Source organism: Poecile atricapillus, chromosome 21, assembly GCF_030490865.1.
Source record: "Poecile atricapillus isolate bPoeAtr1 chromosome 21, bPoeAtr1.hap1, whole genome shotgun sequence".
Lineage (NCBI taxonomy): Eukaryota > Metazoa > Chordata > Aves > Passeriformes > Paridae > Poecile > Poecile atricapillus.
The window spans coordinates 5,418,481-5,637,390 of NC_081269.1; the positions used below are offsets into that span (position 1 = coordinate 5,418,481).

Consider the following 218,910-nt stretch of genomic DNA (forward strand, 5'->3'; position numbering starts at 1 on the left):
CATTTTTTATCAAAATAAGCACTTTCTTTGTTTTCTGTAGGAACATACATTAATGAAAATGTATTGTTTTGGGGTTATGCAAATTTAGCAATGTCACTTTATTAAGAGATTGGGATATAAATGCACCCCAGTTGTTTTCAGAGGGACTATATTAAAAAAAAAGATATTTTTCTATCATTACCCAGACTGATGGTTACAACACACTTATATTTTCACTTTTATTTTTCATTAGCCCCGATCCCTTCAGCCTTTCTGTTCTGTTTTGCATGGCTTAAATGTATCTGAGATATGTAAATAACTCAATCATTCCATTCCTGTTTTTGTTAGTTGGATCTCCTCTCAAGTTCCCAATCTTTGATCTTTGGATATAGGAGCCATATCTGATGGTGTTCTTTGGATTAAAAGGAATAAATTTAATCTTCTGGTGTTTTGTTTTCTGCCATGATTTTTTTTTTCCCTTGTTCACTGTAACCTTAGAGTAAAACAAAAGGAGAACTTGCATCCTTTTATGTCATGCACTAAGTTTGCAGCTACATAAAAGTGTTCCTGTTCATAATTTTGATTTCAGGTGAACAAATCAGGGAAAAAAAGCCACTTTAATTCCAGAGTTCATCTGCCAGGTCTTTGCCACGTGTTGAAATAGCTGTTAGGTAAATATCTTAAAGGGTTTCTTAGGTTTGCTTAACAAAGATATATCACCTTAAAATGTGGAAACCTTTTTTTTTCCTCCCCTTTACAGTTCAAAGAGAAATCTGTATTTATGATGAGTAAGAGTGCACTGCCCGGGGGGATGGAGCACAATGGGGCTTGGAAAGCAAGCAGGAGACCTGGAGTAGTACATCAGGAAAAAAAAAAAAAAATATATGATGTGAGATAAAGTTCAGAAATGTCTCAGGCACAGGCTCTTCCCCCAGTGGCTTTACTGGAGGCTGATGAGGAGAGAGATTCCTCATCTTGAAAGGAGCAGGTGGGAAAGCTGACAGCTGGGAAAGGTCTGTGAGTGTCGATTTGTAATTTGTAAGAGTTCCACACTGTCTGCCCTGCCAGCGCTGCTTCCACACTTATCTTCAGGTTATACAAAGCTGTCTCTGACCTCTCTTTTATGCTGCAATTTTTCAGCCCAGCTGCCTCATTTGTGGTCTGGAGCATTAGAGTTTTATTAAAAGCTTTTTGCACAGGTACAGTTCTTGCCTGGTGGCTTCTGCGTCGCGAGGGAATTTTCACCAATCCTTTCTGAAAGCAAAGTGAGTTTATCAGGGCTGTTTGGACAATCAATACAAAAGGTCCAGGAAAACCAAATCATTTGTGTCCCTCCCCTCTGAGACCTTTGCCAAGTTCTGTTGATGAATTGCATTTTCATAGCAAAGGAGGAGTCTGAGTCATGTTTTACACTATAAAAATTTCCCCCCGTGTAGGGAAATTGTTTTCTTTTTATTGAAGGAGAAGCAGCCACAGGGAAAGGATTTTCCTTTTTTTACTGTTAAATGAGAAGCAGCCTTAAATTATGTTGGGCTGATAATCTGTGTTCAGTGGTGGTTATTGAATGCCTTTGTCAAGAATCCATTTTGGTGGAGCTTCCACATGGGGATAAATCCCAAGGCTGCAATCCCAGCGCTGTTTGCAGTTTTCAAACTGGCACCAGCAGCTCAGTAAGAATTGCAGCTCCAGGTTCTCCTCATCCTGGAAATGGCACATTGAAATTGTGTCCTGCTGTGAGAGAAAAACCTCTGGCCACATACTCCTGATTTTCATTTTATTCCTTGAGTCCAAATTTGTTGCTTCAAAAACCATTTGCAGCTTCACTCTTGCTGATGTGTCTCACAGCAGGTTCCAAATGCAGACCAGTTTAAACTGCCAAATCAAAACACTGGAAAATCTTTGCTGTCACTGTCCATGAGATGTTTTTTAATGTCCCTTAGAGACACTTAATTTTGTTGCAAGGACATAAAACAAACAAACAAAACCCACAAAAAACCAACAACAAAAACCCCCAAACCGAAACAAAAACCGTCTCAAAACCACTTTGCATTGCTAACATAGATTTTAGCAAAGAGAAATCACATCACTCACTGACAAATCTTCTTTAGGAGCAGAAATTACCGCCAGGGGAGGTTGCCAATAATCAGGATTACAATAAATCATTTGCAACAAACTGTTCCTGGGAGCCAGAGCTTAAGGAAGTTGTGGGTTGCCTGGATGTAGGATGTGCTAAAGCAAACAATGATGCTTTGATTTGGAAAGAGGTATCTGATTATCCCAGATGCAGCTGGAACCATTTCACCTCCTTTTGGCTGCTGTAAATGTTGCGTGACCGTGCGAGGCTCCTGTGATAAGATAACTACCTCTGAAATAAGAAAAGTGAGAAACTGTAACCTCAGCTGGGTGTTGGGGTAAGCGAGGCAGCAGCAGCTGATTTATTAGCTCTGCATGACTGAGCCCTGTGGCAGAAATCCAGGGCTGGAACAATCCCTGGGTTTGTGTCTCCTCTGCCTCAGAACTCGCTCCGTGCTGCTGTGAGTGCCCTCTCCAGCCCTTGGGGCTGAGATTTTCACGAGAGGTGTTTGGATGTTCCCCAGTTCCTGATCCATCCCCTGTGCCTGCTTTGGGCAGCTCCCTGAGCTCTGTGTGACCTGCTCACATCTCTGCCCAAAACCCTAAAATCAGCATTTTCCTCTCCACATCACACTGATGTTTCCTAAATAACTTCTTTTCCCCCTCAAGTCTTTATGAACAAAGAGCCATGAGGTTCCAGAATTCCATTTTTCCTTTCACAGTTAAGAATCCATCACATCAGTCAATGATGTCGTGTGCCAAATATCATAGAAGTGTCCAGAATGCTGTGACTAACACTTCTCATGGAGACAGGAATATTTCTGCACATAATTAGTTATGGAAAATGTTCAGAAAAGGGATTTGTTAATAAGAATCAGGATTTTTTTTTTTTTTTTTTTAAAAAAAAGGCTTATAATGAATTCAAGACTTTTCTGAGGTTATTCCTGCCAGGCTGACATTGGAGGTTGTGCTGGCTCATCAAAGCTGTCATTGCTTTGTTGATCCCTGACATTCTTGTCACTAAGGCTTGCCCTGTTTTCAGGAGACATTTTCAGGAACAGGATTGGAACCTGCACAGCCCAGCACTAAACTCTGGTTTGGCCACATGAATTCCTCCTTGCTTCCTTGCTCCTCTTTACAGGATGTATTGGACCTTGATTACAGCATACCTGAATAACTTTACACAGCTTCTAAGGACTGTAATTTCTTTTCTTCTGAATTTAAATCTGCCAGTAAATTTGTTTAATTTAACTGTGCTACTTTTGCTTTCTTATTCCAGGGTTCTGAGCTCAATTCTCTCACAATTAGCTGTGATTACCGCCCATAATTCGCTACCTCTGGAAATACCTTTTGCATATTTAGAGAAAAATAAGATTAATGTGACAATCTCAAGGATGAGTGAAGAAAATTTTCAATTATAAGACCCTTTCTGCATCCATTGACACGGGATGTGTTTGCTACCAGCTTAGTAGTAAAGTACTGGATTCCTGTAAGAGAAGGATGGCATTTTTAATGAAATTATTTCTGAATTATCAGGGTTTATTCATTAAGGGCTTCCTGCAGGCAAGGCTGAATACCAGGTGGATTAATTGTCACCATGTCCAGGTGCTGTCCAGCAGGAGTGGCTGGGAGCTCTGGAACATCCAGGTGCCTCCTGAATGAGAAGTTGGGGAGAGTGTTTGCAGCAGGTTTTTAATCTGCTCTAGGAACACATTACCAAAAAACCCTACAACTCTCTGTGAAAATAAATCCTCAAAAGGCATTTACCCCATGTCTATTTTATGTGGAAAAAAACATTTGTAGAGGTAGAAACTGGATTTTTATTTTTTTTTTTCATTGCAGAAAATGTCCAGGTGATGTTTCACTGTGGTGTTTGGTCCAGGTTCCCATCCTTACATCAGCATCTTTTACTTCTATTTTATCCTGCATCTTTACTTTTGACACCAACAGTGAGGACAGAGCGCTATGTCTGTCCCTGCAGACAACTCTGGGAATTATTACATTTTTCTTATTTTCCCACTGTTTTTTTTTTCTGGATGAAACACAGTAATTTCTCATTCTGAAGCCATTCCACACCTGGGATTGTCCTGTAGCCCCTTCCTGAAGGATTTCTAGTTCTCCTGACACCTTTCTGGGGTGCAAAGGCCAAATCCACCTGTGGTGTTTAAGATGTAGGCACACCGTGGTTGTTGCTCTCCATGCACACAGAAATTCCCTCAAAATAGAGAAAATTAAATTATAGGGCTTCTTTTCAGCTTCATTGCAGGTCCTGTTTGATCTGGGAATGGATTTTAATTCTTATTCTAAAGCATTAATTTATGCAAAAGTAGAAAGCCTGACAAATATTCACACAGTATGGCTGAAATAACTCTGAGGACTTCCTTATTTCTTGTAGACTGTGCAGATTCATCATCTGGGAAGTTCTTAATAGAGAAAAGATCCTCACAGGCTCTGAACTTGTATAATTAACTCAGCAAAGAGGGAACTCAGCACTGAACAGAAACCAAGCATGGAGAAATTCAGCTGAGAAGGTGAATGAGTTTTTCAGGTGCACTTGGTTTTCCCCTCACCTTTTCCCTCCTCATCCTAAACACTAAAACACCTTTCCAGCTCCAGCAGTTAACCCATAAAAGAGATGTCAGCTCTCCCTACCAGCCCTGCAACTCTGCCAGTATTTTCAAACACAATCCTTTGCATACCCTGTCCTGTTTTCTGGATGAATGGTTCTGCTGCTTCCTGAAGGAGGGGTATGAAATTTCATTGCTTTATTGTAGACATCTAAGCATGAAGTCAGACACGGTTCCAAGGGCTGGGAGCAGTTAATATGATACAGAAGCTGTTTGATTCTGTCATGAATAACCAGCTGGGTTGGCAGGAAAAACCAGCGCAGGAGATAACGGCGACAGCAAATCTGTAACTGAATTCTCTGGGCTGAATTCAGGGTTTTACTCTGGCTCTGGGGAATGCCAGTGAGGAGATACCACAAACACAGCAAAGCTATCAACACAGCCATGTGACTTCTAAAAAGAATTCCTAGGAATAAGGAAGGTAAAAACAGCTGGAGCCAAGAAATTGGGTGGCAGATAAGGAGGTGCCTCCTTTGGCTCAGAAATTCATGAAGTGCAGAAGCTGAAAGCTGGGAGAAAGCAGCAGGGAATGATCACTTTGTCCTTTTCCAGGCATCCCTCACAGTCCCTGCAGCTCTGCTCCACTCTTACCTTTTTTACAGCCCTGTTTCACACCATCATTTGTGAGCTTCAGTGTCCCTTTCTCCTATAATTATGTGTGCTGTCTCCCACGTATTCCTTTATCCATCCTTTCCTTTCCTCTCCCTGCAATGACAGTCTGTGTCACTTTCTTCTATCACATTATAAAACCTTTTAATATATTCCAACGTGTCTCTTTCCTTTCTGTGGCTATTTTTGGTTCCTAGTTTCCAAAGCACTTTGTGGGCTATCCACAATATTTTCTGTATCCCAAATATTTTGTAGAAGCCCATTTTTTTGGAGTCCACCACTACATTTGAATGGAAAGGCAAATAGCAATAAACCAAAAGATTTAAAAATCAGATGCTAAGAGTGGACATTGGTTAACATTTCCAAAAAGGTGAGGAACACTGAAGGGTATAATAAATAATGTGGATTGTCAGCTCCTCCAGACCCAAAACACAACAAGTTGTGGCCCTGCTCCTTGCTGCTTGTGCATAATAAAAGATGATTAATGAGCAGCTGTTCCCATCAATTCCCAATTGATAGCTCAAGGGCTGTGAGTGCCACGATGCACCCCCTGAATCCTCTCTGGGGAACTCGGGGGGACGTGGGGGACACTCAGGGCAAGGACTTTTGGGAGCCTCCTGATTTGTTTTACGTTCCTTTTTTTCTCCTTGGGTGAGTCACCCTCATCTCCCTGTGACTTGAGAGTTCATCTTGGGATCTCATGCCATCTTTCTGTCTTTATGAGAAGGTGTGGATGATGATCCACCCTAATGGTTTCTGTTGCTGGCTGTGGCAGCATGTTTTATGATGGGTGTGGTACATTCCCATTTTCTCTGTTGTGCATGTACAGCCCCACCCGTGGCCACTCCCACCCTCCCACTGGGAATCGCCCACAGTAAGCTCTGTAATTACCTTTATTTGATCTGAGGAATGGATTTGGGAATCTTATTATTACTCAGCACAGTCGTAAGCTGAGTATGTTAAAAAAACCAAAACAACAAAAACCAAAAATACCCCCAAAAAAACCCCCTTTGGATGGCTGATTCACCCAGCAGGGATGTGTTCAGTGCAGAAACATCAGAGACACCAAAAGCCAAGTTTGGGGGCGTTTAACTTCAGTTTTCTTTAGTCTTTCTTTGGAAATGTCAGACTACAATACGTGTAAACACATAGAATTTCACCTGTTTTGAATTCTTAATGTCAACAGGCAGAGCTGCCCTGAGTTAGGGTTTTGATTGGAACAGATTCTCTTTGTTTTACATGGAATTAAACTAAATCAGCTCAAACTACAGCTTGTACATGTTTTACATGTTTACTCTGGGCTACACAGTGTAGTTTGCACAAGCCTCTGAGTCTTTCAGAAAAAATCAAATTTATGCAGCCAATAATGCAGCATTGGTTCAAGCATTTATATTTTGGGGGGGAAAACTTTGAAAAAGAGAAATAAAAAATCCACCTAAACCCCAAGACTAAAGCTCCTGCTCTGACTCCAGAAGATCAAAGGTCTTTCAGCATCCAGGTAACAACCAGCAGCTAATCCAGGCACTCACAGGAGCACAGCTGATGTGGAGTGATGTGTTCTGCTGACACCTGCTCCTAGGCATGCATGAGAAATGCTGCACATAAAGCAGGAAAAATGGAGGGACAGGTCATGGAGAATGACATTTTTTTCCTCACTTTCCACTCCTCTCAAGAACCTCTCTGTCCACAAAGCTACAGTGGTGGTTTTTTTCCTCCTCTGGTCAATTCTGGTTCTTGTGTTAGGGTTTACTGGGGAAACTGGGCTGGTGTTTGCTGGGGTGAGCAGGGAAGAGCTTTTGACAAGGTGCTTCTTCACCAGGTTTTAAAAAAAACCAAATATCCCCTGAAATCCTGAATGCAGACAAAAAAAAACCTCTTTGCATGGATGAATATTTGGTAGAAAGAGAAAACAGAAGGTAAATGAGCTGGGGTGATCTTTGGGGGTCTGCTGAGACTTTGTGGGCCTTAAAGTATCCCCAAACAACCTGGAAACAGAGGTGCAGAGGTCCATGACAGCTTTTGCAGGTGATGTTCTGAACAGTTATGATGAAGATGAGGTGGGAGGAACAGCAAAAGGATGTGATGAGGTTCAGTGATGGGGCATTAACCTGACAGGTTAAAGAGCGGGGAGGAAACATTGTTAACCAAAACAGGGCTGCGATTCTGCTCCAGCTCTGGGACCAGAGGTCTGTTGGAAACACATAAACCCACAGAATATTTCACCTTTCAGTGCCAGGAATTCTCTGTGTAAAAAGGGACAGAACTCCAGAAGTTGCAGCAACCTGCCTGCAGGAGCAAACACTGCTGAGGGAAAAGGGAGAGATCAAAATTGTGGGTGAAAAAATAATAAAAAAAGGCAAATGCCTGATTATCCCAACACTCCCTTCCTCCACGAAATCACAAAGTCATTGACACTCCAACATCAAGTTGAGAACTCAGTTTTGTAATTTAAAGCGCTGTCTTTGGGACTCCAGGAAAAGCACGAGACAGACAGGCTGAGGAATAAATGAGGGACAGTTTGGAGATTAAATAACCTTATGGGAATTAAATAACCTTATGGGAAAATAGGGCCTGACATTGTTTTGCAAAATGAGAGACACAGAAATAATCCTTTAGGGAGGAATAACTGCTGGGAATAAGATGAGATAGAAGTGACTTGAAATTAGGAAGACTGAAAAAGTGGGGAGGAAAAGCAAATCTTATATTGTGGACAAAAGTAGAGGTCATGCATGAAGGCATTAAACTCCCCAGGAAGGTTTTTTTGTAAGCATTGGAAAACTTAATGTTTGATGTAAATATAAGCAAAAAAGGAAACTCCCAGGACAGGATGTGAAAAGGAGGGAAAATATGAAATAGGCACAGCGAAACCCATCTGTTTTTACAGCTCTGAGAGTATTAAAAACCTGTAACTTGTGGCCACATCATTCCTTCCCCCAATTACCCTTCTCTCCCTTCACTGCCAAAGGTCCAAGGTTGGTTCTTCCCCTTTTCCCATCCCACTTCCCAAGCACTCCCACCCCTGCTACACCCACCTGTTTTCCCAATGCCTGATTTTCCTGTAGCCTATTTCTGTCTCATAAACACCCCGTGAACAAACACCAAGAGCAGCTGTTGGGTTGAGAATATAATTTAATTTTATTCTTCATCTACTTTAACTCTTTTGGGGAATTTCTTAAAATTCTCCTAAAAGAAATACAAAACAAAGCTGAGTTTCTTTCCCCAGTTCCCTTCATTCCTCAGTGCTTGGAAACAGATTGTTCCAGCCCGAGGGATTTAAATGTTTGGTGCAAAACTTTGGCAAAATTGGTTGATCTGGGACGGATTTTTTCAGCCTTGTGAAAAGTGAGAGGCTTTTATATTAATTTTAATTTTTCCTCAGCAAAACCACAGAGGGGAAAATGCCCAAATTTGTGTACAAACTCTTCTTCAAGGGATAAATGAACCTCTTCAGAGCTTCAGTCTTGAAAGTATTTTATCAAGAGCAGCTAAGAAATGGAGACCATGATAAAAGTCTATTCCATGCTTAAATATCTTGACTTTTTAATGAATATTTGAAGCAATAGCCTCCTTCAAGAGCTCTGTTGGTGTTCAGAATAGCATCTCTGCTTTCCACTGTTTCTGAACAAATTCCAAATTCAATCTTTTTTTGTGTGTCCCTGGTACTGAGTGAATCCCTTCAGGCTGAGAGTGCCCATTGTATTGATAACCCAGACAACAAATGTGCTTTTACTTTTTTTCTATCCCAAATTATGGTTAATGAAAACATCTTATGGCAAAGTATGACTAAAAAGAATAGAAAATCTAGATTAAATAAACTAGAACCCGCAAAGGAGGACTTCAGCTCTATGATTTTATGAACACCTCTCACTTATGGGAAAGCAAAAAATAAAAATAAATAAATAGGGATTTCTTTCACCACAAAACCTGAGGTGATAACAGCCTTGAAATAAAGGACAGGAATTTCACAGAAACAGCAAACATCCCCAAACCTTGTGTGCAAAAAGTTTTGCAATAAACACTGAATAAACAGTCCCTGTTTCATTGAGGAAACATCATTTAAGCAAGAACATTGAATTGTGCACAAGACCTTGAAGCTGTTACAAAATCCTTAACAGAGATGAAAATTAGAAGCAAGAAAATGGTTGGAATTAATTAAGAATCATCCAAGTCCTGCATTTTCCTGTGTTATTGTGCAGTTTCTGAAGTCCAGGAGATTCTTTCTGGAAACCTCATCCCCCTCTGAACAGGGATTTTGTCCATTTTATCCTTACAGTGAAAATTAACTCCTTTATTTTAATAGAATCTTAAATTTTGGGGAGCAGCTGGCTCTAAAGAGCTTGAAACTACGCTCATTTCTTCTCTTAAAATATTATATTTCAGTGATACATAAAACATAATTAACTGATCTAAGGGGCCACCACATTAAAGGCTGAGACATAAAACTAAACCTATTACAAAAGCTCTTCTGTTTTCTTATACATAAAAAATCATGCAAATTAAACTTTTTATAGGTGTTTGTTTTCAACACATAAAACACAGCTGATAAAGAATATTCATTAAGGGACTAGAAATACAGTTTTGTATTATTGCTGACGAGGTCTTCTGACAAACAATTTCAGGAGGAAAAAATAATTGATATTTTCATATATAATTAGATAACCCACATAATCCATAAACCCTCACAAATCTGTATCAAGTTTGATAATGGCAACAGCTCAACATTTTTGCCTCCTCTTATAGATCTCTGTGGGTAATCAAATGTTCACTTGTTCAAGTGTTTTTGTTTTCTTGGATTTTCTAAACAAATATAGGATTAAATTTATAATATTATGGTATTTTGGGCATCTTGGAGAGTGATGCAAAACCAGAACAAGGAGTCATGGATTCAGCAGGAGAAAAGAGATGTCACCTTGGGAAAGTAGAAACCTGAACAAAGAGACTTTGTAGATGTTTATTCATAAATTAAGGAATAAACTTGAAATTAAAGAGCATGTCTTTATTTTAGACCTTTTGCGTTCACATATTTACAGTCTCTGGTTTAATTTTTTATTTTCCTGTTAAACCCAGAATTTTATATTGTGGCAGCTTATCAGTTATTAAGTGGGAAATGTGTTTTATAGCCAAGGGGATTTGTGCTTGAGATGATTTTTATCTTTGTTGTAAAGGAATTTCTATATGAAGAGTTTTTGTCAGCTTCAGCTGCTCTTTGCTGGTGAAGAGGCACAAATTTCTACTTGGAAGCAACCTCATACTTTGCTTCCTTTGTCAAAAATTCTGGTTTTTTGTGACAGAAGATCTCACTCCACAATCAAAGCCCATTTTCCTCCGTGGTTGGGAGTCTTGAGAGCAGAGCTAAAAAGTGTCTGGGTTTTTTTTGGGCTCCAGTTCACAGCAAGATTTACAGAGCAGAAATATCATAAATTCAGAGTCAGAGGAAAACTGGGCTGGAAGGGATTTCTGGGGATGCTCTGCCCCAGCTCAGCTGGGTTAAAGTGGAGACCAGAGCAGGAAAACAGTTAAAAAACAGTTAAAAAATAGTTAAAAAATATAAAGCACGTGCCTGGATCCTGCAGTCAGGGAAATGCAAACCCTGTGTCTGTTCCAAACCCTGTGCATGATGTTTGGCCATTACCATCCCTGATGAGCCCAACATCAAACCTGCTCAACCAGGGAAAAGGAATTCTTCTGGCCTCTCTCCTTTGCTTTCCTTACAGCCTTCCTTTCCTCCTCTCTCTCTAAATTAAATAATGCCACTTGTCACTTTTCTGATGGTGATCCCTGGTGTATCTGCATTTTTGGGAACCTCGGTGCTGCTGGAATAGGGGGTGTGCAAGAATTGCAATTTTTATCTCATCAAGAGTGTAGATGTTTGCACTGGCAGTTAAGAAGTGAAGGTAAAAGCTTGACTCTTACAGGTTTCTTGTAAAACCACAGTATCACAGATCCATCACATGCTTGTGTTTCACAATTTGAAGGTGTTCAGTTTGATTATCCATATTGTTAATTTCAAGGAGTTCCTTCCTTCCTTCGCTTTCAATCTTTAGAGATTCCACATTTTCATTCTCTCATAAATTTTTTTTTTTTTTGCCTTATTAATGTCTTTACATGTAAGAAGATATTCTATTCCTGTATTCCTGATATTTTACTATTTTTGTTGAACAGATTTTTAAGAATGACATTTTCTGTGGAGGCTTTCAACAACGAGGAACATCATCGGTTTAAGCCAAATTTTGCAGCTTCCTTTGCACTCCTATTGAGCATTTCTGCATGGATAAATCTGATTTATTTTGCCTGTTGAAAACAGTTTTCTGCTGTATTTTTGTAGTGTCAGAGAGAAAAAAGAGCAATTGAAGAGAAAATGGAAGAAAAGGAGAAATTGAAAAGAATTATGCTGGGTTTTAGCTGTTAAGTTTGCTGCCCACCAAACTGAAGGGTGCTCTCACCTCTGTGAGGATGGGCAGAAATCTAGGAAGTTTTACCTTTCTGTAGGAAGAATTCTAGAGTCTTTTAACCAGTGAATTATTTTTTCTTTTTGAGGCAAACAGCTTTTCCATACAACTATTTTATGCTGTGTGCTGAAGTGATATATACCCATGAAAAGTCCATTTCCATAGATTTAAATAAGTGGTATTACTGCTCACACCTCACAAGACTGTGTGCAGACAATAAAAAAAAATAAATTACTTTGCATGAGTGGCTAATCTTGGATAAGTTGGTCCTGTTTTATAAAGTTTCAGTCCCTTGAAAGGTTCTTATAAAAGATGTTGGCCAATATTATTTGCTGCATGTTCCCAAAACAGAATCCAGGTGTCACAAAGCTGACCCCAAACCCACAGGGTAGAACAGGTGCTCTCTAGACACTCTGCATTTCAAAGAAAAAAAAAAAAAAAAAAAAAAGAAGAACCCATCCCAAATCTATTCCTGGGTGGAAAAGTAGGGCAAACATTAATTACTGACCTTAAAGCACAGTGGAAAACTAACGGGGCATTGCCAAGTCAGAGGATGAGAAATTCGGGAGTATTAATGATGTTTGCCTGTGATCTCACCCGTGAAAGAATACCTGTGTTCACCTCCCACAGGACAGGGCTGAGGCTTTTCCAGGTCTCCACCTTCAGTGGCCCCAATTAATTTTGTTCTGGAGAATTTTAGAGAATCAGCTGAAATTACTGCAGAGCTGCAGCTCTGGGAATTGGCTGGCTACAAGTGGATTTACAGGACTGAAAGGAGGTAAATCACTCCCTGTCATCAAAGCAGAAAGGGTGAGGGAATTACAGGTGGCAGATTTAACCTGAACTCCCAGAAAAGGACAAAACTTTAAACCCACCAAACTAAGGGGGGGAAAAATAAAGGCAGAAGTAGAAACTATTGTGAATTTGATAAGGAGGAATTGTCCTGGCAGTGTAGTTTCCCTGGATATTGGCCTTGCAAGGGTAGAATAATACAGATTATACAGCTGGCCCTTAGTGAGGCTGCTCTGCTTTTGCCTGTGACGTTCTCATAAACAAGCTGAGAAAATGTATTTGAGATAAAACTCCAGCAGAGGGGAGGTAAAGCAGGGTGGAGCAGAGCTTTAGGAGGAGTTAGGGACTGGCTGCTGTCAGAATGAAAGGGAATTTGGAGAGGATTTCTTCAAGAGCCTACCACTGCTCAGTATTTTCACAAATGATTTGAGTGATAGGCTGGAGAGGAGCTCGAATCAAACCTGGAGACAACTGGAGACGGGAGACTTTGCCTGTCTAGGTGGAGGGCAGGATTAGTATGCAAAAGGAACCAGGAAAAAGAGTCTGAAGACAGCAAAATGCAGTTCAGTGAGAACTAAACTCAGCATCCAGGCAGGAATAAGGAACCCTGCAGACAGTGAGTGAGGAGAAGGCAGCAATTCTGCATGGAAAGATCTTGGGGATTTAAACTGAGCCTAAATCAGCCAGATTGTGACACAATGGAACGGGCAGGGGTGAGATGCTGGCAGAAATGGGGTGGGTGAGACCTGGCAAGGGAATTCCTCTTGGTCAAGTGTCAGCTGAAGGTTTGGGATTTTGGTCAGTGCCTTTCAAAAAGTTGCACTCCAGCCTGAAATCCACAGGAGAGGAGGGAGAATGGTCAGAGCCCTGGGAATTCTGACTTATGAGGAAAGGTTGTTTGGTCTGGAAGATAATTTATACTCCAGGACATTCCAGCTCTTTTTTTCCCCCTCTCTTACTTGCTCTTCTTTGCAGCAGCTCAGGAGGACAGTGCCTCGCTGCTTAATTATTCCAGCTGGGAAAATAGTAAATTATTTCCTTCTATGAATTACTTGCATTCCTGGGAGAACAGGTTCCTGTCTAATATTTCTGGCATCCTACCATTTGCCCACAGAGGGGAATGTTGCAGAGACCTGTCCTGGCAGGTCTGTTGAACCAGCAGTTAAGAGTTTGCAGGGCAGGGATACCTACCCATTCCAGGAGCAAAGTGCTGGATAGGTGTGGAAGTTGTAAGCTGACACTGGATGAGCTCCTTTGAGAGGCTCTAACAAACTGGTGAGGCAGCAGTACAGAGGGAAACAAATTGGGTTAAAATGACAGCATGTTTAGCTTCATTACATGACTCTGATGGAACCTCACCCTCGATGCTTCATTCGGTTCTGAGCACTTCACCAACAGAAAGATAATAATGCTCTGGATTGCAGTAGCCCTGGCTCATCCAAACATCTTGAAATGATTTTACATATATTTACTGAGCCTCAAAAGGCACTGTTGAGATTTGTAAAGGCTGCACAGGAATCTCTTTGCTAACCACATGCTTAGCAGCTCCCTCCAGTACTCAGCAAACGTTCAGCAGGGCCCAGAGAATGCAGCTGTAGTTTGAAAATAGGGGGAATTTAGCTAAAAGACACATAATGACCTCGTGTATGATTATTTTTTTCAGAGAATGCAAAAAGAAGAAGCAAAGCAGATAGCTGTAAGCCCTTGCACCCTGAATAAAATAAAGAATAAAGTATCCTATCACAGTTGTTTGGAGCAACCTGGTCTAGTGGAAGGTGTCCTTGCCTGTGGAACAAGAAGAGCTTTAAGGTTGTCTCCAATCCAAACCATCCTGTGATTTTATGGTTCTGTGTGGGCTCTTTTAATTGCTTTTTTAAGGAATAACAGAGGCATATAATCCCCTGGAGAAGGGGGTTTGTTTGTTTTTTTTAAAACCCAGCAGACACAGAGCTCTGGCTCGCAGCCAGGCCTCAGCTCTCTTGGCACGATGGAAACAACCACTGCTGGTATCTCATATGTGACCAGGAGATTTGGGTGCACAAGATGGGTGAAAAACCCCCCAAATGGGCAATGTTATGTACAGGAATTAATTTATTTTAAAGAAAACAACAGAAAACCCAGGATGTTTGTTTAGGGGGTGAGGAGACAGTTGGGGAAGTAGCAGAGGATATGCTAATGAGGGCACGACTTGGATTTATGTCTGAAATGTGACAAAAGAGTTAATTATTGCCCTAATCTTATTAGAAGTGGCAAAGTGTCTTTGATAATAGGACTTTGCTTTTAGTTTCCAATATTAGCAGCATCCTGTGGCTGGCAGCACATCAGGGCATTGATCCCAGAGTGACTCAGGAGGGAGAGCACCTCACAGCTCTGATCCTGACCCACAAATCCATGGAATTCTTTGGCTTGGGAAGAACCTTGAGGCTTAAACCTTCCACTAGAGCAGATTTACTGAAATCACTTTACTCTTTGAGCCTTGTGGAGCTCTGGCAGCTCCCACCCTGCTCTCAAACAATTCCAACACCAAGAATTCCTTGGGAAGACGCTGCCCTGGCCGTGCTCACGGAGGCAGGAGAGGAGGAGGATGTGATTTGTAGCTCTCTCCTAATCTGCATGATCTCCATAATTAATCTCTTTGTCTTTGGAGCTAATGATTTTTGAGGTGTGTTTGACCCAAATCTCAGAGCTGGGGCTGTCTGAGGAAGAAGAAAGGAGAAGGCCACCAGCAGCAAATCCTCTTTGCTGGGAACCATCCACATTTCCTGTGGCTCAGGGACACTGACACCCCCCAGCTGCTGTCACTCCTGTGCCACATCCAAAACCATTTTTCCTCACTTTCCAAGGGGCACAGGCAGCTCCAAAGCTTCAGCAGGAGCCAGGCTGGAGCCCTTTGCATGTGTGATTGTTTGGTTTGGAGGCAGGACAGAGCAGTATCTGTAAAAATCCATCATCAGACACATCAGTGCTTTGAGTCCCTGCTTTTTAAAGGGTAAATACATGCAGTGGGTTTTAATTCTTTTCATTTTGTTTGGGTTTATTTGAAATTTTATGCTATTTAAAATGTCTTGCATAGACTAATGCAGGACTTCTGCCTCCCAGCCTATCTGTGGTTACTTTAGGCTGTAACCAAAGGATCAGTTTGGTTCTAACATGAATCAATTATCAATATTTTTTGCAGGGGCTTGAAAATCTCTGTTTCAGATTTTTTTTGGAGGCCTAATCTCTGCCTCCCTGTCCTTGGTTATTTACCATCACAAGAAATTAGATTATAGGAGTGATTTCATGACTGAAAGTAGTTCTGCATGACAGCACTTCTTGTGTGAAATATCTGGAACTTTGTGGCCAAAAATATTAGAATATTGTTGTTGTGGCTAATGTTTAGCTTCCAGAAATCCAAAAAAAAATCACATTTTCTTTTAATTTCTGTTTTACAACATAGATGCTCTGAAAGGACAGAAAATTGAAAGGACATTTTCTGATTTTTTTTAAAATGTATTTTTCTTGTTATCCCCTGTACCTGAGTATCCTAAGAAGGGAAAGGCTGTTGTTAGCAGGGATGGATCTGAAGGGTTTTACTCCATGGAGGTGAATCTTTCCTCTCTCTACACTTTCCTGTTTCAGGTCAGTAAAAGCAAGTGTTCCATGTGTTCCTGGCAGGTTCCTGTGCTGCTATTCCACCCTGGCATTTACAGGAATTTCCATTTACCGACTCCTGTCTCCGGCACGTGGCTCCAGTAACACCCAGCAGCTCAGCAATACCACACCAGAATCTGGGCTCTTTTACAAGCCAGGACTTTCTCACACTCTGCTTTTACATTTGAAGCTCAGATTATTTCATTTACATTAACCCTTCTTCTGCCAGTGCCCATCTCCTCTCACCAGGATAAACAAACTGCTTTAATTGTGTATTTTCTTGGCTGCATATATCATACATGGCTGACAGAAAACTTCACAGTCCTTTGCTCCTTCAAGAATATACTTCATATATCCAATTTTTTTTTCCTTTATGCCCATAACCAGTTATTAACAAAATAAATACATTTTCAGCCTACACCTCACCCAGTTCAACATCTCTCGTACAGTATTCAAATTAGAAACATATGATCCTGATAAACCAAACTGAAACATTTATAAAGCCTAATTCCCCAAGATTTAATCTGCTGTCCAGGAAGGCAGGAGGGTCAAGAGTTGAATGACAGATGGTTGTTATTTACAGATTTAGATAATTATTATGTTTGTAACACAAACAGTCCCTTTCTTGCTGGAAATCTAACAGTCTGAAACTAAACAGTGAAAAGAAAGTGATCTAAAGAAATAAGAATTCAGTTTCCACTTTCAGTGCTCAAATTCAGCCATTCCTGCCCTCAACACCTCCTGGCTTCTCTCTGGATGTCACTTCAGCCACCTTTCCATATGGGAATAAACCTAAACAAACTTTTCATCCTCTGCTACAAAACACACCAGGCAGAAGCACCAGATTTAAAACAGCAGTAAGAATAAGCTTGGTTTCAAAACACAGAACTTCCCAAAGTTTTGATTCACCACTGGAAAAGTTTGATACAAATCTTTTAAGAATTGGTGAGACATGAGGCTTTCCCACATTTTTTCAGAAATCCTTTTCTTGGTTTGTCGTTCAGTTCCCCCATTTGTTTTTTTCTTTCAGGCAATGGTAAACACTTCCAGCTTTCTTTATAATTATGGAGAAGGATTGGATTAAGCTGCACCCGAGACAAGAAAAGCTGTTTTTTTCCTTTGGAAAGTCACCTCCAACCTTCCCTTCTCCCAGTACCAATGGATCCATGAACTTACCTGGTGTTTCCTTGGCTCCTGCTCCTGCTGCTCCACGCTGGTGGCTGATAAACACCTCCAGGAGCTGCCGAGGAACGGGATGGAGGTGCTGACCTTCCCCTTCCCTCAGCCTGGAGTTCTTCAAAGTCAGCCCCAGGGACTTCACATTAAATAGAGCCAAGGCAGGAGAGCTCTGCTCCCCCTTCTGTTTGGCTTTCACGGCTGAGTTCTAAAAAGCTGCATGGAGTTGTCAGAGGTTTCCTCTTACCTTTTTACTGAAGCACAACGGCGTGGTGCTGCTCCAGGACAGGATTAGGTCATTCAAACAGCCCTGCAGAGAGAGTGGAGGCTCAGCGGTACAGAGGCTCCAAAGGCTGGAAAGATCTGATCTTACATCAGGTGAGAGAAGGCAGCTGGCTGGGCAAGCCAATAATTATGATATCAGCTCTTGTTCGCCTCAGGCAGTCCTGCATTTAATAAGAATACAAATATGACTAAGCTGCATTTTTTTTTTTTTTTTCCTTGTTCTCTTGGTAATTCTTCAGAGAAGTTGGGCAGGTATTGAGCTCTAACTGTCTGGAAAGAGAATGCTCCCTCTCCACCTCTCTGTTCTCCTTTTGATTTAAAATACCCATCTGTTACCGTGTTTTGCAAACCCATTATCCACCTGTGGTTATTAAAAACACTCTTTCCTGGCATGGAGTTTGCCAGAGGATCCCAAAGCCTCCAGCTCCCAGAAAGATGTGCCTTTCTTGCATTTGTTCAGCCTGAACTCTCAGCATGGAAAGGAGCAGTGGCTCCACGTTGGAATGTCAAAATATCTCGCTCTGTTTAAAGCATCAGAGGAACACCACAGAACCAGTGCACTCAAAATTTGATTCCTCCCCAAAACCTGAGTGCCTTCCACAGTCATAAAACCAGGACTAAATCAGGGGAATAGTTTATTTTGGGCCTGATTTTGTACATCTATTTATGTGGAGGGGTCTTTTTGTGTGCAGGTGCGTAGAGAGGAAGAGGAATTGAAATGTGCAGTTGCAGGAAGGTGTATTCCTGCTGCCCTTACCTGGCTGTGTGCACACTCTCCAATCCCCTGATCACACCTACTGTAATAATACTCACCTACCTCATAGGGTGTTGTGGGGATTAATTAATGTTTGTAAAGTGCTTTGAAGATGAAAAGCCCTGAATGAGTGCTAAATATAATTATCCTCATTCCACAAAACAGTAGAAACATCTCTATGGCCCCCAGGTCACTGTATAGGTACACCCATGTTTATCTCCCACGATTATGGTCAGATACTGAACAAGGTATTGAAACTTTGATAAAAATTCCCTCTCTGCTCTGGAGGACCTATTTAAATTCATGTTAAGTTCATGCAATTCATGAAGTGTTTTTTTGTGATACCTGCTGGAGAATATTTTGCACTGATTTGTGATGGAAAAGCTCTGCCAGGGCACCCACACGCCACAAAAAACAGGTGGAGGAAAATCCATGTTTTCACCTGTGATGAATTATTTCCTATCATGAGTTTGCCAGTTTGATTTTATTAAATCTATCAGAGACTTCTGATACTAGAAATGAAGGCTTTTTCAGTTTATCTGCTGGATCTTGTAGTTACGTGGAGTGTTGGTGGATATGTTCTTTCCTGTCTGGAAGATGCTAAAGATAGTGCTGGGTAATGACTTGTCTTTTCCAAGGACTTTCACGTTTGATGTTCCTCAGAGCTGTGTGTCTAAAGCTGGCAGGGAAGGTTCTGAGGTGGCTGGGATGACATTCCCCATCTTTACTTCATTATTCCCAAAATTCTGCACCACCTTCAGCCTCCAGTTCTCACCGTGATGGCTGGGACAGACAAATCTGAGCTGGTTTTTGAGTCATGAGAGCCCAGAACCAAAGGCAACCCCTGGCCTGAGTGTCCCCCCAGGCTCCTGGGGTGCAGCTGCTGGTCCTTCAGTCCTTGAAGTTTTCCCATCACCCTGGTGGGTGTGTTCCCTCCAGCTGCAGTCACAGGTCGGTTGGAGTGCAGAGATAAGAGCCTGAATGAAAGTGAACCACTGACTGGAGAGCATTATCTCTCCTTCCCTGGGATAAGAATCAGGAGGAAATACCTGGAGGAAAGCAGGGTGTCAGAATTCACTGCAGATTTTCCTGTCTCTTACCAAGGTGGGTCACAGCCTTGGATCAACAGCCAAGGATATGAGGATTTTGTGGATATGAGGATTTTGTGGATATGAGGATTTTGTGGATGTGAGGATTTTGTGGATGTGAGGAGCACTGCCCACCCACCAGCGCTTCCTTTTGAGTGGCAAAACAGTTCTGTAGAATTTAAAGCCAGTAATTTCTTTTTCCTTAGAGAGTTTTGTTTGCAGCAGTTTGTTTTTTTTTTTTTTCTTCAGGAGATGAAGTCAAACAGCAGGAGAGATCAAGATGTTTGAATCAGAAAAACCTTGGTTTTGTCAGATCCAGACTAGACTACTGTAATGTGATAACTTTTTATCTCTCCTTGGTCTGGGCTTTTATGGAATGACTGAGCTGTTGATTTGCTGTACTGGCAGCTATGCTAAACTGTTAAATTCTGTTCCCTAATCTGGTATTTAATTTTAGGGGGGAAAATTTAAAATTGCAGCCCTCAGAGTTGCAAAGACAATATTCAAAAGGCAAGTCAGTGGAAACAATTCAGCGCTGTCTGACTGTGTCTTCTGTCTGAAGTGACAATGTCAGGTGGAAATGGCTCCTGTCTCTTCCACCAGGGCTCCTTGTTTTCCACAGTTTGAGCCTTGTCCCAGAAGTTTTCCCTGGACTGGTGTTTTCTGCTTTCCAAAGGAAGCTGATAAGTGAAGCTCAAAGCTGTGCATGACACCCTGTGTGCAATTCAGAACGTTTGTTCCATTTTAACATTAAATATTCTTCGATTCCTTGACATGGAAAAGCACTGCTGACCTCATTATAAACCCCTCCTGCCATTTATAGTTGGCAAGAACTCTCTTGTCGATCTGGAAGTTTGTCAACCAGGAGTTCTCTCTATGAACTTCACTTTTTGCCCAGCCAAAGCATAAATTAATCCCTTTGATTAAATATTCCTGCTTAATTTAGTAGTGAGATAATTGCTTATTTTTAATACATTGTTTATATTTTATTATGCAGTGATGGCAGCAGTATTTGTTATCATAAACAGCTTTGTAGGATTGCAATTTTTGTATCCTAACATTTGGATGATAAGCTCACAAAATGACTTAAGACGTAATCTAACCAGCTATTCTGCCACCATTAAATAGGAAAAGTGGCCCAGCATCTCTCCCTTGGGATCACCTGAGGGAAGACACACCTGGGTGTAACTTTAACCGTCTGCTGGGCTGCCTTTAAATAGTAGTCAGGGCTTGCTTTTTATCTTCTGAGATATCCCTAGGGAATACACACCTTGGTTTAACCTACATACACTTCAGTCCATTTCTGTCCCTCAGAAGTAATCACAAGTGCATTTATCTGGCAGTTTGATGTGTCTAGAAAAACACATGGGTTAAACTGAGCTTAGCAATGTCAGCGTTCCAAATATTCACCAAATCAGAGAGTGGTTTGGGCTGGAAGGGACCTTAAAGACCATCCTGTTCCAGCCCCTGCTGTCAGCAGGGACACCTTCCACTAAAACCAGGTTGTTCCAACCTGGACTTGAACAATTGCAAGGATTTAAGAGAGTATAATTCTCGTTCTCTCTTCTTTTGGCAAAATTTATCTGCCTTCTGCCCTTTTGCTATAGAGGACCTGTGAGCTGGAAGAGTGAAGGATAAAATTTTCCAGGGAGATCTGAATTACAGCCTCCAAATCTGGCACACCCAGAAGATGCTCTTTTGTTGGCATTTACAGAACTTTCAGCTTGCTAATTGTTCAATCTGAAATTAAAATATAAAGAGCCATCATTACACACAAAATATCATTTCCTGACCAGTGATTTAGTGCTGCCCATAAAGCCCAGCATGGGGAGCAGTGTGGCAGCCACTGGAAGGTGTTATTTTGTTGTTCTGGAAATGAGGGTGAGCTCAGGATGGTGTTAGACTTGACTCTGTGCCTTTCTGCTCTAGGTGAAATTCAGGAAGGTGATCTAGACACGTGTTACAGTCATTGTGTCACCAGCACTGGGCTTTGCTCTGCCTTTTTGACAAGGCTGCTCTTAGTGTGCAGCTTTCAAGGCAGGAGGGAGATAATTAATTAAAGAGAGAGAGAGATTGGGCTAATAATGGGAGTAATAATCCCTGATTGCCCTCACAGGTTTATTTTGTCTCGTGCTTAGTTATTTGGTCCTTCTATATTCAGTAGCAGGACCCTGCATTCTTCCAGGGTAGCTGGAGCTGGATCCTTCTGCTGTCCTCAGGGAGAAATTCCCGTTCCTCCTTGGAGCTGATCACTGCAGGAATACAAAATTTCAGACCTCAGAACCAGCTTGGAATGCCCTGTTAACATCAGAAACCTCCTTCTCTCCTCACAGAATGTAATTAGTGAAGAGTTGGCAGCATTCTGTCAACTTTCCCTTTTTTGTTGACACTGCACTTCAGAAAAAGCCTTTTGTGATTATTTTTTCCCCTTTTTATTTTTTTTTTTTTTTTTTGTTACGAGGTTAACAGAAAGGGAGCAGGCTTTCCTAGCCTGCAGCTGCTGGATAAGTGGTACCTTGGCAGGCTGTCTTTGTTTGTTTGGTCTTATGGCTTCTGTGTTTTTGGCTACCAGGCTGTTTCCAACATCACAGAGCCGTGCAGAGCAAGGCTGTTGGGGGAGTTCTGGTGACAGGACAAGAAAAGGAGAGAACCTTCCTTCCACCAGCTTCCAGAGCATGGGAACTGGATGAATGTCAAAGTCAGGGCTGTGGAAGAATGTGGCCAATGTCACAAAGCAATGATGGAATCCCAGCAGTGCTGCTGATGTCAGAGAGGTTGTTCCTCTGTCTCATCACCTCCAGCTCCTCCATCTGAGCAGGACTTGCTAAAGTTCCAGCCATAGGAGGTTCATGGAGAACGCTGCTGCATCCTGGATTTAAGGGCCTGAGGGACTGTGGGAGTTTCAGGAACATCTGGATCTCCAAGGGAGACCTTTGAACCGCATGAGTCTTCCCAACCCAATCCTGTCACCCTCCTGACTCGGGATATGTCATGCAGGTTTGGCCACTTAGTGCTCAGGCATGAGCAGGGAAATGATCACTCATCCATGACTTCATTCTCTTGCTTCTAAGGCTTGCTGCCTGCTCTTTTTATTTTCCATTTATTTTAGGCTGAGTGGTGATTTCAGAGGTGTTGATCAACCCACACCTTCCTCCAGTAACGTCCAACTTTAAGTTCTTGTGTTTTTTGTTTTTTTTTTTCTGTTCCCTCTTGCTGATGCTCTGTGGTGAACGTGCAGCATCATTTCTGGAGCTGTGGCAGAGCTCAGAAGCAGAATTAGTTTGTGAATAAGATGTTGCTTGTTGGTTCAGATGAAAATATTTGCAATTCACTGCACTTCACAACCCAAGGTGAAACACTGTGCTCTGGCACTGCGCCTTTACAACAGCAGAAGAGAATCTTGTTTGAATTGCTGGAGTGTCTCTCCACATCCTCATCTTGCAGAGCCTCCTAAAACCCTTCCAAAAATTTATTAATTCAGGAATATTGCTCTGGATTTTACCTTGCTCAACATATTTTCTGCAGAACTCAGGGAATCCTTCAGCTAGAGCTAAACCACCAGACCCTCTTGGTACCACAACCTTTAACCAAGTTTCTCTCCAGTTAGTGACATGATTGGTTCTAAACAGGATGATTAATATTTAGCCAGCTAGAAGACAGCTAACAGTGTTTTACTCCTGCCAGAGGCTTAGGCTAGCACATGATTATCTTCTTATAACTGGCTTGGCAGAAACGTGTGTGTGTGTGTGTTGGTTTGGTGTTTCTTTTTTTTATTTTTTTTTTATTTTTTTTTTTTTTTTAGCCCCTTAACCATGTCTAATAACCAGAACAACTGGTCTGTCTTCTTTCCTTCTTGGAGTGTGTGCTTGGATGTTCCTGACTGCTCCATGAGCAGCCTGTGCCAATACATGCACACCCTTTTTGTGTTTCTCCACTTCCACAGAATCTGGGGGAATGCTTTTCCCAAGATTTCCAGAGTATCAATGGGAAAAACACTGATGCATCAGGAGAACTGGGTTGTACTGCAGAAAAACTGGTTTAGGAACACAACTCGAGTTCAGCTCTGGAATCACAGAGTCCCAGGATGGTTTGGGTTGGAAGGGACCTTAAAGATCATCTCAGTCCAAGCCCTGTACCAAACATTAACCAGGCTGAAATGTGGATTTCTTGCAAGCTGATGAAGAGAACACAGTTATACCTGCAGGAGTTCCAGGGAAAGCTGACAGGTGTGTGATATCACCCCTCCAAGGTGCTGTCTCAAATCCTGCCAGCCATTACTGGATTGATTTTGAAACAGAAAGGAGAACTGGGAAGAGTTGTCCTGGGACACTGAAAAGCACTGACACACTTGGGTTTTTCTAAGCAATTATAACACAAACACAGCCTGGGATGAAGGATTTGACCCAGTCTAGAGCAGTGCCTGGATTTGGGGAAATAAGCAGCACGTTCAGCAGGAAGGTTATGGAGTTAGAGCTGTCTGTAGCCAGGCTTTGAGCTGACCCCCCCAGCTCCTGTGTCCAGGACTTTGGAGCCATCAGGTGAATAATCAGAATTCCCAAGTTCTCCCCATCCTGTCCAAGCCATTTTCCCATCTTTCTTGGACCATCCTCATCTTCACCTTCACCCCCAATAGCAGAAAACACAACAACTTTGTTCTTCCTCAAACAGCCACTGAAATCATCCCAGAGGTATTATCTTAGAAACGAGAAAATGATTCAATGAAAGAAGGAGTGAATCACGTAAATAGCCAGAGTGTTGTACCTCAGCAATGTCCCTCCCTTCTGAGTACAAAGCAAAGAACAAAAGCAGGCTGCTGCCTGGCATGGGCCCCTCCTAGATGACTTACTGGGACTGTGAAATCATCAGAAGCCTCAGAAAGAAGTGCTTAGGCAGCGTTTGTAACTTGATTTTCTTCTCTTCTGTCCTCTGTGAGTATGGACCTGCTCACTCTGTTCTCTTGCTTAGTCCAGAAGATGGATGAAGAAGGCAAATATTTAATGCTCACAGAATTCTGCATGCCTTTTCCATTTCAGAGGCTGACAATTAATTTTTTTTAGAGCTAAAACACATTGCGTGGAAGAAGGGGCATGAACATTTTAAGGTCATGAAAATATGAAACCACATTTTTATTGCTGAGGATGATTTTAAACACGCTCTCAGAAAACAGGTGATGTGAAATCTTGTGGTCTGCTCAAATGGAGAGTTAGAATGGGAGGTGAAAATCCTGAGCAGGCCATTAATTCCTATCTGGCAGCCAAGCCAAGATTGCTTCAGCATTTAGAGGAGCTTCAGTGAGAATGAAATATTGATCTCGGATTGCCAGAGTTAAAATTAAGCGTGTGAGATGCGAGAGTCAGAGTAACCCACTCTAGAAGGGATTCAGTGAAAAGTATGCTGTGAAAGATCCCAATTATTTTATCAAAAATCACTGTACAAAAGATGAAAAGACTCAAGGAGGATAAAAAGGAAATAATTGCAACCCTGAATTTTCCATTCTAAATTCAGTTTAAAATGTTTCAACTTGAAACAAGTGTTTTGAGTTGGTGTGATTCTCCAAAGGCTCCAGTCTGCAAAGTTCCACTGGAAGCAACAGGATCAGTTCTCCCTCATTGTCAACTCTCTGTAAATCCTGAATTTTTAATGGTTTATTCAGAGGATTGGGAGCACTCTGCAGCTATTCCACACTGCTCAAATGTCTTTGTCAGTGGTTTTTTCCCTTTCTCACTGCTCTCCTCTGTTGTTTTTCTGCACTCTGTGCTTTTCACTCCAGCTCTTGTGACATCAGTGGCGAATGTCTGTGAGGAATTGCCTCGGGCCAGTGTGACTTTCAAAGGATAAGACAATTTGTTCCCTTGCCAATGAACAGTTTATTACATTTCTAATTATTGTTATTAGTCTGGCAGGTGGTGCCATGCATATTTTTACAACTGCCAAAGATGCAGGTACTTTTTTCATGATGAAAAAATAACCTGGGTAAGATTTAAAGGAAAATCAGGTGCCCTGCTGTTGTATATGTTGGGTAAGTCTTTGCACTAATGTGGTGTACTGGTTATTTTTAAATTTTAAGTTGAAACATCCTGACTCCTGAAAGATTTTGTTGTGAGACCAATTGTAATTAGAGTGTGTTAGCAGCCTAGGTTAGATACGGAGGTTTCTCTCTCTCCCTCCCTCCCTCTCAAGTTCTTTCCTCTAATCTTTATTACTCTACTTGTTGTGCAAATTAAAGACTCATCATATTTATAAACTCTAACTCAGAGTTCACATTAATCACTGCCTAAGAATACTAAATACCCCTTTCCCAATGACGATCTGGGCTCCTGAACATAGAGATTTGACTTTCTCTGCTCTGTGGGCTTGCATGCAGTCAGATTAAAGACATAAAAATGATATAAATAGTCTGTGCTAGTGCAATACCATAATATCCCTCCTGAGCAGCCCAGTCCAGTTCCACCCATTGCTACCTGTGTAGAGCAGTTTATAAAACTCTCAGCAACCTGACCTAGTGAAAGGTGTCCCTGCCCATGGGAGGCTCTTGGAATGAGATGGTTTTTAATGGTTTTAGCCCCAAACACTCCATGATTCCCTGATAAATCCTGTCATTCATGCCTTTTGCACTCTCCTGGTATTGTGAAAATACACTTCTTAAAACAATTTCACATTGTTTATCCAGTAAATCCTGGGTGATTTTGTTGCACTGTCACTAAGGAGAAGAAGTGGATTTAAAAGCAACAGAGAAATAAAACTGATTTATTCACTGATGGTTTCAATAGCCCAGCTGACAATAATTAGAAGGACCAAAGTCCAGCTAGAACTTAATCTGACCACTGCTGTAAAAGTCAATAAAACTGTTCCTATAAATACATCAGTAAAAGAAGAGCAAAGGAGATTCTCCCTCCTGTATGTTTGCAGAGGGAAGCACAGTGACAACAGAGGAGGAAGAAGCTGGATCCATCCAAGGATACTGAGGGAGCTCTTTTCTTTCCATCATTCACCAGCAGCCCTGGCTGACTGGAGCTCGCTGGAGGTCAGCAAATGTGACACCCACCTCCAAAAATATTCTGGAGGGGAATGCAGGGAATTAGAGAGCTGTGGGCCTGAGCTGGGTGCCAGGACAGGCTGTGGAGCAGACCCTCTGCAATGCCATCACGTGGCACGGATCATGCACAGCTGGCACAGGTCCACCAAGGGCAGGTCCTGCCTGACCAACCTGATCTCCTCCTGGGACAGGGTCACCCTCTCACTGCGTGAGGGAAAGGCTGGGATGGGCCTGGAGCTCAGGAAAGGCTCTGACACCATTTCCCACAGCATTCTCCTGGGGAAAGCCATGGCTTGGATGGGTGCAGTGCTGGTAAAACACCGGCTGGAGCCCAGGGGATGGTGGTGAGCAGAGTCACACCCAGCTGGGGCTGGCCACCAGCGCTGCTCCCGGGGCCAGTCCTGCCCCACATCCTCATCAGTGCTCTGGCTGAGCAGGGTGGCACAGCCCCAGCAGGATCAGATCTCAGGAAAAACATCTCTGAAAGGGCCATCAGTGTGGAGCCACCATCCCTGGGGGTTTACAGCTCTGGGGACAGTGCTGGTCAGTGCTGGTCAGTGTGGAGCCACCATCCCTGGGGGTTACAGCTCTGGGGACAGTGGTCAGTGCTGGTCAGTGTGGAGCCACCATCCCTGGGGGTTACAGCTCTGGGGACAGTGGTCAGTGCTGGTCAGTGTGGAGCCACCATCCCTGGGGGTTACAGCTCTGGGGACAGGGGTCAGTGCTGGTTTTGGGGGGCTTACAGCTCTGGGGTCAGTGCTGGTTTTGGGGGGTTTACAGCTCTGGGGTGAGTGCTGGTTTTGGGGGGTTTACAGCTCTGGGGTGAGTGCTGGTTTAGGGGGGTTTACAGCTCTGGGGTCAGTGCTGGTTTTGGGGGGTTTACAGCTCTGGGGTCAGTGCTGGTCAGTGCTGGTCAGTGTGGAGCCACCATCCCTGGGGGTTACAGCTCTGGGGTCAGTGCTGGTTTTGGGGGGTTTACAGCTCTGGGGACAGGGGTCAGTGCTGGTTTTGGGGGGTTTACAGCTCTGGGGTCAGTGCTGGTTTTGGGGGGTTTACAGCTCTGGGGTCAGTGCTGGTTTTGGGGGGTTTACAGCTCTGGGGTCAGTGCTGGTTTTGGGGGTTTACAGCTCTGGGGTCAGTGCTGGTTTTGGGGGTTTACAGCTCTGGGGTCAGTGCTGGTTTTGGGTTAATGGTTGGACTGGGCTGGGCTTTGCCAACCCAAACAATTCCATGATTCCACGTTTGGATTCCAGCAGTGTTGCAGCAGGAGCTGCCTCGCCACTCACCTGGCTGCTGTCTCAACAAACACAAAGCAACTTTCTCTGCCATTCTCACAACAGAAAGAAAGTTATCTTGATAAAAATATTAATTTATCCTTTTCATATGTAACCCTCTTTTCTTCTCCATTTGCCCAGGAATACCAAACAATCCTATTCAGTAAAATCACACACACAGATTTGCTATAATTAATGCAAATGGATTTTACTGAATTGTACTTTGGTTTGAGGAGTTAAAGAGCTAAGACACTCTTCAGCTCTGTCCCCTACCCTGATGTTTTAGTGTGACAGGACAAGCTTCCTTCACACCACATTTTTGCCCCACAAAAATGGGACATAAACTGGCAGCACCAGAAAATTAAGTATGTCACGTAAAAAAAAAAGAATTGATAGAATAATTTAGTACAAAATTGAGTGTTTTTGTCTTTCTGTGACTCACAGGAGCTGCAGCTGTGCTGGGATGGCTGCAGGATTTGGCTGACTCGTGTCTGCACCCACCAGGGCTCCAGGTAAGAGCGGATCCTGCTGGAGCAGGGAGCATGGGCATGTTTTGGAGTCATTCCCTGCAGGGGCTGTTCAGCAGGTACAGGAGGCCAACAGTGGCACTGAGTCAAAATAGTGGCTGCAAAGATATTCCAGAGCTGCCTGCACCTGGTGGAGAGGAAAATAAAGATGTCAGTGCCCTCCCCTTTCCCCATCACTTGTCTCATATTTCTGAGATACAGGTGTGTGGTTACTGTGTAAACAGAGCAAGGATTTTCCTTCTAGGCTAATAAGCTGCATGTTTTGTTTTGTTTTGGTTTTTTTTATTGTTTTTTTTTCTCCCTTACAGTATCTCTGCCAAAATACAGAAGTTTATAGTATGAACTCCTGCTCTTCCACACCCCCTGTGCTCCCTTGGGAGAAAGGCTTTGGTTTCTGGAGCCAGGGTTCAGTCAGAGCCTGCCCCTCTGGCAGCTCTGCCTCAGCCTTTTCTGAATATATTTCAGAGATTTATTTTTGTCTTGTCCATGCACCATATGATCCACCAACAGTCAGAGCATCTTGAATGAACAGATAATGCATGAGCATGAAATTGGAGTTTGTTTTCTCTGTGCCATTCACCCACCAGTTGTGACTATCCAGGTAGCTCTGGCTGTGATCATTGATTTTTGCCAGTAACTGGGGGGGAAAAATGCCCTATCAACACCTTAAAAGTGCTCAGAACTAATTCTGATGATGTTGCCACAGAGCCTGGGTGATAAAAACATAACTCTAAAGGAATGACAAAGGTTATTTTGGATTATTTCCATGGAATCTTGTGGGATTGCTGTTTCTCCTGTGCCAGCTGTAGCTCTCAGCACCCCTTGCTGAGGTCTGAGGAGAAAAGCAAAAGTGCAGGTGTGAGGAAGCTGCCATTGTCCAGCTGTGTTATCTGTGATGGAGACAAGTGATTTATGATTGCACCTTTCATGTAGCAGGAATGACACTGCCAGAGGTAAGAACAAGGAGGAAAATTCCGACTCCCTCCGGGTAACAGACAAAAATAAAGAGGATCCTTTTTTCAGTTTTCTGGCAAGTCTCATCAGGAGAGTCCTAGAGCAAAAAAGGGAAATGTGGCTCTCCTTTTGCAGTCACTAAACTGCTCCAGACCCACTAAAGTCCTCTCAAGAGGCAACTGGGGAAACTGGTGCCAGTCCAGCTAACTGGGACACTCTGCACACACACGGTGAAATTCCATGATAATGTACTTTGTTTTCATGGACAACCCTGACCACTTCTCCTTGTGCTTGATGGAAAGGAACAAGAGTCAGCAGAATTACTGAAATTGGGTGTCCACTCCATTCCAAAGAATGGACAGTCCTGGATGGGAAAAACTTGGAATTGCTCTGCTCCTCATGGACTGGACAGGGATCAAGGGAAGTGAGGAAATTCCTGGAGTGCTGCTGGGTGGGCAGGACCTGCAGTCATCTGAATGGTATCAATTGGAAGCAGAGCGAGTTTCTGATGGTCTAACTGATTCCAGTTACTATTTCAAATGCAGTGGCAGCTAAAATTAGCTGTGATTAATTGTTAGATCACAAATACCTCACACAGGCATCCAGCATCTGAGCCTTGAAGCAGTTGAATCTCGTCTGATTCATAAAAATATGTGTTGAACCCTTGAATTAATCATTCCGTTCCTTCTCTATTTTCAAGTCAGTTTGGTTTTGTTGTTTTGTTTTTTCTTTTCCATATGGACAATTTTAATAAATTTTATTAATTTTTTTTGACTCTGCTGCCCTGCTTTGCTTTTGAAAAGTGTCCTCTTGTTTCATTCCTTGTTTAAGGAGATTTTTAAGGAAAATCAACACCAGAGCAGGTGCTTGTCCTGGATTTGGGGACCCTGGGCATGGCCTGGTGCAGTGTCTGCAGCCAGCAGGGGACACATGGGGAGAGAAGCTGAACCTCCTGGATGGTTTCGGTGTGTTAATATGATTAAAGGATAAATAATACTAAATGTTTCCTTAATAGGAGAAAATACCCAGCATTGACAGTAGTGATTAAGTTCCATTAAACAGTTGTTAGTTTGGACACCAGGTGATTAGTACATCCAAACCACTTCATTTCCAGACTTTGGCACCTTGGTCATTACTAACTCAAGCCATAAAGTTCAGTGAATCAAGTTGTAAATAGTTTTATTGGTCCCATGTTGGGAAAAAAAAACAACAAAATGAGGGTTGTGAAATTCCCGGATGGTTTCAAGTTATGTGTTTCTTAAGTCCTTGTGTTTCTGCTCTCTGTACTTCAGTTATTCCTCATTGCAGAGGGTTTAAACTCTGTTCCTGCTTTGGCAAGCACTAAATCCAGTGGGCTAATTGAGAGCAGAGAATTGTATTCCTAAAATAAAATAAAGCAAATGGAGAGAAGGCTGGAGATGCACACAGCTGCCAACATGCCATAGTTATCCAAGGGAGGAATTTCCTCAAGGACACAAGGAGCTTTTACAGCTCCTGGAGAAAGGTCCACAGTTACTCACATGCTGCTGATAATTGAATAAAACACACAACCTCATGTTTTTGTTTGTTTGCTAAAAAAAATTTTCACCTTTTTGAGAATTATTTCATGTCCATTTTATGATAAGGTGTCCTTGCAAGTAGTTTTTATTTATTTCCTTTCATTTTTAATGGAGGTTTAGGAATTGAGTTGTATGTCCTGGACACATTTCAAGATGTCAGTGCTATACAACAAAGCTCATTTTAATACCTCTTAAGTGACTGGGAGCAAATTTTTGGTTTCTCCAAACCAATTTGAGGATTAGAAAGATGTGCTGGCTTCATTCTGGTTTAGCTTTCAAATTGCCATGTGTCCTGTTAAGTCTGTTTATGATTTCAGTGACCCTTGCATCACTCCCATGCCACTTCACAAATTGCTGCCGAGGTGTTTATGGCCAGGTGCCTTTCCCAAATGTAAGCGATTTTTCAAGGAGCCTGCCCAGAAACCATCAGCTTTTATGGTGTGGTCACAGAAATGGTGTGTTTTTAGCGGGGTAAGGCCTCCCTGATCCCTCAGAGTGCGTGTGTGTGCCTGCAGAAGCCGTGTGTGTGTGCGAGGCGAGGCAGGACAGCTCCATAACTGCAGGGAGAATGGAGGAGGTGACTCGGAGTCACCACTTACTCACTGCCACACACTGTGGGAAACCTGTCTTTTGTGGTTTTGCACAGTCCTTTTTAGGCCAAGGCAGGCAAAAAGACACACGTCCCCCCCTCAACCAACCTTGTTACCAAATTTATCACTGGTGGAGAGCGAGCTCGGTGTCAGCTCCGAGCTGAGGAGCTGCACTGGGAATCCCAGCTGAGCACAGCAGGTGCTGAGCTGGCAGTTTCACAACAGATTGTGAAATTTGATCACACAATGGGAAATAGAGCCACTCCTTGAGGGCAATATCTGGAAACATAATGGGGAACCACCCTTCAAAGGTGATCCGGGTAATAATGGGGCTTAGAAACACTTTCTACCTGCTTTGCTTAGAAAATTATGAAAATTTTTAATAGTGTTACTGGTTTTTGCACAAGCACACTATATTTAGCTGTACCTTGACTGGTCCTGAGCTCAGACACACCCAAGGCAATAAACTGCCCAGTGCCACCACCACTGCAAGGTGGAAAGTGGTCATGAAATTCTCAGTTCTCCTTCTATCCTGGTGTTCTTCTCTTCTCTTCTCTTCTCTTCTCTTCTCTTCTCTTCTCTTCTCTTCTCTTCTCTTCTCTTCTCTTCTCTTCTCTTCTCTTCTCTTCTCTTCTCTTCTCTTCTCTTCTCTTCTCTTCTCTTCTCTTCTCTTCTCTTCTCTTCTCTTCTCTTCTCTTCTCTTCTCTTCTCTTCTCTTCTCTTCTCTTCTCTTCTCTTCTCTTCTCTTCTCTTCTCTTCTCTTCTCTTCTCTTCTCTTCTCTTCTCTTCTCTTCTCTTCTCTTCTCTTCTCTTCTCTTCTCTTCTCTTCTCTTCTCTTCTCTTCTCTTCTCTTCTCTTCTCTTCTCTTCTCTTCTCTTCTTCTCTTCTCTTTTCTCTTCTCTTCTCTTCTCTTCTCTTCTCTTCTCTTCTCTTCTCTTCTCTTCTTCTTCTCTTCTCTCCTACAGATTTTCACTCCTATTTTTTTCTGGAATTTGGTCATTTTTCCAGCCTCTGAGTAACTTCCACTGCAGATATTCCCTGGTAAATCATGTACTCACCCATGTTAATGAATGTGGAACACCCAGCATTAATGCATTGGCCCCATGACACTTTGCTACTTGATGTCTCTCTCCTTTCTTCTTGAGATTGGCATAAAGATTGCACCTGTGCTCCTGCAGGTACTTTATGCACACCACAGCCTCTGAATAATGTAGACTAATAGAAAAGACTTCAAAGAACCATAACACAGTTTTAAAATGGCTGGAAGGAGAGGCTGACGGGAAATGTTATAAGAATTCCACCTTTCCTGCTTAGCTAAGCAGTAATTTAGGAGGACAGGTAAAGTCTGCGCGAGTATTTCAAAGAAAACAAAAAGCAAACAAAAGCAGAACACACTGCCCTGATGCTGGAGACAAAGGGAGGGAGAAGGGAGAGGCTCTCAGCAAATCATCTGCTCCAGTTTGTCATTTTTAAGTCTTCAGACAGAGGGTGAGCAGGGTAATGAAAATATTTAGAGAGATTTGGGTGTTATTTGATAGAGGGAGACACAAAGGGAGAGTGGTGCAGCAGTGACCCAAGCAAGTCATTAAGTGATTGAAATCTGTTACCCAGGAGCTCATTAGCAACAGAGAGTAAATGCCTTTCCTTCTGGAGCTATGGGTATTCTGCTGGATATCTATCTCACATCAAATTAAAACTCTGTCAAAGCCACCAGGATTAACACCAGGCTGCTCTTTCCAAGACAGTGATTTCCACAGACACTGGAATCATCAGTGCTGAGGAATCAGTGACCAGCAGACACCAGAATTATCTGGATATTTGGAACTGGAAAAAAATGCTGCAAGTCAGTGAATTCAGGCATTTTATGAATCAAAATTGCATTGCATAGGATAAAGAAAAAAAGAAAGATTTTAGGGAGAGCATATTCTTTTAGAGTGAAATTCGGTCATTTTCTCATGGAACCAGTGTGGAGATCCCATCGGAGTGGGATTTCAGAAATGCACTTTGTGTTTAAGCAGGGAACAGCAGAACAGAGGTTTCAGGGGCACACATTGAATAACTGCTCTGTCTGAGCCCAGCCTCATTTATGGCACTGAGAGGTTGTTTTGGCAGAGTGCCTTTGGATATTTGTCAGTTTGGTCATTGGGAATTTATCTGCTACTGAAAGTCAGCTCCAGCAGAATAGGGATTAGATATGTAACAGGATACATAATAGGCTTTTAACAAGGACAATCTTGGGCTGGACATTCCAAGATATTTGTCTCAGTAATAATAACAATGTAATTATGACTTTAAAGATAAGAGAAAATCAGCTATGCTGATTTCTGTGACTATTTAAAGATATTGTAAGTGAGCACATGGACAAACAGTTGATACCTGGAAAGCAGAAGCAGTGATTTATAATAAAATAAACTGCAGAACACAGGGGTACATTAAAAAAAAATAAATCTTTAATGCAATCATGTATATTTTAGGACATAGAGATTCTCTCCTTTTCAGGGAAAGGTCTTATTATGAACTTGCAGGCTGCAATCTGACATAAATAACACTGGGGCGGATGTTCTGGAAGAAAAATAATCTTTTACATTCCTAACATTGGGACTGAAAATAAATATATTTCAAAATGATTTTTCAGTGATCACAGCTTGCTGTCAGTGCCCACAGAGTACATAACAATCATGTACACCTTGCACATTTACACATAGACAGGTGGAGAGCTGTGACAGCACAGATCTGTGCATGAAATCAGGAACTCAGAGTCTCTCTCTCCTTCCTCTCCTGTATTCAAACCTCTCTTATTTTTTTACTTGCTGCAGATTTCAGACTTGCTGGAAAAGCACTGGGGGCAAACACCCCTGCAGAGGCAGAAAATCTAAAGGTGGGAGGGCTGGAAAGCCAGAAGCCACCTCATCCTCCTGCTGGGGTGACAAACCCGAGCAGCAGCCGGGCAATTTCACTGCTGTTATCAACAGGAGGATTTCACCTGTCCTTTTCCACACAACAGGCTTTTCTCTAAACCTCTGCCTCTGGGGGTGACAGTCCTGCTGTCCTTGCAGCTCTGGCAGGAGCAGCCGTGGTTCTGCCTCCTCCTCACGTCACAGACAGTTCCCAGACTTGTTTGCCCACGATGGGAAGGTTTGCAGCTGGAACAAGGATGAAGCCCAGGTGTTGATGGCCAGAGTGATGGTCAGAACTCCCAGGATGTTGAGAACAAACCCAGCTTTGGCCTAGAATTATAAAAGAGAAGCCTTGTTAGCAGCCCTGAGCACCTTTTTCCTTCCTTGATGGTTGGGATGGGTTGCATGGTTTGATTTTCTCTTTTGAGGTTTTTTCACACCTCCACCAAATTACATTTAAGTTGTTTTTCCTCACAAACGTAATTTGCATAAAGCAAAAGGTTTCCATTGGATAAAACTCTTAAAACTACAAGTCCCAAAATCCTTTTAATCCAAGTCTCTTCTGACCTGGTATTTCTCTCTAACTTTGGGTTTCTTCTTGGATCAATGATAAGTTAGGGAAGTTATCAAGAGACATGGCACCGATGTCCTTGCATCTTTAGTGATTTCTTGAGGTGTCAGGGCACCCAGTGAGATGTGCCAGGCTGTTCCCTGTCCCTGCAGAAGGACTGCCCAGGTGACAGGGCTCTTTGACACCCTCATGCTCTATATTTGGATTTTTCAAGCAGTTGGACATTCCCAGCTCTTATTATAAAATCTTCAAGAAGCCCTGGCTGTTCTTTAAAAGCTCATTAGCACCTTTATAAGATTCTCAGAGTGTATTAGAGACAGTGTGACCCTTTCTTTGCACACACACATCTCCTTTCCACTTGACATAAGCCGGGCACAATGACTTTTCTAATGCTGCCCCAAGGAGAACCAGCATTGGGAAAAGGAAAGATCAAACCTAGGGGTGAAAATTTCGGAAAGAAAACGTTGTTTGGTTTCTTTTTCCTCACCATATCAATAACCCTGAGCTGTCCATAGGAAAAGACAATGGCATTGGGAGGAGTTGCCACGGGGAGCATGAAGGCCAGCGATGCAGAGAGTGTGCAGGGCAGCATGACATAGAGAGGGTTGAGGCAAATTGCTTCAGCCTGTGCACAAAAAAGAGAGCAGAGATGATGGTTTTGATACCCAGAAATGCACAGAAACCTTCTGGAAGAAATCTGATTGTATTTGTTCATGTCAGAAGTCTCATTCTTCTTCAAACACTGCAGCCACTCATATTTTGGCGCTGCTTTAGACACTTCCAGCATCTTTATGCAGCAGATGCAAGAATTGATTTTGTGGTCAGGGCTTTGTGTTGTTATAAATGGATAAATAATGCTTATATTCAGCTCTAAACTCTGGTTTCAAAATGGTTAAGAACAAAATTAAATTATCAGGGGAGGCAGGTGAAGCTCTGAAGGTGAGAGCTTTGGCTTAGAGGTTGGCTGGAGTCTGTACAAAAAGATGCAAAAAGATTTTGGAGGAGCTCATTCCAGTTTCTATCTGAAACCAGCTTTCCAGTTTGCAGAACTCTGCCTGCCCCAGCCACAGGAATCTCCTGTGGAAATGCAGAAGTCTGAATTAGGTCATGCTATCACCTTCAGAGACTTCTGGAAGGCCAGTGGTGGGGGTGAAATGGGTGAAATACGGTCATGGAATGTTGCAGGCAAGGAAATGCTGCTGCTGGTGCTGTCCCCGTGCAGAACAAATTGGAAAAAACAAGTACAGCTGGCAGTGACCTCATGTTTAGGCCAGAAGGCAAAGTCTTCATATGCCAATGAATTTAATCCCTTGCTTTTCACCAGCAATGATTTCAGAAAGGTGGAACTAAGCACGGTGTGTGTTTGCATATGCACACTCAGATTTTTGTTCTAAGTCCTGATGGGACACAGGAAGCAGCGCTTGGCTTTGCCAGCCAGTGAGTTTTGACAGCTGAGGAGCTGAAGAATGTCCTGATAAAGAGTATTTGGAAAGGCTGGGGCTCACCATTGAAGCCAGAATGGGGAGGAAGAGGGTGGTGGTGGCCACGTTGCTGGTGCACTCGGTGAAGGTGGCGATGAGGAGGCACAGCAGGAAGGTGATGGCCGGGTGAGGGATGCTCTGCAGAGGTGTCAGCTGCGTGCCCAACCACGCAGACAGACCAGATTCCTGCAACACAGCAAAGAGGGGTGCCAGGCTGGGCAGGGAACAGCCACATCAGTGCCCTGGTGAAGCTCTCATTCCCTCCCTTCTCACAGCAGTTCTCGTGCAGACTGCTGAAAAACACATTGGATTGTTCAGCAGGTTCAACAACAACAACAAAACCCCATTATTTCCCATCCAAGGAACTGGAAAGTAGGAGTTCCTGCATTTATAGTGCATTATTGACAGCAAATAATTATTTCTCTCTTCAGATCATTACTTGTACGTGATCAATATTTCAGGCACATTTTTTTTTTAATGTAAGCAAAGATATTTGAATTCATTTCCTAAAATATTTTTATATATATTTTATCACATGCTGTAGTGATTTAATGTCATTTCATCACACTGCCTCAGATCTTAATAACTGTCTGAATCTTTTCACACCCTTCATCCTTGTCAGTCACTGGGAAGTAGCAGCATCCACTCTGTCATTCTGGGCTTTCTGCAGCAGCTTTTATGTGTTTGATTATTTATTCTAGCATAAATTAAAATATTTTTAATTATTAATATAATTAAATTAAATATTTCCTTTTCCAGACACGTGCTTTTCCATTTTAATTTTGATCTTTGAATTCTAAGCTAGTACTTCTAGGTGCTTGAAGCCTTTTAGAATTTCTTTATTGTGTATAGATTTAATAAAAGGATTGTCTGTTCCATCACTCAAATCATTACTGAAAAATAATGTGTAGCACTGGGCTCACTCCTGCAGATGTTATTTTCCTGCTCCTGAAGTTTCTCTAGCAAGCTCTACATTTCTCTTCTAACAGTTTAATTTAAATCCTATTTCCATAAATCCTTGGTTTGAAATACTTTGGGGACCCCTCCTGGGTAAATCATCTCCTCATGGTGGCCTCATCAATTACATTTTATTTAAAAGAGCCTTTGAGGTGTTGGGGCAGTTTCTTAATCAACCACTTTTCTAGAAACACAATTAACTGTGCTGCCCTGATTGGCGGTGCCATCCCACGGCACGGGGAACAACCAGGATTTATCCTGATCCCGGGATCCCAAGGATGGTCCCAGCTCCAGGAGTGCAGTGAATGACAGGAATGCTAGGTGCTGCCATGTGTGAGAGTTAAAATACCACTTCCAGATGAAAGTTGGCAAGCAAAATATTTTCTTATTCAACCCCTTTTGGGGTTTTATTGCATCTAGCATAGGAGTTTATCTAGGATTCAAATTGTTATTTGTTTAGCACTAATGGCAGACTAAAAACTGACTGTGCTGCACATATGCAACTGTGTTATGGCTCTTTCCTTAAGAGCTTACCAAAGGAGCATTTGATGCTCCCAGTGTGCCCTCTTGTGTCCTGGGACAGCAGGAAGAGCAAAGAAAGCACCCAGGAGGACACAAATCTGAGCTGAGGAATGTTACCTCACTGCCTTTGGCCAAGGCAAAGCCACCTCCCAGCAGGAAGACGATGTTCCACGGCATCTTCTCCTGAACAGTTCTCCAGTCCAGGAGGGCTGGAGGTGCCCGGAACTTTGCTCTGCCCTCTGGAACCCAAGAGAGATTTGGTGAAGCCACGTCAGACTCTCCAAAGAAAGGAGAACTTCTTGGTGGGAGGTGAGTTTGGTCTGAGCATCAGGAATCCCTGCTGTCAGCAAACTCTGGAATGATCTCCTGAAGCGAATGCTGGGAGCACCACCAACAAAGGTTTTCAAACTTGACTTGCAAAAGCTCTAATGAATGATCTGTAGCTGCTCCAAGAAGCACAGTAGGAGGCAAGGAAGGGTGAGTTAAAGGTGTGGCAACAGCTCTGTGTGTTTCTCTTAAGTCCTGTATTCCCTCCTGAAGATTCCAGCTCAGAATCCTTTACAAATGTGTATAACAGGAGCAGGAACACTGATAATTAGGATAAGAGTTTCCTAATTAGTTAAATGATGAGAAACAGAGAATTTCATGCAATATGTGCTTTGCCAAACCCAAAGCACACAGCTAGAAGAGCAGCTTGAATTGTTATTGAATATTTGAAGTTTCCTTTGTGAACTAAAAATGTGAAAATTTCCCAAGTACCTATTCAGACTGCCCATTTTTGGTGCTTCAGGGACTCACCTGTTTGCTCTTCATCTCTGTCCTGGTTGGAAAAGCCAGAAGGGAGGATGAAGAGCAAAATGGAAATGAAGAGGGCGACAGTAGCATCGGTGACATAGCTGCAATAGAGCAGTCAGGTGTTTATTCAGATGTGTTTTCAGCTGGGTAAAATCCAGCCAATTCCATTTTTATTCAAAGTGAGGAGGAGAAGCAGCACTACCTTGTATTATCATTGTTGAAGAGAACGGTTGCCCAGCCTGGGATGAATCCAGGTTCTCTTGTAAACCACAGCACCACCAGGAGAATGAAGAGGATTGAAACTTCTATTTCTGCAAATCTCATTTTGCCCAGTTTCTTGCTCTCTTCCTTGATGGTTTCATAGGCCTGTTTCTCCTTAGCCTTGGCAGCAGGACCGGCACCACAACCAAAATTCTTCTTAAAACTGGAAGAAAACGGATGAGAAATGTCAGAGAAATTTGCCAGGTATCCCGAGAGTTAAAAATCTAAATTTTGTACTCAATCATAATGCCTTTATATCTATTTACATATGAATATTGAAATTAAATATATTATAATTTGCAACCATGGTGAGTAGGAGCTGCATGTCTTGGCAAGATGACGAGAAAAAAGCTTCCTGCTCATAAAAGCTCATTATTTAAATGTAAAGAAGTGAGATATCTGGGCACATGAGGAAAAAAATTACAGAATCACACAACAGTTTGTGTTGGAAGAGACCCTAAATTCCATTTCATTCCAATTTCCTGCCATGGGCAGGGACACCTTCCACTAGACTGGGACAATGTTAATGTGATTGACAAGGCTGCTTGATCACTGGGAAGTAAAGAGCTTTTTAAATTGATAATGAGAATTTGAAAGGAGGAATTTGAAGGCAAGAATACCATTTCAGGTGTAACAGCACTCTTTCCATGTAAAATTAGGGAAGTTGGGATAATACAAACATGATAAGCTGAGAATTAAACAGGCAGGCAATGCAAACTGGTTGTGTTGGGTGATCTGCACCAGAACCAGCACAGAACTAATCTAGGTCTGGAGCAGCCCTGGTCACAAAGGCATTTACCAGCTCTCTGTAGAAACCAATTTCCTGCTCTGGAGCACAGCAATCTCCTAGGACACGACAGCAATGCTGCAGAACAGGTCATGTGCACTCAGAGCTCCCTATTTTCATTTACAGAGTACATTTAGATAGGATTTGATCAGATCCCTCGAAGAAAAACTCGCAGAATTTTAACAGGCACTGAGAGTTCTGTTCTGGTCTCTGTATTGCCAGGGCTTTGTCACCTCCTGTGTGATTTTTGTCATCAGTAAAAGGGTTCCTGGTGTTGGACCAGCCCTCGATCAGAGCCCCAGTGCAGGGGCTCAGGGGAACTCACTTGAAGCCCAAGTACAGGATCTGCAGCCAAATCCACGCCAAAATCAGCAGCAGCACCATGGTGGGGAAGGCAAAGGAGAACCAGGAGGCAAAGTTGATGATGCCACCGTTGTCTTTAAAGAGGCTGGAAAATGCAGGTGGCTGTTAGCATCCAGAATTCCACATTCTCTTTTGTCCTCCATTAATGAGTCAGCAAAGGGGAGGTTCAGTGGGGACCATTAAGGAAAAGCAGCTCCCAGGAAAGGGACCAGACCGATATTTTCCTTCTCAGAGCTGCCTGGGGGTCAGCTGCAGCACAATGCTGCAGTTTTGGGGGTATGGAATCCCAGACTTACTCATTAATTTGTCCTTGCAGCACGAGGTTTGGTGTTGTCCCAGTCAGAGTGGCGATCCCTCCAATGCTGGATGAGTAACAAATGCAGAGGGACATTCCCTTGGAGAGATTCAAATGTTTCTTCTCAATCTCTTCATTTCTCTTACTCTCTTCCTCCACTGTCAGGACATGAGAATTACCTAGATGCCAAGGAACAAAAGAGATGCAGGAGGATATTGGACAGGAAAAGGCCTTGGGCCTGCATTATTTAATATTTCAAGGCTAGAACACAATGGATTCAAAGCTGAAGGAACCCAAAGTTCTTCATTTTAAGGCTGGCATTGTTAATTTTTTGATCTTCTTCCCATTTTCGCTGGTTGTCTTGACACAGAACAGTTTTTCAGAGGGGAATTTGAAATGTGTGATAAAGTTTGAACCCACTGCTGACACTTCCTTGTGAATGAGGGCGATGTCTGAGCCGGGGGGTGAGGCAAGAATTCAGGGAATTAAAGCAGAGTTGGAGGAGCTGGGCTGAAGGGAACATTTCCTGCACCAGCACTGAGGTCCATGTTCAGAAACACTGGAATCACCTCAAAAATGGGGAGAAGGGCAAGACAGCTGGTAAAGAGATATTGCTGCTTGATTGTGTACCTTTGGATTAGAACAATCATTTTAATCCCTAACCTTCCAGCTGGAAATAGGCCAGAAATTTTCCCTTGGGAATGCCCTGTTATAAGTTACACAGTAGATAATAATTGAACAGACATAAATATGCAGGGAGATAGGAAGCCTGATGTAAAGTCTTCCCCTGGAAATTGGAGAATTTGTACTTTTTGTCTTTTTATTGAGTAGCTATAACCTCTTTGTATTTTTGATTTAACTTCAGCCAAGTCAGTAGCTCACTGTAGTTTTGTCTGGTTCTTGGAAGAGCCTCAGCAGTGCTGTGTGCTGCAGTCAGGATGATTTGGGGACAACCTTCTTTTAGAATTTTAACAAAGGAATTGTTGTGAGAAAAGAAAGCACCAGGTCATCCTCCATCAACCTGAAGAGAAAACCACCCACAACCCATTCACCTTTTTCCTCTGGTTCTTTGAAGCTCTCAGGTGGCTTCTCCTGCAGCTCAAAGGCTTTGTTGGTGTGCTCAGACCCTTGGTCAGTGGTGTCAGACTCAATTTCTGACTTGTGCAGCTGCTCCATCACTGCCTGTGCTATGGGGACCATCATGGCAGTGGTGGCTGTGTTGCTGATCCACATGGACAGGAAGGCTGTCACGATCATGAAACCCATCAGGAGCCTGAAATAAGAAGGTTTGGAAAAGCTGGATCAGAACTCAGCCCTGCAATGCTCTTTATTTTTGTTACAAAGAGTCAGCTGCTAATGCAGGGTTTGGAAAATGCTCAGCAATCCCCACCCAGCACTTCCTCCTGCTCTGGTCTGTTTTGTGAGAGACATAGTTAAGATTTAAGATAATTTTTCTTTTTCAACCCATATTTTTGACATTTTTATGGCTAAGAAAGTGGAATCTGGTAGCTTGGAGCAAGCAGTTTATCCAGTCACATCCTGCTTATTCCACATCCTTCTGGAGAAGACATTTCTCAATAACACATGTTAATGCATTATAATATATTTTGAAGAGGAATTGCAAGCTGAATTTGATCCCAAATGGCAATCAGTTTAAGCCATAGGGAAGATGATATCTTTTTTTTTTCTCTCTTGTTTTATCCCACCTCTATTATTTAAGATCCTCTTCTTTCTCATCTAAAATTCTAATCCTCGTTTCAGTATTACTCTGTTATTTGTCTCAAAATTATTCTTTAGATGAGATGTAGATTATATATCAGATGAAAAAGGGTTTATCTTGTATGCATTTTTATTCTATCACTTTGTAATTTCCTACAGTATTCCCTCTTCTTATGAGCTGAAACAGATTAAACAGGGTGATGTAGCCTGTGCAGGGCTTAAAGTTCTAGTCTGGAAAACATTTGTTGTTTTCCAAACAAGCACCCCTGTATTTCCTCTCCTCTTTGCAATCATCAGCAGACAGAGTGTCCATGTTTTCTGAATTCCAGCTGAGGTTTTTCCTGACTGCCCAAAGCTGTGCTCCAGGCCCAGCCTGGCAGCAGCCTTCTTTTTCCAGCATTGGCTCTCTTGTTGCTATTTCTCCACCTAAAACCCTTTTGGAATAAAAAAAAAAAACAAAAAAAAAAAACCCCACCCAAAACCCAAAAAGACACACCAAGAGTGTAACACCTCAAAGGATCCCCATTTGCAGGGTTTGCTCAGGCACTAACTCACTTGGGCTGTAGGAAAGCATTTGTAGGGCAAGATTTGTGGATTCCCATCAGAAATGGGGATCTAATGCCATAAAATCCTTTATCCCACAGCATTTGCCCCAGTGTAACTCACAGGGCTGGCCTGACACCTGTGATGAGCAGGACCCTCAGAGCCACTCGCTTGTGCAGGTTCCAGTTCTCGATGGCAATGGCCATCATCAGCCCCCCCAGAAACAGCATGTTGGTGTCCTTCAGGTACTCCTGACACACCTGGAGGGGCAGAAGGGAGAGGGAAGAGTCACAGGAGAGAGGGGGCATTTTCTGAGGGAGTTTATTCCAAAGGCATCAGCAGGGAGTAACTCTGGGTTGCATCTGGAAGGGGAATTTGCTTTGATTTCAGATTAGCAGCTCCACCCAGAGCTCACTCTGGGCTCGTGCAAGTTCTGGTCCATGGAGATGACAGAGAACAGTAAAAGGAATAATAAAAATTTAAGTAAAATGAAATAATAATGATATCAATCATATAAATATAGTGATTATGATGATGATCATAATATAATGCTGAGGAATAATCCCAGAATAAAAGCAGCTGACTGATTAATACATGGAGCGAGATCTCTTACTGTTGTTGAGTCCATGATATTCATTAGTGGGAACAGCAGGACTGGCAGGAGAGCTGTGACAGCCAAAGGCAGGGCTTCTGTGCACCAGAAAAGTGCCATCACTATGATCACATAGCCACACAGTGCCTCCTGCCAGGGGAAGGGGACACACAGTCAGAACACGATGAACATCGAACCTGGGGCTTTCCAGAAGCCAAGGCCCCATAATTACATTCACTGCCTGATAAAAGGATTAGAGAAAAGGTTATTTCCTGTGCTTCTCTCCCATCTGGCCTCTGACCTGTGCAGATCCTAATCAAATGACAAACCGTGCAGCAATCTCCTCAGAACTCTGAGGAGAAGATGAGGCCTTCAGCGGGGGCAGAAACAGTACCAGAGGGAAAGAAGAGTGGATGACTTTGGACCTTTCATGATAAGGGATTGGCAGTCACTGAATCAAGGCTTCTTGATTGTGCTGATGGTGTTATATTCTCTATTTATGTCCTTGAGCTGTAGAATCAGTTACTGATCCAGTCAAGGCTTCTCCACCTGTTTCCTCACAGGCTTCAGGTCATGGCCCAGGTGAACCTCAGCTAATCCCAGCAGCCTGGACTCCTTGTACTGGAAATACTTTTATAGCTTTTCACTTGATTTTTAGCTTAGTAGAGACTTTGAAAGGCTCACTGGCAGACTGGCTGCAGATCATTTCAGCTTCCACTGACTTGGTCTTGTTTGTTTGAGGAAAATGAGATCTCCTATTTCACGTCACTCTTTTTCTGAGAAAACCTTAATTTAGTTCTGCTTTGGCCATTCACTCCAGATTTCATGTAAAAATGTTTAAGTCAGTCCCTGTACACAGAAAACATTCAGAATTACTTGTCACAACAGTGGCATTTGATTGGGCTGAGGAAGAAAGTAAGAGGAGGTTTTGGTGTCTTCTGCACTTTGGAACTTGCAAAAATTCTTGGAGACACCAAAGCCAAAGGAAGGAAACCATGGATGTGTGGTCTGGGATAAAGGATGTCCACTAAAATAGACTGGGCAGTATGAATGACATTAACTGTAGTGATGAGGTGGATTACAGAAGATTAAACCAAGGAGCTGGAATAATGGGTGGCAGGATTGAATTTGGGATGTTTTGGAACGCACTCAGGAATTCTGAATGTGGTGTGGAGGTTCCAGAGCTGCTGAAGGGAAAGGGAAAGGGAAAGCAGGGAGCTGAGCAGCACAGAGGAGAGAAGACAGCAGTCTAGGTGAGAATTACCAAAGCAGCCAGGCTGAAGAAGTAAATCTGAGGGATTCCCAAGGACATGAAAATATTCCTTTTTGAGCCTTATTTTTGAACGAGAGAATTAAGAACCTCAATTATTCATCCTGCTGATCACTGAGAGCAATTTGCACTATCGACAATCCTTTTTCTCCATTTTTGTTATTAAAAAACACAGACAAGTGCCTTTTGAGAGACCCTAGCAGAGCTTTTGGATGTATCTTGTAGGAACTGTGCCATTGCCTTCCATCCTTCTGCGAACAGGCTCTCAGGAAAAACTGGAGAAGTGTTTTCCCAAAGTCGGCCATCCTGTAAGGACATTCGTCTGCCTTTAAGTAAGATTTTTAGCATGGTTTGCTCTCAATTATAATAGCTCAGTGTCCAGTGCTATGTCATTATAGGGCAGGTTAATAGATCAACAGAACAGAAAAAATGTGAAATTCCACCCTGTAGCTGCTGGCTCACACACTGTGTGCAGAGGCACCAGCTTTTCCTGCTCAGAAGTGGCACAGTGCACAATTTTAACCCCAAAAAAACCCTTCTTAAAGTTCTCCTAAGTCACAAAGGGAAAAATCCAGCATGTTTTCAATTTTTGTCTTGTTGCTGGCTGCACAGAAAGCAGAGAGAGTCATTTTCAGAGAGGAACTGAACCAAGACTGCTAAATCATTCCACAGGTAACTCCAAGGACTCACTGTATGTAACAATGCCTCCAGCAAGTGAGTTTGAACTCGTGGCCTCAGGACAAAAAAAAAAAAACAAACCCAACTCTGTCTCCTTAGAACTTTCCTGATCCTGATCTCTTTTCACTTCAGTAACTCCTTCGCCTATGGAAAAGTTAACTAGCAAAAAAAGATCGTTTTTATTTTTTCCCCCTCTTCCTAACAAGCTCTTAAGTAATAATTTAAACTATTTTATTTACCCAGTGAGGGAATGAGAGGCCACACCTGACCAGCTCAGAAACAGAGCTGTGAGGATGACAGAGCTTTGGGACAGGCAGGGAAGAGTTAGGGAGGTGGGGAATGAAGCTTGGAGAAGGAGCCTAAACTGGGAATCAGCAGGAACTGGGAGGGTGAGAGCAGAGAGAAGAGTTAGGACTTGGTGTCCAAAGAGAAGTGACAGGAGGGACAGTTTGGGACGAGCTCTTTCGTGGTGCTGGGGCTGTAACAAGAGACCAGAGATTAAATCTTTCTGCATGAAGAGCTTGGGAGTGCAAGAAACAATGAAGAAGCAGCAGAAGACTGGGAGTCTGTCAGCTCCCAGCTCTCTCTTTAAATAAACAATGTCCCAGGAATACCTGCCCAGATACTACAGCTCCCCAGTCAACTTTTCCTGCAGGAACCCTGAGCCAGGTGTCTTCCAGAACTTGGTGTTTTAAATTTAAAGTTCTTGTTTGGGAAGATTCTTACAGAAATATGCTAAAGCAAGACTGAAATTCATGTTATTTTCTCTTATCTATCAGAATGTCTTGTCTGGCTAACAATGCCTCTTCTAAGCAGCAGTGACAGCACAGAAAAAATTAAAATATTAGGACTGAACACTGTTAGAAAATGAAAAGGGGGATTAATATTGAGCCTTAGGTCCACACCAGTAATCTTCAGCATAGAAAGTCCTTGTCTAAATGAGCCAGATGCAAAGCAAGAGTCACAAAACCTCACGTCACTGAGTGTTCCTCTAGAAGATGCGATCACAGATGCTGCTGCTCATCCATCTACGCCCCAAAGTTTTACATCACCCCAATATGCTCAGGAAAAAAAGAAAAGAGATGTCCAAGCAGTAGATGCAGGTGCTCTGAGAAAGAACTTCTTTACACTTGAAAACAGCAGCTCTGAGATGTTTTAAACCGAACTTTAAAAATTCCTTACCTTGGTAGGCAGAACCAGAGGCAGAGGGAGAAAGATGAGGGGCACCAAGACGATGATGAGATATTTCCTGCAGGCCAGCACTGCCTGCCAGGAGAAAGCCATGGTGCTGGAGCTAGCCCAGTGCTGAACGGCCTGGAATCTGCTGCTTGGAGCCTATATAAACACCAGGGAATATTAACCATTGACCTCGGGAGATTGGGTGTTGTTTTTGGAACTGTAATCGGAGAAAGAAGGAAGAGAACAAAGAAGGGAGGAGACAGTAAAGAGTGTCAGAGCAGGAACTTTCTCAAGAGAATCTTTCGGGAAGGTGATAAATCCATTAGAGATTTAACTCCTTGTGGAGCAAGTGGGTTTTTGAAAGCATCCTGGAATGACCTACACTTTTAAAAATACAATGTTTTGGTCTCTAATAATGCTCTCTTTGAATAGGTACTATTATTCCTCCTATCAAGAAAGAGAAACTGCTCCCTCCAAAACAGGTTGAAAAATTATTTCCATTTTCAAAAAATACGAAGGAACACTGAAAACGACATCTGCATCTACAATGCTCAAATACAGGGATTAGAAACACCAAAGTAAAATGTTTATGTCATGTAATCATTGTTTATGATGTTTATGTTTGTTCACTGAGAAATTCACTTTGGGTAGCAAAACCCACTGGGCAGAGCTGCTGTCACCAGGTGCCACTTCAAGTCCCCACACAGAAAGGGACTGACAGTCCTTACCTTTGGTTTTAGTGGATTGGGAAAGACTTGGCTGCAAGGGATCCCTTTGCAGACACTGGGCTATTTTTTATTTTGCTTTTTCCCCCCACATTTTTGATCTGGCAGGTTTATAGTCACAGCTTTGGGAACTTGCAGGGTGTATTGGGTGGGGGAGAATTAAGAAGAAATGGTGCTACAGGGAAATTACCAGTGATTCTTGTCCCAATTGCAGGCATCTCCCAAAACACAAGCTGTGAATCACTAGATTCCATACATTTGCAGGAATAGTACAAATCATTTGAAGTCCAAAGGATATTTCTTGTTAATGCCACGTTGATGGCTTTGTTGGATCATCCAAGCACATCCCTCAGGTAATGATGATAACATTTCCATTTTATTGGTATAAATCACCTTGGTACTGTTTATAGCTTTCTCAAGAAGAGAGATACAAAGGGAAGCATGGTCATTAGGTCATCTGATGTCAGCTCCACAAAAAGCTTCTGCTGTTTCTGCCTCTCATCCCTTTTCTGCCAGGGCTTGTTTTCTCTCAAGAAAGTGCTAATGATGGAAAATCAGCTGCCAGATTTGCAAGCTGGGCTTGGGCATATTGCTCACAACAAACAGCATCACCTTTCTTGGTGCCAACCCTGAGCTTTAGCATCTCATCCTTGGTACAAAAAGAATGAGAAAGCGCTTTCAAATTAACTCTATTCCCTCACATCTTGCGTCCATTGGATGTTTAATTACTGCCTGACAAGGTGTAGTGGCAAAAGCAGCCAACAGCAAGGTCATTTTTCTGCTTTTTACTCTTATGCCCAAAGGTTGCAATGGAAATCTAAAAGAACAGCTCGTTCTTAAATCTCTGCAACACAAAGGTTGGCCTCCAGCTGAAGCCCCATTTATGGAGTGAAAATACCAATGGTGGAAGGGTCTCAGCTGAAGAATTGTGCCTATTCTTTAAAAGTATCACCTCCACAGAGATGGCTGCCACTGTCATGTGAGTCACAATACTCTCAAAGATGATAAAAATGAGTTATAGAAGTGCTTAACTACAAAATAAGTGGTTTATGTCTTGTTCAAGCTTTTCCTGAGGCCTGTGAGCACCTTGGTGCCGTCAGAGGAGTGATGCCAATTTACATTAGTTTGGAACTGCTCGAGTTTATATAAATGGGTTAATCTAATACTCTGAACCGTGTGCTTTGAATTTAAATCACAACTTGGTCTTTGCTTTCTGATCTGCTCTTCGAGGCAGGCAAACCTCACAGGAAACCAAACAGCACAGCCAAAACCTTCTTTATTAAATGAGTTTATAAGTTATTTTATAAATAAAGTCCTTTATAAAAAGAAGTATTTTATAACATGCTACAAAGTAACAGAAGTGAGCATGTATTGTTAAATACAGTATTTTGCTGATCCTAGTGCAGTTAAGATGTTGATTTTTGTTTTGCTTGGTTTATTGAGCATGGAGAACATGGAGGGGAGCCTTCATCCCATTCTGCAGCTTCCTCATGAGAGACTTTGGAGGGGCAGGGGCTGTTCTCTCTTCTCTGGTGACCAGTGACAGGACCCGAAGGAACAGCATGAAGGAATGTCAGGGGGTTTAGGCTGCATTTTAGGAAAAGGCTCTTCACCCAGAGGGTGTTTGGGCACCAGCAGAGGCTGCCCAGGCAAGTGGTGGAGCCCCATCCCTGCAGGGGATCCCAATCCCTGCATCCCCCATCCCTGCAGGCATTCAGGAGTGTGTAGATGTGGCACCTGGGGACATGGTTTAGCGGTGGCTTTTGGACTCGATGATCTCAGAGAGCTTTTCTCACCTCAACAATTGCATGGTTTTGTGGAGCATCCCCCCCTGAGGGCTGCACCTTTAGCACCGGGCTGGCTGCAGCGCCAGCACCGAGGGGTCTCGGGAGCGCCCGCGTTCCCCCGGGCGGCGGGGAGAGCCCAGCCGCTCCCATTCCGGGCGGAACCGAGCCTGCATCGCTCCCAGCCGAGCCTGCATCGCTCCCAGCCGAGCCTGCATCGCTCCGAGAGGAGCCTGCATCGCTCCCAGCCCAGCCTGCATCGCTCCCAGCCGAGCCTGCATCGCTCCCAGCCGAGCCTGCATCGCTCCCAGCCGAGCCTGCATCGCTCCCAGCCGAGCCTGCATCGCTCCGAGAGGAGCCTGCATCGTTCCCAGCCGAGCCTGCATCGCTCCCAGCCCAGCTTGCATCGCTCCCAGCCGAGCCTGCATCGCTCCGAGAGGAGCCTGCATCGCTCCCAGCCGAGCCTGCATCGCTCCGAGAGGAGCCTGCATCGCTCCCAGCCGAGCCTGCATCGCTCCGAGAGGAGCCTGCATCGCTCCGAGAGGAGCCGCTCCCGTTCCGGGCAGAGACCACGGGTCTCGTTCCGGGAGGAGTGGAACTTGAACCATCCCGGGCGGAGCTGTGTCAGTCCCACCCGGGCGGAGCTGTGTCAGTCCCATCCAGGCGGAGCTGTGTCAGTCCCATCCAGGCGGAGCTGTGTCAGTCCCATCCAGGCGGAGCTGTGTCAGTCCCATCCGGGCGGAGCTGTGTCAGTCCCATTCGGGCGGAGCTGTGTCAGTCCCGATCGGGCGGAGCTGGGTCAGTCCCGTTCGGGCGGAGCTGTGTCAGTCCCCATCCGGGCGGAGCTGTGTCAGTCCCGATCGGGAGGAGCTGTGTCAGTCCCCATCCGGGAGGAGCCGTGTCGGTCCCTTCCCGTTCGGGCGGAGCTGTGTCAGTCCCGATCGGGCGGAGCTGGGTCAGTCCCGTTCGGGCGGAGCTGTGTCAGTCCCCATCCGGGCGGAGCTGTGTCAGTCCCCATCCGGGCGGAGCTGTGTCAGTCCCGTTCGGGAGGAGCTGTGTCAGTCCCTTTCCGTTCAGGAGGAACTGTGTCAGTCCCCATCCGGGCGGAGCTGTGTCGGTCCCTTCCCGTTCGGGCGGAGCCTCCGCCCCTCCATGGCCGCTCCGCCGCCCGCCGAGCCCCCGGTGCCCCCCGGCCGGCGCTGCCCGTCGCTGCTGGCCGTGGAGCCGCTGCTGTTCCTGGCCACCGTGTCGCTGGGGCTGCAGGGCCCGCTGGCCACCCAGTACCTGTGGGACCGGCTGGGAGCCGAGCGCGGCTACAGCGACCGCAACAGCACCGACTCCAGCGGCTGCGGGGACAGCAACGGGACCGCCGACCCCCTGCGGCAGGTGGGGACACCGGGGAAACGGGGGGCCCCGGGACAGCCCGGGGGAGCTCCGGTGCAGATGGAGAACTCGGGGGAGAGTCCGTGGGACCGGGGAGGCACGGAGGGAATGGAAGCTGACGGTGGACAGCAGGTCCCAGGGGAGAGGGAAGCTCTGGAGGAGCAGGGGGGGGAGAGAGGTGCCCCAAGGACAACAGGGAGCTTGAGAGGAGCTGGGAGTCCCTGGAAGCAAGGTCAGGAACGTGGAGCTCCGAAGGGAGCAGGGGGCCCGGAGGGGAAGGGGAGCGTGATGGAAGCGGGGAGCCCCAGGAGGAGTGGGGAGCCCCAGGAGGAGCGGGGTACTGCTGGAGCTCCTCAGCCGCCTGTTTCCCCTGCAGGAGGTAGAAGCTCTGGTGTCCCACTGGAACCTCTACATCAACCTGGGAGGCTTCTTCGTCAGCCTGTTCTCCGTGACTCTCTTTGGCCCATGGAGCGACAGCGTGGGCCGGCGCCCGGCGCTCATCCTGCCGGCCGCAGGCATGGCCCTGCAGACAGCCATCTACCTGCTGGTCATGTACCTGGAGCTGCACGTCGCCTTCTTCCTCCTGGGACGCATCTTGAGCGGCCTCACGGGCGACTACAACCTGATCCTGGCCAGCTGCTTCTCCTACGTAGCCGACACCAGCGAGCGGCGTGCGCGGACGTTCCGGGTGGCCATCCTCGAGGCGTGCCTGGGCACCGCGGGCATGGTGGCCAGCATCGGTGGTGGCCAGTGGCGCAAGGCCCAGGGCTACATCAACCCCTTCTGGCTGGCCTTTGCTGCCAGCCTTGCTGCCACTCTCTACGCCGCTTTCTTCCTCCGGGAGTCGGTGAAACAGAAGAAGGCGGCCAAGCTGTTCACGCTCAGCCACTACAAGGCTGTGTACAGGCTGTACACGGCCCCAGAGCACCTGAGCTCCAGGTGGAAGCTGGCTCTGTACTCCCTGGCTTTCTTTCTGATTGTCACGGTGCATTTTGGAGCCAAGGACCTCTATGTTTTGTATGAGCTCGGCTTCCCTCTCTGCTGGGCTTCTGACCTGATCGGGTACGGCTCGGCCGCCAGCTACCTGGCTTACCTGAGCAGCCTGGCGGGGCTGAGGCTGCTGCAGCTCTGCCTTGAGGACACCTGGGTGGCTGAGATAGGACTGATCTCCAACATTGCTGGGCTGGTGGTGATTTCCCTCGCTACCACAACGCCACTGATGTTTACAGGTGATGCTGAAGGCTTGAATCCCTGTGTTCTCAGGCTTTCGGCAAGTTGATGCTGGCAGTGTGCTTCACGGGGAGTTCAGGCATGTGAGGATGTTCTGCCTCGTGCTCCAACAAAGCTGTGGCTTGCTAAGGGCAGGGCTGGCCAAACACTGAAGTTGGAAGTGCATCCATGTAGTTCCTAGAACATCAGGCTTCCCAAAACTGTATTACACTGCAGACACTGACTGAAGTGAGACCCAGGAGGGTGAATTGTGTCTGAATGTAGCAGGGAGACACTGCCAGCAGCTGCAGATTTCTGGGACTGACTTGGGAGACTTTATTTTTCAGTTGAGCTTTTCCTAATGTGCTGTCTTGCTCACAGGTTATGGAATTCTGTTCCTTTCCATGGCAGCCACTCCAGTCATCAGATCCAAGTTGTCCAAGCTGGTCAGTGAGACAGAACAGGGTAAGGAATTAACCACTGTGTGTAAACCAGATCCTGGAACACTTTTTTCTCGGAATATTGAAGCCAAACTCTGGGGAGGTTAGGAGTTCCCTGGCTCCTCTGGACTCCTTTGCCCCTGCATTCACCCTCTGGCCCAAGGTACATTTTTTTTCCCAAATAATTGTCATTATTTGATTCAGACTTGCTGCATTTCCGAGATGAAAACAAGGGAAGAAAAGCAGGAATAGTTCATTCATCCATACATTTATGTCCAAAACATTTACAAGCAGCAAGAACTAAAATGGGATATATAATGAGGAGAAAAGAGTCATTCTCCTGACCATGACTTTGCTCTGTAGATCAGTAACAGTGGGAAGAACCAGGTGTTGTTGGAGGGTTGTATCATTGACCATGGTGAAAGATCATGGATAACCCGTAGGAGGAGCAGATCTGCCTTTTGTGCAGTTATGTGCTTGGAGGGTTTGCACTTGCTGTGGAACTCAGCCCAGGAATGTCTCTGAGGCAGGCAGGGGGAGGAGGGAGTCCAAGTGGCAATGATTGAGAGGTGATTTTGCACAATTCATGTTTCTTATTTTAGAATGGCAATGGCACATAAGGCGGATTTATGGTGCTAAATCTTCTGCTGTATTTAATGTTTAACAAGTGATAAGAGGCAATAAACGGATCTATAGACCCCTGGGCTGGAGCATTTACAGTCCAGCTGGTGGAAAATAGCCTGGTCATCTCCTGATACAAATCCTGCAGTTTGGTGAGGTTGTCCTGGCCACAGGCTGGATGTGCCAGGCCAGTCCTGCCCCACCTTATCACACTTGACATTCACACACCTCTCTGAGGGCAAACCCTTGGAAAGATTGGCAGAATGCACTGAGGGTGGTGTGTTACAGGTGTTTATAGGCAATAACCAGCAGCCTATCTCACCATTAACCTCTTATCTCTCTTTTCCAGGTGCTCTCTTTGCTTCTGTTGCCTGTGTGGAAGGGCTGTGTTCACTCGTGGCTACAGGAGTGTTCAACTCTCTCTACCCTGCCACCTTGCACTTCATGAGGGGATTCCCATTTCTCTTTGGGGCTATAATCCTCCTTATTCCAGCAGCTATCCTTGGGTAATTTACTTCAAATGTCTAAACTTTGCCATGCAGTGTCATATGGAAAATACCATTTACTCTTAGGATAGAAGCTGGCAGTTTTTAAGGCATATTTTCAGTTATGGTTGTGAGAGGGTGTCTGGTGCTCTGGTAAAAAGAGGTGCAGGTCATTTCCTTTGGAATCTGAATCCTAGGGATAAACCTGCAGCCTGAGTAATATAGCTACCAATATTCAAAGTGCTTCCAAGCAAAGATGGAATCCAAAATCAGGAATTGAATTTGCAAGTTCTCAGCAGTCTCTCTCCCTGTAATTTGTCTACTAATGAAAGCAGAAGTTTTGTTGTGATAGAAAACAAATGCCCTGGTAGGTTCTGGGAGAGGGAATGTATTGGGATTTGCACAAGAGCAGCAGCTCTTGGCAGGGTCATTTTGTTTTGTTCCTCTGAAACTTTTTAGGCTCACTCCATTCAGCAACATCCCCATGTGCTTTTGACAGCTGAAACTGTTAATTCTTTTCTAGGTGGATACAAATCTGGGATTCAAAACACGACTACAACCACTTCCAAGATGCTTCTCTGTCCCCTGCAAAAGACTGAATTTAACAACAAGGAATTGGCCAGCACGGCAGTGTCCGCCTGAAGATTGCACCTCAGTCCTCCCTCAAAGGACAGATCAGTGTGGGAGGGACACCCTGCTTGTCCTTACTAACTTTTAAATGCTAAATAGTTGGAAATACAGGAGGAGTTTGATTTGGAGCTGTGAATTCCCCCTCAACACTGTGTTGGCTCATCTGTGGGAGAAAACCCAAGAGACCCAAAAGTCAATCAAGCTGTTGTGGGCTTTTTGCAAGGCTGGTTTGTGGTTTGGGATTTGGTGGGGCCAGAAGGCTCTGCCATGCTTTTAGTGGGGAGGGAGGACTGAGTTCTGCTTTAATTGCGTTTTCCCCTCAGAGCACTGCAGCTGATGAGCTGTTGGTGTGGGTGAGGTACAGACTGAAGCAGAGACACCCAGCAGTGTCCTGCTTGGAGGGGGAAGATCTGTGCTCCAGATCTTCACATTGCCAGTTAAACCCCATCCAAAGGGACATGCCAGACCACAAAATTCCTTATGGAGAGAGGTAGCTTAGCCCAGGAGTGCTATTGCTGTCCTTACTGAGTGAACCAGCTTTAATTTTGCAAGTCAGAGGTGTCCTAAGAAGGGGATCTAATTCATGAAGTATTGGTAGGAGTGCCAGAGGTATGTCCTGCCTGTCTGCAGCTCAGCCCAGCATCTCAGAGGTGGTTTTGAGAAGTAACAGATCATCTGAGAATACTGCAGTGCCAGTAGAATAAATCCTGGGTTGGGAGGGACCCACGAGGATCCTTGAAGCAACTCCTGTAGGTGCCTTAATTGACAGTTGCCAAAAACAATGAAGTTAAGGAGAAAATTGTCAGAATTGTTCCCCCCTTATAGCACAAAACTGAGCCCCAGTTTGATAGGTGTGCCCCAGCCACATGAAATCACTGCTGTGCTTATCCAGAGGCCTTCCTCAGCAAGCTGGTGTGGGGACAGGACTAGTGGCTTTAAGATAAATCATTTTTGCTGTATGTGGCATAATCCTGTGTTAATGATCTCAGTTCTGCTGCCTTTCCTGGGATCTGTTGATGCCAGCAAGCAAACCCCGTGTCCATGGTGCTTATAATTTTTCTTTCCAAATCATTACCTGTGTTGTTGCAATCTTGTTTTTTCTTCATTGTGCCATAAACCAGCAGTTCTGTGTACATTGCACATGCTGTTCAGGTACATGCAGTAATGACTTTACTGTTACTTTTAGAATGAATAAAACCTCTTTTATGGTTCATAAAACTCTGGATATCTTGTGCAGCTGTTGATATTGTTTGTCTTTGACTCGTTTGGGTCTTCTCTCGATTATTTTCATTCTCAGTCCCTTGTTGAAGACTGCAGTAAAAAAGGAGCAGCAGGAATTTATATGTCTCACAGAGAATGAGTGTGTGAGAGTGAAAAGTCAGGAAAAATGCAGGTTTGGACTTGCAAGCAGCCAAAACTTGCTTTTCCTGACCACCAGAGTAAAGCTTGCAGGAGAGCTTTGTCTGAAACCTGTCCTTCAGTATGCAGAAAATGTGAAATGCTTGTACCCAGCTTTGTCCATTGGGAGTTTGTGGTAGAAGCAGGAGGATCTGGGGAGCAGAGAAGCAGGGAGGCTTTGAGAACTTGGTGTTACGCCACTTGCTCCAAGCAGTTACGCCAGGGAACACGGGAGTTACGGGTCTGGTTGCTGGGCTAAGCCTGGAATTGGCCTCCCTGAGGAACAGGGCATGCTGTGAACGTTGCAGTAGATGTTTGTGGCTGAGCTGATTGTGAAGTAAAGTCCACTCTGTGGGTGCCAGTCCAAGCAGGTGCTCAGGGTTGTGCAGTGAGGCGGAACCTGGCTCTGTGTGGGGAGAGATTCAATGGCAGCTATTGTGCCTTATTAAAAAAAATTAAACCAAAGTTTTTCTAGGCTGTCCTTCAAGAGTTGCAACAGTGGAGGCACGGCTGGTGGCAGCAGGCAGGGTCCCTGGGGGTGCAGAGCATCAGTCCATGCAAAGGTGAGGGGGTTCCTCCAGGGAACAGTGTTTGGGAATGTCAGTTCTGCTTCTTGGTGGCAAAGGAAAACAAGTGTGGAAAGCCTGCAGGGAGAGAAGCATGTGATACAGACAAAGAGGTAGGGATTTAAAGTGAAAAACAGATTTATTAATAATGCCTGATTGAATAACTGCAAGCACTTTTGACATGGCAGAGCAAAGGAATGAGGAAGGATGAGGACAGAGGAATTAATTTCCTTGGGACTGCTCCAGCTGGAAGGGGCTGGGTATAGGATGTTTAGCCAGAAGCAGGGCAAGTTCATTAAGGTGAAGATAATGATGGGGAAACAGGAGCAGTCACAGTCTGGGCAGCTGGAGCAGGAGATGGGATCTGGTTTCAGGTGAGACACCTGAACTGTGGAGAACAGGGAAATCTCCACACGGAGTGCTGGGTGAGGAGGCTGATTGCTACAGAGCTCCTGGGAAACAAGACACAATCATCCCACCAGGTATTATTGCAGGGAGAAAAATCCTTAGGACTGTTTGTGTGGGACTCCTTCAGTGGCCATGGAGGCCTTGACATTCAGTTACTGAAGGCTTTTCCCTGAAGCAGCTCGCAAGAGGCTTTTATCCTTCAGCAGATTCACCTTTGGGCTCATCTGCTGGCTTCTTGTTATTTAACCTGGAGATTAGATGGATTCTAATTCTGATGAGTGCTGGGCAGATATGGCTATTAACCTTTCACTGGAGAGCAAAGATGCCATTAACTGTGAGCTGATAAAAACTATCCATAAAGCACCAGAATTAACTTTTTTTTTTTTTTTTTGGCCCTCTGAAATTTTTGTGGATCCAAGCTAAAAGAAAAAAGTGTTTGTGTTCCTGACAGTTAAAGCAGGGCTTCAGGGAGAGCCAGGAGGAGAACAAGGTGGCTGAGACTCCTTGTTACCTCCTGAAAGGCTTGAGTTCTTCTCGAGCAGGGGTAGGAAAAGGAGCCTGGGGCTTCTGCAAGGTGATTCAGCAGCCTGGAGTGTGAAATGCAGGGTTTGTGTCAGGATGCCCATGGCTCCTCACCAGCAGTGTTGGCAGCAGGCACTGATGGTCCCACTCCCAGCTGGACCATCCTCTGCCAGCTCTTGGCATCAGCTTCACTTTTTCTTGATATTTAAAGGTGAGGAGCTGCAAAAAGCCTGGGTGGGTGTTGAGAAGAGGTGGACAGGAAGAAACAGGTTTGGAATTGCATCCAGCAGTGAGTAGGGACAAGCCCAGGGCGCTCAGCCAGGGCTGTGGAGGTGTGGTGGTCAGCAGAGAGATTCACCAGCTCCTGCTGAAGGCACAGACCACGGGAGATCCGCTGTGGAGAAGGATAAAATACAGCCACAGTGTACAATAACTCCACAAGCACAGTAATTAGCATCTTCCCTGCATGGATTTCAAGTTTTCCAGGGTTACAATCCAGCCTCCAGTGCCCTGAAAATACAGACCTGATAAAGTGGTGAAGCTGAGACTTCAGATGGAGGGAAGGAGGGTATTTTAAAAGCCCTTTTTGCAGAGATCCTATGGAAACTTCACATGGTCTAACCCCAAATTTCCACTGCCAGAGTTAAGAGCACACAGTGGTTTTGCAGCACTGGGAGGTGGAAGTTTTTTGAGGAGGGAAGGAGCTTTTGTGATAAAGGGACATTGCTGGGAAAGATAAAGCACTTCAGAAGGCCCCTGTGGGTTATCTTTCCCAAACACAAAGATTTTGTTAGGGCTTAGTTTTTATTTGCCCTTTCCTGCTCTGAGTTTCTGACCACAGGGATATTCCTGGGGCACACAGCAAAGCCACACATTCCTCTCAATTGTTCTTCTCTCCCGTGTGTCCTCTTACGATGGATTCTCAACACTTCTTCAGTTTTCAGTCCTTGGAAGATTTCTCCTCTTTGGAGGTGCTTCTGGGGGAAGCTTTTTGGGGTCTGGATGGTGCCAGTCTCCCTCACAGCCCATGCATGTCCTGCCACCCCACAGGAGGATGTGGAAGACACATAATCCATCTCAGAGTCCAGCCTGGCTTGGCTCCTCAGGCGCTGTGGGAGTGAGTGCTGGCCTTTGGGGGCCAGGGGCTTGTTCTTGGAGGGTGAGAAGGGAGTGAGAGCCACAGGTTTTCTCTCAAAGATGGGAAAAAGTCAGGGGGGATTAATTTGGACCCACACAACAAGGGGTCACCTGTGAATGTCTGAGACTGCTGTCCTGGTTCTAGCTCTGCCCCAGGGAGTGCAAACAGTCCAGCCCGTTCTCCGAGCCAGCCGAGGAGTCCCGGGAGGAGCGGCCGTGGAGAAAGCGGATGATTTTGTCAATCGTGGCCTCCTGGTACTCGTGGGACCACCTGTATTTGAGGGGAAAAATGCAATGTTTGCTTTTCCTCTTGTGTGTGGGTTGCCACAAGATAGCTCAGTTCATTTGGGCCAGGAGCCAGAGAGCTCTTTCCTCCAGCCCAGCTCTCCAGGAGCTCCCTTTTCCCTGTGGATGCTGCAGAATGCCCTGCCAGGCTGGGATGCACAAAGGGAAAGCAGGGGGGGAAAGAAACCCAGGTGAGCTGTAAAACCTGCCTGAGGATGGGTGTCCTCCCAGCAGAGACCCCTCTGTCACCCAGAGGAGTCCCATCACAGCAGCAGCAGGGATGTGGTGGGAACCTTTGCTCCCTGCTCCTGGAGCATCTGGGGTGACTCAGTGTCCCTTTGACCTGTTCTGCCTCCCTCATCTGTTTGTCCCAAAGTCCTTGGGCTCTTTGCTACTCCTTATGCAAGTTGTTATCCACAGGTGCACCCCATGGCACAGGTGGCTTTTACTTACATGATACCATTAAATTTCAGGACAGCCCTCATGTCCTTGGGAAGTGTTTCTGGATCCGGCCACTCAAAATGATCTGTAACAGGCACAATGTTCTTTCCAGAGTTCAGGGCTGTCACAATCTCCTGCAGGAACAGAACATGCAGGTGCTCATAGCCTGTACCAGCCCCTCACCCACTGCCTCCCACCCCAACATCCACACAGCTCCCAGCTGGTGGCACCTCTTACCTTGTGTACCCAGTCCTTGCACTCGGGGTCCTCCATGCATTTATCCAGCGCGTTTGCTGAGAGGACCAGCACAAAATTCCGGGCACTCAGGACGCTCTGGATCAGTTTATCTTCAAACTTCCCTGCCTCCAGCTTCTCCACGTCGATGAACACGCTGAAGCCGTGGAGCTGCAGGTGGACCTTCAGCAGGCTGGTGGAGAGGGGACCATGAGGAGAGGTTTCATTTGCTGTCTCACCACGCTGGCTGAGACACAGTGAGACAGAGGAGCAGGGAAGGAGATGCCAGCTCCAGCCCAGCCGTGTGGGCATGTGCAGGGAACAGGAGGAGCTGATGTTGACTCCCTGCTGTGATCCCCTACAGCCCCAGGAGCGTGAGGAAAGGGTCAGACAGTGCCACAGCGGCGGTGACAGGACTGGGAATCGGCCTGTCCATTGTGCAGGTTATCACGTGTGCTGTCCCCATTTGCTCCGCAGCTTTTGGCAGCCTCTCCCTCCTCCACATTCCACATTTTCCCCACAGCTGAGCACCCACCTTCCCTCTGGGCTCCACTGTTTCCTGCAGGACTCACCTGGCCAGCTGCGAGCCGGTGCTCCTCCGGTAGCTGATGAACACATCGGTCCCGTTGGATGTGGTTTGCAGCGTGATAGGGGAGTGAAGCGTTTCTGGGCAGCGCAAAACAACCACCAGAAATTAAAAACCGCCCAGCAGCTCATCCCAAACACCCCCCAACGCCTTTCCCTCCCGCTGGGAGCCGCACCCCTGGCCGCAGTGAGGATGCGGACGCGGTGGAAGCCGGTGTGGATGTGACAGTCCTCCTGCAGCTGCTGCTCCGTCACCCGGTGCAGGAAGTTGCGGTCAATGCCGCAGGTGAGCAGGTTGTAGGTGTACTGCCGGAATTTGGGGTCGATGCCCCCCAGCCAGTCGGCCAGGTTGCTGCGGTCACAGGTGGAGTAGTTGGCAAAGGTCTTGAGCTCCGTCAGCTCCCGGAAAAACCTGGTGGAGGAACAAACGGAGCGCCAGGCAGCACTTGGAGATGTGTGGTACCACATCTTTTACCTGCTCAGGGGGAGTGCAGCTCCAGGCTGGGGTGAAGGATGAGCTCCAGAAACGGAGGAAAAGCTGCACGGGAGTGCTGGTCCTCGGGACACTGAGGTGTGAGGAGCTCAGCTAAGGGTAAATTCCCATCTTTCTGGGTAATGAGCACGATCCCACCTGCCCTGTGCCCCCACCCACACCTCTGCCATGCAGTGGTCCCATTACAGAAATCCCTCTGGGACTGCAAAAAGTGCAGTGGAAAAGCCCTGGCAGTGCAGGTTCTGCATTTGGAGGATCTCTGTTCCTGTTCTTGCAAGAAGAGAAAGGCAGAGACCTTGTCCCTGCCTCTGCCACTGTGGTGATGGCCCTGAGGGAGTCCAGTGTGCCCTGGTGGTGGTCCTACCTTTTCCGAGTGATGCTGGAGTCCATCCCCAAATCCTTCTGCAGCTCCTGCTCCGTCAGCCTCAGGAGAATGTCCCCATCCACCTGGTGATCCTGTCAAGAGAAACCCAGGCTGGAAAGGTCCCAGGAAAAGCTGGGTGAGATGCTTGCACCTCTGGTGTGAGATGGGGCAGAAGTGTCCATCCATGCATCCCTCCCCCAGCACAAAGCCCTACCAGGAATATTTGGCAATATTTGTCGAATCCAATCTGCTGCAGCCACGTCTGCACCTCACAGGATTTCCAGTTGGGAACCGTGGGCAGGATGCGCCGAGGAACCTCCTCCCCTATCATGCGCAGCACCTTTTTGGCCAGGGAGGAGGTGGTGCTGCTGGTGGAGTAGCACACAATCCTCTTCAGGCTCTGCGTAGCCCCGATCTCACTGAAAATCTGGGGACACGAAGGGAGGAGACGTCACTTTGCCTCCCCTCATCCTCTTCCCAGCAAGCTGTGCCGGGCCAGGCGAGGACCAAGGTGTTTGGTGAGCAAAAGACACCCAGATGCAGCTGTGGCAGCCCTTCCCTTTATCATCACCTTCCTCCAGGCCAACCTACCCTTTACCTGTGTTTTCTTCTGCCTGGCTTTGATGGCGGCCTCGGTGCAGAGGTAGAAGGCGGCGATGCACTGGGCTTCCAGCCGGGAGCTGTCCAGGAGGGGCACGAGGCGCTGCAGGTCCTGCGCCGTCCGCCCCTGGATGTTGTCACTGCTGCCCAGCATCTCCCGGGCGAACTGCTCGGGGTCCAGCGAGGCGATGAAGGGCTCCACCAGCGCCAGCGTCCCCGAGCGCTCCACCTCCTTCTCGATCTCCTTGTTGGTGGCCAGCACCGTGATGGCCAGGCAGGCGTGCAGCCGGATCAGCTCGTCATCTTTGGAAAAGGCCAGTGGGAAAAGCCACTCTGCCGCTTTCTTCTCGATCATCAGGCGCTGGTTGGCCTGGCCCCCGTACATGGCGCAGTTGGCCAAGGCCATGGCGCAGTGGCGCAGCACGGCGGGGTCCGTCCAGCGGCACCAGTACAGGATGGTGTCCAGGCCTCCGTCGGAGATGAGCTGGAAGCAGGTCTCCTCCGTGTGCTTGAACATGTGCTCCAGGATCCCAGAGATGCTCTGGGCCAGCTGGGGAACGTCCCTCTCCTTGGCTAAGTTCAGGATTACGCCCAGACCGATCCGAGCGATCCGGTCCCTGCGGGAAGGAGAGGCGGGTGAGGGGCGGATGGACGAGCAAGGAATGAGAGCAGTGACTGGTGTGGCCCGTGCCTTGGTGACATTTATCCCAGGACAGACAGATGACTCCCTGCAGGACACAGCTGCCAGATATGCAACACAGCAAGATGCAGTGGGCTGGTGTTGAGGGAAGAACTTGTGACGGGGTGCGCAGCCCAGGAACCCCTCTCTGGATGATCTCGTGCTCGAGGTAGGATCTTCACAGCAATTAACAGGCAGGGTAGGTTAATGCCAGGCTGGAAATGGATCTGCTGGGCCAGCACTGCTGTGGTGTGGAGCTGTTTTGTGTTTGGGAGTGAAACTTGTTTGTCCCCTAAGCAGTGCTGTGAGAGCTGTCAGGACAGGGCTTTCACACCTGCATGAGCAGCCAAACAGCCCTGAACACAAGTGGGACACGGGGGTCTGTCCTGCCATGGCAGCTCCTTATTTCCTCACCCTGCACTCTTCTGGAAGAGGACAGCAAGAGCCTGGGGTAGGTTGCCAGGGGCCACTGCTTGGCCACAGCTGATTTTTGGGAGGCCTGTGCTTAAAATGACACCTGAATGGGGCTGTGCCTTGAAAATGCAGCGAGGAAGGGGGAAATCAGGCTCATAGAATGACTTGGGTTGGAAGGGACCTGAAAACTCATCCAGTTCCAGGGGACAGGCACACTTTCCACCAGACCAGGTTGCTCCAAGCCCTGTTCAACCTGGCCTTGGACATTTCCAGGGATGGGGCAGCCACAGCTTCTGTGTGCTGGGGCCTCCCCACCCTCTGAGGTGAGCTCTTGGCTGTGCTCCCAGGAGCTTTCCTGGGCTGAGTGGCAGCTCCATTCCTGCCCTCAGCAGTGGCCATTTGGTGCCGTGATGGAGCTGCTGTGTTTGTGAGGCAGCACTGGCACAGGTGCCCCGTGCCCTGCTGCTCGTGAGGGCAGTGGCTCAGTCCCCAGCCATGGTGGGGTGATGGCACGCCTGTGCTGGCAGGCAGGAAGAGCATTTCTGGGAAGCCTGTGACACACAGGGCTCTCACTGACCTTGGGGTGGGTTTGACAGGAAATGCTGTGGAGAACCCTGGGAAAAAAAAAAAACCAACAAAAAACCCTCAGCCTGGGTCTGGCTCTGAGCCCGGACTCAGCCATGGAGCTGGGTGACAAACACGGGTCCCCAACTCCCTGCAGCTGCAGATGGAGCCAGGACCTGTCCAGCTCCCAGCTAAACACCTCTGCTGGTGTGCACAAACTGGGAGAATTCTGTAAGTGAGAGTCTTGGAGCCAAAGGGGAGCCCCACTCCTCCCTGCCATTGCTCAGAGGTTGTGGGAAGCGAGGGGCTGGAATCCCATGGCTGCTCCAAGACCCTGGCCCATGAACTGCCCCTGGAGCAGAAACAACAACTCCAGCAAATGCTTTCTCTTGCTAAGAAGCTGAGTGCTGAATGCAGACCATGCCAGTGATGCTTCCTGGGATTAAATTCCACCCTAATGGGCTTTCCTGATTTAGCTGCTGCTTATTTTTGCCTGCCAGTGCATGAAATGAGGCCCAGGCTGCGAGTCCACAATCTCCCAGCAAGAGACATCCCCCAGGAAGCCAGAGTAACTTTGGTCAGGCTCCCTCCATACAATTTCCAGAGCCCTGGCTGGGGCTGGCTGGGTTGGGGTGCTCTGAGGGAGAGCAGAGCTGGCAGAGTGCATTTGGGGTGTTGGAAGGGTGAGCTGTGTGTGGGTGCTGTGATTTAGATGTGTCAGGTGTGCACAGGCACTGTTGTACACACACACACACACTGAGGCACACACTCCCACCCCACCGTGCCCTGACAGAGACATCCCAGCACCTCTCACCTGTCCTGAGCAGCAGCACATGCATCTGAGCTAGGGCCTGAGGGCTGCTGAGCCCTCTTTATGGCTTCATTCCAGCCCTGGGCAGCAGCAGGAAGGCTCTGGCAAGTGGCTTTGTCCTCCTCCTCCTCCTGCTGCAGTTATGGCTAAAGGGGAGTCACGTCTCGTCCTTTGGGTCAGATGCTCTGAGCCAGCCAAACTGACTCAGCTCAGCGAGGCTGAGGGGGCTCAGGAGGACACCCCAGTGCTCACCAGCATCCCTGAGCTGGGGCTGGTCCAGCTGAGGGGGCTCAGGAGGACACCCCAGTGCTCACCAGCATCCCTGAGCTGGGGCTGGTCCAGCTGAGGGGGCTCAGGAGGACACCCCAGTGCTCACCAGCATCCCTGAGCTGGGGCTGGTCCAGCTGAGGGGGCTCAGGAGGACACCCCAGTGCTCACCAGCATCCCTGAGCTGGGGCTGGTCCAGCTGAGGGGGCTCAGGAGGACACCCCAGTGCTCACCAGCATCCCTGAGCTGGGGCTGGTCCAGCTGAGGGGGCTCAGGAGGACACCCCAGTGCTCACCAGCATCCATGAGCTGGGGCTGGTCCAGCTGAGGGGGAAGGGAGCAGCCCACGGGCATTGCCTGGAGCTGGGTCAGGGAGCCTGGGTGTGGGGGGATGTGGTGGGGATCGCAGGGGGTTTGTGCAGCTGGGAGCACCCACAGCAGGGGAGTCTGGAGAGGTCAAGGCCAGGCTGGATGGAGCTGTAGCACTCTGGTCTGTGGAAGGTGTCCCTACCCATGGCAGGGGGTTGAGGTGAGCTCTTTAAGGTCTCTTTGAGCCCAAACCATTCTGGGAGCTGGCAGTGCTGGGGTGGTGGGGAGGGCTGTTCCTGGCAGGGTGAGGGGCTCTTTTCAGACTCACCTGTTTTCCGCCACCAGGATCTGCTCCAGGAGTTTTCCTGCCTGGCACTTGGTCTCCAGCTCGGCGGTGTAGAGCAGGTTGAGCAGCAGGTCCAGGCCCCCCTCGAGGCGGATCACATCGCACAGCACCTTGGCCACGTCCCTCCCCACGGCGGGCATCCCCCAGGCCTCCTCCACCAGCCGGAACACCTCGGAGAGAGCCGCCCGCAGCCCCTCGGGGGTGGCCGCCTGCCTGGCCTGGCCGATTGCCCGGCGGAGAACGGGCAGGACCCGCTCCAGCGCCTCCCGGACCTCGGTACCCACCCCGGGGGAGACCCCGCCGTGCTCCCGGGGGCAGCCCCCGCCCGCCCGGCTCCCACCCTGCGGCACCGCCAGCCTCTCCCCGCTCGCCATGGCCAGCGACCGGCCCAGCGTGTGCAGCGACAGCAGCAGGGCGAGCATCGGCCGCCGCTAGCGCAGCATCCCCCGCCGAGCCCGCAGCATCCCCCCGCTCCCGCGGGGACCCGCGTGGCCGGGGACAGCAGGGGACAGCAGGGAGGATGAGTCCCGCTCCCCGCTCTGCCCTGTCGGGATGCGGAGCTGGAAGAGGAGCGGGATCCGCCTTCCCCGGGCCGGGCTCAGCATCCCGGTCCCCGGGGCTGATGTCACCGGGAGCAGGCGCCGCCTCTCCGAGGAGGGGCTCGGTCCCGGCGGCTGCAGATCCCCCCCAAACCCTCCTGCCACCAGCCCCGGAAGGGTTAACAGAAGCGGGGATGTAGCGCTTGGGGCCGTGGTGGGCTTGGCAGTGCCGGGATAATGGCTTTTCCAACCTAAATTTCTGTGATCGTGGCCTTTCAGTGCTTAAACAGGGCTCATTAAAAAAAAAAAAAAAAAAAAATCGGGAGGGGGAAGTGAATTTTTACACAAAGATACCGGTTGGACAAAGGGGAGAGGTTTTAAAATAAAAAATGAGAGATTTATATTAGATACTAGGAGAAAATTTTTACTTGTGAAGTAACTTATTCAGGGAAGCTGTGGATGTCCCAGCCCTGCGTGTCCAAGGCCAGGTTAACAGGGCTTGGAGCAACCTGGTCTAGTGGGACGTGACAGGATTCGGAACCAGACAATCTTTCATTTTCAACCCAAACCATTCCATTCCACAGCTCTCCCTGTCCAGCCTGAGCTGGGGCTTGTCCTGCTGTCCCCATGGCCCACATCCCCCCATTGTGCCCGAGCTGCTGCTGCGGTGTCACTTCCACGGCAGGCAGGGACCCCCAGGCTGATTTTGTGGGACATTTCTTCAGGACCCTCTGTGACCAGCAAGGGGGCACAGGGTGGAGGTAAAGGGGACCAGGCACTGCGGTGGTCACGGTGAGGCTGTGACCACCCTGGCACAGCGTTTCGAACCCGTTTGGTATCAGCAGGGAGCAAATACCCATTGCTTGGTGAAAATTCAGAGCAGCTCTTCTGGGTGGGCTCGGGATTTGCATGATAAAAGAAAGAGCAGAGGCAGCCTGGGCCTCTTTTGTTTTCTTTTTTCCAGGCCAGACGTGCTCAGGGCAGAAATGCTTAAATGCTTTGGGCATTTCTCGGTGTGCTGGGAGGAGCAGCTTAAATCCTTGACCCCAAAACCAGGTTGTTGCCGGGTCAGCCTGAGACTTAAATTCGAGTTGATGTTTGGATGTGACAGAGTCGCTCTTAATCCTCTCTGAATCCACTACGAGGGGACAGACAGAGGAAAGGGACATCATCCCACAAGGAAGGACAGCAGACAAGGCACCCCGAGCAGCACAAAACTGCGGGAGAAGCTCGGCACAGAACCAGTAAGGATTTTCCTGATAAATTATTGTTACTCAGGGGTAACCATAAGGGCTGTTGCAGTGTAGAGCAGCAGGGGGTTTGCTGCCCGGGGAAAGCAGAATTCAAACCCTTCCCTTTAGGCTTGTTCTGACTATCCCAGAGAGCTGTGCTTTGCTTTGCCTTTAGTTTTGCTTTGCTTTGCTTTTTGGGAGAGATTTCAGACCCAGCAGCCGGGACTCTGGAACTGCAGCAGTTCCCAGCCTTGTCCTGGGGGGTCAGCCCCGTTCCCTGAGTTCTCCTCACTGGCTCTGCTCAGCCCTTGGCTGGAGGAGCTCCCCCGGGCCCCTTTATCCAACCAACCCCTCTCCTGGGATCTGCTCCTGGCAGGGAAGGGCTCACTGAGCTTTCATGGGTCCCTGCTGGTGATGGGGAGCCTGCAGCAGCAGAAGGGAGCTTTGTCTGAGCTGATCAGCCAAAGCAGCTCAGACAATGCCCAGCCCTTCTCCCCCAGAGCCTCCTTCGAGCCTGAACCCTCCCAGGGCTGTTATCGCCCAGGACTGGTTCAACAGGGACGGGACGAAGCTGTGGTGCAGCAATGAGCTGGGGCTGGCACTTAGGGACAGTGCCAGCCCTGCCACAGCTGAGCCCAGGGGACAAGAGCGGGGTGAGGGCCACAGGAGAAGTTCTGCCCCCAAAGCCCATGTCTGGTAGCTGCCCTCAGCTCCCCAGGGCTTCCAGGTGAAAATGCCTGTCTCAAAACCAAATAAAGCTCTTTCCAGCAAGATGCCAGCAGCAGACGATGCCAGGAACTGCCCGTGTCTGAGCTGGCAGAGGAGAGACCCCTGGAGAAGAGGGTGTTCTGCTCGGGTTTCTCTCCCCACCCAGACCTTGCATCTCTTAAAGCTGCACCACTCCTGCCCAAGGGCTGGGACAGATCCCACGGAGCTCCTGTCCCAGCAGAGATAGAAGAGGCAGGATTGCTGCAGCCTCGTGTGCATTTGCTCCTTGCCCCTGATTAAATAAACATCCCAGAGATATCAGGAGCTGCCAAAAGAGCTGAATCAACATTAATTAGTAACCAAAAAGATTGGTTGGGAAGGGAATGATGGGAGCAAAATACACAGGCTTTTGTTTGCCTTCTGCAGTGAAAGCGCTGATGGCTCCTGCCCCCAGCCGCTCACCTCTGGCCTCTGGTCCCCACGCACAGAGGTGACACCTGCCCCATCCCAAGCCACCCTGCCTTGAGGCTCTCCAGGTCTGTTCCCAGCCTTGACACTGAGAAAACTGAAATCCCAAGAATAAGCCCTCCAAAATGGTCATATTTTGGGCAAGTGTAAGCCCAGGGCTTTTCCCTTTGTCTTCTGAGCATCTCTCCCCTGTCTCATCTCATTTGGGTTTTTGTCTTTGCCAAAACAAGGCTGGGAAACAGCTGGTTGCTCTGAAATAAGTGTGGCAGGGCCTTAAAAGCGGTTCCAGACTGTCCTTCTGCTGTCCCTCCCCACTCTCTGAACAGTGCCCAACCTGCACCGGGGCTGGGGAGGAGCTGCTCACACTCCTGGCAGCCCTGTCCCCCTCCAGACATCCGCAGTTCAGCGTGGACTGTGGGGGAAGCTGGGTGGGAGATCATCTCTGCCCCTTTTCCCCTGCTCCGACCTTGGGCTGTTTGCTTTCTCCCTCCGGGGCAGGCTGAGCAAACAGTGGATGCTGGGGCTGTGCTGTGCTCCAGCCCGCACAGTCGCAGGAGGGCTGTGCTGCCGGACGCCCAGGATGAGGCTGCTCTTCCCTGCCCTCGTGCTGGCCCTGCTCGCTGCCAGCCATGCTGCAGAAGGTGAGCTTCAGCCTGCCAGCCCCTTGCCAGGTGCTTTGGGGATGGAACAAGAGCGGCTCCTGGGCCGGGTGGGGAGGATGGTGACCGTGGCCACACTGGCTGGACCCTGCAGGATGGGGGTTCGCTTATTCCAAAGCAAGTGGGCAGCACACGGGTGCCAGGGGTGCCTTGGCAAGTCCCTGCCCGTCCCTCAGCTGGGCTGCCAGCACAGAACTGTGACCATGGCACAGCTCCCATCCCAGCAGGACCTAGGTGGGAGCAGGGCAAGGAGCTGCTGTAGCCCCTGGTGATGGAGCTGACCATGAAGAGGTGGGGTATCCTCAACCAGGACATACCCAAGTTTGTTCTCCCCCGTGGGGCTGGGCTGGGGGGGAGGCATGGGCCCCACTGCCCCACTCCACATCACTCCTGAGCTGTGGGGTGCCTTTTGCAGACTCCTGCGAGGGCCGCTGTGAAGAAGGCTTTGATGCAGGGCACAAGTGCCAGTGTGACACCCTCTGTGTGTACTACCAGAGCTGCTGCAGCGACTACTCCACCGTCTGCAAAGCCAAAGGTACTGTCCCCACGGCCACCCTCCTGGCCAGGACACAGGGGGAATGGGCTGTGGGTGCTCCACAGCGTGGGGTCTGTGCTTGGTCAGCTCTGCTCTCACCTGTGTCTGCGGGGTGAAGTCAGCACCAGGATTTGCTGCAGCAATGGGGTTTCTGGGAGCTGGCTCCTCACCATATGGGCCATGGGATCCGTGCTAATTGGATATATTGGATAGAAGGAAAAATGTCTTCATTGAAAGGGTGTTCAGGCATTGGAATAGGCCCAGGTGGAATCACCATCCCTGGAAAGTGTTCTAAAAATCTGTGTTTCTGGCACTGGGGACATGGTTGGCAGTGCTGGGTTAAATAGGACTTGATGATCTTAGAGGGCTTTTCCAACCTTCATGATTCTCCATGATTCTATAAATCTCTGTTGCCTGGGAGGGAGCATCTCCTGCACCCAGACCAGGTGGGAACCAGCCTGCTCCCTCCTGCAGTGACCCGGGGAGATGTCTTTGCCTTGCCGGAGGATGACTACCTGGACTACAGCCTCAACGTCAACTTCACCACAGACGAGGTGCCCGTGGCAGACCCCACACAGCTGCCCACATCCCCAGTGCTGGTGGAAACCACACCAGAGAGCAAGCCAACCCCTGGGGGGACACTGCCAGAGCAGCCTGACCCCACCCCAGATGGGTCTGGGGAGCCTGAGGAGCTGTGCAGTGGGAAACCTTTCGATGCCTTCACCGACCTGAAGAACGGTTCCCTTTACGCTTTCCGAGGTACTCTGGGGACCTTCCCCAGGCACGTGGGACACGCTGCCATGCTGTCACCCTGTGCTGGTGTCTGCAGTCCCTCCTGCTGCCCCTACCTGTCCTCTCTTCTCAGGGAAGTACTTTTATGAGCTGGACAAGACCAGTGTGAGGCCTGGCTACCCCAAGCTCATCAGTGATGTCTGGGGCATCGAGGGCCCCATTGATGCAGCCTTCACACGCATCAACTGCCAGGGCAAGACTTACCTCTTCAAGGTGGGCTGCAGGGCTGGGGGTACCCCCAGGGTGGCCAGCACAGCCCCCCAACCCACCCTATATCCCCTTCTGGCACCTTCCATGCACCCACACACACAAGTGGTTGCCAGATACCCCAAATCCCTGCGGGTGTTCTGGGACCCCAAGCAACCACAGCCTCATGATGGGGCTCCCCAGCATCCGCTCGCTCCTCCTGGCAGCCCCGTGGCTGGGGGATGTTGCACCTGTAACCTCTCTCCGTCCCCCACTCCCCAGGGCACCCAGTACTGGCGCTTTGATGACGGAGCTCTGGACCCTGGGTACCCACGGGACATCTCCGAGGGCTTTGAGGGCATCCCCAACAACGTGGACGCAGCGTTCGCCCTCCCTGCCCACAGCTACCACGGCAATGAGAGAGTCTATTTCTTCAAGGGTAAGGGGGGCAGCCCCCCTGCTCCTGGCAGAGCCTGGCACCATTGGGCACAGGCTGGACACCCCTCCAGTGCTTGTCCCCCACTAACACCCTGCTCATCCTCTCCTAGACAAGTACTACTGGTCCTACGACTTTGCCCAGCAGCCCACGCAGGCCGACTGCGAGAAGTCCTCCCCCTCCACGGTGTTCAAGCACTACGCCTTCATGAACCGGGACAGCTGGGAGGATGTTTTCCAGCTCCTCTTTGGCAGCAGGATGCGTAAGGGCTGGGCCAGCCCCGGGGGAAGGGTCCCAACAGCGGGCACTGACAGGGCACGAGGGATGCAGACACACAGGGAGGAAGGAGCGATGCCTGGAAGCACAGATGGGCAGGATGAGCTATCAGGGCAGGATGAGCCATCACATCCTGCCCAGGCCACACACAGGAACCCCCCGGCCACAGCTGCACCTCCCACAGCATCCCAAATCCCACCCTCACAGCCCTTATGCTCCACATTACCGAACCCATCAGCAGCTGCCTCACACCATGGTGTCACTGCTGGGGACTGTTTATTATCACTGGAACTGGAGATGGCGCAGGAAAACCCCAGCCTGGGCAGGGGGAATGAAGGATGGAGAGGAGGAGAAGGGGAATCAGCAGCACAAGGCTGACCCCAGCCAAGGGAGTGGGGAGCCGCTGCTGTGTCACTCACGTCCCATCCAGGCTGGCATCCTTTGGAGCATTCCTGTGGGTCTCGGAGCGGGTGCTGGGTGTTCTCTGTGGGGCTGGGCTCAGCTCACCCCACACGCTGCTGCCCCTCTCACCCACCCTCTGCTCCTTTTGCAGCCGGGGCGAGCGGCCCGAGGTACATCAGCCGGGACTGGCAGGGGCTGCCCAGCCGGCTGGACGCTGCCATGGCCGGCCGCATTTACGTGGCCTCCAGCCAGCACCGGAGGAGGAAGTCTCGCCGCCAGCGCAAGAGGTACAACCACCACCGGTCACTGAATTTGGGATTCTGGAGCTGGCTGCAAAATGACCCCGACTCAGCAGGTGTTGAAAGTGATGGGCTGTCGGGCTCCACGTGTGAGATGCTCCAGAGTGTCTACTTCTTTGTAGGAGGTGAGTCTGTCAGGATCTAGGAATGATGTGGGATCGGGGCTGCCGGGCCACGGGGAGGGCTCCTCTCTCTCTGCAGTGTCCCAGGGCTCTGGGATGCAGTGGGAAGGTGCTGGCAGTGAGGCCTGGCAGCTCACCAGAGCTGGGGACAGTCCTGACAGCCACATCCTCTTCCCCTAGACAAGTACTACCGTGTCAACCTGCGCACCAAGCGTGTGGACCTGGTGCGGCCACGCTATCCCCGCTCCATCGCCCAGTACTGGCTGGACTGCCCCCAGCCTACGGAGGAGAGCGCCTGATGGGATCCCTGGAGCCACCAGCAGCACAGGCCCAGCTAGACAGAAATAAACTGTGAGAGCCATGCAGGCTGGGGAGCTCTGTCTGTCCATCTGTCCAACCGTTGTGCTGTGGTTTGCGCAGTCCTTGCGGTGCAAGATCCCATGTCCCCGAGGGCTGTGGTTGTCCCCCCAGTCTGTGCCAGATCCCTGATGCTGGCCCCGTCCATGGTGTGCCTGTGGCAGCTCAGATCTGCTCTGCCAGCCAGTCCAACGCCTCTTCCCACTGGAGGAGAGGGACGGTGCCGGCAGCTGCCGGTGGGGAGCAGCAGGGTCAGGTCTCCATCTCCCCCAGCATCATTCCACAGCCCCATGTGTGAATGGCTGTGCAGGGATGGGTGCCCATCCAAGGCCCTGCCTGGCCTCCCACCACTGCCCTCCTCACCTCTGGGCTCTGGCAATCCTGGCCACGGTGGGGCTGAAGGGATGACCCTTCCCTCGGGGCTGGGAACGCGCTCAGGGCCTGGCAGCTCCCGGTGCACTGGGTGCTGCTGGGACAAGCTCCTGCTCCTGCCATGGCTCCTGCCATGAGGACACGTGAACAAACCCTCACCTACTGTCCCACCACCCCCCGAAACTCCAGGGAGTTGCAGCTGATGCCCAAGGAGTGGCTCTCACCGCTTCCTCTGGTGGGGCTGGGGGTGCCCTTGGGGCTGATGGGAGCCAGGCAGAGCTGTGTCCTCCTGTCCAGGTGACAGCAGACCAGCACTTCCCTTGGGGGGGACTGGCTGTGGCATGGGTGGCTCTGGCAGCACCTGGGGGTGAGCAGAGCGGTCAATGTGGCTGTACCACACCTGTGCCACCCCCTCCAGAGAGATCCCTGGGGCTGTACCTGGAACATGGTGGCATCAGCTGGCACACAGGGTGGCATCACAGGGCAGCACTGTGGGCACCCTTGGCAGCTGGGGTGGCTGGAGGCAGGAGGGAGCTTCTGCAAGAGAGCACAGCAGTGGGTGGGTGGTCTGTGCATCCTCACTCTGCCGTGGGCAGGATGACTGCAGACCCCAGCCCCCCACGCTCACCGGCAGCCGGGGGACAGAGCTGGGTGTCGTGTCGGGCCGCCGGTGCCTCACCGAGCGCCTGGGGGGGACATGGAGGGTGCGGGCACTCCGGAGCAGGGGCTGGCTGTCACAGCAGCTGCGGCTGACTCTGTGGGATGGGCCAGCTGGGATGTCACCACTGAGCTCTGGGGACAGATCGGGCTGCCTGGGGAGCAGTGAGGAAGCCTGGCAGGGCATTGGCAGCCTCCGGAGAGCCCTGCCCAGCCTCACAGAGTCCCTGAGGAAGGCTGGTTGGTGCAGGGTGCTGCCCAGCCAGGGGCTTTGGCTGCCCTGTCAGCCCCTTGATCCCCTATTCAGGGGTCCCACACAAGCCTCCCATACCTCATCTGCTCGTTCTCCACCACGAAGTCCCGCAGGAGACCGTAGAGGCTGGGCCAGGCTGGGGTTCCCTCTGGTGGGAGCTGCCCTGCAGGGCCGTACCTGTCTCCCGAGCCCGCCCATGCTTTTGGAGGGTTCCCTGTCACCTCCCTGCTCCTCAAAGGCACTCTGGGCAGGCACAGCTGCTGGCGCAGGGAGAGGTTTTCCAGCTGCAGGGCATGGATTTCTTGCTCCAAGGTTTGTAGCAGCTTCTCCCGGGACACCTGGCAGGGGTGGGGGGATAAAGGGGTGGGTCAGGGGGGTCCCAGCGGGGCAGAGGGGCTCAGAGGGGTTCCCTGTCTGCAATACCCTGTTGGCCAGGGGTCTGGTGGTGACCCTCCGTGCACGGCTGGCGTAGTGCAGCGTGCTCAGAGTCTCTGAGAGGCAGCGTGAGGACGGGGAGATGCAGGCGACCTGCCAAGGAGGAAGAGACGCAGGTGGACTGTCATCCAGAGGGTCACCATCCTTTTCCAGCCCTCCCCTTCACGGGGTGAGACCCCTGCCCAGCCTCCTCCACGGTTTTACCATCAGGGTGATGCCCGAGCCGCCCAGGGAGCGAGCCAGCAGCCGGGTGAGCTTGCTGTCCCGGTAGGGGATGTGCGTTCGCTTCCCTCGGGGCTTGGCCAGCAGGGAGATGCAGTGTCCTGTCGCAGGATGAGCCACAAAGGATGTGACAGGGCTCTGGCGGGGGCCAGCAGGGCTCTCCCAGGGCGGGTCCATCAGCTCTTACCCAGCGCCAGGAGGCTGCGGTTGATGCTGTTTGCCTCCACGGAGAGCTCCCCGCTGGAGCCGGTCTCCTTCACCCGCTCGCTGCCAGCCAGGTCCACGAAGCACAGCGTGCCCTGCTTGCTGGGGCAGGCGCTAGCCTGGAGAAACCACGTTGGAGGGTGATGCTTTGGCCCCCGTCACCCCTCCTCCATGGCCCACAGCGCTGTCCCGACTCCTGGATCTTGGACAGGAATCCCGGCTGCTCACTCCAGCCCCACTCGTGTATCCTTGAGGAGAGCGTGCCCCCCACACCGTGGGGCTGTTTGCACCCCGGCTCTGAGCCCTGAGCCCCCCAGCCCGCCCCAGGAGCAGGATGCGCGCTCACGGCTCGGCTGCGGATGTGGATGGTCAGAAGAGCGTGGCTGCGGCTCGAGTGCCTGTTGAGGGCATGTGCCGAGGTCCGGCGCCTCTGGGATCCTGCCCGGGGAGGAGATGATTGTACAACACCTCACATCCCAAGGCCACAGCATCCGCTGCCCACCACCCCCTGCCAGACACGAGCCTGTCTCGGCTCTGCAGCAGGACGGGGAGCTGCTCCTCTCGGCTGCCATCAGAGCACCACCAGCCCTGGGTGGGGGCTGAATCCTCCCATGCCGGGTCTAGCACGCCCTTAACATGTCCCAGCCCTGTGCCTGTGGCTCAGCACCTTGCAGGAGCAGGCTGACGATGGCTTCCAGGCTCTCGAATTCCACATTGAGCTGGTTCTCCACGTAGAAGCCGCGGGTTTTGCTCCAGCGCAGGGGCAGGGCGCACGGTGGCCCCGGGCTCAGCAGGTCCCGGATCTGAGGAGATGGAAGGCACCGGGGGAGCGGGGGTGCCACCAGGGCCGGAGCCGGCGGCTGGGCAGGCATTTACCTGTTCGTTGTAGATCTCCAGGTAGGAAGCGCTGAGAGCCAGGTCAGAACCGCGGCTGCGGCTCTGATCCAGGAGGCAGGTGAAGGACCTCTGCATCAGCCCCAGCAGGGCCGGGGACGCCGGCTGGGTCTCGCTCTGCAGAGATGCCAGGACGGTGAGCGGTCACATCGGGCACCCACCTGCTCCCAGAGCCCATGACCGGGTGGGAAGAGCTCATCCCACGACCAGGATCAGGTCAGACGGTCAGCGTTGTACCTGGGCGAGGGGTCCCATCAGGGTGTAGGTTTTCCCCGAGCCGGTCTGCCCGAAGGCAAAGACGGTGCAGGAGAAGCTGTGGAAGATGCTGAGCGTCAGGCACGGCCGCCGGCGGTGGCACAGCGATGCCACCTCCTGACACAGCCCCGGCAGTGCAAAGGCTCTGGAAAGGCCCGGCCTGGGGTGGACGGAGGGCTTGGGTCTGCGGGGGCCTCTCCGGGTTCTCACCCGTCTATGGCCAGCTCCACCAGCTGCCTCATCCCGCTGCCCTCGAACACAGCCTCCTGCGAGGCGCCGGCGTCGAACACGGCGCTGAAGCCGAAGGTGGCATCGTGCCTGGCCGCGCTTACCTGGCCGTGGGGACAGCGGCGGCTCAGAGGGTGCCGCAGCCCTCCCCGACCCCGACACCCCGACGGGGAGGTGGCACTTACGTGGACGGCGCCGTCACCGAGGCTGTGCACAACTTGCTGGTCACCTCTCCGCGTCTCCGTGCAGGTCAGTGGCCGGACCCTAACGGTGGGGTGTGGATGGGGACACAGACGTGTCGCTGCATGGGGACCCTGGGGGGCCCTGCTGTGACCTCGTCCCAGGCAGGGAGGTTCCTTTCGTCTGAGCCCTTTCGTCTCCCCTTACCTTAACACCACTCTCAGACGCGTCTCTCTGCCTTCCACGGGGCGCTCCCGCTCCTCTCCAGGGCTCCTTTGGGGGACAGAGGGCAGCAGGGTGGTGGGTGCTCCCAGCTCTGGGGTCTGCCCTCGGGACCCCCGGTTATGCTGCGCTCGCACCGTCCTCCCACCTCCACTGTGCCCCGAGGCCTGGCAGGGGACAGAGCTCACTGTCCCCGCCATGTCGCCGCAGAAGGACGGTCCTGTCCCCCCCAGCCTTTTTGGGGCGCCACCCGCCGCTGCCTGTATCAGTCGGGCAGTCACTGCCCAAGTCCTGCTGCTCCAGGACGGGGTGTCCTCTGTCTCCTCTGTCTCCCTGAAAACTTACGGTCTCTCCTGGCCTCGTGGGAGCGTTCTGGGCCGGGGGTCCGGCTGGGGGTCCCCGCCCCGCTCCCCCTCTGGTTCCATGCGCCCCCCAGCACCCGGTGCTCGGGGTGCCCGCGGCGCCCGGCCGGTCCCGGCGGGAGCCACCCTCAGCCGGCCCCGGCTGCCCCGCACAACCGGTACCACCGCTCCGGTTAAACATTGACCGGTGCCAGCCCTGCGGGAGAGCGGCGGTCGCAAGGCGGGGGAGGGGGCGCAAGGGGCGGGTGGCAGGTGGGTCCCCGAGCCCTGGGATCCTCACGATCCCCACCGTGCCCCGACGGCGGCACGGGGGAGACCTGTACGAGCAGCTGGTGGGGCTACTGGTCCCCGGGGGTGCTGGGGAGTCAGTCGGGGCTGTCGGGGCTCTGCCATCGGGGGCGCGGAGCTGGGACAGGCACCGGGAGCCCTTGGGAAGGGTTGGGGCGGGGGGGACAGCACCGCCCGCTCGGGGCGGTCCCAGCCCGCCGGGGGGGACCTGGGGGAGATAAAAGCCGGGGCGGCGGAGGGCCCGGGGGAGCCGGGCAGGATGAGCGCGGCCCCGGGCACCTCCCGAGCTCCCCAGCCGCTGCTCCGCTTCCCCGACGGGGCGGGCGGGCCGGGCGGCGGGCGGGCGGCGGGGGGAGGCGGCGCCCAGGGGCCGTGCCCCTGTCCTTGTCCCTGCCCGGGGGGGCCGCGGAAGCGGCGGAGGACCACGTTCAGCCGGGGGCAGCTGTCGGAGCTGGAGCGGGCCTTCGCCGCCGTGCCCTATCCGGACATCGCTACCCGGGAGCGCCTGGCCGAGCTCACCCAGCTGCCCGAGGCCAAGATCCAGGTGAGCGCAGGCGGGACCCTCCCCTCCATCCTTTCCTCCTTCCCTCCGGGGGCCCCCTCTCCTCGGCAGGGCCACCCTGTCTGGGCGCTGTCGTTGTTTCACAGTTCCCCTCGCCCGTCCCAGGTCTGGTTCCAGAACCGCCGCGCCCGCAGGATCCGTAGCGCCAAGCCGGAGCCGCCACCGCTACCGCCGCTGCCGCCGCCCGGGGAGCGGGGTCCCCCGGCGGCATCCCCCGACAGCAGCATCCCGTGCCCGGCCCCTGCCCTGCCGCCGCCGGGATCCCACAGCCCCGCTCGGGGCCTCCCCACCTCGCTGGGCTCCATCTCCGACCTCATCTACAGCGCGGCCATCACCAACCTGGGCGAGCCATAGCTGTGGCAAGGACCCCTGGCTCTAGGGACCCTCCTGGCACCGCGGTCCCCCCAGATTAGCGCCACGATTTCATCAGGGTGTGGAATTACTGCCGGTCCCAAAGGCCCTGAGGATGTCATCCAATATCCTAAATGCGGGTGCAGCCACAGCAGGGGCAGCTCCCTATCAGCCCCCTAATACCGACTAATCTTTTGGAAAAAATACCTTAATCTCAGGCTGTATCCACGGATGATTGTGGCGCGGCCGCCCCTAATCCGCAGGCACGTTCGCAGGTGCTGGCAGATCTCCCTGGATCGGATATTAAACCATGTTTCCAGGGGGGCTTAGCTGCCATCAGAGCATTAATCACTGTGTCTGGCCCTGGCAGAGTGCCCACCCAGCAGGTGTCCAGGTCCCCAGGGCCTGCCGTGGGTGTCCCCTCCCTGCTGTGGGTGCACCGAGCTGGCTCCACTCTGTCCCAGGGCAATTGAGGAACCCCTGGGCTCAGTGTTGTTCTGAGCACCCTTTGGCAGGGGATTGTGAGCTCTGTGCAGGCATCCTGCACTGTGCAGGCAGAAGGTTTGGACAGGAGATGGAGCAGGATGCAGAGGCAGAGGGAAGATTCACATCTCTGCCATATCTCAGATGCCATATCAATGTTTCTCATAGCAACAGACACCTCCCGACATGCAGGAAGAAGGTTACAAACACACAGTGTTAAGTTTATTTCCAGAATAAAAACAGACAGAAACTTCCCAGGACAGCAGGGATGGCAGGAGCTGATGCCCCTCTCCCTGCTGGGGTGGCTGGAGTCCACAGCCATTCCCTCTCCCGTTCTGCAGCTCTGGGATTTCCAACCCATGATTCATTTCAGGAGTGGGAAGCGAAGGATGAGCCTGAGGAGTGCAGCAGTCTTCCCACAGCAGGAACAGGTACAGACAGGACAAGATCTGTCCCACATTAGCAGCTCCTGGGGAGGACAAAAGGCTCCAGCACGAAGCCTGCAGTTCATGGTCATAGTTTGCCAAGATCCCCTTCGAGGGTCCGCACCATCACGTACAGCTCGGCCAAGCCCACCACTGAGGCCACAATGACGGCTGACAGGACACGCTGGGGACACAAAAGAGAGAGAGAGGTGATCCTGGGTGTCTGGTGTGGCCAGCACAGAGGGTCTGCCAGGGGCAGGGCTTGCTCACCGCCGCTGTCTCTGCGAAGACGTACTGACTGCCCAGGTAGGTGCAGGCAAAGGCGGCCACCACGGTGACAATGAAGTTGAAGATGGTGATGACAACGGCTTTCACGGAACGAACTGGGGGACAGAGCGGTACAGGAGGTGATTTTAGCTAAGGCTGGGGAGTAGGGCTGGAGACATGCTGTAACCATGCACAGCTGCCTCAGCTGGGATCTGGTGCCTCCAGAAATATTGGTAAGAATGACCAACAGGCTCCTTTGTTCAAGGAACACTTCAGTGCATGGAAACCTTCTGGTGAGATATTCCAAAAAGGAAGGGTTGTCACCAGCTGGAGATGGAATAGCTCCCATGCCTGCCCTGCACACATCAACAGGACAGGGAGCCACTCACCTTGCCTCCCAAATTCAGCCAATGGCCCGTTCACCTCCTGAAAGAAGGGATTGAAACAGCTTGTGATCACTTGTATTTTAATGTTAATAGTAAAGTTATTACTGTGTGTGCAGAATAAAAGCAATGCCAATGCCCTGTCCTGTCCCCAAGACTCTGAGGTTTTGAGTGGGTGGGCTGTGGGAGAGCAGCAGTTTTACAGCACACAGGTTTGTGAGATTTTGCACAAGTTCTGTTAAAACCACCCTGGATTATAGATCACAGCATGGTTTGGTTTGGAAGGGGACCCTAAAGACTTTCTTATTCTAGCTCCTGCCATGAGTTGGGACACCTTTCACTAAACCAGGTCAAATCTGGAGCAGTCCAGCTCGGCAGAGAGCAAAGCAGATCTTCTCCTGAGAGTTAATGTGCACTTGGATGCCAGGTACAGTGTGGAAGGGCAGAATGGGATCACATGGAATGCCAGCAGGAAGGGATGCTGACTTCTGAACAGCTACCCTGCCAGAAGATACCAGCTCCCTCAGGAAAGAATGAGTGCCCACATATGATCTTGTATTTTCAGCTTTTATCTTGACATGAATGAGGCAATTTTAAAACTACGACAAAAATTTAAGCAGCACAGATGCTCCCAGTCAAACATTTATGGCATGTGCTCAGTCTCCCAGAACAGAACCTGAGATCTTCGGCACAGTGAGCAGTTCACAAAAGTCAGTATGTCTAATTAACCACGCTGTTAACCCTGTCCTACCTCTGTCCTCAACACCGGATCTGTTCCCGGTGTGTTTACTGCTCTCTTCCAGTGCCTACCACATCCCCTCTGCACTGCGCTCACTCCAAGGGGAAAATCTTTGCTCTCAGGTGTTTGAGGGATGTATCTTGGCAGCAGGCAATGCAGCAGCCCCTCACCTGGCCGGTGATGTTGCGGGTCATCCGCTGGTACTCCTCGTGTGCCAGCTTGGCCTTGATCCGCTCCAGCCGGGCCACCAGCTCGGGGTTCTGAGGGAGGCACGGACCCACCGTGAGGGCCGGGAGCCGCCGCCTCCTGCCACGACCCTCGGCCGGCCCTCACTTACCCTCGGCGGCACCGGCACCTCGGGCAGGTGGATCTCGCATCCTTCCAGCAGCTCGTGCAGATGCAGCGGAGACCCTGCGGGCGGGGCACGGGGCGGTCACGGCGCGATCGCGCTGCGATCCCGGCGGCCCGGCCCGGCGCAGCGCGGCCTACCTGCCTCCCGCAGCGCGGCGTGCAGCCCTCGCAGCAAACTGAAAGGCACCAGCCCTCCTTCCGCCGCCAGCGCCGCCTCCAGCTCATCCCTCAGCCCGGCGGGCAGCGCTGCTAACTCGCCGGCCCGCACCGCCCGCCGCAGCCGCGGCCCGGCCCGCAGCGCCGACGCCATTGCTGGGCCCGGGCGGCGTTGCCGGGGTGACCGGGAGAGGGGCGGCGGAGGGCGAACCATAGAGACGGCGGGGCGGGGCGGGGCGGAGCGGCGCGCGCGGCGGGCGGGGCGGGGCGCTGAGGCGCGGCCCGCGCGGGGCACTGTGGGCCGCGGGCGGTGGGATGTCGGGCGGCGCGGCGCGGCGGTACGTGGCGGCGGCGCTGGGCCGGGCCCGGGCCCGCGGGCCGCCCCCGCTCTGGGAGCCGCCCCCCGCCCGCCACCTGCGGGCTCTGGGCCCCGCGGGGGGAGCGGCGCTGCCGCTGCTGCTGCCGCCGCGGCGGCACCTCTCGTCGCGGTGAGGCCTGTGAGGGGTTGGGGTGAGGGCAGGGGGCTGTTCGGGGGGACAGGCGGTGAGGGGGTGTCTGAGGGTGATTGGGAGGGGGTGAGGGCTCGCAGGGGGTGTTTGGAGTGAGGGGAGTTGGGGTGTGGGTCGGGGTCTGTTGAGTCGCTGGGGGAAGACTGAAGGAGATGGGGGGCTGGCAGGGCAGAGATGTGGGAGAGAGGGATTTGGGCTAAAGGGACAGCTGGGTGAGGGTGTCCAGGGCAGGGGGGAGAGGGGAGACTGGCAAGGAGTGCAGGGCAGAGGACAGAGTGAGCATCTCAGTGCGTGGTGGGGCTCTTGTGGGGTACACGAGGGACACACAGGGTGGGGAGCAGTGTCCCCCTGGCCTGGGGGCTGCTCCCTGCAAACCCTCCAAGCTGCCTCTCTGCTCCCAGGAACCGTCCCGAGGGCAAAGTGCTGGAGACCGTGGGGGTGTTTGAGGCCCCGAAGCAGCACGGCAAATATGAGACAGGCCAGGTAAGGGGTTCTGGGGGCACAGCTGACCCTGCAGGCTGGTGCCACGGGGATTAGGCAGCCGAGGGATTTCCAGTAAGGAAAATCTCAGCAGCAGAAGGCCGGAACTTTCACAGTTCGGTGCTCCTTGTCTGTGCTGTGTCTGCAGTTTGTCAGTCATCTGACAATAACAGCTTGATAAGAATCTGCAGCACAACACAACTCTTGTACAATGGCGTTTGATCCACTGGTCTTACTTCGGGGTTTTCTCCCTCGAGGATCCAAAGAGACAATCAATGAATTTGAGAAATAAGAACTAAACTTGTAATTCCTGTCCTTAAGACTCTGAGATCTGTTTCTGAGCAGCCTGTCCTTTCTGCTGTTCTATTACTGCATTACCAGTTTAGTCCTTCCCTTCTATGGGATAGAGATTACATGGATTTCTCCTCCCATCCAAACTGTTTGTGTTCCCTCTTTCTGCTCTGGGTCATCACAGTGGTCATTCTTCCTGTATCCCCATCCCACACATTAAACCTTTTGTAAATGTTCGTAGTTTTACCTCAGATAACAGATTTTTTAAATAATTCAGCTGCAATTATTTGTTCCTTCCAGCTCTTCCTTCACAGTGTGTTTGGTTATCGAGGAATAGTCCTGTTTCCTTGGCAAGCCAGGCTTTATGATCGGGATGTGGCTTCTCCTGTCACAGAAAAGTAAGGATTTGAGGATTTGTTCTGGTTCATGATGTTCAAACTGTTAGATTTACATTTTGTAGTGAGTTTCCTATTTGGGGTAAACAAGAGTTTTTAAAGAGGGGCAATGGGTCTGTTTGCATGACTGTAAAGTAGGAGAGGTGCTTAAAGAGAAAATGCTTCATTATTAAGTATTGAGTATTAATTAGAGACACGATGGAAGTATGAAGGATGAAAGTGTATGCATGGAGGAAATAAAAATCAATTTAAAAATAATGCTCATGGCATTTTGTATTATACAAAAAGACCCCTTTTGAGTTAGATCCAGCTCCTGTGTTACCAGTTGGAGGCTGCTGTAGATTGCCAGGGAATTGGATTTGTCAGCTTCCTCCTCAGTTTCAACCCACTAAGCCAAGTTCATCCTTCTCGAGTTGCTGTTCTCTCCCCTCTTGCATCCATTTTTCCTCTGGCCTGTGATGAGTTGTGCTGGGAAGGAGTGATGATCAGAGAGAAAATCAGAGGGCAGTAGGAATATCCACCCCAGAGAGGAGCTTACACTGAGCTGGAAAAACCTCTGAGCTGTTGTGCCTGTGCCAAACACCACTGTTGGTCATCTCAGCTCGTCTGTCGTTGTGTGGGTGGCTCGTGGGGCTTTGGTTTGGGTGCAACCAAATGATTACAGGCTGTGAAGTGTGGCTTTAAAAAAAGTCACTGTTTATGAGTGCTTGGTCCAAGCACAAAACAAGAATTTGCTGCCATCCTGTGCTTGAGCTCAGAGCTTTGCTTTTCTCTTTAGGAGCGAGAATGTGGCAGGCCATGGTTCCAAAGAGGTCAAGGGCAAAACACACACTTACTACCAGGTGTTAATAGATGCCCGGGATTGTCCACATATAGTAAGTAATGAGTAATCTTAGTATTGAAACTTGAGTGTCTCCTCCTTCTTGAGTAGTTCAGAGGGGCAAGGCACTGAAGGAAAATTACTTTCGTGGCTAACTGGATTGGTTAGGATTTTTGGATAAATTTGTTCTTCAAGGCATATTTTCCCTGAGGAACATCATCTGGAATGTCATAGAACTTTTTTCTGGATCATGTTTCCCCTTTCCACCCTCCTTTCCTCCTCTTGGTGCTGTTCCCACACTGTTGAGCATAGGTCATTAGGAATGTGAGCAGAAGCACTGAAAATGCTCCTTGCTTGTTTGAGTGGGGAGTTAGCCCAGAGGAATTAAATGGGGAGAAGTTCTGCGGTGAATTGGTTAAATGAAATAAACATTATAGGCTTTATAAACTACACTAATGAGCTGAAATATGACTGGAAACTGTCCTGCAACAATGCACACAGAAAGACATAAACCTCCCTATTTCTCAGTCCCAGAGATCACAGACAGAGGCAGTGACGTTCCTGGCAAATCATGATGACAGCAGAGCCCTCTATGCCATCCCAGGTGAGTAAAATCCTCCTGCAGCCTCCAGTTGTTGTGAGGTCAGAAAAGATATCAGTGGTCAACTCCTGCCAGTGAAGCAGCAATTCCTACAGGACGTTCTGTAGTGGATCTGTCCATAGCTCAGGGCTGTGCTGGAGACAACAGAGTGACTAAAGTACAGGAAACCCTTTGGGTAGCTGGAAGTTGGGCCCTCTGTGATCAGACACAGCCATGTTTGATTTGAGCTCCTGAGACATAGATCCCATATCAAGTTGTATATGGGCTGTTGTACTTTGTCATCAGGACAGCTGGATTTATTCCTGTCCTGGGCATTTCCTGCCCAGACTGCTTCTGGGGCAGTGCAGGCACTTTGCAGGGCAGTGTGTGTTTATCAGAGGGGTCATTTCAAGAGAAATCTCACAGGAGAACACTGCCAAGAGTTATTCCTGGCATGTCTCCTCCATTCTTCCTCGCAGTTGTGATATTAGCTTTGGCTTCTGCTGCCAAAGTCCTTTTATCTCACTAATGTGATCAATTTTTCTGCCAGGAGACTTCTGAGCTGCTCTTTGCTGGGGAAATCCCATGGCTTTTGGGGTTTCTTTTTCAGGTTTAGACTATGTAAGCCATGAAGACATCCTTCCCTACAGCTCCACTGATCAAGTGCCCATCCAGCATGAGCTCTTTGAGAGGTTCCTCATGTATGACCAAACAAAAGGTAAATCTTGGCTTCACAGGGAATTCTTCAGAGCCTGATGCTTGCAATGCTCTATAGCAAACACCCAAACCCCATCATCTTGGATATGGTATAAAAATCCTGTCTAGCTTGGGGTTTGTTACAGTGAAGCTGCCTTTGAATATTTTTTTTAACCATGTGAAAGGAATTGCCTTGAGGGGAGAGCACTCCAGCTACAGTGTTGCCTCTCATGTTTCCCTCCCCACAGTCCCACCTTTTGTAGCAAGGGACACTCTGTGTGCCTGGCAGGAGAAGAACCACCCCTGGCTGGAGCTCTCAGATGTGCACCGAGAAACCACGGAGAACATCCGTGTCACTGTTATCCCCTTCTACATGGGCATGAGGGTAAGTCTGTGCTGCTCTGGTAATTCTGCCATCTGCTTCACTGGCTTGTTCTTGTAAGACTGGTTTGCTGCCTGAAGGTACTTTCTGCTTACTGAAGAAGTGACATTTAACCACAGTTACCATTTTGCTCTCATGGATATAAACATGAAACTGATTTGCCATATATTTGCCATATATTTGCCATATATTTGCCATATATTTGCCATATATTTGCCATATATTTGCCATATATTTGCCATATATTTGCCATATATTTGCCATATATTTGCCATATATGTTTTTGGAGAGTAGCTCCTGCATATTGACTTTTGCTGCTCGTAAGTAGGATGGGAAATAACCTGAAATGTTCTGCACAACAGTGCTATCAAGATATTTGGGAAGGCTTTTGAATTGGTCCTGTTACTGCCTGAGTCACGTGAGGTGACACTGGGGCCATCTGCTCTGTAGCAACAGACACATCTGTTATCCTGCCCAGTGATGGGCTGTGGTTGCCTGCCCGTTTCCTGCCTCTTGTTTGGCTTAGAGGGTTTGGCTAAAGCCTTCTGGATTTAGCTGATAACCATGTGCTCTTTATAGCACAGAACTTCACATGGAGCATCCAAAATAATGCTGCTCCAACAGGCTCCTGAGTGGGAGAGCTGGGAATTCCCACAGTGGTTTGTGATTTCCGAGCACGGCTCCTGGGGAGCCTGAGCTGTGGCAGGTGCGCATTTTGGTGTGGATCTGCAACTTTTGTGGGGTCCAGCTGATGTTTGTCAGAAAAACAGGTGCCTGAAGGCAAGGAAAGGGGTGTTTCTAGATCTGTAGAAAGTGCGTAATTAACATGGAGATGAACCCTGGGGGTTGTCATGAGATCCTTGCAAATCTCCCACCTCATGATTGCTGTAGAGCAGAGCCAGTGCCAAGTTCTGCTGGTGGAAGGCCTTGGAGAGCAGCTGTCTGTGCTCATGTGAGTTGTCTGCGTCACCCTGGCACAGAGTGAGAGCCCCTGTGCTGGTGCCCTGCCGGCAGCTGAAGAGGTTTTTGGCACCATGTGTTCAAGGGCAGCTGCTAAAGTCTTTTGTTTCTCTTGACAGGAAGCCCAGAATTCCCATGTCTACTGGGTAAGTGCCTTTTGTGTCATGGAGCAGCTAAAGGGAAGGAGTTTATTTGCTGTGGCATCACTGCAGTGTGATAAGCTCTGAGGAAGAGTAGCCCTTGCCGGCAACTCTTTCCCAGTATCAGCTATAGGTTATCAACTGGTTGTAGCTGATTCCAGCTCTTGATAAGAGTCATTCTTCTGTCCAGTGGCGCTACTGTATTCGCTTGGAGAACCTGGACAGTGAAGTGGTGCAGCTCCGAGAACGGCACTGGAGGATATTCAGCTTGTCTGGCACCTTGGAAACGGTCCGAGGCCGTGGGGTTGTAGGAAGGGTAGGTACAATGCAGCCTTTTTTGTTTGAGAAACACAGCCCTTTGCTGGAGTTCTCTCACTTGGTTGTGTGGATTTGCCAGTAATTTGTTTAGTGGGCACTTGAAATAGATGGAGTGGGAAACTGGCAATGGAAAAAGTCACGTGAGCTTTTCATCTGTTTTGTCTGCGTGAACTGAAACTTCACACTGAGTATTAGCGGATCCTAAGTGACTGGTGGTTGGAAAACTGGAGTAATAATGAGATTCTGGTGCTACTCAGTGGGAAATAGCTGTGTAATTGGCAGAAGTGCTGGGGTGTAGGTCTCTGGTTGTTTTCTCTGTGCTATATAAATTTCCTGTTGATGCCTATCTGTGATAAAACTGCTGATGCCCAGTGGTCTCTTGTCTTCTCAGGAGCCAGTTTTGTCCAAAGAACAGCCAGCATTTCAGTACAGCAGCCATGTCTCCCTGCAGGCATCCAGTGGTCACATGTGGTAAGAAGTCCTTATTGCTGCAGCAGTGTTTTGGGTGTAGGACCCCCAGCAGTGAGATGGGGTGCAAGTTTGCAGCCTGGGGTTGTGGCTGAAAGCTGGGTGGAAGTGGACTGGACAGGCCACAGGTGATAGCTAAAATCTGATGAGCTCCTCTTTAGCTGTATGCTAGTTAGTGATAATCTGTTGGTTCTCTGCACCAGGAGGGGTTCTAGGATAATTTATCCTCCTTCTGTGGTCTGTGCTAGACTGGATTTAAAGGCATGAAGCAGTTCTCCCTTTTGGCCCTTGGTGCAAGAGCCAAGGCTTTGTGCTGGTGATTCCTTCAGCAGCAGGGATTTGTGCTCTGGTATCTCCATTCTTGAGAGAGGATTGGGCTTTAACTCCATCTCTGTGCACTCTGCATCAGGAATTGGTGTGCAGGGGTTTTCCCAGTTTAGACCAGGTAAGGCCTTCAGTCTAATTGGTGATTATTTCTTCTTCAGTAAGTGCAGAGAGGGAAATGCCCAGCTGAGTTGTTCTTTTCCTGTGCCTTGGGGTTAAAGCAACTTCCTTTTATTTGCCTTTTGGCTGGGATACCACATTCAGTGTCACCTCTGTGTGGACAAGGATTGCACATCCACCTCTTGCCTTCTGTATGACAGGTCCTTCTGCATTTTAAGGAAATCTCCTTCAGAGTTAAGTTGCCTTTGAGTTGGGAAAATCAGGAGAGCAGCTCTTTGCATATAAGGTGTACCTTGTTTGCCAAATGAAGTGTTTTGAATTGCCTGAATGGATGCCCTGGGGAATAAAACCAGATGGTCTAGTAGTCTTTCCCTCTCTGCATACATCCTGAAGACAAAGAGGCAAATGTTCTGCAGCTCAGAAGCTGCTCAGCTTGACTTCTGGTGTTCAGTTGTGTCCTCTGTCCTGAGAACCTGTTAATTTATCTCCACAACACTCTTGCCCATGTTCTGCAGTGCAGTTTTATGTAGTTCAGAGCAGTAAACAAATGGTTGTACCAGGACAGGCAGGTTCAGTTCTGAAATGCAAAGCTGCAGCTATTCCAAATTATATCTGTGATGGGATTTCTTAATGTCATAGACAACCAATGGAACTCCTGGCAAGAAATACAAATTTGAATTTTGTATAACCAGTTTGTAAAAATAGTTCAGATGGCTCTGTCTCCTGGGGAGAGGGAGTTGGGTAAACACTGCTGGAGGTGCATGGAGAGTGTTTGACTCCTGTGGGCAATCATCACAGCTTTGTGCAGGAAATGTGTTAGGGGTGTGATGTAAAACTGCCCAGGAGTCCTCCATAAATGAGTTATCTTGGCAGCAGATGTTTGCAGCTGAGCCCATGTCCTTGCTGCTGGACCAGCCTTGCAGATGGACCCCCAGGGTATGGAAGAGCTCAGGTCTTACCTTCTTGCTGATGCTTCCTAGGTGTGTTTGTCCCTGACCTCAGCTTGATCTCTGCCATTATTTTTGCAGGGGCACTTTTCGATTTGAGAGGCCTGATGGCTCCCACTTTGATGTCCGAATCCCACCCTTTTCCCTGGAAAGCAACAAAGATGAGAAGACCCCTCCCTCTGGCCTTCACTGGTAGATCAGAGCGAGTGCCCAGACCCACGGAGGCCTGTGTGTGTTGTAGACCTTTGCCTCCCCTTTATGCTGCAGCCAAGAACACGGAGCTTTTAAACATTTTAAACCATTTTTGTTTTAACTGTTGTCTGCCGGGGAGGCTTTTCTTGGAACTTTACTACTGGCTCTTCTCTCAGGCTGCTTGTAAAACATAAGCTGTGTTCCAGGTAACCCTTCCCTCTGTGGCATCTGCTGGGTTTCTGGGGCTGGGAGATGTAGATCTGTGCTGCTGCAGAAGACTGGCCCCCCTCAGCAGGCCTGGACCCTTTCCAATGTGTTGTGACTTCTCTGCAATGTGAGGTTTCTCTAATAAACTGGCCCTTCCAGTTACTACCAGTCTTCCTTCCTAAACCAAGGCCATGGCTTTGCATCCAGCCTGTCCCAGCTTGCTGCTCCCTCCCTGTGAAGTCAGCCCAGAGTTCTTGCTGCTTGAGAAAGCCAGCTGCTCCTTTAGGGAACAGGAATGTGAGCTCAGCTTTCCTGCAGTGCAGCTTCTTTTTGGGATTCAGCCAAGGTTGGAGCAGCCTGTGAGCTCCACTCATGGCACAGCTTTGTGCTGTGATACAAAGCCCGCTGTTTTTTTGGAGAAGAGGGTGCAGAGGGTGACGTAGGGTGCTGTCACAGTGTCCTGAGTGTGCAGAGCACCAGGCTGTGTGTTGTGATGGTACAGGAGAGCTGAGGGGAGCCCTCCCCCTGCCAAGGCCCCATTGCCTTGCTGCAGGGATTTACATCTCAGCTGCTGGAGGGTTCTTCCCTGCTCACACTGTGGCTGCATCCGTATTTCCTTGCTAGTTTCTGCTTTGACAGGAATGCTTGTTTTCTCCTGGAGTGCTGTGAGCCAGTGAGGCAGTGCTTGGCTTTCTGCTCCTGCTTGCTCTGCTTGGCAGCTTGGGATTTTTTGGTGGTGTGTGTCTGGAGGGCCCTGCAGAACTGTGCAGGTCAGTGAAATCCCTGTAAGATGACAGTGTATGGATGTGTGGGAAAGCCTGAGCAGCTCTGAGGATTGCAGACATCAGCAGCCTCCATGGTGGGACCCTTCTGGCTGTCTTTGGGCTTCTGGGTGATTCAGAGGCAGAAGTACTTGGCTTTGTGATAACCCTAGGAAGAGAATTTCCAATCTTCCTCCTTTCCCTGATCTTGCTTAAATGACAAGGTATAACTACTCATGGGATGTTTTCCTTGACTGAGAAGTATCCCAGTTATTCCCTTTTCCCTGGAAGCCCCTCTGAGCAGCCTGTTTGCCTTTGGCTCTGCAAGGCAGAGCTGTGGGCAAACACAGCCTTTGGGGGAGACTCACGCTATCCCACAGCCAGTGGATTCCTGTTTAGAGAGACTTAAATCACTGCAGTGTTTATCTGTCACCAGTCTCTTCAATTTTGTGTCTTCCTTCCTCTCAGGTAGAGCGTGCTGACATTTAGAGTCTCAAGGGTTTAAACAGCCAGTCTGCTTTTAGGGGTAGAAAAGGATCCCTCAGGACCATTCACAGCTGACAACCCCACATTGCTGCTGTCATGCTGATTTCCTCTCAGGAGGAGGAGGTGGGAAGATGCCTCAAGTTCAGAGGCAGCAGGAACCTGTGGGAACCTGCTTTTCCCTTCCCACGCAGCTGCCCTGCCTCTGCCTCGGGTTGCTTCAGCTTTACTGGCGATTGCAGCACCCCTGTGAACGTTTAACCTCGCTGCTCACCCGCGCATTTCTGGGGTGCCACGGCTCTGATGCCTCCCGTGCAGAGCTGCACCCCTAAGAGGGATGGAGTGATGCCGGGACAGGGGCTCTGCCGCGTTCTTTGGGGTGATGTCCCCCTGGGGCTGAGGCCTCTGCCTAGGGACGGACATTCCTGGCTGGAGAGCGACTGGCAGGACCGAGCTCACCGCGGTGACACCGGGGCACGGTAGGAATGTTTCCACTCCGTCAGGCTTCGTGGAGGGAGCAGCGCCGTCCTGTCCTGGCGGCTGGGCGCGATGCCAGAGGCTCGGCAGGGCCTTTCCCAAACCGCTTCATCCCTCAGGCCCCTTCCCGGAGCGCGGCCGAGCCCTGTCCCCTTCTCTGTGTAAATACCTGTACAAAGAACCAACCAATAAAGTGCTGAACGAACGGCTCTGCCTCCCGCCTCTCATTGCCCAGTGCCTTTACAGCCACCAACCCCCCTGCTCATCGCTCCCCGCCCCGGGGCTCACCCCTGTTCTTTCCCGGGGCTCCTGTCCCGGGGTCCGGTCCCGGTCCCGGTCCCGGTTCCATCCCGTCCCCTCCCTCTCGCTGCCCACGTGGGGCCCCCGCGCGTCCCCGTCGCGCCGGAAGTGACGCACGTTGGCCGCGCCGAGGTGGTGGCGGCGAGGTGGCAGCATGGTGATGGCGGCGGCGGGCGCGCACCGGCCCGGGCCGCTCAAACAGCAGAACAAGGCGCATAAGGGCGGCAAGCACAGCGGGTCCTCGCAGCGCCGCGCTGGAGGTGAGGCGGGACGGGCTCCCCGCGGCCTCCCCGCCGCCCTCGGCCAGCCTGACCGTTATTTTCCCCCCTCCAAGGCCGCGTCCCCGTCAAGGCCCAGCCCCGCCGGCGGCTTCGCGAGCTGAACAGGGTGGACCGGCGGCACCAGGCACTGCAGCTCCGCCGGCAGCGCAAAGAGGCGGTGAGGCACCGGGGAAACGGGGCGCGCTCGGGCCGGTTTTTGCGGGGGATCGGCTCAGTTGGAGTCTCTGACTCGAGGGGGCTGGAGATGGGCCCGGGGGGGGTCTCGGTGTGGGCGGTGCAGCCGAATCGCTTTGGGTCTTTGCGGGGAACCGAGCGGGTGCCAGGGCCGGTTGCGTTTGGGTCAAGCGAGGCATTTCTCGTGTTGCGGTGTGGGGGAATCAATCTGCCCTTGACCCGGGGCGGGACAGGAGTCGCTTTGGGGTGGCATTGACGCTCTTGTGCCCAGGTGCTGGCGGAGAAGCGCAGCCTCGGCAGCAGGGACGGGCCCCCGCACCTCGTGGCCGTGGTGCTGCTGCACAGCCGGGCTGCAGCCCACGACTCCCTGCGCCTGCTGCAGAGCCACGACTCGGGCGTTGTCCGTGCAGAGGAGGGCACAGCTCAGGGCTTTGCCCTCCTCTGTCCCCGGCTCAAGCAGCGCTGGCGCTTTGTCACAGCCCAGGCAGGTGAGGAGGCGCCGCTGTTGGCTGGGTTCTGGTTCTGGTGCTCCTGGCAGCCCCACTGATGGAAGTGTTTTGGGTGCAGGAGATCTTCACACTGTCTTAGACCTTGCCAAGGTTGCTGACTCCCTGCTGCTCCTCCTGGACCCTGTGGATGGCTGGGACAGTGCTGGGGAACACTGCCTCTCCTGCCTCTTTGCACAGGGGCTCCCCAGTTATGGTGAGAAGTGTTTTGAGTTTCTGGGGATGCTTAATGGAGATTTATTGTCACAGTAATTACATTTCACCCGTGGCAAGTGAAAATAAATTCTTTGAGCTGGAAATTCTTTCAGTTTATGGCCACTGCTCCTTGTCCTGTTGGGCACCACTGAGAACAACAAAAGTCCCTTTGTACCTTGTGTTGCACATCTGGCCATTTGGGCTGCTGGCATCAAAGTACTTGCCTGTGTTCATAAAAAGGACATCAGAAGTTTTAGGATCTGATCCTGACCTCTGTTCTCTGCTTGGCAGCTCTGGCTGTCCCGGGAGGTACTGACCTGCCCCCTAAGAAGAGGATAGATGCCAGGAAGAAACTCTCCAAATCCATTGAGAAGCGTTTTCCCGAGGCCAAGCTCTTCCCACTGAACACGGAGCAGGAATCCTCGCTGCTCCTGAGGCACCTCAGCTCCCAGAAGCAGAGGCACCTGGCTTTCCGGGATCGCCGTGCTCACCTGCTCGCCCACGCTGCTGAGTTTGTGCCCAGCCAGGACAGCCACCTGGTTGGGACCCTGAAGGTGTCCGGCTTTGTGCGGGGACAGACCCTCAACGTGAACAGCCTGGTGCACATCGTGGGGCACGGGGACTTCCAGCTCAGCCAGGTGGATGCTCCCCCTGACCCGCTCTCTCTGAACCCACGAGTGGTTAAAGGACACAAGAGGAGTCAGGACATGGAGGTTCAGGTGTGTGGGGTGAGGGCTTTGCCAGTCCTCTTAAGACACAAGGCTTCTCAACTTTCATTGGGGAAAATGCAGCTGGGGGTATGTGGGTAAGGAGAGGGAAAAGGGAGTTTTATCTGTGTTCTGCTGCTGGGCTGAGGTTCTGTGCCTGCAGTGTGTGGTGAAAGTTACGTCACGATATCATGGAGTTCCACTTGAGACTGAGTGCAAGCTTCAGTTGGGTGTGTTCAGATCTAGGAACTCTGCTCTTGCCCTTCAGGATGGCTCTGGAAATGGTGCTGAGGAGATGGAGGAAGATGTCAAGGTCCTGATGAAGGCAGATCCCAGCAAGCAGGAGTCTCTGCAGTCAGAAGTGGTTCCTGATCCCATGGAAGGGGAGCAGACGTGGCCCACTGAAGAAGAGCTGCAGGAAGCAGAGGGTGAGCAGAAGCAATAGTTCTCTATCTCTTCCTTGTCCCTCTTAGGAGGGTTGTTAGAAACTTCTGTCACCAGGGTGGCTGTGAAGAAACATCTTAGTTGGGATGGTTTGCATCCCCAGTCCCATCAGGTGGCCAGCAGGCTGTGTGGTTTGCCTGGCAAATGAACAGATTCTGGCTGTCCCGACAAATTCTGTGCTGGAAAAATAGCAATTCTGGTCTAGATCTCGTTTTGGCTGTCCTGGTATAAATATTGCTGAGGGGAAGGAGAACTGTTCCTGTACTAACCACTGGTGGGAATCCTACAGATTCTCTGAAGGCAGACAGGAGGGTGGTGAAGGTCCCCAAAGGCACATCCAAGTACCAGGCTGCCTGGATTGTGGATGATGGAGAAGAAGGCAGTGAGAAAGATGACAACGATGATGATGATGATGACATGGATGATGATCTGATGGAAGAGGCAGTTTCTCAGGTACCTCCAAGAGCTGATAGTACAGGTGATCTCCAGGCCATTATTCCATGTTTTAGGAAAATTCTGTCCTTCCAACTTGCTTTGTCTATGCAAGGGCATGATGCAGAGTCAGGATTTGCCTGGATTTCCACTATTAAATCCCCACATGTAGCACATTGTGTCTTTGGCCTGTTAGACCCCAAAATGATGGGCTGGGGTCCCAAACCCACAATGTGAGCACGCCCAGGGTGCCAGTGCTGCATGCACAGCTCTGTGCTCACAGGCTCTGTGCTGCCATGTGCCAGGAGGGGGAGAGCAGTGAGGAGGAAGCTGGGGAGGAGGAGAGCGAGACCATGACGGTGTCCGAGTGCCTGCGGGATGAGCAGTATGACGAGAAGATGGAGGAGGATGAACAGATGCTGGAGAGATACAAACAGGAGAGAATGGATGAGATGTTCCCAGATGAGGTGGACACACCACGGGATGTGCCTGCCAGAGTCAGGTAAGAAATGGGATGCTTTGCTGGGAGAGGAGCTGGGACACCTTTCTGTTTAGTTTGGTGAGGAAGCCTGTGATGTCTTAGCCGTGGTGTCTGAACCTGGCTGAAGGACTCTTGTGAAGACTCTTTTTGGCTCTGAGGCTTCAGACAAGTCACTGGTTGGCACGGAGAGCTGGGTCCTGACCTGGGAGAGGGAGGGAGGAGGATGATGGCCCTGAGGCAAAGACAGGTTGGTTGGGGATTTGGCTGCTGGTTTTAGCTCTCTTGCACCAAGATCTTTCCTGAGGGCTAATGCTTGCTTTGCTCCCTTTGCCTTCCCAGAAGGTGTGAGACCCTGCAGACCACAGGTGGTGGTGAGGGATGGGATTCACCTCAGTTGGTGAAGTAATTTGTCTTCCCTGCTCTCTGTTCTCAAGGTTCCAGAAATACAGGGGGCTGAAAAGCTTCCGGACTTCTCCCTGGGACCCCAAAGAGAATCTTCCAAGGGATTATGCCAGGATCTTCCAGTTCCAGGACTTCTCCCGAACCAGGAAGAACCTCTTCAGGCAAATAGAGAAGGAGGAGACTGAAGGAGCTTCGGTAATTCCTTTTTGCTGACCTCTTTCCCTGCTGTGTTCCTTTGCTCCCAATAGGAGTGACTTACCAGGGAGGTGATAAGTTGGGTGGATCTTTCAGCCAGCTGGTTCTTAGCATGAAGCCCTAAGTTCAGACACTTTTCTCCTGGACTCCCTCCCTAATCCAGGCACATCTTGTGACACTTTTTTTTGAGAGAAGCATTCACATCTGCTGCTGTCTTGGCAGGTGGGCTGGTACATTACACTTCATGTCTGCAATGTCCCTGTCTCGGTGATGGAGAGCTTCAAGGAAGGGAAACCCCTGGTCCTGTTCTCGCTGCTTCCCCACGAACAAAAGGTGAACAAAAGGGAAGATACCTTGTAGGAATGTGCAGCTCCTTGTTCCTTCAGGCTGCTTGTCTTGGGGAGGATCTGGCTGCAGAGGGTTTGGGTTAAAATCTCCCCACATTCAGGATAAAGTGTCTGAGCCTGGCGCTGGAGACCAGTGGCCTTTTGGGACCCTCTTTTTGAGGACATTCATCTCTGCTGCAATGTCCTGTTGCTTTCTGCTGCCCACCATCCCCTGCCAGCAGCCCCTCACTGTGCTGCCTCTTCCAGATGTCCGTGTTGAACTTCCTGGTGCGTCGGCATCCAGGCAACAGCGAGCCAGTGAGGGCCAAGGAGGAGCTGATCTTCCACTGCGGGTTCAGACGCTTCCGAGCATCCCCCCTGTTCTCCCAGCACACCTCAGGTTTGTCAGGGACTGGCTACAGCAGGAGTGGGGTTGGGAATTCTGGAGCAGGAAGCCTGTGATGTCTTAGCCATGGTGTCTGAACCTGGCTGAAGGATTCTTGTGAAGACTCACTCCTAGGCTCTGAGGCTTCCAGGGCAGGCACTAAATCATGGAGAGAAGAATGGCTTGGGAAAGGTGGTTCACTGATCCAGGCAAGGAACAGGTTCCATGCCAGAGGATCACCTTCATTCCCAGATACTCAGTGCCAGCAGAGGAGGGGTGTTAGTTGAACAGGGAAGAATGAGCTCTTGAGGTGTCCCACAGCTCTGAGGACTGCTCTTGGCCTGAACTTGATCATTGCTGTTCTGTCCTAGCTGATAAGCACAAGCTGGAGCGTTTCCTGCGCCCAGATGCTGCCCTGGTGGTGACCGTTTATGCTCCCATCACCTTCCCTCCTGCCTCAGTGCTGCTTTTCAAGCAGAGAAGCAATGGTGAGTTGATTCAATGCTGAGGAGGTGCTGTCTGGGAAACAAACTGTCCCCATACCCTGCTTACAAGTGCATCTCTCCAGAAAGTATGACTTGAAAAAGCTGTCACCTTCCTGCTGTTTGAGATGAGCTCCTCTCCATTCCTGTCATCACTGTCCCTGCTGTGGGGTTGCTCTGGGTGCAGCCCTTTGGGGAAGGGGTTTGTGGTGGGGAAGGGGCGATGGAGGCCCCTGCCCTGGTGCATTGGTGACTCTGCCTGGCAGGAATGCATGACCTCATTGCCACGGGCTCCCTGCTCTCCGTGGACCCCGACAGGATCGTCATCAAGCGCCTGGTGCTCAGCGGCCACCCCTTCAAGATCTTCACCAAGACAGCTGTCGTGCGATACATGTTCTTCAACAGAGGTACAGCTGGTCCCTGGTGGAGGAGGGGCTCTGGAAGTTCTGTCCCTGTGGTTATATTGGTGCTGCACAGCCTGTTCCTCACCTGCCTTTCGTGTTTCCATCTCCAGAGGATGTGATGTGGTTCAAGCCCGTGGAGCTGAGGACAAAGTGGGGACGCAGAGGGCACATCAAGGAGCCATTGGGTAGGTTTGATTTGGTGTTTATCTCTGTGTTGCTGGCATGGTGTGGTCCTCCTGGGCCAGAGAGACTGCTAATGGCCTCTTCTGCCCTCTGCCTAGGGACCCATGGGCACATGAAGTGCCACTTCGATGGGCAGCTCAAGTCCCAGGACACGGTGCTGCTGAACCTCTACAAGCGCGTTTTTCCCAAATGGACTTATGACCCTCATGTGGCGGAGCCTGTGCCGTGGGTGAGGAGTGAGAGCGCGCTGCCAGAGCGGGAGGTGGAAATGGAATGAGTCTCCAGCATGGCTGGAGTTTGTGCCTTGGCTCTCTGGATGCTGTTCTTGGCCCGTGCACTGTGAGGACAGCACTGATGCCTTGGAAGTGTTACTGCTGGGGTCTGTACAGGGGCAGCTGCATGGCCAGCTGCTGCTCAGGTACTAGCTATAGTTATTTATTTTAATGGAAAATGTCAAAAATGCCTAAGTGCCTCTGTCGTGGTGGTGGCCAGGAGGCTGTGTGCACCCCTTGAACTGAACCCCCTGGCCCACTGGGATTGTTTCAGTCCCTCATGCCCTGCCACGTGGGGTGTGTGGGGATTTTGCTGTGTGAAGGAGTTTGCTGGCAGTTCCTGTGATGTTGAGGAGGAAGAGCCAAGTAGCAGCTGGGGAGGGTGACTGAGTGCAGCTCTCTGGAGGCCTGGCCCAGAGCAAGGCAGCTGGGGAGGGGAGAACAGGCAGTGCTTTGTTTCCAGGCTCCCCACAGAGATCAATGCCAGCTTCCCTTGTCCTTCCACAAAAACTCACAAACGTTTGGGCTTGATCTGTTTTTAGTAGCACACAAACCACTGCACAAATTCAGAGTGAGGTTTTCATTCCTTAAAACGCCCCTCCATCCTCATTCTGCTTTCCCAGAGAGGTCTGTGAGCCAGGTCAGGGATCTCAGGTCCACATTTCCCCCACACAGCACGATGCAAATGTTCTGCACGTCCTGGGGGACGGCCTGGAACTGCTCCGAGAGCACAGCCGCCAGTCCCACGCCTGCTGTTGGCTCAATCAGCAGCTTCATCCTTTCCCACACCAGCCACGTGGCTCGCTGTCAGGACAGGGCAGCAGCTGTCAGCCCAGCAGCCAGCACAGGCTGCTCCAGGGCATCCCTGCAGCACTCTGGGAAGGGAGGGCAGAGCTCCCAACAGCCTTTTCCAGCTGGAGACAGCGTGGGTGTCACAGCTGCAGGGGTGCACAGGGGCTCCTGCTGCTCTGGGAGTGCGTTGGGGTGAGAGCAGAGGGGCAGAGCAGGGATGGAGGCAGCTGTCTGCTGGCAGCTACCATGAGAAGGGAGCTGGGAGCCTTTACCTTGATTTCTTCCTCTGAGACTGTCAGGACATCGTCAACCAAATCCCTGATGATGGGCCATGTGTTGGGCCCGATGCTGGTTTTTACTGCGTCTGCAATGGTATCCCGTGGGTGGAGGTTGGGGGTCAGCTCCCCTCGGACCTTGGACTGGTAACAGTCATCCACATTGCTTGGCTCAGCAGCAAACACTTTCACATCTGGCCTCAAAGCCTGGGGAGAGCAGGAGGAGCCATTTGGGTGACCACCAGTATGTGCCTGTCCCCCATTTCTGTGTGCAGGGGGCTAAGCAGACCCTGCTGCTGCTGCTGCCATGCAGACCCTAGGCACCCACAGATTTTCACTGCAGGGCCTTTCTGTTTCTAAGGTTAAAAGCTGCTGCCTGCCTTGAGGGTCCTGCCCTTCCCACAGGACAAGCTCTTGCCTACCTTGATGGCGACTGCTATTCCTGCAACCATTCCTCCGCCTCCGACAGGAACCACCACTGCATTTACATAGGGTGCCTGTGTAGAAGGGAAGTGTGAGGGCTTCTGACGCTTTGTGTCCCCCTTTTTGCTGTGCCCCTGCAGGGGCTGGGCTGTGCATTCCCCTCACCTGCTCCAGCACCTCCAGGGCAATGGTGCCTTGCCCTGCGATCACAGCCGGCTCCTGGTTGGGGTGCACCAGGACTCCTCCTGTCTCCTGGACTACACTGGATGCTGTCTCAGCTCTGGACTAAGGGAAAGCACAGCAGTCACCTCTCACTCCGGCTGGGCAGTGTCCCTGGGCGGTCTCCCCTATGCCTTACCTTGTCACTGGGGTCACACGGCACCAGAATGGCACCATAGGCACGGATGGCATCTTGCTTACACTGCGGGGCTGTCCGGGGCACCACGATGTAGGCAGGAATCCCTGTGGGATGAGAGAGGATGTAAATCCAACAGCCTAAAAGCCACAGCAGCCAGTTTGAACCGCAGGAGCAGGCAATGCCTCGTCTCTGCCAGCTCCTGCATGGGCTCAGGAGGGGGATCTCCATCCTCTCCAGATGAACCAGCGCTGCATTTCTCTCAGAGCTGGGCTGGAGGTCGGGGGTGCACCTTCTGCCTGAGCAGCACAGGCGAGCGCCTGTCCGTGGTTGCCGCTGCTGTGTGTCACCACAGCGCGGGGCAGCGCCCGGCCCGTGCGCTCGCTGTGCTCAACCAGGCTCCGCACGGCGTTCAGGGCTCCGCGGATCTGCAAGGACAGCACAGGGCCCCGTGTCCCTACAGCATTCCCTCAGTGCCGGGCAGCACCCGTGCAGGGCGGCAGGAGCTGCTGGGGACCGGCGGAACGCGAGTTTCCCTCTTGCAAAAAGCGATCTTTGCCCCGGGGATTCGCAGCGCCGCCATCCCCGCGCACCTTGAAGGACCCGGTCCTCTGCAAGAGCTCGCATTTGAAGAGCAGCCTCCGGCCGGCCATGCGGTCCAGCCCGGCACAGGTGAGCAGCGGGGTGCGATGGATGCGGCCCCGCAGCCGCCGCTCCGCATCCCGCACCTCACCCAGCCCCAGCGGCGGCGCGGCCATGTGCGCGGTCCCGTGCGCGGCCATGTGCGCGGTCCCGTGCGCGGCCATGTGCGCGGTCCCGTGCGCGCCTGCGCGCGGCAGCCTCGGTGGTTTGTCCCTACGCGGCCACCGTCGGCGCCGCCCGCCCCCGGCGTAGCCAAGATGGCGGATGGGCTGGAGCGCGTCCGCGTCTCGGCCGCTGAGCTGCGGGACATGGTGGCGGCGCAGGCCCGCGCGGCCGGCGGCGGGCGAGGTGAGGGCTGCCGGGGGCACTCGCGACCCGCTGCTGGGCCGTCCCTTCCTCGCAGAGGCAGCGGCCCGCGGCCGCGCACAGCCCCGCGGCCGCGCTGCCCGGCTGCGCCTGGGGTAGGGCTTGGGGCAGAGCTGCCGCCCCGCCGGCACCGGCACCGGCACGGGGCTGTCCGGGATGAGAGCGCACCGCCGGCACCGCACCGAGAACGGGGAGGCTGCGAGGCGAGCGCAGCGGCTTTGCCCCGGGATGGTCGGTGGCAGCCCCTCGGGCCCAGCCCCCGGTACCGGGAGAGGTTCGGGGCTGCGGCCGGTGCGCGGTGCTGACGGGGAGGAAGTTCGGGGGATGCAGCGGGGAACAGCCCGGCTTTGCTGGGTCGTTTAACCGTGCGTGGTCCGGCGTGGGCTCTGTAACGACTTTCTGTGTAAATACAGTTAAAGGAGGAGGAGAGAAACGTTAGCGGATTGTGAGCAAAGGAAAAAGGCGGTTTTGACTCCAAATGGTCTGGTGGGGATGGCAGCTCCTGCACCAACAGCAGCTGCTGAGCCGGTGGGGATACAGCTTTACTCTTGCTGCATGTGCTCAAGTCTCGAGTTGGGCTTTGCCTGCCCCTTGTTGGTGCTTTGAGGCAAAACCTGTTGCAGGATGGGATTTGTAAACGGGTCAGGCCGAGGATTTGGTCAGCTGTGTTAAACTTTCTCGTTTTCTACTCTTATTCTGTGATTTCTCGTAAATATTGATATAGATTTTCACACCTCTCTGGACCTTCCCTGAGGGTGGCAGGCTCTTTGCCTTGACTTGAATATTCATCATGGGATTTTTTGGTCTGTCTGTTCTCTGGGGATAACTTTATTGTGTCTGTTTTTCTCCAGAAAACATGAAGGAGGTGAAGGAGCCGAGGCATCGCAAAGACAACAGGCGCCCAGACCAGGAGATTTACAAGCCCGGCCTCTCCAGACTGAGGAGCAAACTTGTGTCACCAAAGCCAGAGGCCTCAGAGAAGGAAAGGAGCAGAGCTGAGGAGGACAAGGAGGAGAGTGCTGGGGACAAAGACTCTGTGGGAGTGGGATCTCCAGCTGTGGAGGACTGGAACAAAAGTGATGGCCCCAAGCAGAATGGTCCTTCACAGGAAAAGGAAGAAACAGAGACCAAAGGCAGCCTGCAAAGCCAGGAAAACTCATCCAAGCAGCCTGTCGTGGATGAATGGTGTCCAAAAACCCCCAGGAGAACCAAGAAACCGGACCAGCAGATCTACCAGCCTGGAAAACGCCTGTACTCCACTGCTAAAGAACCCTCCCTGCTGTCGGCCGGAGAGGAAATCACCGGGAGGATGGAGCAGCTGAGAGTGGAGGGAGATGAAGAGACCGAGAAAGGCGCTGGTAGAGAAAGCAACAGGAAAATTAAATCGAGCAAGGAGGATAGAGAGGGGAGCCAGGCAGGGGAAGCAGTGAAAGCTGCCAGGGGGGATAAAGGGAGACGAGCAGAGCGAGGTGACAGGGTGAGGAGGACGGGGGATGAGGTGCTGCCGGGGAAGCTGGGCTCCACCAAGCGCTATTCCCGCACAGACAAGCGGCGGAGCCGCTACCGCACCTGCAGCACCAGCTCAGCTGGGAGCAACAACAGCACGGATGGGGCCCTGCTGGTGGATGGGGTGGAGAGGAGGCAGGAGCGTGCCAGGGAAAGGGTACGTCCTAGGAAACAGCTCTCTGTGTCCTCCACTGACTCCTTGGACGACGACAGGATCGATGAGGCAGAGGTGTACGTCTCCAGCAGGAATTCGGACAGGAGAAGGCATTCGGAGCAGAGCCGAGCTTCCAGGAGTGAGAACGAATGGAGCAGCAATGGCAGGGAAGTCAAGGGACCCTTTCGAGTCAAATTTGTCAGTAGGACCATGAACAGGGATGTCAGCCTGGCAGATACAGATAAAAAAAAGTCCCCAAAAGACTTAGAGGTTTCAGAGGCGAGGAGCCAGAGCAGGGAGCCCCAAGGGAAGGGCCGTGGGATTCTGTTCCTGCCTGCCAACACGGACCTCTCTGCCAGCTCAGTGGGTGTCCCTGAAGCCACTCACCCTGGCCCCAGGCTCCTGCTGGGTGGGGCTGGCAGCAAAGGCCCCCGGAGCCGGGGCCGAGGTGGCACTGCCCGCCGGCTGTGGGACCCAAACAACCCGGACCAAAAACCTGCCCTCAAGAGCCAGACTGCTCAGCTTCACTTCCTAGACACGGATGATGAAGTGAGCCCCACCTCCTGGGGGGAAGCCCGCCAGGCCCAGCCCTCCTACTATAAATTCCAGAACTCTGACAACCCCTATTATTACCCTCGTGCCTCTGGGCAAGGCCCCCAGTATCCCTATGGTGGATACTCCCTGCAGTATCCTATGGGTCCAACCAATGGGGTGTACCCAGGAGCCTATTACCCCGGCTACCCTGGCCAGGCAGGGCAGTACCTGTGTGGCCCACTCTCTCCCACTCCTCTGAGCCCCGAGATGGAGCAGCAGATGAGGAACATGCAGCAGCAGGAGCTCAGCAAACTCCTGCGTGAGGCTGGCAACCAGGAGCAGCAGCTCAGCAACCTCCTGTCCAGAGACCGCATCAGTCCAGAGGGGCTGGAGAAGATGGCCCAGCTGAGGTTCGTGGGTGGGCTCCAGAGGGGGAATGAGTCATTTCCAGGGTGAAATACAGGAGAATGGTGTCTCCTTGGGGATGTCCGTGTCTCAGTGGTTGGGAGATGTGGCACTGGGTTGCCGGTTTTTGGTGTGCTGGGTCTGTTTGCAGTGTGCCAATGGTGTGTGGGTGGTGGGAGGAAGCTGTGGGTGAGGATGGATGTCATTTCCCTGGGCTGGGAGCTAAGGTGTGGCTTCTTGTGCTCAGTGAATGCCTTGCAGGGATGCAGAGGAGCAAGACAAGCACCTGCTGCAGATTTTTGGCTCTTCTGGCTCTTGCTGGAGCTGGTGTTTCTCAGTTCCAGTGCTCTCAGTGTTTGTTGTCAGACTTCTGCTTTCTTACCTGTCCTTAGTGTGTGCTCAGGGAGCATTCTGTGTGTTCCTGGGGCTGTTGGTGGCAGTGCCTTTCCAGGGTAGTTTTGCTCTTGATGCCACTCAGCGTGGTGACACTCCAGGAGGACTAGCCCGGTGATGCCAGTCTGTCAGGAGAGAAGTTGCTCTGGGGGGGGGTTAACATGGCTGTGACAAGTTCCTGCTTGGCATCTTTCACGTTTATCTGTGACCTCTGTGTCTGCAGGGCTTCTCTGGAGGCTGATTTTCAGAGCTGGCAGCAAATCCAGCAAGTGAGCTCATTTCAGGACTTGTTCTGTGTTTTGGGCACTTGCTCTGTAGAGCACGTGCTGGGATATGTCTGTGATTGAAGCAGCACTAGAGGTTTCAGGTCTTCCTTGAGGTGTTGAAGTCACCCAGAGCTGTTGTGTGGAGGGAGAGGAAACACTGTGGAGAGCTGCTGTGGCCTGTGGAAGCCCACCCTGCCCTGGGAATGCGGGCACAGTTGACCCTGTCCTTGCTGGCAGTGTCCTTTGTGTCCTGCCTGTGTCCAAGTGCCTGCTGCCAGCTGTGTGGGGACCCCTACCTGACATCCATCTGCAGAAATGTCCATTTCCTTTGGTGTTTGTGCTGTCCAGGTGTGTTTGCAGGGTCTGGGGACTGTGTGGGGCCAGGCAGCCCATCCTGGCTCTGTGCAGGATCCCACCAGCATCCTTCTCTTACCCTGGCAGGCTCTTCCAGGCGTTACCATCCAGCTTCACTCCGAGCTTTACCATCCACGCTCTCCTACTGTTTCTGTAGGACTTGAAAGATAATAAGGAATAAGGCAGGAACAGCTGAGGATCCCCTTTGCCATCAATTTGTTCCACGTGTTTCAGAGCTGTTCCTAGCCTGCAGCTATTTTATTAAATTTGGGGGAGGAATTCTGCTCCAGCATCCAGGCAGGGCTGTAGGCAGCTGACAAGGGGAATGTGATTTCTGGGACTCACAGGCTTTATTTCCATTGCTCCCAACTCGTTCATTTTTGAGGAAGCAGGGTCTGTGTCTCTTCTGTGTGTTTTGGTTGTGTGGAAGAGGTGGGGAGGATCATTTTAATGGCAAGATCTCTGTTGCCCTGTGCTTCTTTGCACTCTGGTTCCTGGCCCAGACCTTGTGCTCAGAAGCAGCAGAGCCTGGCAGCGTGTGTGTTCTTGTGTTGGATCAGGAGACACATGTGCCTTGCTCTTTGCCAAGCCTTGATCCATTCAGATTCACCTGTACAAGGGAGATGCTCCTTTTGGATTTCTCCTGTTGGAGCAGGGAGGGTGTTAGATTGCAGCAGCTCCCTGGGGGATGTGTGTGGAAGCACTGAGTGCTGCTGGCAGCTGGATGTGAGCAGCAGGTGGTTCAGCACGTGTTCCCTGTGTTCCTGGGCAGTTGCTGTTGCATTGACCCCTCCCTGACTGTGTTTTGCTCTAGGGTTGAGATGCTGCAGCTCTATGAACGCTGCATCCTGATGGATATCGAGTTCTCTGACACCCAGAACGTGGACCAGTTGCTGTGGAAAAATGCTTTTTATCAGGTGATTGAGAAATTCCGGCAGCTCCTCAAGGACCCTCAGGGGGAAAATGCCCAAGAAATTCGGAACAAACTGCTCTTGCTTCTAGATGAGGTAAGAAGAGAGAAATATCCCCAGATTCCACTAAACCTTTGGGTGGGATTGACTGGTTTCTAGAAGGGGATCGTGTAATGGGGCAGCTGGTCATCTTTATCTTATTCAAGTCTCCATGTGGCTTAGGTCATCCTTATGCAAAGAGAACACTCAGACACATTATGGTTTAGTGGGGCAAGTGTAGGTCGAGGTAGACATCTGTTACAATTTAAAACAGGTTTGTTTTGGTGTGTTTGTCTTAATTAGAAATTGATTTAAGCTAAAATGAAATGAATGCCCTGAAGTGGAGCTAAACAAAAGCATTCCTGGAGGTGTTTGTGCCAACTTCACCAAATTTACTTGGAAGTCATTGTATAAAACTGCAGCTCAGTTTAGTCTTTGTACCAGGTAGGCTGACAGACCTGAGAAGATACCTTCTAAAGAATTAGGGTGAGAAAAGGAGCTGCTGGAGGCCTTTAGTCCACCCTCCTCCTCAAAACAGGACTTGTTAAGCACTAAATCAAGTTAGTCCTGATTTTGTGTAGCTCAGTCTTAAAAACCTCTGAGGCTGGAGATCCCCCAACATCCTTGTTGTGTTCTGGAGAGAAACAGCCCAAACCTCAGAGAGATGGAGCTCCTTTCTTGCATGTGGCAGAGCTAGTGTGGTGACTTTGTGCTTTTCATTAGAAAGATCATAACATCCAAGTCTGTGTGCGTGTGTTTTGCAGGGCTCTTCTTTTTTTGATGGCCTCCTCCAGAAGCTGCAGGTGTCCTACCAATTCAAGCTCGAGGACTACATGGATGGGATGGCCATCCGCAGTAAACCTCTCAGGAAAATGGTAGGTTGGCTTCCTCCTGGAGACACCTCATCCTGGTGCAAGGTGCTGCACTCAGTGTGCTGCCCTGGCCAAGGGGCAGGCAGCTGTACTTCAGACAGAGCCAGTGTGTTTGCAGGGAATCTTTCTCGGCTGCTGGAGAACTCTGCACTCTGGTGCAGTAATATTTCTTAGCTTCCTTTGCAAAGAACTTGTTTTGTACCAGCTCTGTAGGCAGAGCTAATAAAGGAAAGAAGTGTCCAAAGGCACTTTCCTGAGATACTGAACATGTCTTTTTTCTGCCTGTGGAATCCAGAATAATGAGGGAAAGCTGGCAGTTGTGCTGCCTCCCTGACATGTTGTCCTGAGCTGTGAGTGCAGGTGCAAGGGACAGCTGGGAAGGGATATTTTAGTCCAGCTCCATTCCCAGAGAGATGTGTTTATTTAACAGCTGTCCTCAAATTGGTCATGGACTGAACAAACCCCCCTTCTGGAGAGAGATGGGGTATTGTGTCAGGGAGGAGGTGTTCTGGGGATTGGCTTGCCCTTACAAATGCTGAACCCGTGCAATGGAGCCTTGTCATTTCATTCTGCTGCCCTTTTGTGAGACCTTCAGTGTGTCACTGACCTCCTCTTGGCTCTGTACAACCCCTGTGGGCTCGCTGGGTCTGCAGGTGAGTCAGGGCTGTGTCTCAGGTGGCCCATGGCTGCTCTTTTGCAGGTGAAATATGCCCTGATCAGTGCCCAGAGGTGCATGATCTGCCTGGGGGACATCTGCCGGTACAGGGAACAGGCGAACGACACGGCGAACTACGGCAAAGCCCGCAGGTAGGCACTCAGCTGCTGTGTGCTTCCAGCACAGCTTTGCCTCTGGATACCAGGGATGGATGGCATTTCATCCCTGAACTTGCCTCTAGCCAAAGAAATCTTTCTCCTCCCTTTTAAAGTCTTTCCACTCCTCTGTTGTATTGCAGTCTGGTAAAGCTGAAAGGTGTAGCTGAGTTTTGCTGTTCCAGAGAGCAAGCTCCCAGATCCAGTCATCCTCCTTCTAGAAGTGGAGGTGGTGGAAGTTGTGCTGATCCTGCAGCAGGGTTTAGACCACTGAGCCTGGCAGAATTGCTCTTGTATTTTCTGGTGGTTTTGCATTTGTATGCTCTCACTCCATCAGAATTTAGCAGCACTTGTTGCTCTTTGCTTATCTGTGGGGTGAGCCAGGTGTATTTCCTTCTGCAGCTGGATCTGCCCTCTCTTTCCCAGTGCCCCACCCTTCCCCTGGATGGGCACAGCTCACTGTGCTCACACCTGCAGGCAGAGGACACTTTTGGGAAGGGCCAGTTCCCTGCAGAAATGCCAATTCCAGGAGGAGTTCTACATCCTTGAGGATGGGGAAGGCAGCCTGATGTCCTTCCAGTAACCCTTTCTCTCTGTTTTTACTCTTCTCCAGCTGGTACCTGAAGGCTCAGCAAATTGCTCCCAAAAACGGCCGCCCGTACAACCAGCTGGCACTTCTGGCCATCTACACGGTAAGATGCTCCTCATGCAAGGATTTGCAAGCACTGGGAGAGCCTCTGGGATAGCTGGGAGATTCCATCTGGTGGAGAAAGGCATTATTTAGGGCAGTGCTCAGATGGTTTGGGTTTTTTCTTAAAAGAAAAAAAAAGCCGATGGCAGGAAGTGCTGTGTGGATTCCAGCTGCTGTGGCTTCAGGCTGCTTTGTCAGATACACGCTACTCCCTCAGGGATTTTGGGGGCTGTTTTGTGGGCTGCTGAAAGTGTAATTGTTTTAAGTTGAAAACACAGCCCACTTTTTGCCTGAGATTTTTGTGCTCAGAGCCATCTGTTTGCTGTCTTATCACTGAACCTGTGGGCATTGGTCTAAGCAACATCCACACGTGACTTCCCCGGGTTTCAGTTGTGCTGGCTACTCCAGCCATGCAGGAAAACTGACTCCAGGGAAGATGTGGCAGCAGATAATGGAAGCATCATGCTGGGGCACAGAGGCTGGCAGGGATCTGCCAGTTCCCAACGCTGGAAGATGGTGGTTTAAAGTAGAGCAGTTCAGAACTGCAGCATTCAGAAGCACTTTTCCTTCATGGCTGGGAAGGTCCTTTCTCACTGTGTCTGTCTGCTCCAGACAGTATTGAGGGAGAGGGAAGGGGAGGCACATGGGAACCTGGCTTTGAATGCCCCAGGAGTGGCAGTTCTGAGCCACTTGGTATCTTTTTGTTGTGTTTTTTGCAGAGGAGGAAGCTGGATGCTGTGTACTACTACATGCGCAGCCTGGCTGCCAGCAACCCCATCCTCACTGCCAAGGAGAGCCTCATGAGTTTGTTTGAGGAGACAAAACGCAAGGTGAGTCTTGGAGCTGGGCTCTGGGATGCTGAACCTGCCTGTGCTACCTGTCCTGTGCTGGAGAGCACGGAGAGAATGCTGGCTTTTGGACTTGGAGATACTCCTTACCTACTTCTAAGAAATTTCATGAGAGAGGCAGCCTTCAGAATGATGGTTTTGGGGTGGTTTGGGCAGATGAATCCATTGTTTCTGGGTCACAAACTGATTTAGCTGAGCTCAGCAGGGGCTGGCAGTTGCTGTGGTTTGCAACATGGCCTTGGCTTGTAGTCACTGCTTTATTCCACAGGTGCCCTGCACTTGTGGGGATGGATAAGGGAGGCTGCAGAGCCTTTGTGCCCCAGGGAGTCACCCCAAATACAGCACATGGGCTGCCACACGCTCCTGGGACTGGACACAGCTTTTCCTGTCCTGGGGTAGCTGGAGTTGAAAGCTGCTCACCTGCGCTGTCCTGTAGAGTCAGAACCAAATCCTGGCCCTGTCCATGAGTTAATGTGGTTGTGAAGCAGGGGAAAGGGCTGATTTTTCTGTGTATATGAAATGATGCACCTGACCCTTGATCCCTGGGTGATCTGAACGTGTCCTGTGTGCCCAGTCTGAGCAGATGGAGCAGAGGAAACATCAGGTGCTGGATGTGAGCCCCAACCGCCGGGGCAAGGGCAGGAAATCCACCCTGCGACAAGTGGGAGATGATGCCACCAGGCTGGAGATCTGGATCCATCCCTCCCACCCCCGCTCCTCCCAGGGCCACGAGTCCGGCCGGGATTCCGAGCAGGACAACGGGCTTGGGAACCTCAGCCCCAGCGACGTGAGTACTGCAGGAGCCCGCGCTTGGCTTTGCTCTCATGTGTTTGGAATGCAGTGGAATGACACTGGATCTGTTTTGCTTTCCTGTTGCTAAATTTTCCAGTGTTTTGGCTTTCCCTGTGGGAGCTGTGCCTGGGTCAGGCTGAGGAGCTGGTGACCTCGTGCCTCTCGTGTTTAAGGCATGTTGTTACCATCCCTTTCTTGGCAGCGTGCGCTGGCGTGGCTGATGTGGAACAGGAGAGAGGCACAAACAGAAGATGCTGTAAAATGTTTCTGCTCTGAGGGCTCTAATTTGGGTGAGGTTCCCAGTGGGAAATGAGGTCAGGTGCTGGAGACCAGGGTTAACAGTGACCCTGGCAGTTCTGAGGCTTGTTCTGGAAGTGTGTCACTTGTCCCACTGCCAGATGATTGGAGGTTTGCACTGGGAATGTGAAAACTGTGGTTTCAATTTCCAGTGTAGGTGTTACATTTGCATAACTTGCTCTGCTGAGAGGCCAGACCAGCACCTTTCTTTTGCAAGAATTAAAAATACAATTAACTGGTGGTGTCTCCTGTGAGCATGTCCAGCTGTACCTTGCAGGAGGAGCACGGGTGAACTCTGTTTGTCAGGCCCAGGAATGCAGGCAAAGGCAGTGGTGGTTGGGAGCTCATCCTCCAGGAATCTTTGCACTGCTCTGGCACATTTGACTTGCAAGAGAACTTGCCAGGGAGCTCTGGGCTGCCTGTCCTAAAATGGCTGTTAAGGATGGGAGTTTAGGAGGACTGGGAAAACCTTCCCTGCACGCTGTGGGGCCCAAAGCTTCTCAGATTTGTGCTTTTGTAATGAGTTTGTGACTTCAGCTGGGTGGAACTGGGGTGAAGTCTTGGGGCTTTGAAAGATAAGCTCTGGCACGTTGCTGCAACATTTTTCAGATGTTCCTTGCCTTTGGTTGTTTTCCCTCTCCTCAGCTTTTCTTCTGGCGACTTTTGCTTCCTCAGCATCATTAAAAGGAAAGTGCCAAGCTTTAGCTTCTCTATCAGTCATTGGTGAAGCTGCTTGGTGTGAGATGCTGTCAGTGTTTTTGGGGCACTGGTGGGGGTTTCTCTTTCGAAGTGCTGTCACAGGAGGCAGTGTAGCAGCTGGCAAAGTGGGAGGCAGGGATGTGTTTGTAGTGCAGCACTTTGTGCTGGAGCTTCTCCTTGCTCTGTTCAGTGGGGTCTGTGCTCTCTGAAGTGCAGCTTGCTGTGCACTGTCTGTACACACTGATACTTTCCATTGGTCTTGATTTCCTTCTGTTTGAAACATTGTCTCCTGAAAAGTAGGAGCTTTCTGATCATGGAGAAGCCACACCAGAAATAGAATGGCAAAAGAGAGTTGAGGGCCTGGGTTTGGGCACTGTTGGTTTTAGCAGCCAAGATATTTATTCTCAGGCTGCCTGTGCCTGCTGTGGGGCAGCACTTGAGTTGGCAGAACTGCTTATGGGGCCATGTCACCCCAAATAACCACGTGGAAAGGAAACCTTTCATCTGTGTTGCTGCCAAGGCTCCCGAGCTGTGAAGCCGTGGGCTGGATAAAGACAGCAGCTCTTCGGGAAGCTCTGGCCTCCTGCCTCACTGAGGCTGTAGCCTCTTAGTCTGTTCCTCGCAGCATCCTCGGGTGTTTTGGAGCTGCTGGGCTGGAGAGGAGTGGAGCAGCCCTGGGTTGCCGCTGTGTGGCAGTGTTTGTCCTCGGAAGGGCTGTGCCTGGCCGGGACAGGAGCAGCAGCAGCACCTCTGCCCCACATCCCCGGCCGGCAGGAAGGGAACAGCTCTGCTCCCAGGGGACGTGTGCCAGCGTTTGTGTGTCATTTTGGGGAAATGGGGATAAATGTGTCATTGCCTCCCCAGCCCCTTCCTCGCCAGCTTCAGCCCTTGAAAAGACAGAGGCAGGCTGTGTCTGTGTTGGCTGTGTTCTGCAGGTAGCAGAGGCATCAGCCTTATGGCAGCTGTTTCTGGGCCAGAGAGGGGATTTTGCAGGGCAGAATGGGTAAGTTCAGATGGCAGCAGCAGATATAACACTGCAAGCAGAGATAAAACAGCTCTGGATGCATTCTGGGCAGGGTGTGAGGGAGAGGCTGCTTGCACCCTTCAGCCAGAGGAGGTTGTTTCAAACCCAGCCATAGGTAGGTTGACTGTGGGGGTGCTGGCTGTTCTACAGGTGTCAGTAAATCGATTTGGGATGTTTTTTGTCCTCAGCAGTTGCTCTCTTCACTGTGCAGGTGGTGAGGTGCCAGTCCAGTGATGTGCCACACTTTGCTGGGAAGTGCTGTACAGTTGCTCTCCCAGGACCTGCTGGTGTGTGTGCTGTCTCTGTCAGCAGATGCTTACACATCTCTGCTCAGTACTCACTTCATTTTCCCTTATGCAGCTCTATACAACCCCAAATTGCTTTATTTCAGGGTCAGAAGCCCACAGGCTGGAGTTAGTAATGTGGGATGGCGAGAGTGAAAAGGGCAGCTCAAATCACAGCCATTGCTGCAGTAAGGGAAGCGTGTGGGGCTGGCAGTTTGCCTTGCACTGTGCTTTTAGGTAGAGGCTTGGCAGAGCTGCCTGTTTCACAGTTTGATCAATTCCCTTTTCTAGGAAGATGCAGAACTGGAAGAACACACCACCTGTGCACAGCAAGGGCTGTAAATCTGTTTGGCCCCTTCCCCTGTCACTGGATTTGGCACTGCTGGCACATAGGACAAGTTTCAGCGCAAGATGAGGAGGTGGTTGAGTTGCAGCCTGGCTGTTTTGTGCTCAGGGTTTTGGCTGTTTTGGCCACAGCCTTTTGGGGTTTCACTCTGTGAACGGCTGCTCTCTGTGGTCTCTTGTGCGTTGCACGTTTCTGGGTGTGCAGGGGCAGGAGGGCCCAGGCTGACCCTTTACCTGGCAGTATCTGGTCACTTGGTGTGCAATTCCAGTGAGAAATTCTAAAAAAGGAGGCTGAGCAAGCGAGCAGTTGTGTTGGTGAGCTGAAGAGCTGAGCCTCTGCCATTTCTTCTCTGCCACTGGTTTCATTGCCATGGGTCTGTATTCATCATAAATCTGATAGTACTGTAAGCAGTTTGCTCGGCAGGCTGTGAATTGGTAAAGTAAACAGGGCAAACGGGCTGTCAGTCTCTTGAGAAAGTGCTAATATTACACTGAGTTTGAGATTTTAATCACTCCTGTCAGGAAATGCTGAGTTAAGGTTCTCACAATTGCTGCTGCCTGCTGCCTGTGCTCTGCAGTAGACACTTCCTTGTGTTACCACGCAGCATGCAGGCACTAATAAAGATTGCTGCAGCTAAGATTAGGGAAGAGAGGTTTTCCCTTGGCAGGCCAGTAATTGAATAATACTTCTCTCCAGATGTCTGAATACTTCATCATCATTAAAGAATTAAATCTCTTAGCCTCTTTGTGAGAGGTCAGTCTTGAAGAACCATCAAAAGTTTGGTAGGGCCACCGGCAAAGCTCTTGGGAAAGCAAAGGCCAGAGTCATGATCTGCTGTCACAGCCCTGTGCATCAACTGCAGGAACACTCCTATTTTCCTCCAGCCTGCTGGTCAAGGGTATAGGTTTTGGATTTGCCTGGTGCTGGGTGCCCATGAAGCAATGTCCCTTTGGAGTGGCAGAGAAATTGGGGTGGATTTATCAGCTCTGGAATTCAGAGCAGGTTTTAACTTCCATTTCTTTACCCAGACTCTTCTCAGCAGCATGGAGTGTGAAACACTGCTCAAGAGTTTTCATGAGTGAGCAGTAAATACCACCATAAAGCAATTTTGGGAATGCCTATGCATCCAGGAGCGTGGGCAGGACCTTAGGGCTGCCCAAGCTGCTTCCTCAACAGAGGCCATGTGTCCTTAGTGAAAAGGGTCCCTGTCCCAGTCAGCTTCTGCATGTTTCACACACGGTTTTTCCTTGGTGATGTTTGTTGTTCCTGCTCTGGGCACTTGTTCCTCTTGGGCAGCAGCCACCTGGGTGACTGGGCTGGCTTCTTCTCCTGCCTGGTTTCAATCCAGTTTTTCATCTGGTGGAGCTTGAGCTTTGCATCTGGAGGGATAAAAACTCATTTTAGTCTGGTAGCAGTTGTGGTGGGAGTTTCTTGGCCATTCTGCTCCTTTAGCTTGTCCTTTGCTTGGAGCAGTCAGACACAGGACCAGACACAGGACACAGACTCAGAACCTGTGTTCAGAGTTAGGGTTGCCTGGATGTCACTGCCTCTGCTCCCTGGGAGTGTCTGGTTTGTTCAGAGGCTGTTGTGGTGTGAGCTGTGTGTCTCTGAGCATGGCCAAACTTTGCTCATGCAAATATGCCCCAGAGACAGCCCTGTTTCTGAGAGCTTCTCTCTCCACTCTCAGCTCTTCTCCTCACCTTGTTACTCTGTTCCATTACACATGACTAGAGGTAAGTGACAGGCAGAAGTGGAAATGATGTATTGCTGTAATGATGGTTGTTCTTCCGTACAGATGCACGGAGAGGAGGCTGCTTGGGGAACTCATTATTTTTGGTGCATCCCTGCCAGGCTGGTGGGAGCATTTCTCCTCACTGCCAGCATGGTTGGGTGGATTCACTCTGGACAGTTAAAGATTGATCTTTTCTTTGTGGACTCCTATGAATAATCTTTGCAGGATGAAGTACAGGACTCCTACAGGGCTCTCTTATTTGATCCTTCCATGGTGTCAGGTGGGCAAAGCCCTCAGAATGGTCCATTTTAGGAGGCTGTGAGCTGGAAAATCAGCCCAGGCAGCTGGGGCTGTGCCTGTGGTTTAGATGGGCAGGGTGAAAACACAGACTTGCTGCCATCCCCCCACTGCTAGGGCATGGCTCCCCAAAAAGGCTGCACATGATGTCCTGTGCTGACTCTTGCATGCATTTAGGGTTTTTTTAAACCAAAACTAGATGCCAGTGCAGAGAGTGGAGGGAATGGGACCCACTAGCCCAGCAGTGCCTGGACATGCCGTGTGTGCTGCTGCTGGAGCTGTTCCCACACCAGAGCAGTGCTGTAGGTGTATCCCCAAAGGGAGGGAGTTTCCTCTCGGGTTTTTCTCATGGAAGTAGCCAGTGGGATACACTCACAAGCTCTTAGAGTGTCAGCACCTTGTCACAGGAGGATGGCTTGAGTCAGGAAGTTTGTCCCCTCTATGGTTAGATGCTCTCTAGTACTGGATGTGATCCTGTCTGTGGTGTGCTGTGTTCTGGGCTGTCCTTGCTGTCAGGGGTTGGCAGAGCTTCCCCCCAGCCTGCTCCTGATGCACACCTCTGCAGAGCTGCCAGCCCCTGCTGAGCCTCCCCTGCAGCACAGCAAGAGGCAGAGATGCTCTCTGGGGTGGGAATGCCAGGCACCAGCAGCCAGCTAAGGGCTGCCTTCCCTCATTTCTGGCCTTTATCCACCGCCCACATGAGAGAACATTAAGAGCTGTTGCATCCTTAATCTCCGTGCCCACAGCAAGACTTGAGAGAGTGAAGTGTGGAGTTCCCTCTGTCCTGCCCTCATTTTCCTCACCCCCACAAGCTTGCAGGAAGCTGTTGGGTTTGGTTACTCATTCATGGAGGTCAGGACTAGGTCTGGGTTTTTTTTTTTCCCTTTGTGTTTAGGAAACAGTTTACAAACTGTTTTGAGCACGGGGGAGCTGGTGGCATGTGAAAGAGGCTTGTCAGCCTCTTTACTGCTGGACTTGCATTAATTGTCTGCCCTGCCTCCTTTTCTGTAGTCTCTTTCTTGGTTGGCAGCATGAGTATTTGAGTGCTTTCCCCTGCCTGCAACCTTTTTGCCTCCTGATATGAACTCAGCCACCAGGCCACCTTGGGGCTTTATTTTTACTCGAGCCGTTTTGGTTCACGTGGGGAGGTTGGTTTCTTTCCCTCAGCAGTGAGAAGAGTTCTCTGCAGAGGAAGTAAAAGAGTGCCAGGCTGCAGTTGAAACTGGTTAAACACCAAAACCACGCTCCTGGTCTCGCTGGGTTTGAGACGTGACACCCAGCCATGCAGCTCAGCACTGGCTTTTTTTTGCCTGCCAGTTGTGCACCATCCCTGCTTGCACTTCATTTTTGAAGAAATTGTGTTTTAACTTTGAATTGCTGATAAAAACCTTGTCAGCTGCAATTCCTGTGTTAGCAATCCAACCAGAAAATGCTGTTCCACTTTGCCTGGGCTTGTGATGTTCCATGGATGCTCAGTGCTGCTCCACCAGAGCCCGATTCAGCCTGTGCACTCATGTCATGTAGAACCCAAATGATGCTTTCCAACACAACTTGACCTTTTGTCCCTACCCAGAAAGTAAAGACTGAGTTATTTGTAACAGTTTCCAGAAGCTGATGTTTATATTCCTCCCCCCGCCACCTTCTTCTTTTTAGTGGTTTTATTTAACTGTGAAGAACAAGGCAGGGACTGATGTTGCCTGAATGGGAGAGACCCTGGCGTGTTCTCCTCTTGGCAACAGGCATCTGGTGCTAATGTGTGTGGTGGATCAGAGGTGGGAGCCTACAAGGACATCAATGATTTGTGCCTTTGTGAGGGGCTCTGCTCTATCCCCGTGCTCAGAGAGGCTGCGGTGAGGGGAGAGAGACTTTGTGTTCCAACAAGCTTCTCATACCCCAAAACCAAGTACAATCATCCAGAAACCGCCTTTCCCTGTCAGTCACTCTTCCCTCATTTCCTCTCCTGCTGGTGCTGATCAGGCAGGGATTTGTGTGTAACCAAACCCCCTCCTGCTGCTGCACACAAGGCCTTTCTCAGAGCAGTGGGTTTGATGATCCTGGTGCTGCACAGTGGTGTTGGGAGGGAGAGTTTGCACTTGAGATGAGAATGCTGCCAGAATTGGCAGTACTGGTAAAGGAAGTAAAATATCTTAATAGCAGGGTTGGGAGATTTCCCAGAGCAGGGTGAAGGCTGTAGACACTGATTTCTCTTGAGACCTCTTTTTTTGTTGTTAGTCTAACCTTGATCTTTGTCTGAAGTTGGCCCAGGCCAATGTTTCCTGCTGTCTGTTGTAGACTTTTTGAGATTGGCACCTTGTATCCCACAGCCAAACCTCTTAATTCTGCCATGTGGAGTGTTTATTCCTCTTCAGTGTTGAATGAGCCATTTCCAGACAGGCTTTGTATCCACTGTGGAGGTGGGTACTAGGAAAGAAACTTCCTTCCGAAGGATCAGGGAGTGGAACCTGCTGGAGTCTGTGTCATTTCCTCTGTCCTTGGCTCTACTCCTCCTCCCCAGCAGATTTCACTGCTGCATAATTCCAGGTGGAGAGGGAGATGCAGAAGGGTGGGACAGCTACCTGTGGGAGCCTGAGGCACAGCCTGGCTTGGAGCTCCCCGGGTGGGGAGCGTGGCTGGAAGCGTGGGGAGATGCGAAGGTTGCGTGAGATAATGCTGTCATCCTTCTGGAAGGCTCTGTCTCTGCTCAGCCTGTTGTCCAAATGTCTCCTCTCTTGGCCCAGCTCCATCCTAAGCCTTTCAGGGTTTGATCTCTTCAGTCTTTGCCCTTCTTAGTTTCTCACATTATCTCTCTCCTTTGTGCTTTAACCCCACGAATAATCTACTCTGGAGCAGTAAAGAAGGCTGACAACACCCTGAGCTGTCTTAGCAGCTGATCTCTTAGGACCAGAATTCATCACACATTTCTTCGTGTCAGTTTTCTGTCACGGGAAGGTGAACACTGTTTATTCCTGGCAAACAGTGAGAGTGTTTGAGTATAAGCTGCTTTTGGTTGGGGCTGCTTTAGTGCACATGTGGCCTCCCCCTTACCTGCTGGACACAGAAAGCTCTGCCTGGGCTTTCAGTGCTTAACCAGATGCAGCCTTGAAGAGCTGAGCTTGTATCCTAAACGACCTGCAGCACCAGAGCCAATTTGTGAAAAGTTTTGTGTCAGAAGTGAACTTGATATCTCAGCTGAGGACTCTCTGGCGTGTTTGCATGGATTCAGAGAGTTTATGGTCAGCAGGGACCATTAGATCATCTAGTCTGATCTCCTGTATATCACAAGTCCTTAAATTTCACCCTGCTACTCCTGTGTGAAGCCAAATAACTTGTGTTTGGCTAAAGCAGTGCTTCCAGAAAGACATCCAGCCTTGAGAATCCACCCTTTTCCTGGGGAGTTCATTCCAGTGATAATTGCACTGGTTTTGAGATGCTTTTACTTTATTTACAGAGTGAATGTTCCCGGTTTGTTCCCATGCTTTGCTCTTCTGCAAGTATAAAGAGCCCTTAAGTACCACGGAGGCACTTTACACCCAGCAATCCAATCGCCTCCCAGTCTTATTTTGATAACACTGAACAGATTGAGCTGTTGAAATTTTTCACTGCAAGGCATCAGTTCTAGCCTTTGAATCACTTTTATGGCTGTTTTTTTGGATCCTTACCAATTTTTCAGCATCCTTTTAAAAATAAGGGCACTAGAGCTGGATGCAGTATTTCAGTGTCATCCCCTGCGGTGCCGTATTTAGATGTGAATGTACTGTCCAGTCCCTGCTCTGCTTGCACTTCCAAGGGATGTGTTTAATCCTTTTTGCTGGACATTGCATTGGGAATTCAGCCATTGTGGTCCCTAAAGGCTTTGTGGAGAAGCTGCCTCGGGCACGATCTCCTGGAGACTTCATTTTCCATGTGGTGCCAGATGAATAACATGACATTTGATGCTGGAAACCCCCAGATTTTGAAGCTGTTACAATAAACCCTGTGTGAATGTTCTGTAGCCATCGTTACTTACAGCTCCAAATGGGCAGTTTGACAGCAGAATTTCTTTTTGTTGATTAAAACATTGCTAGTGAGTCTCTACCATCCTCTTTTCATCCAGTTCAGCGAGGATCCCTGAAGACCTCTCTTTAAGAGGTTACTGAATCAGTTTATTCGTTTAATGATAATATTTTTTCAAGAATGTTGTGTATTACTAATTCATGGAAACCAAATTTAGATACAAGCTTGGTTGAAAAGGAAGTAACACACGTATAAATATTCTATTTGACCTGCTTTCGTCGAGTTGAAAGTTCTGCGAGTAAATTCGTTATTAAATTATGTTGAATTTATTTAGAAGTCAGATACTTGTTCTGGAGCCAAAGAAGTTACCATAGCTTGATCTTTATGTTACTAAAGCAGATAATTTTCTTCCTTAACATTTTTCCTCTCATCTGCTCCTTGCTGGGATGAAGGAAGAACTCAAAAGTTCACTGCTTGTGCCAGGGGGCTTCTTAAATTTCTTTTTTTCTCTGGCTGGGTTGATGGCTTATAATTCTTATAGCCATGAGATGTGTCCTGGAGCTGCAGCAGTGTGTCAGTGTCTCTTTACCTGTAAATTAATTTCTTTTATGCCTCAAGGCCATGATGCATCAGGGTTCCCTCTCTCTTCCATGCCATAGCAAATTGGATTTTACGTTTGTGCGGTGTCTGATGTTAAGTAGCAGGATTTTCACTGGAATTGCTACAGAAATGAATCCATTTCAGGGTAGGACGTTGCTCTGCTAAGCAGAAACCTGCACTAAACACGTGGCAAGAAGCAGCCAAGGCAAGCCCTGTATCCATTTGTGGTTGCAGGTGGTATATGAAGAGAAGTGATTATAGTAATTAGCCCAGCTGGAATTTGCCCACAGCTCTGTGGGTACCTTGTAAACACTGCAAAAATGCCAGACAATCTCAACAGCCCTTTTGTCTCGTCTCCTTTATGTAGGTAGCCATTTGCACAAAACTCTTTCCACCAGCACTTTGGTGGGGTTACACCTGTAGCAGTAAAAAATCCTCCTGGTATCCTGCCAGTCAAGCCCACTGCAGCATCCTGGGCTTTTCTCTGTATCAGTGTTGGACTGGGTGCTCTGAGAGAGCTGCCTGTGGAAAAAGAGAAATAATCTTAATGTGGTCTATCTAGCCCTTGAGCTGGGAGTGAGAATATGGCACGTTTTGAGTGCCTGGATGTTATTTCACACAGTTCTCAGCAAGGAAGCTGTGCCTGGAAAAGCCTGACTGCCCAAGAAACCCTGAAAATATTTGGGATGAGTGTGGTACGTGTTTTGGAGCAGAGCTGTGTGGCTCTGTGGTCTGTATCCCAACCCCTTGTCACTGAGGAGACCCTCAGACTCAGGAGAACGTCCTGCTGTGCTCCAGGCCCTTCCACTCCAGTGGAGACAGCGCATTTGTTACAGGCAGTTTTGCATCTGGTCTCTTGATTAATGGACTTGTCTTTTGCAGCCTATTTTGACTCTGACACCACTTTCTGCTCCACAGATGCTTTGCTGATGTTGAAGAAAGTTTGCCTCGCTTGATAAAGACCAGATCCTGGAATTTACTTCCAAACCTGAAGTAACAATTTTTAACTTGAAACGCTTTTTCCCCAGGAGTCGCTTCTCCAGAATCTTTCCCTTATTTGGTGCCTCCTTCACAGCTGGGGCTGATGCTCAGGTGCCAAAGCTCTGTGCACTCCCTGCCCGGAGCCAAACGGGTTCAAGTGCAGCAGCGCCACTTCCCAGCCCTGATCATGGCACTCCTTTTCCTGTGTTCTCCAGTGGCATTTCCAGCATTGCTGTGCTGGGGTAGGGGGGACACCATTTTCAGGGTGTTCAGTGCAGTATGTGGAGGTTAAATGTTGCTTTCTTCTCTGCTTGCTGGAGACAAGGCAGACCTTTCCCAACGCTGCCCGAGTGGTTCCGTGTTGCTGTCAGGCCGTGCTCCCCTCGGCCTCGAGGAGATTTGAGCTGGCTGTTCAGCCCCATTGCTATCTCTGCTCTTTTAGCTGCTCCACGAGAAGTTGTTAGTCACTGTTGATTCCTTCCATGGCAACAAATCCAGTTGGGTTGGCTGCGAGGTGTGTGAATGCTCCCCAAGCAGCACTGGGCTGCTTCCTCTGGTGAGGTTGCCTCTTCCCAGGTGGATTTAGTCTGTCTGCACATGCTGACTCATGACAGCTGAAACAGCTGTTTTCAGCTTCAGGCACTACTGTGTGCAGGGACCCCTTCTTCTTCTTGACAGCTGGTTTGTTTTTATAACTAATGCCTTCACTATATGCTCATAACTTCCATATCGGTGATGCCCGCTTTTCAGCTGGAAGGGCCAAAATCCAGTTTTTGACATAGTTTTGTTGTTGTATAAGCTTTTCTTGATGGGCTTTTCCCAAGTGAGCAACTGGGACGATCCAAATTTGGTTTCCTGTCCCAGGGAGCAGCGTTGACCACAAAGGGCAGCAGTGTCAGTGTGCTGGGAGTCCTGGTCTGGCATCCCGATACTGGCACAAGGACCATTTTTGGAAAACCTTTGAGGGGTCTGTTTTTGGGCTGCACAATCAGTGAGAAGAAGGCAGTAAGTTTTTGCAGGTCTTGTGGTAGCACTGTTAGGATGGTGAGTGTGCTGACAATGCTTTTGGGAAATGTTCCTCTCTAGCATGTCAGTGCAGAGCAGCAGGTGACAGAAACTTCCTCCTGTGTGCCAGGCCACTGATGGAGGTCACTGTGTGAGAAGCTGAGTTTGATGGGAGGAGCTGGGAGGGCTCCCAGAGGCTGAGGGACAGGTGAGTCAGTAGGGAAACAGTCATCCAGAGAAAAGCCCAGTCAAAGCAGCCCCATGGCCTTAGCATGAACCCGAAGATGAAAGGTCCAAAGTTGAGTGATGAGCTCATCAAAACCTCGAGGCTGTGAGAGAAAAAGTGGTGAAAGAAGCGTGAGGTGCCTGCTTGAGATGCCACAGTGCTGGGGCACAGGGCTCTGCCTGGGCTTGCTGGGGCTGTGATTTAAGTTGGCAAGAGGCATGGAACATGCTTCATTCCTAGAGGCAGGTATCACATTTCCTTAAAAACAATTATAAGTAAGCACATATCTCTGTCCCAGTTCTGTACTGGTTGCTGGGGAGTGTGACTGGTGAATCCTTGGAATTGCGAGTGAAAAAGTTGAGTGTGGAAGTTGCTCTGAGAAAATGGGGGTGAAGCCAATGTCCTTTTAAGCCCTCCTGGAGCTGTGTCTGCAGACACACTCTGGGCATGTCCCTGCTGGGTGTCACTTTCCATTCAAGGTGGGGAATTTTGGTTTTCCCCTGCTGCCAGTGAAGTGTGGGGATTGCAGAGCCCTTCTGGGGCCATGGGTGAATGTGGGCCTTGGAGGAAAATTTCTGCCCCAATTTCTTCTTTCCCAGACCTGCAGCCTGCCCATGAGTGTTGCTGTCCAATAGAGATGGGTCAGGCCACGAGTTCCTTCTCTTTTCCATATTTCTCCTAGCAGGATGCAGAGCATGGACCCCCTCCTCCAGCTCTTGCACAGGGTCTCGCTGTGGGGCAGACACTGCCCACCACCCCACCAAGGCTCTCACACAGAGCTGGGGGCTGTGATTCCTTAGATTCCTTAGGCTGTGTCTGTGATTTCAGCCAGAGCTGGTCACAAACCAGCTTTTTGTCTCTGCAAGCTGTTGCCAAAAAAAAAAGGACCTGTTAAAGGCTTCAAGCTCTCAATTACAATAGTGTCCTTAGGTGAAGAATCAGCTATATCCAAACTTCACTGGAAGAATGAATAAGGGCTTTGCTGTGCTGTCCCAGTATTCCCCAGTCTTTTCTGGGTTCCATCTGCAGAGTTAATAAAGTGGTGGCAAATCAAGTTGAGTTCTAGTGGAAAGGGCTCTTTAGGGCAGCAGTAAAATAGTGAGTAAGCAAGAACCCCTTGCTGCAGGGGCCAGTTTAATTGGTCTGGCTTGTTTTATGAGACAGGTTTTATGTTTAAACTCGCACATGGCCCAGGAGCGACTCTGCAGCAGGGCATCATTCTCCTGCATGGATCCTCCGGGAACACAGCCGGGTTAATTACACCTCACTGAAGGTGCAGAGCAGCTGGCATCAGTCATGGCTTGAACCCAGGGGCTCAGCAAATGGGGGAGGGAGGTGGCACCAGAGCTGGGATGCCAGTGACAACTGTCCCCTGCAGCCAGGCCTGGCAGAGAGCTCGGGAGGCACTGCTCAGTGCCTGCCCTGCATCCTCTGGCGTGTGCCCAGCTCTTGGCTGGGCACTGCCACAGCCCTGCCAGGTAACCTTATCCTCCCCCTGTGAGTGGAAGTGGGGGAGTTGAAGCTGTAAAAGCCCTGGGTGGATTGGAGCAGTGTGGTGGTGCTCTGGGTCGCTCCTGGTCAGCGTCTCCGCAGCACTCGGAGCCTGGCTTTTCTCAGCGCGCTGAGGCTGTGCAGGCACAGGCAAGAGAGGAAAACCTCCTGCTCTGGGGAAGGTAAAAGTGAGGCCAGTCCACTCCTGCTGTGACACAGCCACCCCCAGGGCCAGGCTGAGGGAGTGCTCACCCACCCACAGCCATCCTCAGAGCCGTGTAGATAAGGACTGTGAAAGCCCAGAGCTGTGCCAGGCGAGCAGAGGTGGCCTGGAGCAGTAGTGAATAATTATTCAAGTTGGGTTTTGGAGTCAGGGGACCAAAGCAGGGCAGGAAGCTCCCTTCACACCGTGTGCTACAGCCAGCTCCCTTGTGTCCCCTGAGCTCCGTGTCCACAGAATCATGGAATGTTTTGGGTAGGAAGGGACCATCTAGTTCCACCCACCCGTGCCATGGGCAGGGACAGCCTGCACTAGAGCAGATGGCTCAGAGCCCCATCCAACCTGGCCTTGAACACTTCCAGGAATGGGGCAGCCACAGCTTCTCTGGGCAGTTCAGTGGCTGTTCAAAATGCAGGGTCTCAGAGGCTCTGCTGGCACATCTGAGCACTGTCTCTAACACCAGATAAATGAGGGGGTGCAGCATCACCCCAATCCTCTCTTGCTCCTGGAAGCTGCTCCTGGCAGGGCACAAGTGTGAGTGCTGCAGCTGAGCTCTCTGTGCTGGCTGCTCTGCAGAAGAGTGCTGGGGAGGACATCCTGCTCCCTGTCTGCCTTGTCCAGCTGCTGCTCTGCCTCTGGCACAGTCGGGAGCACGGAACAGGCTGCTGCTGGTGGTTGTGGGGTTGTGTTTTTCCATCAGTGGGAATGCTAGTGGGGAATGCTGCCTTTGGATACTCCTTTTCCAGAACCCATTAGGCTGTGCTAAGTTTTGAGTTGATGAGACAAGGGGGAGGAGAGCTTTGCTTAGAGGTGCCTGGGGTGCAGGTATCAGATTAGGGTTCCTGGGGTTCAGGTATTGGATTTGGAGGTGCTTGTGTTGTGTTTGGGGTGCCCAGGGTGTGGGGTTTGGGGCTCCTGGAGCGAAGCAGCGCTGTGCAGGATCACAGGACCCGGCAGAGGGTGCTGTGTCTCCACTGCCTCTCCCAGCTCCGCTTCCAGCTCCAGCTGTTTGGCACTTGCCTCTGCCTCTGTGCATGATGTTTGTAAGAGTTTGGGCATGTCCATTTGGTTCCCATCTCCAGTGCCACCCCCAGCATCCAGGCCAGGTTCTTCTGTCACTGGGGACATTCTTAATTCACAGGAAATAGGAGAGAGTTTAATTGTTTTCTCCTCTCTCTCTTTTTTTTTTCCCTTTTTTTTTTTTTTCCCATGCAGCTGAACAAAAGGTTCATCCTCAGTTTTCTCCATGCCCATGGGAAGCTGTTTACCAGGATTGGGTAAGTGTGCAGGATGTTTATTTTATTTTCCTACATTACAAGTCTTTTTGGAATTTAATATTGTTAGCAACTAAGCTGTGTTTGGAGCTGAGGGCACAGGGTGTGAATTCTTGCAGGCCTGGCCTCCTGGTTCTTATTCTCCTTACCCGCCCTCCAATCCACACTGGTTGGAGCTTGGGCTTTTTCCTTTCCCCCACCTCAAAGCCCATTCCAGCCCATGCACCAGGACCCTCTGGCAGAAACTGAGCTCAGATGGTTCACACACACAGGAGGGACTAGAGGCTGTTTTCTCTCTATCCCATCACCTAACTGTGCTCCCTCCCCTTCAATTTCTGTGTTTAACCCCCTGTCTTCCATTGCCCTCACCCAGGGCAAAGGTTGCTCCTGGGGCTCTCAGTGGCTGCTGCTATTGAGGATCACAAAGTCATCGAGGCAGATCCATGTGGTGGCTGAAAGCTGCCATCCAGATAGTGGCAAAACAAGCCTTGCCCTTCATGTCCTCGCTGCCATTTCAGTGAAAGCCCCATGGCTGGGAGCTGCCCTGGCTGTGGGGACTGGTTTGTACAAAGTGCCCTTGGCAGTGGCTGTCAGAAATGGATTTCAAGTAATTGAACAGCTCCCCTTGAAGCAAAGCAAACCTGATCCCGGCCTGGGCTGAGATCCCAGCCCAGGGAACATCCTTATGACCCCAAGGGCAGAGTTCAGCCTCAGGGCTGATGGGCTTCCCATGGAGCTGCCTCTGCTCCAGGTCCAGACTGGCCCTCGCTGTGTGGGATCAGCTGGTGAGGAGGGACACTCTGCCAGTGGTGGTCTCAGCTTCAGCCTGCCAGTGCCTCAGAAGCAGCCAGAGTTTCCTGAGCTCTGTTGGCTCCTTCATTCTCCTGTGGAACTGCTGGCTACAGGGCTGAGAGGCCTTTTCCTCTATCTTTTCTGGGGTAAAGGGAGCGTGGGTGCAAAGTGACAGCTTGTCCCTGCTGGGAACAGCTTAGATCCTGCCACACAGCAGCACCTCAGCATTTTCTGTGTCCAGTGCTTACAGGAATGACCACTCAGGGAACTTTGGACCCTTCACAAAAACCAGGAAAGCAGGAGCTGGCGATTTGTTGGAGATCCAAGTGTCTGAGGGTCACTGCTGATCTCTCCCTGAGTCACAAGGCATTGATTACCCACCCATGGGCCACCAGGCTGGCCTGCAGCAAGGAGACAGAGCTGCAGGAAAAGAGGAGAACTGCCAGAGCCCACGGAAGGTTTGGGAAGTGCGGGGTCTGTGCTGGAGGACAGAGCATCCGGGGAGCTGCTGGTCCCAGCGCTGTGGGGCCACGCTCGCGGTCGAGCTCCGGTTGAACGGATGCCAGCAGGGGATTAATGGGGATGTAGCAGAGATCAGTTGCACATTTGGCTCCTGAGACTTTTGTGAAATTAAGATGCAGCGTTTCAGGCAGTTGCTTCCCAGGACAGTCATTTAGAAAACCCAAGTATGTTTAATGGTACAGTATGCCCTGAAGTACTTAGAAGGGAACTAGAAAGTAATACCATGACACAGGAAGAGAAAATCGTCCAGCCCTGCTTAACAGCTTCCGTGCTTAAAATAGGTAAAAGGTGAGGAATAGCCAAGTCCTTTTTGGGCGGGATCTTTGGTGATTTATCTGGAAAAAATACGGAAAAGATGATGTTGTCCTAATTGGGCTCTTGCTCCTAAAACCACAGGTAAGCAATTTATTAAAAACTTCCACTTGGCTCCTGACCTGCTGGTTCTGAGCTCAGTGGGGTTACTGCATACTGTTCCAGATGTGCTGTGGTATCAAAGCACAGGTGGTGGAGCTGAGGAAGCCCTCACTCCTTCTTGTTGTTATTCCATGGCAGTAATCTTCATCTCCTCAGTAACAGCCCATCCTGCAAAGGGCTCCTCCATCCCCAGAGTGCTGTCTGCCTTAGGAGGATGTTGCTGGATACACTGGATGTGGTCTGAGATTTCTCAAAATTAGGAAGTCTTTAGAAGCAATCAGTTTGCTCTAATTCTCTGGCTGTGCCCCAAATCCAGGGAAGCAGTGCATTTGTAGTGACAGGGCTGCTCCATTCCGCAAAGCTACAAGGTACAAGGAGACTATTTGTTCCCCCCTCCATGTTTTTGGGAAGATAACAGAGACTTTGAACTGCTCCAGCAAACAGTGCCCAGGGAGAGAGTACCCTCCTGGTAGGCAGACCTGGGTGATGAAAAGCACCCATGAAATACGGCTAAGAGTAAAGCCATTTCTGTCTTTAAAAATCAAGCTGTCACTGTCCTGAATTCTGTTGGGGAAGCCCAGCAGAATTGCCCATGTGGGTTACCAGAAGTGGCTCATTAATCCAGCCTGTGGTGATATCACAAGATCTGAATCTCCTGGGGGGAAGATAGAGGAAATTGCTATGGAGGCCCCTGAGGTTGTCTGCCCCAGCTCCAGATGCCTCACCCTCTGTGGGTTTTGGCTCCCTCACTCCCATGAGGGCACTTAATAATGTCACTGATAACTGACAGTGTGGGCACTTTTCTGTGAGGTTTCCAGTCTGCTGTGTCTGGCTGTGGCTTTTTCTAGTGTAGGAACGAGAATCAACACAGCAAACTCTGCAGAGGAGGCAGTGGGACAGGAGGACCTTCCCCCTCAGTAGTTCCCAAGGTTTTGGGCAGCTTCTTGGTTACAAAATTATCTTCATGGGATACCGGGTTGTGGGATACTGTTGTGGGCAACCACACCTCAGTCATTTTTGGGGTTTGACCGTGCTCTTTACAATAATTTCAATTTTTCACCCTGCTTCAGCTGGGAGGTTGCTGAGGATCCAGCAGCTTTGATAAGTGACCTCAGCTAATTCCCTCAGCAATGAAGAGCAGGATGAAGGTGTCAGATTTCCATGGGTGCTTGTGAGTGGTGTTGAAAGCTCACCCCATCCCCAGCCGTGGCCCCGCAGCCGCGGGCTGCTGTGTCCTGACGCGCGACAGCGGCGCTGCGGCTGCGGGGACCCGCTCCAGCTTTGACACTGTCAGCAGCTCCACGAGTCAGAGAGTCCCTGTCCTGTGGGGCTCGAAGTGATGAAGTTCAGGGGCTCAATCACAGTGCCGGGGAGTGTGTAGCCTGGGGGAGACAGGGCTCGGTGCCACGGGATCCGATGTTGCAGCGAGGAGTTCTGGAGGAAGCACGCTTTGGCCAGCATTCAATGCACTGGAATTGCCACATCCGCAATGTGGCACCAGTGTGTGCATTTTGCTGCAGCCTTGGGAGTCCCATGGGCTGCTCCTGGTCCAAGTGAGCTGCTGGCCCCTTGGCATCTCTCCCAGATTGGTAGAAGTCAGTAGAAAAAAATGGTTGGTCAGAAATGACTCATAAAGGCCGTGTTTTTCTGCCAAAAGAATGCTGCCTGTCGTTCACAGAGCAATCCCTCACTGCCCTCTCTAAGGAAGCAGCCTGCACCTTCATTCTCCACAGCTTCTGGCTGGGAGACAGCACCCCAGGGATTCCCCCTTCCCCAGGAGATGTCAGACGGGCTGAGCCATGCCCACCTCCCACCCCACATCTCAGGGCACAGCCTGCTCTCTACAGCCTCTCTCTCTGTCTGCAGGATGGAGACTTTCCCTGCGGTGGCTGAGGAGGTCCTGAGGGAGTTCCAGGTGCTGCTGCAGCACAGCCCCCCTCCCATCGGAAGCACCCGCATGCTCCAGCTCGTGGCCATCAACATGTTTGCAGTGTACAACTCCCAGCCCAAAGGTACCACGTGCTGCTGGAGGGGAAACTGGACGGGGATCAGCCACTCCCCGTGCGGAGAAGGGTGGGGGACACACCAGATGGGGAGGTGGGAGTGGTGGTTGGATGCCTGTGGGTGTCAACACAAAGGGAAGAGGACCTTGGCTGGGCCTTTGGAGCTGGCTGTGGTGTCTGAGGAGTGAGGAGGTATCGCATCCCCCCGGAGCCTGAGTCACCAGCACGGGAGGAGGACGCTGCTCTATGGCTCTGCCTTCCCAGTGTTTAAGCTGGGCCCTGCTCAGTGCCTGTGCTGGCACCAGAAGGGCTGGGACAGTGTCAGGGGCCTGAGCTGTTGGCTGTGGCTGCCTGTGTCCATGCAGGTGGGTGGGGGATGTGATGCCACTCTCTGAAACACTGATTTGGAGCCTGTGCCCCATGTTAATGCAGAGAACAATGCAGATCCAGTGTTAATTACTCTCCCCCCTCTCACTTCATCCACCCAGCAGCCTGGCTGGTCTCTACTATTGACAAGTTTAATGTGCTGGGTAACAGAGATGCCACCAAACCAGAGCCTCTTCACTGAGTTCAAAATGATGCTTCCAGGGATTGTATTTTTCCCTGTGTCCCCTCCAACACGCACCTGGCAGCAGGTACCCAGGTCTGCCTGAGCCATGAGTTTGGGAACAGGGATGAGGCTGCTCTCCCTGGGTGGGAGGAAGCAGCATTTCACATCCTGATACCTTGGGATTTAGATCCCAAAGATGAAGGTCTCCAGCTGATGGATTTCAGCTACGGCCAGCAAGTGGGCAATCAGGCTGAGCCCCAGAGAGCTGCTGCTGGAAGATCCCTCCCTTGTAAGCTGGTTGGCCACTGGTCAGGCTGGTGGTCAGTGGCCAAGGTCAGCTGATGGAGCAAACTGGTACTGGCTGGAGGGCTGGGAAGTGGCTCCTGTGTGCTGTGCCGGCCTTGCAGGCACTCTCCTCTCCTGGAGGGAGCTATCAGTCCCACTGGTGAGGCAGCCATGCCCTCCTGCCCGCCAGATGCCAGCCAGCAATAGCATGTTTATCTTTGAGCTGCAAAGTACTTTGTGATTATAAGCAAATGCCTCTGCGTGACAGTAATTATTGTATTCATAATATTAATAATACCCCTGGTAGGTGAATTAGTAGCGGTGTCTGTGCCACAGACAGGAGAGGGTGGGAAGGAGAGGATGAGATTTATCTGGGATGGATGGCAAACCCCCTTGGCAGAGCTGGAAGCAATCCCAGCTTTCAAACCGCTGGGCTGTGCTCGTCCATCCATAGCTGAGTTGTGGATGTGTGTGAGTGACAGAGGGAGTGCTTTTTATCTCATGAAAAATAAGTATTCTCAGAGTTTTCTGCCTCCTGTGTGGGTAGCTGCCAGCTGCTCCCATCTTTTGGATCTCTGGAGAAAGGAAACCTGTTTGTGCAGGCCGGGGCCCGCGGGCTGCGTGCGGAGCAGGTGGCAGTGCTCATGGAATGCCTGCAGGTCGGATGGCACCACGGCTGCCATGTGATGCCAAGGGCCCTTCAGGGATTTCCCTGAGGGCTCTTTGCTCTGGTGACCCTGAAACATTGCTGAGAGTGTTGTTGGCAAAGCAAACCCTGCTGTCAGCGCAAATGCCCCGGTGGTCTCAGAGCGCTCGTACGCCGAGTGCTGGCACAGCACAGGTTGGGCTCGCTGCCCACGCTGCCATGCTGGGAAGAGCTGGGTGCAGATGGAAATCAAAAGCAGAGCAGCAAAGGGTCTGGAGTTTAGAAGGAAGGCAGGAATGTTGGAATGGTTACCGAGTGCCCTGCGTGGAGCAGGGGTGCTGGCTCGCTCCCCGGTGTGTGGGCTGCTGTGGGCAGAGGCCCTGCGGGAGCAGGCGGCAGGAACGCTGTCGGGAAGGTGCGGGTTTCCATTTCCCAGCACATGAGTCACCTCCCTGTGCTGCAGCAGCAGGGGCAGCAGCGGGAGCCAGGGGGCCGAGCCGCCCCTGTGGGCCTGTGGGAGGCTGGCGGGACGCGGGGAGCAGTCCCACCCTCCTGCATCCCAAATTGCCAGGAAGCGTTGCTGGGGAGCCGGCTGGAGTCAGAGCTTGGCTGTGTCCACTCCACAGAGCTGGATCTAACTTTGCAGTTGGACCAAACAGCCTCTGGAGATCTCCTCCTACTGAAATGCTCCTGCAAATCTGGGAGCAGAGCGTGGCTGTGTCCTTCCCATCACACAGGCTTGACACTCAGCTTGCAGTAGCAGGAGGAGATCCGTGGGCTTGGGGCTGGGAGGGAGATCTGAGCCTCTTTCCCCTGCTCTTTGGGGTTGTTCTCTTCAGGGATAGCTGCTCCCTCCCTTCCCTGCTGTATTCCCAGGTCTCTGGAGCCCCAGCTACGCCTGAGAAGTTTGTAAATGTGCTTGTTGCTCCATGGCTGTAACAAATCCTTGGTGCTGAGATACAGTGGTGCTGGCAGTCGTGATGTGGTGTCAGTGGCATAACAGTCACAATGTGGGGAATTCTATTAAATAATTAACCCCTGAATAAGAGCTTTTAAGTAGAGTCAGGTATTAAGAAAAAGGAAAGTTAACAATTAAATGCTGTGTTAAGCACCTGTCTTCCCTCTTACTTACACCAAACACAATCCTGCCCCATCTCAGCCTCAGTTTCTCCCATTTTTGGATTATGCTTGGTCTGTCCCAGACCTTCAGTGAAGCAGTGGGCAGCACAGGAGGTTGGGACTCATTCATGATAATTTATATCTGCTGCTCTTTGCTTTTTTACTCCTATTCTTTCGCTGTGGTGTGGGTTGGCTGTGACCTCTCAGGGGTGCCCCTGTCCTGGCACGTGTCCCCCTATGGGATTTGTGACATGTCCTCTGTGTCTCTGCTCCCAGCCACTGCCACTTTGTCATAAACCAACCAACCGCAAGGTCACCATGTGCTCTTCTGACAGGATGACTTTTTCTGTGCTGTGTTTAAACTGGTTTCAAAACCAGCCAGCTGTGAGCAGCACGTGGCATTTCACATCCTCCTCCCACGCAGGTCACTGCTGTGGTTACCTGAACCCTGCAGTGGGTGCCAGGGCTCAGGTAGGCACCACCAGGGCTCTGTGGCCTGTGCCCAGTGCAGCTGAGCTTGCCTCTCCCCAGAGATAGCACCAGGCACGCTGGAGCTGGTCTCAGCTGCCTGTGCAGCCGGGCAGCACTGGGAAGATCCTGGGAGATGAATTGGGTCTGTTGTTTTCTCTGACACAGGAAGCCAAAGAATTCCCACATGAAGTGCATCCCCTGCTGTTCAGCATCAAACAGTGTGTTCCTGCTTTGTCCTGGGAGAAATGCAGCCAGTGAGGGTCCCGCTGACCCGGCTGCCTCCTCCTGTCAGGAGCACTTCAGGTGTGAAAAAGCTTCTTGCAGACCTCAAACCCACGGGGCAAGGAGCGCCAACCCAAGGCAGGGAGGCAGAGAGAGGTGGCCACTCTACATGGCAGAGACTTGCTGGTGCTTTCCAGGATGGGGCATAAGTGGCTAAACAGTGTTTTGGGCCATCCTGGGCTCTGGCTGGGACGGGACCGTAGTGGGGTGGCCCGTTTTAACAGTTTGGTAGCCATCTGCACAACCAACTCACAGAGAAGTTTGGATCCCTTTATCCTGACCACAAACACTCCAAGAATTTTAATTTTTTTTTAATTCTGTAATTTGGAGGAATAAAACTCTGGTTTCTGAAAAGACTAATTGAAGCCGTGCTTGCGGCAGGGGCATCTCGGTGAGTGGAGAGAGAGAAACCCCCTCCCAGCCCATCTGTGCCCAATTTACTCCGATCTGGCCTCACTGAGGCTTTTTTCTTTCTCTCTCTCTTTAATAATTTGTTTTATAATTCCTGGAATCAAACCCATCTCAGACACACTGTTTTATTTTACTGTATTATTGGATTATACTTCCTATAAATCACTGGATGTTATTCATAGGCCACCACCAGAATAACTTCCCCTCTCCCCCCCCCCTCGATGGTCCTGCATTCCAAACAAGCACACACCAAGGTGGGGGTGCAGCAGCACGGGGCACCCTAGAGACACTTCCCGGAAATCCCAGCAAATTTGCCTGGCTGCGGGTGTGAAGCATCAGGCTGCAGCACCTGGATGCCTTCTGGCACTCTGGGCCGGTCGCACTGTGCCGTGTGGAGGTTGTTAGGAGGTCGGGGTTAGGTGGAAGTGGAGAGGGGAGGGGGCTGCCATATGTGCATCCTCAGCACATGTAGGGAATGAAGTTGCATCCCCCAGGGCCGAGCAGAGTCAGGGCACAGAGGCACAAGGAAGGTCTGGCCAAGTGCGTTGCTTTAGCTGAGGATTGGGAAAGTGGAAGAGCAGAGGAAAGTGACAGTTTGGGCAGGGTGACCCGTGCATCTGCTCTGCCAAGGGCAGTGGGCGAGGAGGAAAACCAGCTAGCCCTGGCAGAGGAACTGTGCTGATGCAGGTTGTGAGGCAGGGCCAGGCTGGGATTTGCTCTGCAGACCCTGGCTCTGTTTTCTTGAGCTGATGATCCATGGCTGGATTCTCTGTTCACGGTGGTGTCAGCTGGGAAACCTTGAAGGCTCGTGCAGAAAGGGAGGTTTCACAGCAGCAGCTTCAGAGCAGTATCTGTGGCTTTTGTCACACCACTGTCCTCAGGCCAGGGCTGAGCAGGTCCGTGCTGCAGGGGTTGGAGAGACTGCCTGGCTCAGAGAGGAGCTGCTGTCACACAGCACGTGGCCCTGCTTGCTCCTTGAACACTGACACCAGCTTGGGACGTGGATCTTGCCCAAGTCTTGATACACACAAGGAAAGATGTGTAGGTCAGTGCAAATCCCCTGCAGCGCTTAAGCAGGTACGGGACTTCCTGTTTTCATTGGAGAGGACAGCTCAGAGCCCTGAGATGAGGCTGTGCTGTGGTAACCAGCAGCTGGCTCCGCTGCCATCCCGCCCTTCTCGCAGCCCTGGGCTGGACACAGCAGGTCTTGCTTTGCTGACCACACCTGCTCAGGCTTGCAGCCTGAACCCTTAAAATATCCCTGGAGATGATGCAGAGGCTGGTGGTGTCTGCCCTCAGCAGAGCCTCAGCTCTGACCATTGCCACGAGCTCATTTCTGCCACTTGGACCCAGCTCTGCTCAAAGAGCTGACTGCAGCATCAGAAGAGGCTCAGAGGAAGCACCTTCTGATCACCTGTGGCAGCCTCATCTCGATGTCTTCTGATGAAGCTCTAACCACATCTTACATGTTGGAGCTGACAAAAGGTGAAGACAGTCAAATGCAAGAGAGTCCAATGCATTTGCCTGAGTTTAAAAATAGCAATGCTGTGGGTAACTGCCTTGGTTTGGTGGAGTTTTAAAACTAGACACAAAAGAAAGCTTAATAAACCTCAGGCTGTAGATAGCAGCAGAAGCAACTTGATCTTTCCCTGTCTGGGGAGCAGAACTGAGTCCTTTTCTCTTAATTCCCCTCTTCGTGCGGTAAATACAGACTTCAGCTGTGGGCTGTGACACCTTTGGGCTAAACCACCAGGAGGCTGATGAAGATGTCACACTGCTGGGCTGTGTCTGGGGGTTGCTAAGTATCTGCAGCCTGTGCTCCATTGAGAGCAGAGCCTGAGGTCCCTCCACCTGCCTGGGGGACTCGGTTTGTAGTGCAAAGCCCACTTGATGCAGGGAGGCTGGAGTTGAGCAATTTGACATCTGGCTTTCTCTGGGTGCTGGGGCTTTGGTTGATGTACAGCAATTGTGGGCTGAGGTGTGTGCACTGAAATCTCCAGCTGCACCTGGCAGTCGCTGTGTGACTGTCCCTCTGGGACTGGGCAGTGCTGCCTTTAGCAGGGTGGTGTTAAGACATAACACTTCTCAAGGCTTTAAGTTTGGAGGAACTGGATGTTTAATTTATCCTTTCCCTCCTTTCACATTGCTGCTTGTATTTGCTTTGCATTTGACTGGTAATCAGGAGAGGAAACCCAGAGGAGGGCTGGGTGATTCTGGTGTCCATCCTTGCCCGTGCTGCCTGCCTTGCACAGGGGCTCCTGGCTGGAGCAAAGGGCTTTTACACTGAACCTGCTGTTTAGTGATATCTGCAACTCCCTGTGTCCAGACACAGCCCAGACCTTGAGATGTGTGAGCAGGAGGAAGGGTTGAAGTGGTGCAGGGAGTGATACCTGCATTGCTCATCTCAGGAGCCACACAACTTCCCGTGCTGAGCCTCCTAAGGGACACGTACGTGTCCAGAGATGGCAGCTGACCCTCCAGGGTTTCTCCCCTGAGCCACCGGGAGTGTTGGAGGTTGGCACAGTTGCTGGGAACTGTCGGCGCCTTTCCCTTCAGGGAAGGAAGCTGTCTCGGACTTGAGACACATCAGTAAAGTTCAGGTAAAATAATTCTGGCCCAGACGTGTCTTCAGAGTCCTGCTCTCGGGCTCTTGAGGCTGGTGGCAGCAATGTTTAGACCAAAGTCTTCCTTTGCTTATTCCCCTCTGTTTCCTGTTTAAAAGGCAGATTGTCACATATTTGGGGATTTATTTACCGTAATTGGAGTTATTTTCCTGGCTGCTGGCTTCTGCCCTCTGATGCAAGACTCCTTAGTGAAATGTGTGTCCAGAAAGCCATGTGACTTTTTTTCCCCTTGCCACAAGTGCCAGCAGGAGATGCAATAATCAACGCGCTGCAGGGAATTTCCACTGGCAGTTCAGGTTTCTGAAATCTAGACGTTGGCTTGGGAGGCAAAAGATTGGGCAGGGCTTTGTGGCAGGGAAGGGAAAGGTTTCCAGCAAAATTGAGTGTTTGCTGGTGTGTCAGACTCTCCACTCCTGCCCTCCAGCTCAAGTGCAGCAAAGTCCCCATCGAGTGGTGTTGGATGAGCTTGCTGGGGGCTTCTGCCTGGTCTGCCTGTCACACAAGCACATCCTTACATTTGTCCTTGAAGCTGTTCCACAAGGTGATACCAGGATCTCATTTCAGGGCAACAAATTGAGGGGAAATGATTTGTAAACACAAAGCCTGAGTCTGTTTTAGAGCCAAGCTTCAGCAGCCCAAGCAGCAAATCAGGACAGAGTCAGTGACAGGTGAGGTGAGGTTGGAGAGGCTTTGCTGTGGTTCCAAGGCATGGCCAGCTCTGCAAACGCTGAATCCAACCACTATTTAGATGAAGAAGCAGCGTTGCTGTGTAAAATGAAAGGCAGGAAATGGAGCAGTGGCACACTGTGTCCATCTGTCCTGCTGTGGAATGAGAAAGGGGGTGCTGAGGCAGCTGTCCCAGGCCTCTGCATCTCCCCAGCTTTGGTGGTGGAGAAGGTGGGGTGCCAGGGAGTCAGAGTGAGGTGCACCAGGTGCAGCAGCTTTGGTGAAGCTTTAGATGTTTGCAGCGTGACAGGAAGTCCTTTTGCTTTTAAAGAGATATTTCTGATTCTTTAATGTGCCTTGCACCTTTGATTTCCTCACGCTTTTAAGTCAATTACTGTATTTCTGTTTAATTCTTTGAGAGAACACTGTATAATTAGACTAAGTATGCTGCTTTGTGAAGTTGTGAAACTCTTGATTGAGCTTGCGGGGCTGTTTTATAACCTTCCAGGTGTAGGCAAGGAGGGCAGGTTTGGGTGCAGCCTGCCAGCTTGGTGAGAGTAGTTCCTTGCCAGGGGCTGCCCCACGGGCTCATCCCCTGCCAGCTCCATCCTGCCTTCCTCTTTTCATGGGCTGCAGTCACTCTGGGAATCCTGTGCCTGGTGCTGGGGGGGCTTGTTGGGATCTCTTCTTGCCTCAATGTTGAGATCAGGAACGGCAGCACAGCCAAGGCTGTGCTTGTACTCTTGTGTGTATCTGAGGAATTGAACAGGTTTAGGGGTGGAGAACTTTTATTTTCCCTAATTGGGCTGTGTGTGCTATGCAGCACAGAGCTGGCTGTGCCTGTGCTAAGTGACAGGAGGAAGGTGTGACCTTGAGGTGTCACCCTGGCTGTGTGATGCTCACTCCAGCTTCACTGAGCAGGACAGTTTAACCCCGGCTGAGTGACAGCCCTGAAGATCCATGGGCCATCCCTAATGGAAAGGTCAACTTTAATGCTGGTCATTGTGGCAGGTGATGGCCATGGTGGCCTTAGGGCTGGCTGGTAGGTGACACACAGAGGGCACAAGTGATTTGTCTGCCCCCGAGACTCTCAGGTCCCACCCCAGAGAAGCAGACAGGAGCGTGTTGCTGTGGAATGGGAAGGAGATACCCCATGGGGATGGGTTTGGCTGTGGAGTTTCTCCATTCCCCCTTCTCCCATCCCTCCTGGGATCATCTGGCCCCCTGACCCAGGCTCAGTGAACTCCCGGCGCTTCTCCGCTGGCCCCGGGGCGTCTTGCGAAAGCAGCGCCTGCTCTGCGGGTGATGGCACGGGGATGGAGAAGGAGGCTCCGGCTGCCAAAGGCGCGTTGGGAACAGCATAAACCCTTCAGCCCGAGGAGCCAAGGGCTGACAACCCTCGTGCCTGGTGCTGGGAGCGGAGCTGGTCCCGCCCGGGGGGCCCCAAGCGCGCTCGGGGCCGTGGCGGAGAGCGGCCAAAGGCGGCCACATGGGCCCGGGTGGTTCTGGAAGCAGGCGCGGCGGAAGTGATGCTCCCAGAGCCATCTGCACGGGGAGCGGGAGACGCGCCCCAGCTGGTGCGAGGCCCTGGCAGCCCCGGGAGCTGCCGTCTGCTGGGCTTTACTGCTGTCTACGTTGAAACACGGCTCGGGAAAGGACGGGAGGGGGGTCGGTGGCACGGTGCCAGTCCCGGTTCTCCTGGCCTTCTCGTTCCTTTCTCCTCCTCCTCCTCCTCCCTGCTCCCTCCAATGCTTTAAAGTCACATTTCCAGGCCAGACATAGAATTAATCTCTGGGCACTTCACATTGCTGGCAGCGCAAAGCAGGATGTGGGATCTTTTTTTCTCTCTCTCTGCGTCTTGGCTGACTTTTTTACCTCTCGAAGAATTTGGAAGGGCCGTGAGATTCCCCCCACCCCCCCTCGCCTCAGTGCCGTGCAGTTTTTCAGCACGCTGATCACCCTGCTGTGGCTTCACCCTAATAGATTTCATATGCTGACACAGTTGACATCAGTACCAAACTATTTTACATGTGATCTGGTGTATTTCCTGAGGAAATCTGCAAGATATTTATTAAGAACTAATAAAATAAACCTCTCCATGAGCTTTTAGGTAGTTTTCAATTTTTCATGTCTCTCTCGTTTCCTCTTATCAATGAGTTTCTATTTTCTCCCTCCTCTCTGACCATTGCAGAAGGAAACAAAAATAAATGTTTTAAACCGTTCCTGAATGGACACTGGGAATATTTCTGTAGTGATGTATTAGCAAAGTCGTATTTTTAGGGCTGTATTGTCAAGACTAAAAATATCCCGCTGCATGCATCCTTTTTATAGGGCTTTGTGTGTGTGTGTGTGTGTGTGTGTGTGTGCTGAGCGTTGTACAAGTTTGCACCAATGTGCAAAGGTCTTTGTACTACTGCAGCGTTGCCTCCCCATCACAGCTGGACTCCATTAGGCCTTGGAAATTAGTGTAATCCTGGTTAAGAAAGGGAAAAAAAAAATTAAAAAAAAAAATTAATCAATCTCGCAGAGCCGCGTTTCCCCAGCTGAGCCAGGATACCTGCGTGGCAGCCGCGCTCCAAAGGGCTCCAGCAGCCGGGGTTTTGCCATGGCTTTCCTGCCACGGAGGGTGTTCCCTGATGGAGAGCAGCGGCTCTGCTCTCCCTGCTTCCCCTGGAGCAGCCGGGCTCAGGCAGGACGGGCCGTGGGCTGCAGTCACCCAGTGGGTTCTGCTCAGTTGTCACAGCTGGGAAGCCTCTGGGGCTGTGCTGTGCTGGCAGCAGGGAGCAGGCTGGATGCTTCGCGTTCTCAGAGGGATTTTCTGCCTTTCTGCCATTTGTGTCTCCTTCAATTAAGTGCGATTGGAACAGAGAGAACCAAAGGTGGGCGCCGGGCTGCGAAGCCGCCTCCCCTCTGTGCTGGTTGCGGGGGGACCTCTGTGCCGCGCTGGGGGGCGGCTCTGCTTCTCCGTCACGTGTGATTGATGCAGCCCTTTCCAAACACCATTTCCCCTCCGGCTGGCGTCCGTGGATCCCGGCGTGGCGCTGTGGCCGTCACTCCTGTCCCCAGCAGCAGCCTTGCGTCACGGGTGGTGGGAGCAGCGGCTGACGGGGGCCCTGACGGCCGGGCCAGCGCCGTGCGCATGGTACACGCTCTGCGCTCCCCCTCCATCCTCTCCGTGTGCTCGCGGGCTCCTCGCCGTAGCTTTCCTGTCTGCTGCTGTCTGGAGAGCCACAGCCTCTCTGCTTCCTGTAGAGCAGTTCAGCAAAAGCAGTAATTAGGGCCCGTAAAAATTTATTTTATTAGCGAGAAGTGTTGGTGGGTAATTGGCCATAATTTGAACCCAGCCAGATTGGAGATTAATAAAAAAAATTTCATATATATATATATATGTATATATATACACATATTAAAAAAAAAAACCAAACCACAGAGAGATCTTTTTACCAGAAACACCAGGGCTATGAGCTGGAAACCCTTCCTGAGACGGGTGGGACAGGACGGGCTGGCGGCTGCAGAGAGGGCGGCCAGCAGCGAGCGCCCGTGCTGTACCCGTCCTTGAGGGTGTTTGACACTGGCATGGGAAGAAAGGAAACCTTGTTTTCCAAGAACTCTGTTCTTTCTCAGCTTGATAAGCATTTAAAATAAAAGCTGCACAATTGGAATTGGCAGAGCATCCTCATTCTTTTGTCTGTCTGTTTATTTTTTTCCCCTCATCCCTCGACATGTGTGCTACAGCCCAGGGTTACTACACCCCGTGGAACCACAGGCCTGGAACTCTGCAGGCGCGCGCTGAGCTCTGCCCACCCCCAGCCTGGCTCTTTGAAGCCTGGCAGAGCAACAGAGATCCAGCCCCGACCCTGGCAGCCTCCTGATGGCCAGGGCACTGAAATCTTTGACAAAACATGAGTTCTCAGCCCCTTTCAGCTCCCTCTTCGCTCGCAGGACAGCAAACCCAGGGCTGTGGCTGGAGCTGGAGCACTGGTTTTGGAACCGGGCTGTGACTGCGCTATATGGACCCGATGGCTTTGGTATTTATAGGCTTGGTTGGAGCAGCTTGAGCGTGGCCAACGGAGCGGGAGCGGCTTGAGGGCCGACGCTCATCCCGACGGAAAGCGATTGGAGAACTCCCCGCTCCGGGAGGACGGAAGAGCCAAGCCCCTCTGCACTCATGTCACGCGCGGTTACTGCTGGTTGAATCACACCAGGGAGTTACTTCAGGCTACCAGCCCTGGTTGTTGCTTTGGTGTAAGTTACTCGGGGCGTTCCTTCAGGTCCGTAGTGCTTATTTTTTGCTTGGCAGCCTCGGGGCTGGGACCTGGTGTAGCCGTTTCCCAAGGAATATTTTTGGTTTGAAAACTGAAGGTCAGCAGTTCGCAAGGGCTGCGCTTGGAGCCAACTCTGTGGTTCGCCTTGTGCCACCGGGCCAGCAGCACTTGAAATCCTGATCAATTGATCTGCAACAATATGAAACCACAAAGGGTGACTGCCAGTTAAAACTCCCTGTCTCGCCCCATTTTCCCCACCCAAAGTGTCTTTCTGCCCATATCCCCTTTCTTGCCGCCTGCCTCCCTCCCTCCCTTTCGGCTGTGTATTGGAGTTTTTGTCTATCTTTTTCCATCTCTCTGTCTCTTTTCATAACAGTTTTTAATAATGTTTTAGTTAGTTCCAGCCTTTTCCCTCAATGGATCCCATTGGAAAATACATTTGAAAGGAAACAGTTATACACTTCCCTTCCTTTGAAACTCTGTTGGCACCTTTTCCAGTGCAGTAAACCATACAACATGGATTTTCAAAGTTTCCAAACACAGACATGCTGGCGTTAAATTTATGAAAAAATATTTTATTCGGCTGTATAGTAACTATGAGTCTCCGAGCTGCTGGTCACAGTGAAATCGAAGCTCGCTTTGGAACTGCAACAGGTTTTCAAATCTCTGCAGGAAACGGTGCTGGAGCCCACAGCTCCCTCGTGTCCTCCTGCCAGGAGACACAGCAGCAAACAAAAGGGGTGCTGGAGCAAGGCAAGCCCACCAACCCCCAGCACAGCCTTTCCTTCTGTATGGCCATGCTGGGAATGCTGCAGCAGCAGTAGCTGCAGGGGATATCACAGTTGTGCCAATCCTATCTCAAATCACGGGGGAAAAGAGGAATTTGACATAGAAGTGTGATGTCTTACGCTTGTTAATGAATGTGGGGGGTTCAGGCTCTTCAGTTCCTGAGTGCCAGGAGTGTGGCGGGGGCTCCGTCGCCTGTGTGAGCCCCCACGTGCGTTGGGACCCGAGGCTCCATGTGAGTTGGAGCACTGAGATCGTATTTTCTAACAGGGGCTCGGATGTTAAACTTCCTGGAATGGTTTCTCTGCGTGCTGCGGGTTTGTGCCTGTGGTCGTGGCCCTTTCCCGCAGGGAATCGCTCGCTCAGCACCTGAGAACCTCCCTTTGTGTGGCACTGCTTGGAGCTGAATTTTTTCCAAATTTCTACAGAAGACCACAACCCCCATTCACCACCAGAGGTCTGGTGGGTGAGTCTGGCTGTATCCTCGTGAGGAGCATTTTGAGGGGTTGTTTCCAAACAGAGAGAGCCTCAAAGGCTGTGCCCAGTGGCACTTGAGGTGTGATATAAGGCACACAAAGCCTCCTGTGATAGACAAGATGATGTCAGAACAAAGAGATTCCAGGCTCAATTTTCCTGTTGTCCTTTTGCTTGTAAGTATTTCTTTCCATTCTCATGAGAGTTTTCCAGAGAAGCCACTGATTAAGCATTATCTTCGTGCTTGGTGCCACATGGAGTGCAGGAAAAGCTACAAGATTCAGGTCCAAATAATTGGATGGTGTAAATTCACTGGTGTGTGCTCAGAGCTTGGGTTTGGGTGCCTTTTTTCATGGTACCTCTAACAGGTACTAATGGGGAACTGGGTCTAAAAGAAACACCTTGACTGCCCACCTTGAGATGCTGGAGATGGAGTTCTAAAAACACAATCCTTCAGGAGGTGCCTTTGATCCTACTCAAAGCAGAGTTGCCCAGTGTCTGCAAATTCCATCCCCTTTGTGTCACCAGCCAGCCAACAAGTGAGGGCCACAAAAATATTTCAGCACATGCATTGGGTGGAGTTAAAGGGACTTCTGGTTCTCCCTGAAAGTTCAGCACCAAGGTGAAGAATGGAATCAAGTTCTCCAACTTAATCCCCCCCAAACCATGACCTTGTCCTGCAGCCCTGAGCCTCACTGAACACATTTCAGCACATCAGAACACTCTGCAGGAGGGTCTCTGCTGCCTGTTAATTTTCTGTGTTGACTGAAAATGGTACCTTGAGGGGAGAAAAAGCGATGTGTCGTTAGGACAGCTTTATGGTGAGTAAGTGTGATGGAGTTGACTTGAAGCTGCAGAGATGCCTCCAAGTCTGGTGTTCTGGGAGATTTTTGCAAGTGTAATTTCCATAGTTTTCAGAAAAGCGAGCTCCCCTGTGGAACCAGGCTGACCTCATCTGGGATCCTTGGCTGGCATATAAATCTGGATGCACCACACAAAATTCCATGCTGCAGCAGGAATGCTGCATGTGTGGGGCTGGGATCCTCTGGGGAGAGCACTCACTGATGGTGCCAGCAGAGGAGTAAAGGGGCTGGAGAAGGGGCTGCTGTGCTCTGCCTCACTCGGTGCTGCTTCAGCCCCCTTTCCCACCTGCTTTTCCCTCTCCAGTGCCTCACCTGGCTTGGTTTATTCCTCTGTCCAAGAAGGTGAACCAGCTGCTGCTTTGGTTGGAGTGGCATGAGAGATCTGTCTGAGCACCCAGATTTCCATAGGGCTCCCACCTTGGCAAAGCAGGATAGAGGTGGCAGAAGGCACACCCAGACCCCTCTGCTGTCCCCTGCCAAACTTCTGGTTCCTTCTCCAAGTGTGAAGGTGCTAGGGATTTTGCTGAAATGGTCAAAGAATTTTTAACTTGAGAACAATATATTCTCCCTAACCTCATTCTGGCAAATGGCTGAACCTTTGTAGTTGAAATTTCCCCAATAAATTTAGCTCGAAGAAAGCTTTTGGCATGAAGGATTGCAGCCTAAATGGTTAAAGTTTGGCAATGGTCTTAGGAACTGAAACCAAGCTCTAATAATGGAAATTGTTAGGTAAGAATCACTGCAGGCAGAGTGGCTGAGCTGTGCCCCCCTTGGTGGGGTGTCCTGGGGCTGGAGGTGCCACTGCCATCGGCCAGGGAGGCTGGAGGGACCAAGTAGGGCTGGAGTGGGAGGTGAGGAGGCAGTTCAGGCTCACAAGTGTTTGGTGAAGATTTCCTGGGATTTCCTGCTTCCCAAGACCTGTGAGGAGGACATGGATTTCACTTCATGTGTTGGCATTTGCTTTGCAAACCGCCACACTGGGCCCTCAGGAAGCCGTAAGAAGATGAGCAGCAAAGGAGGGAATGTGCTGAAATGGAAGCTCCACACTTTGCTGTCCCTGCCCCATCAAAGGCTCCTTCCTCTGGAATGCTCCTGTGTGCAGGCACTTGCTCTCATGAGCTTTAACTGCAGGCTCAAAGTGCTCACCCAGATTCACACCCAAGGAAGTCAGTTCCAGGCTGTCTGCTCAGGTTCTGCTGTCAAGGACATGCCCACCCCCAGCAAGAGCCTGTGGGGTGCAAAATGCTGCCTGTTACTTGCTGCTGTTTTCTGTCCTGGTAAAACTTCCCTCAGGGCTGGATGAAATCTCTTGGGAAGCCCTGTTCACACCTCCTCCCTGTTGTAAATAACATCTGACACAGTTATGGCTGAGCACTCTCAGCTCCTGGGGGGATGCTGGTAGCAACACTGTGCTGCTGTATAACCCAGCCGGGCTCCCCAGCTCCTCACTGACTCTTTTGGTGAGGTTCATAGCTCTGGCATCTTCAAAAAGAGCTGACAGATCTGTGCAGACAGAGGATAGCCCATCAGGGGTTCTCTTTTTTCATTCTGCATTATTGCAATGCCCCTAAAACCCTTTTCCATATCTATCATCCATGACTTTTCTTCTTGCATGCAATATTCCCTGTTTCATCTGAATGCCCTGCTCGCCTTTGGGCCTTTTTGCCTTTGCAGCATCTTCAGTCACATCCTGCTTGTGCATTTTGTGGCAAATATTCCCTGCACAGGAAGAGACAGCTGGTGCCAGGCTGGTCTGGAGCTATAGATATGCTGATGAGCCGGCGTGCCAGCTTGAAGGGACACGCTTCCTTATGAGCCAGCCAGGAGATACATACATTTGGATTTGCCAGCCTTTTAGCTGCCAGACCGGTCAAATTCACGTTGCTGTCAGTTGTTGGCAGCAGAACCTGTGGCTCTGGGGAATCTGCAGTGAAGACTTTGCTGTGCCTGTGTCAGAAGTGCCAGCGTCAGCTCCCGTGCTCAGAGCAGCTCCGGTGAGGGCAGTGCTGAGAAATGAGAATTCCTCTGGCAGTTCTCCAGGTGTGCCAGCACGGATGAGCCTGGAGGTGCCTTTGCTCCAGCTGTGATGGTCGGGGACTGGCGTGTCTCAGTGCAAATGTGACTAGGGACAAGTGGGATGGATGTGCCTCCCCAGGCAGGGGGAGTGTTCCTGACTCTGTATGGGCTGTTCCACATCCCAAACTGACTCCCACAGCCTCCCTGGGGTCAGGGGGCAGAGCAGGATCCTGGCCTTGCCGGCTGGGTCAAGCACCCCAAGCGTGTAGGGAGAGCTCTAAAGTGCTGCTTAGTGCAAGTGGAAATGGCTTCAATCTGTGTTTTGACTGATGGGTCTTTTCAGGAAATTTCTGAGAATAACATTTCTAAAAATGGCTGCTTCTTTCCACTGATATTTCCTGGAAAAGGCTGTAGTTAATTTTAAACCACTATCCTTTTCCCTTTTCAAGTGGAAATGGCTTTGTGCTTGTCCTCAAGGCTAATGTCATTCTTTCTGACCTAGCCCAGGTTGTGTGGTGGGGAGGGACATTGTGCCACTGCCATTGCCTCCTCTTGCAGGTCCTGTTGGTCTTCCAGAGCTGCAGAAATTGGGGTGTTGAGGATACTCTGTTCATGTGTCTGATTTCCCTGTGGAAATTAATAACTTCTTATTTAGTATTATTAATAGTCACTTCACAATGGTGTTTTTTGTCGTTGACTCCTAGCCAGCCCCGAGTACACAAGAAAGCTGTCCCTAAAATCATTCCCTAAAGCTTTGTTCATCAGGGGCAGGAAGGATATACTGAGCTGGTTATCGCACCCCAGGTGCAAGGATCCAGCCCTGCCTGGGCTTAGGGACAGTCAGAGCCAGAGAAAGCTCCTGGATCAGCCAAAGGGAGCTGGCAGCACAGAGCTGTCCGGGGCAGGCATCCCCTCCGTGTTGGGCAGAGCATGGCTTCCCCTGTGGCTCCTGGGCAGGCTCTCTGCTTCAGGTGGGAATATGTCATTAATTTTTATACCTTCCCCTGTAAACCATCGACCGTTTTTATGATGTCATGAGGGATTCCTTAATTTTGCAGCTGCTTCCTGGTTACGTCAGAGAAGAGCCTCCCGTCCTAGAGCCCAGTGCTGCAGTCCAGGATGGCTGGAAACAAATGAAGTGTTGAATATCTAATGGCTTCCACAGGGAGAGCTGCTCCATCCTCCCCAGGCCCCCGGCATTCCTCACCTCCTAGGCCTCCCTCCTTCCCTCCCTCGGACAAGGCAGGGTTGCAGAGGGAGCTGCTGGCTCCTGGGCGGCCCCAGCTGCTCTGGGAACATGTGCAGAGAGTTCCCCGGTGCTGCTGCTGCCACCGAGACCCTCCCAGGACCTTCTGCCTCTCCATGGGGAGACATCAGTACAGGGAGGTGGATTGGGGGCATCCAGGTTATTTCTAAAATCCAGAGGTTGCTTTGGGAGGGCTCCCAAAGTGCGGGGATCCTGTGTGCTGCAGGTGGGGATGCTGGAGGGGCTGGGGCTGCCATCCTGGTTCCTCAGAGTCTGGGACCATCCCTCCAGGAAAGCTGCCCATCATTCCCAGGGTATCAGCCAGGGCTGAGCAGTGCCTCCAGGTTCCCAGGCTGTCTCTGGGGGGCAGATGAGTGCGTGTGTGACTCGCCAGTTCCCAGAGCTGGGAGTGCCAGTGACTCACAGGTCCCCTGTGACGGGGTGTCAGGGAAATGCCCCACAGCTCTGAGCATCCCCCTCACTTTGGCTGCTTTATATTCCCGTGGTTGTGTTCGGTCTCCACCAGCCTGGGCCAGCAGCAGGGCTCTCCTCACCCATTTCCTGCAGACAGCCCCACCCCGGGGGGCTGCCCTGTAGCCGTGCCAGGGCTGTGTCTGGTGGGCAGTGACTCATGGGGAAAGCTGTGTCTGAGCCGTGAGGGAGCAAAGGAATTGCCTTCAGGTGGTGTCAGCTCCGAGGTGAGCAGCCCTGGTCTGTTCCCCTCAGGGCAGCAGCCAGCTGGTGAATCAGTTGTCTGTGCCTCCAGAGTTGATTTGCTGACACATCAGCTGGGTGCCTTCACCCCCAGCCCTGTGCTCACCGAGCTCCTGCAGCTCCCGTGTCCCCTGGCCAGCCCATTATGTCATCCTTGGGATAGTGTCCATAGAACTGTTCGTTCTTTTGAGTGCCTTCCCGTACAGTCCTTCACCCTGTCACCAGGAAAGGTGGCTTCAGCTGTTGTTCCCTGGGAGCAGAGCACATCCTTGCTGCTCTGCCAGCGCTGGGATCACCTGCTGCCAGCTCTGTTCCAGGCTTCCCAGCCTGGAACCACAGCTCAGGTGAGGACGGACAGGCCAGCATGGAGACTGTCCCACTGGAGCCCTCCTGACCCTTGGCTGGAGCAGTCTGGTTGCTTCAATCAAAGGAATCTGATCTCCTTTGAGATTTGTTGGCTGGGATTGTTTTAACTGTGGAAGGTTCAGCATTTCTCCTTGTGTTTTGTTAGCTGGGATGGGTGGATGGAGGAGCATGTCCACGGCTTGTTTGTAATTTTGGGGATTGCTGGGGCTCCTTTCCACCCAAACTGGGGGCACACTCAGAGCAGAACAGCTGGGAGCCCTCACTCCCTGCCCCATCCCTGTGAGCAGCCCACGTGTGCTGTGCTCGCTGTGCCCCGATTGTCTCCCGCAGGATTTCCTTCGGCACATGGCACTGGAGCAGCCACGAGAAGCTTCCTCCAGCAAATCCCTCTCCTCGTGGGCGGCTGCCCCTTGCTCTTTTCCCATTCCCATTTCCTGTGGTTGGTTGTGTTGCCCTAATAAAGGTTTGGCACTGGTGTTTTGCACACCCTAGTGGGAGAGGGGATGTGTTTATCACTTTTCCTGGAGATTATCTGTTTAAGCACTCTCTGACAGTTACAATAACAAGGGCAGCGCGTTGTGTTTCCCAGCAAAAGGACACTCGCTGCTGAAAGATGTATAGCACTAATTAGAAATACATAACATCCGGCCACATGGCAGCCTTCTCCCGGCCGCTCCATTTCCTGAGCTCAGACGATTTTGACGACAGTTGGTTTATGTTTTCCATGAATGTAATGTTCTCAGAGAAACACAAATTTCTCCCCGCTACAAAAGTCCCCTTTTTCTCTCTGCCTCTCAGCCTCTCCCCTGTGGAACAGGTAGATTTATGGCTGCAGGAGTCCTGGGTCGGGCTCTGCTGCAGGCTGGGTGAGAGCAGAGCTCTCAGACTCTGGGAGAACCCAGGTAGGAGCTTGCAGAGGGCGCTGCAGCTGCTGATCCACCCAGCTCCCTGCAATCGCTGCAGGAAACTGCCTCCTGGTAAGAAAACAGCGCTCTCTGTGCAGCCCAGACCTCAGCTGGAAAAAACCCCTCTTTCCTACAAACAGAGACGCAGGAGGACTCCTCTTCTTGATCTTCAGAAAAAAACCCCGTTGCTGGTTCCCAGTTGCAGTCCAAGCTGTTGTTGCAGTCTGATGCTCATCAGCTCCCATTTTTTCCATCCCATCCCTCTCCCTGTCTTGCCTTTGAGCTCTGCTTCAGAGCAGATCGCCTGGGTGCCAGTTGGAGGAGTCTGGGTCCAATCCCCAGCTCACAGCAAGCAGCAGTCACTCGTACAGGGACATTCGTACAGAGGTCCCCACCTGCTGGATGGGAGCAGGGCAGTTGCTCTGCTGCCTGTAACACAGGTGAAGGGAGGTAGGAAGATGGAGCATGCTCAGAGAGGTGAAATCTTAGCAGGTTTTAACTGTTGAAATGAATTCCTACTGAGTATGAAAAAACTGCTGTCTTTCAGATGTTTATAGCTTGGCCAAGTGTGGACGGATTTCTAGTAGGACAGGAAAACTCTCTGTTAAAAAGGTTATTCTTCAGCAAAATCTCAGATCCTTGTTCCAGGATTTGCAGTTGCTAGATCAGCTCAAGGAAAAAGCTATGTTTTTTTACAAATGGGGCTAAGCCACTATCTTGTTTCCTAGCTTCATTCTCACAAGTGGCTGAGCTGTTTAGGCTGAAGAGTTCCAGGAGAATTCAGGCTGAGGCAGGCACCTAGCATGGAAACTTCAGCAAAGTCCAGTCAGCTAGAAAAAGGCTCTGACAAGTGGCAGGTGCAAATCAGTCATTTCAAAGTGTTTGGTGACACTTGTGCTTTAAAATGCTCTGCCTGCTCCTTTCTAGCCCCATGCAGCATTCCACGGACTGGAGTTTTGCTGATGTTGATGTGGGGCTACAAATGGTCAAGAAACAGCTCCAGCCTAAGGAAGGTCCTCAATTGAGGCTTTTTAGGCCCCCTCAGCTCCCTGCCGTGGCTGCAGCGTGGCTCCAGGGGCTGTGTGTTGGTACAGCAACACAGGCAAGGGTGTGAATTTACCCTGAGTCAGTCTTGGCTCTGACCTTAGCTTGTGGTTTAACAAGCAGTTATTGAGGCAGCAGTGCCAGCTTTGCCCAGCCAGCTCTGCACCCACGCAGCACCTCTGAAGGCAGTGGCACAGCTGAGAGGTGACATTTGTGAGCCCACTGAGCTGTGTGATGGTGTTCACAGGGTGGCTGCGCAGGTGACAGCTGAGAGGTGACGTGACAGGAGCTGTTTATCCAGGGCTGGCATTAACAGGGACGTTTGCTGGGATACCAGGGGAGAAAGGTGGAGGAGAAATGCGTTGTGGTTGGTGGTGTTGGATGATTTCCTGTGGAGTGTCACTGCTGTGGCTGCTGGTGGCACAGAGGAGCCACAGCTCCAACTATCTCAGAGCTTGTAACCTCGTGGCCCCTTCCTTTGTTTGTGATTTCTTTCCACAGTTGCCTGACACCTCCATGGTGTGCCCCAGCTGCACAGTGTGAATTAGGAGGGTTATCTGATTACAGCCCCATTTGGGGTTTCAGGGGAGGAAGTGGAGTGGATTTGTGGCAGCTTTAGCTGTTGGGATGCCATTGATGCCACTTGAAGCCTCTGTCACTGAGCTTCTGGTGACAGCCTGCAGGGGTAGGATGCAGGGTTGCTGCTGGACCTGGCACTCATTCTGCTTCTCCTGCACCCACTGTGGATCTGGGCAAGTAGATCTGGGAATTACAGAGTTTGCCCTGACTTGAACAGTCAGGATCTCTCTGTCTGCTCTTGTTGGTCTGTGGCAGCTGGTATTTCCATTTTTCCTAGTGCTTTGCAACTGTGGGGACAGAAGTGACCTAAGTGTCACCCCATCCTCCAAAAACATCTCTTTTCCAATAAGTTTGTGTCTTACTGTGCATTACCAGCAGCACAGACCATTGCTCAGCTCAGAAGTAATGATGCCCTGTGGGCTCCAGAGCAGATTTGTTGCTCCAACCCTCATTTCAGCATATTTTCTACAAAGTGTTTTCCTCTTAGTGCCAGGCTAGACTCAGACACTGAGTGGGTGCAGAGAGTTGGTTTCCTTATTGCCCATCACTCAAGACATTTTGCAGGTTTCTGTTTGAACACCCCAAGTGCTTTTCCCTTTGACTGTAGCCTCACCTTGTCTGTCTCCTGTGGCAGGGGTAGCCTGGGGTTTGTCACCACAGCCTCTGTTAGCCTGGGCCACTGGCTTCTAGCTCCCTGCTCGGGGCAAGCCAAAGCTCCCAGCCTCCCAAGGAAAGTGGTGAAAAGGCACAAAGAGAAAGTTTCTTCTGATTTATGGCACTTTCCCTCTTTTGTCCTACAATTCAGCTCCTAAGAGGCTTTGCTGGTGCATGTTGAGGGGTCTTGGACAAGCACCCACCTGGATGTTTGTCTTTCTCTGCTGGAGGAGCCTCCTGGGAATGAGGCTGATGAGCTCATCCGGTGAATGAACTTTCAGGACTGGGGGAGTTTTGTGCATTTTATGAGTTTAATGATGAGCTGACAACACCCATGGTAGCTGAGCTGGAACTGTGTGACAGCAGCCCTTAAGTGTGGGTGTCCTAATGCTGTTATTTGCACAGTGGGCAGCTTTTGCTCAGGGCTGAGCATTGTTGGGGTGCATCAGAGCACCGTGGCTTTATGAGCTGGTGGGCACACGATTTGTGTTTGCAGCAGCAAAAGATGTTTGATGGACAGCTGGCCCTGCCACAGCTCATGTGCAGGAAACTTTTACTGTATTTTGGTAAATGTTGTGGGGAACTTGTAGCCTGCAGCTACTGGTGGCTGTGGGAAGGGCTGAGACCAAGCCTGGCCACAGCCACCACAGAGCACTGGTCCAGCTTCTGAAGCCAGTCTCTGAAATGCACCCTGAAATATGGGATACTCATCACCTTCACTATCACAAACACTTTTAAGCTTTGTCTGTTTTGGAGGGGGTCAGGATGTAGCTTTTGCACCAGCTCAGTTTGGGGGTCACTGTGGGTCTGGTCTGAGCGCAGTGCCTGCGGTCCCAGGGGCTGCCCACTCAAAGTGTGGGGATCCATGCTGAAATGCCCAGAGATTTTCACCACCCAGGGGAGTTGCCAGACTCAGGTGTGGCAGCTGGACCACCGTGGTCTTGTTGTGTGTCCATTTAAGACAAGAAGTGAAGACAGCGCAGCATCTCACCCGAGTGCAGGAGGAGGGAGCACGGGGAAGACAACTGTAATTTCTTGGACTGGACTGTGGCCAGAGCACTGGGACTAACACTCTTAATTGTGGGAAAGGCTTCATGAAAGAGATTTACTGTCCCAGAGTGGTCACATCTTTAGTTTTATGTTTCCTCCAAAAGCTGACAGCCCCTGCAGTACAGCACTTCCTACCATTGCTCTGCAGCACCGGCTCAGCTCTGGCTCTGTGAGCAAAGCACCCTCATTCAGCCACCAAGTACCACACTGGGTGTCACACTGGGTTACCCTCCACACTGTCTGCTGAACTCATTGACAGCAATAAGAAATGTGTCAATCCACCCTTCAGATGTCCCTCCTTATTTTTCCTGCATTTTCTTGATGCATTCTTGTCTTTTTTTGGATGTTTTTAACCTCCCACCCCACTCCTCTGAAATGATCTATCTTTAAAACCCCAGTTTATTCTGTGCACCTCAGGTGTTTTGCTAGCCCCAGCTTAACCATGGTCTCGGTGTCTTGCTCTAATCCTCTTGCTGTTTGCTCAAAATCCCTGCTCTGCCACATCTGGGCAGTTCAGCTCCCAACACCTCCGTGCTGACGTGCAGCTGCTGCTGATGTCTCCAGCAGAGGTGCCTGGGAGCTGGGGGACTCTGGGGGGCTCTCCCTCCCTATCTCAGCCCTGGGGCTTCATTCACCCATTCAGAGTCAGTACCTGTGAGTTTGTAAAAATCCTCTGCCTGGCTTGGGGCAGCTGTTCTCAGGGTGGAAGCTCTGATCCTGCAGTAAGCCAGCAAGGAGCATCCTGCACAGAGCAAACGGTGCTGATGGGTAGGAACCCAGTAAATGTGTGGGCTCTTCCCAGCCAGCCACTCCCCCACATCCTGAGAGGATGTGAGTGGGGAATAGAGTGAGTTGGGAGGGCAGAGGCTGCTCTTAAGGCTTAAACCTCTTCTGGGAGCTCTGGGGCAGGCTGGCATGTCCCACAGCACTCCTGGCCTCCCCAGCCTAAGCCATGCCTGGCTCCAGGCAGTTCCCTCGAGCCAGTTCCCCGCTGCTCTCAGCAGCCTCAGAAGTGGTTTCTGGCTGGGTGTAGATGTGCCGGGGGGATTTGCTCTCTTTCCGAGCCGGCTTGTTTGGAAGAGCTGTGGTTGTGTGGCATCTCCTTAAATAACAGTTCCAATTAAGCTCTCTTGACAAGCTGTTTTGTGACTGCAAAACTAATGGGAGGAGCCCCTTCCTCAGCTGCTGAGGTTAAAACTCCAGTAGGGACAGAGATCAAACATGCAGCTAATTACCCTTTTAACACTTAAACATACCCTCTCCTCAGGGGAAGGCATCAGCCCCGAGCAGCAGCTTCTGTGCTGGGAGCCCTGAGTGCCAGCCTGGTTCTGGCTGGCTCAGCACACGCCATGGGGTTGGGCATGGTGTGGGCAGGGTGGCTGCAGCCTCTTCCCACTCCAGAGCAGCTGCTCACCACCTTTTTCCTCCTTACATGGAACAATTATGTCTGGGGCAGGTGTAAATAAGGGAATTGCTCACCCCTGCCCCTCGTGGGATGCAGAAAGGGAGGCTGTGAAGGTGAAGCTGGATGGAGCATCTGACCCAAACCCTGTCTGTCTCCTAGAGTGCATCTCTGAGGATTGCCGCTCCGTCATCCAGGAACAGGCCACGGCCCTGGGGCTCTCCATGTTTGCACTCCTGGTGAGGAGGTGCACCAACCTGCTGAGGGAATGTGTGCCAGGTAAGGGCTTAGCAGCAGGATCCATGCAGGAGCTCACGAGGCAGCCTGGTGGGGCTCAGGCCTTCATTCCCTGCTGGTTTTTACATCACTTCCCCTCTCCTGGGACCTTAGGATTCTCCCCCAGCATCCCAAGCTCTGCCCAGGTTATAGCTAGATCTGCTGCAGGAAAGCCCCTGATGTGTGCAGACAGAAATGTTTGGAGGAAAGGGATAGACTGAGGCCGTGCTTTCTGCCAGCAACTGAGAAAGTTCCCAAAACTGGGACCTGGGAATCCTATCTCTGTGATTGGTGTAGTGGTACCCTGCTGCCCTCAATAAAAGGGATCACAAACACCCTGGCTTGCCTTCTGGGCCAGTCCCTGTAGGGAGAACAGATCTGTCTTTGTGCTTGCTGTGGGTTGTGGCTGTTCCCTTGTGTGTCCAAGGCTGGGATGTTGGGATCTGTGTCATACTTTCCCAGTCCCTGCCTGAGCCTGGCTGTGGTGAGCTGCCTCAGCTCTCACATCTTGTATTTGCAGTTCAGCCACAAGAGATGGAGCCACAGGAGGATGAGGAGGACGACATCAAGGTCTCTGCCCTGCCCCAGGACCTGAAGGAGCTGCTCCCCAGTGTGAAGGTCTGGTCAGACTGGATGCTTGGCCACCCGGACACCTGGAATCCTCCTCCAACGTCTCTTGAGCTCCCCAAACAGTATGTGCACCCTCTGGTTTCTGCTCCCTCCCTGAGCTCCTCGTGCCACCCTTCCCCCCTTGCTCATGCTTTACTGCTGGCTGTGGCACCGTGACCTGAGCACCCAAGCAAGGCCCACTGCCCAGGGAAGGATGGGAATTTGTCACCCTTGGTGACACAGTGACCTCTTCATTGATGTGTGAGTGGGGCTGGAGGGTGGCTGCCCTATGTTTCCATGTGTTAGGAGATGGCTTATGAGGGGGATTTTTATTTTCTGCTTAGGATGTACATCTGGTTTTGTTGGGATACCTTTCCTGGCCCAACCAGCTGGACAGGCAATGCCTTCCTCTGGACCAGGGGGAACTCCATTTCCAGCATAGGTGTTTTGTTACCTTTTTTTTGTCTGAGTCAGGCCAACTTTGGTTGGGCTGAGCTAGCCTGGAGCAGCTTGCCCATTCCTGGAGCTCCAAAAGTCACCTCCCCTCTGCTTCAAAAACCGCTTCTCCCTACCCTGCAACACACAAAAGGGTTAATTTTCTAAACTGGCTGATTTCAGCCCATTAGTCCATAATGCGGACTAGGCAATTTGCATATTTTTGGACAGAAAATTGAGCGAAGGGGCCAAGTATGGAGTATGCGAAACAGCGTCTGAGCATGCTCCGTAGCTGCTTTCCCGCAGGATTTTCCATCTGCCTCCGGTACTCCGGATCCAGAGCCTGAAATCACGTCTTATTGTTAATCCAAGGGAGCCAGAACCCAGGGTGATGGGAAGGCGCATTAAGAGTAATCCAGCAAAGTGGCTTAACCATTAATGGGTCCCCGCTCCGTGCGTCAGGTCCAGTCCTGCTCTCCTGGTTTATTGCCTCTTGCTCCAGTTCTTTTTCATTTGGCTGAGGAAATGGAAATCTCACACAGGAAGTTCTGGGCCTCATTTTGTGGAGATGGAGTCTGTTTTCTGTTTGTCGGCTGCTCGGTGTGGGACCGCTGCCTGCTCATGTGAACTGCTGCCCATCTTTGGGCAGGAACTCAAACTGGGATCCGTCACGTGAGCCTGGCTGCACCAATCCCCCCTTCCCCTGCGCAGGGAGCCGCCGAGCCCTTGGCCACGGGCAGCCTCGAGATGGAATTTCTGATCGGGTTCACGCAGCCAGCGCTCGGCGCCTGCCCTGGGACGAGCTGCTCCCCCTCCTGTGGGGCACAGGGCCGTGTGCCCCCGGGGTGACGGAGCAGGTGTGGGCTCCTGCTGTCCCCTTGGGCTGGGAGAAGGTGGTGGTGGTGGTGGCAGCCCATCCCAGGGCTCTTGGGGGAGCGGTGGGCATAGACTGGGGGCTCGGCTCTACGAGATGCCGAAGTGTTCAGTGGAGGAACGAGTGTCTCTGTCTTGCTTGGCCTCTCCATGGAGGGTAGCTGAGCAGCCCCTCTTGTCCCACTGTGCCCATCCTGCCCCATGTTGGCTCCCAGCTCCTCCACCCTGGTGCTCTTTTGCTCACATAGAGAATCTGCCTTAGCCACGCTGCTCTTCCAGCCCAGACCTCTTGTGTGGATGGGTGTTGGTGGTCCAGGACTCTGGGACAGCAGTGGCTGAGCTTCCACAGAGATGCAGGTAGTGATGAACAGCAGGGAACCAGCTCTGCTCTTGGGCATGACCTGGGATTTGGAACATTTGCCCTGGGGATAGGAAAAGAAAAGGAGAGCGCTGGGTTAGTGTTTCAGCTCTCTATTGACACAAGCCTGCTGCCTGCCCTGAGGCTCTTCAGGAACAGGTAGAGCCACCGAGTCCAGGGGTTTAGATAGGAACAGCTTCAAAGAAGTTGAGAAGTAAAACATGGGTCAGAGCAGCAGGCGTGGTGGAGTAAGCCAAGGTTTATGGGCAGGGTGAGCTCAGGAGCAGGGAGAGCACGTGAGGAGCAAGTGCAGATGCCAAGTTACAGAGCTGAGTGAGGGGCCTGTGCCGTGTCACACATGCTCCTGCTGCTGGGATGTGCTGTGAGATCCCACCACTGCCAGCAGAGAAGCTGGTTGGATACCCTTAAACCACTCTCCTTGCCTCTTGTGATGGCATGGGCACAGAAAAAGGATGTAGACATCCCCTGAAGCCCAGCAGTGCCCTGCAGAGATGCCATGAACATGCTAAAGCTTCTGGAAAAAACAGGCCTCATACCCACCTGGAAGCCCACTCAGAGCCCAGAGCTCGCATCAAAGTGCAGCTCATCCCGGGCCAGAACGCTGGGCTGGGCTCGTGGCCAGCAGGGCAGCTTGGCAGGACTCGGCTGGAGCTTTGGGCCAGCGCTGTGTGTCCCAAGGCCTGTCTTGCCATGTTTGCAATCGTTCCTTCTTCATATGGGAGAGAGCTGGGGGACTTTGAGAACGTCTAAACTCAGCCCAGCTGTGGCAGTTGGTTTATTGCTTTCAGCTGGTACTTGAACCCGGGTCCTGGTCTTGGAGTCTTTCCCAGGTTTAATCCCCGGAGCTTTCTCTGCAGCTGTATGACACTGCGCTGACCCCGAATGAGGATAGGAAAATAGAAACGGTGCCAAGCCAGAGTCTCTTTTTCATTTGGAGTCTGGCTGTCTGCCCATGACCAGGGTTACATAATGGGAAACATAGCTGGGGCTCTGGAGAGCCCGCGTTTCACCACGCTGCCCAGACCTTCGCGTTCTGATGCTATATATCTTCCTAATTGTAGCTCAGATGCATTTATCACACTGCTGGATTTGAGTCCTTACAATAAAAAAAAAAAAGCAACAAAACCAACCCCACACCAAATTCCTCAGCTCGCTGCTTTCCCCCTTGGACAGAGGCGGAGGGAAAGGTGTGAGAGGTGAGCGCTGCCGAAAGCCAGCAGATGGATGTGAGCCATGCGGGAGTGGGCTCCATGGAGTGGGATGAGAGGTTCAGGAGGCTGTGTCTTCAGGGTCCTCTTTCTTGGTGGGAGCTTGGGAATGAACCCTGGTTGCTGGCAGGCATCCTCTCCCCACCTGGGGGCTCAGCAGTCTTGAATTCAACCCAAGCGAGAAGCTCCATCTTTCCCCAAATCCACAGTTCTTGGTCTGGTGCACTCCTCCAGCTCCTGGCCACACTGCATGGTCATCACAGCTCAGGGGACACCCTGGAACAGCTTTTCAGTTGTTGGACTTCCTAACAACCTCTCTGTGTGTATTTGAGAGGTGAAAGGTGTCCTTCCTATTTTGGAAGAGGTGCTCAGTGAGCTTTCCATGACTCTTTCCTCATGTCTTTCCAGAATAGGAGCTAAACTTAACCTTGGACATCTCTGCTTCAGTGCCTTGGGAATTGTGTGTCTGAACCAGGTGTTGCCAGGTCTTCTAGCAGCAAGCAGCTGTCACTTTGGTATCTTAAAATTAATTTCTGTCTTCATGTTTCATGGCAGACCTTGTGTCGAGTTCTCTGCAGGTGGTTGTTTAAGGCAATTGGAGAAGCATCTTTCAGACCAAATGTCCCCAGCAGTGAATTGCAGAGATTGGGGTGTAAAAGCAGGGATTCTGGGCAAAAGGGAGCAGGATAGATCCCCTAAGGCAAAAACGTTGGCAGCAGATGGGTCAAAAGGTGCATGTCCAAGGAAGCTGCTGTATAAGTGACTCCATCCCCTTTTGGGACATGTGGCTGGGAAGAAGGTGAAGAGGGCTGCACAGAGCTGCTCCTTGCCACAATTAATCCATTGCTAAATGAAGCACAAGGACTGATGGGGAAGCCACTGGCTAGACAGACGCTGCTGCAGAGCTGACCCTGGCGAATCCATGCTCCTTCCACGTGGGGCCAAGGGCCTCTCAGTTTGTGGAGACTGTCTGCAAGCATTTAAAAATGGTTAATTTAAACCAAGTCTTAAATTAAATCCAAAAGCTGTGAGCACATTCTAGAGCTTACCTTCCCAGAGAGATGTGCCAGATCGCTCTCATCACATTGCTCTTGCAGAGAAGTGTCACTGAGATGGCAGCTCCCACTGGGAGGGATGGACAGAGTCTTGCACAGGGGTGCCAAGATATTGCTGGAGTTTGCTGGAGACTAAATGGAAAATCCCTTTTGCAGATCCCATCCTCAGTAATGCTGGCCACCAGAGTTTCCCTATCGAGACATCAAAGCCAGGGTTCAGAGGTGTCTCAGTAGTGTAAACCTGGCTGAGATTGGAGATAAAGTCGACCAAAGGAGAAGCCAAAAGTCTCTGTGGAGAAGGGGGCTGTGGCAAAGCAGAGGCTGGCTGGGAGGAGACTGCACCTCTCCTGGGTAAAGAGCGTCCCTCCAGCTCCAAAGGTGGGTTCCTGGGAGAGGAATGGGTTTATGGATGCCTGGCTGGCCAGAGGGACCGTGTGCAGGGCAGAGTGGGGGAAATCACTGATGCAGAGGGGTTGTGACCTCCTCATCCTGCTGTGTCTGAGCCCAGACCAAGGTTGGTGAAGGCCTTTCGGGAAGAGCTCCCATGGCCAACCCTTTTTACTCCTTGCAAAGGAGCTGCTTTTAGTTGAGCTTCCCATGGTGCAGGAGAGAGGAAGGGCATGAGGAGGATGCAGAGCAGCTCATCCTGCGGGCACCGGGAGCCGGCGGTGCCGGTGGCTGGCCCCGAGGTGTTTGCCATCTGCCCGGCAGCGCGGCTCGGCAGCGCCTGGGAACACAATGCAGGGCTTCTTCTGCTCCGTGCTTTCCGGGTTTGTGCTGCAGCTGTGCAGTTTGGATGTTAGTGTTTAAACAAGCTGGTATTACACAGGAAATGGCCACCTCCACAGGCCCCCGCAGGCTTGTAACATGGGGTCATTGTGCTTGATATTAATCACCAGGCAGCCCGCGCCCCCGGTGAGGATGGCGGCTCACGCCAGAGCCCCATACGGGGATTCAGCGAGCATCAGCCTCGCCCTGGCATCCTCTGCCCTCCCCACACTTTGCCGTGTGCCTTTTGCCTTGTGGTGATGCCCATCCGGGCATGATCTCTGCCAGGAGCCGTCCCCAGCCTCGCCGGGGCAGCGCTCGGCCCCAGGGCTGCGGTCCAGCTCGCTGCGCACTTGCGCGGCTCTCGCCGCTGCCTGGCCGGGCCGTGTCCGTCGGCGTTGCAGCTGGGCTGCGCTCACACTGACAGCTACATTAAACCTGGAATCCTGAGGCAATAAAAAAGAAATTAACTCTTATTTTTTTTTCCTGTCCTAGTGGAATAAGCAAATGTAAATGTGTCTGTGGGGAAGTGAATGAACCCCCGTTCCGAGGAAAGACCTCGCGCTCACCCCCTTCTCGCTTCCTCGGTTAAAAGCTCTGGGAGTCTCGTCCCTGTACCTGGGAGCTGCGTGCCTGGGCTCAGTGTCAGTAATTCGGGCCCTCCCTCCACAGAGGGACATTGAAGCCATGGCACTGTGTGTGCACAGAGCTTCCAGGCACCTGGAGCTGCCTGGGCTCTGCGCAGAGGCTCCGGCACTGCCGCGCTGCGGGTGACACAAGCCAGAAATGCCTGGGAGTGGCCGTGAGGTGGTCCTGGGCAAGGGCACTGGGGAGAAGGAGGCTGACAGGGCTCACAGGTGTTTTGTGACCTTCCAGGGCAAGTGCATGTCGCAGCAGGAGATTCCCAGGTGTCAGTGTGAGCTGTTTGTCCGTGCTGGCGTTGCCAGCAGCAGCAGCTGGTGAATGATCTCGGTGGTGGCAGTGATGGGAGATGCGCTGCAGAGGAGGAGCTGCACCTGAGGGGGTGGCAGAAAATGGTCAGAGCTGATCTCTGCAGTGCTGCCTCTGCCATCACAGGAGAAAACCAGGGAAAAATGCCAACACTACTTCTTTCTTGGCTTTCCAAGGCTCTGCAGGGTGCTGCTGGGGTAGCAGTGCAATGAGAGCTGGCTACCCAGGGAGCCAGCACAGTCTGAGGTTTGACTGAAGTGAGCTCAGGGTGGGAATCTGTCACATCCAGGGCAGATGGGAGATGTGGCAAGGCACTGTCAGGCTGTAGGTGAGGGATGAGGTGACAGGGGCTGCTCTCACACTCAGGAGTGGTGAGGGGTGCCCTGCCTGGCAATGCTGCCCGAGGGGAGAGGAAAGGGAACTGCTGGGCTGAGTGCCTGCAACAAGAGCATTAGCAGTGCCAGCTCAGTGACTGTTCCTGTGGCATTTTTCTGCCTTTTAATGCCAAGCCCTGTGGAGGGAGGTGCTCCCTGTACTTTATCTGTGCTGATACCCCTGCCACCATCACCCTGGCCCTGCTGTGAATCCCAGTCCAGCCCAGCATCCTGCTGCTGCCCTCTGCCTCCCTCTCACCTTGACTGTCATCAGCATCCCCTGCCTGCAGCTCTGGTTTTTAGGAATATGGGTAAGCTCTCTGCAGTGTTTCTTTCCCCTCTCCTCCACCACGGCCCCATGCACCTGGCTGTCCCAGCCCTCTGAAAATATCCCCTACATCCCTGCCTGTCCCCAACACCCCAGTGCTCTCATTCCCTGGCAGTTTTGGGCACTTTTCCCATTCCCTTCCCTGCTGATGCCTCTGCACCTCCTTCATCCCAGCGAGCCCTCGTGGCCATGGGGCCCCAGCAGTGCTATGTGACCGGCCTCAGGCAGCTGAGCCCAGTTGCCAGCAGGGCACTGGGGGAGGCTGAGCCTCCCAAGCCCTGTGCATCTCCCATGGGCAGAGCTCGCCTTGGAGGTGGCCCAGAGCAGCCCTATCACATCCGGTGCTTGTCTCTGCAGCCTGGGCCGGAGGATAAACTATCAGGGCTGTGGGGCAGTGGATCATTCCTCTTATTATTTTCTTCTTTTGCAGATAGGGGTCGTGGAAAGTTCAGTTCCTTTTAACCCTCGCAGCTCTGTTTATTTTCCAGCTGGTAGCACAAACGCAGCGTTTCCCATTACATCACAAAGGGCCTCGGACAGATCCCTCCGAAAAACGTGTTGCAACTGTTTATTTTTTTCCATATTTAAACATTTCTGACAGCCAGACCTGGCTGAGCCAAGCGATGGAGCTTTGTGAATGAACCCAGCTCCTGGTGTCTGTGACCAGAGGGTTTTGAAGGACCTCTTCTCCTTTTCTCCCCTGTAGGATGTGGGCTAGGGCTGGCTCAGGGACGTGGGTGACTCTGCATTACATGTGTGCTGATTATGTGCTGGGCTTTGATTAATGGCTCCTCATTCTGCCTGGCTCCCAGGACGCTCTTGAAAACAAGATGTTTCATTTCAGTGTGCTTTCCTGGTACATTGATTCCCGTAAATAACCGAGTGCAGACTCTGTCCACCTGGAGCAGTTCAAAGAGCAGGGGGCCTCCCTCCAGCCCTGGGCTGCGCCGGTCACTGCTGCACCCCTGGTGATGCTGGATTCCCTGTGCTTTTCTCCAGAGGTGTGGGCTGGAGGAACAGCCTACCAGAAGCACATCAGCCCCAGTTTCCCCTATTTCCTACTTAAATCCCAGTTTACATCCTAAAAAAAACCCCAGTTGGAGTGTTTGTAGAAACAGGAGGGAGAAGTGCGGTGTGAGGCAGCCTGGTCAGCTGTAGTACCCCCATACTTGTTGCTTGTTTCCCTGCTTTCTCCACACTGGCTCTCCCTGGGGTGCTGGGCCCTCCCTGGGTTGTGCTCACCCATGGGGATGTGTGATGGGAATGTGTGGAAAGCGGTCCAGGGCTCCTGTGTTTACACCCTGGACACCACTGCCACAATGGGAACGTGAGACATGGCAGAGGCAGCTTTGCAGGTCACTCGTGAGAGGTGAAACCCATGGGCAGAAGCAAAACATGGCTGGGGTTTAACTGTGAAAATCCCTGTGCTGCAGAGTGTGGCTGCAGCACGTGGTCACAGCAGGTAAGAGCTGCATGAAGGAGAGGATGCTCCGGGCTGGGCTGGAGCCCTCCAAGAGCCCCTTCAGCTGCGACAGCTTCGCTCTGTCCTTTAGAACCGAGTAACAAACATCCATGGAAGGAGCCGAGTTCCTGCCGGCTCCGCACGGGGCTGGGGGAGCGGGCAGAGGTGGGCAGAGCAGCAGGAAGGGCGACATCCCTGCAGCTGTCCCCATCCGTGGGGACGGTGTCCGGGGTCAGCGCTGGCGGGCGAGGGTCACGGTCCCTGCCGGGGTCGGTGCCAGCGCAGCTGCGCCGGGGCTGTCCCGTGGGGCAGGGCAGCAGCGGTGCCTGCCTCGCCTCACCTCTCTGGTATTCGCTGCAGCATTGCAGGCAACTCCCAACGCATTCCAGCCCTGAATTGCTCACGTCTCTCCTCGTTCTCCCAGGGTCTCAGTAGATGTGTGGGCGACGCTGGCTGACTTCTGTAACATACTGACCACAGTGAATCAGTCGGAGGTGCCCTTGTACAAGGACCCAGATGACGACCTTGCCCTGCTTAGCCTGGAAGAGGATCGGCTGCTCTCGGGCTTCGTTCCCCTGCTGGTCGCCCCCCAGGAGCCCTGCTACGTGGAGAGGACCTCGGACAAGGTCAGCAGTAGGCCAAACATCCCCCCTCGATTCCTTCAGACTTTTATTCTTGGGAAGTTTTCTGTGCAAACGGAACACGATTAAGTCATTGAGAAGGGTGTTAAGGGAAAATATCGACCTTTCAGCCGCTGACATCCAGCTCTGTGTCATGAAAACCCCTCTCGACTTCCTCTGGTGTGTGTGTGCTCGCTGGCATGTTGTATATACGATCATTTCCTCACTTGTTTAAATAGTGCAGCTTGTGTTGGCAGAGCTCTCGGTGCACTCCAAATGGTTTGCATCATGCTTAAAGCACCCTCCCCCTCCCCCCGGCCACAAAACTCTGCCTTAGGAAGGCAGCCAGGACTTTTTTCCTTCTCTAAAGAGGAGAGTGATAAATAGGTGACTAGAGAGAAGCAGACACCATGTGTTAACGTACAAAAGGCTTTTAGGAATATGAAGCATTCCCCACTGCCCGCTCTCTATTTTCCTTTCTTTGCTCTAGGAGCCCATTCTAGGCTGAACTTTCCTTTGGCTGTTTGTTTTTAGAATAATGAAATCAGTTCCCTTGTTGATGTGGGGTTTTGGGTCTGCTCTCTGCCACCACCTGGCCAGAGGGGATCTGGGGGCTTCACTTGGAGAACGTGTCTGAACCTGGTGGGGGATGGAGGAGGCACAATGGCATTTGTTTTGCACGCCCTTGGAGGCACGACAGGATGAGAGTGGCTCTTAACAGTTTCCTGCTTGGAGGTAGAACTGCAGCTCCAAAAACGTGGCTCATCTGGGAAGCTGCAGTGTCCCCTCCCTGAGGGGTTGATGCTCCAGGAGGAGAAGTGGGGATGCAGAGCAGGTTTCTGTGGAGAGCCTGCGTGTGACATTGGCAAGGTGCCTTTCCCCGTGCCACTTCTTCTTCATGACATTGTCCTGAAATGACGGTGAGAAATTCAGGACCTTTCTCACTGAGGGACCCAAAGGTACAAATTTCTGTTTCACTTCTCTGTCTGCCCCAATCTGTGCTCACAGCACTGCCTGCGGCACAGGAGCACAAGCTCCCACTAAAACCAGGAGCCCTCTCGGTTTGGGGAAGCAGCTTAGTCCAGGAAGTGTCTGTGGAAGCATGAATTTTCAAGGCTCTATTTGACAGGGTTAAAATAAGAAACATGCAGTTGCCATTGCTGCCCTAAGGTTTGCCCAGCATGTGTGGTGGCCTCACGGGGATTCTGCTGAGGACAATCCAAGTGTCCCTATGCAGAGATCCTTTCCCCAGCAGCCACAAACCAGAGCCCCCAGCAGGCAGGTGAGGTGGCTGAGCAGCTCTGGTGCCCTGTAACACGTGGGAGGGGGTCGGTATTCCCTGAACTCTGCCTCCTCTAACCACACACCAGTTTATTTGGAGTGCCATCTACCTGCCCTGCCAGGCACTTGCACTCATCTTTGTGTCTGTCCTGTAGCTACACCTGAGCTACTGAGCTCCCTTGGGTTCTGGTGCTTGGTAAAGAAGCTGCACAGCTCCACAGGTAGGAGTTGGTGCCCTCAGCTCAGCACCAGCCACACAGGAATTCAGGAATATCAGGCATGATGTTATCTCAGTTCTGCTGAAAAAGAAGGAGGCTTTTTCTCAGAGGGAAGCAGCCAGGTCTGGCTGTGCCTGTACCCCTTTATTTCTTTCTGACCAGTGTTTTTATTAATGGTCAGACAGGTGAAACAGCAGGTGTGTGTGTTCACCGTGCAGGATGAAGGGAAGGACAGTGAGTTAGAAAAGAGAGTTCAACAGCCTGATTTCCAAGAAGGGCCTGGATGTACTGGGGCTTTTTAGTCTATAGGAAATTCAAGGAAACAGCAGAGAGGAGAACAAGCTGTCCTCCAGCTCCATGCTGAAGGCACAGGAAGGAATGGGCAGAAATTGTAGCAAAATAGATTAAGACAAAACTTCAGGAAATGTTTCATACCTTTGGGTAGTTCAGCACTTGAGAGCAGCCTCCTTAGTGAGTCTACAGGAACTCTTCAGTCTTGGAGATTTTAAAAGCAGGCTGAGTGACTCTCTCAGCTACAACTTGGGTTGAGGTCAACACCTTGGAATAGAAGGCAAAGTGACCTCTTTGGATGAGCCTACCTCATTTTCTGCAATTTGGAAACACTCTAGAAAGAGACTGGAGTGGCACCTGCGTCAATACAGTCAAGTGACTACCCTGTTCCACAAATGTTATCCCTCTGCAGCATTAACAAAGGAATTATTGGACTCTGCAGGAGTGGGGTGTTGCAGAAGGCACTACAGAGCCAGCCAGGACTGAGAGGCACAAACCCACATGGCAGTGACTGTGAGCAAGATACAAAAAGGCACTTTCTAGCAAAGAATCCCCCAACCCAACTTAAACTTGTGTGCCATCTCCACTCCACCATCTGCTCCTTGCCCTCCCTGAAGTGTGCAGAGCCCAGGTGAACCCAACACCTCGGCAGTTCATCAGTTCAAGGCCAGCTTGGGCAGGGCTGGGAGCAGCCTGCTCTAGTGGAAGGTGTCCCTGTCCATGGCTGGGGGTTGGAACTGGATGGTCTTTAAGATCCATTCCAGCCCAAACTATCCTGGGCCTATGGGATGCATCTCTGGGCTGTTTGCAGTGGAAGGGTGCATGTCTGTGCTGAGCATGGTGGCATTTTGGGATCTGTGTCCCTGAGCCTCCAGCAGGCGATGGCAGCGGAGCAACTCTCTCTGGCACTGATTTTTTTTCCCATACTGATTTTTCATTGCTTTTTAGCAGGAGTTATTTTTTGCACCAAATTTCTTTCTGTTGTGTTCTCAGTCTTGGCCCAGTTTTCAGCCCAAATTCTTTGCTGGAGAGGGAATGAGAATGTACTGCTCTTTATATGGCACAATATGAATGTCTTGTGGGTTCTGGTGTGCCAGAGTGACTCTGGGTCCCTTTTCTACCACTTGCAGGGCTAGGAAGAAGCAGTTGGCTTTTACTACAAGGATATCTCACCTTGCTTGCTGATGCTCCAAATCCTTACCCCATTCTTTTACCCTCTAGCTTCTAAATTAATTTGTAACGTTTCAGAGGAAAAGAACCTGTTGAAAGGCAGAACTGGAGGGAATTTGGCTTAAAATGGTGTTGGGTTCTTTGCTCTACCAAGAGGGTGGTTGTTTTGTAAGCTGTATAGGACAAACACTGTGCTTCCCACTCCTTTTTGTTCTCCACGTCCCATTTAGCAGATGGAGTGCAGAATTCAGCCAGAGTTTCTCAGTAAGTTTTTGAGCATTTGGCCTGGCTCTTATTTTGAGTGAAAACGTTCTGACTCCGTTCACTGCCACGAAGCCGCGCGTTCGAATTCCTGCTGGAGCCAGTGGGACACTTAGAGCTTCCCATCGTCTCTTGCACTGTCATTGGAGCTGTAACCAACAAAAGCTGGCTCTGGGGTGAGCAGAACTCGCTGTTGTTTTCCTGGGTGTGTGTGTTGGGCACATCTCCACTGCAGCTTGTGTGATGGAACACCACTGACCGTACCAGTCAGCAGCAAAGTATGCAGCCTGGTGCCTGAGCTGTCAGCTGTGTCTGCAGCCTGTGCAGCCCAAGGAGACACTGCCAGGACCTCCCTCACCCAGCCTTGGACCCAAGACAAGAGCAGGGAGCAGAAACCTGGCTGAATTAAGGTCGTGAAGGGGGAAGGTGGCAACTGTGGAGTCATGGTGCTGGTAATGGAAAACACTTGGGTCATGTTGAGGTTAAAGAGAGTCCTGGTGATGGTGCGTGGGTGCAGCCCTGGGAACCTGGGGCACGTCCTGGATTCCTCAGCTCTCGCTGGATGCTGTTGTCTCGGGAGCATCCTGCTCTGCAGTGACCCCATGGAGCTCGTGGCAAAGCTGGAAGAGGGCTGCAGATATCCCTGATGTGGAGCAGAGCAGGGAGGTTCTCCTCTCTGCATGGGTCGCCCACTTCCCTGCAAGCTCTTCACGGGCTCAGCGTGTGCATCCCCCAGGCCTGTGCCTGCAGCACACCCTGTGCCACATGCCCCAGCCATGGGCAGATGTGGAGGAGAAAGTGTTAATGTCCCTTCCCACAATAAACCTCTCTGCATGGGGGGTCCTGAAACCTGAGCCTGTCTCTCCTCCCCCAGCCCTGACACACGTTAATAAAAGGTTTTTAAACGCCAATAAAAAGGCAGCAGCCCCAGCTCACCAGGTCCGGGGCCCAGGGTCCTTGGGAAGGCACTTCACAAATGTGTTTTTTGCATTTTCAGGCTTTTGGCTGGTGAATAAGATTGAGGAGAAATACTCCTTCCCCTGATAACAATACAGTGAGACGCAGGATCAGCAGTGTGTGGATTAAAACCAGACGGTGCATGATTAATACATGTGCTTATAGGGCCAGTCACCGTGGTTCCCTCCTCTCAAACAGAAAGGCACTTTTTTCCCTTTCCCTCATGTGCATGCTCATGTGTGGAGTGGACTGTCTCAGATACTCACCACTCAACTGGTCTCAACCCTGTCTCACCTCACCAGGCAAATGAAAGCCCTAAAACGCGAGGCTCTGAAAATTAATTAGCAATATTTTACTGCCAGACCTACAAGCTGGGTATTGAGTGGCTCCTCCAGCTCCAGGGTGGCCAGTGAGCTTCCCACACTTGGTGCTGTTCCTTGTTTCACTCACCTGTCAGTGCAGATAGCCTAAATCCCAAGCTTTATTCTCCTTAGAAATCCCAAATCTCCTTCCTCTGCACTGTCCAGCCCAGGTGGATAGTTCAAATGGGACCCTCTCTCTAGTTGCCCCAACACAGATTGGCAGTAGCCTTTGGATTAGTTGTTCAGGAGCTAATTATTATTGAGACTTGGGCTAAAATTAGTCCTGTCTTGTTACTCACTTCACTTATTTACGGTATTTCAGTCTTCCTAAGACTCTCAGAGATCTCTTGGCAGAGTGTAGTCACGTCTGATGCTTCTTGGAAAGGGAGCCCCAGGTTTAAAAGCCCAGGAGGAGTAGCTGTTGGAGTGACTGGGCTGTCATGCCTCTCAACACCAGGCTTTTTGTCCTTTCTGAGACCTAATGACTGCTGGAATGCCAGGGATTAAATCCATCTTGGATCTAATGGCCACACTACAGTGATTTTGGGAGGACTTTTTGCAAGGCATCAGAGAAAAGGTAGCAAGACCAAGGCTCTGAGAGCACAAACTCTTTGTAAGCAGAGAGAAAACCCCAGTGAGCAAATGTAACTGTTTTCTCAGCATCCTTTCCATATTCCCATTCCATAGCCTTGGAGCATCTCCCTCCAGCTGGCAGGCAAATGCTCTCAGCCCATGAGAGAGAGAGAGAGCTTCCAGCTTGGAGTTTGCTCCAGAGAGGAAAAGGGAAACTGTGAGCAGGGATCGGAGCCCCAAGTAGGAGAGTCCAGTGAGGAGTCATCCTTGAAAAACTCCTTCCATTCCTGCCTGCCTCGGTTTCCAAACAAGCCGTGAAAGATCCCTGCCCCAGGCAGCCCTGCTCGGAGCGGGGACTTGGCAGGAGCTGGCAGCCCCGAGGCGGCAGAGTAAGAGATGTTTACATTTTCTGACCAGTATCTGAACTCCATCCCAGCCTCGACCTTCCCTTTCATGTGGTGCCTTTGGATTGTAAAAGGCAATTAAACTAAATTATGGGCCATGTTGGAAGATGATGTCATGGGGTGATGGAGGAGAGCTGGATTTTATGCCACCGTGAAGGTGGCGTGGGGAACATCACCTGCTTTGAGCTCCTCAGCTGTCCTTGGCATCACCTTGAACCACGAGTGCCAGGGGCTGTGTGGGCACTGTGAGAGCCTCTCTCTGCCTTTGCCAGGTGCCTTGAGCACAGTGGGAAGTGCCAGGCTCAGTCCACGTGCCCAGGTCTGGGTGGCAGAGGAGGCAGTGCTGGTGTCTGCCCTGCTGTTTTAAATGCAGCAGTGTAGCAGTGGGCACAAGTCCTGTCCAGTGACTGCTGAAACATCTCCTAAGGTTGTGCAGGGCATCTTCCAGAGAGGAATCCTGCTCAGTTATCATTTGGCCTCAGTTTTCACTCACTTTCTAAGCTAAGAGAGTTCTGAGGATATTCTTAAAATTGAGTTTCTGCAGCTGAAGGTAAAGGAAACCAATGGCAAACAAGCACTAGCACGACACAAGGACGCTGAATCCAGCACTGGAGAAATCTGCAATGTGGAATAATAGTTCAGCCTCTTGAAGGGGGGGTGGGTTAAAAAGAGAAAAAAAAAAATAAAATACAAACTGCAATAAATCTAGTGAGTGGAATCTGCGGGAAATGATCCCATCTGGAAAACTCCAGTGCTGGTGCTGCTGAAGGCTTAAGGAGCGATGCAGATTGCAAAAAGCAAAGCCTGCAGTCTGAGGATGACAGGCTGCTTAATTGATGTCCATTGCAACTGGTACTCTGCCAGTTTATGTTGGCCAGCTGCCAGCGTGCTGTAATTTTGGGGCCAGGTGTGAAGTGTTTCTGTTCCATCTTGTTCCCAAGCACCTACAGAAGCCTCACACATCTCACTCGAGGCTGCAGCCCTGTAGGAAACAGCTGTACAGGTATAGGTGAAAGGAAATGTCACAGCTGGGCTGGGAGCCCTCCCCTGTGCCTTGCCCAGGGCTGTGTTTGGGGCGCCACCCCCTCCCCTCCGCCCCCACACTGGCTTTGGGGAGGTGGTCACTGTCACAGGCACACCTGCCTGTCTGTCAGCAAGGTGCTTTGAACCTCAGGGAGCTTCTGGGAAGAATGTGCAGGTCAGAAACCCTCTCTTCAAAGAGGAGCCCACGGTGGTGTGCGTCAGTTCTGGGAATGGGGAATCCAGCCCAGGAGAACCCAGGACGCTGGCAAGCTGGGGAAGCTGTGGCCATCTCCACTGGTTTTCTCTCTCTCATGAAACCACAAGAAAATTTCCAACAGCAGGTCTTGTAGAAAGCACAAACCCTTGATTCTGGAAGGCTGAGAACCCTTCACAATCCTCAGCAAATTGTCACCAGACCCCATTTCAGTTGCTGTTAAAAACATGCATTATTTCCTGGCTAAATTTGCTTTGTCTCAGTTTCCAATAATTGAATTTTGCCATAGGTTTGGAAGTTGTGGGTTGCTGCTCTGATATGTAAATGTGTCCCAAGTCCCCCCAGTTGCCATCCTGTTTTTTATAAGCTGAATAGATGGAGTGAGAGGCAGGACAGTGTTGGGTGTGGTTTGGATCCCCCGAGCTGCTCTCCTGGTGTGTTTGAGCTGGCACTGTCCACGCTCCACCTGCTGCTCCTCAGGAGGAGGTGACACTGTGCTGTCCCTCTCTCCTCTGTACCCATGGACACTCCCAGTGTCCTGCAGCCTTTGCTCCTTCCTGCAGGCACAGCTGGGCATTAACTGTGTTAAACAGCACAGGGTTTGTTCCTAAGTAAGTGACTGAGCAGTTGCAAGTTTTTGCCTGTTACTGAGCTGCTCTCTTGAAAGCCAGGGAGGGTTTGAGCCGGTGTCTAATCTCTTGGCTTTATCAGGAGAGTTTTTCTTTGTCCAGGTCACTGAACCTATTGTTAAGCAGCATAAGCCCAAGCAGGCTTCCCTGCGGCCCCGCCAGCACTGCCCTCCTGTTTACGCTGACATTTTAAGACCTCTGCTGACCAGATTTTAATCCAGGCCGTATCCTGTGCACTGCAGTCTCTAGGGCATAGCAGCTTTTCACGTCCTCTCGCCCCGGCTGTGCCGAGCGCTCGGGGCTGCTGACGCACAGCCGTGGCATCGGGCTGAGAAACAGCGCTGGAGGCAGCAGGAGTTCAAAGCCCTGCAGCCCCTTTGCCACAGGCAAGCGTGAACAGGTCCTGCTGTAGCCCTGGGCAGGCAGGGTGGTGAGGAGGAGCAGATCTGCCCCCCTGTGCAGAGCTGGGGTCCTGCTGCTTTGGCCGGTCCCAGGGGTGAGGCTGCGTGTGGGAGCTGCAGTCGCACTGTGAGGTCAGGAACCACCTGCCAACGTCTTACGATCCAATTCCACATGTTCCCTTCAGCCCTCCTGTCAGGGAGAGGCAGAGTGGCTTTGTGGTCTGGGCACAGCTTGCAGGGAAGTAGAAGATGCTGCCTTCCAGGCAGCCCCATCTCCTGCGGGGAGAGGCAGGGAGGAGAGAACCAGCAGCTGGTGGAAAGAACTTTCCCTGTCCCTGAAATGCCTCTTTCCTGGCATGGGGAGGGAAGGAGCACTACCACAGTGCGTGGGGAGTTTTCTCAAGTGTCTTGTGATGTTTCCATGCCTTCCTCCCCAGCTTTGGATGCACCTCTGCCTCTCCTCCAGGCTCATCTTGGACGGGGTGCTTCAACCACAGTGTGAGCTCCAAGTGAATCAGGGTGTGAGCTGTGCACGTGCCCCAGCACGTGTCGGGTCTTCAGCCAGCCCTGTACAGCTTGGCTCTGCTGTCAGCTAAAGGCTCTTTTAAAGTGTTTTCTGGAAGTGAGATGGGATCATCAGCTTGAGGCAGAGACTGACAGGATAAATCAGCCTTGTCCCATGCCTGGGGTTGGATCTTTCCGAGTGGATCAGATGGCGCTCACTGTCCAACGTCCTCGCTTGTGTCGTGGTCAGGGCAGGTTTGTGTAATGAGATGGGAAACTCACTTGTGTTTAGTCCTTTTGTCCTAAAACCTGCTTCCAGGGGTTCAGCACAGATTCTTGGTAAACGGGAAATGTCCTATTCAAGAAACTTGCTGACTGTGTGTTCCTGGAGTTGGGAATAGTGGAGTGACCTAGGAAAAGAGAGTCAGACCACGTGCAGCATCTCCTTGGAGCACCCTTCACTTCCTTGGGATTCTGCAGTGGGAAATGGCCTTGTTCCTGCTGCTTCAGCACCCAAATAGCACAAAATCTGCCACCTCTTGGCAGGACATCAGGCTCAGAGAGCGCACAGCTCTGGCTGTGCAGAGGTATTGCCATGGCTTTAGTGTACTTGGAATGACATATCAGAGCCCAGACCTCGTGGAATTTGCTGATTAGTCTATAAGTGTATTGAAAGGCCTCATTAAAACACCATTAATGCTGGATCCCCTCCCAATGAGCCATCTCTTATTGCTACCCAGAGAAACTCTGAGGAAATGGAAAGCCTGCTCTGGCTGGCTGAGCTGTCCCTGGGCATGAAGCGTGGCCTGAGACAATCTTTGTTCTGCTCAGGTGCTTTGGATCACATGAGAGGTCCCTGGGACTCAGGATTGCATCTTTGCCTCGCACTTTGCCAGATGGATACGCTGCCACCACTCAGACTCTTCTTTCTGGTACTAAACTCAATCCTTGACCTGACTCTTGGTCTCTGCCCATGGCTCAGCTTTGGAGGGACCCTCTTCTATATTTTGTCTTTGCCCAGCTGAAATGCTTAAATCCCATCTGAGGGCGAGGGAGGCCGTGGTATCCACCAAGGCAGCTATGGGAAGGACCTCAGGAAACCCGAAAAAAGACCCAATTAATAACTCCTCATTGTTATCCTGAATAAGAAAGATCCACGTCCTGCAGAGCTTGCCAAAGAAGTGGACGGGGTGGAATGCAGGGAGTGGTCAGCCCAAATAACAGATGGGGATCTACTCTGTCTCTATGGGAGACGGAAGGTGACCTCTGTCATTGAGCTTGGAGTCTGCTCCCCACGTTTCTGCTCCCAGCTGGAGCTTGTGTTGTTTCTGTGGATGCCAAATCCGTTTGCCAGCGCTGGGCTGGGGCTGGGTGAGGTTGGAGAGCCCAGCTCCTGTGGCAGGACAGAGCTGTCACCATCAGTGCCCTCCTGCTGTCACATCCCAAACCCAGGAGAGAGAAGACACCACCATAATCTTATTTATTGGTTGTATTTTTTTTTTTTTCTTTCTCAAAGTCATTGAAGTCAAAGCGCTTCCCAGGCATTAATGAACATATCTCCACAACACGTTGTGACAGAAGGAAAAGCAATTTCCTTCTTAGGGATTGGCAACAGAGGTACACAGGGCTGAGGGACTGAGCTGGTCCCACAGGAAGCCTTGGCTTCAGATTGAGAACAAACCCCTGATACCCAGGATTTCAGGCCAGTGCCTCAGCCCCAGGCACCCGTGTCCCTTAGGAAGATGAGGGGGTACTAAGGGAAGGTTCATTGGGAAGCATTAAAATTCTTCCCAAACACAGACCCCACATGAGCAGCTTGACTGCTGCTGGCCTGGCTGTGTCTGTGGTGGGACATGAAAAATGCTGGATATTTAATCCAGCACATAATTTAATCGCATTTTTCCCCATAACATATTTGCATATATTTCCTTAAACATAAGGTAAAAGCCATAATTTATTTAAATTAACAGAATTTGCCTTAACATTTTACATACCAGCATTTTACATAAAGCATTTTCTCCACCATATGTAACAAATATTTGTCTATATGTTTATATATTATGAATAGTGACAACTGTAGTTCTTATTTGTAGCCATTTCGTTGATTTATTTTTTTAAACTTTCCCAAAACTTCATTGTACTTGGAATAGGTAGATGCACATATAAACACAAGCTCTCAGTATGAAGACAAATGTGTTTTCTGAGGAGTTACTGCCTGCCTGCTCTGTGAACAGCAGAACAGATTTACATTCTGGTTCCGTATTTATCTTAAGCATAAACGATGTGATGTTTATTACAGCAGCCATTATTAGGGAAGGAAGGAGATTTATGTCCATGCATAGAAAAAGATGGAGTTTGCTACATCCTTCCACTTCACCTGATACCTGTTCCACGCACGATTCCCAGGAAAAGTGGGCCTGGAGCAGCTCCCCAGGGTGTGGCAGGGACGTGCCTGTCACTGTGCATTTCTGGGGCTGATACAGCCACCTCCCAGCTGTCGGTGACGTGCCACATGTCTGGTGCTGAGGTCACTTCTGAGGATCATTTTTGCGCTCTTAAGTCACCCAGATGCTTCTCGAACTTGCACCCATTGCCAGTTTTTATTATTAGCTCCCTCTAGTACCAGTAGCTTTTTTTAGTTCTAATGAGCGAAGATTTAATCAGCAGTGATCTGAGCTTTGCAGAAGCCTTGTGGATGAAATGCTCTCGTCAGTCCAGGCCGTGGGAGCTGAATTCGCTCAGCACTTGCCTGTTTCCACAACTACAACTTCTATTTAGACAGGAGCATAGTCACCAATTTCCCTGTGGCTTGAGTTAGTGACTGTCCTGATGTGGGGAAGGAGAAATCCTCCAGGTCTGCACATTTGGGGAGTATGGAATACCTGCTAAACACGCCTTTCTCCCTGGGAAGCTCTGGAATCTCTGACCCTGTGGAGGTAGCAAAGGCCTCACCACAGCCACACTCTGCTCCACAGCATCCTCTCCTTTCCAGGATAAAATCCATCACTTTGGAGAATGGTTTATTTAAGTGAGTTGTTTGGGGTTTTTTTTATGTGGGGATTTTTTTGTGTAAAATGAAACATCTTGGTGTAGTGAAGTGTGAGGACAGGAGAGAATTTGCTGGAAATTCGGAGAGACTTAGCATGCTTGTGCTAATGGGACATAATTTCCACCCTGCCATGTCTCTGCTCATACAGACTGAGGGGCATGGGCTGTTCCTCCTCGTGATGAAATCCTGGAAGCCTGGTTTACATGGCTCCAGGGCAGCCTGGTGAGGAAGAGGAAGCCTTGGCAGCCTGTTACCCCTCAGAGATGCCCCATCCTGTCTTGGGCAGTGCCACCCCTCACTGCTGGCACCTCCCTCCTCCTGGAGCTTGTTCCCTCGGGCGGAATTCCCACTTCTCAGCTCTTCCCAGATTTCACCTTGGTTTCCCCCTTTTTAATAGGAATGTTTGGCCTCTTGCACTCAGGCTCGGGGAGGAGCAGCTTGTTTCTGTAGCTGGCTTGGTGCCAGATGTCATCACTTCAGGCAGTGCCACGCTGCACATCTTCAGCAGTTTGAAATGGAGAGACAGAGAAAGACAGATAAGATCAGCAGCTTTAGGTGATGGCATTGTTTCAAATAAACCATGCATGACCCAAAGCTTCCACTTCAAATGGGGAATGAAATTGCTTCATCCTTTGACAGCTTGCTCCATGAAAGAAATTTATCTTCACTTAATTGCTTTAGATCCCAAGAGGCTGTGTATAGTAATTTCTAGGAGATAATTATATCAAATTAAAAAAAATATGTGACTATCCAACTGCTGAGCATGAATGCAGTGGCCAGAGAGCAGGGAGGGAAGAGGCACCAGAGCTGAGCCTTGCTCACAGATACCTCTCCTTATGGTCCCCAGGCACTTGGAGAGCACAGGAGAGTCTGCCTGCAAGGCATTGTGAGCTTGGAGCTGGGAATTCTGCTCTCCCAGAGCACCTTCAGGAGCAGGGAAGCAAAGGGGCATGGCAGGGATGGGTGTCACCCATGCCTTGTCCCTTGTGGACAGAACACCTCGCCAGGAGAGCTTGGCAGTGCCTCCATCCGGTTCGTTCTCCCGTGTGGATGTACAGTGGAGCTGAGGAGCAAGAAAGCTTGTTGATTTAAAAACATGTATATTTAGAAGCAGAGTGTAAACTTCCTGCCCAGGCTGGGATTGGATTCTTGACTATGTTTGAGTTTCCAGTTTTCATTTCCTTTGCCCTCATACTTAACATTGTGTATCTCCCAGAGTGTGCCCCAGACTAATCTCTCTCTAACCCTCCCTTGCCCCGCATTTTTCTGCCATTATTTGTACATCAGTTCCAACTCTTCCAGGAAGCAGCCTATCTCCTGATTGTCACTCCATGCCACAGCTTAGCCTGGGCTCCTGCAGGTCTCCTGTGTCCCTCTGGAAGTGACCTCAGAGCCGGGCCAGCAGCAGGGACAGAACTGCTGCCAGTTGCCATCCTCAGAGAAAGATGGGCTCTTGGCACAGGGTTTAAAATCCTGAAGGGACATTCATTCCTCTTGTTAGCTCATGGGAAAGTCACTGACCAGTCCCAGCAGGGCTGAATCCATCCTCTAAGTCTTCTCTTTCTCTCCTTCACATCAGGCTTCACGCCCTCCCTGACTGCTCCTTGTAACAGCTCCTGCCCTGCCGTTGCCTTTACAGCCCATATCCTGGGGACAAAGAGAAAGTTGTTCCCCCCAGGGCTGTGACAATTTTTTGTGTGTGATCCTGCGTGGGCTTTGAAAGGGTTGACAACAATCCTGAGCCAGAACTGAGCTCCTCCCCAGCCCTGTGATGTGCAGGCTGGTTTTTGAAGTGCGGTGCTGCTTCAGCTGTTCCCAGGAAGTCTGCAGGGGAACCGTGTTTGTATTAACGAGGTAAAGTCCCCGTGTGTTTCTGGAGGGGATCTGCTCAATGGGCTCTTTGATGTCATCTCAGTTTTTGGACTTTCATCAAATAAATCTAAAAAAGAAATGTTTTGGCTTAGCCCAGAACATTTGCACCTGAGCAAGATGACCTGTGGCTGTGCTGGTGTCTAAGGGAGAAATCCATGGCCACCAGTAGAGCTGTGGCCTGGAGCAGGGAGATGGAGGCTGCTGCTCCCAAAAGCTGCCTGGGTTGTCTCTAGCAGTGGGAGAGTTGTCACATGTAAAAAAGCTCCTCAAAGCACTCCTCAAACACAGCACTGTCCCCCCATGCTGATCTAGGTGCTGCTCGTGGTTAATTTTATACCACCTTGGGTGCAGACAAAACTGGGTAGTTCAGGCCATTTGTGCCATGCTGAACAGCCTCTGCCATCTCCCTGTGGTTCTAGAGCCCTGAGAAATGTTGTGTTGGGATGACTGCCCCTAAATATCCTCAGATCTCATGTGTTGTCTCCTAGTTCAGACCTCACAGTGCTGCCATGAGGTTTATATTGAATCATGGGAGTGTTCAGTTGCAGGGGGGTTGGAACCACACGATCTTTAAGGTCACTTCCAACCCAAACCATTCTGAGATTCTTGGTCCTGGCTGCCCGAGCCCAGTTCCCTGACAGGTCACACATCCTGATCTTAAACTTGTTAACTTTTTTATTTTTGTATGAGATGTCCTGACATCAGAATGGGTAGCAGATGTCCTTGGCACATCAGAATGGGTGGCAGCTTTCACTTCTCTCCCTGACAGCCTCTGCAGTGCAAATAGCCCTTGTCCCTTTGTGTCCTCGTTCTGGGGATGGCAGAAACTGGCAGAAGAGCATTTAAGAAATGGAGTATCCAAGGAGCTCATCTGGCTGGAAGCTGCTGCTCACAGCAAAGTCAACGTTTTTGTTTCAGAGGCCACGTGTGAATGAGTTAATGATGATCCCAGATGGCTTCAGACTTTGCCTCTTGCCACCCCTTCCTGTTCCCCCAGGATCTCAGATGGTGGCGGGAGATGAAGTAAAATTCTAGAGTTTATTGTAAAGTTCATCCCTCTCCCTAAATCGTGCTGGAACTTGTGTGTGCTGTGTTGGCAGCTTCAAGGGGATGCTACCTGGTAATTAATTAGTTGTCAAGAGACAGCCCAGAGCTTCCAAGTCTTTATATTCTTGCTAATAGAAATTGCTCTGATTACATTTTCCCCCTTGGCTGGAGGGATGAGGAGCAGGATGGTCCACGGGCAGCTGGAGCACGCCTGCCTGGCCTTTGTTGGGACTCCTCTGAACGTGCTAGCACATGCTTCCATGAGCACAAACCCTCAGGGAGCCCACTCCTGAGCCAAGGCTTTGCCAGCCTGTTCCTCTCATGTTTCTCATCACAGACTTCCCCTGCCTTTGCAGGTGAGCCCTGCCACAATTTCCCTTCAGCTGCTCCTCAGGGTCTTCCCTTGGCATCACCGTTCCCTTCCCCTGCCCAGACAGAGATGCTTTGCATGTGCTTTTAGAGTCTTTCTTCTGGGCTAAGCTTAGAGAAAAATTCAGTGTCTACAGAGGTTCCTTTCCTGGTGTTTTCCCTCAGCCTCACTTCTGTTTCCATTTTTATCTCCATGTTTCTGCAGTTAGTTGTCAGCAGATGATTTAGGTTTTTACCTGCAGAGTGTGGTCAGGGAGCGAGAGGTGCCTGGATTTTGGGCTCAGCCAAGCAGGGCACTGGTGCTAAGCTGGGTTACCTTACCCAGTAGCTTGTTAAAGAATCATTTGCAATTTTTGTGCACTAGTTCATGTTTTTTCCATCTTTTTTGCAGATTCTCTGCTAACAGCTGACAGTTCCCCTTCTCCTCCTGTCTGGACAGTGTCTGAGTGTCTCCCAGCAGCCTGACACCTTGAGCAGGCTCAAAATTAGAATATTAGGAGCTGAACTCCATCATTCATCCTTAAGCTTCTCTGGTCAGCACCACCACCTTGGGGGCAGCAGTGCACGACACCCCAGCTCTTTGGGAGGTGTCACTCCTCACTCTGCAGCAGGTCACAGTCATTTTCCATTTCAGTGATGTGCCCAAAATCCAACCTTCCCGTGGCTCCGGGGAGCAGCTGCCTGGGCTGGGCACTCAGGAGGGAAGCAGCCCAGCCCAGGGGTGCTGCAGCAGCTCCTTGGAGCCTGCCTGATCCCAGGAAGCTTGACTGAATCCCCGATCCCGGCCGGGGATGCAGCGTGGCTGTGCCGGATGCTCTCACGCCTGCCGGGGCCGTGCCTTCCCTTCCCACCCCCGGGGAGCCCCGCGAGGAGCCGGGCTCTGACCCACCTGCCACGGCCGCCTTTGCAGACATATGGGCCCTTGTCTTTGTGTTTGGTTTAGTGTGGGAGGGCTCCACGCTCAACTCCTGGAGCTTTTAAGCTATTGTTAGTGCCGAGCCAGCAGCCGTGGCAATTTTACAGGCATGGCCCCATCCCTAACAAAGGCAATTAGGATGCTATTCTGTTGGAGCTTTGGGGATGAGAGGTTTGTAGTGTCTGGAAGGAGCAGTCTGGAAAGGGCATAATCTAATGCAGAAGATGAAGACAAAGGCATTTTGGAGGCAGGATGTGGGGGAAAAAAGGGGCATGAGATGCTCAGAGGGCAGAGCTGCTGCAGGATTGGGGGCGCAGGAGCCCAGCAGCTTGGGGTGAAAGGGTGGAGTGAGCACAAGAGCAGCAGAAATGCAGCTCTGGGCAGGTACAGGGAGGTGTTTCTATGGAGGTGGGGTGAAGGGGGAAGGGCTGGGGGGAAGGGGAAAAGTTTGGTGCCCTGTCCTTGGGCAGGAAATGGTGGTTATGGTGAGAAAAGTGTGGGGTGGAAAAAGCCCCAAGGTGCGACAAGCACTAGAGTGTGACCCTGCAGAGCAGTGAGCAAAGGAGATGGAGGTGACAGCTGGGGCAGGAGTGTCACAGGGCTGTGGAGTGATCTTGGAGGTGGCACAGGAGGGCTGGGGGAGCAGGAGAGGGTCACAAGGGCCACCAGCACCATGTGGTTCGGTGCGATTCACCCAGGGCAAGTCAGGAGGCCGTTCCCAGTCACAGGGCTCGAGTTGCATTTCTTGCTGCTGGCTCCTTCCTCGCTTGGCTTTTCCAGCATCTGATCTGAGTGTTTGTTTGCTTCCAGTGATTTCAGTTGTTTTCTATTTTAGCTCCTGACCCCGAGTGCCTGGGCTGGGGCAGGCAGGCACCGTTTGAAAGCCGCCACTTGGCGGCAATAACTGTTCGAGCCGCGGAGCAGCACCCATCTAACCCCTCTTTTCACACACTCGGAGCTTCCCAAACATTAACCTTTGGATTAAAATTTTCCATGCTTGGTCTCTCCCCAGATGTGATGTCTGAGCTTTGGTTTGGGTTCATGTTTTTCCTGTTTGCTGGATTCGTATTATGGGAGAATGAAAGAAATACTTTTCCCATTTACAAAAAAAAAAAAAAAAATTATAGTCTTCATTTATTGGGGTTTTTTTATCATTCGGGGATTCACCAAAAATGAAGTTTGAAGCCAAAAACAATTAGGTTGGCTGCAGCAGGCTGTTGTCACAGCACTCAGGGAAGTGCCAGAGCTCCAGGTGTGTGGCACTGTGGGTACCACCAGCACAGCCCGCACAGCCCACTCCAGGTACGTGCAGGCACTGCCAGCAGAGCCAGGAGAGCCTTGCTGTGAGTCAGCCTGAGTAACTCCAGATCTGGAAGAGGGCGTCTGGCTTTTTGTTTTTGAGAAAAGAGGAAAAAAAAAGTTGTTTTTCAGGCTCCACATGCAGGCTGCCGATGCGCTGGGGTGAGTCAGGCACAGGGCTCATCACTGCACCGTTCCCAATCCCCTGCTCCCTGTGCAGCTCCTGGCAGGGCCAGGGGATGCCCTGCACTCACCCCGGGGTGGCAGAGCTGTGGCTCAGCTCCTGCCCCTGTGCAGCGTGGCTGTCACTGCCCTCCTTTGCAGGACAACCTGCCTCATTTCATCTGATATCACCAAGGAGCTGCACTGTTCCTTGTCCTGAAGCCAAACACTCAGATCCCACTCTTGACACCTTCTTGTCCACCTTGGACAATGCTCTGTGTTTCCCTGGGTTGATTGTTTTTTATTTTTTGCTGGCTGTTGCACCCCTCCTTTGTGCTCCAAGTCTGCTCACTGCTCATCGGGTGGGGACCTGTGCTGCTCACACCAGCGCTTGTAATGTCTGGCCTGCAGCTCTGCCAGAGGCCAGAATTGGCTCTCAGTGCACGGCTGGATCGCCAGGACGGTGTTAGATGGAGGGTGGAGTGAGCGAATACCCCTCTCTTCCTACTGTGCTTTCAGGAAATGTCTCTAATGCAGCTGTAAGTGTGAATGAAGTCAAAAGGATGGATCGGTGCCCCCACTCCAGCCTACCCCACTTGTCGGGACCCATCCAGAGTCCCCACCCTATTGTTCTGCTTCAGCTCCTCCGTTTCGGGGCAGGGGCCCTGCTCTGCACTCAGCATCCCACTCCCGAGAGGAGGAGCTCTCCTGAAAACAAAGACACAGCGAATAGTTTTCCTTTCCCCACCAAGCCAACGTTCCAATTCCTCCTTCCCTTCCCTAGGTGTGTTTGCAGCTCTTGGCCCAGCTGGAAGCGAGCAACTGCAAGACTCAGGCCATTAATCATTTGCCAGAAGAGCTGAGTATTGGGTATAAGTAGCAGAGCTGTGCTTGCTGCTTCCTTAAAGCAGAGCAGGATCCTCACGGGCCAGAGCTCACGGCCAGTGCCGAAAGTTAACCTCTGGCAGGCTGAGGGAGCATGTCCTGCTTGGAGCAGCCCCTCCTGGAAGAGGACATGGGCTCTCAGGCACAAGAACGTCATCGGGAGTCCCCTAAGTGGCAGCATTTCACTGTAAAGCAAAATAGAGCATTTGTCCGTCCCTGAAGTGGCTGCTGGAAATGGTGTGAGCCGCTTCCCGCCCTGCCCCGAGCTGGGAGCGTGCTGCCAGCGCGGTTCTTGTGGCAGGGGGGGAAATGCCAGTGTTGGTAATACCTCTGGGGCTGTGGTGTCGCTGCCAGCCAAGCTGTGGTAGCATTTTTCTGGTGTTATTCCATTGCCTGCTGTATCCCCACCCTCTGTTTTCAAGGGAATTCAACGCTGGCCCCGACAGAGCAGCCGGCAGTCGGAGGAGCTCCTCCCTGCACGTGGCAGCCCCACAAGCTGCCCTTTCACCAGGGCTTTGTTAGTTCAAAGCAAAGCTGCTTCTCTTTCCACTTCCAAAACTGAGGAGAGGCAGAGTGCCCTGAGCTTCCCAGCAGCATCCAGGGCTGGTGAGGCGTGCAAGCAGCACTGGGGCAGCTCGGCACTGACGTTGCTCCGTCTGGCTTCTGGTTTGTGGAGCAGAGGTTTCTCATCCCATGGCTCTGACTCAGGTATCTGTTTCCTCTGATGTGGGCAGCCAGCACTGGAGATTTTGCCCTGGGCACACTGTTGCTTTGTGTCCCCCAAGGGGTGGTGGGAGCTGTGGGAGAGCTCCCAGAGCGCTGCCACAGGGGCCGGTGCTGTGCATCCCTGAGATGGGAAAAGCAGTGTTGCAGGAGCAGCATCTCTTGTGCTCTGAAGTTCCCCTAAAATTGGTGGGGTGAGCATCCAGGTTGTGTCCTAGACTAAAAAGTCTGAAGGAAATTAAATGTACACACAACTTGACTCAAGTCAGTGCTTAAACTTTAACTCAGATTTTGGGCTGCTGCTGGGTGTCAGCTCAAGGACCCTCAGCTCTCTGCTCCCCATCCAGCTCCATGGAACAGCAACAGCAAATTCCTTTGGCACTGGATGCTTAGGAAGGATCTTTTATGGTATTTATTTGGCTGCATTTTCCTGGCCAAACGGCCTTGCCTGAATTCAATACCATTGTGCCACTGGCAATAACCACTCTGACCAGTTTACCTAGAGAGGGATCCCAGTTCAGCAGGTTGGGATTATCACCCGCTGAGAATTGCTGGTGTTTGAGGAAGTGAAAACCCCCGTGGGAGGCTGTGAGCAGTGGCCAGGTGGGAGCTGTGCTGCTTTAGGAGGTTTTAGTGGTTCTCATTAAAACAGTCTCCTGTAGACTCAGTTTCCTAAAAGAAGAGGAGAAAATTCCAAAAGCTTTCATCCCAGTTCAAGTATCCACCAGGGCAGGGAGCTGTGGAAGTTACGGTGGGATCTCAGATGACATTCTCTGGAAAGAAAACTTAATAGAGTGCAAGCATGAAATGCTCAGGCCAGAGCAGCTGTGCCCTTTGCAAGGGCTTGGCCAGTGCCTGCACCTCTCCCTCTTCTGTACTGGGTAAGGAAAGGCAGAGAGGGGGAAATCAAGGGTCTGCTGGAGGAGCCCCTCCACTTTGGAATCCTTTGGCACCTCCATGAGATATTTAAATGACAGACAGACATATAGGGATCTGTAAATAGTCATTTGGTGCCAACTAAACCACAAAGAAGATACAGCATTTGTGGTCCAAGGAAGTTTAAATATTTGTGGTCAAACTTAAAATTCGACATAAAACTCTCATCTGCGATGGAAGGCGGCCAGGAACTGCATGGAGAATGTATAAGCTGTGTAAACTCACAGAAATGGCTTCCCAGCCAGCTCTGCCAGCACCAGGCAGAATATTCCAGCTCTTGCCTCTCTGCCTGAAGCAGAGGTGACACTGGAAGGGCAAGAGGTGGATGGTGCAGGCTGGGCAGGTGGGGGCTGTCAGGGTGAGTTCTGGTTTGCACCTTTTTTATGCTATTTTTAACTGTAGATTGCCACCCCTGCCCCCCTGTTCCTGTGTTGTCATGCTATTCCTTCCAGCACCCAACTTCCCACTGTCACAGCACTCTGTGACACTGGTGCTTTGTCCTGTGGGACAGGAATCTCTGAGTTACTCTGTGAGTGAAATCGTGGGCCAGTTTCTCGTTGTCTCCATGTGGAAGTCCTCGGAAAAAAGTTTGTGCTGGTGGTGAATCTTCAGGGTTTCCTCCTTGTGAGCCCCCAGCAGGGTCAGCTCCCTCCTGCCACTCCTCCAGAGACACATTCTGGATCAGGGAGGGTGCCAGATAACCCCAGCACTGTCCCCACAGCATGGGCAGCCTGGACTGGGCTCCTGCCCTTTTTTTTCCTCCACATATCCTACAGAAAGGGCTCTTTCTCAGGGCACTGTCGCAAGAGTGTCCTGAGATTTGCAATGGAGATGTTGGATTGAACATTCATCAGCTGCATTTCCCAAATTCCAGGAGAGACAGATCCCAGTCCTGGCACAGCAACACAGTCTCTGGTCACCAGTGTGGCCCCACGAGCAGATGCACCCAAAAAACACCCGGGGTGGAGAAGTGTGGGGGTGGCCCTGCCGTGTCCCCAGCTCCAGCGTCCTCTGGAGTGGTGGCCTCAGAGGAAGGGCAGCGTGTGGCCGCTGAGAGCAGAGCACTCGCCTTTCCCTTACTAAGCAATCCTCCCTTCCTCCACCAAAGAGCCTGCTAACCACTTTCTTATCTGTCTGAACTCTGCAAAACAATCTCTGGCAAGGCAGGCATCCTCCGAAATGGCAGAGGAAATAAATTCTCCCAGTCCCCGAAAAGGAAAAGACTGGAGGCTCCTGCGGCAGGGAGAGCAGCCCATGCCCTGTGGAAGCTGTCAGCGGTGCCATGTTGGCTTTGCTGAGGTTAAGGAGCTTGCCTTCCTCCTTCCCCAGCCTGGGACCACGGGTTAGGGGCAGGATTTCAGGGATTTGTCTTCCCCGGTTTGTGTTCCAGTAGGATTTGCAAGGAGGGAGCAGAGCAGGCTCCTTTGGACTTGGCTTTACTCTGTGGCCTGACTTTTTTTCTTTCCTTCTTTCCTTGGGAAGTTTGGGGATGTGCTGGGAGCTGGGGCACAGGAAGACACTGAGGTGGCTGTGACAGGGAGTCCCTGTGTGTGACTCACTGTTTCTCCAGGAGTCATCTGCCTCTTTCACAGCTGTGATTTTTCAGCCCCTTGTTCACATGACAGACAATTCAAATACGTGGTCCTGTGCTCAAGGCTTCACCTTGAAGAGCAGAAATGCCCTGGATATGTCACTGCTGTGGGGATCAGCACATGTGGCCATGGTGGGTGGAAGCAAATTCTTGAGTGAAAAATCCTACAAAAATTCCTGCAGTGTCTTACTGGAGGCACCATTTTGCCCTGTGGAGGAGCCCACAGCCCTTGCTGAGCTGTTGGCAGCAATGCCTGAGGACACGAGGAGAATCAGACACTCACAAACCAGATGAAACATCCCCGTTACTCATTGGAAACTTCCTGCATCCCGTCACCTTCTCTGGGACTGCTCTAGTGGGGGTAAAATTAAACAAGCTGTAGAGCCACCTCCTGCCTACGAGGTGTCAGATGCAGCCTGGAGCCAACTGCTCCGTACTGCAAATGCTGCTGCTCCCTGGATCTGACAATGAAGCTCTTTAGCACATTTAACAGGTGAGTAAGACATTAGGGCAAGTCTTTCCAAGCATCAGCCAAGGCCAAAAGCTTGGTTTGGAATCCAGCAGGAACTTTCCTCTCCTGGCTGTGTAGCTCCAGGGAAGCAGTTGGTCCCAGGCTGGGCTGTGTCAGCTCTCCAGGCCATCCTGGGCACAGGAGCTTTAGGTGGATCTGGAGGATGGTTTTTCATCTGGAACATCTGCTTTGGCTTTGGTGTTGACTCTTCCACAAAATTAACTAAAGGTTCCTGCAGACCCTCAGAGGTATTTTGGCTCCAAGCCCCAGAGTTGCTCACAGCTTCCCCCGTGTCACTGAGTCTCACGCTGATGTCCTGCAGCTGCCAGCAGTGACAGGTACCAGAACCTTGCAGGAATCTGTGCAGGCTACTCAGGGCTTCTTCTGGTCTCTGACCCCAGAAATTGGGTGACTCAGCTCAGATGCATCACTTTGCACCTTTGTGTCACCCATGTGTATTCTGTGCATCACTGCACTGGATGAGGCAAGCCCAGCAAACCCTGGTGATGGTGGGCAGCTGGCTCCCTTCCCGTGCTGCTTTCCAGCTTTAGGGGCCAGTCCTGGCTGAGCTGTGTGGCCTTTAAATCTGGAAACACGGAGGTGTTTGCCAGGCCAAAGCACATCTGCTGTGATGACTCGTCTGAGACTGTGTGCCCCAGTGCAGAGGCTGGAGCTGTGCCTGTGTGAGGCTCAGGATGCTGGGAGAGAGTTTAGGATAAGACATGGCCACACTTTCTCTTTGGAGAGTGGTTCTCCAGCTGTGGCCACGGGGGAGAGCAACTGGAATGGTTCTTCTGGACTTCTCTGTCTTCCTTGGGTGTTTCTCTTGCTCCTCTCTGTGATGGAGCATCTGGCATGGATGTGGCAGATCCTTTCCCCAGATGTGCTCTCTGGTTGGTGCAGAGGATCCAGCAGTGAGATCCATCCAAGCCAGAGGTGCCTGGGTTTGGTCCCTACTGCAGCCACAGTTGCTCTCTGGGGTCGCACACAGCGTTGCAGGGAACCACGTCCACCGAGCCTGCTTGTGGGATTAGTTGAAATTAAAAGTTTCTCTGAGAGACCTGTGGCTGCAGGCAGCTCTCAGCTGCCAAAACCAGGGTTACACCCAGCTGTGAGTGCCCAGCTGGGACGGACACCTTGGTCCTCCCTACCCAGGTGGCCAAACCCCTCCAAGCTGTATTTGGGGCTGGGCAGAGCAAGGGGCTTCCAGAGCAGTTGGGCTGTGAGGAGTCCAGGGTTGAACCCAGCCCAGCTTCTGTGCAAGCCTGTGAGATTAAAAACCAGAAGGGATGAGACCAAACGAGACACTTTCCTCCATGCTCCTCGTCCAAGCTGGCTCCCCGGGGATGGGAGGAGGCAGCCCAGGGCACAGGGAGGCATTGAGCCATAGCCTGCCTGGATGTTTTGCAGGGTCAGTGCAAACGTTTTGGCTGGGCAGTGCAGTCACTGTGTGGTTTAGATTGTTTGGGACTCACTTGGTCTCAGCATCGTTCAGCTACTTCAGCTAAGACATGTTTAAAATGATGTGGCAAAAACAGTGTTATCCCCACGCTGGATCGTGCTGGAGCTTGGCTCTGAGTCCCGGTCCTATCCCGTTCCCATCTCTGAATCTGGGATGGGATCTCTCCATGCTATGACTCAAACTTCTCATGTCCTTTTCCCCTTCTGAATCCAGCTGTCAGGATGTGCTGGTGTCTCCCCCTCGCACACAGGAATGCAGAGCCGGCAATGGCAGCCCGTCCTGCGAGCAATCATTTCTCCAGAGCTGCTGCCTCCTGTTTCCTTGTGGAGTTTCAGGTTTTGCCGAGGGAGAAGCTGCCAGGATCCCTCCACACACCTCCAGCAGCAGTGTGGCATTGCCAGAGGTTGCCATGGGCGTGGGGCAGCCCTCTCCAGCCCGTGTTCCCCCCGGGATGTGGCAGGTCCCAGCGGCTGAGCAGGGCTCCCCTGGCCAGCTGGCTGGGCTGCCAGAGGCTCTTTGGACTAGCTGAAGGAATCTGCATTCCTGCCTCCCAGTTGTTTGCTCTTTAGGACGCTGTGTAAAATTAACAAGTTGTAAAAGTTGATTGAAGGCGGCGGAGGGTGTGACAGCGATTTTGGGAGCTGCGGGAGAGCCGCGTGCGGAGCAGCGGGGCCGGCCGGGGGCAGAGGCGCAGCTCCCCCGGCTCCAGGCGCTCCTGTGACCCAAAGCGAGAGCCGGGCTGGTTTCTGGTGGTGTCACCCTGCCAGCACCAGGTGCAGGTGTCCCCTCAGGCACAGAGCTCACAGCTCTCAGAGCTCCCCATAAATCTCCTGGAGGACATGTGGTGATGTGGTGTGGGAGTCCTCAGCCCTCCACAGTGCTCGGGGAAGCTTTTTCTTTCTGCCTGTTTTATCAGTGGGGTGGAAATACAGCTGAGACCATAGAGGGTCTCAGCTTTATTAGATCTGGGAACCCCTGGTTAGACTGGGGAGCCCTGCTCACCACTGGCAGGAGGTGACACTCGTGTGGTGCTGGCACTGCAGAGTGGCTTTGAAAACACAACAGCTGGTACAGTTAATGCGCAGCCCAGTGGGTCTCAACAGGCAGTTAGTGTGTGTTAATGTGTGTCCCGCTGTGTCTTACTCAATGATCAGTATGTTAATGTGTGACCCATGAATTAGCAGTTGGCTAATGAGCCTCTGCATCATGGCCAAGCAGCCGCCAGCCCCCAGTGGGTGGCTGGTGCTGGAGCTGGTGGTGAGCGTGTCTGATGGAGCAGGAGATTGGAAACATCTCCCCTCCAGCCCCGATGAGATCAGGCTGGCAATCAGGGCTGCTGCAGCCGAAGCCACCTCAGTCCCACGCCTGGTCCCCAGCCACGTGTCCCCAAGAGGCACCACGGTGGCGAGGGGCTCGGCGGTGGCTCTGGGGAACTGAGCCCGGGTCATGGCCAGGGGCACCAGACCACTTCAGCAATTCTCGGTTTCGGTTTTCCTTTGCGAGCGGCTGCGTTCGTGTCAGGCCTATTTTCATACCCAGCAGTGACTCGGAGCCAGGCTTTCGGTTCCTGCTGTCACACTGCACAGAGGGGGAAGGGCTCTATTCCCTGCTGGGGCTGAGGTGTCTGCTGCCACATCACCAGCTCCATCCCCACAGTGTCATTTCATACTGCCATTCCTTGGGGAAGGTCGGGCACGGCTCCTGGTGTCCCCACCACGCTCCGCTGGCGTTGCCACGTGCACCAGCGAGCGCCTTCGCGGCCATCCTGGTTATCCTGGCTCTGCTGCTCGCATTTCCACTCAGAAACAGGAAGTTTCTGACCAAAGCAGGTTGCTCGGCGGCACGCAAGGTCCCTCTCTGCCGATCAAGAGAGACCTGGGTGCCAGTCACGGGTCACTTCTTTCCCAGCCTGGCTGCCGGGGCTCTGCCGCGTCGTCCCCGAGCAGGGCTGCACGTGATGGGGATGTGCAGAGCATTTGCTCCTTCCCTGTTTTTCATTCATGTGGGCTGGAAAAATGTGTTCATGAGACGAGTTGCTGTGGCATTATGTCATGGGCCTTTGGTTGGGCTCTTTTCCCCCCAGCAGATGAGCTGGATTTAAGCATGTGCTCTGTTGGCTTGGCAGGAAATCTGGTGTTTCCTACTGGTTCCTTCTTCAGGGGAGGAAGGAATGATCCCACCTGCCCTTGTCCCCAGCCCCAGCCAAGGGTGAAGGGAGCTCTTCTGCATTTTGTCCGATCATTCCTGATCCAAGAGGCTCAGATTTAAGCTTTTGTGGAGCAATGGCTGCACTGCAGCTGTGTCAGCACTCAGCCCCTCCTGAAAATGTCATGGATGTGGCTTTTATTTCTAGAGGTGTCTTCAGAATTCCCCCTGGAATGGGGTCAGGATGTGGCACCCATCTCTTCCCAGAACAGGCAGTTCCCGCATCCCTTTCCCCGCTGCTTCTGTTCTTGGCCACATCCTGGCACCCCCTGGCACGTGGCTGCTGGTGGTGGGCACTCTGCTTGCCCAGCATCCAGGACACAGCAGAGCTGCAGATACCCAGACTGGAAAATCCCTGGGCAGAAGTTACCCCATGTGAGTCAGGCTGGGTCTCCGTGGCATTAGCCCGTGGAGCTGGGGGTGAAGCCAGTGGTGAGGTTTCCACCACTTCCCTCAGCTGCAGCCTGGAGCTCTCAGGAGCTCTCAGGAGGAATGTTTCCCATGACAGCTATTCCAGCTTCGCTCGTGTTCTCTTTCCTGTGGACTTTCCCCTGCACACAATCGTTCCTAAAGGAGAGCCAGGAGGATGGGAATGTTCCTGTGGTGACACTTGAAGGGATTGCTCCTGGCTGGATGTCCCAAGCAGCAAAAGGCTGTCCTGGGAAAGAGGGTCCCCTGCAGCTCCTGGAACGGCTGAGCTGGTGTCACCTTGTCCTTTGCTCACCTCGGTCCCATAGGACACATTTTATAGGTGCAGAATCAGTGGTTATGAATCTGTTGGTCCTCAAAATAATAATTTTTGTGATTCTCTGCTCACACCACCTCCCTGCAGCAGCAGCTGCCTTTGTGGGGAGGACAGGGCTCCTCCTCCCATGCAGGTCCAGGGGGACACAGGATTTCAGGGGAACACCTTCAAACAGAGGCAACCCCAGCTGTGGGTGCACAAGGGTGCCTCCAGCAGTAGCCAGGGTGGGAGGTTGGGGGTCAGAGGAGGGTCAGGTTTTTGACACGCACAGCAGCGACACAGTGGTTAAAATTAGCCCACAGAGAGGAAACTGGCAGTGCTGTGGAAGAGCAGAAGTTTCCTCTCCCAACAGCCTGGTGAAGTGGGGCCAGTGCCACTGCCAGCCCTGGCTCACTGAGGCACGGCCCCATCGGGGACAAGCTGATGTCCACCGCACCAGGACCGGGCCTGGCATCACATGAGGTGTGTCCCTGGCTGGGAGGCAGCTGGGCCTCTCCCCAGCTTCAGAATCCCAATCCTGGGAGCCTGCAGAAACCCTTTTGGGATGGGGGTCTCTGAGACTGCTTTGGTCTACGAGCACAGCAAACCCAGGGTGGTTTGGGGGCAGGAGAAACTCGGGCATCAACACAGACTTCGTGTCCATAGTACGGAGCACTTTAAATCTCGTTTGCTGACTTTCTCCCTATAAATCTGCAGCTCTCTGGGGGTGACACCGGTCAGCAGGAAGCACCAGGGGAGAGCTGTGCAGGTGCAGAACCCTCCTGCAAGGGGACAAGGGCTGAGCCAAGGCCAGGCGTGGCGGAGGTGGCGGCCGAGGCTGTGCCGCGCGGGACAGGGCTGGGGAGGCACCGGGCTCTCGTGCTCTGGAAACTCCATTTGAGAGCCTCATAAATTGGATAATTACCCAAGCTATTGAGTTTCCTTCAGGCCAGATCCGTCCCAGCCTCCCCAAAGGGGCTCCCCAGTTGGTCTGTGAGATGGGCCCGTGGGATGGGGTTGGGCTGGAGGTGAGGAGGGGCTCAGGTTTTCTCAAATGCCCCCACCCTCTCACTCTCACACCTGCATCCCTCCACAGCTTTTAGGGGGGAAATCCAGCAACGAAGCCAAAATGAAACAGAGGGATAGGCCACATCATTGATCTCTCATGGTTCAGCAGGATTTTCCCCCGTTTGCTGGGGCTGGGCAGGGAGGGGGCTGGCCGTGCCCAGTGAGTCCTGCAGCCCTGGAGTGCTCAGAGGAGGCAGGACAGGATCAGTGCTGAATGTCCTGACTTTGCCTCCTTTTCCCTGGAGACTACAAAGCAAGGCAAACCCCTTCCACCCATGTTGAGAAGAGTGGCACCCCTCACATCCCAGTGGTGCTGCCTGCATCCCGCTGGGCCTTCAATCCCAAACATTTCCCCCTGCTCGTTACTCATCCACTCCCCTTTGCACTGACTTTGTTTTCCTTTCCCTCTCCCCAACCCCCTCGTCCTCACCCCGTAGGTTATTGCAGCCGACTGCAAGAGGGTCACAGTTCTGAAGTATTTCCTGGAAGCCCTTTGTGGACAAGAAGAGCCTTTGCTGGCATTCAAGGGTGGAAAATATGTGTCAGTGGCACCCGTCCCAGACGCCATGGGAAAGGAAATGGGAAGCCAAGAGGGAAAACAACTGGAAGATCAGGTACCGTGCGGGAAGAGCGCGCCTCAGTGAAGGAAGAATCACCCCTGTGGGGCCCAGCCTCTGCCTGCCCTGCAGCTCCCGCTATTTATAGTTGGCCTAGCTGCGTGTGCATTTTATGGGGGGAGGCAGGGGGGGGCAAATGGTGCACAGCCCTTGTCTCCTGAGTGTGCTTCGCTCGTGCCCTTTCCTGCCAGCCCAGCCCGCCTGCCTCTATCTCACACGCCGCTATGAGTTCCAGATGCTGCTTTTTTCGTACCCAGGGTGGGGGGAGCTTTAATAACGTGCAGCACCACAGCCCCACGAGAGGAGGTGGGCGAGGGGGTGTCAGGGTTCAGCTTCAGGATCAAGTTTATAGCCGTGGAGCTCGTTGTGGCGGAGGCCTGAGCTCCAGCCTCCAGCACACGTACAGGAAGAGCTGACATTGGCGCCCCGTCCCTCCCCTGCCTCTCACATCCTGATGTGATTAAGGAATTCAACTCTTGTTTTTCTGCCCTTGCTTGTTCCTGTAGGCCTTGCTTCACTCCAGGCTCCGTGTGTGTGTTTAAGGGCCCTGCCAGCTGCTCTGCAGGTTGACTCCTTTCTTCTGTTTAATCTTGCAGTTGGAAAGGCCAGGGAAACAGGAGAGAGGAGCAGAGGCGTTGGGAACGGGAAGCTGGGTGGCCTGGTGCTGCCCAGGCTCCCTCTGGCTCCCCTCCCTGTGCTGGGTCCGGGCATTCAGAGCCAGAGGATATCAGGATATCACCCTGATCAGGGACAGCACCTTGTCTCTGTCCCATGGGAACTGAAAGTCAGAAAGTTCAGAGAAGCCCAGAGCAATGCTGTACTCAGCACCCTCCTTGTCCCAGCTGAGCAGGGGACAGCAAATCCCCAGGGAAGAATTGTCTCTGTAAGGTGGGAGACCTGGATCTTTGTCCTGTTCTGGAGAAGGTGCTGGAGGTTTTCAAGCTGGCATGGGGGAATGTTTAGGTTCTTCCCAGTGTGATGCCATGGTCTTGTTCTCCAGAAGGCTCCTTTTGTTGGCTCAGTCCCTCCAGTTCCTGCTGTGAACAAGCACAGTACCAGGGCAGCTCCCTCCTGCCCCGTCCCCACAGCCTCTGCTCAGCTGTGGGAATCCATGAGCTTGTTGTGCAACCCTGGAGCTTCCCTCTTGGGCTCTGCTCTCAAGGGAGCTTGCAGCTCACCAGAGTGACCACCACCACTGTGGGGCAAGCAGGTCCTGACCCCCCCAGCAGATCTGCATCCGACAGAGGCTTTTCCCTGAGGCCCTGGTGTGACCCTCTCCCTCTGGCAGTATCCCCCATCCCCTGTGGTCCAGGCTGTCCCAGCAGAGGGAAGTGAGCCTGAGGGCTCCCATCTTCCTCGTTCCCATGACTAAAAGGTTACAAGGAGAGAAGAGAAGGTGGTTCTGTGGCCTGGGTGAAATGATTGAGTGCACGACTGTGCAGCCCTGGGGTTGTTCTAAATTAAGACCACAAATCCCTTCTGTTGACACGTGTCATGGCAGCCTGCACAGGGCAGGGAGTGTAGCCCTGCTCTTACCCCTCTGTGGGGATCCACCTCCTGCAGCCCTCCAGGGGCTCAGAGCAGGATTTTCTGGCCAGGTGCCATCTGGGAACTCTACCCAGCCCCATCACAACCCTTGGATTTTGTGCAGAGAGGGGAGGATGTGTGATGGCATGGCTTGGGAAGGCCACCCATGACCAGTGGGGAGCAAGGTTGGCTGCATGAGATGAGGGGTCTGCATGCAGCAGTGGAGAGCTGGGCTCCTGGGCAGCACATAGGGGACACCTGAGGAACAGGGACTTATGGGCTCCCCTCTGGGTGTGGAATGACTGAGGAGAGCAGCGAAACTTGGGCAGAACATGGTTGTGAGTGATGCCCAATTAGACACCAGCCATCACCTCCCACCCTCCTGCATCCCAGAGATTTGGGCACATGGGGAAAGGCCAGTGTGGCCTCCATCTAAGGTAGGAACAGCATGGATCCTTCTGGGGTCTCCAGTTCAGGCAGTGCAGGCATACTGGGAATGGTCTGCAGAACTGGTGGGGAACCCCAGGGAAGGGTCTCTAGGAGAGGAAGAAAATGCAGTATGGTCCAGACATGCTGGTGTGGGCAGGAGGCTGGAGAACCAGGAATCCTTTAGTTCAGCAAAGACAAGGTTCCTGGACAGCAGAAGCATGGCAAAGCCTGGCTAGAAGGTGGAAGTGTTAACAGAGGAAGTCGTTAGATGTTGAAATGGGTGACCCTGAGATGCTCCATCACATGGAGCTTTAAAATCAAGATTTTGAATGTCTCCTTCTGAAACATCTGTTCCAGACCAGATGGGATTTTTGGGGTGGGTGCAGGGATCTCTCTGGCCTACTCAGAGATCAAAATGGAGAAGGGCACCTGAGTTTGTGGATCTGAGGTTCCTGCCAGGATGAGCAGCCCATGTGCCCTGTGGGATGAGGCAGCAGTGTTAGAGCAGTCTTGTACTGCCCTGGTGCAAGGAGGTGGGAGGAAGCAGCCTGAACAGAGATGTGCAGCCTGAACAGCCAGGCAAAGCAGAAAGACAGGGAAGTACCATGATTTCACAGAACTGGAGGCTATAAAACATCAGTGACTCACCCAAGGCTGTGGGAAGAGTTTTCCAAGGTGAGGAAGAGGGTGTGATTTTAGAACAGAGCATAAAGCTGGGCTGCCCCTGCCCAGCCTGGTCACTGCCTTTCCTGCCCATTACCTCCTGTCTCACCTTGTCATTTCCTGAATGTTTACTATTTATTTGGCTTCTTTTGGATGTTTAGAAATAGTCACCCATGAGCAAGGGGTGATGGACTGCCTGACAGGGATTTGTCTGCTGGAAAAGGAAAAGCAGAACGAGAATTACCCCTGCCACCAGCACCCCGTACAGTGACTGCCCTCTTTGTTTTTCTCTCTTTCTGCATTTCCTGGAAGAAGGAGGATGATGTGAGGATTGAGGCCTTTGAAGATGACTCTGAGACTGAAGGCAGCGGAGGAGAGATGGACATCAAGGAGCTCAGAGCCAAAAAACAAGCTCTGGCCAGGAAAGTCGCTGAGCAGCAGCGCCGTCAAGACAAGATTCAGGTAGGATGGGCTGATCCCATCTTGCTGTGCCAGTGGTGCACAGCTGTTTTCCTACCTTGCTTCAATGGGATCTCCCATGGCACATTAACCTTCCTGGGTGTAATGCCATGTGAAACCTGACAGCAAACAGCTTTGGCCCTTTGGAAGGTTCAAATCTGTGTTGCTGTCCCCACCCTGGGTAAGATCTGCCTTCCTAGGCCTTGAAATGAAGGTTTTGGGGGCCCTCCCTGTGGAGCTGCCAGCACACCCAGGAGTGGCAGGGCAGTGCTGGCTGTAGTGCTGTGTGTGCCAGGCAGTGAGCTGTGCCCCCAGCCACAGCAGAGGCTCTGTGACAGTGAGATTTGGTGAGAAATCAGCCTTCCTGTGCAACGGGGCACAGGCAGACAAGGGAGAGGGTGGGACGTGAACGGCAGAGTTCATGCAGGAGCCAGCGGCGGAAAAATAGTCTGCGAAAGGCTGCTGCAGCCAGCACGTTGCCATCGTTATGGGGACAAACAGACGGGATGCAGGTGATCCTGGCCTGGCCCTGGCCTGATGAGAGCGTGTTTCCCAGTGGGAGCTGGTGAAGTAAACTGGTTGGACTGGGAGCAAACGCCTGGCGATGCACCCTGTTGCTTTAAGAGCAATCTCACATGCATGGATGGCTGTTGGCTGCCTCCTCGCTCGCAACCCCTCTTCCTCCAGCCTTGCGGCCCAGATGAGGATTTCTCAGCAGAGGAAAAATTCTCCCTGGCTCCCCTCCCCCTCACCTCCGCCCTCTCTAATGCCCAGGGCCCTTCACTTCCATAATTCTTCATTTTCCAGCCTTGAACGTAAGCCAGACACATCTGTCTGGCCATATGCGTGAACTCTGCAGTGTGTGCCGAGGTGGTTGTAAAACAGGGCTGCTGAAGGCCCTACTGGGAGAGCCTGCACATGTGTACCCTCGGGCTACTGGCGCCGGGCCCAGAACCACTGCGCTTCGCTTTTCCAAACCCACCCCAACCTTTTCAGATTTCGCCTTTTTATTCTTTTTTTTTTTTTTTTTTTTTTTCCCCCTTTTTTGTTTTTTCATTTGAATTCAGAGCAATCCATATCAAGGCGAAGGTAGAAGTTTGTGTGCTGGGAGGGAGGGGCCGCCCCCACCAGCGAGTCCATTATTGTTGGCAGGTACCTGGGTCACGTTAATGTGAGGAGGAAGAAAGCAGCAAGGAAAGGAGTGAGAGATTGGAAAGATGGGCTGTAAATTAAAGCGGCCTGAAGCCTTCCAGCCTCCCATGGTTGTTAAGCGGGAGGTGTAAGTAAATTCCCCACTTCCCACTGCCTTGTACAGACACAGCAAACAGGAACCGCACATGTTCGGGGAGGGCAGCGCGCAGCAGATCCCGGCGAGCGGCGCAGCTGCAGCGGGGCCCCCCGGGACGGCCGCTGCCCATTCTGCGGGGAGAGTGGGGGCTGCTTGATGTTGTCAGGGGCTTTCTCCCCCCGGCCTGCTCCTCCCTTCCTCCCCGGCCGTGCTGGGGCCGATGCTCGAAGGCAGAGAGAGGTCAAAATGAGGGTGTGGGCAGCTTCAGGGGCTGCACAGCTGAGAGCTGAGGTGCACTTGGAGTCTGAAGGCGCGGGGTGGAGGAGAAGCCCTTGGGGCTTCAGTAAAGTCATCCAGGCCATAGCTGGCTGGGAATGGCCTGGAGCAGAACATATGTGCTTGCCCCAGTCCTCTCCCTGCCCGGGTACTGGCCATGCAGCTGGAGCAGCGGAGGAGCTCGGGTGGAAAATGAGGCCAGGTTGGAGCCAGCTCAGCATCCACCCCCTCTGCTTTCCCTCTTAACCTGTGATCCTTGACCTTTCTGCTCTTCCCAACAGATTTAGTGTTTCATGGGAGCTGGAGACCTTTTCCCTTCCTTGTTACAACCTCTCATTCACTGCCCACCTAGGGAACATCAGCTGCTCTCCAAGTCACCCTTTCATTTTTCTGGGGACAAGCCACAGCTCCTTGTGAGTCCAGCAGATGTGGCTCCTATCTCAGCACACAGGACTCAGCCCCCCACAGGCAGTGGGGACTTGGGTGCAGGTGCTGTAGCTGCCTCCTGTGGAATCTGTGATGGTGTGTGCAGTCCCCCAGGGTGCTGGACAATCCTTCATCTCTTGGCTGTGTGGTTTCTTTCTGTGCCCAAGGAGAGCACAGTGTCACGGCCTCACCTGGGATGTGCAGAGTTGTACTTCTCATGGATAAAGTTGCTGCCTTCTCCCCTGCAGGTTTTCCTGCCTTTCCCCAGTCTCTGGCAGCCCAGCTGTGCTGCTGATTGACACCTTGAGGGGGATTTCAGCCTCACTGCTCTCCTTAGGTCCCTGTCCCCGTCCTGGCTGTGTGCAGGACTGTGGCTTGAGCTGCTGGGGAAGCACAGGTCCAGGCAGGACAAATGGTAAACAGGGTGGCCCTCAGCCAACACCAGCTTTAGAGGGAACTCAGCTCCATTCCCCTACACAAGCACAGACCCCAAAACCATTACTTTGAGAGGAAAGATAGAAAAGAGCAGGGTCAGGTCTCTTGTGTCCCTAGGCAGCTTTAGATGCAAAGCAGCTCCCTGGTTCCATTGCCAGCCTGCCACTTCCCTCACCACATTCCCACGCTGGGACAGAGCTGGTGACAGCTGGTGACAGCAGGGATGCATCAGGACGAGGTGGAAGAGCAGGCACATCCCTGGGTGCTGCTCAGGTGTTCAGAGGGAGGAGAGGCCAGGCAGGCAGGTGGACAAGAAGAGGTGGCAGCTGTCCTCAGACAGGACTTGTCCCCAACCCACAGCATGTCCTGCTGCTTGGCCAGCCCTTGGTCCATGCTGTTCAGCGTCCCCTGTCCTTTGTGCAGCCGCTGCGCGCTGGGAGCGGTCGAGTTTCCTGACCGGTTGAAAACATCCCACCTGAAACATAACAGGCTCTTCCTCTGGATGCTGCTATTGTTTTGCTCAGCATTACAGAAGCAGCTCAACCGGGGCGGCCAATTATGACATGTCTTCCCAAAATAGCCACTCTCCTGTCCCTTCTGAGCCCACGGAACGGCCGCCCCCTTAAGATGCAGCCGCTCCTTTGTGGCGGTAGCGTGAGTAAGTGGCTAAATTTAGCCGTGTCCCATTCACGCTCTCCCTCCCCGCAGGAACAATGCCGCGGGCGCACACGAGCAGCACCTGCCTGGGAGCGGGTCCTGCTGCCTGCGGAAGGCGCACACCCACCCACGGCGGCTCCGCCACGGCGGCGGCCCCGGTGTGCTACCAGCCACGGGGCACGTTTACTCCCGAGGAAGACGCTGGGGACGAGCCTTGGGAGGAGGAAGCCCTGGAGCAGAGAGGCTTGGAGGAGGCATTGTTCTCGGCCCTGGAAAATCCGATCCCCGCGGAGCGCGCGGGGCTGGAAGGGGCAGCGGCGCCGGCTTTGGCCGCGGCTGGGGAGCGGGTGGTGGCAGGAGAGAGGTGGTGGCAGGATGGTGGTGGCCCTTCCGTCCTGCCTGTGCGGCGTGACCCCGTGTGACCTGTCGCTTTTCTCTCCGGCCTCTCGGCCGTCCTGGCACCGCTGGCAGAGGAATTCTGGGGTCCGTATGCGGAGCTCCAGGGTCCGTGTGGAGCCTTCTCCTTTTCTGTGCTAGTGGTGGAGACCCTCAGTTCGCTCCCCTGTCACTCTGCACGAAGTCCTGGCTTTTGGGGGACCCGTCCCCTGCCCACGCTGGATGCTCTCACCCTGGCATTGACTTCCGGGGAATTCCCCAGGTGATCCCAGCTGATGGATGAGCTGGGAATTTGGGAGTGCTGTGTGCAGGAGTGTGTGATCTCAGTGCTGCCACCAGCTGGGGCAGCCGGGGGAGCCACCTCCGGCTCCGGCCCCGCTCCTGGGAGCAGCGGGATGGGCAGGGGGCTGCGGACACCGCAGCCTTGGGGGTGCAGGAGGCGAAGGGGTGGAGCTGGCAGCCCAGGAGAGGGCAAGGAGCCCCTGGTCTCAGAGTCCACTGCCACATCCAGCACTGTGGGGTCACCCTGCCACTGAGTTGAGCCAAACCGAGCCTATTTGTTTAACCCAAATAAGCCAAAGCTAAAATCCTGCTGTCCCAAAACACTTGGGCCAGGGCGAGGCTTTACCTCTGCTCTTCTGTCCACCCTGCGCTCCCCAGGGTGGTTCCCAAAGCCCACCTCCCAGCAGTACACACAGGCCACCGTCTCCCTGTCCTTGTTTTAGGGACACTGGGGCACGCTGGGACCAGCAGCTCACTTCTGGCAGCCCTAAAAGCACAGAAGCTGAGTCCCAAACATGGGCATCCCGATCCACACCCGCACGCTCCCCTTCCTCCCTGCGGGACCGTGCCCCGGGACCGGCAGAAGGGTTAAGGCAGAACTGGCCTCCCCGGTTCTGCCGCACATGGGCTCCCTTTCATCTCTGGCGTGGGGCCAGCCAGCGTCCGCATGAATCACAGGCCACTCCTCTCTCCCCCAAACCCCTTGGCCGGAGGCTTCTGCAGCCTTTTACTCACACAAACAAAAATAAATCTCGCTGCCGGCCTCTGAACTCTGCAAAGGCGAGTTTCCCTCTGGCTCCCCGAGCGGCCCGGAGCTGTGCGCGGGGACTTGGCACGCTCCCCGCCGACCTCGCTCTTTCACTCCCGGCGCATCCTGTGTCCTTCTCTCACCGGGCGGCCCGGCGAGCGGAATGGGACGTGACGGCCGTCACAGGCGTTGCTGGCGGCTGCCAGGAACCGGCCGGGTACAGCCCCCGAGGGCCGCCGGGGCAAATGCCACACACGAGGGTGCTGCCATCGTCACCGCCCTGTCCCCGGCCGGAGGGGCAGGTGAGCGTCCTGCTGACACTGCTCAGGTCACCTGCACGGGCTGGGCTGAGTCACAGGCTCGGGAACCGTATTGGGGTGCAGGCGGGGGTCCCCTCCTGCCACCAGCTCTTGTTCACATAGGACTGTTGCTGTTCGGTGGAGACTGCGTGGTTTCACCCCCACTTCCTGTAACTTCAGGGCCATTGACCTCTTTGGCTGCCACACAAGGGACTTGCCACTCTCTGAGTCTCTGCACTGGTCGATGGGGCCCCTCGTCTGTCTCCCCAAGGCAGGTGGAGCAGGGTCCTGTGCCTCCCAGGGACAAGCAGCTCCTACCACACCCCAAAACCCTGTGGAGATGCCCCACCTGCTGTTCTGCTTGTGGTGAGGAGGCAGCAGCAGCTCCATGCTGGGGTTGGTTCCAGACTGTCCCTGACTCCTGTGCCACCAGTGAGTGCCAGGGCAGAGCAGAGGCAGGGATGGCATTTAGCATGTGGCTGGTACAGAGCTGCAGCCTGGGGACACTGGTGCATCCTCTGTGTGATGGGAAAGGCTTGTCCTCCCGCTGGCATGCAGCAGACAGGACCTGGCATGCTCCCTGCTCTGCCTTCCAACCCCTCAGGGTTTGTGGGAGCCACATCCCCAGGACTGGCATTGCCAGAAGGAGGGTGGGAGGCACGTGGTGAGGTTCTGGTTGCTGCCTTGCCTGGAGACACTTGTGGGAGGTGGCAGCATCAAGCCGCCTTGATTTAAAGCCAGATGACAACACTTGGAAATGAATTAAAAACCACTTCTTTCCATGGCCACTGCTGGCCCATGCAGCTCGTTGTTCCAGGACGCCTCCGAGGGTTTGGCATGACTGAGGGAGGGTTGGGATCCTCACTGTGGGCAGGGGGAGCTCCCCATACCATTGGGCAGGACAGGGTTGGTGGTCACCACACGTGCCCAGGGCACATCTGGTGGGTCTGAGCCCAGTCTCAGAAGGGTTTGCATGGTGGATGTGTTCCACAGCAGCTCTGCTGTGCTCCACGGGTGACCAGTTCCTATTAGAGGCAACAAACATCAGTGAGTCCAGGGAAGCTATTTTTAAGGAGAGGAAGCACTAGAATAGCATCCTGAGTTTTTTAAGCCTGTGGCTTACTAAGGAGCCCAAGTCCTTCGAGAGCCTCGAAAGTCATACGTGAGCTCTGGGGTCCCGTTTTAGCAACTGGAGTTGGCCAGAGCTCCAGGTGCAACCCAGAGGGCAGCCAGCAGACCCTCCCCCTGTGAGTGTGAGCACCTCTGGTCTCTGTGGGTGTGAAGGGCTCGACCAAGGACAGTACTGTGAGTTTTCAGGGCTGGAACCCACCTGGTTTCCCAGCTGGATGGAGTCGGAAAAGGCAAGGCATGTGCAGGAGGTGGTAGGACAGTGATGGAGATATTCAGCCAAGGATCCCTGCCCCATAGACCTCTGGCTGCCTGCTTGGGGTCCCCGTGTTAGGAGGCTGTTGGCAGGACTTAGGCATCCCAAACTGGTTTGTTTTGTCTGTTGTCACCTTGACCTGTTTCCATGTGAAGCCCCAGAGCCCCTGTCCTTGCTCCCCCTTGGCACCGGTGCAGATGATCTTGGCAACTGCCAGTCCCAAAAATAAGGCAATTCCCAAAATATCTCCTTTTTCAAGGCTGGTTCCATTTCTCCCAAAGCCTGGACAGGGCTGTTTTTCCAGGAGAATGTTTTCTTGGAGGCTTTTGCCATCCTGCTCACATGTGTACGGAGGGCCTGCAAGAGCTGATGTTTGGGGTGTGCAGGTGGGATGGATGCAGCCTCCTCCTAGTCCCCTTCACATGGATCTGTACGTGCCAGCCAGGCTTATCTTCTGCACTCAGGGTCCATGGATTGTAGGATTGACATCCTCCTTACTCACCATGTGTCTTTCCTTCTCCTCTAGGCCGTGCTGAAAGACCAGAGCCAAATGAGGCAGATGGAGCTGGAGATCAGGCCTGTCTTTCTGGTCCCGGACACCAATGGTTTCATCGATCACCTAGGCAGTTTGGTCACGCTGCTGGACTGCAGGAAGTTCATCCTGGTGGTGCCCCTCATCGGTGAGTAGGGCCAGTGCTGTGCTGAGGGCTTTCCCTCTCCCCTGGTGTGGTCTGTCCCTCCAGTCTGGCTGCCTCTCTCCGTGCCCCACATGCCCGCAGTGCCTGTGTGGTCTGGAGCTGGTCAGCTCGTGCCGTGGGACTAGACTTCATCCTGCTCTGTCTCATCCCAGTCGTTGTTGGCATTCCTTCAGCCCCTGTCACCCTGCTCCCTCCCTGCCAGCCTTCTGCCCACAGCACTCAGCAAACTTCTCCTGGTGCATTTGGGGGTGCCAGGGGCTGGGAGAAAGAAGATGGGTGTTAAATGGGATTTGGAGGGAATTTCAAAGGGAGCAAGGAGGAGGAATTGTTAAACAATCCAGGCAGATAGCTTATCCCAGCTGAGCTGGGGCTTAGGCAGGCTGAGCAAATGGCCGGCCTGTGTCCCAGTGTCTCAGAGCTGCTCAAGCCCAGCCCTTCTTTTTATCCTTATAAAGCTCGCAGTTAAACAGCAAGCTGGTTCCCGTTATTGGTAAACACTCACCCTGGCAGATAACGGCTGTGCTGCTGGGTGGTCTCCCAGGGTGGCGGCAGCGTTTGGTTCCATGCCTTTGCTCTGATTGTTTGATCACGCTCCGGGCTGGAGGTGCTGTTCCTCCGGCCAGTGGCACTCTGGCGCCTGGCACGTCCCAGTGCCAGCCTGGCACTCACAGGGTCCCCAAGGACAGCAGGAGAGTGTGGGGCAGGAGTGGGGCTGAGCATTGCAGAGCCCACATCCCATCCACAGCTCCAGGAGGCCGGGGACCAGCTGGGTCCTGTGGGTATCTCCAGTGGCCAGGAAGTGAGGTGGCACAGGTGCACCCTTTGAGGGGGAGAGGGGGGCAGGTGCTGCCCTCTGAGCCATTGTGGGGGTTCCTTCTCAACTCCTGGTGTCCAGCAGACAGCTCTGCCTGTCCCAGAGTCAGCATCCAGCTGCTGCCCATCCCCAGCTCAGGAGGGATTCCTGGGGCTGGGGATGGCACCCCTGGGTGGGGAGAGCAGGGCTGGATGCCCGCCCAGCTCAGCACAGGAGTTGTTCCAAGTTGCTCCGTGGCTTGGCACTGCAGAAGCCAAGGGAAGGCAGTCAGCAGCACCAGCAGAGCCTGGGAAGCCCTGGGGGCTGTGGGGCATGTTAACACCTGGGAGAGCTGGGACCTGCCCTGGAGCCATGGCTTTGCGTCCTGGTGCACTCCGGTGGTTGCTGGGAGGTTTCTCCATTAAACCCCAGCCAGGAGCAGCAGGAGAGATGAAAACTGTGGTCCTCTCCCTGTCCAAGATGCTGCTGCCTTCAACCTGCAAAAGGAGCCTGGCCTCCCCTGCCACAGGCACTTTCAGTGCCCTCCTGTCCTGGCCTTGTCATACGGGGACAGAGTAACTCATGTCCCACTGCTGCCACAAGCCTCCCAGAAGCACCCCAAAGCCAGCAACTCCCTGTCCATGCACGGGTTGGTCACATTCCCCCTGTCCCCCAGGACAGCCATCAGTATGGGCAGGAGGAAGCCATCCCTAGGGCCTGTGGCTGCTGGGGACAGAGGCCTTGGTGCCATGTCCCGTGGGCAGACTGGAGAGAGGCACAGTGTCCTTCCCCCGGCACCTCTCCCCTGCTCTTCCCAGGGATGCAGCAAGGGGTTAAGCACTTGGCTTCTTGTTGGGTTTGTTTCTCTTGCTCTTTAACCTGCTCTGTGCTCCTTGAGCCTGACCCCGCCATGGAGAAGCCAGGCCTGGTGCAGAAGCACAAACAAGCCTCCCCTTTGAAGCCTGTTTAGCTTGGAAGCAGGAAGGCGGATTTCGGGAGGGAATACCAGCTTTTCCTGTTTGATGTTCCGTTCTTGCACGGCTCCCCCCACCCCGGGCCCAGCCATGCATTGTGTGGAAATGGCAGCATCAGGTCGGTAGCAAGAAGAGTCTCCAGCCAGGGAAGAGCAAAGCAGCTCCACGCAGATTTAATTGGAATACCCAGACAGTGAGTGCCAGTCTCACCATGGAACAGAGCGATCACGCAGGCTCCCCGGGCAGTGATTCACAGCACTGGGGAGAGGCCTCAGACCCCGAGCTCTCTCCCCGAACCCCCCAAGGAATGCATAGTTCCCACTTGAACTCAGGACTTGGCTCCAAGCTCGGAAACAATCTTCAGAAATGAAGCCATGGCTCAAACACACACACACACACACACACACACACACACACACACACACAGAGCGCGCGGAGGCTCCCTCGCGCACACGTGCACACCAGCTCCGTGCACACGCAGCCCCGTGCACCAGCACAACCAGGGGACACTTGTTTGCACATCTGGATGCACATTTGTGTGCCCAGCCCTGGTGCCAGCTGTGAGGCCGGGCATACAAGGGTGTGTCCAGATGTGCTCACGAGCCTCATTTCTCGCGCACACAGAGCAGCTCTTCAGTAGCCCCGGCACCCAAGGGCCGGTCCCTGCTGGAGCTCTGGGGTCCCTTGGGCTCATCAGGCTGGAGCAGCTGGAATTCCCAACCACTTGGCAGCAGTACAAGAGGTTCCAGTCAAGGTGAACAGGCTGGGAATCCACCTGGATTCCAAGCTCATCTCGAGGCAGGACAGATGCGCAAAGCCAGATGGCTGAGGTGTTGAAAGGAGCGTGTTCCTTGCCAGGAGCACGGGGTGGTGGCTTCAAGTGGGAAAACAGGCCTGGGATTTGTGTGGGAAATAGTGCCAGGGTGGGAACTGCCTGCTTCCTGTTCCCATGTGCAGCCCTGCAGTCAGACAGTGCAGAGCCAGGCAGTGCCACAGGGGCAGGAGGCACAGTGCCACCGGCCATCGCTGTGCTCGGAGATAGAGGAGCAGGATGCAGGAGTTCAGGGTTTCCTGACACCCCCGGGCACGGACATGACACAGGAGTGTGGGGTGGGAGGCACAGCGATGCTCCCCAGTGTTTGGCAGAGCAGAACCAGTTGCCCCCACCAGTTCATTGTGGGGGTGAGGTGCCTGCGCTCTCGGGGCCGAGCCAGGTGACCCACGGAGGTGGAAGGCAGGAAAGCTTTTCCAGACCCGCAGCCAAGTCCAGGAGCACAGGGACACTGCAGCAGCTGAACCCAGATTTCCTGAGCCAGCTCCCAGTGCCCCGGCCCTGAGGCCTTGGCAACTTGCGTGCTCCAGCAGCAGGTCACGGGAGCACCTTGTCCCATAGTAACTGTACCTCCTCTTCCTGTTTGAAGTGATAAACGAGCTGGATGGCCTGGCCAAGGGCCCAGAGATGGAGCACCGGGCTGCAGGCTATGCCCGCCAAGTGCAGGAGAGAGCCAGGAAGTCCATCGAGTTCCTGGAGGAGAGATTTGAGAGCCGGGACAACTGTTTGAGGGCTCTGACCAGCCGAGGCAACGAGCTGGAGTCCATCTCCTTCCGCAGTGAAGACACCACTGGCCAGCAGGTAAGGGGCATCCTGGGCTCTTTGCCACCACCTCCTCGGGGAAAACCAGGGACCCTGAGCTCTGGGCAGGGGTTGGCTCTGTGCCCCCACTTTGCAGGTGGCTGAGCAGGCCCTCGTGTCTCAGCTTGGGGCAGCCCTGCTCTCGCTGAGCTCTGCTGGGGCGTCTCGAGGCTGTGCCACAGTCAGGGTCGGGGGGAGTGTAAAGTTTTCCCTGCCAGGGGTAACCTTGCCCTTTCTTTTCCAGGGAAACAACGATGACCTGATTCTGTCCTGCTGCCTCCACTATTGTAATGACAAGGCCAAGGATTTCATGCCCTCCAACAAAGGTGGGACATCCTCACATCCTCTTTGTCCCTTCTCTCTCGTATTCCACGGTCTCCTCCCATTTCTCTTTCATGGCCCTTGGATCTCTTCCCTCCTGCATTTTGCCTCTTTCAACACCAAGGTGCCACCTCCTGCCTCCGGTCAGCCCCAGGCTGGGGCCCTCCCACCTCATTGCCAAATGTCACCTCACGGCACCTTGAGGATGCCCCGGCCTGTGACAAACCCACCATAAACATCCACAGAGCCATTTTTGTGGTGACAGAGGGCCAGAAAATGCCTCCTCCCCACAACCCCTGATGCCTTCTGTCCAGGATTCTTTTTCCCCTGGATTCCTGGTTGGCACCAGCCATGTGTGCTGGGACCAGACAGCCTCCAGGCCGTTGCCAGGGCGGCAGGGATGGGAATCGCATCAGCAGCTGCCCAAGAAATCAACCCGCATTTGTCAGCACGAATTCTTAGCAGCTTAACTTGTCAGATTCACAGAGAAACCGTCACCAAATGTTTATGTGCAAATGATGCTGAATTTTGAAATCATGTGGATTATGGGGAATGGGGCCTGACAAGCTGACAGCCTCTGGTTTGTAACAAGGAGGCGCGTCACCGGCTCGGGGCAGAGGATGTTTATTGTTACACATTTCTTAAAGTGTCCGCGCAAAACCTCCCGGTCCCACTTGAGGCAGCTCTCAGTCCCTGGCCTGCCTTCCCACTGAGCCCTAATTCCCTTCCTTCCAGCACAGGGTGCTCGCCCTCCATCCCCAGCCCCGACACCGTGACCATAGCCCACGTTCCTGGCCACCCTCCCCTTCCCCTCGTCCTGCTGCTCCCTGCGCAGCCAATCTGGGCCCATGTTGGGCTCCCATAAACTCTGTTTTTTCCATTCCCGTCCTGGCTCGGAGGCACTGTGTTTCCTGTGCTCATAGGAACAGTACTCTGGTCACAGGACCCAGCTGCTTACACATACCCCATATGCTTCCCCTGCCTCGCACACACGTAAGCGTGGCTCCCACATCCCAGCCCGGCGCGTTGCGTGCGGGGCAGCTCATCCATCTGGGGGCAAGATCCCTTCTCTTCTTTCTCAGGCATCAACTCTCAGTGTCTGTCTGAGCCCCAGCCAGAAATGCTTCGGTGTCAATGGCGACTCCAAAAAAGCTCCGCAAAAAATAAGGGGTGGCTTTAGATCTTATAATGAGATCAACAGAATAATAGCACCAGCTTCCTGCTGGAGCCAGGGTCGCAGGCCGTCTTCCTGGCCTGAGTCAGGCAGGGACCTCCTCTTCCCAGCCTCTGGCCAGTCCACCAGCCCCATGGGCAGTGGGCAGCGATGACAAATCATCCGTGGGCAGCGCAGAGAGGGGAGCAGATGGACTTTGGGGTCAAGGCCCACCAGGAAGCTTGGCAAGGAGCAGGAAGCTGGGAGCTGGGAGCTGAGGGAGGGTAGGGGAACACACCGTGGGATGTGTGGAAGGCCTGGGGCAGGTCTGAGCTTCACTGTGCTCTGTGTGTGTGTCTCGTTGCAGACGATCCCATCCGTTTGCTCAGGGAAGTGGTTTTGCTGACGGACGACCGGAACCTGCGAGTGAAAGCTCTGACCCGCAACGTGCCGGTGCGGGACATCCCCACCTTCCTCAAGTGGGCTCAGGAGGGCTGAGGGGACCAAGCGGGGCCCAGGGCCCCTGAGCGAGTCACGCAGCCCCTGACGGTGGGAGCCCGGCTCCAGCGGCAGCCTCGCCGCGCCGCCACCGCCGCCAGCCCACCACGAACAATAAACGCCACGTCTTCAACCCACCCCAGAATGGCCGTGCTGCGAAGGGCCCCCCGAGGGCAGACCAGCCGGGAAGGTCATTGCTGTGGATGGTTCACGTGGAGGCTGGGCTGTTGAGGGTCCCGCCAGCCTTTGGGCAGTGCCAGCACGGAGCTGGAGAGCCCCGCTGGCGAGGGAAGCTTTGGGTGAGCCCTGTGCTGGATCACCACCAGCCTTTTGCTTGGTTTGCTTGGGTGCAGAGAGCTCGAGTCACGCCTTGGTGGCTCCTTGGGTTTGTAGGCTGCGTAGGGCGGAGATCGGGGACACGCCAGCACAGACTTTGGGATTGCTTAGTCCAGCCTGTGCCCCTTGGAGAGACCGTGGACTTTAAGGGCAGGTTTCCCTCTGCCCCAGCCTGTTTGTCCTGCATGGCCAGACAGCCCCATGTCCCCATGCCCTTCCCCACCGTGTGCTGCCCCATGCAGGAGTGCTGCTTGCAGAGGGGTTTCTTCTCTCCGTGGTGCAGGGTTTGCTTGTTGAGTTTCATTTTTTCAGTGTAGGTTAGTTTTCAGGTGTGTGCCCTTGCCTGCTTTGCTGGGGGAGGCTTTGAACAACCCCACAGCTGCTTTGTCCTGATCCTCTGCCCACCCCAGCCATTACTTGCCCCTCCCCTTCTCCCCCAAACCCCTTAGTCCTACCCTGCTACCTTTAGGCATGCTTTTGACCTAAGTGTGAGGCTAACAAAATTCTCCAAGGACCCCAGGACCAGCTGTCCCACGGGTACTTTGTGTCTTCACATTGCCACAGTCCCCTCTTCCATGTGGGATCTGGCTTCTGCCTATGGCTGCAGTCAGAGAGAACCACAGAAACGCTCAGCCCCAGTGTTTGCCTAGCTGAGAGGGTCCATGGGTGGAGCCATTGCCTCGTCCCTGGGTCATTTTGCACTTGGATTTGGGGTTGGGGTGCTGCTAAGCCTTCCACACCCCACGTTGTCCCATCACCAAGTGTCCCATCCCCAGTGACACACCAGACACAGAAGCTAAGAGGGAGCATTAACCCCTGAACCAGAACCCCTGGAGCTCTGTCAAGTCCCAGTCCCATGAGCTGAGGGTGGGAGCAACCACCCAAGGCCACCCCTGGTCCCCGCTGGGGCGCCGCGGCCGTGGGAGGGAAGTGTCAGAGGTGGTGGAGGAAGCAGCAGGACAGAGCCCAGCGTTTTCCTTTCCTGTGTGGGTGGCTCGGAGCCGGTGTCTGCATCAGGAAGCGCAGTTACCCCCGTGCCAGCTGCCCAGCCCCACAGCCAGGGCCAGCAGCAGGGTCAGAGCCTCGGCAGCACGATGGACACGGGGCTGTGCTGGATAACCCGTGCCAGGGCAGTGCCCAGCCTGCAGCACCGGGCACAGGGGCTGTGCTGCAGGGCCCACAGAGACTTTGGGGTGCCCACGGCTGCTGTGGGGCACACGGAGCCATTGGCACAGCACCCACGCCCCGGTTCCTTGGCCACAGCCGTGCTGGCTGCCAGCTTTGCAGAGACTTCGCCTTCTCCTCCGTGCCGGGTGTGTTTCAGTGTTTGTTTTCTTACGGTGCTGCCCCAGCGCTGCTTTCCGAGGCCCTTCCCGAGGTACCAGAGGGGCCTGCAGTTCTGCCAGACGTGTCACAGGCTCAGCCATGGGACAGTTTTGGTGCCACCAGACCAGCTGGCACAACGGCAAGCAGAGCTTGAGCGCCTGGGGCCATCCCTGCCAGGCTGCTGGGAGCCCTTGTCTTGGGGCAGCGCCCACCTTTGGGTTGTTAATTTGGTTTTAATAATTTTTAGTATTAAACATGTGTCAGTGCAGCGTGGTGTGTCATTTGCTGTCAGTGCACGAGTTGCTGCTGAGGTTGGGGTGGGGGACACCAGGGGGGGACAGCAGTGGGACATGTAAGGATGACAGCAGCTCTGTCCCACCTGCATCTGCTGCTGCCCCCCAGCTGAAGGGGTCTGGGCAAACCAGGTGCACAACAAAACCCTTTGGGTCCCCTCCCTGCAGCTCTGCACCCACAGATGCCCCCCGGGGGCTCAGCATCAGCCCTGCACCAGCCAGGCCCTTCCACAGAGAAGAACGCGAAGCCAGGCGTGTTAATGTCACTTTATTGCTCATTCCGTTTCGACTATAGAAAAAAAAAGGGCGAGAAGCCCGTGTACAAATTGGACGTGATACAGGGGGGGCCGGGGCCCCGCTGGGCGCTGCCAGCTGTGCTTCGGGTGCTGCCACCGCCGCCAGTCACCCCACGGCAGCTCCGGGGGACACCGCCGGCCCTGGGGGACCGGGACAGCCCCGGGGTGCTCGGGGGGCAGCTGGGCAGGAGCGGCCAGCTCAGGCTAAGGCACAGTGGCTGCGAGGCCGGGGGCAGTCGCTGCTGGCGGCCGCCCGGAGCCTCGTGTGCAAAGGAGAGGAGGGGGCTCAGGATGGGGGAGAAGCTTCACATTAGCCCCAACGGAGGGGTCAGGGCACGGGCCGGGGGGGTCCAGGCTGGGGGGACTTTGCCCACACCGAGCAGAAGGTGGGAGGGGGTGCGGCGGTGGCAGAAGGTGCCCGAGGGGAACTCGGCCCCAGGTCACCTGCACCCCCTGGGATCTGCCCCACAGCCCCCTCCCGCAGCCCCTGCCCACCTCCCGTAGCTGACAAACCAGAGACCGCTTTGTCTTTGTCGTGGACCCCCCGGCCCGGCCCGGCCGCGCTGGAGACGGGCGTCTTTGGCAAAAAATAAAAAAATAAAAAATGAATCAAGGCCGAGTGGCCGCCCGAGGGCGAATCCGCCGGGTCCGGGGGCTGGCCCGGGTGCCCCGGGCATCCCTGATGGCGAAGCAGGGCCCAAGGGCTCAGTCTGGGACAGGCCCTGCCCCACCTCCCAAAAACACGGGGAGCAGCCGACTGAGCCCCTGCGCTCGGGAAGGGAGGTCAGTGCTTGTTCCGGGGCGAGGAGCATCGCTATCGCCCGGCCTCCCCAGCACGGACGTGACCGCCGCTCCCCGTCCCTTGCCCGCCGCTCAGACCCCACCGTCCCCCTCGCTCAGTCCGTCCCCGAGCCCCCGGCGCGGCCCGGGGGGTGCCCGGGCACAGACCCCGAGCCCAGCGCCGGCCGCTCCCGCTCGGCACCGGCCGCGACGGACGCGCTACTCACGGCCCGCGGCGGTCGGGGAGGCACAGTCCGGGTCCCGTGGCGGCCAAGCCGAGCGCCGGCGGGTCCCACCGCGGGGCCGGAGCCCGGGGGCAGCCCTGAGGTAAGGAGCGGGCTCATGTCCTCCAAAGCCTCGGGGCGCAGCCCGGCCTCACAGCTTGTGCGTCGCTGCCGCCCGGTGCCGCGGTCCCGGCACCCCCCCACGGCAAGGGGCGGACGTGCCGCGGGGTCAGTCCCTGATTTATCGGCTTCTCCCGGGCAGGCCGGGCCGCTGCTCGAGGGACACGCCGTCCGTCCATCCCGGAGCAGCTCTCATGGGACCTTCGCTACGAGCGAGTTCTCCGGGACCGTCGGCAGCGCCAGGGGACGAGCACCCACCACCTCTCGCCCCCCCCCAGCTCCACACGGGGCAGCGAGGGGAGCCCAGCGGCCCCCCCGGCCCCCCGGCCAGGCCGGTGCTAGGGGGGCGAGTATCGCTCTATGGTCCGGGCGGCCTCGGTGTGGAGGTGCGGAGCCTGCGCCAGCACCTCGGCCGCCTTGTCCTGACTCAGCCCCAGGTGCTCAGCCGTGAACTTGGCCAGGGGGTAGAGGCTCTCCATGGCCTTGGGGTCGCTGAGGAAGTGCGAGGTGTGGGAGAGCAGCTCGGCCGCCTTCTCCTGCTTGAGCCCCAGCTGGTCGGCGGTGAGTCGGGCCATGGCATAGACGCTGTCGGGGAAGTCCAGCTTGGCTTTGCCGTCGGGGCCGGCCGTGTGCATCTTCATGTGGCTGATGAGGTTGCGCTGCTGGGCGAACTTCCCGCCGCACACCTGGCACTCGTAGGGCTTCTCGCCCGAGTGGATGCGCATGTGCTCGGTCAGGCGGTACTGGCGGGTGAAGCGCATCCCGCAGGCGTCGCAGGCGAAGGGCTTCAGGCCGAGGTGGCTGCGCATGTGGCGGGTCATGGTGCCGCGTTGCGTGAACTTCTTGCCGCAGATGGTGCAGGGGTAGGGGCGCGTCAGCCAGTGCGTCTTCTCGTGCTGCCGCAGAGTGGCCGGGTCCTTGTAGGACTTGTCGCAGGAGGAGCAGCGGTAAGGCCGCAAGATGTCACCCAGCCCTGGGCCACCTTTGTCCAGGAAGGGCACGGCCTGCTCGGCCGCCGCCTTGTGATAGAGCTCCTCTTCGTTGTGGGCCTCCACGTGGGCGTTGAGCTGCTCGGAGCTGGGGAAGCCCTTGCCGCAGGGGATGCAGACGTACAGGTTGTCACCCAGGCTCTCCGGCTCGTAGCCCAGGTGGTTGCAGTAGCGGTCCAGCGCGTCGCCGGGCGAGGGCCCCTCGCTGCTGCCCGTCTCCTCGCTCGTGCTGTTATCGGGCTCCAGGTCGTTGCTCTCCACGCTGGGGTAGCGGGGCTGCGGCGCCGCGGGCGGCGATTCGGCCTTCTCCTCCCGCTCCAGCTCCTTCTCCGCCTCCCCCTCGTCCAGGTAGGGGCCCAGGGGCTCGTGCTTCATCCAGCGGTACATCAGCTCCCGCCCATCAGCTCGGGGCAGCGGGGGCTCGGCGCAGGGCGGCGTGCTGCGGAAGGGGTCGGGGGCGTGGGGATGCCCCCCCGGCTCACCGCCCGGCGGGGAGTCCTTGTAGGCAGCGACGTGGCTGCCCAGGAGGCCGGCGCTGACGGGGGGACTGTCGTGCCGTGGGGGCAGCGAGGGCTCGCGGGGCTCGCTGGGCAGCAGGCGGTCGGTGGGCAGGAGCTGGGCAGAGGGGCCGGTGGGGCTCTTCTTGGAGAGGTCGAGGCCGCAGGGCGGCGAGCAGTGGCGCTCGGGCGGGCACAGCCCGTGGGGGTGCAGCGGGGCTCCCTGGGCGGCCGAGGCGTACAGCTCCCCGCACTGCGTGTTGAGCGGCGCCGCCGGCTCCACGGGCGGCAGGTCCACGGGCCGCGGTGTCCCCGAGTAGCAAGCCTGGATGACCGGCGTGGCGGCCCGCAGCCCGCGGCCCAGCTTGTAGGGCGCGTAGCCCCCGCGCAGGTGGCAGTACTTGCCGCTGCGCTTCAGCTTCTTCTTGCAAAGGGCCACCAAGCCGGGGATCTGGAGGTAGCTGGCGGCAGCCAGCACAGCACCCAGGCTCTGCTCGCTGCCCGGCTCGCACTCGGCCAGGCGGCCGGTGTAGATGAAGTCGAGGATGAGGCGGAAGATGCCGGGGCTCACCATCTCATGGTCCAGGTTGAGCAGGTTGTCGTGGACCACCAGCGACTTGAGGTAGGCGCTGCTGGCGGCCAGGATGTTCTTGTGCGCTCGGAAAAGCGCGTTCTGCACCACGATGATCACGTCGCACAGGAAGCCCTTGGTGCGCTGCGTGTTCAGCTGCAGCAGCAGCTGCCGCGAGTGGCTCGGCACCTCCATGGCGTCCAGCATCCCGCTCCTCGCCCGCCGCCCTGCAACACACCGGCCGCCCCGTCAGTGCCGTGCCCGGCCCCACATGGCCACCGCAACGCGCGGGGGGCTCGACGTGCGCGCCCGGGGCTTCACCCGCGCGTGGGTGGGGGGCGTGGGGGGGTCGGGTCTCAGCCCCACGCACCTCCGCGTCCCGGCCGCTCTGCGCGCCCGCCCGCCCGGTGCCACCGCTTATATGGGGGCTCGTTTCTCGGCGGCTCGGGGGGGCGGGAGGGGGGCGAAAACCCCCGGAGGGTTTTGGAGAAAGTGACATCACCCGCCGCCGCCGCCAGTGCCGCGCCCCGACCCCGCCAGCCCCGGGATCCCGCGACCCCGCGCCCACCTGCCGGGGGAGCGCGGGGGGGGACACCCCGACCCGGTGCCCGCCCGCCGATCCCCGCCGCTGTCCCGCTCCCCGCCGCGCCTCCCCGCTTCTTATGCGCCGCGGTCCCGGGAGGCGGCCGGCCGGACCCCCCGGGCGCCCCCCGCCCCCGTTTCCTCTCCCCCCCTCGAGGTGAGCGGGGGAACGATTGGGGGTGTGGGGGGGAGCGGGACCTCCCCTCCCGCCTCCGTTCCGGTGCCGGTGCCCCCCGCCCAGGTGCGTAAAGCCAAGCGCCCGCGGAGCTGCTTTTTCGGCTGATTTCCCCCGTACTTCGGGGTGTTCTCCCCCTCCTTTTACCTGGGCGTCCGGTGGCCTCCGCCAGCCAGCTGAGGTCTCGGTGAACTCTCATGGCTCAGCCCCGGGGGGGCCGCCGCCGGTTGCTGCTCCCCTCCACCCTCCTCTTCCTCTGCTGCTTCTCTTCCTCCATACCCCGCGCTCCCGGCCGGTCCTACGGAACGGGAGGAGGAGGAAGAGGAGGAGGTGGCTGTGGAAGAAGCAGCAGCGGTTCCTCGGGGTTCCCGACGCCGCCAGCTCGGAGGTGAAACCCGGGCTGCGAACTCCCCCTGACCCCGGCCTGAACTCCGAGCAGCGCCGCTGGCTGTTAAAGGGACGGCGGGAGGTTTTCCTCCTCCCATCCCCGGGCGGGGCACTGACAAGCCGGGCCCCCCCCCCCCTCCTTTACACACCCCTCCCTCCCCATCCCGGTCTCCTCCTCCTCCTCCCAGCCCGGTTTTTCCCTCCTCTCGATCTTCTCCCGCCGCGCCCCGACCGCCCCCTCGGGGGTCTCTCTCCTTGGGCCGTCGCTCTTTGCCCGGGGACACCGCGGGTGGGGCCGGCAGCCCCAAAGAGGGGGGGTCCCGGGGTGTCCCCGGGCAAAGGGCGATGTGTCCCCCCCGTCGGTACCGCTCGTAGGGCGCCATCTAGCGGTTCCCGGTGCGCTGCACCCCGCCCGTTACCGGCGGCCGCTCCTCCCCGCGCAGGTGGGACCCGACGGGGCGGACGGTGCTGGGGAACTATAAAGTCGAGGGGTTTTGCTTGCCGCCCCACCCTAGGGATGGATGCTGATACACAGAGAGGGGTGGCACCCATCGGCTGGGGAGGCTGGAGCGGGTGGTGTCATTTTGGGGTGCAGAGGGTGGAACATCGTGTCCGATGAGTGGAGATGATGGGGGAAAGGGCTCTGGGAAGCAGGGAGGGAAGGCAGACGGCCCTAATGTGCTGGTGAGGGGGGAGAGCAGAAAGCGGGAGGGGCGCGCAGCGCTGGAGCCCAGATGTGCGGTGGCGGTGGCTCGGGGTGGGCTGGGGGCTTGCGGTGGTTTGGGATGAGGAGGAGGGGGAGGCAGAGCCACGTTTTCCTCGGCTTCATCCCTCCAGCCGTGCCTGAAAAGGCTGCTGGGCTAGGGGTGCAGCATGGGGTACCCCCCTTGGCGCGGGGGGAGCCGCCTCTCGCTTCACACTTTCACTTCTCCTTTCTCACAGCCGCAGCCTCTTGCACAACCTTCTGGTACAGCAAAGCATCGTGATGGGCTTCCCCAGGCCGGCTGCTAATCCTGGGGTGTCCCGCTGGCACCCCCTGACCGGAGCAGGGCACCCCGAGCAGTGGCCATCCCTCCCACTTGGGCTCTTGGGGTTTCACCCCATAACCCTGGTCCCCTGGCGAATGGGAGCCAATGTGGGGTCCCTGGTGCCTGGGATAGCGTTTGGCCAGCCCTGATTTTGGGACAAAAAAGGGTGGCTGCTGGCAGGGAGGGTGCAGGCTGGTGGCAGTCGTTGCCCTCACAGCTCAGCATCACTCACCTGGAACTCATCCTCAGATTCCCTTCAGATTCAGCGTGTCCCGGTTCACTCTGTCCTTGGGACCGGTACAGAGTGTCACTGCCCGTGGGGACCCTGCAGTGGGCTCATCCCAGGCACCGGCTCAGAAATCCCCCTCCCTGCTCCCCATGCTGGGCTCTTGCCCACAGGAAGCGCTGCGATCCTGGGAGCGGGACGTGGGCGACCCTCGTTAGAGCCGCGGTTTAATCCCAGCTCCCCGGGCACTAATTTCTCCCCCCTCTCCCTTTTTTTTTTTTTTTTTTTTTGTTCCCCTCTTCAATTAACGGCTGGAAGTGTTTCAGGTTCTGGCAGCGAGCTCTGGACGTCGCTGTGAGCGATGGCTCCCGCGGGCTCCGTCCCGGTAATTTATGGGGCTGAGCTTCATGAATCACGGCAGCGAGCGGCTCCCAGACAGCTGCATCCCCTGGGGCCGGCCGGGACCCCGGGCTGCCCCAGCTACCTGCTGAGTGACGCCGAGCCCCGGGGGCAGCGGCCGAGGGAGGGAATGGAAAAACCCTTCACCTTTTCCACCCTCCTTTGCAGCTCCTCTCCCATTCGCGGCCTCTCCTAGGAGCAGAGGGGCGGATCGGTGCCCGCGGGGGTTTGGGGCAGGTGGAGGGGGGGTTTCTTGCACGAGTATCCCCCGTCCTGTCCTGCTCAGCCTTCTGGAGGGATCCTAACACAGCAGCCCGACCCAGCCTTCTGCACACAGAGCTCTCAAAAGCTGCCGGGTCTCCCCAGGGAGCGGCAGCCGATGTGCAGCTCCGAGGGACGGGGACGGTCGGGATGCAGCACCGCAAGAAGAGCCAGCGCCGGCGACCGGCAGCGCGCAGCGAAAGGGGCATTTTCGCCTCAATGTGCTGAGCAGATTGGAACCAGCTCTGGTTAAGTCATTGGCTCTGTTGGGAGGTCTGAGCTGGAGCGTTTCCCGCCTGTGCCCCCTCCCCACGATCAATCAAAGTTGCAGCAAATTAGCCCAGATGCTGGGAGATTCGGTTCAAATCCAGCTGTGGTTTGGATCGCGTTCGCATGCCTGGCTTCATGTGGGACCTGGGCTTTTGGACAGGATACAGCCCCCCGGTCTCTGCAGGGCCCTGTTTCCCAGCGCAGCCTCTCCCCAAAGCCCACACACATGTCTTCGATTACGGCGCGTTGGCCAGCGGGGCCGCATCCGGCAGCGCCAGGAGCCTGCAGCCCCCGCTGGCAGCTCGCACTGCACTTCCCCGGCGGTGCTGGGGTACAGCGGCCCCGAAACTGCGGCCCCCGTGTGTGTGCAGGGGGATGTGTGTCCTCTCCAGCCGGGCTGGACTAAAGCTGTGAAGCTCATGACGGTGCTGAGCTGTTCCAGGCTGGGCAGGGATCACCTCTGCGTCTCCTGAGCTGCTCCAGTGCCAAGCCCTGCCTGCTGCAAAGCAAGGCTGGGGGCAGCCACGGGACCCTGCCAAGCTCTCCCAGGGTGCCCCCTATCATGAGAGGATCTCTGAAAGGCAACGGGAAGGGCAGAGCTTCTGTGGCACAGCACAGGCCCAGCCAGGGTGGCTCTATCTGCTCTGCTGTCTGGGTGGCATTGCTGAGGTGGACAATGGCAATCATTCCCTGTGGGGTGATGCTCAGGGGGCTGGGAGGGGCCCTGCTCTGTGGACCAATGCTTGATGGGGCACTGGGACCCCTTTCTTGCGGGGCGACGCTGAGAGGGTTTTTTGCAGAATGATACTTGGTCACACAAGGGCACCTATCCCTGCAAGGTGATATTTAATGGAGAAGAACAGCCCTTCCTGCTGGAAGGATATCCAGGTGCACAAGAGAGAGCATCAAGAGCTGAGATTGGAAGAGACCTCAGGAAGTCATCACCCAACCCTGCTCCAGCAGGGCCACCCAGGGCTGGCTGCACAAGACCTTGCCCAGGTGGTTTTGGCCGTCTCAAAGGACAGTGACTCCAGCACCTCCCTGGAGGGGCTGCCCCTGCCAGCGCTCCCCTCCCAGTCTAAAAGTTCTCCCTGATGGTCAGAGGAAGCCGTGGGACTCAGTCTGTGCCACCTGCCCCTGCTCCTGGCACTGGGGACCATGGAACTGAGTCTGGTTCTGTCAGCTCCCTCCCTTCAGGGATGTGAATGCACTGATAGGTCCCTGGAGCCTTCTCTCCTCCAGCCAGACCCAGCTCTCTGCCTCTCCTCATCAGAGACATGCTCCAGTCCTTTCCTTCTCAGGAGCAGGGCTTTTGCCCTTGTTGAACGGTGGGGCAGTGGGACACATTCTTTATGGGGGATGTTTGGGAAGGGCACCCATCCCTGTGAGGTGAAGCTTTGTGGAGCAAAGGGACCCCTTCCTTGTGGGATGATGCCTGGTGGGGTGACAGGACCAGTCCTCTGCAGGGAGATGAGGATACTGTCCCTGGGGGTCTAAGTCTGGTGAGATGATGGGGCCCCTTTCCTTATGGGTGATGCTTCTTAGGGACCGTGGGACCCCTTATTGAGGCAATTTTCAGTCAAACAAGGGCACCCATCCCTGCCAGGTGTTTCCTGGGCAGTGGGACCCCTTCCTCGTGGGATGACACTCGATGGAGTGATGGAACTCCTCTGCAGGCAGGTGATGATCTCATCCCTGTGGGTTGGTGCTTGGTGAAACCATGGGACCCTTTCCCTTATGGGTGATGCTTCATGGGGCAGTGGGACCCCATCTTTGTGGGGCAGCTCTCAGGACAAGGCACCCATCCCTGTCAGGTGGTGTTTCCTGGGGCAGTGGGAGCCCTCTCCTGTGGAGCCACGATGGCACAATGAGACCTCATTCCCTCAGGTGGGGCGGTACCACCCCTTCCTCCTTCAATCCCCCTCATCGACCACCCCCTTCCTACCCACCACCTTCCCAAACCCTTCAGACGACCTCCCCCTCCCCACCCACATCACCAGGCGCTCTCTCCCCCCTCCCGCCACCGGGACACGGCTGGTGGGAAGCCCACGAGATGGCAGCAACGGGCCGCGCTCCGGGATGCGACACCCCCTCCTCGGGGGCCGCGACCCCCCCACTCCCCGTCCCGCTCCCCCGACGCGCATTCGGGGGACCGGGAGGTGGAGTGGGGGGGTCGCGGCCCCCGGAGGAACGGCGGAGCTGCGCAGCCGGTTGCGGGTGGGCCGGCCCCAGTTGCTGACTAATCCCGGGGCTGAGTCACGGTTGCGGCGGGGAGCGCTGCGGCAGCGATTCCCCCCCTCCCCTTCCCGAACCGGAGAGCCCCGACGGGGCGAGCGCCGGTGCTGCGTGGGGAAAAAAAAAAGAGGGGGAGAGGAAGGGCACACCCCCATCTAGCGAGGGGTGGGTAAGGCGTTTTGGGGAGTTCTAGGGGGGTGGCAGCACCTTGAGCGGGGTGGTTGGTGGAGGATGGGGAGGTGCTGGTGGGGTTGCGAGGGGTTAATTCCCTGAGCGGCTCTGCAGGTATTTGGGGGTGTGAGGGGTAAGGGAGTGGGGGGGTCGTGGCTTGAGGCCCCCGTAGCAGCGTGTGGCCTTGCAGCAGCGTGCGGCCTTGCGCAGCGGCGGATACTGGCGGGCGCGGATGCTGCTGTCAATGACAACGCCGCTGTTGCTGTGGTTACCGGTGTGATGCTTCGCCAGAGCAGAGTGAGGTCAGACGGCTCCAGCAGGAACGGGGGGGATGCATGGATGGATGGACGGATGGACAAGTGCATAAAGAGGGAAAGGATGCTCCCAAATCCCCCTGGATATGACTCTAGGCCCACCTTGGGGGGTGCTGGCACTTGGGAAAGAGCGAGGGGCCAAAATTAATTCACCCATGAAGCCTCAACCTGTTCCTGTAGCACTGACAGTTTTTTGGGGACCCAACCCTGGTGGGAGGGAGGGCCAGACCCCATTGTGGGGCTGGAGGGGTCAGGCAGCACGGTGCTGCAATGGGTTACTCACCCTATGTATTCTAAACGTGCCCCCCACCACCGCTTTGTGCTGTCCCATTACCCTACAGCGCATTGGAGTGGCCCCCATGGGCGCTTGTGACACTGCAAGAACGGGGGGGTCTTATGAGGGGCCATGTGGGAGGTGCTGCTCAGGACATTGCTGTGGGTGCGGGCTGCAGGTGGGCAGGGGGCACCCCCAGGCTGGTGCCCAGGTGTGGGGACCCCTGTGCAACTCCTTCCAGGGACGGGGGGCTCAGACAGCCCCAAATCCGCAGCCCCATGGTGATGCCACGAGGCCAGGATGGGGCCACGTTCTGTCCTAGAGGGGTGGTCAGGGGCGATGGGCACCCCGGGTTCCCGTGGGTGCCTGGATGGACACCTTGTGTCTGGGGCAGGGGGTGCCCCACCCCGCCCTCCCAGGGTGACGGGACCCTCCGTTTGTATCTCAGCGGGTGCACGGCCCCTGGGTCTGGGAGCAGGTGGAGAAGGGATGTGGGGTACTGGGTGCTGCTCCACTGCACCCCTCGAGCAGCCAGGGAACGGAGCGGGGAGGCTCTGGAGGGATCGGGGGTGGGGGGCCGGTGTCCTGTTGCAGCCCGGACCCCCTGCCCGGCTCCAGGCCGCTGTCCTCCCCCCGCGCCGATATAAATAGTAGCGTCTTCCCGTTCCCTAAATTTCCTCGCTGACGTAGCGCTCACGTCATTGTGTAGGTTGATGCTTTTCTATGAATGAGCCGAGATCCCCGTTACTACGAGCCCGATCCTATAAAAGCCCCGCGCGCTGCGGACAGCGCAGCACCGACACCGGCGCCGGCCCCGCCGGGAGCCGCGGGGCCCCTGCCCGGCCCGGCAGCCGCGGGGCCTGCAGGAGGTAAGGCACCGGCTGGCTTGGCCCCCAGGTAAGCGGGGACGGAGCCCGGTGCGGGGGCGGGAGGGGGCAGCGGAGCCCCGCGGCACCGAGCGCTGCACCTGCCGGCCCCGGGGCGGGGGTGAGGCGGAGCGGAGGGCAGCGGGGGCCGGGGCGGGGGGGAGCTCTGCGGCGGGCGGGGGCGGTGCGGTGCCGCCTGGCGCAGCCCCACGTGCGGGCCGGGCGGCGGGGGCGGCGGGGCCGGGCGGCGGCGCCGGCGGGGGCGGTGCGCGGGGGCGGGCGCTGAGCCCGGGGCCGCCCCGGGGGGGCGCACGGCGGGGACCGGCCGCCCGCACCTTGCAGGGGTTGGGGTGGGGGGGGCGGGGAGAGGTGCGGAAGCGCATCCGCGTGTGGGGCTGTGCGTGTGTGTCCCGCTCTGCGGTGACACTGGCGCCCGCTGTCGTCCCCCCCTCTCCGAGCCTCCCCGCAGCCACCCCCGACGGGACCCCCCCAGCCCCATCCCGCGGTGCCGCCGTGCCAGGCACTCTCCACCGCCACCTCCCTCGGGTTTCCCCGCAGCCCCGTGTCCCCAGCCCGGGTGCTGCCGGCTCCGCAGAACCCGGCCGGGGGGGGTCGATCGCCTTCACCCCGCTGCGTCTAAAGAGCGCGGAGACCCCGTTGAGGAGAGCCCGAGTCAGAGCGTCGGCACCTTGGCTCTAGACTGCTTACTGCTGCGTAGGGACAGGACAGTAACAGTCTACAGTCATGGCTACTGAAGCATGACCCACCGCCGGCACCGGCCCCGGCCCAGCACCGGCCCCGGCCCCGCCGCAGCGCCGGGGGGGCGGGCGCTGTCCGTGGTGCTGAGCCGTCGGGGAGCGCGCCCCGACGGGGGCGGGGGGAAAGGCGGGAAGGGGCGGGGATGGGGGGGGTGTCCCGGTGCCCGCCTGACCCCGCTCTCTCTTTCCCCCCCCGCAGACACCGACCCCCCCACGGCGGAAGCCCCCCCCCGCCTTCCCGCTGCAGCCCAGGTAGGGGGGGACCCCCGGCGGGGCGGACACGCGTGGGAGGGCGGGGGGCGGGCAGGGGGGGTGGGCGGATGCTACCGATGCTGCCGATCCTACCGACACTCCCCCCTCCCAAGCACCGGGAGTCCCCCCCGCGCCGCCGGTGGGGGTCGGGCGCGCTCGCTGCGGTGGCGGGGACGCCTCCTCGCCGTCTCCAAGGCACCGGCTGCCCCCTCCCAATCCGCCCTCCCGCCCCCCCTCCCCTACTCCGACGCCGCCCGGGCGACCGTGGCTTTAGATTGTTACTGTGCCGCTGGGGGGGTAACAGTCTACAGCCATGGTCGCCGGGACAGGCGGACTCGCACCGCGGGCAGCACCGGCTCCCCCCACTCGCCCACCCCCGGGGGTCCCGAGGCGGCGGAGGCGGGGGTCCCGTCGGGGGCGGCCCGCCTCCCGGGGCAGTAGGAGCTCACATGCAGGATGCAGCTCACCGCACATCAACTCTTACTGTTCGGGGGGGCGGGCGCCGAGCGGCTCTCCCTCGGGCGGCGGGAACGATGGAGACCCCCTCCTCGGACCCCCCATCCTGACCCCCGCCCCGCAGCCCCTCACCTGCCTTCCTGGCGGGGACCCGGAGCCCCTCGGGGACCGTCCCTGCCGGACTCGTCCCGCCGCATCTGTCCGCTCGGCACTCGGGGTCCCGTGCCCCCCGTCCCGTGTCCCCCCGCCCCGCCGCCGCTGCGCGGGGGCACCGCGGGCCGTTCGCGGAGCGGGGCTGGCGGCGGGACCGGCGCGGCGGGGACTGAGCGCGGCCCGCGGGGCCGGGGCGGGGGCGGCCGGGGGCGGTCGCAGGTTGCACAACCCGCCCGGCGCGGCCAGGAGATTCCTGAGAGGCGAAGTCAGAGCGGCCCGGCCTGCCCCGGCAGCGGGCACCGGGCCTTCGGCAGCCGGCGGCGACCGGTGCTGGCCGGGCAGGGCTCCTGGCGGGGGGCCCCGGGGACTCGCAGCCCCGGAGATGGAGAGAGGGGGCTGGAAGGGCCATAGTGACCACACAGATCCCGGAGGGGAGGGAGCTACCAAATCCCATGGGGACAGCGGGCATGCAGGGTCAGGCCCAAGTGGGTGAGGGCGGCAGGAGGAACAGGGAGAGCCCCTGAACAAGAGCCTTCAGTCCTGGGACCCTGCAGCACAGGGCTTCTGTGGGTGTCCCACCTAGACTGAATAGGGGTCATGCAGGGTCCCCTCCCCACACTCTCCCTCTCCAAAACAGCCCCATTAGGATCCCTCACCCATCCATATGGTCATGCATGTAACAGCTCTGTCCTCACCCAGACAGGCATGGCCACCACCAGGTCACCAGGGGCCAGCAGGGCCACAGTGGGACACGGGAGCCATAGGCAGAGAAGGATCAGAGCTAACAGGTCCCTGTTGTGCCCTGCCATGTCTCTTGCTTGTTCTCTTTGACTCCTGCTTTTCCCATTGCTGCATTGGTGACGGGCCAGGCCCCTCACATCTCCAGGACGAGGATTTTCGGGCAGTTCCAACAGTGCTCAGGTAAAACCACAGCTATATCCAGCACATCCTTGCTGAAACGTTGCCACTGCCATAAAACCCACTCTCCATACCCTGGGAAACACCACCTTGTTTGCACCCCATCAACAGCACCACAGGGAGATCCAGGTCATGGTGACATCAGTGTCCCTTCCAGGGTACCCCTGGGTGAGGGGACATGTCCGGCGGGCAGCGCTGTGGCCCGTTGGACCCCACGCTCCAGCCCAGGAATGTTCCAGCTGCAATGCTGTTTTGAAGGCCAAGTCTCTCCCGCTGACACCCTGGAATCAGTTTTTCTTCCAGAGTCCTTAAAAATATCCTGGATTCCTGACACTGGGACTTGTCTTCCAATGGTGTTTCCAAGCTGCTGGGCCTGGGGCCAGCCGTCAGCGCCGGGGGACAGAGGCCGTCCAGCTCCTGTGCTCCTCCTCAGCACGGAGATCGCGGCGGTGCTGGGAAGGAATGTGGTGCCAAGGAGGATCACAGCCCCTGCCACAGCTTCTTCCATGGTGGAATGGTGCTCAGCAGGGCACAGGCATGGCACAAACGCTGCCTTACCTCGGCAACACACCCAGCAGCTTCGGAGCGTGTCCCCATGCGTGGCCAGGAGGGTGGGAAGGGTCTTTCTGGGACCACCAAGCCATGAACCTGCAGAGCCTGGCAGCTGAGGACTGGGGTGGACACTGCCTGCAGCAAAGGTCCCAAGGGACTCTCCCAGATGGGATTTCCCTGTGCATCCCTGGGAAAGCACGTGGCCCCAGAAAACTTCTAGACAAAACCTGTCACCCTCTCCTGGCTTTGCCAAGTGGCATCCTGGCACCACAGGAATTTAGGGTGGGCCCAGGGGGGCTGAGCCAGCAAAGCTGGTGGGGGCGGCAGGAAGAGATGCTGCTGTTGTCCCCCCAAAGGCCAGGCAGGTGCCCACTGGCCCCACACACTGTTGCTGCCATCTGACAGCTCTTGGAGAAACGGCCTTTTGTGATTCAGCCGTGTTTATCCCAGCCTGCAGCCCGGCCCAGCGTGGGTTTCCATGGAAAACTTCCATCCAAAACAAGGAAAGAGAAGGAGCTACAGCAGGAGTGACTCAGCCACAACTGGAAGCTTCTGCAAGTGAAGCAGGGAAGGGGGGGCTGTTCCCAAAGGCTTGGTCCTGCTCCAGCAGTGGGGCCCAGGGATGGTCCCGGCTGTCCCCTGCCTGTGCCACTGCCATCTCGCAGGCAGGAGCGTGGCAGGTTTGGGGGAAGCCATCACCCTCCCGGAGTGCCCTCTCCCCACGCCTGTGGCAGGTCCCACCAGTGGGGACAGAGGAGGAAGAGCGCGAGATGAGTAAGGCTCAAACCCTGGCACAAACTGCCCCTGATGCCAGGCTTGGTGGGACGTTGCTTTTCCAGCACTGCCCACAGGAACCTCACCCGTGCCTGGTGTGCCCCAAGTGGGTGGGTGGCAGGGTGGGCAGCGGCAGTGACCTCGAGGTGGCAGTGGCACAGGAAGAAGGGGTGTAGGAAGCTGGGGAGAGGTGGGAAAACAGGCGGGAGTTTGCAGGGAAGCGGCAGCACTGGCAGTGTCTCTGCTCATGCCGGGCTCCTCCTGCCCTCCCTGGGACACTGGGAGAGGGCAGGGGGCTCTGCTCACCCAGGGCAGGGGAACAAAGCTCTGCCTGGCCGAGCCCTGGCCTCCACGCCTGCAGCAGGCTCCTCACAAGCAGGGCCACAGCAAAGGTCCTTCCTGCCCCTGAGGTCACACAGGTGGCTCCAGTGGCTGCATTGGGGTATGGAAAGGCACGTCTGGGGACAAAGGTGACATCCCCCCTGCCAAAACAGCCCGGCTCCCGGGCTGCTGGTAACACTGGTGATTGTCCCCAGGGCCCTCTTGTCCCAGGCAAGTGGCACAGCTGCCACACAGATCTCGGGCTCACTTCATCACCCCCGTTCAGCAACAGCAACTGGCCACGCTGTTCTGGGGGGAAAACCGACTCCCCTGGGCCGGGTGATGTAAAAGGGAACTCCCCAGCATCAGGCTGAGTGAGGGGTGGGAGGACATCAGCCAGTCTTGTCTCCAGGCTCACCTCTGCGGGCAGCCAAGGACTGTGGCCGCATCCCAAGAACAGACCTGGATCTGCAAGAGAGGAAGGGCCAGCCCGAGGGCATCCCGCCAGCAGAAAGGAGGGAGAGGGCAGGATTCCCATGGCAAACCCCTCTGTCCGCTGTGGACACGCCGTGAGAGCCGCGGGAGCCGCTTCCCTCCTCCCACCACAGCGGGACCAAGCAGGACCTCCCTCCGCTGCTCACACAGGCACCTCCTGCTGACAAAGGTCGCGTTTATCCGTTTTTATTAATTTATTTAAACCGGTACAGCAGATACCCGGCAGGAGCCATCTTCATGCAGACCCCGGGAAAGGGGCAGGTACTGCAGTACCCCAGTTCAGGTCACCCATCCCTCCCGGCCCCACCCGAGCGAGCCGCCCGCAGAGCCGGGACCGTGCTGCTCACTCACCGCACCCTAGGGCTTCTTCTTCCCTTTCCTTCCCTCTTCCCAGGAGCTGCCAGTGCCTCCCTGTGCCCGGGAGCTGCCGGGGGCCGCAGTGCGGGCGGGCGGGCCATGGCTGCGGTGCCTCCCCCGCGCCGGGACCGCACCGCGGATGATCAAACAGCTACCGGGGGCTGCCCGGCCGCGGGGGAAGAGCGGAGACAAAGGCTCCGGTGCGTTGTCACAGCTGTGTTCGGCCACAGCTGCAGCCGGGCATGCAAACCCCAAAAAAGCCAGCCTCTGGTGCCCCCGATGCGGTCACCAAGGGGTGCAGACACCCCACGCCCCCGCAGCAGATGTGACACAGCCCACGTGGAGTGGCACGGACGGCCAGCACTGCCAGAGCCCCCCCAGCCCCACAGGGCAACAGCAGCGTGGGGCTGGGCTGCAGGGAAACAGCCACAACCTCCTGCCACCATCACCAACCTGCTGCAAACCAGGGGGAAAAACCTGATGGGGCTGAGAACTGCTCACTCCTGCTGGGCTGGTTTAACCCACGGCAGCTCCCAGGCCTGCTCCCAGCTCAGAGAACACGGGAAGAGTTCACAGAGCTGACACTGCACTGCCCTGCTGCTCAAGCACGGGGAAAATTCACATTTTTCACCCCATTTCCCTCTTTTACCAACTCTACAGCCCCAAGGAAAGCTGTGGTTAGAGAAGCTCTGCTAGCACTCCTCTCCTGAGACTGGTGCCCAGTGCTGAGGTGGGCAGAAGCTGGGCAGGACACCTGCAACTGTTACAGCAATA

General features: G+C 53.0%; 13 protein-coding genes and 2 non-coding genes across 23 annotated transcripts; 9 read left to right on the plus strand and 6 right to left on the minus strand.

The window, feature by feature from the left end:
• Positions 1-33,876: 33,876 nt before the first annotated feature.
• Positions 33,877-46,441, minus strand: SLC13A2 (solute carrier family 13 member 2). Its single transcript, XM_058854405.1, has 12 exons — positions 46,319-46,441; positions 43,210-43,338; positions 42,720-42,856; positions 41,387-41,607; positions 40,336-40,513; positions 40,002-40,124; positions 38,831-39,052; positions 38,632-38,729; positions 37,951-38,072; positions 36,379-36,540; positions 35,361-35,498; positions 33,877-34,632 (listed from the first exon to the last, which is right to left on the minus strand). The coding sequence occupies exons 1-12, from the start codon at positions 46,418-46,420 to the stop codon at positions 34,501-34,503; spliced, it is 1,764 nt and encodes a 587-aa protein (XP_058710388.1). The 5' UTR covers positions 46,421-46,441; the 3' UTR covers positions 33,877-34,500.
• A 3,421-nt stretch (positions 46,442-49,862) lies between these two features.
• On the plus strand, positions 49,863-54,835 carry SLC46A1 (solute carrier family 46 member 1). Its single transcript, XM_058854186.1, has 5 exons — positions 49,863-50,210; positions 50,584-51,436; positions 51,798-51,881; positions 52,827-52,983; positions 53,486-54,835. Exons 1-5 carry the CDS (start codon positions 49,977-49,979, stop codon positions 53,559-53,561), a joined length of 1,404 nt encoding a protein of 467 aa, XP_058710169.1. The 5' UTR covers positions 49,863-49,976; the 3' UTR covers positions 53,562-54,835.
• An 821-nt stretch (positions 54,836-55,656) lies between these two features.
• SARM1 (sterile alpha and TIR motif containing 1) lies at positions 55,657-65,100 on the minus strand. Its single transcript, XM_058854180.1, has 9 exons — positions 63,997-65,100; positions 60,624-61,242; positions 60,240-60,452; positions 60,026-60,117; positions 59,345-59,580; positions 59,156-59,249; positions 58,587-58,776; positions 58,362-58,483; positions 55,657-57,894 (listed from the first exon to the last, which is right to left on the minus strand). The coding sequence occupies exons 1-9, from the start codon at positions 64,434-64,436 to the stop codon at positions 57,765-57,767; spliced, it is 2,136 nt and encodes a 711-aa protein (XP_058710163.1). The 5' UTR covers positions 64,437-65,100; the 3' UTR covers positions 55,657-57,764.
• Positions 65,101-65,640: 540 nt separating this feature from the next.
• VTN (vitronectin) lies at positions 65,641-71,034 on the plus strand. 2 transcript variants are annotated; one of them, XM_058854188.1, is made up of 9 exons: positions 65,641-65,797; positions 67,460-67,602; positions 68,036-68,155; positions 68,630-68,914; positions 69,021-69,160; positions 69,416-69,572; positions 69,682-69,831; positions 70,399-70,671; positions 70,849-71,034. In XM_058854188.1, the coding sequence occupies exons 2-9, from the start codon at positions 67,476-67,478 to the stop codon at positions 70,965-70,967; spliced, it is 1,371 nt and encodes a 456-aa protein (XP_058710171.1). In that variant the 5' UTR covers positions 65,641-65,797; positions 67,460-67,475; the 3' UTR covers positions 70,968-71,034. The 2 variants fall into 2 exon arrangements, with proteins under 2 accessions (XP_058710171.1, XP_058710172.1); XM_058854189.1 differs by having other exon boundaries at positions 65,660-65,797; positions 67,455-67,602.
• An 88-nt stretch (positions 71,035-71,122) lies between these two features.
• On the minus strand, positions 71,123-75,508 carry LOC131586876 (kinesin-like protein KIF12). 5 transcript variants are annotated; one of them, XM_058854183.1, is made up of 17 exons: positions 75,293-75,508; positions 74,933-74,998; positions 74,731-74,809; positions 74,528-74,649; positions 74,300-74,375; positions 74,045-74,179; positions 73,836-73,971; positions 73,515-73,606; positions 73,152-73,287; positions 72,947-73,065; positions 72,731-72,835; positions 72,386-72,645; positions 72,026-72,209; positions 71,836-71,934; positions 71,622-71,758; positions 71,389-71,525; positions 71,123-71,255 (listed from the first exon to the last, which is right to left on the minus strand). In XM_058854183.1, exons 1-17 carry the CDS (start codon positions 75,370-75,372, stop codon positions 71,191-71,193), a joined length of 2,028 nt encoding a protein of 675 aa, XP_058710166.1. In that variant the 5' UTR covers positions 75,373-75,508; the 3' UTR covers positions 71,123-71,190. The 5 variants fall into 5 exon arrangements, with proteins under 5 accessions (XP_058710166.1, XP_058710167.1, XP_058710165.1 ...); XM_058854184.1 differs by lacking the exon at positions 75,293-75,508 and having other exon boundaries at positions 72,026-72,152; positions 72,485-72,645; positions 74,933-75,286; XM_058854182.1 differs by lacking the exon at positions 75,293-75,508 and having other exon boundaries at positions 72,026-72,152; positions 74,933-75,286.
• On the plus strand, positions 75,505-77,032 carry SEBOX (SEBOX homeobox). Its single transcript, XM_058854193.1, has 2 exons — positions 75,505-76,141; positions 76,265-77,032. The coding sequence occupies exons 1-2, from the start codon at positions 75,857-75,859 to the stop codon at positions 76,511-76,513; spliced, it is 534 nt and encodes a 177-aa protein (XP_058710176.1). The 5' UTR covers positions 75,505-75,856; the 3' UTR covers positions 76,514-77,032.
• Positions 77,033-77,188: 156 nt separating this feature from the next.
• Positions 77,189-79,534, minus strand: TMEM199 (transmembrane protein 199). 2 transcript variants are annotated; one of them, XM_058854192.1, is made up of 6 exons: positions 79,297-79,530; positions 79,145-79,218; positions 78,978-79,067; positions 78,075-78,111; positions 77,689-77,801; positions 77,189-77,602 (listed from the first exon to the last, which is right to left on the minus strand). In XM_058854192.1, the coding sequence occupies exons 1-6, from the start codon at positions 79,526-79,528 to the stop codon at positions 77,507-77,509; spliced, it is 642 nt and encodes a 213-aa protein (XP_058710175.1). In that variant the 5' UTR covers positions 79,529-79,530; the 3' UTR covers positions 77,189-77,506. The 2 variants fall into 2 exon arrangements, with proteins under 2 accessions (XP_058710175.1, XP_058710174.1); XM_058854191.1 differs by having other exon boundaries at positions 77,189-77,801; positions 79,297-79,534.
• A 59-nt stretch (positions 79,535-79,593) lies between these two features.
• POLDIP2 (DNA polymerase delta interacting protein 2) lies at positions 79,594-87,306 on the plus strand. Its single transcript, XM_058854190.1, has 11 exons — positions 79,594-79,802; positions 80,225-80,306; positions 80,895-80,992; positions 81,768-81,864; positions 82,338-82,413; positions 83,000-83,107; positions 83,334-83,470; positions 84,547-84,573; positions 84,758-84,883; positions 85,277-85,356; positions 86,826-87,306. Exons 1-11 carry the CDS (start codon positions 79,630-79,632, stop codon positions 86,938-86,940), a joined length of 1,119 nt encoding a protein of 372 aa, XP_058710173.1. The 5' UTR covers positions 79,594-79,629; the 3' UTR covers positions 86,941-87,306.
• A 1,983-nt stretch (positions 87,307-89,289) lies between these two features.
• On the plus strand, positions 89,290-95,179 carry TSR1 (TSR1 ribosome maturation factor). Its single transcript, XM_058854543.1, has 15 exons — positions 89,290-89,424; positions 89,499-89,602; positions 89,891-90,107; positions 90,187-90,321; positions 90,612-91,039; positions 91,296-91,455; positions 91,761-91,924; positions 92,209-92,405; positions 92,819-92,981; positions 93,204-93,314; positions 93,575-93,707; positions 94,064-94,180; positions 94,441-94,581; positions 94,689-94,763; positions 94,860-95,179. The coding sequence occupies exons 1-15, from the start codon at positions 89,319-89,321 to the stop codon at positions 95,036-95,038; spliced, it is 2,430 nt and encodes an 809-aa protein (XP_058710526.1). The 5' UTR covers positions 89,290-89,318; the 3' UTR covers positions 95,039-95,179.
• On the plus strand, positions 92,464-92,552 carry LOC131587207 (small nucleolar RNA SNORD91 family). Its single transcript, XR_009279319.1, has one exon. It is a non-coding gene; the product is annotated as a small nucleolar RNA SNORD91 family (small nucleolar RNA).
• Positions 93,755-93,847, plus strand: LOC131587206 (small nucleolar RNA SNORD91 family). Its single transcript, XR_009279318.1, has one exon. It is a non-coding gene; the product is annotated as a small nucleolar RNA SNORD91 family (small nucleolar RNA).
• Positions 95,180-95,316: 137 nt separating the features above from the next.
• SRR (serine racemase) lies at positions 95,317-97,673 on the minus strand. The gene is made up of 7 exons (XM_058854544.1): positions 97,472-97,673; positions 97,171-97,306; positions 96,882-96,985; positions 96,689-96,808; positions 96,523-96,597; positions 96,098-96,307; positions 95,317-95,837 (listed from the first exon to the last, which is right to left on the minus strand). Exons 1-7 carry the CDS (start codon positions 97,658-97,660, stop codon positions 95,640-95,642), a joined length of 1,032 nt encoding a protein of 343 aa, XP_058710527.1. The 5' UTR covers positions 97,661-97,673; the 3' UTR covers positions 95,317-95,639.
• An 84-nt stretch (positions 97,674-97,757) lies between these two features.
• Positions 97,758-202,410, plus strand: SMG6 (SMG6 nonsense mediated mRNA decay factor). 2 transcript variants are annotated; one of them, XM_058854057.1, is made up of 19 exons: positions 97,758-97,868; positions 98,738-100,490; positions 102,313-102,505; positions 103,213-103,323; positions 104,021-104,127; positions 104,744-104,822; positions 105,541-105,651; positions 106,244-106,456; positions 120,872-120,933; positions 124,525-124,670; positions 148,242-148,358; positions 148,876-149,047; positions 157,222-157,423; positions 184,962-185,138; positions 188,073-188,222; positions 194,937-195,090; positions 198,297-198,508; positions 198,753-198,834; positions 200,350-202,410. In XM_058854057.1, the coding sequence occupies exons 1-19, from the start codon at positions 97,778-97,780 to the stop codon at positions 200,478-200,480; spliced, it is 4,263 nt and encodes a 1,420-aa protein (XP_058710040.1). In that variant the 5' UTR covers positions 97,758-97,777; the 3' UTR covers positions 200,481-202,410. The 2 variants fall into 2 exon arrangements, with proteins under 2 accessions (XP_058710040.1, XP_058710041.1); XM_058854058.1 differs by having other exon boundaries at positions 188,076-188,222.
• On the plus strand, positions 124,689-135,638 carry LOC131586830 (uncharacterized). Its single transcript, XM_058854061.1, has 2 exons — positions 124,689-129,112; positions 129,150-135,638. The coding sequence occupies exon 1, from the start codon at positions 126,146-126,148 to the stop codon at positions 127,079-127,081; it is 936 nt and encodes a 311-aa protein (XP_058710044.1). The 5' UTR covers positions 124,689-126,145; the 3' UTR covers positions 127,082-129,112; positions 129,150-135,638.
• Positions 202,411-202,688: 278 nt separating the features above from the next.
• HIC1 (HIC ZBTB transcriptional repressor 1) lies at positions 202,689-207,163 on the minus strand. Of its 2 annotated transcripts, none has more exons than XM_058854059.1 (2): positions 206,817-207,163; positions 202,689-206,139 (listed from the first exon to the last, which is right to left on the minus strand). In XM_058854059.1, the coding sequence occupies exons 1-2, from the start codon at positions 206,866-206,868 to the stop codon at positions 204,194-204,196; spliced, it is 1,998 nt and encodes a 665-aa protein (XP_058710042.1). In that variant the 5' UTR covers positions 206,869-207,163; the 3' UTR covers positions 202,689-204,193. The 2 variants fall into 2 exon arrangements, with proteins under 2 accessions (XP_058710042.1, XP_058710043.1); XM_058854060.1 differs by lacking the exon at positions 206,817-207,163 and adding an exon at positions 206,481-206,570.
• Between the last annotated feature and the right edge of the window lie 11,747 nt (positions 207,164-218,910).

Bases quoted from the DNA above. Each gene is read 5' to 3' on its own strand.
- SLC13A2 (XM_058854405.1), bottom strand. From the start codon at position 46,420: ATGGCTTTCTCCTGGCAGGCAGTGCTGGCCTGCAGGAAATATCTCATC. The intron at 39,053-40,001 runs GTGAGTTCCCCT...GTTTTCTTCCAG, and splicing joins ATCCTGTACTTGGGCTTCAA to TTTTAAGAAGAATTTTGGTT. The intron at 36,541-37,950 runs GTAACATTCCTC...GCTGTGTTGCAG, and splicing joins CCTTGGCCAAAGGCAGTGAG to GAATCTGGTCTGTCTGCGTG.
- SLC46A1 (XM_058854186.1), top strand. From the start codon at position 49,977: ATGGCCGCTCCGCCGCCCGCCGAGCCCCCGGTGCCCCCCGGCCGGCGC. The intron at 51,882-52,826 runs GTAAGGAATTAA...TCTCTTTTCCAG, and splicing joins GGTCAGTGAGACAGAACAGG to GTGCTCTCTTTGCTTCTGTT. The intron at 52,984-53,485 runs GTAATTTACTTC...ATTCTTTTCTAG, and splicing joins ATTCCAGCAGCTATCCTTGG to GTGGATACAAATCTGGGATT.
- SARM1 (XM_058854180.1), bottom strand. From the start codon at position 64,436: ATGCTCGCCCTGCTGCTGTCGCTGCACACGCTGGGCCGGTCGCTGGCC. The intron at 60,118-60,239 runs GTAGGGCTTTGT...TTCTCTTGACAG, and splicing joins AATATTGCCAAATATTCCTG to GATCACCAGGTGGATGGGGA. The intron at 57,895-58,361 runs GTAAGTAAAAGC...CCTCAAATACAG, and splicing joins CTGAAATTTAATGGTATCAT to GTGGTCCCACGAGTACCAGG.
- VTN (XM_058854188.1), top strand. From the start codon at position 67,476: ATGCTGGGGCTGTGCTGTGCTCCAGCCCGCACAGTCGCAGGAGGGCTG. The intron at 69,832-70,398 runs GTAAGGGCTGGG...CTCCTTTTGCAG, and splicing joins CCTCTTTGGCAGCAGGATGC to CCGGGGCGAGCGGCCCGAGG. The intron at 70,672-70,848 runs GTGAGTCTGTCA...CTCTTCCCCTAG, and splicing joins TGTCTACTTCTTTGTAGGAG to ACAAGTACTACCGTGTCAAC.
- LOC131586876 (XM_058854181.1), bottom strand. From the start codon at position 75,147: ATGGCGGGGACAGTGAGCTCTGTCCCCTGCCAGGCCTCGGGGCACAGT. The intron at 74,810-74,932 runs GTAAGGGGAGAC...CCCCACCGTTAG, and splicing joins CGTCTGAGAGTGGTGTTAAG to GGTCCGGCCACTGACCTGCA. The intron at 71,256-71,388 runs GTGAGGAGGGCA...CCCCACCGGCAG, and splicing joins AGGATTGCCAGAGCCCAGAG to CTGCCGGCACCGTCCCTCTC.
- SEBOX (XM_058854193.1), top strand. From the start codon at position 75,857: ATGAGCGCGGCCCCGGGCACCTCCCGAGCTCCCCAGCCGCTGCTCCGC. The intron at 76,142-76,264 runs GTGAGCGCAGGC...CGCCCGTCCCAG, and splicing joins TGCCCGAGGCCAAGATCCAG to GTCTGGTTCCAGAACCGCCG.
- TMEM199 (XM_058854191.1), bottom strand. From the start codon at position 79,528: ATGGTTCGCCCTCCGCCGCCCCTCTCCCGGTCACCCCGGCAACGCCGC. The intron at 78,112-78,977 runs GTGAGGGGCTGC...CCCTTCTTTCAG, and splicing joins CCCGCAACATCACCGGCCAG to GAGGTGAACGGGCCATTGGC. The intron at 77,802-78,074 runs GTGAGTGGCTCC...TCTGTCCCCCAG, and splicing joins GGCTGAATTTGGGAGGCAAG to TTCGTTCCGTGAAAGCCGTT.
- POLDIP2 (XM_058854190.1), top strand. From the start codon at position 79,630: ATGTCGGGCGGCGCGGCGCGGCGGTACGTGGCGGCGGCGCTGGGCCGG. The intron at 79,803-80,224 runs GTGAGGCCTGTG...CTCTGCTCCCAG, and splicing joins CGGCGGCACCTCTCGTCGCG to GAACCGTCCCGAGGGCAAAG. The intron at 85,357-86,825 runs GTAAGAAGTCCT...TTATTTTTGCAG, and splicing joins GCATCCAGTGGTCACATGTG to GGGCACTTTTCGATTTGAGA.
- TSR1 (XM_058854543.1), top strand. From the start codon at position 89,319: ATGGTGATGGCGGCGGCGGGCGCGCACCGGCCCGGGCCGCTCAAACAG. The intron at 91,456-91,760 runs GTGAGCAGAAGC...GGAATCCTACAG, and splicing joins AGAGCTGCAGGAAGCAGAGG to ATTCTCTGAAGGCAGACAGG. The intron at 94,582-94,688 runs GTACAGCTGGTC...TTCCATCTCCAG, and splicing joins ATACATGTTCTTCAACAGAG to AGGATGTGATGTGGTTCAAG.
- SRR (XM_058854544.1), bottom strand. From the start codon at position 97,660: ATGGCCGCGCACGGGACCGCGCACATGGCCGCGCCGCCGCTGGGGCTG. The intron at 96,809-96,881 runs GTAAGGCATAGG...GCTTTCCCTTAG, and splicing joins CGTGTGACCCCAGTGACAAG to TCCAGAGCTGAGACAGCATC. The intron at 96,308-96,522 runs GTAGGCAAGAGC...TGCTCTCCCCAG, and splicing joins GAATAGCAGTCGCCATCAAG to GCTTTGAGGCCAGATGTGAA.
- SMG6 (XM_058854057.1), top strand. From the start codon at position 97,778: ATGGCGGATGGGCTGGAGCGCGTCCGCGTCTCGGCCGCTGAGCTGCGG. The intron at 106,457-120,871 runs GTGAGTACTGCA...TTTCCCATGCAG, and splicing joins GGAACCTCAGCCCCAGCGAC to CTGAACAAAAGGTTCATCCT. The intron at 185,139-188,072 runs GTACCGTGCGGG...ATTTCCTGGAAG, and splicing joins GAAAACAACTGGAAGATCAG to AAGGAGGATGATGTGAGGAT.
- LOC131586830 (XM_058854061.1), top strand. From the start codon at position 126,146: ATGCCTGCAGGTCGGATGGCACCACGGCTGCCATGTGATGCCAAGGGC.
- HIC1 (XM_058854059.1), bottom strand. From the start codon at position 206,868: ATGAGAGTTCACCGAGACCTCAGCTGGCTGGCGGAGGCCACCGGACGC. The intron at 206,140-206,816 runs GTAAAAGGAGGG...GGTGTGTTGCAG, and splicing joins GGAGGCCACCGGACGCCCAG to GGCGGCGGGCGAGGAGCGGG.